Raw genomic sequence first — 243,793 nt, 5'->3', positions numbered from 1 at the left:
ATAGAAATTTTTTGATCTTTGCAACCATAATAAAACAAAGACTTATATTTTTGATATTTATTTTATATATTTAAATGCCATTTAACAAAGAAAAATCAACCAAAAAAATGAGTTCGCGTGTCACCTCTGACACACATGTCATAGGTTTGCCATCACTGACCTAGACCCAGCTTATTCTCTTTGTCTGTCATTTCTTCATCCATTCGCCGCCCTCACTCAGGCTTGTGAACCCTTGGCTGAGCTGGCTCGGCCTAGGCCCCACATTTTCATTTTGCACTGGACCCTGGCAATTATGTACCCAGCCCTAATCTGCCTATAACAGAGATTCATTTTCCATCTCTTCTTTAGCTAGGAGTCCTTTTGTGAGCAAATTCTGCTCAATGGGATGTAATGTGTATGTACTCTTAAAATACATTCCTTCTTCTTGTTGGCTGAAAGACAATCAGCAAGAAGTAATGGCTGGAACTAGTAGTCATCAGTAGTCATCTTGGACCAAGATGGAAACCATGCAAGCTAGAGCATCAAGACACACCTAGTTCGATTCCTGACCCATAGGGCATCATAACAGCCCCAAAGTATCTCAAGGCTTCTTCAATTTAAGAAAAAAGAAATACTTTATTTTGTTTAAGCCACTGGTATACTTTGCTCATGTGGACAAATGCTGTTGATTTTGAAATTGAAATTCACAATGAAAAAAAGGAAATATATTCAGACACAAAAGTGATTTTAAAAATAATAACATAAAAACTGAAAACATAAATGACATTGATATATTTCTGAAAAATATGAAGTGCCAAAATTGGCTCAAGGAAAATATGAATATAAGATAGTAACCACTGAAGAGCTTGAAATAAGAAAAAAATGTCCTCCTTAGGATTCTCTAGGCTTAGATGGCCTGTTTTATTTTCTAACACATATATGAACATTTTAAATAAAATAGCTAACTGAATTCAACAATGCATTAAGAAAGTAAACTGTGATCATAAAGTATTTATTCCAGAAATGCAAAGATGTTGTAATATAAGAAAGTCTATTCCAGTGGTCGGCAAACTCATTAGTCAACAGAGCCAAATATCAACAGTACAATGATTGAAATTTCTTGAGAGTCAAATTTTTTAAACTTAAACTATATAGGTAGGTACATTGTTATTAACTTAATTAGGGTACTCCTAAGGCTTAGGAAGAGCCACACTCAAGGGGCCAAAAAGCCGCATGTGGCTCGCAAGCTGCAGTTTGCCAACCACTGGTCTATCCATTTGTTTCACTACATTAAAGAAGAAAAAAATACGTGATTATCTTAGTAGATGCAGACAAAATTTTAATATCCATTTTTAATTGAAAAACTCCTTAAAACCTTCCTCAACTTGACCAATACTTTCCTTCAAAAGCTGTTTTTAATGGAAAAAACTTTACATGCAGTTCCTTTAATATCAGGAAAAGGCAAGAATCCCAGCGGTAAACTACTTTTTAACACAATACTAAAGGCTCTGGCTAAAGCAATAATTCAGGAAACATTAAAAGTATAGTTACCATTTTGCTGTTGATTTTTCTTATGGGTTAAAGGAAATCTGAAACAAACAAAAAAAAAACTATGTGATATAGTATGAGAGTTCAGTATATTTTACAATTATAACTTAGGAAATCAACAGCATTTGTCTATATGAGCAAAGCAAGTACAAAAATTATAGAACATAAGATACCATTCACAATACTATAAAAACTATGAAATATTTAAACAGTATTGTCAGGGAAGACCTCTCCAATAATGAAACATTTGGGATGAGACCTGAATGAAATCAGTCAGTCAGGGAGATAACTGAAGGAAGATCATTCTGGTCAGAGTGACTTTGCACCATTGATTCTCTTCTTTTCAACATGAGAATAATTCTTTTTCTATTGAGTTCAGTCATGTTTTAACATTTCAATACTTTATCCTAGTTAAGAAGAAATCTTCAGATAATTCTTTGATAGCCTTGGCATAAAGCAGGGCTTTTTTCCCCTTTTAATTTTTTAAAATATATTTTTTTATTGATTTAAGAGAGGAAGGGAGAGAGGAGAGAGAGATAGAAACATCAATGCTGAGAGAGAAGCATTGATCGACTGCCTCCTGCAAGCCCCCTACTAAGGATTGAGCTGGCAACCTGGGCATGTGCCCTTGACCTGAATCGAACCTGGGACCCTTCAGTCCAAAGGCTGATGCTCTATCCACTGAGCCAAACTAGCTAGGGCAGCCCCTTTTTATTTTATTTTTTAAAAAATATATAATTATATATATATTATTGATTTTTTACAGAGAGGAAGAGAGAGGAATAGAGAGTTAGAAACATCGACGAGAGAAACATTGATCAGCTGCTTCCTGCACACTTCCTACAGGGCATGCCTGCAACCAAGGTACATGCCCTTGACCGGAATTGAACCTGGGACCTTTCAGTCCACAGGTCAACGCTCTATCCACTGAGCCAAACCGGTTAGGGCCCCTTTTTATTTTTTAACAAAACTTATAAGCCAAATAAAAGGCTGATAACATTTCTAGAATGTCAAACCAATATCAGCACAGTAGAAACACAAATGACAAGTTGTATTAAAGAGTAAATATTTTCACCTCTCTTTTCCTCACCCTACACCTCATCTGGCTAACCATTCCCCCCTTCCCCCTTCCTCATCCTTTAATACTCAGCTCAAGGGTCAATACTCACACACAACCTTCCCTGGTGCCCATCAATGGCATCCTTCTTTGATGTACCTACACATTTCTGAGCATATCTGCATCATTGTTCTTACCATAATATTTGGGAATTAATTGTAAACCGGATTTGTATGTGTTAATCTTTTCTTTCCAATTAGTTTGTAAACAACAAAGGCATGGTTTTGATGTGAATAACATGAGATAACGTAGGTGAATTTCTTAAGCATCATTCTAGTCTTCCCTGGGTCTGCTACTTTCTGACTGAGTGACTTTCTTAAACTCATTCCAATTTCACCTTTTGTACAGGATGATAACATTAATACCAATTTTACAATGTTACTCTGAGAATTGAATGAGTTAGTACATTTAAGAAATGTGATTATAACTTGAATGCTTCTCTCATTCCATACTGCATCTAACTCAATGCATAAAAGTAACATGAAAGGTGTTACTTTAATGTTTACATAGGGAATGGTTGAATCCTACAGGGCCTATTTTGTCAGAAGGAAGGCGCCCTGGCTCTGTGGTATGTGGGTGGCTGTCTTTGGAGACACAAACCACAGGAAATCCTTGGGGAAGGCAGACCTCCCAGGGACATTCTGAATGGTAGCATGGGAAATGCAACTTTCAGGGCCTACATGGGGGCAGGCATTCCTATCCCACCTCCCATGCTGTGCTATTTCACACAACAAAAGGGAAGTCTCTGAGGACTCCTGCAGGAGTGAAGTCTACCCTCTCTCCTGCACTACTCCCTGGAGAGGAGTTGATGAAGAACTAAACCTAGTGCTGATGCAGAACTAAACCTAAATTGTCCCAGGCATTCCATTTCCGCTATCAAGGTGGCATTTATCTATAAATGTTGTACAACAGAATCTTCTGCAGAGTCCATCTCTGTATTCAGGGTGGGGCAAAAGTAAGTTTACAGTTTTGAGGATACAAACCAGAGAGTTTATTCTTGTACTATCATTTATTAATTATTGTATTAGTTTCTACTCAAACAATTGTAAGCCTGCCCTTGCCCCACCTTGTATATGTAGTCCAACACAGTAGCCACTAGCTGCATGTGGCTATTGAGTACTAGACATGTGGCTAATCTGACGTAGTAACTGATTTTTAAAATTTATTTAAGATAAATTGAACAGTGCAGTTTTATACAAACATATTTGTCAACTTTTCAAATTATCATTTGATGAGACCCTTTATGTGCTGCATACACTTGTATAGAGTATTTAATACACAGCCTCACAATTTTCCTGGCTCTAATCTACTCTCTACGTAGCAATCAGAGCAGCTGACCAGATCCTTGACCTGCTTAAACACCTGTCCATGGGTTTCTATCTCTTTCAGGACCAAGTACCCCATATATGCATCCTCCTTTTTCCCTGCACCTTTATTTTTTTTGCCCAGCTTAATCCTACTTGGCCTTGAAAATCAAATGCCCTTTCCTCCAGGAAGACTTCCTTGAACATCCCTTTACCTACCCCTCTCCACCGGACTGGTTGTGTGCTCTTCCTTTGGGCTCCCACAGCCACCCAAGCTTTTCCTCAATCAGAACAGTGATCATGTTAGGGTGTAATTACTGATTAAATCTCTTTTCCCTTTTGGACTGTGAGCTCCTAAGAACCATGGACAGTGTTATATTTCACCTCTTTATCTCCAGAATCTGCACACAGTCTGTCTCAGAAAAGAGATCAAAGAATGTTTAAGTAAATCATTCTAAAATGTGTTGGCTTCTGTATTTACTGGAATTATACTTGTCACATCCTTTTTAACCTATCACCCCATTTACGACTTAGAGCACTCTTTGTGGTAGGCAGGGCCTTTGTCTGTTTGCTGGAAAAGGAAACTGAAGCTTAATGGCTATAAGTGATTTATTTGTCCAACATTATAAAGCTATGCAGTCTGCGTTCGAATAGAAACCTGGCTCTTCAAACTCCCTTTGCCTATCTTCCTGTATTCAGTGGAGTTAATTCCTACAGCTCTCATAGTCTTTACCAGTCATTAAGATTGATTTGGGAAACTTAGGTATTTTTATCTTGATTTTTGGTATTGACGTGGCTTGTGAATTTTAAACTGCTCAAATGTGAGGGCTATTTCCAATGGCTATTTTCATGTAACTTCCTATAGAAGATTCTTGTGGTGCCCACACCTTATCCCTAACTTCAGGGCAGGTGAGTCAATAGTTCTATGCATGTTGCCAGCAGCTCACCTTCAAAGCTTTCTGGTCCCTCTGTTTTCCTGACTCAAGACTTTCTCACAAACTCTATAAGGCTCCTTAGCCCTGGGCACACATAACCAGGACATGTGAAAGCTTTCAAACTAGGGGATGGAGGTAACCCTCAGTCAATGGGGATGGAAATTAAGAGGTAAATGACCCAGTTTCCTTGTTCTTTCGTGGGACAATGCTGACACACATTCTACATGGTGCTTCAGAGCTTCTCGGGTGAGATTAAGCACAGTTACTAAAGCAATCAGTTCAATGGCACATTTTTTTCTTGGCTTTCCCCCCATCCCTCTCTCACTCTCTCCACCTCACTTCCGTTTCATGGGTTTACCTCCCAAACACATTGTCAGCAGCCAAGCCCTTTCCCAGCTGCTGCTCCTCCTCTCCTCTGCCTGGCTGACAGCTATTTATTCTTCAAGACTCAGCTAGGGTATCCACTCCTCTCGTAAGTCTTCACTGATTACTCCCACCCTCCAATTTAGTTTCATCTCTATGATCCTGCAGCACCTGGAATACTACTTAACCCCTTTCAAAGCCATTATCTCTTTTCCTTTCTCCACAGCCAGAGCCCCTTGAGGAGGGGGGGCCCAACTGGCAAGGTACTTGTTCAAAAATCAAGTGCTCAGTAAAACTGGTAGGAATGTGCAGGAGTGAACTTAGGAATCATTTTTCATTCCGCAGACATTGAGCACTCACTCTGTGACAGCACTATGCTGAATACAAAGATGAAGACATGGACCCCAGGCATCAGGGTCCCCAGGCACCATCAACTGAGGAAAAGAGAAGTGAATAATGCATAAAACACCATAAGTGTTCGGACAGTGATGCACAAGGAACACTGGACCTCTGAGTGTTTGGGTGGTGTGGGCACAGAATCACTGATTCCTAGGGCATTTCAGCGGAAGAGGTATTACCCAGCACCTCCACCAGGCCAGGCACACGGTGGGTGGGTCAGGTGGAAAAGCGCTGGGGAATCAAGAAGCCGTTCCCAAGCTCCCAAAGTGGAGTAGCACCTGGAGAAAAGCCAGCCCACCCAGCTCTGTGGTCAGCATGAGGACCCCTAGAAGGCCATCCCAGCACATCAGGTCCCCGCGCCCCAGAGGGGGCGGAGCATGCTCAGTAGCCAGGACGCGTGGCTACTGGGAAGAAGAGCCGCTGAGTCCCAGCCCCCAGGATGCCCGGGCCCCGAGGGGGCGGGGCCTTGGGGGCGGGGCCTCGGATGAGCGCCGCTTCCTCCCGCCCTGCCGTTCCCCTACCAGTGCCCCGTTCCCCCCCCCTTCGTCCCCCCTCCCGCCTCGCCACGCGCCCGTCACCCTCCAGTCGGACGCCCGTTGCCCTGGCAACCGTCGCGCCGCGTCTTCCTGGGCAAGCTCCCCTTGGCCCGCAGATCCTATCGCCCGCTCCCCGCTGCCCCGCGATTTTCGGGTGGGCTCAGAGGCGGAGGGACACCAAAAAATGGCGGAGCGGAGCCAGACGGCGCTTGAGGCAGGTCTGTGGGGGCGTTCGGCCAGGGGAAGCACCGAGGCTGCACCTCAGTCCTGGGCCTGAGGGGACAGGGGGCTTGTGTGTGGCCCTGCTGCCGAGGAGGCGCCGCCCTGTGTTTGCGCAATGGGGCTATGACCTCGGGGTCAGGGGTCAAGGGAGGTGCCTACCCCTGGAGCAGCCGGCGGGGACCTCGGGGTCCCGGTGGCGCAGGGGTGTATGGAGGAGTGTGCACACCCCTGAGTGAACATGGACCTAGAAAGGGCTGGGACCCCAGGGAGGACACGGGACTGATGGGGGCTCATCATAGGGGTAGGCTGTGTCCTGGAGAGGATATACACAATCCCGTGGGAAAATGTGGGGGCTCCCTAAAGGGCATGGTCTGGGGAGAGTGGCCCGGATTCTGAGGAAGGCAGGTGTATTTAAGAAGAGTGTTACTTAATATCCAGCAGTGCCATGGAAGGGGTTATACACCGAGTATGTGTGTTTTGAGGAAGCCTAGTGCCTTAGGGTCGCCCCTGGTCACAGAGAGAAGTATACTCACGTGGGAACATAAAAGGACAAGAGCCCCAGTCCTTCAGAACCCTGCCCAAGGAGGCTGGAGCCGGAGTCTGAGTGTGTATGGGGTCAGTGAGCTTGAAGGTCATGCAGAATCCAAGGGGAGCATATCCACAGATCTCTGGGTGGACGATAGTCTTTAAGAGGCAAGAAGACCCACAGGAGGAGAGATCCAGGATCGTGTTCCTGAGGCGACCCCCTTGTAGACATGCCTGTGCTTGGAGAGAGAGTGACCTAAGTCTTACAGGATCATAGAAGACAGTAAGGACTTTTACAGTCCTGTGTATGTGAGAAGGACTTTGTCCCTCAGATGGGCGGGGAACGGAAGAACTGGAGCCTCAATACAAGTGATACCTGGGTGTGTGTAGAAAAGCAGTGGTTTGGGCGATGTGAGTGGTGGTGGGTGATAGAAGTGGTATACAAGATCTTGTATATGTGTCCTGATTAGGTATTTTGGTTACAAGAGTGACCCACTTGAATTATCCAGTCCTTGGGGGTTGGGGAGAAAGGTGGTGGTTTTGGTAAGACCATTCAGTGATTGGAACTAGATTCTAGAAACTATGAAACTATCAAGAATGGTTCAAGTGACCATTATCGCCCAAGACCTGCATGGTTTCTCTTTCTTTTGTGCCATCTTTGTTTCTTCCAAAAAGTAGTTCCTCTACTCAATTCATGGTTTAAGTTCTCTCATAACTTGAACATGCTTATTCCTTCATTCGTTTACTCAATAAATAGTTATTGAGTGCTAACTCTGTGCCAGGAAACAAGTTAGGCACTGGAAACTCCCTGCTTGTAATTTTGTTATCTTGTTCTTCCTCTAACCCTCTCGTAGAATTACTGCCTTCAAATATATTATTTAATGTACTTATTATTTTTATTATTAATTGCCTGTCTTCTTCCACCAGAATGTAAGATCCATGAAGTCAAGGGTCTTTGTTGTTTTTATCAATCCCACATGTCCAAAACTGTACCTGGTATAGAGTAGGTTATTAATAAGTATTGTTAAATGAATAACTAAATGATCTGGTATTGTCTAGAGGTTTAAGAAGCTTTCTCTGAAGAAATGGCATTTTAGCCGAGCTATAATCATGATTGAGTAAAGAGAATGGCAAAGAGTGGGCCAGGAGAGGAAAACCATGTGCAAAGACCCTAAGGTTGGAGGAAACATGATGTGCTGTATTTAAGGAACTAAGAGGATATAGGGCAGTAGGAGGAGAAAAGAGGTAAGCTGAAGCAGATCTTGAAGGGTCTTACAAGCTATGATATAAATTTTGATAAAAAAAATCCTAGGAATAATAGGAAGCCATAGAGAGCTTTCAAGTGGGAGCATGACATGATTAGAAAAAAAAAAAAAATAAAACTCTGGCTTTAGTGTGGAGGGCACAGAAGATACAAGAGTGGACATAGGGAGAATTGTTAGAAGGTAGCAGTGGAGATGGAGAGAAGGAATTAAGAAATGTTGAAGAGATAAAATTAATAGGACTTCATGAAAAATGGAGATGATGAAGAAGGAAGTATCAGGCATACTTCTAATTTTCTAATTTGTGTCGCTGGATAGTTGGTGGTGCCATTATGGAGATAGGGAGCCCTGGAAGGAACCTGGCATAGGTTTGAGAGGGAAGATCATGAGATTGGTTCTGGACATATGGAGTATGAGTTATCTTTGAGATATCCAAATAAGTGGAGAGTTTGGCAAGGCAGTTGAATGAACACAAAAAGTCTGAGCTGGCATAGAAATAATTACTGAACTCACAGTGTGGGTGAAATTCCCATGAGGGAGAGTAAAGAGTGTGGTGAGAAGAGGCCTAGGGTGAAATGTTGGGTAGCTGCATTATTTTAGTGCCTTCCAAAGAGACTGAGAATGTACAACCAGAGAGATAGAGGGCAATCAAACAAATGTTTCAAGATAAATGGCCTACTCAACAGATTGAATGCTGCCAAGTGGTATTGAAAGGATGACTGGAACAATAGATTTAGCATTATTGGTAACCTCAATTGATCAAGGCACCAACCATTTATCTTCTGAATTACTATTAACTGGCTCAATCTTTGTGTCTTAATTCAGATTCCCAAGAGAGAGAATCTGATTGACACGCATCATCTTTTCCGATCAGGTCATGTCATAGATGATAAGCCAGTGTAGGATTGACTGATTTTGGATTAGGTGTCCAGCTATTGCTGGCTGAAGTAATCTGATACAAAATATGTCTTTCAGGTGATTTTTAAAATCTAATTAGCAATAGCTAACATTTATGGAGTGTTTATTATGTGCCAGACATTGTACTAAGTGCTTTATATGTCTTAATCTACTTCAGCATTATAACTACTTTCTAAGGTAGTATCTCTATTTAATAAATAAGTGAAGAAGTTTTGGCACAGAGAAGTTAAGCAACTTGCCTAAGATCTGCAAATAATTAGTAAGATGGTAGTTTTTTGGCTATTTTAGCATTATCTAGATTTATTATTTGGCTTTCTATTTGTATTAAAATATACAACATACTGAAGAAATAATAGCCACGATGAAAATTCCTGCTGTACAGGAAATATTCTAAGCTAAGCATACATTAGCAAAGGAGAAGTAGAAAGAAATATGGCTCAGATCCTTATTTAAATTCTGTTTCTGTGACTTACTAGATGTTGACCTTGGATTCAAATATTCTGGTCAGTTTCTTCCTCTGTAAAATGGAGATGATATTTGTAGGATAGTTGTAATAATAGAGATAATATATCTGAAGAGCCTAATAAATATTTTCCCTCATTCCACTGAAGCTTGAATATAAAATAATTCAAATGTATTATATATACTTTACATATAAAAGCAAGCTTTAAACATCAAGTAATATTAGACATACTTCTTTTTGATTTTTCTTCATTGATATAATTGATTTGCTATCAGAAGAAAGGTAGACATCAAGTTCTGGAGAATGTAGAATTGTCTGAATTGTGTTCATGGGACATGCCTTATATAAAGTGTATTTTAAAGATTTATTGAAGGAGTACACGGACACAAACTTTTTTGGTCATGCATATAGATAGCTCTTATAGAAAGGTCAGATTGAGAAAAGAAAGTTTCTTCTTTTAAATATTGTACTTTAAAACAAGGACATGAATGTCAGAATTTTTCTCCCTGTCCAACAACTTGACTCTTAAAAAAAGAAACCTTATAGTTAATGAAATAATCAGGTAATATAGTGATTTAAATTAAAGTTAGTTATTTCAGTAAGCCAATATTTTGCCATTTGTTTCTTTCAGGCTCTTTATATATATCTTGTATTATCTCACAAAATTCTTGCAAGGGGATACAATTATTGAAGCTTTACATCTGAGAAAATTAGGGTTCAGAAAGATTAAGTGGTGTAACTAAGATTTCACAACCAATAATAACCCACCTGGCTCTAACTTCCATACTGATAGGACTACTCTACTCTGCCTCCTGGCTTTATTTTCTGGGTATAAAATCTCATTAATGATAGGAGGGGATGGCACGCTGTAGAACTTAAAATAACACCAATATTCTTACGTAGAGGAAGACAAATGTATTAATATGGTAAGTGCTCATTTGTTTCTAATTACTCTAATCATGGGGTTAATGAAGTTTCTCATTTTAGACATCTCTCTATACTCATGGAGTAAATTAGTAATAGGTAGTAGAGACAAAAATAGCAGTTAACATATGCTTGCTGCGTAGTAGGCATTTGATAACTATTTGTGGCCAAATGAATGAAACATTTTTTATCTATATATTTTTATGATTTAAATATTTGAATTCAGGATATTGGAAGCTGAGGATGTTGATGCAAATGAAGGGGAATATGGAGAAAATTTTGATATTTTACAAAACAAAATTTCCTAAATTGAATACAATACAAACAGAATTGGTGAATTGGTGATGGAATAAAGCTCATTTAAAACTTCATTTGGAAGTGTCTGTCTCATTAGGAAACATGACACAGTAAATGTGACATGGGTTTTGGAATTAAACAGATAAGATTTAAAATTCCAACTTTATCACTTACTGTGCTTCTCTGAGCCTCAGTTTTATTCATCTTTAAAATGGTGATGATACTAAGTCTTTACTCAGTAGGGTTCTGAGGGTCTACATAATTTACATGATAGAGTAGAAATTCTAACTCACTGGATTAATTAATACCTTCTATTCCCTGAGACATGCAGCTTCATATATGTTTAAAGAGCCTCTCTGATCATGTAGCTAACTCAGGTACTGAGGGAAAGCAACTTTATAAATGTGCATGGGTGGGACTTGTGTCCTAATGCCATAAATACATTAAGAACTTAAAATACTTTTAATTAAAACTGGAAGTATTATCCAAAGCAATATTATTCCAACTTTCTATTTTACTAATGTCATTACCAGTGTACCACCACAAGAACAGCAATGATTATGAGAGATGCTAGTAAAATGTTTGCATCTGATAAAAATGGTTGAAAATGTTTTGAACTTTCCTATAAAAGACTGAAAGGCCTTATCTCTGTTTAGGTATATCAGTGTTGTGGGGTCTTGATATGAAGCTCAGCGTCACTCTTATTATAGAACTGGATGAAGAATCAAGTGGTTTAATAAAGGGGTTGGATAATATTTGTTCTTTTCTCTGAGGCCACTGGGTCTTTTAATTTAATGTTAAAGTAGTCTAAGATTCAACTTTGTAAAAACAGATTTCCCCTATATTTTGAAGAGGGAATTATGATCTAAGTTACTCTTTTTATTAATTTCTAGAAGCTTATTTAATAAGGTCCTAAGAAAGAGATATTTTCCTTTGTTTTACATCAACATTTTCAGAGTTAGGACTAATTTTAAATTGTGTCACACTGATTATATCTTTTCTGTCACTGGGAGATTTGTGTTTTGTGACTAGATCAGTAATTTTTTTAATTAGCTACATTTCTTCAATTAAGGATCTCAATAGAAATCGAGGTTTTTGCATATATTTTTTAAAAATCTGAAGTGTTATGTCCTCAGACAATGAGTGTTTTAATTAATTAGTGAACCAGAATATCTTCTCAAGCAAGGAGAGAATGAGTGAGAAATTTTTCTTTACTATTTGTACATCTGTACTTTCAAACAAATGGGACTACACCACATTAAAACACTTTTACACAGCAAAATAAAACAAAACAAAACAACAACAAAACACACACCCATCAACAAAATGAAAAGGCAACCCACTGCATGAGAGAACATATTTGCTAATAATACATCTGATAAGGGGTTAATTTTCAAAATATAATTTTCAAAATATATAAGGAAGAACTAATAAAACAAAACTGAGAAGCCAGCCCAATTAAAAAATTGGCAAAGGATCTAAATAGACACTTCTCCAAAGAGGACATTCTGATGGCCAATAGAAATGAAAAGATGCTCAGTGTCACTACTCATCAGAGAGATGCAGATTAAAACCAGGAGGGTATATCACCTCATGCTCACCACAAGTGCTGGAGAGGATGTGCACTGTTGGTGGGAATTCAGACTGGTGCAGCCACTGTGGAAAATAGTATAGAATTTCCTCAAATTAAAAATGGAACTGCCTTTGGCCCAGTGATCCCCCTTCTGGGTTTACATCCTAAGAATCTGGAAACAGCAATCAGAAAGAAGATATGTACCCCTATGTTCTATTTACAATAGCTAAGATCTGGAAACAGTCTAAGTGCCCATCAGTAGACGAGTGGATCAAAGAGTTGTGGTACATTTACACAATGAAATACTATGTGACTGTATAAAAGAAGGAAATCTTTTCTTTGCAACAACATGGTTGGATCAGGAGATTATTATGCTTAGCAAAATAAGCCAGGCAGAGAAAGACAAATATCACACAATCACACTTGTAAGTGTAATCTGAAGAACAAAATAAAATGAGGAACAAAATAGGACCAGAGGCATGGATCTATGGAACAGACTCAGAGATCTCAGAGGGGAGGAGGATGGGAAGGATGGGAAGAATGGGAAGAGATCAACCAATCCTATCTAATAAATAGGGAATATGCTAATTGACCCTCACACCATCGCAAAGATGGTGGCGCCCACAGCCAATAAGGAGGGAATATGATAATTGACTGCCCCACCCTCAAAGATGGTGGCGCCCACAGCCAATAAGGAGGGAATATGCTGACTGCCACGCCCTCAAAGATGGTGGTGCCCACAGCCAATAAGGAGGGAATATGCTAATTGACTGTCCCGCCCTGAAGGATGGAGGTGCCTGAGGCACAGGCAACTAGAGCCGGCCGAGGCTTGGGCTGCTGGCAGTGGCAGTAGCAGACGTGTGATGGGGGCGTTGCCTTCCCCTGATTGCTGGGTTTCCTCCCGCCCCTGAGGGCTCCTGGATTGTGAGAGGGGGCAGGCTGGGCTGAGGGACCCCCCTTCCAGTGCATGAATTTTCATGCATCGGGCCTCCAGTGAATATATATTCATATATGCATAGCCCATAGACACAGACAATAATGTGGTGAAGGCCTAGAGCATCAGGTGCAGGGTGGAGGGAGGCAGGGGTAGGGAATGTGAGACATCTGTAATACTGTCAACAATTTAAAAGGAGCAATTAAAAAAACATTGCCAACCACCCTTGAAAACACTACCCCTGCACTTAAAACTGTGAGAATGAATTTTCTTATTAGAGAAAGCATCCTTATACTGTCAGTATCTGCTTTGAACAATACAGTGGGGCCTTGACTTACGAGTGTCCCGACTAACGAGTTTTTTGAGATACCAGCTGTCTCTCGGCCGATTTTTTGCATTGAGTTGATAGAATAATTTGAGTTAATGAGCTCCTTAACGAGCTCGGTCTCGGAACGAATTAAACTTGTAAGTCAAGGCCCCACTGTACATACTTTGAGACTTTAGAAGTTTAAATAAAATTAGCTTTCAAAAAGAGGGTTAAGTATTGTCAGAATAGATAAATTCCTTTGCTTCTGCTCTAGCAAGGTAAATGTTCTTATATTGATGATTTTAATTTTTTCAAGCTCTTTATCTTTTTATGTATCCATCCATTCTCTATTTAAAAGAAACTAGAAATTAGTAAAGTCTGTAAACTTTTAATCTCTAGTTTTCTGGATTTATTTTTCTGCTCTAGACTTTGTCTATCCTTTCATTGCTTTGGTTAAGTAGAAAAGATTGGCCGACAGAATAAATCCTAGGTCTTTGGTTCCTTCTGCCTTCCATTTTTTTAAAAAAACATTTTCTCTCTTTTTATTACTTGGGTATTATCTGTTTGGTAGGCCAATAGAAATCTCTGGTTCTTAGGTATTTCAGGTCTAAAGTGGATGTGCTGCTTACTACTGCCAGCTATCTTGAGTATTATAAATATTTAATGTCAAAGAGAAGAAATAGTCTAGGAAATATAATTTAAAATATACTTATGTATATGGAATTTCCTAAAAATCAAGTTTGACTTTTAAATACCTCAGAGTTTTAAAAATGATAAATAAGGGCTTAAAATCCATTTTTATTCATATTGGTTTTCTAAATCTAAGAAAACTGCTTCTGATGAAAATAAAGCAATCATGGATGGGAATCACCAAATTTCTTAATTCTGATGCTATCTTTATAAAGCAAGTTTATAAAGTTTTAATTAGTCATAAAAATGTAAATAATTATGTGGCATTTAAATAAAGAAAACAAGTATTTCAAACTGTTTAAGCTTTATTTGAACCATACTTATCAAATTCTTACATATATTCAAATTATTTTGTGTACAGCTTTTCTAATTTTGCACATTTTCATTACAAGTTTATAAGTACAGTATATTTAGAAGTAAGAGATTTAACATGATTTCTAATTCCCCCCCACCTCCTCACTCTCTAAGTCAGCGGTTCTCAACCTGTGGGTCATGACCCCTTTGGTGGTTGAACGACCCTTTCACAGGGGTCACCTAAGACCATCCTGCATATCAGATATTTACATTACAATTCATAACAGTAGCAACATTACAGTTATGAAGTAGCAACGAAAATAACTTTATGGTTGGGTCACAACATGAGGAACTGTATTTAAAGGGCCAGAAGGTTGAGAACCACTGCTCTAAGTATATCATGCAATTACTCTTTTAGGAAAGAAAGAAATAGAAAATTATATTATTGAAGGCATAATCACCAGGAAAAAATTAAAAAGTGCCTGAGTTTTTAAGATGCTCTCTTGTATTTATATTATTCAACTACTGTAAGGTCTGTGGCTTCTGTGAGGAGATAACTGTGAAGTGATAATAGTTTGGGGCTTTCTGGAACATTTCAGAATAATAGAACTGATTAGAATAGTATTTTATATTTGAACTTCTTATTTTTTATTTTATTTTATTTTTAATCCTCACCTGAGGATATTTTTCCATTGACTTTTAGAGAGAGTGGGAGAGAGAGGGAAAGACAGAGAGAAATATCAATGTGAGAGAAACACATCAATTGATTGCCTCCTGCATGAGTCCCTACCAGGGCCCAGGCTGGGGAGGAGCCTGAAACTGAGGTACATGCCCTTGACTGGAATTGAACCCAGGATCCTTTGGTCAGCAGGCAGATGCTCTATCCACCGAACAAAACTGGCTAGGACTGAGCTTCTTTTTTTCTCTTTTTAAAAATTTTTATATTTTTTAATTTTATTTATTTATTTATTTTTAATATATTTTATTGATTTTTTACAGAGAGGAAAGGAGAGAGATAGTCAGAAACATCGATGAAAGAGAACCATCGATCAGTCGCCTCCTGCACATCCCCCACCGGGGATATGCCCGCAACCCAGGTACATGCCCTTGATCGGAATCGAACCCGGGACCTTTCCTTCCGCAGGCCGAAGCTCTATCCACTGAGCCAAACCGGCTTTGGCGAAAATTTTTATTTTTTAATTACAGTTTACATTCAATATTATTTTATATTAGTTTCAGGTATACAGCAGATTGGCTAGACAATCATTCTATATAATAAAGAGGTAATATGAAAATTGACCTTCACTCCATCACGCCATCACAAGATGGCTGCGCCCACAGCAGAGGCAGGGTTCCCGTAACGAGCTATAACAAGCAATCAGCAGAGACCTGAAGCTGCGTGGCACCGGGCCAGGGTGGGGGACCTGAGGCTGTGCCCCTGCCTAGCGGGGCTTGACCGAGGGCCTGAGGCCACATCCCCCTGCCCCGGCGCCAGGCTGGGGGACCTGAAGCCATGCTCCTGGCCCAGTGGGACTTGACGGGGGACCTGAGGGTGTATTCCCCACCCAGTGGGGCTTGATGGGGACCCTGAGGCTCCACCCCCCTCACCCAGCAGGGCTTGATGGGGTCCTGAGGCTGTGCCCCCCGCCTGGTGGGACTTGACAGGGGTGGGGCCGGCCAGGTCTGAATCTCGCCCACTGGGGGTGGGGCCGGCCAGGTCTGGGTCTTGCGCGATTTTGAGGTGCATGTGGGTAGACGGGGACTTGACTCTGGGTCCCGCAGCATGTCCCAGACTCTGATAGGAGGAAGATTTTCATATACATTTTACTAATTTTCTTTTGTCTCTGACACTTCTATTATAGAGATAGGGCAAATAGCAATATTAAAATATTTCCTCTAATTAATTCCCTTTTAATGGGCACAAATTTCGTGCACTGGGCCACTAGTATACTTTATAAAGTGTTCCCCCATTATTTCTAGTATCTACCTGGCACCATATATAATTATTACACTATTATTAACTATATTCCCTATGCTGAACTTTACTTCTCCATGACTATTTTGCAACTATAAAAAAAATCTTTATTGTTGAGATTATTGCAGATATCCCTCTTTTCTCCCCCCCATTTCCTCCTCCACACAGTTCTTGCCCGACCCCAGGCCTTTGCCACCCTATTGTCTAGGTCAGTGGTTGGCAAACTGCGGCTCGCGAGCCACATGCGGCTCTTTGGCCCCTTGAATGTGGCTCTTCCACAAAATACCACGTGTGGGCGTGCACATACAGTGCGATTGAAACTTCGTGGCCCATGCGCAGAAGTCGGTATTTTGTGGAAGAGCTGGTATTTTGTGGAAGAGCCACAGTCACGGGGCCAAAGAGCCGCATGTGGCTCACGAGCTGCGGTTTTCTGAGCCGCAGTTTGCCGACCACTGGTCTAGGTCCATAGGTAATGCATATATGCATATAAGATCTTTGTATAATCTCTTCCCGCTCTTCCACTCCCCCCTCCCTCTGATAATCATCAGTCTGTTCCATTTCCATGCCTCTAATTCTATCTTATTCACCAGTTTATTCTGTTCATTAGATTTCTTATTTGTTTATTTTGATTTTTAGACTCAGTTGTTTATAGGTATGCATTTGTTGCCATTTTGTCATTTATATTTTTGATCTTTTTTCTTCTTCCTCTTCTTAAAGAATACCCTTTAACATTTCATATAATACTGGTTTGGTGGTGATGAGCTCCTTTAGCTTTTTCTTGTCTGTGAAGCTCTTTATCTGACCTTCAATTCTAAATGATAGCTTTGCTGGATAGAGTACAATAGGTCTTCAGATTACATTGGAGATCCGTTCCTACAGTGCGACATAACGCAATTTTCACCATAAGTCAGAACCCCCCTACATAAGCACCTATGTCACTCACATGGAGCAGCAGTAATGAAATGAAACAGTAAAAAAAAATTTAAAAGAAAGATAACAATTCCTGACCTTTATTTGTGGTATATAAATAATAAAAAACATAAAGCACATATGTACATAATTTGAAATGATGAATTTTTTTTGTATAAATAAATGGGATATGGCAACGTAACCACGAAATGACATATGTCAAGTCTGATGTAACCCGAGGACTGCCTGTACTCTTGATTGTTATTCATCACTTTGAATATCTCTTGCCACTCCCTTCTGGACTGCATAGTTTCTGTTGAGATATCAACTGATAGTCGTATGGGCATTCCCTTGTAGTTAACTAACTGCTTTTCTCTTCCTGCTTTTAAGATTCTCTCTTTGTCTTTAGCCCTTGGCATTTTAATTATGATGTGTCTTGGTGTGGTCCTCTTTGGGTTCCTCTTGTTTGGGACTCTTTGTGCTTCCTGGACTTGTAAGTCTATTTCTGTCACCAGGTAGGGAAAGTTTTCTGTCATTATTTCTTCAAGTAGGTTTTCAATATCTTGCTCACTCTCTTCTTCTGGTACCCACAGAATTCAAATGTTGGTACACTTGAAGTTGTTCCAGAAGCTCCTTGCACTATCTTCATATTTTCGGATTCTTTTTTCTTTTTGCTCTTCTGGTTGGGTGTTTTTTGCTTCCTCATATTTCAAATTGTTGATTTGATTCTCAGAATTCTCTGCTGTTGAATCCCTGTATGCTATTCTTTATTTCAGTCAGTATATGCTTAATTTCTGACTGGTCCTTTTTCATTTTTTTGGAGGTTTCTAGAAGATTCTTGTGTAACCTTATAAACATGGTTTTGAACTCTATATCCAGTAGTTTGCTTTCTTCCATTTCTTTCATTTGTGACATGTTTCTTTGTCTCTGTATTTTGGCTGCTTCCCTCTGTTTGTTTCTATGTATTGGGTAGAGCTGCTATGTCTCCTTAAGTTGATAGAGTGGTCTTGTGTAGGGCCCAGTGGCTCGGCCTCCCCAGTCACCTGAGCTGGAAGCTCTAGGTGCACCCCTTTGTGGGCTGTGAGCACAGTCTTGTTGCAATTGAGACTTGATTGCTGTTGGTGACACTGAGAGGAAGTGACCTACAGGCCAATTGGGTGTGAGGACCAGTTATGATTACAGTGGGAGAGCTGCTGTGCAGAAGATACCCCTATGGAGCAGGACTTGCTTCAGTGGGGCTTTGGTGCTCACTGAGTCTGCCCCTTGAGTGTTCGCTTATGGATGTGTAGAGTTATAATTTGGTATGATCTGACAATGACAGTGACCACTGGATACACTGGCTCTTGGGTCTCCAGGGAAGTGCAGAGTCAGCTACTTCCTGGGGCCACCCAACTGGAGCTACAGAGAGATTTTCAGATTCCTTCTCTTTGTGTTGGGTTTGGGAGTGCCCAGGTGAGGCCAAGCTATGAAGCAAGGCAGGCTGGTGCTGGTGCTGGGTCTTGGGCCTTTTATTGATATGTTTGGGGCTCCCTGACCCAGCTGCAGTTAGTTTAAGAAATTTTAGCCTGAGCAAGGACAGGCCATCCATGTACACAGCTTGGGTGGGGCTGTAAATTGGATGAGCCATAGTCTTAGGGAATCACCAGGACAGAGCAAACAGAAATGGCTGACAGTCAGCCCTGTGACTAGAGAAGTCCTGGCATAGGCACAATTATCTCTGTGAGCACCTCCATCTGGGAGAAAGCTGCCCTTGAATTCCTGCTCTGATGCCTGACAATCCAGTTCCTCATCATGTGTGTCTGTGCCCCTTAAGAGCCTCGCCCTGGTGCTGGAGCTCAGAGGAAGTGGGACCTTGTAAGTTTAGTCTGTTGTGCAGGTCTTTTAAGAGGAACAGCTGGGTCTCCAGCAGCCTCTGTGTTACTGAGCCCCAATCTGCACTGGTTTTTACAGCCCGTAATACTTACTGCCCATAGGCACTTCTTTTCTCAGCTTTGGGACCCTGGGCTAGGGGGTCTGGTGTGGGGCTGGGACCCCTTTCTGGGTGGCCTCTGCAGAGAGGTTCTCCCTCCTAATTAAAAAAGCAGCACACATGGGTACTGGACCAGCCCATTCTGTGCCTCCGCACCTCCTATCGGTATCAGTGTGCTTTCTTCTTTACTTCTCTAGTTGTAGGACTTTCATTCAGCCAGCTTTCTAGCCGTTCTGGATTGTGGTTATTCTGTATCTATGCCCCCATCTTCCTTCTCCCTGAATTTCTTTCTTTAAAAAAAAATTTTTTTTATCCTCTCCTAAGGATTCCATTGATATTTAGAGAGAGTGGAAGAGAGTGGGAAAGATAGAGAGAAATACCTATGTGAGAGAGATACAGCCATTGACTGCCTCCTGTGTGAGCCCTGCTCAGGGCCCAGGCCAAGGAGAAGCCTGCAACCGAGGTACGTGCCTTTGACTGGAATTCGAACCTGGGACCCTTTGGTGCACAGCCTGAGGCTCTATCTACTGAGCCAAGCTAGCTAAGGCATCCATGAACTTATTTTTAAAGAGCAAAGTTATGGACATTCAGCTTTTTTATTTTTCTTTTTAAATCAGCAAAGCAACATCTCTTGATTTAAAACAAAGGGGAATTCTTCAGATAAATGCCCAGAAATGGAATTGCTAGGCCATAGGGTAGCTCTATTTTATTTTTTTGAGGAACCTTCATACTGTTTTCCATAGTGGCTGCACCAATTTATAATCCTATCAGTAGTGCATGAGGGTTCCCTTTTCTCCACATCTGTCCACCACTTGTTTGTTGACTTATTGACGGTATCCATTCTTATAGGTGTGAGGTGAATATCGCATTGTGATTTTAATTTACATCTCCCTGATGATTAGTGATGTTGAGCATCTTTTCATATATATGTTGGCCATCTATTTGTCTTCTTTGGAGAAATGTCTGTTCATGTCCTCTGCCCATTTTTAAAGCTGATTGTTTGAATTTTTTGGCATTAAGTTATGTGAGCTCTTTATTTATTTTGGATAATTTACCCCTTATCAGATTTATCATTGGTGAGTATTTTCTCTCAGTCAGTAAGTTGTCTTTTCATTTTGTTGATGGTTTCCTCCACTGGGAAAAAATTGTTTAGTTTCATGTAGTCCATTGTTTATTTTTTCTTTTGTTTCCCTTGCCTGAGGAGACAAAAAATATTGCTAAGGGTGATGTCAAAAAGAGTTCTGGATATTTATCCAAAGAAATCTAGAACACTAATTTGAAAACATTTATGCACCCCTATGTTCATAGCAGCCTTATTTACAATAGTCAGGATATGAAAACAACCTAAGTTGCTTTTATAAAGAAGATGTGGTGCATATGTATAATGGATATGACTCAGTCATGCAGAAGAATGAAATCTTGCCATTTGTGACATGGATGGCTGTAGAGCAGCCGTGGGCAAATTACGGCCGGCAGGCCGGATCCGGCCCATTTGAAATGAATAAAACAAAAAAAAAAAAAAGACCGTACCCTTTTATGTAATGATGTTTACTTTGAATTTATATTAGTTCACACAAACACTCCATCCATGCTTTTGTTCCGGCCCTCCGGTCCAGTTTAAGAACCCATTGTGGCCTTCGAGTCAAAAAGTTTGCCCACCCCTGCCCTAGAGAGTATTATGCTAAGTGAAATAAGGAAGCGATAAATATTATTTGATTTCACTTACATGTGGAATCTCAAAAATAAATATTAAAACAGAAACAAACTCATAGATACAGAAAACAAATTGATGGTTACCAGATGGGAGGGGTTGGGAAGTTGGGTGAAAAAGATGAAAGGGGGTAGGAAGCACAGATTTCCAGTTATAAAAATTGTCATGGGGATATAAAGTACAGCATAGGGAATATAGTCAATAATGTAATAACTATGTGTGGTGCCAGGTGGATACTAGACTTACCAGGCAATACGTTTGTAAGGTATATAAATGTCTCATTGCTATGTTGTACACCTGAAACTAATAACAATGTCAGCAGTAACTGAAAAATACATTTAAAAAGGTGATATAAAGCCCTGACCGATTTGGCTCAGTGGATGGAGTGTTGGCCTGCGGACTCAAGGGTTCTGGGTTCAATTCCGGTCAAGAGCATATGCCTCGGTTGCGGGCGCATCCCCAGTGGGGGATGTGCAGGAGGCAGCTGATCGATGTTTCTCTCTCATCGATGTTTCTAACTCTCTGTCCCTCTCCCTTCCTCTCTGTAAAAAATCAATAAAATATATTTAAAAAAAATAAACAAAAATAAAAAGGTGATATAAATACCAGTATAGGCCTAAATTAAGCTGTGCAAACTACTTATCTATGTGACATACCTGTCTGGGGCTTGTCCCCTCATTGTTCCTGACTGTCCTGATCATACTTTAATAGTGATATCCCATCAGAGCCTTTTCTTCCTGGGCAGGCCATCAAGATGCCGATCAGCCTTCTTTACATTTAAAATGAGCATATGTTGCCTCCTCTTTTTTTAAAGCTCTACCATGTGCTGCTTTTTGAGAAATTAATCCATTAGTTTATGTAGATATACAATCATCTATTATTTCTTTCAGCCTACTTGGGAACTGAGGCATTGCATTTACACTAGACTTAGTTGAGGATTTGAGTGGTAGCAGTCAGGCTGTGTGATCTTTGGTATACATAATACATGGAAAGGACTCTGAGTGTCATTTTTTTCTTACAATATATGGTACACGTACTAGTTTATTTCTATTGTCAATTGTGTAGCACTATATGTATGTAAGGTATGAAGGCATTTTTTGTGATGTTATTTGGATATTTAACAGCTTACTCTATTGTGATGCCCTGTCTTTCTGGACAAAGAAACATTTTTAAGTACATAGCACAAAATATAACCTGGTACTAATACTAATTCTCTTGCAGTTACTACTCCTACTACTTTTAAAGTACTTTTAAGAACTGAGATTGAGTTTAGAAAAAACTAGGATTGAAGTGATTCTTATAGCCGTAGAACCAAAGTTTTTTCTCAGATGTTCTTTGAGTTGTTCTGGTAATGTATGATGATCTTAGATGTATTTGATTTAGAACTACTTATGTTAGTAGTGAAACCAGTCAGAGGAAGCAAAGCCATTATGCGTGGAAATCCGATCAGACCAGGAGAGCAAAGACTTGGATCATTTTTTCTTTTGCATCAGACAGGCAAGCTTTTCTATGTAAAAAATTAACTTAAGTGATGTAATGTATAGCATATTGAGCATAGTTAAGAGTATTGTGTCATATATTTGAAAGTTACTAAGAGAATAGATCTTAAAAGTTCTCATCATAAGGAAAAACATTTTGTAACTTTGTGTGGTGATGGATGTTAACTAAACTTATGGTAGTCATTTCACAGTATGTACACATATATCAAATCATTTTGTTGTACACCTAAACTAATACAATATTAAAGGCCAGCTATATCTCAATTAAAATAAAACCCAAAACAAAATAGTAACATCAACGTATTTTCATTTTGCCAGAAAAGCTCTATATCATTGAGGGATAAAGGTTTATGCTAGTGAGGACCTGTCTCTATTGTAGCTCTGCAAAGTTCTGGGAAATAGGAAAAATGCCCAAGGAGAAAATTGACTAAATGGCCTTTCAGTTCTCTTATTTCCTCTTTCCCTTCAGAGTGATACAATGAAACTTGCCTCTTGGTACTCTCAGATAGTATGCTTAGAAAAGAGTAGATAATTGGGCAGATAAAAACTTGATTCAATTGCATTCTTAAGAGCAATTAGAGAACAAGTTCAAGCTATTTTTATTTTCTCTGGGTTTTATAGTTCTAAACTGTTTAAAATAATCTTAATATTGTTCAAAGGTAGACATATTTTTTGCATTTTCTCTAAATATATTTATAAAATTGGTGACTTACTGTTTTAAATAAGCTAAATATGCATATAGCAAAGGACTATATTTCTTTCCTGTGAGTCTTCATATATACTTTTATTACCTTAAATAAATGCCCAAAAATTACTTCCATGAAATAAAGGAGTAAAAGGCTAAATATACCTCAAATTTATTATTAAAAAGGTTAATTATTTTGATTATACTTATACATGTATTTTCAGTTATTTGTGTGGTTAGGAGCATGAACTCGAGGTAGATTGTCTGAGTTCAAATTCTGACTATTTACCTATGATTACTTAACAACTGATTGAGTTAATATTAGCAAAGTACTTATATAGTGCTAAACATATAATATAAGTATTTGTTAAAAACATTTAAAAAGTTTTATTGTGAGGAATTAGATGACTTCCAAGTTCATAGTATCTGTACAGTAGTTGAACAGGGTATGAGCTCAATGAACATTTTTGGATTTGTGGTTACCTTACACATTATATGTATATGGCATATTTTAGATGAATGATACCAAACACAAAAATGCTTACCATTATTTTATTTGTTGTTACATTGCTATTTTAGATAGCTTCTCACATTTTCTAGAAGCATTGAAAAATATATTTTATTTGTTTTCTGAATACTGATAACAGATTGCTTGAATCTCTTCTCTAAAGATATGTTAGCATGGCCACCTAATTATTAAAAACTGTTGAATTGGTTTGTCTTTAGGAAGAACTGTTTTAGATAGTTCAGCTCTTGTTATCATCATGCTAATATAAAAGTGTTAACAATACCAAAGCTCTTTGGCTTATTTCTTAGAAAATGACATAAGTAATTTCAAAACTCTTATGATTGAGACTGTTTTTCTGCCTCTTCTTGATACTTATGGATAAAATTAGTGTTACTCTAATGACTTGGCATAGAGTACTAACAAAGCACTGCAAAGTGATAAATATGGTTGACAGTCATAGTTAGTATGTGCTGATATGTTTTATAAATCTGTTTTTCCCCCTAGGTTACATAGATCATTTTCTTTAGCAGCAGGGAAGTGGTTTCCTGAAGGAATAAATGACTAACCCATCAAATCTTTTGTAGACTTTGGGGGATAGATATTAGATAGGCATTCCAGGTATCACACAAACATTTTCTTACCAAGAGATATGAGAAGAAAAAGGAAGGTTATAATTTGGAATAACAGATAACTGGCAGTATGAGATATATTAGTATTTAGAGTATATAGAAGAATATAGGTATTTTTTGTTTTGTTTACTATGGGCATTGATATCTCAGAAGTAAGTTCATTAAGTTTAGTAAAAAATTTCTGGGACTTTAGGCTTCAATAAGAAGAAAGATGAGCAAAATATTTGGTTTTAAAGGAATGTAATATATATTATAAAAATCCAGTGGCCCTAATGCTGTGGTTCTCAACTTTCTGGCCCTTTAAATACAGTTCCTCATGGTGTGACCCAACCATAAAATTATTTTCGTTGCTACTTCATACCTGTAATGTTGCTACTGTTATGAATCGTAATGTAAATATCTGATATGCAGGATGGTCTTAGGCGACCCCTGTGAAAGGGTCGTTCGACCACCAAAGGGGTCGCGACCCACAGGTTGAGAACCGCTTCCCTGATGCCATAACTACCAAAGACCTATCATCAGGAGGCTGCCTGTGTGGCGAGGCACGTGTGGGTGGGCGGGGACTTGACTCTGGGTCTCGTGGCAGGGTGGGACTAGGGGAGTCCCGCAGCTCGGTGGGGTCTGGGGTCCCGGGTCTCGCGCAATTTCCCGTGGGTCTCGGTCTCACGCGATTTCGCGTGCTGGGTCACTAGTATTAAATAAAAATGTGACAAATTACCGAAACTGGTTTGGCTCAGTGGATAGAGCGTCGGCCTGCGGACTGAAGGGTCCCAGGTTCGATTCCGGTCAAGGGCATTTACCTGGGTTGCGGGCATATCCCCAGTAGGAGATGTGCAGGAGGCAGCTGATCGATGTTTCTCTCTCATCGATGTTTCTAACTCTCTATCTCTCTCCCTTCCTCTCTGTAAAAAATCAATAAAATATATTTTAAAAAAAATGTGACAAACTGATGCAAAACATTTTCAAAATGAGCCTGCCACACAAGACCTGGACCTACCTAAACTCTCATACACTGCTGGTAGTAGTATAAACTGTACAACCACTTGGAAAAGCACTTTGGCAGCATCTATTTAAGTTGGGCATATGCAGGTACACCCTATGACACACTGTTAGGTATATGCCTTTCCCTCAAATGTTTATGTATGTGCACCAAAAGACATATTCAAGAATGTTGATAGCAATATTATTTGTAATAGCTGAAAATTATAACAAATCAAATGTCCATCAACAGTAGAATTCTTGGGTAAATTATATATTACTACAATTGAATAATCTATAGCCATGAGAATAAATGGACAACAGCAGCATGTGAAAAAAATTGATACAAAATAATATATGTCATATGATTTTATTATGTATTTAGTAAAAGTTACTTTATAGTGTTAGAAGTCAGAACAGGACTTATTTTTGGGGAGGAGTAGGAGATAGTGATTGGGAAGGAGCAGTATGATGACTTTGGGGTTCTGAAAATGTTCTGTTTTCTGATGTGGGTAGTTGTTATGCAAATGTGTTCATTGTGATAATACATTGGTCTTCATACTTATGATTTGTGTACTTTTCTGTATGTATGTTATATCTAGATAAAAAGAATTTAAAAAATTAATCTGTCCCAGGATCATACTGATCTGTAATAGTAGCTGGAATCTATATTAATAAAAGTGTAATGTGCTAATTAGACCAGACGTCCTTCCAGATGACCTTCTAGATGAAGCCGGGGCTGCGAGGGAAGCCCAAGTTCTGGCTGCCAGAGGGAATCTGGTGCCAGCAGCTGGGGGAAGGAAGGCCTACTCTTGCATGAATTTCATGTATCGGGACTCTAGTATCCTTAATAAAGGAATAGTACGATATAATTTAAAAGGCATTACAATAGGAGGAATTAGACTCCCCCCCCCCCCCCTCTTTTTTCCTAAGAACCTTGCTACTTTCTAGTTTGGGAAAAGTTTTTTCTTCTCTTTAAACCTCAGGTACTTACCTGTAAATAGAGAAATAGTATTTCTGAGGATCAACCACAGCATGGTTGATTTTAAAGTGTTATAAAATATGGTATAATTGGTACTGTTCTTATTAAATGACTCAAAGAAGTATTGAAAATCAAGGGTCATTACATTCAAAGAGCTAAACAGCTATAGGTAAGAAGAGATACTTTAAGCAAGCAAGCGTTTATGAAAAGCTGAGCAGCAAACCCATAAGTTGTTAAAGGGTATGCTGAAAGACCTCTATCTACTACTGGCTCCTTCCTCATGGTATGTAAGCATCCTTATAAGTGTCTGTCATCTGCAGAACCACAAATTCTTTCCTCAAACAAGTATCCCCTTTAGCTGTTGCTTCATAGCGAAGCCTTTTGAAACAGTTTATACAGTAGTCCCCCTTTATCCACAGGGGATATGTTCTAAAATCCCCAGTGGATGCCTGAAACTGCAGATAGTACCGAATTTTGTATATACTGTTTTTCCTAGACGTACATCCCTATGATAAAGTTTAATTTATAAATGAAGCACAGTGAGAGATTAACAACAATAATGAATAATAAAATAGAACAATTATATCAATATACTGATAAAACATATGTTAATGTGGTCTCTGTTTCTTTAAATATCTGATAACTAATCTGGTAACTGAGAGGGCTACTGAGTGACTAATGGGCGGATAGTATATACAGCATGGATAGACTGGACCAAGGGATGATTCACGTCCTGGTTGGATGGAGTGGTACCATGTGAGATTTCATCATGCTACTCAGGATAGTGCACAATTTAAAACTTACTTAGTGTTTATTTCTGGAATTTTCCATTTAGTATTTTCAGACTGCAGTTGACTGTGGGTAACTGAAACCATAGAAATCAAAACCATGTACAAGGGGGGAACTACTGTATTTGTGATTTTTTTTCATCACTTCACGCCCTTAACTCACCATCCAAGTTCCACCCCTATTGCTGTAAGGAAAATGTACTCTTTAAGGTCAGTAATTACATCCTAATTGCTAAACTCCAAGTTTCTTAGGTCCTTCCTATTACTTATTCTATCTTTTAATAATTTCCTTTTAGCTTCTATAACATGTCTTTTCTAAGCACAGAGGACTCTAGGCGGGCAAGAAATGCTGGTTGAGAGATAGAATGAGTGATTTTAGGTAACATTTATTTAGATGTGTTTTCTTAGTCTTATTGACTCCTGTTTATTTATCCTAGTGTTGCCAAGATTCTACTGCTAACTCTCTTTTCTTGATCTATGTCCTTTTCTTTCTTTTAAAAAATATATTTTTATTGATTTCAGAGAGGAGGGGAGAGGAAGAGTGAGAGGGAGAAACATCAATGATGAGAGAGAATCATTGATCGGCTGCCTCCTGTATGCCCCACACTGGGGATCAAGCTTGCAACCCCAGGCTTGTGCCCTGACCACGACCTCCTGATTCATATGTTGATACTCAACCACTGAGCAACACAGGTTGTGCTATGTTCTCTTCTTGAATAATCCCATCAAACCCATAGTTTTAATCTTATGTTTCTATCTGGGCAGTGATTATTCCATCCTCCACTTTTCTTCTGAGCCCCATACTCATATCCAAATGGACTTTGTCTTTTGACTGGTCTATTTTCATAATGTCCTTCTTTTGTTTCATTTATGAAATATCCTGTTATAGCTGTGATGGTCTCATTATACATACATGCATGAATATATGTATATACAGGGTGCCCCCAAAACATGTATACACACTTTAACAGCTGGTAACTCACTCAATTTTCACCCCTTTTTGGGTTTAACTGATTTGAAATAATGGGCGAAGCCAGACTAATCTTTGAACAAAGAAAATTTATCCTAAAGTGCCACTAGACTTTTTTATGGGGCTACATAAAAGTTTATAGTACAAAACCGGAAACAGTTGATAAATTGAGCACAAATATTAAATGAAATGATTCTTGATGTTTGTGATTCCATTGCTTTACATTATCAGCAGTGCCTGGACTGGAACGGTGATCAGTTTGAAAACAGGCATTGACAAAACAAATTATTCATTTCTGTAGATTCTTTTAAAATTTGAAAATGAACTGTGTGTTAATAAACACTGACTTTACAATCATTCAAAGTGTGTATACATTTTTTTGGGACACCTATATGTATAATGAGCATACCTTTAATTCACTGTATTGTTTTTATTTCTCTGTATTCTTCTTTCTCCCTTTTATTTATTTATTTTTTTGTGTTAGAGATTTCCCAATAATGTCTGGAGGTGATCTCTGTCTGTACTCCCATACTTAAAAGTGAGACAATGAAAAGCTGATTGGAACTTTTGTGTTTGTAAAACTTACTTGACTGAAGGGAGGATGATTAGGCTGAGCCATTCTCTGGGGACCTTATACTGTTAGTATTCATAGATTCTCTTTGATAAGTAGTTTTTCCCAGAAAAGAACACTTTAATTTTCCGCCTAATAGAGAAGAGCTGGGCTGCAAGAATTCTCGTTGGTGGGTGAGGGAAGGGGGCCAGGAAACTTACGATTTAGTGGATAGACTTTCACTTAATCTTCCCAATTTCAATAAGGTTTCCCCACTTTTAGCATCACCTGGTGTCTAATTCCAAAGTCCAATTATAGTAAACATTAATGCTTCTCACAAATATTTCTAGTTCTCCTCCTATCTTTGAAGTTAAATGTGTTCATGTGATATGCTTTGGCTAATGAAAAGCAAGTAGAGTTGATGTGAATCACTTCGGAGCAGAAGCATTTAATTGTTGGTGTGGGATTCACTCCTACCATGGCAGTTATGTGATGTGTGCCTGGTGAAATGACCAGCATGTGGAGGATAGCTTCCCTAAAGAGTTGCTCATCTGAATAAGAATAAAATATTGTACCAAACTACTGAGGTTTGGGAGTTGTGTAGTATGCCCTGGCAAATGTATTAAAGTTTTAGAAAGCTTAAATGATCGTTTGCCAAAATGGGAGAAGGGCAGTTTTCTGACTGTGTGGGGGTGAGGGCGGTGCTCTGAAGAGTAAATTTTTCTTAGTTTATGAACCAGCCCCCCTGCTTTTAGCTTCACCTGCACTTCCATTTTCACAGGGATTCTGCATTTTTATAGTGAGAATCAGCCTGTTCTGGGCTTTGCTCTACTCCCACCATAGATTTGAGCTTCCATTGTTCTTTTAAGTTCTTTGCTCTTTTTAGTTGCCATTTGTCTGTTAACTTTTCAGCTTCCAAAATTTTATTGCCATCACCTCCTCTCCCACTCCCTCCCCCGACTTTGAGTTTATCATTTTTAATTTTTTCATTCATGTCATTTTAGTGAAGTTTTCAGAAGGGAGCTGTGATAAATACCAGTGTTCAACATACCAGATTTAACAAGAGGATGGATTATGTTAACTTGGTCAGGTTATTTCATACCCGTGGTCTTTAGTTTATCTATCTATGATCTTGAGTTTGTTTATTTGTGATTAATAAATTATTTAGATGATCACCAGATTCTCTTTAGCTTTAAAAATTGCAGTGTTCTTGTTTTAATTCTTTGGTAGAGTATGGGCAATAAACAAAACAACTATTTAATATTTTGAGTACCCCCCAAATTTTATGCATTAAATATAACTTCCCTCATTAATGATAAACACATGAGTTGTTTATGATAGTTTACAAATCCACTGAAGTACAGAATGTGATATATACTTTATTCATTTATTCAGCAGTATTTGCTTCTTATATGTATCCTTTTACACTAAATAAATGCTTAGTATGGTGTGATGTTGACTGATTTAGGAATTTTCTCCCTAATCCTTTGATTGTTAGTATATGACTTTCAAGTTTCAGTAGAACATGGCATTAGAGTCTTGTTGTTGATATATTCCTAGTAATTTATTTACAATGAGATTTATGTTCTCATCAAGTTGTAAAAAAGGATTTTTTGAGAGTCATAATATTGCTCATTCAAAATTTGACATGTACTTACATTTATTTATTTATTTATTTATTTATTTATTTATTTATTTAAATATATTTTATTGATTTTTTACAGAGAGGAAGGGAGAGAGAGGTCAGAAACATTGACCATCCGCCTCCTGCACATCCCCCACTGGGGATGTGCCCGCAACCCAGGTACATGCCCTTGACCAGAATCGAACCTGGGACACTTCAGTCCACAGGCCGACGCTCCATCCACTGAGCCAAACCGGTTTCGGCTACTTACCTTTAATGTAAAAGTTTCATCAAGGACTCTATTTAGTAGTATAATTTTTATGATTTTAGAAGTATTTGAATTTCATTTACTATTCATTTGCTTTAGAATAATTCTTGTGATTCAAGGAATGGGAGTACTGGCGATATGCATACAGCAAAACCAAGTTCCATAAATGATCTGTGGTTATACTGCAACATTTAAAAGTATTTTCTTTGTCAATTTCTATAAATATCAAAATAATTGAAAAAATATTCTCAAAGTAGGTGTGTTTAAAGTATTAGTAAATTTTAATTTTACTAAGTTTTATGTAGTTTTGGGGAACTACTTAATCTTGAATATATCTTATCATTCACTATTTTTAGATTCTTTTCTCTTTAAAAATTACAATATTAAAGAACATCTAAGTAGTTTATATAACATTTAATTAAAGTAATTACAATTACAAGTACAACTGACATAAGTAGTCTTGGTAGCAGATAAAACTGAATTCTTAGAAACGTTACAACTTGATCTGATAGGAGAAACATAGGGCACACTTGAGAACAGCCTGCTAGCCTTAAGCAATTAATGTATCATGGGATCAGACAGTGTTTTACAGAGGATATGGAGGGTATCAGTATATATGGTAGGCTAGTTAAGAGAAGAACAGTTTATAAAGTTTCTATTTATACTTGCAAAATAATTGAAAGCAGGATCTTGGATATTTTCAAGTCCATCTTCACAGCAGCATTATTCAAAATAGCCAAGAAGTGAAATCAACCCAAATGTCTTTCAGTGGATGAATGGATAAACAAAATGTGGTGAATATATACAATAGGATATTATTCAGTCTTACAAAGGAAGGGAGTCATGTCACATGCTACAGCATGGATGAACCTTGAGTAATTATTTTAAGTGAAACAGGCCAGTTTTAGAAAGACTGATCATCTAGGATGCATCACATACATTATGTTAAAAATTCAGATAATATAGAAAATATGAAAGAAAACTACCTGTAAATAAATTTTCTTTAATATAACTACTATTAATATTTTGGTATATATACTTTATCCATGCATCTGATGTGTATGTATGTTTGTGTATAAACAATGTATATTTTATTTATGACTCCTAAAATGAGGTATGTATAATCTTTTATAACCAGTTTTAAGAAAACACAGCTGTTTATTATGAAAATCTTTTCATATTTTCACATTATTATGTTTTATGATTGAATACAGTATAGATACACTATAATTTAATTTTCCCCTATTGATGGACATTTAGGTTTTTAGTTTGTCCATTATAGACAACACTGATATAAAATTCTTTTTATACATCTTTGACAAGAAAATAGTGGAATAGTGCCTTTGAGGTTCTGGAAGAAAATATTTTCAACGTGCCATTCTCTTTCCAGACAAACTTTCAGTTAATGAAAGGGTAGATTAAGGTCATGTTCAGAGATATAGTAAGTCAGAATTTGTATCTCTGAGGCTTCCTATGTCAGCAAGTTACTTGGGGACAGCAAAATTAAGGACAATGTGAAGAAAGAGAAAAGTGGATCCAATCCCAGAGGATTGTGAAGGAAAATCAGAAGTTGATGACTAAGCAGCAGGCCTAGAAAATTGATGAGTTCAGGTGAGAATAGTAAGATAGAAGATTCTTGAAAAAATACCTCTGATGAAAAAAGGGGTTTTTATGTTATAGACTAGTGGCCCGGTGCATGTATTCATGCACATTGAAAGGAAATTAATTAGAAGAAATATTTTTATTTTTTTATTTTTTAGAAGAAATATTTTTATATCGATTGCTATTCGCCATTTCTCTATAATAGAAGTGTCAACCAAATTCATGATTGACAATGACAGATTGAAACACATGTGTGCGATTGGCGTCAGCAAGAGCTTTATATGTATCACGCGTGTGCGAGTCAACTTAGCCATATATATATAATACATTTGCTTAAATAGACCTGCTTTCTGATTTAGCTAAACTTTTTCCAGCCCAGTGCAGCACCCCAACTTCTCTTTCAAGTAATTGTTAGCAACATAGCAGTAAATATCAACATGAAGCAGATTATTATTGTAGATCATGCGGGGAGAACAAAGGGTAAAATATTTAACTGCAACAGTGTTTGACTATATTCTGTTCAGTGAGAAAACCTGAAGTAATTTTCAAGATCCACCATTTCTTACTTCTTTTCAGTTGGGTCAAGTTTCTGAACTTTCTAAATCTTTGTTTTCTGGCTAATGAAAAGAAAATAGGATTCTATTGAATCTCCTATCTACCTACTCTAGGACTTCTGTGAGGATCAAATGAGATGAGGCACGGGAAAATGCTTCACAGACATTTGGTTAAATTGTAAAATGTTTGTACCTGGCTATAAAGCAAGTCGTGTTCCTGTGCTGAAGAAACTCCAAGGAGGCTAGTTGCTAGGGAGAGGAAGTTGGGCATTGCTATTGATGTCATTACCCGGCGCCCACAGCCACTGTTTCCGGGTTGTGCTGGGCTGTGGGCTGCATTTTGTGCCAAGGGGCCTCAGCAGCGTTGGCTGCGATTTGGTGGGGTGTTGCTCTGGGGTGGTGGTGGGGCCTGTTTCCCACTTGGGAAATCTGAGTGTTGCTTTGTTGGTGCCAGGTCCGCGGTGCCATTTCTTTGTAAATGGTCAATGTGCGTCACAGCAGCTCCTGTGTTGATCATCTGCCCCCTGGTGGTCAATGTGCATCATAGTTACCGGTTGGACGGTCGTAGGGACACTTAGTATATTAGCTTTATGTATATACTAGAGGCCTGGTGCATGAAATTTGTGCATGTGGGGGCGTCCCCTCAGCCCAGCCTGCACCCTCTCCAATCAGGACCCCTTGGGGGAATATACGATTGCCAGTTTAGGCCCGATCCTGGGGATTGGGCCTAAACCGGCAGTCGGATATCCCTCTCACAGTCCTGCACTGCTGGCTCCTAATCACTCATCTGCCTGCCTAGTTGCCCTTAACTGCCCCCCCTGCTGGCCTGATCACCCTCACAGCCTCTGCGTGCCGGCCTGATCACTTCTAACTGCCCCCCTGCTGGCCAGGTCGCCCCCAACTCTGCCCCCCTCTGTTAGCCTGTTTGCCCCTAACTCCCCCCCCCCGCCAGCCTGGTAACCCCCAAATGCTCCCCCCGCCAGCCTAGTTGCCCCTCACTGCTCCCCTGCCAGCCTAATCGCCCCCAACTGTCCCCCCTGCCAGCCTGGTTGCTCCTAACTGCCCCCCGGCCAGCCTGGTCACCCCCATCTGCCCCCTGCCCCCCGCTGGTCTGGTCACCCCAACTACCCCTCCCCTGCCAGCCTGGTCACCTCTCACAGCCTGTTGTTCAGTCGTTTGGTCATCCCTCACTAATACCCCTGCCGGCCTGGTTGTAGGCAGCCATCTTGTGAGGTGTGAGTGTTAATTTGCATATTACCTCTTTATTATATAGGATAGATGGCCATTAATGGGGGCAATAATGCAGTCGGCATGCCACAATACAAAAGATTTTGAGAAAAGTGTTATCCATATGCATATGCTCATATAGAAAGAGTATATATGGTTATGGAAGTCCTGTCTGAGGAAACAATGAGTGAATAACAATTCTCCAATTCAAATTTAAAAAGCGAATTAAATAGAATTCTATTTAATTACTATTTAATAATTATTAAATAGTATTAGTTGGCTCTACTTTGGGGAATTCTTCCAGAATGAAGTATCTGACAAAGGAGCTGGTGAGTTAAGCAGGAGATTGAGATAAACCTAAGAAGGTCAGCTCCACAGTTAGATTACAGCCAGTTCTATTAAACAGCCACAATTGGCACCCCTTACCCTGCCTTTCAATGCACCCATCAGGAAGACTGTACAGACCTGTTAAAAAAATCCACAAAAGTCCAAAAGTTTACCATGGCTTTGCTTTGTTGTTGTTGTACTTCCAAAAGCAATAGTAGTAATATAATTGTCGTAGTGGTAATAGTAGTAATATTAGAAACTGTCAGGCAGTGAACACTAGATATGTACAGAAACCATGCTAGGCTTTGTACACAAAATATTATTAATTACTAGGGCCCCAGTGCAGAGATTCGTGCACATTGAAAGGAAATTAATTAGAAAGTGCCTGGTGGGGCAGGGTTGGGCGAGACGGGCCAGACATGCCCTGGAGCCAACCTCCCATGGTCCCTACCTGGCTGGCTGCACCTGGGGCGGCGCTGCGGCTCGAAGGGCATCTGCGGAATGAGCAGAGTCCCTCCAGCAGGTGGGGTCCCTCAACATGGCCTGCGGTGATCAGGCCGAAACTGGCTCTCCAACATCCCCCAAGGGGTCCTGGATTGCGAGTGGGTGGTTCTCGGGTGATGCACCTTGGAATCAGGCTCCCTTCTCTCTGGTTTCGGGTGTGTCATCCGAGAACCACTGCTGCCAAGTCACTGCAGTTTGGCAGCTCCTGCATTGAGCGTCTGCCTCCGGTGGTCAGTGAGTGTCATACCTAAGGGCCGGTTGGCTGGTCGGATGATCGCTTAGCCTTTTATATATATGTAGATTGCAACACTCCTGTAAGGCAAGTATTTTCTTTATTTTACAGGTTTAGAGAGGTTAAGTCTTGCTCAGCATATAGCTTATAAATGTTAGAGTTAGGATTTGAAGCTTGGTCCGTCTGATTTCAAAGCCCATGATATTCCACTATGCTTTTATATGCAAATGATAAGACAGGAGTGTCCAACCCTTGGGAGTCTTGACCTTGGCTCTGCATGCCAGGAGAAAATGCTAGGTAGGCAGAACACTTCTTCTTCATTATGTCAAGTCACCTGCAGTGGAATTTCAGTGGTTACTTGCTGGCCATTTTCTTTCTTTTTTAAAAAAATTATCTCCTGAGGATATGTTTAGAGAGGAAGAGAGAGAGGAAGGGGGGGGAGGGGGGCGGAGAGTAAGAGAGGAAGAAACATCAATATGAGAGAAACATAGATGTGAGAGAGAAACATCAATTGGTTGCCTCCTGTATGTGCCCTGATCAGGGACCAAACCTGCAAGCTAGGTATATGCCCTTACTGAGAATCAAACCTGCAATCTTTAGGTGTATGGGATGACGCTCCAACCAAGTGAACTACCTGGCCAGGGTGCTGACCATTTCCTTAATATTGATCTGATTAGAACAAACCTTTAGGGAATCTTTTATACTTGCCCTGAGTTTGCACCATTTATGCAAAATGATAAATTCACTGTATGCAAATTAGCACTCTTCCAAGTAACAGTAAAATGGTACAGAGATTGTATGAGTTTTTGTTATAAAATAGAATTTTATTATACCCAACACTATTGTATTTAGTAGTAAGGGCAGAGTTAGAATTAAATTTGTAACTGCCATGGGTTTTGCACATGTAAAAGGTATTCTTAATATTTATCTTATTTTCTGTAATCATTATAAAATCAAATATGTAAATATGCTTTAGAATAGTAATTGCATTTCAAATTTGAATTTGTTTTATGCAGTTATTTAATCTGAGTTTCATTAAAAGAGAATAGTTTCTATAGCAACTACCACATCATTTGATATCTTTGTAATCTCTGAGATATGGAACACTTTCATTAAAAAGCAGAATAACGTGGAGACTTCTGTACAGATTTAAATGTTTCAGAAAAACACTTTATGTGTATTTATTTTTCCTAGTCTTTATCAAGTTTATTTTCAACTACATCATTTTTCCCTTTAAAAGTTTCCACCATATGTATTTGGAAATAAAATGTCAAAAGAATTCAATGAGGAGGTGGATATCGGAGAGAATAGTAGGAGTTAGTGTGAACTCCTTTCTGAATGAACTCCATCAGCACACATGTTACTTCCTTTTAGCAGGAAACCTGTTGGTTTTTCTCTGTAGATATTCTATTAGGTCGGAAAAATCATTTCTAGAAAAAAAGATGATGCTATAACAGTATGAGAACAAAAATTAAAATAGAATATTAGGTCATCAGTACCAGACTCCTGTTCAAAGGTATTTTTAGTACTTTCTTTAAAAAATAAGTCAGTGCTAAGGAATGTGCACTATTTTTGCCACTTATCAACTGAAGAAAGACTATTTTCATACTTGAAAATAAATATTGGTTTCTGAAATCTATTCCTTAAAGTTCTCTCATTCATTGCAGTGTTATTTATAACTAGGGGCCCAGTGCATGAATTCATGCACCTTAAAAGGAACTGTGGGCCATGAGGCTGTGTTGGCACAGGGGCGGGTCTCGGCCCATCCTCTGTGCCCCTGCCTGGCCCCTCTCATCATAGCCCCGGGTCCCTTCTCTGCCGGCAGCCCCGCTCCCACTGCCAACGTTCCCACATGCTGATGGTGCCAGCCCCGCTCACACCTGCTGATGGCGCAGAGCGATTGTGGCCGGCGCCAGCAGCAGGTGCGAGCGAAGCCGGTACAAGCAGTAGGTGCGAGAGGCGGCTGCTGGCCCTGATTGCCCCACAGGAGCAGGGGAAGGTGGAGAAGCCCTCAGGGGTGATCGGGGCTGGCAGCCACTGCTCACACCCGTTGATGGTGCTGAGCATTCGGGGCTTGCTCTGGGTGCCGGCAGCAGGTGCGAGTGGGGCTGGCACTGGCAGCAGGTGTGAGCGCCAGGTGGGACGGCAGCGTGCAGGAGCAAAGAATTTTCAGTAACCACCAGAGGCTCGCTCCGATGACAGCGACTGGCGTCCTGCCTTGGTCTGGCATCCCCTACTCACCTGATCCACCATCCTGCCGCAGCTGATGCCCACCATGTTCCGTGCTCTGCTGCCTGGTGCCGATGCCTGCCATGTTCTGCACATGCCCCCTGGTGGTCAGCACATGTCATAGCGACTGGTTGTTCGGTTGTTTGGTTGTTCTGCCATTTGGTCTATTATCATATTAGGGTTTTATATATATAGATAGCCAAGATCTGGAAACAGCCAAAGTGCCCATCTGTAGATGGTTTGCTGGAATTAATAATTATTCAAAGTCTGTATGCATTTTTTTGGGACACCTGTATATAATCATTAGATGAGATGGAGTGGATAAAAAGGTTGTGGTACATTTACACAATGGAAATACTACTTGGCCATAAAAAAGAAGAAAATCTTACTTTTGCAACAGCAAGAATGGACCTAGAAATTAGTATGCTAAGTGAAATAAGCCTGTCAGAGAAAGAAAAATACCATATGATCTCACTTATATGTGGAATATGATCAATAAAATAATTTAACAAAATAGAAACAGAGCATAGATACATAGAACAGACTGACAGCTCTCAGAGGGAAGGTGGTTGGGGGAACTAGTGAAAAAAGATGAGAGGATTAAGCAAAAAATATGTGTGTCACATAGTCATGGACAACAGTATGGGGAAAGCTAGGGGAAAGTAGTTGTGGTGGGAGGTAGAATTGGGCAGAGGGGGGATAATTGTGTCAAGAGCCTTGACTTTGGTTGCTGAGAGCACGATGCAGTATGCAGGTGATGTTTTATTGAGTTAAATACTTGTAACCTGTATATTTTTTTAAAAAAAATGTATATTGTTGTTGATTAGAGAGGAGGGAGAGGGAGAGAGATAGAAACATCAGTGATGAGAGAGAATCATTGACTGGCTGTCTCCTGCATGATAAAGCCCGCAACCCGGGCATGTGCCCTGACTGGGAATCAAACCGTGACCCCCTGGTTAATAGGTTGGCGCTAAACCACTGAGTCACCATGGCTGGGCAACCAGTATGGTTTTATTAACTAATAACATCCCGAAAAATTCAAAAAGTAAGTAAATAATTAAAATCAAATAAAAACAAGCTTATATTCATACTCATATTAAGAGAGAAAGTGGGGATTAGGCAATAGGTCTGTTTTAAAGCCAATTCTCTTAACTACATAAAGACTCAACAAATAAGTGCTTTGTTTTTAATATATCCAGTTCTGCATTTGCACTCCATATTTTTTTAGAGCATTCTCAGTTTTTTTAGGCAAATTAATAATTTTCTCAATTGTAGTATAGTGTGTTTTCTAACTTGTTTAGAAATGGCTGAAATTATGGATGCTTCTCTTATTTGGAACAGACTTGATTTTAATTCTTTTAATCACAATAACTCGAGACAAATAAGAAGGGGTTTACATCCTTTTATTTTCAATAAAATTTGGTGCCTCCATGTATTTTGGTATTATCTGTTCTGTTCAGCTTTCTTCTGCTGCTTATTGCCCTTCATAGTCTAAGCCATCCTGCAATTAAGGCATTGTTTGGCTCGCTGCATGTTGGGTGTCAAAGCAGAAGGGTTTTGTTTGCACCTCAAGCCAGACCATGGGGATAATCATATGATTGTTTCAGGGAAAGGAATTTTCATCTTCATCTCAGGGCATAGGTTACAGTCTGGTGATGAAATCTACTTATAATCTCCTTGTGGTTTAATCCACATATCAAGGTCCCAAAGAACCTTATCCAGCTAAATTCCATTAGATATAAAACAAAAGACAAGTTTGTTCCTGAAAAGATTAGAGAAACATTTGAGAAACAGTCAGGATTCCTAAACAAAGGAACTTCAACTTGAAATGTTCCTATAGTTTTTACTTTCTTAATAAAATCATTCAGCTATTTTACTGAAGAAAAATTATAATATTAGTATACTAAGTTCCTGTGAGAAGGAAATATTGTTGGATGACCAGTACAAGGTAGGCTTTTTGGTATTCACAAAAAGATCACATTACAGGGTCTAATAAATGTTAGAGAGTAATTTAATTATTTACTTAACTAGAGGGCCAATGCACGAAATTTGTGCAAGGGGTTAGGCCCTCGCAGCCAAGGTGGCTTGCCTTGGCTCTCGCAGCCCCGGCTTCATCCAGAAGGTTGTCTGGAAGTTTGTTCAACTGTCTGCTGTAATTAGCATATTATGCTTTTATTATTATAGATTAGAGGCTCAGTGCACAAAAATTTGTGCACTCGGGGGGGGGGAGGCGGGTCCCCTGGTTAATAGGTTGGCGCTAAACCACTGAGTCACCATGGCTGGGCAACCAGTATGGTTTTATTAACTAATAACATCCCGAAAAATTCAAAAAGTAAGTAAATAATTAAAATCAAATAAAAACAAGCTTATATTCATACTCATATTAAGAGAGAAAGTGGGGATTAGGCAATACAACTCAGCTCGGCCTGTGCCCTCTCGCAGTCTGGGACCCCACAGGGGATGACCACCTGCTGGCTTAGGCCTGCTCCCCGGGGAATTGGGCGTAAGATGGCAATCAGAAATCCCTCTGGCAGTCCGGCAGCCCTTGGGGGATGCCCACTTGCCAGCGGGGAGCAGGCCTAAACTGCAGTTGGACATCCTTAGCGCTGCTGAGGAGGCAGGAGAGGCTCCCACCACCACCGCTGTACTGGCAGCCATCAGCCTGGCTTGTGGCTGAGCAGAGCTCCTCCGATGTGAGAGCGCCCTGACCACCAGAGGGCAGCTCCTGCATTGAGAGTCTGCCCCCTGGTGGTCAGTGTGTGTCATAGTGACCAGTCATTCCCAGTCCTTCTGCTGTTAGGGTCAGTTTGCATATTACCCTTTTACTGTATAGGATAGAGGCCTGGTGCACGAGTGGGGGCCGGCTGGTTTGCCCTGAAGGGTGTCCCGGATCAGGAAGGGGGTCCCGCTTGGGTGCCTGGCCAGCCTGGATGAGGGGCTGAGGGCTGTTTGCAGCTGGTCACACCCCCTTCAGGGTGGGGGGTCCCCACTGGGGTGCCTGGTCAGTCTGGGTGAGGGGCTGAGGGCCGTTTTCAGGCTGGCGGGTGACTGAAGCTCCCAACCTCTCCTTTTTTTCTTTTTTTTTTTTTATTCTGGGATTTATTTACCTTCTATGGCTGTCATTGGAGCTGAGAGCTGGCTCCAATTCTGAGGCTGTGGCTGGCTGAAAGCAGGTATCTGGGTTTGTGTAGCTTCTATAATTGAAACTCTGTTGCCATCACTGGCAGCTCTAAGCTCTGAGCCCGCTGGCAGCTGAAAGCAGGTTTCTGGGTTTGTTTAGCTTCTATAATTGCAACATTGTTGCATCTGGAGCTCAGAGCTGGGCTGCGGCAGGCAGGGAACCTTGGCTTCCTCCGTCACTGGAGCAAGCAAGCCTCATGTTCGCTTCAGCTGCCTGGCTGCCAGCCGCTATCTTGGTTGGCAGTTAATTTGCATATCCTGCTGATTAGCCAATGGGAAGGGTAGCGAAGTTACAGTTAATTACCATGTTTCTCTATTATTAGATAGGATAGGTATTGAGCACCTATTTTATATTAAGTATTGTGCTTCTCACTATAATTACAAAGTTGATGAAGGTATGTTCCCAGCTTACAGTCAGGAGAGATAGATTAATTTTCATGTGATTATAGTATTGCCTCGTACTTACAATGACAAAAGTATATATAAGATGCTATGGAAGTACAGCAAAGGGATATCTATAGAGTGTCCCAAAAGAATGTGTATAAAGTTTAACAGTGGATAACTCAATTGATGTTTCTTTCTTTTCAGATTTAACCCATTGGAATTAATAATTATTCAAAGTGTGTATACATTTTTTGGGGACACCTGTATATAATCATTAGGTGAGATAGAGAGGAGGTCAGAGAAGTTGTCTCAAATGAGTTAATCCTTAAATTCTAAAAGGTATGTTGAAGTATATTTTCAGGAAGACATTTTTAAGATTTAAGCATATGTATAAACTTTGCCTCTGTTCTGCTTAGTTATTAAAATTTGAATTATGAATATAAATCAGGTAGATATGATTAACTATATATATATTTTAAGAAATGTCATGTTATACTGTATTGTGAAGGTATGATATAATGATTCCTTGCCTGAAAATAATTTTTTGTCTAATTATTGTGACAAATTAAGTTAAACTTGGTTTGCAAAATCTATGTTTTGTTTAGCATAGAAAAATCTCTCATAAGTATTGTTATTTCTCTTTGCTGCTTTGGAAATCTAATTTTCCAAAGGCTAACCCCTCCCCCTTTCAGCTGCTAATTTAATAATTTCTTCAGTTTCTCTGTTGATGACTTGGAATAGTGTAGTCATGCTTGTCTTCTGTTTAATGTGGCATGTGCATAGATAGCCTCTGGCAGCTCACTTGATAGAAACACAAGTTTTTTTCACAGCTGGAAGTAGACTGATTGCTGACCTTCTGCATAAGAGATTAGCTTTATCTATAGAAATGCAACTTGCTTGAAAATCTTTGAAACTTCGAGAACTAGAACATATGCCTTTAGTATGTAATACATAGATATGACCATTTATTTTGATAACTGCTGTAGTTACCATTGAAGTAGCCTGGATTGGAGACAAAAGACATTAGAAGTTTCCAATTAATTCTTTTTAAAAGAACTAATTTCTTACAGAAGAGTCTCTGTAATTGTCTTTCATTTTGATGAAAAATTTAAAATGAAGGGATTTTGGGCTGAGAGCAGAGATTATTTTTCTCAGTTGATATGTTGTACTAAAGTTGAATTTCGAAGACTTGTGAAGTATTCATGACATGTATTCTATATATGACATGGCCTCAATGTTGGAAATTCAAGTTCACTGGAGAGATCTAAAGTGTATTTTTTTAAAGTTATTTTGAGTTTAGCTATGTCCTAACTTCTCTGGGGCCTCCATTTGTAAAATGGGTATAATGGAATTGTTGTGAAGATTAAATTAAATAATGTATAAAAGCTCTTATACAGTGGTTGGCATAAATTAAGCACTCAAATGATGTTGGTCTCTTCATTTCATTTTCTCTTTCAGTTTTTTTTTTTAAACTTTATTGTTGAAAGTATTACAGATGTCCCCCTCCTCCTCCCTCTATTGCCCTCTACTTGTATCCCACCCTGCCCCAGGCCTTCACCACCCTAATGTCTGTGTCCATGGGTAATGCATATATGCTTATACATTCTTTGGTTAATCTCTTCTTGTCCCCCCTCTCCCCTTTCCTTCTGAGATTCATCAGTCTGTTCTATATTTCTATGCCTCTGGTTTTATTTTATTCATCTATTTATTTTGTTCATTAGATTACTTGTTCATTTATTTTGACTTTTAGATTCAATTGTTGATAGATATGTATTTATTGCCATTTTGTTCATATTTTTTATCTTTTTTTCTTCTTCTTCTTAAAGAAGACACTTCAACATTTTATGTAATACTGGTTTGAACTTCTTTAGCTTTTTTTTATCTATGAAGAAAGAACTCCTCTAGCTTTTTCTTGTCTATGAAGTTCTTTATCTGACTTTCAATTTTAAATGACAGCTTTCTGGTTAGAGTAATCTTGGTTGTAGGTCCTTGTTCTTATCACTTTGAATATTTCTTGCCATTCCCTTCTGGCCTGCAAAGTTCCTGTTGAGAAATCAGCTGACAGTTGGATGGGTGCTCCCTTGTACATAACAAACTGTTTTTCTCTTGCTGCTTTTAAGATTCTCTCTTTTGTCTTTAACCTTTGGCATTTTAATTATGATTAGAGGCTCGGTGCATGAATTTGTGCATCAGTGGGGTCCCTTGGCTTGGCCTGTGGGATCAGCCGAAACTGGCTCTCTGACATCTACTGAGGGGTCCTGGATTGCAAGAGCACACAGCCCAGGCTGAGGGACCCCACAGGTGCACAATCGGGGCTGGGTAGGAACGCGGGAGGTTGGCCAGCCAGAGAGGAGCCATGGGAGGGCTCCAGGGTGTGTCTGGCCTGTCTCGCTCAGTCCCATTTGGCCAGACCTCAGCAGCAAGCTAACCTACCAGTTGGAGCGTCTGCCCCCTGGTGGTCAATGCACGTCATAGCGAACGGTTGAGTGGCCTTAGCATATCATTAGCATATTATACTTTGATTGGTTGAACAGACGACCGTATGACCAGACACTTAGCATATTAGGCTTTTATTATATAGTAATGTGTCTTGGTGTGGACTTCTTTGGGTTCACTTTATTTGGGATTCTCTGTGCTTCCTGGACTTGTAAGTCTATTTCTTCCACTAGGTGGGGGAAGTTTTCTGTCATTATTTCTTCAAATAGGTTTTCAATTGCTTGCTCCCTCTTTTCACCTTCTGGCACCCCCGTGATGTGAACAGAAGAAATGTCCAGAAAAAGAAGTAAATGAAATGGAAGCAAGCAAACTGCTAAATACAGAGTTCAAAACAATGGCTATAAGGATACTCGAGGAACTTAATGAGAGCTTCAAGGAACTTAGTGAGAATGTCAAGGAACTTAGTGAGAATTTCAAGGAACTTAGTGAGAAATTTTTCAGTAGAAAAATATTTCTAGTCAGAAATAAAGGATATACTAACTGAAATGAAGAATAATTTATAAGGAATCAACAGTAGAGTACAGGATACCAAGAGCCAAAGCAGTGATTTGGAATATGAGGAAGCAAAATCACCTAATCAGAGGAGCAAAAAGAAAAAAGAATTAAGAAGTATGAAGATAATATAAGGAGCTTCTGGGACAACTTTAAGCATACTAATATTCTCTTTCAGTTTCAAGTGTTTAGGAACTTGAGAAAATGAAGGGTAGTGAGCTGTCTGTGGTCTTGAGTTTTTCTATGTTCAAGCCTGGTCTGAGCTTCCCATTCCCTAATAGTGCTCCCCCCCACCCCCATTCTTTTTTTAAAAATTTTTTTATTGTTAAGACTATTAGGTCCCCAAATTCCCCCCTTTGTCCCCCTCCACCTGGCTCCCTCCCCACCCCATGCGCTCACTGCACTATTGTTTGTGTCTATGGCTCTTTTAATCTATATTTCTGCCCTTGTGTGTTACATACTAAGATTTTCTATGATTCTTGTTGCTGAAGATGTTGCTGAATCTTGCCTATAGTCTGTTAATATTACCCAGAATCTTGTTGACCTTTGCCCATTTGTGGATTATACCTATGCATAATCCTGAATAACCTTGATAGAATTTATAGAAGAGAAGAAGGATCTGAAGAACTCTAGTATTTAAGGACCAGATGGAGAAGGAGAAGGAACACAAGGAGGAGTCAATAAAGAAGTACTAAAAAGGCCAACTGAAGAGGCTGATAGAAAAACAGGGCCAAGGGAAGAGGATATTTTGAGTGAGGAAGTCAAATGAGATTAACTTTATATCTCTAACATTAAAGCTATAAAATATTTATAGATAGTGAAAATATATAATTTACCATTATATCTTTAGCATTTATCATAGAAGCTGGTAATTAGTGGATACACACACACACACACACACACACACACACACACACAAATACATATAGGAGTTGGCAAAAGTAGGTTTATAATTGTGAGTATATGAAACACAGTTTAATCTTTTTTAAACTTTTAGAATGGTTTTAGAGAGAGAGAGGGAGAGAAACATTGATGTGAGAGAGAAATATCCATCAGTTTCCTCCAGCACATGCCCCTACTGGGGACTGAACTCTCTTCCTGGGAATGTGCCCTGACCGGGAATTGAACCCATGACCTTTTGGTGCACGGGGCAAAGTTCCAAGCAATTGAACCACACTGGCCAGGGCCATAGTTTATTCTTGTATTGTTATTTATTAATTGTGGTATTATTACTTAGTATTACAACTGTAAACCTACGTTTGCCATATATATGAATGAATGTGTCCAATGTCTGCAACTTGCCACCATGTCTACCTTAGGTATGGTGGTTATTCAGTAGCTACTTATTAATGAAACTTGAATTTCTGGAACCTAAGTATGTAGATTTCTATTGCATGCATTTCTTCTCTTCTTTCCACTTTTGATCTCTAAAAAGGACCACATAACTTTTTGAAAGGCCAGTAGTGAGAATGACCATTTCTTCATATGTACTCCATGCTTGAGACTGTTAATTAGTCCCATATGGAATCTAAACTCTTTGCCTGGCATCTGATATAAAACCACCATACCTTTCTAACTTTGTTAATTATTATTGCCCCATGTGCAGCTTACATAATTTAACTGTGCTTTTCACATCTCTCTGATTTATTTAGTTCTACTTAGTACTCAAATTATATGGGGTCACAATTATAATTATTATAAAATTAAGTATTTCTTTCCAGAGTGGCTGCACTGATCTGCATTCCCACCAAAAGTGTCTGAGGGTTCCCTTTTCTCCACATCATTGCCAACATTTGTTGTTTGTTTATTTATTTATTTTAAAAATATATTTTTATTGATTTCAGAGAGGAAAGGAGAGGGAGAGATAGAAATATTAATGATGAGAGAGAATCACTGATTGGCAGCCTCCTGCATGCTCCTCACTGGGGATTGAGCCCACAACCCAAACATATGCCCTGACTGGGAATCGAACCCTGTCCTTTTGATTTATAGGTCAACGCTCAACTACTGAGCCACACCAAGCAGGCTGTTTGTTGATTTATTGATGGTAGCCATTCTGACGTGTGTGAGGTGATACCTCATTGTGGTTTTACTCTGCATTTCTCTGATGATAAGTAATTTTGATCATCTTTTCATATGTCTATTGGCCATCTACATGTCTCCTTTGCAGAGTGTTTATTCAGGACTTCTGCCAGTTTTTTAATTGGACTGTTTGTTCTTTTTGGTGTTGAGTTGTATGAGTTCTTTATCAATTTTGGATATTAACCCCTTATTGGATGTACTGTGTCATTGGAGAACATGTTCTCTCTTTTAGTAGGTTGTCTTTTCATTTTGTTGATGGTTTCCTTTGCTGTGTAGAAGCTTTTTAGTTTGAGATAGTCCCATTTGTGAATTTTTCATTTTTTGTTTCCCTTGTACAAGGAGTTATATTAGAAAAACAATTGCTAAGAGAAATGTCAGAAATTTTACTGCCTATGCTTTCTTCTGGGAGTTTTATAGTTGCAAGTCTTACATAAGTCTTTAATTCATTTTGGATTTACTTTTGTACATAGTGTAGGAAGGTACCACTATGGAAACAGTATGGAGGTTCTTAAAGAAAAATAAAAAATGGAACTGCCATATGACCCAGCAATTCCACTTCTGGGTATATATCTGAAGAAACCCAAAACATTAATTTGAAAGAATATGTGCATCTCTATGTTCATTGCAGTGTTATTTACAATAACCAAAACATGTAAGCAACCCAAGTGCCCATCAATATACAAGTGGATAAAAAAGCTGTGGTACATATACACAATGGAATACTCCTTGGTCATAAAAAAGAATGCACTCTTACCTTTTGGAGCAGTCTGGATGGACTTAGCAGGTATTATGCTAAGTCAAATAAGTCAGACAAAGACAAATACTATATGATTTCACTTATATGTGGAATCTACAGAACAAAATAAATGAACATATGAAATAGAAACAGGCTCATTGATACAGAGAACAGATTGATGGTTTCTAGAACAGAGGGTGTTTGGGGGACTGGATGAAAGAAAAGATGAAGGGATTTAGAAGTCGAAATTGGTACTCATAAAATAGTTATAACATAGTGAATATAAAGTATAACATAGTGAATATAGTCAATCCTATATAATAAAAGCCTAATATGCTGAGTGCCCAGTTGTCTGCTTGGCCATTCAACCAATCAAAGCATAATCTAATCTAATAAAAGAGAAACATGGTAATTGGCGTACGACCGCTACCCTTCCCATTGTCTAATCAGGAAGATATGCAAATTAACTGTCAGCCAAGATGGCGGCCGGCAGCCAGGCAGCTTGAAACTAACATGAGGTTTGCTTGCTTGAGTGACGGAGGAAACCAACGTTCCCTGCCTGCCTTGCAGGCCTCTGAGCCTGCAGTTTGAAACATTTTAACAAATATAGAAGATAAAAAAAAAAAAAACCCAGAAACCAGCTTTCAGCGAGCTGGGATCTCAGAGCTGGAGTCAGAGCTGGAGTTATACATTGTTTCGATTACCTACTTTCAGCAGCGGACGCCTAAGAGCTGGAGCCTCAGAGCTAAAGCTGGCCCAGAATTAAAAAAGAAAAAGAAAAAAAGGAGCGGTTGGGAGCTTCCGTCACCCGCCAGCCTGAAAACAGCCCTCAGCCCCTCACCCAGACTGGCCAGGCACCCCAGTGGGGACCCCCACCCTGAAGGGTGTGTGACCAGCTACAAACAGCCATCATCCCCTCACCCAGGCTGGCCAGGAACCCCCGTGGGGACCCCCACCTTGATCCAGGACACCCTTCAGGGCAAACCAGCCAGCCCCACCCATGCACCAGGCCTCTATCCTATATAGTAAAATGGTAATATGCCTCCCAGCACCGGGATCAGCGGAGCCGAGAGACCTCCCAGCACCGGGATCAGCGTGACAGGGGGCAGTGCCCAAACCCCCTGATCGCCCTGCGGCTCTGTGTGAGACAGAGGGTGGGGCCACAACCTCCCTATCCGCCCTGCTCTGTTCGTGACAGGGGAAGGCGCCCCAACCTCCTGATCAGCCCTGCTCTGTGCCTGATACTGGGGAGCTCCCCAACCTCTGATTGCCCTGCGGCTCTGTGTGTGACAGGGTGCAGCACCCCAACACCCCCACCCAACGGGCCCTGCTCTGTGTGTGACGGGTAGAGCCATAACCTCCCCATCGGCCCTGCCCTGAGTGTGAGAGTGCGGCGCCCCAACCCCTGATCGGCCCTGCTCTGTGGGTGATAGAGGGCAGCGCCACAAGCCCCACCCCTCCCACGGGCCCTGCTCTGTGTGTGATGGGGTAGAGCCATAACCTCCCCATCGGCCCTGCCTGAATGTGAGAGTGGTGGCGTCCCAACCCCCTGATCGGCCCTGCTCTGTGGGTGATAGAGGGCGGCGCCCCAACCCCCTGATCCGCCCTGCTCTGTGTGTGACAGGGGGCGGTGCCCCAACTCCCCTATCAGCCCTACTCTGTGAGTGACAGGGGGGAGCTCCTCAACTCCCTGATGGGCCCTGCTCTGTGCGTGACAGGGGGCAGTGCCCCAACCCCCGGATTAGCCCTGCTCTGTGCGTGACGGGGTGACGCCGCAACCTCCCCATCGACCCTGCCTTGAGTGTGACGGGGCAGTGTCCCAACCCCCCAATCGGCCCTACCATGAGCGTGACTGGGGGTGGCATCGCAACCTCCCGATCTGCCCTGCTCTGTGCATGATGGGGCGGCGCCCCAACTCCCCAATCGGCCCTGCTCTGAGCCCAACCAGGGGCTGCACCTAGGGATTGGGCCTGCCCTCTGCCACCCGGGAGCAGGCCTAAGCCAGCAGGTCGTTATCTCCCAAGGGGTCCCAGACTGCGAGAGGGCACAGGCCAGGCTGAGGGACCCCCCCTTCCCCCCGAGTGCACAAATTTTTGTGCACCGGGCCTCTAGTATGTAATGATATGCTGAGGTTGCTCAACTGCTTGCTGTGACGTGCACTGACCACCAAGGGGATAGACAGTTGGCTGGTCGGCCAATCTCAATGACATGCACTGACCACTAAGGGGCAGACGCTCCGACTGGTAGGTTAGCTGGGGTCCGGCCGATCAGGGCTGAGCAAGATGGGCCAGACACGCCCTGGAGGCCTCCCTCAATCCCTCCCTGGCTGGCCAACCTCCCGTGTCCCTCCCCAGCCCTGATTGTGCACTGGTGGGGTCCCTCAGTCTGAGCTGTGTCCTCTTGCAATCTGGGACCCCTCAGGGAGTGTTGGAGCATGGGCTTAAGCCCAATCCCGCAGGCCAGGCACTGGTGCACGAATTTGTGCACCGGGCCTCTAATATTATTATAATAACTGTGAATGGTGCCTGGTGGGTCCTGGAAATATTGGGGGGATTACTTTGTAAACCATATGAGTATGTAGCTACTTTGTTGTACACCTGAAACTAATACAAAATAATATTGAATGTAAACTGTAAATGAAAAGGAAAGTTAGAATAAAAGTATTTCTCAAACACCAGATATGATCAGTTATTTGCCAGCATCTGTTATAGGTATTTCATCTATTATTTAATTATTTTAAAAATGTATGATATAGGTAATATTAATCCCTATTTTACAGTAGGCAGAAACTGGCTAGAATCGCTTAGGGAACATTCTAAAGGTGACACAATTAGTGGTAAAAGTAGGAAGTTGAAACATAGGTTACTTTGATGCAAAGCCATTTTTATAGCTATCTCCCATAAATGCTAGCTATAAAAAAAAGCAGAAGTAACACTTGTAATAAAAGTATCTATAATCCAAGGCTTCTTCATCTTTGCACTTCAGCTGAAGACTCTGCAGAAGGTTACCTATTTGCATGTGTGTTTAAAGAGCAGCTGTCAGCTTTTAATAGTATATATGAGAGCAATGTCTCTGTGAAATAGAATGATATTCTTAGCTTGTTGAATTGGAGGAATTTCCCAGGAGACCACAAGCACATTCTGACATGAGCTTTTAGGTCCCCTGTTTCATCCTCTGGATCTGCTCTCCTCGATTCTCTGGGAATCAAAATGTGGCTTTAGGCATCAGTGTGATGTTTGCTGCATGTCAGGTATAGAAATAGTGTTGGAAATATGAAGAACTCTGCCATCTCATTCCTTGATTTTCTTTTATTAAAATTTACTATTTTAAAATCGAATTTGTTGGGGTTAAATTGGTTAATAAAATTATATAGTTTTAAGGTATACAATTCTGTAATACATCCTTGGTATATTGTATTGTGTATTCACCATTCCAAGTCATATCTCTTTCTGTCACCAATTATTCCCTCTTTACCTTCTCCTGCCTCCCATTTCTCTCTGGTAACTAAAAAGTGTTTGCACAGTGAAGGAAACCATTAGCAAAATGAGAAGACAGCCCACTGAATGGGAGAACATATTTGCTTATATATCTGATAAGGGGTTACTATCCAAAATTTATAAAGAGCTCATACAACTCAACACCAAAAAGAACAAACAATCCAATTGAAAAATGGGCAGAGGACCTGAATAGACACTTCGGCAAAGGAGTCTTACAGATGGCCAATAGACATATGAAAAGATGCTCAACGTAACTTTTCATCAGAGAAATGCAAATTAAAACCACAATGAGATATCACCTCACACCCATCAGAATAGTTACCATCAATACATCAACAAACAACAAGTGTTTGCAAGGATGTGGAGAAAAGGGACTCCTCGTGCTCTGTTGGTGGGAATGCAGATTGATGGAGCCACTGTGGAAAGTATGGGGTTACCTCAAAAAATTAAAAATGGAACTGCCGTATGACCCAGCAATTCCACTTCTGGGAATTTATCCAAAGGAGCCCAAAACACTGATTAGAAAGCACATATGTACCCCTATGTTCATTGTAGCATTATTTACAATAGCCAAGATTTGGATGCAGTCCAAATGCCCATCGGTAGATGAGTGGATAAAAAAAGCTGTGGTACATTTACACAATGGAATACTACTGAGCTGTAAAATGTAAGAAAATCTTACCTTTTGAGACAGCATGGATGAACCTGAAGAGTATTATGCTAAGTGAAATAAGCCAGTCAGAGAAAGATGAACACCGTATGATTTTTACTTATATGTGGAATGTAATGAAAAAAATAAACTAACAAACAAAATAGAAATAAACTTTAACTGTCAGAGGTGTGGGGGTAGAAAGGTTAGGTGAAAAAAGTAAAGGGATTAAGCAAAAACCCAAACCCAAAACACCTAATCTAAAACCTCTTTGTATTAGCAGATGCCGGATTTTGTAGTTAGAACAAATATGTGAACAATTCACCAAGATACTAAGACTATTTAAGATCACTCCACTACATCCAGATGCCAGATTTTGTAGTTAGGACAAATATGTGAGCAATTCACCAAGATACTAAGACTATTTAACATCACTGCTGGATCTTGGCAAAATTGTTGGTTATTTGTCTAACCCATTCCCTGTCCCCAGTTATTGAACAAACATTTATTATACATCATCTTATATACCAAACCAATTAAGTAAAATCAGGATGTATAATATCCTATGTTACTCAAATCTATTTTTTATTAGTTAATCATTATGGTTTTATAGGTGAAAGTTATTAAAAAGGTCATTTAATTACATGTCATTTACTTTATAGATAAAGAAACGTATGTCTATGTAGAGGGAATGGCTTTTTTTTTTTTTTTTAAGATCATACTATACGTAGCCCTGAAGGGACATGAACCTAAATTTTTATTTCTAGAGCATATTTCCAGTATGCTCTGTTAACTCTAAACTATATACTCAAAGACATAGCTGATCATAACAATGGAAAGAAAGACTTAATGCCATGAATTTTTGTACCTGCTTCCTTGCTTCCTCACCTTAGTAGAATTTTATCATCCCCCCCAACCCTCCCCCCCCCCTTTTTTTTTTACCTTGGTGGACCTTTTTCTTAGGGAGCTCTATATTGGAAAGCTTCTGGTATATTCCATTAAGGCTTTTCTGGATAGGTTCCTATTTATGGCATTTTAAGACTCTGAGGACTTAGACAGAATTGTGAAGTATTTGGTAAAGAGAAGGGAACAGGGACTGGAATGACTCAAAGAAGAGTTATAGAAGCAGACTAGCATGTATAATGGAGTGAACTGGGGAAATGTCTGCAACTTTATATTCAGGAAAGAGGGGAATTATTTAAGTTGAAGGTAAGAGGGAAGTTTGAAGCAGAAATTTGAGATATAGGTGATATCTAGTCTTGTCATCTATAAAATAGAAATATACTTGTTATGCCTGTGTTACAATATTTTTCTAAGGATGTCAGGGAGAAAGGATTTAGAGACCTCCAAGGTATAGTGTACTATTTAAGACGATGATGCTTGATAAAGTTGATAGTGGTTAGATATGTGGTAGAAAGGAAAGAGAAGACAAAGAGGTAGAGTAAGTATAGAAAGCATAGTGATTTGTAAAAAGCATTGAGATTGTATGATAGAGCTTAAGAGATAAAAGAGAAAATAGAATATAGATTAGATAAGAAGAGTTAAAGGAACACCTCAAAGGAATGAATAATTTGGGTATGCTAATTTAGCATAGTGGCTAATAAGTAGAATGATTGAAATTAGGAGGAACCTTATATCAACCATTTGAAAGATACCTAGTATATGTTTTTCCAGCTTTAGCAAGTCAGAGAAGGGCAGATATATTTTATAGTGGATGTGGATAGAAAAAGTGATAGTGCTTCTATAGATTTTTAATATAGTTATTAACTCAAAGCAGGTACTTAGGTTGCTCGATTGAGAGGAGACTGCTGTTTCCAGGTGAATGTCAGGAAAGGAGGTTGTTTGGCATTTTAAAAAAATGTTCTCTAAAATGTTTATTATGAAATATCTGACTTAAGAAAAGGCAAAGAATGTTACAGTGAACATCCATATATCCATTGCCCAATTTAAGAAAAAACAAAACAAAACAACAACCCCAATACATTCAAGCTCCCTCTACCCTCACTCCCTGACCGCCTCCTCCTTCCCTCCAGAGTTAATCATTATCCTAATTTTGATGGTTCTTGTATTATTCTGGAATCTTTTCTTAAAGAAAACAAAGAAGAAACAATAAAGTTAGAAGGAAACAAACTTGATTCAAATGTCATGAAGCTGGTTGCAGACCTTTCTGCTAATGCAGGACGCAGCACAGTGTGGCAGAGGTGAGGGTGTTTAAGAGTCTGGAGAAAAAGCTGAAATATAATGTAGCTTAATTAAGTGGAGGAAAAGGGAATTCAGCTGCATGATACTAAGGTTCCGGTCTTAGCAGATGCCACAAGGTCCCTTGCCTTCTTGTGATCTGTCAAGGCAAACTTAGGGGGCTTCCCTAATCCACCTGGACATGTGGACAGTGACAGCTTCAAGGAGCTGGATCCTTCTATTGAGCACATGACAATTCCCAGTGAGTCCCAGGAGGCAAGGGCAGAGAGCATGGCTGTTCTCACAGAACTACTCCACGAGTAAACTGTGGTTGACTTTTTCAGGAATCTCGTACAATACCTTATTGTAAAAGATCTGAGCAGAACGTAGGGCAAAGGGCCCTGAGCAGTGTTGTGTGGCAAATGGAATGTCCCTGTTTATGGAGTCACGGGGGAGGGGGGGTGGGGGGGAGGGGGTCAGGGTTGGGGGTGAGGTAACGGGATCTGACTAGATGTTGTATGAAGAAGATGATAGTAGTATAATCATTGCATTATACGTTTATTTTCCCATACATATATTGGAAAGTAAAAAAAAAAAAAAATGTCATCACTTAAGTGAACTGAAAAAAGGACAAAAGTATTATCTGATTAGTGAGCTGATGAAAAATTTAAAATCAGTGTTATCCATCCTTAAAGGACTAACTTAAGTCCCACCAACTACAAGAAGCTTTCCCATAAGTTCATCTTTAATCAGCCCCTACCTTTGTCTTATACAGTACACAATTTATTGCTAAATAAATAATTATTCTTTAATTATTTCACACATATTGACTCCTCTCAAGTTGAGGGTATTGAGAGCAAAAACCATATCTTACACTTTATTTATTTATTTATTTATTTATTAATTAATTATATTCTTACTGGCTGGGCATGTAATAGATGTTTAATAAGTTCTTTGAATCACGAACTTGAAAGAATGCATGGAGGCCATCTTGTACAACTTCCTGCTAACAGAAGATTTCACAGAAAACTTGAGGAATGAGCAGCTAGCCTGGGCTATAAATGTCTCTTGAAAAGGAGAGCACTTTTCTAGGGCAGCCTTTTTCACTGTCGGAAGGTAATGCTCATTAGATGTTTGTTTATTTTTTCATATTTTGGAATAAAATCTACCCATTGATGGTTCTAGTACAGTTTAACAATGCAAGTATGATAGTCCAGTCCTTTTTTTACTTGTTAACTCTTAAAATTTTCAGAAAGTTGTAAAATATCTTTTTAGGGATTTTTTGTTTGTTTTCATTTATTAAACATTAGAAATCGCACTGTTGTGTGGATGTGAGACAAATTGGTTACTGGCACTTATTTTTTTTTATCTTCTCATTGGATATGGATTTTAGATAACTCAACAAGGTCATGATTCTCTTCCTATGTAAACACTAATTTGTACCTCCCTTAAAATGCAAGCCCTAGCTGGTTTGGCTTAGTGGATAGAGCATTGGCCTGCAGACTGAAGGGTCCCAGGTTCGATTCCGGCCAAGGGCACATGCCTGGGTTGCGGGCTCAATCCCCAGTAGGGGGCATGCAGGAGGTAACTGATCAATAATTCTCTCTCATCATTGATGTTTCTACTTCTCTATCCCTCTCCCTTCCTCTCTAAAATCAATAAAAATATATTTTAAAAAAATATGATGCCCGAGATGGGCCAAAGTTCTTCAATTGTAATCTGATCAGTATAGTGCATAATTCATTAAAATGTATTATTTGATATATTCAGAATGACTTCTGTCAATGTTGTTATTAATTGTGTTGACTTTTTAAATAATATTTATTAACCAAAACTTTGAGATTTCTTTTTTTTTTTACATTTCCTTCCACTAGTCTGGGTCTACATTTGTGCAATTTATTTATTTTTCACATGTTAAGTGCAGGCCTGTTTTTTTGTTTTGTTTTGTTTTGTTGTTAATTTTGGCCTAACATCTTTACTCATGAAGATTGTTTGAATCTTGAGTCTGACATCTATACTGATAGTTAGTCCTAGTTTTGAAACATCTGAAAAATTATGTAATGATCATTTATTTTCTCTAAGTCTTGAATAAAGTTTTTGAACCTCTTTGAGTGATCACTTATTTTTGGGAAATGTGAGGATTTAATATGGCTATGTTTGAAAGTTGCTGTTTCTTGATTTTTATAATCTTCCTCTTATACTCACTTACTATCATTGATCCACTTATAAGGGAAATGTACTTCTAAAAATGGGATACAAGCATCAGGGAATAACAACATCTAATTTATCAGCAAGCCTTTTGGGTAGCTCTCATTTTCATCTAACTCTTCATCTCTATTGCTTTTACCTTAGTTCAGACCTTCATCATCTCTCATCTAAACTATTGCTTCAGCCTCCTAACTACATGTTCTGTACAATTTCATCCCTTTCCAATCCAATTCAGTGCTATTGCCAGAGGTGTCTTTCTATTGTACAAATCACATCTCATAATTTTACTACTTAAGATTCATTAATAATTTAAATACTTTGAGATAAAGTAGACATTTTAAAATAAACATGTACAGTCCTCAGTAGTCTGATTTTTATGTAATGCTCTAGTTTGCTCTCTTAAATCTCTTGGCCTTTTATTTCAGACTAATCTATTCTTTCTAGAATTGCAGCTTCTTTATATGTTAGTTGCCTGATGGGCACCTACTCAAGACTCAAAATATCACCTGCTACTTTCTCTCTAGAAAAACATTCTGGATTCTTCCTCAACTTTTCCCCAACACAGGGGATTTATTACTTCTTTAAGTCTTCTTTTGTACACTGGGCATGTCTCTTCAAGAGAATGTAAAACACTTTTTTGTTTACTTCTTCATTTCCACTGCCTATACTCCTAAGTCTAATTCTTCTCTGGATCTTCAGCACCTAGCACGGTCCCTGGCACAGAGTGGATATCCAGTGAATGCTGAGGGAGATGAATGAGAACCACCAGAAACCTCTGATAGGCCATGGTTTGGAGAACCGTGCTGGAACTCTTTGAATATTTAATCTGGCAGAAATAGATTAGGAAAACCAGCCAGATGTTGTTTTTAAGGATTCAGTTTTTAGCATGTAAATTAAAATTTCATTTAGAATTACAAGTCTAATTTGGGAACCAGAATTCAGTTGTAGATCTTGACAAGATTACATATGTAAATTCTCCAAAGGCTGATCCATCTTCATGCCTTTCCTGAAGCAGTGCAGTTTGTGTGGAAGTAGAGTGGTCTCCAAGTCTGCATCTCAGAGTCCTTGCTCCTCTGGTCTTCCCGCCTACCTCATTCAGTTACCTCCACTTGACCTATTATGCTCAAGTCATCACCACAGAAGAAGCTTTTTCCTTTTCTCTCTGTGAAAATGCTGTAGGCTCTTACCTATACCCTGTCCTTCTTCATATCTTTCAGGGGCAGGTTTTTACTGCTTTTGGGATAAAATCTAACCTTCTTAGCATGCCTTAGAGGGCCTTCCATTATCCAGTTCCTGTCTTTCTCTACATGCCACCACCTTGTTCCTTCCTGGAACTTCTTTTCATAATTCGTTGCTTGGCTAATTTTTGCACACATTTTAAAGGTGGTTCAGAAAGTCTTCTGTGGAAGCATTTAGATGTTGCTGCTCAGTGCTCTTGTAGAGTACCTTGAGCTTACCTTACATATCTAGTAATATCTAGTATTTTTCACATTATACTATAACTAGAGGCCCGGTGCACAAAAATTTGTGCACTCGGGGGGAATGGGGGGGTCCCTCAGCCCGGCCTGTGCCCTCTAGCAGTCTGGGACCCCTCGGGAGATAACGACCTGCTGGCTTAGGCCTGCTCCCGGTTGGTAGAGGGCAGGCCCAATCCCTAGGTGCAGCCCCTGGTCGGGCTCAGAGCAGGGCCGATTGGGCGGTTGGGGCACCACCCCCTGTCATGCTCAAGGCAGGGTCGATGGGGAGGTTGCGGCGCGACCCCTTGTCACTCACAGAGCAGGGCCAATCCGGGGGTTGGGGAACTGCCCCCTGTCACACACAGAGCAGGGCCCATCAGGGGGGTTGGGGCTCCGTACCCTGTCATGCACAGAGCAGGGCCCATCAGGGGGTTGGGGAGCTCCCTCCTGTCATGCACAGAGCAGGGCTGATCGGGGGTTGAGGAGCTCCCCCCGTCACTCACAGAGTAGGTCCGATAGGGGAGTTAGGGCACCGCCCCTTGTCACACACAGAGCAGGGCGGATCAGTGGGTTGGGGCACCGCCCTCTATCACCCACAGAGCAGGGCCAATCAGGGGATTGGGGCGCCGCCACTGTCACACTCAGGGCAGGGCTGATGGGGAGGTTATTGCTCTACCCCATCACACACAGAGCTGGGCCCGTAGGGGGACGGGGGGGGGGGGGTTGGGGCACCGCCCTCTATCACCCACAGAGCAGGGCCGATCAGGGGGTTGGGGTGCTGCCACTGTCACCCTCAGGGCAGGGCTGATGGGGAGGTTATGGCTCTACCCCATCACACACAGAGCAGGGCCCGTGGGGGGGCGGGGGGGTTGGGGTGCCACCCTCTATCACCCACAGAGCAGGGCCGATCAGGGGGTTGGGGTGCCGCCACTCTCATACTCAGGGCAGGGCCGATGGGGAGGTTATGGCTCTACCCCGTCACATACAGAGCAGGACCCGGGGGGGAGGGGTTGGGGTGCTGCACCCTGTCACACACAGAGCAGGGCCGATCAGGGGGTTTGGGTGCTGCCCCCTGTCATGCTGATCCCGGTGCCGGGAGGCCTCTCGGCTCCACTGATCCCGGTGCTGGGAGGCATATTACCCTTTTACTATATAGGGTAGAGGCCTGGTGCACGGGTGGGTGCCAGCTCGTTTGCCCTGAAGGGTGTCCTGGATCAGGGTGGGGGTCCCCACTGGGGTGCATGACCAGCCTGGGTGAGGGGATGATGGCTGTTTGCAGCTGGTCACACACCCTTCAGGGTGGGGGTCCCCACTGGGGTGCCTGGCCAGTCTGGGTGAGGGGCTGAGGGCTGTTTTCAGGCTGGGGGTGACTGAACTCCCAAATGCTCCTTTTTTCCTTTTTTTTTTTTTTTTTTATTCTGGGCCAGCTTTAGCTTGAGGCTTGGCTCCAGCTCTTAGGCCTCCGCTCCTGAAAGTAGGTTTCTGGCCTTTGCTTACAATGTTGCGAATCTGCTGGCTGAAGTCTGGCGGTATTTGTTACAATGTTTGAAACTGCAGGCTCAGAGGCCTGCAGCAGCAGGCGGGGAACGTTGGTTTCCTCCGTCACTGAAGCAACCAAGCCTCATGTTAGTTTCAAGCTGCCTGGCTGCCGGCCGCCATCTTGGCTGACAGTTAATTTGCATATCTCACTGATTAGCCAATGAAAAGGGTAGTGGTCGTACACCAATTACCATGTTTCTCTTTTATTAGTGTAGATGTGGTGGTTTACTGAATTGCCTCATTAATATCCTTGATGGATAGGAACATTTAAGGTGTATATATGTCTATATTACTGGGACCTATTATAGGGGGTGCATAATAGTCATAAATAAATATTTTATCAAATGAATTAATAAGTCTATACTCAGAGCTGAGGAGGCAATTTTAAAAATTGCTCCCATTTGGTATGGAATAGAAAAATATACTTTTAAGAAATTCTTTTTCAATTAAATTTTCAGTTCAACAGCTATTTATTGATACTGATGTTGCCCTGTAGCTGGCATTTTTTAGTTCTACAGTGAATGCAGGTTCCCCATACTATTACTAGCTCATAAGTGGAAAACAAGTGTTTAACTGGGAAGAGAGCATTAAAGCACATGCAGTTGACTGTAATACAAAATAGAATAGGTATAAGTAGAATCTTGGTAAGGTCAAGGGAGGGTGATCATTTATTGCAAAGTGTTGGGAATGGGATACAAAATATTCTTTCAGGAAAAAAAACGGGCCAACAATTTCTTCTGAAAGGGTGTAGGATGAAAATAAAGAAGTCCAAGACCACAGCTTGTTGAATTGGGACTCACCCATGATCATACACTTGAAAAGTAGCCAAGCAGTGATTCAGCCTTAGACCCATATTTCTCCAAACCCCATGGCATCAAACTATACTGTCTGTAGTGAGTTTTCCTTTCTTACAGAAGTATATATTTTTTTCATTATATATTTTATTTTCAGAATAGTCCTTATCTAGATGGTCAGCTTTTTGGGAGTATATTATTAGCATATCATTATTATTTTATTGGTAGATTGATTTATAGCGTATTTTTCATATATATTCTCTGGACACAAGATAGAGTGGGTGCAAAAGTAGATCTTCAATATATATTTGGTAATTGAAACACCCTGTGACTGATTGTAGCTTAACACATCTAGACATCATATTTGTATTATAGATACATATGCCAAGAGAGAAATAGCATATGTGTATTTAGGAAATTTTTTTAAAAAAAGTTTTTGTTTTTTTGAGTCCTTGTAGTATATATTGTAAATATATTTGTAATGTGAACAAACATGGTACAATTTTATAAAATGCTAGGAAAAAGCTGTGTAGTGGGTACTAGTTGATTGAGATTAAAGTCCACAAATCAATAGATTGTTTTTCCTAAAACATCTTCTGGTAGGAATTTTAGATTTACTTTTTTGGGAAAATTTGTGGGTTAATCTTCAGTGAAATTTTATGTCAAAATTATGAAGCCTTGGAAATAGGGCTTTATAATGGATCTTTTGACAGATTCATTTAACTGCGTATTAGTTATGCATAGAGGTAATTTGTTACTTCTTCCAAGATGTTTTGGTTGAAGAGGTGGAATACATGCTCCATATAAAGGTCGATTTCAGTTAATAAGCTGTTTTCCTTGTTTTTAAGGATTGCTTGTAACTTTTGTGTAAAGTAGTTTTCCATGTAAAAGTAAAACAAGTTGAGATTTTGTCACATCCATCATCAGCATAACCCACTTAAATGTCAAAAACTATTTGTAACCTTAAAGTCTATTTCTAGATGCCTCAGCAGGCCTGTTTATCAGAATAAAATAAGATATAATTATCGTATTTTTACACTAGTTACATCTATAGATATACATAATTTTTTGTTTTCTCTCCACATAATTATTGTTACATGTGTTATTAATGTAGTATTTTTAAAAGATGTAAATAATAATAACAGTCATAGGGTTATATATTTATTTCTTTAAAGATAAACCTCAATTATTTTATCTTTTGTTTCTAACTTCCTTAAATTGAAAGATTTCATTGTGTTACTCTGTCTCTATGTTTGGAGACAAATATTTTACATTCTATAGTAAGTATTTTATAGTGTGTAATTTAACTGGATTCTACAGGATTCAATGTTTACTTCAAAGAAAAGACTTTCGCTAAGACGTTTTTTTTTATGAATTTAAGTGTAAATTATTCCCTTCCTTTTTTGAATTTCTCCTATACTTTATATAATTGAATATTTTATTCCTTTTGTTAAATACTCTTCTTTCAAGGTAATAGGTGTCTTGATGATGATATTGATAATGGTGACAATAATAATAACCAACTACTTATTGAATGAATACTGTATTATAATTGATTTACATATATTTTCTGTAACCTTCAGGACAATATAAGCAAACAGACTCAAAGAGCTTTAAGTTAAATTTAACTAAATGGAGTATTTTAAAATAAGAGTAAAGAATTTGGGTTCAAAAATTTGTGTGAAACAACTATATGGTTGACATTAAAATGCACAGAAGTTGCACTGACCGGTTTGGCTCAGTGGATAGAACGTCAGCCTGCAGACTGAAGGGTTCCAGGTTCGATTCCAGTTAAGGGCATGTACCTTGGTTGTGGGCACATCCCCAGTAGGGGGCATGCAGGAGGCAACTGATTGATGTTTCTGACTCTCTATCCCTCTCCCTTCCTCTCTGTAAAAAATCAGGAAAATATATTTTAAAAAAATGCACAGAAGTCAAATTAAAAGTTATTATTCTATAACAACAATTATTCTCTTATTCCATGTCACCTTGTGTTACTTTGTACTACTGGAAATGCCACCATTTTTAATGGTTTTATATACATGTATAATGTAATTGAAATATGATTGCTCTGAGAATAATAATATCTCATTTCCTACACTATGCATTTAAATGCTCAACTATTATATGGCGTTAACATTAAAGGCTATAGTCCTCCACCCCTTTCTGTCTTTATGTCAGTATTATGTGTGTTTTGTGGTGTAATGCTTTCTTTTATTATTTGGTGTCTCATTATATCACAACTGTTTATCTTAATAAACTATAAATGTAAATGTACTATTTGTTTTTGATAAATTTAAAATATATCACATAGTCATTATGCTCTCTAAAGACAAAAAACTCAATATTGAAATGAAATTTAGCTCCTAAAAGTCCTTTTATATTTTATTAAATCACCAAATATTTACAGATTACTGTCATTGTGCCAAGCATTGTGTTATACCTGGGATTGAGAGAAATAAAATAGTGATAAAAAGATAAGATATAAGATTCTTCTGATGAGAAACCACAATCACTAGGGGTAAAAAATGACACCCATAATGAATAAATAAAAGGTAATAATGTAATAAAGTTAGAAACAAAATGCTGTGGCAGTGTAGAGGAACATGACTATCACTGCTTGTGAATAGAATTTCTTCACAAGAAAAAATGGATAAGTGAATATTTCTAGGATTTGAAAATCTAATAAATAGTTCCAATGTTTTCATTTGTCTGTAGAATCACAACTGTTAGAAATATTAATTCATATAGGAATGTTGTATTAGTAAATGGAATACAGTGATGGACATTGCTGTTGGTGATGTGATTTTCTAAAATGGTGATACTTCTGGATAAAATTGTGAACAAATCAATTATAATGTTTCCTTAATATGCATATTACTTGCATTTTTGAAAAAAACAAAAAACAGTGTTTATTAAAGTCATGCAAAATACTTTGCATGTGTTAGGCTCTAAGCTCATATAACTATAAGTAGGATTTTTACCTTCTGGAATATTTGTATAGGACATTTGAAAGTTGTATCTGACTTTTCTCTACTTTGCAGGACATCTAGTATCCCTGGTTTCAAAAACCAAATACCATCAGTGCTTTTCCATCATTATGAAAACAAAATAATACCTCAGCAAACTTGTGAAATGCCCCCTAGGGATACTGCTGATATTTATAACCACCTCAACAGAATAATTAAAATAATAAAGAGAATAATGTACAAAATCTATTTCCTTTTCTTTCCTAATAGAGTGTCAGTAGAGATCGTTTGATGTTGATAAATGAAGTTAGAGATGTATAAAGATATTGTGTAGAATAATACCTGAGAAACTAAAATCAGAAATGATTAAGAATATATTTGCATTTAGGAAATAAAAAGGGTTGGAGGGGTATGAGCCATAGGATAATTTTACTTTTAAATACACACACAGGATCAATTTTGTGACACAAAAATTATTCTTGCTTGTTTACTTTTAAACATGTACAAATAAAGTTTATTGGGTATAATTCACATATAATAAAATGTAGCAATTTTAACTGTACAATTTAATGAGTTTGGCAAATATATAACAAATACTGTCTATAATATACACCAGTGTAACCTTCACCACCATCACACACACACACACACATTCATATTTTTTGTAAAGATTTCCAGTTCTTCAAACAACATTTGTTTTATTATTTATTTAATCCTCACCTGAGAATATTTTTTCCCATTGATTTTTAGAGAGAGTGAAAGGGAGAAGGAGAGAGAGAGAGAGAGAGAGAGAGAGAGAGAGAGAGAGAGAGAAAGAGAAAGAAAGAAACATCGATGTGAGAGAGACACATTTATTGGTTGCCCCCCACATACCCCTAACCAGGGCCTAGAGCTTTCAACTAAGGTACGTGCCCTTGACCAGAATCAAACCCGGGACCCTTCAGTCTGCAGGCCGATGCTCTACCAAGTCAGATTGGCTAGGGCAGAACAGCATTTGTTTTAAAGACCATCCTTTCCATATTAAATTACCATTGTACTTTTATGGAAGCTTAATTCTCCGTATGTACGTGATGTGTGTGGATGTATTTCCACACTCCCTATTCTGATCCATTGATTTCTGTGGTTATCTGATATTCATATTACTCATGTCTTGGTTACTGTTAGTTTAAAGTAAGTTGTTATCATGCAATGTAAGTTCTCCAACTTTTTTCTTATTTTTCAAAATTATATTAGACTAGAGGCCCGGTGCACAAAAATTTGTGCACTCGGGAGGGTCCCTCAGCTCCGCCTGTGCCCTCTCGCAGTCTGGGACCCCTCGGGGAATGACCACCTGCTGGATTAGGCCCGCTCCCAGGGGGATTGGGCCTAAGCTGGCAGTCAGACATCCCTCTGGCAGTCCGGGAGCCTTCGGGGGATGTCCACTTGCCAGCGGGGAGCAGGCCTAACTGCAGTCGGACATCCTTAGCGCTGCTGAGGAGGCAGGAGAGGCTCCCACCACCACCGCTGTACTGGCAGCTATCAGCCTGGCTTGTGGCTGAGCAGAGGTCACCCTGTGGGAGCACACTGACCACCAGGGGGCAGTTCCTGCATTGAGCGTCTGCCCCCTGGTGGTCAGTGTGTGTCATAGTGACCAGTGATTCCCAGTTGCTCTGCTGTAAGGGTCAATTTTCATATTACCCTTTTATTATATAGGATAGAGGCCTGGTGCATGGGTGGGGGCCAGCTGGTTTGCCCTGAAGGGTGTCCCGGATCAGGATGGGGGTCCCTCTGGGGTGCCTGGCCAGCCTGGGTGAGGGGCTGAGGGCTGTTTTCAGACTGGCCACACCCCTTTCAGGGAGGGGGGTCCTGCTAGAGGGCCTGGACAGCCTTGGTGAGGGGCTGATGGCTGTTTGCAGGCTGGCCACAGCCCCTTCAGGGCAGGGGTCACCGCTGGGGTACCTGGACAGCCTGGGTGAGGGGCTGATGGCTGTTTGCAGGCTGGCCAAGCCCCTCAGCAGGGACCCTCACCCCATGAGGGTGTGGCCATACTGGTAAGTGGCTGATGGCTGTTTGCAGGCTGGCCACAGCTCCCAGCCACCCAAGCTCCCAGTGAAGGCTGGCTGGAAGCAGGTATCTGGGATTTATTTAGCTTCTATAATTGAAACTTTGTTGCCTTTTGCGGAGGCCACAGCTGGCCAGAGCAGGCGGGAAGCTTGGCTTCCTCCATCGCCGGGGCAACCATGCCTCCTGCTTGCTCCAGCTCCGTGGCTGCCGGCCGCCATCTTGGTTGGGTTAATTTGCATATAGTTGCTCTGATTGGCTGGTGGTCATGGCTGGCGTGTAGTGAAGTTATGGTCAATTAGCATCTTTGTCTTTTATTAGTGTAGATATTCCAGGTCTTTTGAGTTTCCATATATTCTATATGGAAATTCCATAAATTTTATGATCAACTTGTTGACTTCTACAAAAAATGCTAAGATTTGATTGGGATTGCATTTAATCTAGAGGTGAATTTTTGGAAAGTTGTCACCTTAGCAATAATGAATTTTCTAATTCATGAATATGATATACCTTGTCATTTAATTGGGTCTTCCTTAATATATATCAGCAATGTCTGTTAGTTTTCAGTATTAAGTTTTTATACATAATTGGTTACATTGAAGGCTGAATATTTCGTGTTTTGTGATGCTATTTTAATGATATTGTATTTCAAATTTCATTTATCAAGTGTTCATGGTTAGTATACTAGGCGTACCAGTTAATAATGCGGAGTTTTTCAATAGATGGAATGACACATATGTTGATATATATGTGATTTGATATGTATGCTATTTTGTTGTATTGACAGCAAGCTTCAAAACTTCATATGTCAAATTTGCTGAAGGTGTTAACATCATAGATATTTTTACGCTTAAAAATGTCGAATTTCGTGCCAAAAAAAGAGCTTTTGTGGGAAGTTTTAATTCATTACTTTATTTTGAAGAAAAAGTTATCGTATACTTCAGGAAGCTTACGGTGAACAAGCTGCATCCAAAGATACTTGTGAACACTGGTTTAAACTATTGAAGAGTAATGATTTCAATGTGAGAAGCAAAGAACTTCCAGGTCAACCAAAAAAGTTTGATGACCAACAATTACAAGCATTATTGGATGAAAATGTGTTTCAAGCTCAAAAATAACTTGCAGAAGATTAAGCGTTGCTCAGCAAACAATTTCTGAACATTTACAAGCAATGGGAAAGATTTTAAAGGAAGGACAATGGGTGCCACATCAACTGAACGAAAGACAAATGGAAAACCGAAAAGTCATCAGTAAAATGTTGCTTCAACAGCACGAAAGAAAGTCTTTTTTGCATCAAATTGTGACTGGCGATGAAAAGTGGATTTATTTTGAGAATCCCAAATGCACAAAATCATGGGTTGATCTAGGTCAACCATCAACATCAACTGCAAGTCCAGATTGCTTCGGAAAGAAGACAATGCTCTGCGTTTGGTGAGATCAGGAAGGTGTGGTATATTATGAGCTTCAAAAACCATGTGAAACCATTAATACTGATTGCTACTGACAACAAATAATCAATTTGAACCAAGGTTTGATCGTAAAACAACCACAATGGGCCAGAACACATGGCAAAGTAATTTTGCTTCATGATAACGCACCATCACACACTTCAAAACCAGTTAAAGACACGTTAAAAGATCTTGCCTGGGAAGTATTAACCCACCCGCTGTATTCACCAGACGTTCTCCTTCAGATTACCACTTGTTCCGATCGATGGCACACGCACTTTCTGAGCAGCACTTCAAAACATACAAAGAAGTGGAAAATTGGGTCTTTGAATGGTTTGCCTCAAAACAAGAAAAGTTCTATTGGGACGGTATCCACAAATTACCTGAAAGATGGGGGAAATGTGTAGCTAGCGATGGACATTACTTTAAATAAAGCGCTTTTGATATTTCTCTTGAAATTATCTTGTTTTCTTGGATTACAAAATACAACATTATTAACCAGTACACCTGGTATTTCAGGGATCTCTAGTTAATGCCCTGGGTTTCAACATGGATTCTCCACTCAGGATGGTTGCAGTTTGGAAAGAGTTGAGTCTGCAACGTCCCAGTTATTTTTTTATTTGGTCTCATGGAGTTTCACTCTACAAGACTTAGTACTCAGCCAAAGTCTTAAGCAGACCTGTGTAGATTTTTGTTGCTCTGATTCTCTATAGCTTTCTCCTCTTCAATACCCTGACTTTCAAATTTGTTTCTTCATCCTCTCAAAACTCTTCATTACAGTCTTATCAAGTCAGAAAACTACCCTATTGTGCTTTGAAACCCTCTCCCTGCACTATCTTTCGGAAACTGTCACTAATCTGAAACCTAGGACTATCATGAGGCTCCCTCATTTATTTCCCTTCTCTTAGCCATCACAGTTTGGTACTGCTTGTCATCTATGTCAGAAAATTGTTGCTTCAGATATAGTGTTGGTCCAGTTTTCTAGTTGTTTAGGGTGGGGGTTGTCATATGAGCAACTGTTTTCCTTCCATAATTCCTATGAGGACCTTCAGGAGTTTCCTGGGAGAGTTTATAAATCCTGTTGCAGACATCTACCCCTCCACTTACACATGCATGCATACCCTTCAGTGTGACAGATGAGAGAAAGGTAGGTATATCTGCTGAAATAGGGGTCAAAGCAGATTTCAAAGTTTTGATGACATTGTAGTCAATCCCTTTCCGTTCCTGCAGCCCCTGGCAACCACTGACTTTTAAAAATGCCTATAATTTTGCCTTTTAAAATGTCATATTAATAGATTATAAAGGTTGTAGCCCTTTGAGTTAGGCATTTAGTAGAATGCATGTGAAGTGCATGCATGTTTCTGTGTATCCGTTATTTGTTCCTTTTTACTGCTGATTCGTATTCCATTGTATGGATGTACCAGAGATGGTTTATATACTCACCAGTTGAAACCATTGGGATTGTTTCCAGTTTTTAGGTGATTATGGATAAAGCTGCTATAAACATTCATGTATGTGTTTTATTTTTTTGTGTGTGAACATGTTTTCATTTATCTTGGATAAATACATAAGAGTGGAATTCCTGGGTTGTATGTTGTATATATTTAATTTTATAACAAAGTGTCAAACTATTTTTTAAAGTGGTTGTGCCATTTTTCATTTCTACCTGAAATGCATGAAAGTTTTCATTGTATCATCATCCATTTTTGGTTCAGTCAGTTTCTTTGATTTTAGTCTTTTAATAGGTGTAAGGTAATATCTTATTGTGGTTTCAACTTACATTTCCCTATTGATTAATGAGGTTGAGCATCTTATCATGAACTTAATTGACACCCATATATCTGCTTTAATGAAAAGTGTCTGATAAAATCTTTTATGTATTATCAATATAATTCTTAATCACATAGGTGTTTTGCAAGTATTTTCTCTCAGTCTGTAGCTTGAATTAAAATATCTTTCTAAGAGCAGCAATTTTTATTTATGAATTCAGTTCATAACCTTTTTCTTTTATGGATTGTGATTTTTATGTCTTATCTAGGAAAACTTTGACTAACATAAGGATACACAGATATTCTCTTATATATTTTTTTATTTGCCCATTTAAAAAATCTTTACATTTATTTCATGTTGTAAGGTTTTTTAAGAGTGATTTTTTTTTGTTACATTCAACTCTACATAACATAATAGTTATAATTTTAACCATTTTTAGGTGTACAATTCACTGACATTAAGTACATCCACAATATGATGCAACCACCACCACTATCCTTTTCTGAAACTTTTCATCATTCCAAATAGAAACTCTATTCCCATTAAACAGTAAGTCCTCATTCTCTTCTTTCTCCAGCCCCTGGTAACTTCTATTTTATTTCTTGGAATAGTCCTCTGTTTTAGGTATCTGATATAAGTGGGATAATATAATATCTGTTCTTTTGTGTCTGGTTTATTTTACTTTGCATGTTTTCAAGGTTTATCCATCTTGTAGCATGTATTAGAATTTTCTTTTCTTTTATGGCTGACTAATATTCCACTGTATGTATCTACCATATTAGAAGAAATCCATTCATCTGTTGATGGAAATTTGGGTTGTTCCCACCTTTTGCTTATTGAGATTAATGCTACTCTGAACATTGATGTGGGAGAATCTGAGTTCCTAATTTGAATTCTTTTGGGTATATTTACCCAAAAGAATGGAATGGAATTAATGGATCATATGGTAATATTTATGTTTAAAATTGTTTTATGCCATGAAACTGTTTTCCACAGTGGCTACGCCATTTTATATTGTCACCAGTAATATACAAGTGTTTCAGTTTCTCTGTGTCTTTGCCAACAGTTGTTATCTTCCTTTAAAAAATATGTATAATTCTCTTAATGTTTTTCTTGATTTTTAGAGAGAGAGTAAGAGAGAGGGATATATAGAGGGAAACATTGATGAGAGAGGAACATCATTAATCGGCTGCCTCCTGTACACCCCATACTGGGGATTGAGCCAACAACCTGGGCATGTGCCTTGATCAGGAATCGAACTGGCAACCTCTTGGTCCCTGGGTCAGTGCTCAACTGCTGAACCACACAGGCCAGGCTATCTTCCATTTTTTGATAGTGGCCACCCTAATGGGTATGAAGTAGTATCTCATGGTGATTTTGATTTGAATTTCCCTAATGACAAGTGATGTTGAACATCTCTTTATGTGCTAATTGACTATATTGGGAGGAATGTTTATTCAAGTCCTTTGCCTATTTTTGCAAATTTTTGTTTGTTTTTCTTGAGTTGTAGGAATTCTTCATATATTCTGGATATTATCTCCTTATCACAAAATTGTTCTTGATTTTCCCTTTCTATCATTTTAATGCCTTTGGGATTGTAGTGTGTTCCCCTTTCCATTTCTAATGTTGCTAATTTGGCAACTAGTGCTATTGATTACAAAGATGGTAGTCTTGAAGGGGCTTCAACATAATTATTTCTATCAGTTATCCTTCATGTATTTTTAGGTTTTCTTGTTAGGTACATACATATTTACAATTGTTATGTATTCTTGGTGAGTTAACTCCATTTTCATTATATAATGTCTCTATACCTGGTTTTATGTTTTGTCCTTATGTCTGCATTGTCTGACCTTAATGTAGCCTCTCTGATTCTCTTTTGATTATTGTTTGCATGGTATGTCTTTTTACTCTTTTTACTTGTAACTTACTCATGTCCTTGTATTTAAACTTGATTTCCTATTGACAACATATCATTGAATTTTCCTATTTCATCTGGCTATATTTATCTATTAAGCATATTATTAAATTATCTTAATTAAATGTAAGATCACTCAATATATGTTTGAATTTAATTATGATATTGTGCTAGTGTTTTTCATATTTTCTCCATATGTTTTTTGTTCCCTTTTTTCTCTTTTGTTTCTGCCTTCTTTTGGATTACTGAACTGTTTCTTTTAGTTCCATTCTATCTTCATTCTTGGTGTATTTATAACTACTTTTTTAGTATTTATCATAGGATATATATATATATATAGTCTATCTGATTTCCAAAGTTAGATATGTAGTTTAAGAAAGTTCGAACAATGTACTTCAAATTGCTCCCTCCAACATTTTGTGCTATTGTTGCCATATATTTTACTATTATATATGGCATAAACATACAATGCGTTGCTACTATATTTTCTTTATATAGTCATTTATCTTTTAGAGTGATTAAAAATAAGAACATTTATAGTTACCTTCATTTATATAATTTCTGGAGTTCTTCATTTATTTGTGTAGATTTTAGTTTATGTCTGGTATCATTTTTCCCTCAGCCTGAAGAACTTTCAACATCTACACTAATAAAAGAGAAAAATGGCCAAACCGGTTTGGCTCAGTGGATAGAGCGTCTGCCTGTGGACTGAAAGGTCCCAGGTTCGATTCCGGTCAAGGGCACGTACCTCGGTTGCGGGCACATCCCCAGTAGGAGGTGTGCAGGAGGCAGCTGGCCGATGTTTCTCTCTCATCGATGTTTCTAACTCTCTATCCCTCTCCCTTCCTCTCTGTAAAAAATCAATAAAATATATTTAAAAAAAAAAAAAAAGAGAAAAATGGTAATTGGCGTACGACGCTACCCTTTTCATTGGCTAATCAGAGCTATATGCAAATTAATTGCTAACTAAGATGGCAGTTAGCTGCCAACAAAGATGGCGGTTAATTTGCATATGTAGGCACAATGCAGGGAGGCGAAAGGGAAAGCAGGAAGAAGCCCCCTGCCACTGACAGTGATCGGAAACCCAGGGGGGAGCTAAGAGCTGGGGGGGCAGGGCAAAGGAGGCCCCAGGGCCGCCTTTGCCCTGCCCCCCAGCCATGATCGGAGAATCGGGCACCTTTGCCGCCCTGGCCAGTGATAACAGGAAGTAGGGGTGTAGCCAGCGATAGGAGCTGGGCACGGTCGAAGCTGGCAGTCCTGAGAGCTAGGGGTCCCTTGCCTGGGCCTAAAGCGGAGCCCACGATCGCGGGGCTGCTGCAGCTGCGGGTCCCCGCTGCCCGGGCCGGACGCCTCGGCCAGAGGCATTAGGCCTGGGCAGGGGCAGAGCCTGCAACCGCGGGGAGCTGGGGGTCCCCTGCCCAGGCCTAATGCCTCGGCCAGAGGCGTTAGGCCTGGGCAGGGGCAGAAGCGGGAGATCGCGGGGAGCTGGGAGTCCCCTGCCCAGGCCTAATGCCTTGGCCAGAGGCGTTAGGCCTGGGCAGGGGCAGAGCCTGCAACCGCGGGGAGCTGGGGGTCCCCTGCCCAGGCCTAATGCCTCGGCCAGAGGTGTTAGGCCTGGGCAGGGGCAGAGCGGGAGATCGCGGGGAGCTGGGAGTCCCCTGCCCAGGCCTAATGCCTCGGCCAGAGGTGTTAGGCCGGGGCAGGGGCAGAGCGGGAGATCGCGGGGAGCTGGGGGTCCCCTGCCCAGGCCTGACACCTCTGCCGGAGGCCTCAGGCCTGGGCAAGGGGCCGATCCGATGATCGGCGTTTGGAGGGTGATGAGGGTCAACTCCTCTGGCCGAGGCATCAGGCCTGGGCGGGGGGGCGGAGCCAGCAATTGGAGGGGGCTTGGGGTCCCCTGCCCAGGCCTGATGCCTGGGCCAGAGGCATCAGGCCTGGGTGGGGGGCGGAGCCGGGGATTGGGGGGATATGATGGTCCCCTTGCCCAGGCCTAAAGCCTGGGTCAGAGGCGTCAGGCTTGGGCGGGGGGGTGGAGCAAGCGATCAGAGGGAGATGGGAGTCCCCTGCCCAGGCATGATTCCTGGGCCAGAGGCATCAGGCCTGGGCCAGGGGCAGAGCCAGCAATCGGAGGTGTCTGGGGGTCCCCTGCCCAGGCCTGGGGGCAGAACCAGTGATGGGGGGAAATGAGGGTCCCCTGGCAGAGGCGTCAGGCCTGGGCAAGGGGCCGATCCTGCGATTGGAGGGTGATGGGGGTCAACGCCTGAGGGCTCCCAGTATGTGAGAGGGGGCAGGCTGGGCTGAGGGACACTCCCGCCCCCCCGCCCCCCCCCCCCAGTGCACAAATTTCGTGCACCGGGCCCCTAGTTTCTTATAATAGTGACTGTTAATAATGGAGTCTCTCAATTTTTGTTTTTCTCTAAATACTTATATTGTAGCTTTAAGTTTTAAAAAATATTTTCATGGGGTCTAAACTTTTATGTTGGCAGATTTTTTTTCCAATAATTTAAAGATATCATTCCCTTGACTTATAGTTCGCATAGTTTCTTATAAGTAGTCCACTATAATTTTTTATCTTAGTTCCTATGTATAGGATTTGTATTTTAAAATATGAAAATCCATTTAAAAATATTCTGCTTGGTGCTTCTTGGGCCTGTAGCTAGATATATTTCATTATTGTTAAAAATTCTTGGGTATTATTTCTTCAGATATTTCTCCTGCCCCATTCTCTGTCATCCCCTTCTGGAATTTCAGTTATACATTTGTTAGAACATTTGATATCATTCAGAGCTCTTAGGTGCTGCGTTCTTTTTTCTTTTTGCTTTCCCCTTTTGTCTTTTTGTTCAGCTATTTCTATTGATCTGGAGTTCACTAATTACTCATCTGTGTCAAGTTTACTGGTGAGTATATTGAAGAGATTAATCTCTGTTACTGTTTTTTTTTTCTTTCAATTTTAGCATTTCCTTTAGACTCAGTGCTGTAGTTTCCGTATTTCTACGGAAATTCCTCACTGGTTCATACATTTTGTCCTTTTTTATTATAGGCTTTAACATATTAATTTTAGTTTAAGTTCATTGTCTAATAATTCCAATATCTGTTCATTTCGAATCTAGTTCTGTTTATATTTTTCTCACCTAGAGAGTAGGTTTTTCTTCCCTTGAAGTTCTTATATGTTCCACAATCTTTTATTGAATACTGTATAACTAGTGTAGAACAGTAGAGAATGATAGAAATTCTGTTTGTCACTGGAAATGGATACACTTCTTTTTCTAGGTCATTTGTATGAAGGATTATGTTCACTTATTCAGGAGTTAAGCTGGGCTGAGTCTCATTGTTGCTATGGTTACCTTCAGTTTGTCCTGGGCTTCAAATTCTCTAGTGTTACTTTATTTGTGAGGGAGAGGGCTAGGGTGATTGAGGGTATTTTCATCAATGTTATGCTCTACCCTGAACTTTTGTCTTTCCCTGGGTACTGCTACCAGAGTGGCTTCTCTCAATGCTTTTGTTCCTACTCTAGAAGTGATTGCTGTTGTTTGTAATCCAGTGCTTGGTATCTTGGTGTTGAGGGAGCAAGAATATTTTTATTGTCTTGGTCTAATCTCACTCTTAGGCAGACCCTGTATGTTCTGGTTTTGGAGTAGAGTTTTAAAAAATGATGCCATCTTTCTTTACTCTTTCATCTCTACTTTTAATTTTTTTTTATTTGAGAGAGAGAGAGAGAGAGAGAGAGAGAGAGAGAGAGAGAGAGAGAGAGAGAGATGAGAAGGAGAAACACTGATTGGTTGCCTCCCATATGTACCCCGACCTGGGGGGATCTAACCCACAACCTAGGTATGTGCCTTGACACTCCAACTAACTTAGCCACTCAGCCAGGGCTTGACTCTGTCTTGAATCATTGATATGTCTTGTATGAGACAGTTTCCTACCACTTTTGCAGGGATAGGAGCCCTCTAATACTCAGTCTTGGGCCATGACTGTTTTCTGCCCCTCACTCAGGTATAAAGGATTTTTTTTCCTGTTCCTCCTCCTGCAATGGTCTCACTGGGTTCCAATTTTTGTTATTCCTCACCCAATGGCTTAAGACCTTTATTTCTGTGGGGAAACAGTTATTGGTGGAGCTTCATATATTTTCTATGACAGAAGCTACTCTCCTTCTCCAGGTTTGCATCACAAAGAAAGGTATTTTCTAGTCTTCTGCTGTGCCGCTAATTTGGGAAAAAACAATAATCTTTCTCCAAAACACCGGACGGAGGCCTGTACAGGAGTCTGCCAGTGGGTGTGAATTCCCTTTTGTGTCTGTGACTCTCAGAGGTTCTACATGCTCATAGTTCCTCTACACTGGATCTTTAATCGTTTTTTAAAAAAATTTGTCTTAATTATTTTTAATCACTTGTGTGACACCCAGCATTTCTTCTTTTGGTGCCCTGTCATAGAGGAGTCGGAGCTTCTTTCCTTTCTTCTTTTGATGGGGCCCAACTTTCCTTGGATGTCCGATTATTGGTTGCCCTACAGTCTCAGTTTTCTGATAGATTTTGTTCTTTATTTGGATATTTCTTGTTAAGGTAGAAGCAAAGATCTTTCCAGCTTCCTGTATATTATGTGGAAATGAAACTTACACACCTTTTAAAAGTTAAAGTTCCTGGTAGGAAATATAACTTCTGTGCTAATTTAGTGGTTCTCAAGTTATTTCTAGTGGTGAAACATTAGTTATAATGATAGTTACAGAACTATTATTTTTCCCCAAATTAAAGTAATTAACTATATATTTGTGACAAGTTATATATATTATTATTATTAAATAATGTAATTTAATGAACTTTTTTGGATTTCGGTAGTTATACTAGATATTTTTCATATAATTCTCAGTAAAATGTTGGAACATAGTTTCCTCTTCCTTTTTTTTTTTTATGGACGAGAGAAACTGAGGCTAAAGGGATTAAATTGATTGCTTTGCATCACAGAGAATTAGTATGTAGTACAGATGAGATTTGAGCCCGTATCTAGTTTCAAAATGCATTCTCTTTGTACTCTACTGCAATATGTAGTTAATTTCTTGTTTCTGGTATTAACACAAAAGGACAGGGGAGGGGGCAAATTACTGATAACACAAAAGGACAGGGGAGGGGGCAAATTAATGATAAAAATCTAATTAGACTTCTATTACTAAATACATTTTTATTTCTGTTTAACATGGGCCAATTTTTTTAAAAAAATAGGCAATGATTTGGGAAAGGACGATGCCATCGGAGGGAATGTGAACAAATATATGGTGCTTCCAACTGGATACTGTGGACAGCCCAAGAAAGGACATCTTGTCTTTGATGCTTGCTTTGAGAGTGGTGAGTGTATTAAAGGCCTTTGCTTTTGATCTTGTCTGGTGAGGGTTTTTTAGAATCTATTCCCACCTAAATGTGATTCAGTCCATTTAATATTTCACCAGAATGAAACAAGCTGTCAAAAGAAAATCAATTTTGATGGGATTAACTTAGAAATACTTAAAATGAGATGCAATGTTTTTGTTGCTATAAATTATTAGAAATATACAGGTAATAATGGTGAACATTTGTATAGTATCTTATATTTTATAAAGTACTTACCTAGATCTTATTTGTCTGGGATAGAACTAATATAATTTGACTGACTATATGGTAAATCAATTATTGAATATTTATTATATCTGGTTTTGTATGACATTCTCACAGAACTTAATCATTGTGAGACAAGAGGCTTTTCTGTAAAGAAGTGATGAGAGAACAGATTCTATTGAACACAAACAAAACAGCAAAAGTAATAATGCATCATAATCAACAAATGCTTGTGGGTATCCTAAATGGGGAGATCAGGACTTGATTGTGAATTACCATCCAGTAGGTATTTGATCTTTTTAAAATTTTTATGCCTAGAACCTCAGATTCTACTATGAATAGCAAACAGTATGTATTCAGAATATGTTGAAAATATTAGTGAGAAAAGTAACATAATTTCATTTTTAAAATAATTAATTTTATTGATTTCAGAGAGGAATGGAGAGGGAGAGGGAGAAAGAGATAGAAATATCAATGATGTGAGAGAATCATTGATTGACTGCCTCCTGCATGCCCCACACTGGGAAACGAGTCTGCAGTCCAGGTATGTGCCCCGGCCAGGAATCCAACCGTGACCTCCTGGTTCTTAGGCTGACACTCAACCACTGAGCAATGCTGGCCAGGCATTTTTGTTTTTGAATAGTGTGCATGCGTGTGTGTGTGTGTGTGTGTGTGTGTGTGTGTGTGAGAGAGAGAGAGAGAGAGAGAGAGAGAGAGAGAGAGAGAGAGAGAAGGGATATGCCAGCTCTCTGAATCCTATGAACATCTGTTATTTATACCACCTATTGAAAACTTGTTTATCCAGAGTTTTGCTTAGTTTACTCCATGTTGTCTTAGTTTGCTAGGGCTACCATAACAAAGAGCAACAAACTGAGTGTCTTAAACAACAGAAATTTATTGTCTAACAGTTCTCAGATCAAGGTGTCGTCAGGCTTGGTTCATTCTAAGGGTTTTGGGGAAGAATCTGTTCTATGCCTCTTCTCTAGCTTCTGGTGGTTTGCTAGCGATTTCTGTTGTTCTTTGGTTTTTATGTCTTCATTTTCACATGCTGTTCTCTCTATGTGTATGTCTGTCTCTAAATACTCTCCCCATTTTTTTTTTTATAAGGACACCAGTCATATTGGATTAGGGCTCACACTAATGACCCCATTTTAATTTGATTACTTCTGTAGAGACCTTTTCTCATAGTAAGGTCTCATTATGAGGTTCTGGGGAGTTAGGATTGAAACATATGAAGTTTTCTGTGGACACAATTCAACTCATAACACAGAATTGTAGTATTGTCCTTCCAGTCAAATATGAGCACTGTCTACACTGTTAGGAACAATGTTTCCTACTTTTTTTGAACCTAGTATTATTATCTTGTCCAGGAATTCACTTGGTGCCTAGAAAATAGTTTTTGAATTCTTTTTACTTTAGGTTAAGGCAGTGGTTCTCAACCTTCTGGCCCTTTAAATATAGTTTCTCATGTTGTGACCCAACCATAAAATTATTTTCGTTGCTACTTTATAATTGTAATGTTGCTACTGTTATGAATCGTAATGTACATATCTGATATGCAGGATGGTCTTAGGCGACCCCTGTGAAAGGGTCTTTCGACCGTCAAAGGGGTTGCGACCCACAGGTTGAGAACTGCTGGGTTAAGGTGTAATGGGTTTTTACAATAATTCTATGAGTAGAAATTATTTTATACCTACAGTATGAAATAATCCAGATTCATTTTCTAGAACACCTTTCCCTTCACTATACTTATCTTTTTCCATCCCTTACCGAAAAGCTCAGTACAAGAAACTGCCCATCTGACCACAAAGTAACTAAGTGAATAATGCATATTTCTCCCCAAATGTATGAACAGTTGGTTATATCAACTGTATTTGTCCTAGCAGTGCATCAGTCTTGCAGTATAGTAGAGTGGCTAAGTAACACCCTCTGGAATCAGGCTGCAGTTCAAATCTTGACTTGAATCCTGGGTCACGGTTTCCTCATTTGTAATGGTGAATGATGCCTACCTTATATCTTAATTGAAGAAAAATAAATATATATTTCATTGTTAAAAAAATTAATCCCATTTTACTAAAATATATACACAATAATAAAATATTTAAAAATAGATAAATGAGGAGATCTCATAAAGGGGAAATAGCAAAAGAAAATTCAGCTGGATGAGTACGTAAAATGTATGCTATGTGACCCATAAATTTGCTATAGAGAGGTTACAAGTTTAACTGTGACTTTTCTGGTGGCCTGTTGAGAAGATAAAAATAATCAGGTACTGAAATTTGGTAGAAACCCTTCCTAATGAGCTTCCCAAAGCATATACTGAAATATGATGAATAGCATCCTCAACAGTATCCCTGTGGTCTCTACAACAGTATGTTTCATAGAGGTGTATTTTGTAACATCCTTCAATGTAGGATGAGGGCATAATGCTAAAGGGCATTTTAGTGAAAGCAATTCAGTTACCACTTGAAACAATTTGTTTGATATATGCAGCCTTCATTTTATCTATCTGTTTATTTATTTTTCTTTTTTATTGAATTTATTGGGGTGAGACTGGTTAATTCAAGGATTAATTTGAGATTATTTAAAACAGGAAAGTCAGAGGGCTTTTATATTATGTGCTAATTCTGAGCTACTGGCTGTGGTTTCCTGGTATGCTGTGTTGAAAGGATTCTGTAAGTGTATCTGGACTTATTGGAAAGGAGTTAGGTGATTAATAGATTCAATGAATGGGAGTATTGACTCATGTAGATTAAGTATATTCCTTTCAGGTAATCTTCCATAAGTTTTTTTCTCCGTTTGGAGTTGTTGGATTTGTGAAGTGCCTAGTACATTTCCTGGCCCTGAGTTAGTGGATAATTAATGTTTTTCTTATGAGAAATGAAGTCTGCAGGTCAAATATGAACTTTTCTATGAATCCCTGATCTGTTTTTTTCCATATACACCTCCCTATAAGTATATTTCCCTTGAGAAAACAGCCATACCACTCTAATTTTATTTCCCTAGAGATATTTGAGACTTTTTATGATTTTTAAAAACTTCTTTTGTTCTCTTCTATTAGTAACCAGCTTCAGGACAGAATATGAGCCTGATTAATCCCTGTTCTTCCACAGAACCAAGCAGAGTGCTTACAGAATTAAGCACTACATTAATACTGTATTTATTTATTGAATGAAGTAATTTGAGCAACAGAAAGATGGGGAAAGATTAACTTTCCAGTAGCTTTGATGAAAAAGTTATATTTAATTGCTGCTTATTTCCTAATCCACCAACTTCTCTGAAGTTTTTATACCTTTGTAGATACTGTTTTCTTTACCTGGTAAAATGTTAATTAAGACTCAGTCCAGCATTTCTTCCTTTGAGAAAGAGTACATCTCAGGCAAGTTTGGCTATCTGTATCTCTGTATTTACAACCACCTCTTAAGCTATTTTCTGATAGCCCTTATTGCATTACAGTCATTTAATTGTGTTTCTTTTTCCTTATCACTAAAAGTGCCTTGAATTCAGAGATGGTTTCTTATTATTTTTTTCTCCCAGCACCTAGTATACTATCAGTCATTTAATAAGGAAATATATGAATATATGAATAAATATATTTATTCGATAAATATATGAATAAATGAGGGATGACAGAGAATGAACAAAATAATCTTCATAAAGTGAACTTTTAAGATTGATAAAAATATTTTTCATTTATATAAAAAATTAACAGCAAAAAGAATATTCAGGTAAAAACAATAAAAATGATCACTTATTTATTGCTTGCCAGATACTATCATAAATGACATATACATAGCTTAATCTCATTTAATACTCATAAAACCTTCTGAGGTGTTAAATCTCTCTCTATAGGTTTGGAAACTGATGCTCAGAAATGTAAATCTGCTTACCTTAAAGTGCATGACTGACAAATGGTGTAGCTGAATACGAAACTGAGAATTTTCTAGCTCCAAAGGCCATACTTTTAACCATTATCTATATATATGAAAGCCTAAGCGACCAAATGATTGAACGACTGGTCAACTGGTCGCTATGATGCACACTGACCACAAGGGGGCAGATGCTCAGTGCAGAAGCTGCCCCCTGGTGGTCAGTGTGCTCTGACAGCGGAAGCACCGCTTAGCTGACTGATGGGTGCCAGATGCCAGGCTCACGGCTGGCAAGTGCAGCTGCAGTGGCCCAAGCCTCTCCTGCCTCCACGGCAGTGCTACCACATAGCAGCAGTGGCAGGTGCAGTGGGGCCAGGATGAGGGTCAGCGGCGTGGCACCCGCCTGGACTTGGACTCTTCCCCGGCCGCCTGCCACTTCGTGCACTACTACATCCCTAATGGGATGTTGGACTGCTGGTTTTGGCCCGATCCCCGCCAGCCAGATTGGGCGGAAACCAGCAGTCCAACATGCCCCGAGGGGTCCTGGATTGCAAGAGGGGGTGGGCCAGGCTGAGTGACCCTGAGATATTTAATATGTTTTTTTAAATTACTGTTGAAAGCAGAAGGGTCAGTGAAATAAAGGTATGGGTCAGTTATTTGCATACTATTTCAAAAAAATGGAAATAAAAAATTAAAACTTTTAATTCCTCCAATGGAATTTACTATTTCACTTGTGTATTCTGTAAAAATTAACATTATGTTTCCTTTTGATAGAAATTATCTTCATTCATGGCACAGTATGAAAATGTAGCAAGACTACATTAGAAATCAGGGTTTTTAGCTTAATGTCTTACCTAAACTTTTCTTTGTTTAGATGTCTAAATGGACTTTATGAGGAATAATTGGCAAATATAAATGTATATATTTAAAGTATACAATGTGATGATTTGATATACATATATACATAATAGGGCAAAAGTATGTTTACAGTTGTGAGTACATAAAACAGAGTTTATTGTATTGTTATTAATTATTGTATTTATTTTCATACTAACAACTGTAAACCTACTGTTGTCTCACATTGTATCTATATATATAAAAGCCAAGCGACCTGAACAGCGAAACAACTGGAATGACTGGAATGACAGGTTGCTATGACATGCACTACAGCGGCCAACCGCCTGGATGGGGGCTCCGATCAGCCCCCCAACTTCCCACGGTCCCTACCCCTGATTGGCCCGCCCCTGGCTGGCCCCCCCGATCCCAATCAGCAGTGGGGTCAGCCAGTCAACCTTCCGTGGCCCCTCCCCCTAGCTGGCCCGGCCCCGATTGGCCCTCATGTGGGTGGGCGGGCCAAACCCCACCTGTGCACGAATTCATGCACCGGGCCTCTAGTTATAGAATAATTACCAAGATCAAGATATTAACACATCCTTCACCTCACATAGATAATTAACATAGTTAACTTTTTCACATGTGTGGCAAGTGCTTAAGATCTACTCAGCAACTTTCAAGTATACAATACCATATTAGGAACTATAGTCACCATGCTGTTCAACAAGTCCTCACTTAACTTGTCAATAGGTCTGTGACTTGAAGCAAAAAGACATAAATGAATTTTACCATAGGTTAATTGATATAAACAGCAGCTAAATTCCTATAGCATCTCATCAGAATTATATCAAAGCTATAATACCAAAAACACAGGTTTGGATTTCAGATGGACCTGGGTTGATATACAAACTTTGGTACTTACTGGTAAGTCATGCTGATGATATCACTTAAAGTTTATTGATCTACAAAACTAGGACAATAAATTATTATTATTGAATCATTATGTAAATTAGGGATAATATATAAAATAGACATAGCACAACATCTGGCAATCAATTTTAGGTAGTAATTCTGGCACAAACCTCTCTCTGGTTCATCTTCCACAATGCCTCAAAAGCTAAAATGGAAATCATCTGATCATATTATTTTATTGCTTAAAATTTTTTCATTACTCACTGTTGTCCTCAGGACAAAATCCAAACATTTTATTTTAACAATGTCAGTAACATAAGATCTGATACAAATTTCCTTCTTACTAATACTATCACTTCATTCCAGAACATGCCATCTTACAAGGCCATTATCTCTTTTAGAGAAAAAAATTGCACATTTAGGAGCAAAAGGCATTGCTTGGAAATATAAAGGAATGTTCCATTCTGTCTTGAGCTTCTATTGGAGAAATATTGGTAGCTGGAAACTATAGGTGAATAATTTAATTCTATTTGTTTCTGATTCATAAGTGAAACAAAGCTGAACTTTTAAAGTGGTGTTTTTATTTTAAAAATTTTTTTACCTCTGCCCTGGCTGGTGTGGCTCAGTTGGTTTGGAGTCATCCAGTGCACCAAAAGGTTTCTGGTTCAATCCCCAATCAGGGCAAATGCCTGGGTTGCCAGCTCCACTCCTGGTAGAGGGCTTGCAGGAGGTATTGATGGATGTTCCACTCTCACATCGATGTTTCTCTCTTCTCCCTTCCTCTCTTTCTAAAAAATCAATAAATTATCTTTAAAATAATAAAAATTATTTCTGACCTTTTTACTGAATTATATCTAATATACATGGTATGGTTATGTATCTCCTTGGATTTTTTTCCCTTTCCTATTTCCTCCACCTCCAATTTGAGGAAGAAGTAGAATATTTCATTCCCAAATAACTTTGATGACTTTTCCCACAATAACATTTTTGAACCTAATGAAATCCTGCTCTTCAACTGCTCTTTCAAATCAACTCAGACACTGCTTTGAAGGGGACTTCGAGTACACAGGAATTATCTTATTATGCTTTAGTAGTGGCAGAACTGCAAAAAAAGGGGACACATCACTTAATTAAATGTGGTCGATTGAGTTTGGTTATAGACCTCATCTTTCCAATGAGGATTTAAGGTAGTATACTAGTTTAAAAACTGACATACCAGTAAGTATGTATTTTTTCTAATAAATCTTTATTGTTCAGGTTATTATAGTTGTTCCTCTTTTTTCCCCATAGCGCCCCTCAACCCAGTTCCCACCCCACCCTCTGCCCTTACCTCTCCCCCCTACTGTCCTCATCCATAGGTGTACAATTTTTGTCCAGTCTCTTCACACATCCCCCACACCCCTTTCCCCCCCGAGAATTGTCAGTCCATTCCCTTTCTATGCCCCTGATTCTATTATATTCACCAGTTTACTCTGTTCATCAGATTTTTTATTCACTTGATTTTTAGATTCACTTGTTGGTAGATATGTATTTGTTGTTCATAATTTTTATCTTTACCTTTTTCTTCTTCTTCCTCTTCTTAAAGAATACCTTTCAGCATTTCATATAATACTGGTTTGGTGGTGATGAAGTCCTTTAGTTTTTTCTTATCAGTGAAGCTCTTTATCTGACCTTCAATTCTGAATGATAGTTTTGCTGGATAAAGTAATCTTGGTTGTAGGTTCTTGCTATTCATCACTTTGAATATTTCTTGCCACTCCCTTCTGGCCTGCATAGTTTCTGTTGAGGAATCAGCTGACAGCCGTATGGGTACTCCTTTGTAGGTAATTGACTTTCTTTCTCTTGCTGCTTTTAAGATTCTCTCTTTGTCTTTTGCCCTTGGCATTTTAATTATGATGTGTCTTGGTGTGGTCCTCTTTGGATTCCTTTTGTTTGGGGTTCTCTGTGCTTCCTGGACTTGTAAGTCTATTTCTTTCACCAGGTAGGGGAAGTTTTCTGTCATTGTTTCTTCAAATAGGTTTTCAATATCTTGCTCTCTCTCTTCTTCTGGCACCTCTATAATTTGGATGTTGGTATGCTTGAAGTTGTCCCAGAAGCTCCTTACACTATCTTCATATTTTTGGATTCTTTTTTCTTTTTTCTTTTCCGGTTAGGTATTTTTTGCTTCTTCGTATTTCAAATCTTTGACTTGATTCTTGGGATCCTCTTTTCTGCTGTTGGATCTCTGTATATTATTCTTTATTTCAGTCAGTGTATGCTTAATTTCTAGTTGGTCCTTTTTCCTATCCTCCAGGGTCTCACTAAATTTATCGGTGGTTTCTAGAAAATTCTTGAAAAACCTTATAAGCGTGGTTTTGAACTCTATATCCAGTAGTTTGCTTTCCTCCATTTCTGTCATTTGTGATCTGTTTCTTTGTCTCCACATTTTGGCTGCTTCCTTGTGTTGATAGAGTGGTTTTGTGTGCTAGTTGTCCTATAGGGCCCAGTGGCTCAGCCTCCCCAATTACCTGAGGTGGACCCTCTTGGTGCACCCCTTTGTGGGCTGTATGCACAGTCTTGTTGTAGTTAAGCCTTGATTGTAGTTGGTATCACTGGGAGGAATTGACCTCCAGGCCAATTGTCTGTGAGAATCAGCTGTGTCTACAGTGGGAGAACTTCTGTGCTGAAGACACCCTTCTGGGGCAAGACTTGCTTCAGTGGGGCTTTGGTGCTCACTGAGTCTGCCCCCTGAGTGTGTCCCTTATGGATCTGAGGAGTTGTAATCTGGATGGTCCCAATCTGACCACTGGGTACACAGGCTCTTGGATCTCTAAGGAGGTGCTAATTTAGCCTCTGCCTGAGGCTACCCAGCAGGATCTATGGAGAGATCTGCAGTTTCCTCTTCCTTGTTTGGGGTTTCTAGGTGCCCAGATGAGGCCCAGCTGTGGAGCAATGCAAGCTGCTGTGGGGCCTTGGGCCTTCTTTTGGATGTTCTGGGTCACTCTGACCCAGCTGCAGTTTGTTAGGTAATTTTAGATCTCAAAGGGCCAGCCCATTCATATACAAAAGCCTCTGCGCACAGTTTGGGTGGGGCGGGGTCTCAGGGAATCAACAGGGCGGAGCAAGCAGCTATGGCTTCTCCTCAGTCCTACCCTGAGAGGCCCCCTGTCTCAGTGTCCCTGTAATCGCTGCAAGCACCTCTGATAGAAAGCCATCCTCGAGTACTGACCGATGCCAGACAGTCCAGTTTCTCCCCGTATGAGTCTGGGTCCCCAGAGACTCTCCCGGAACTGGAGTTCAGAGCAGTCGGGAGCTTGAGACTCCCTCCTGATTGAAAAAGACACTTCCTCCGTTGCCAGCCTTTTCTGCGTGTGCCTTGGTTTCTCTGCACTTTACTTCTGCACCTCCTCTAAGTCTCAGTGTGCTTTTCTCTTTCCTTCTAGTTGTAGAATTTCCACTCAACCAGCCTTTCTGTGGTTCTGGATGATGTCTGTTTTGTCTTTTAGTTGTAGTTTTGAAGTGGTTGTGTGAGGCAGCAATTTCAGGTGTTTACCTATGCTGCCATCTTGGTTTATCCCCAGTAAGTATGTATTTTTTAAAGTGATGACCAAATGATACATTTTCAATTAGAATTTGCTTTTAATGTTTTGCTATTACTGCTTTCCATTTGCAAATAAAAATATTTACATTATATTATTAGCAAAACTAGAATGTTGTCTGTGTTTTTAGGTTTTATTCTCCATAAGATAGTCATACTTTCATAGTGTACTCCAAGAATTGAAAAATCCTTACAAATTGTGAGTTGTCATACAGCTGTAAAATAGACTTGCCTTCTGAAGTGTGGAAATATCTTGTGCAGATAACCTGTTTGCAGTTAGCTTCATTCTTCATTATTTCCCCTTCTCTCTATTGCAGGGGACCACCCCACACCTTGAAATTGTACTTCCAAGGTCCCTTGACATCTGGATTCTGGGTAGATTCAGCTAATAGGAGGCTCTAGAACAGTGGTTCTCAACCTTCTGGCCCTTTAAATACAGTTTCTCATGTTGTGACCCAACCATAAAATTATTTTCGTTATTACTTCATAACTGTAACGTTGCTACTGTTATGAATCGCAATGGAAATATCTGATATGCAGGATGGTCTTAGTTGACCCCTGTGAAAGGGTCGTTTGACCGCCAAAGGGGTCGCTACCCACAGGTTGAGAACCCCTGCTCTAGAAGGAGATTGAAAGTCAGGAAGAAGGGAGAAGCCTGGGTATTTTTCATCCTTTCTATTTTGGGCAGCACCTTCTGCAGTAGCCTCATGTCCTTCATGGTTTTGCCAGACAGCCCCAACTTTGTTTTTTATAAACAATACTAGAGGCCCGGTGCACAAAAATTTGTGCACTTGGGGGGAAGGGGGGCGTCCCTCAGCCCGGCCTGTGCCCTCTCGCAGTCTGGGACCCCTCGGGAGATAACGACTTGCTGGCTTAGGCCTGCTCCCGGGTGGCAGAGGGCAGGCCCAATCCCTAGGTGCAGCCCCTGGTCAGGCTCAGAGCAGGGCTGATTGGGGAGTTGGGGCGCCGCCCCTGTCATGCACAGAGCAGGGCGGATCGGGAGGTTGCGATGCCACCCTCAGTTATGCTTAGGGTAGGGCTGATTGGGGGATTGGGGCACCGCCCCCTGTCACACTCAAGGCAGGGTCAATGGGTAGGTTGAGGCGCCACCCCCTATTATGCACAGAGCAGGGCCAATCGGGGTTGGGGCGCTGCCCCCTGTCACTCACAGAGCAGGGCCCATCAGGGGGGTTGGGGCTCCGTACCCTGTCATGCACAGAGCAGGGCTCATCAGGTGGTTGGGGAGCTCCCCCCGTCACTCACAGAGTAGGGCCGATAGGGGAGTTGGGGCACCGCCCCCTGTCACACACAGAGCAGGGCGGATCAGGGGGTTGGGGCACCGCACCCTGTCACACTCAGGACAGGGCCGATGGGGAGGTAATGGCTCTACCCTGTCACACACAGAGCAGGGCCCATGGCGGGTGGGGGGGTGTGGGTGCTCCACCCTGTCACACACAGAGCAGGGCCAATCAGGGGGTTGGGGCGCCGCAGCCTGTCACACAAAGAGCCGCAGGGCGATCAGGGGGTTGGGGAACTCCCCCCTATCAGGCACAGAGCAGGGCTGATCACGGGGTTGGGGCGCCTTCCCCTGTCACGAACAGAGCAGGGTGGATTGGGAGGTTGTGGCCCCGCCCCCTGTCACACACAGAGCCGCAGGGCGATCAGGGGGTTTGGGCGCTGCCCCTGTCACGCTGATCCCAGTGCTGGGAGGCATATTACCCTTTTACTATATAGAGGCCTGGTGCACGGGCGGGGGCCGGCTGATATGCCCTGAAGGGTGTCCTGAATCAGGGTGGGGGTACCCACTGGGGTGCCTGGCCAGCCTGGATGAGGGGATGATGGCTGTTTGCAGCTGGCCACACCCCCTTCAGGGCGGGGGTCCCCACTGGGGTGCCTGGCCAGTCTGGGTGAGGGGCTGAGGGCTGTTTTCAGGCTAGCGGGTGACTGAAGCTCCCAACCGCTCCTTTTTCTCTTTTTTTTATTCTGGGCCAGCTTTAGCTCTGTGGCTCCAGCTCTTAGGCCTCCGCTGCTGAGAGCAGGTTTCTGGCCTTTGTTTACCTTCTGTATTTGAAACAATGTTGCGATCCTGCTGGCTGAAGCCTGGCGACTAAAGCAGGTTTCTGGGGTTTTGTTTAGCTTCTATATTTGTAACATAGTTGCTTAGAGTTGCAGCACAGAGGTTGGCAGCGGCAGGCGGGGAACGTTGGAGTCCTCCGTCACTGAAGTGAGTAAGCCTTATGTTAGTTTCAAGCTGCCTGGTTGCTGGCCGCCATCTTGGCTGGCAGTTAATTTGCATATTGCCCTGATTAGCCAATGGGAAGGGTAGTGGTCGTACGCTAATTACCATGTTTCTCTTTTATTAGATAGGATATTTTATTGATTTTTTACAGAGAGGAAGGGAGAGGGATAGAGAGTTAGAAAAATCAATGAATGAGAAACATCAATCAGCTGCCTCCTGCACACCCCCTACTGGGGATGTGGCAGCAACCAAGGTACATGCCCTTGACCCGAATCAAACCTGGGACCCTTCAGTCCGCAGGCTGATGCTCTATCCACAGAGCCAAACCGGTTAGGGCAGACAGCCCCAACTTTGTTGGATTGCCCTGGTTCCCAGAATATTGTGGCCTGCTGCCTTTGCTTTTCTACCCATGAGTGCAGTAGAGATTTCCTGCTGTTGTTAATCTCTGTGTCACCCCACTCACACTTGTTTGACCTTTCAGCTCTCTCAACACTTTTGCAAATAGTTTCCTGTAATATGTTCCTCTTATTGAATTATCTGGCATGGACTCTTTATTGACTTATCCCTGATTGATTCACGTCTCAATGTTTATGGCAAGAATCCTTGCTCGGTGATTCCTTAAAGTTCCTGTCAATGATGAGGCTGGATCTTCAACTCACCACCTGCTGATTCTCATAGCTCAGGGTCAGAGTGGTTGGTATTTTTTGCTGAATCTTTGGGGAAGCTCTGTTTTAATGGTCAGAGTTAACACTACTGGCTTTAAGTGTTACCAATCTAATAATTTCTTGATCTGAGTCATGCTTAATTATTTGATGCCACCTTGGTAAGTGATTTGTTCTCTTGACCGGATTTTTACATTTTATAATAGAGCTTATGTGTGCAATCTGAAGGGTTGCCCAGATTTTTCTTTTTTTTCTTGGGGCGGGTGGTATCTGATTTATAATTCAAAAATAAACCATAATTATGTGGAAACTAGGAGCTCAGGGCATGAATTCGAGTGGCGCTGCCCGCCCTCGAGTTGCCTCAGGCTGGTCCCACCTTCTCCCACCTCCCTGCTTCCCCGCTCCCACCTCCCCGCTTCCGCCCCATCTCCCTGCTTCCCTGCTCCCGCCTCCCCACTTCCCCGCTTCCCTGCTCCTGCCTCTCCACTTCCCTGCTCCTGCCTCTCTGCTTCCGCCCTGTCTCCCATCTCCAGAGCAATGCCCAAGGTGCATGCAGGCAGCCTCTTGATAATAGGAATTAATAAAGAGTTAATATGCTAATGGTCCGGTCGTGACATGTTATGGTGTCCTGGCTAATTTGCATATTCCTCTTTATATGTATAGATATTATCATGTTGTGACAAAATATTTTTGGCCCTCTGCTGAGATTGTGTACTATGGCCTACACTGAAGTCATTAGACATTGTTTGGTTTTGAGAATGTGTCCATCTGATTTCACTTACTTTGTGAGCTTGCACTTTATTTTGGAAAATTGTTATTTATTTTAAAATTCTTGTTTTCTTTCAGACAGGGCTGAGCTTTTGAATAACTGAGTGAAAGTGTCCCCCTACTCTTTTTTTGTTTGCTATGGAAAGTAAGAAGCTATAAGCATTGTAATTAAAGAGGTAGTTCTACAGAGCAGAAGGAATTAAGTCTTAGCTCAATCATCATTACTGCTGTACCTTGAGCAGGTCATTTAAACATGGAGCCTCAGGACATCTTTACAATAGGTATAACAATACTCGCAATACAGGGTTGTTGTGTGGATTAGAATTACCACTTGTCTAGCAGATAGTCAGTGGTCAGTACTGAAGTGTGAAGGGATCCCAAGGAGGGAGGTGGTTCATTTTTGTGTGTATGGATGGGGTGGGGTAGGGTGAGTGTAGGAGGCCACCAAGAAAGACTTTATAGAGGAGACAATATAGGAACTGCACCTTAATTCTCTTCCTGGAATGTTTTCCAGACAACATGGTTTTCTCCCTCACTTCAGTTATTTATTAAAATGTTACCTTCTCAGTGAGGCCTGACTTAGCCTGTGTAAAATTTCAGCTCTTTTTCCCTGACATTTCCTAATTCCTTATATGCTTTATTTTTTTCTTCTTAGCACTTACCACTAACATAATATACATTTTACCTACTTATTTGTATTTTAATTTATTGTCTGTGTCCTTAACTAGAATATAAACTCTACAAAGGTGGAATGTTTTTTTATTCCCTGATGCCCAGAACAATACCTGACATAGAATAAGTGCTCAATAAATATTTATTGAGAGAATTAGTATGAGAACGAGTAGAAATGTACCAGATGAAATTAGTTATACATGCATTTATTGTATTTTTATAACTATTGACCTCAAATTCTAGGATGCAAAATTGAGAAATGTAGCATGCCTATATTAATTTATGGAAAACAAACACTTATCCAGCAGCCTTATTTTTTGAGACTATTATTGAGAACTTGGGTGAGTGAGTGTGTGTGTGGGGGGGGCGGGGGGGGACTTTTAATTAGCCAAAGTAGTTGTTACAAAATACATGCACCAACGTTCATGCACCTTATTCCTCAGAGGAGATACTTAGAATTTATTTCTTCTTATTTAGATATAGTTCTAACTATCGTGATAATATGGATTTTCAGCTTAGGGAATTTGTGGACAGGGTGGAGCCTGAGGATTTAGGAATGCTCTTTGGTGAGAAATCAAAGTTGACAAGCTGACAGAGGGGAGGAGGCAGAAAATATAAAAGTAAACAACACAATTTAAATATATAGCCTTCCAGATATCTTGTTCTTTATCAATATAAGATTATATGTTCTTCATCATCAAGATAAGATTAAATTATATACACAGTGCTTTTAGAAATACTTTCAGTAAAAATAGCAATGTCCCTATATGCCTATTACATCTTTATCCTTACAGTCTGGTTTGTATCCTCACTACTCCAGAAAGATGATTCCCTGAAAGGTTGCCAAGGACTTAGTCATATAATTCAGTGGTCTTGTCTTAGCTCTTGATTCGTCTGCAGCATATGACATTTCTAATAATCACCCTTATTTTTGAAACAGTTTTCCCCTGGCAGCATTAACTGCCATCCCCATCCTCCACCCCGCTGACTGACCTGTTTTGTTTTCATCTACACATGACCCTTAAGGCTTTCTCTAAGTTCAGCTCATCCATTGTTAATCTTTATACATCTTGAATATCACATCTAATAATTCATCCATCCATCCATCCATTGAGTTATTATTATGCTCATTAAATCTCCTGAATCCATTATTTTTTTTCCTGTCTTCCTCATTCAAATCACTATCTGTCGTTGGGAACTACTGTTTCTCTTCCTTTCACGCATGTTCCTCTTTCTTCATATCCATTCTCACCACAGCATCTAGAGCAGGGGTGGGCAACTCCTGGCATGCGTGCCAAACATGGCACGCCAGTAACTTTTGCTAGCACGCGAAACCCTCTCTTGTAATTCCACTTACAATTTCTTTCTTAATATCGACTTTTTTATTTTTCAGATAAATTCAGTGTAGGTGCATCTTAGATAAATAAATAATTTTACATAACAAGTTATCTTAAAGACCATAGACATGGATTGACGAGAGAGGGGAAGAGCAATTTCTATGCCTCTGCCTTAACTCTCCCTGCTTTCCTAGATCCAACCAGTATTTTGGTTTCATCCACATATGCTTGTGAATCTTTGTTCTCCGTGATGAATTTTGTTAAGTCTCGTAATAGGAGTAGCCTGACGGATGAAAGTAGTAGCTTGTGCATATCTCTGAAGGTCATGAAATATAAATCTGATGTAAAATCTCTGTCATCAGTGATGCAGCAGCAAAAGTCCCACTGATAATATCAAACGGAGTCATAAAGTTTTCTGTCGGACTATCAGTGTACATGCATACATTAAAAAATAAATGTATTTTTCATCATCATATACTGTGTTTTTGTCGCTTGAATGAATTTTATTATTTCTTCAAGGTTCTTTACATACGTACACCTTAAGAGATATCAAGTAGGCGTAACATGTTCTCAAAAAATTAGGGTTGGCACACAGAAGAATTTTGAGTCAGAGATTTTGCTGGTTTTGGCATGCACTCACAAAAAGGTTGCCCACCCCTGATCTAGAAAGATTCTTTTAAACTCAAATCAGATTCTATTTTATTTCTATTTAAAACAATCCATTGTCTTGCTGGGCCAGTGTGGTTCAGTGGTTGAACGTCGACCTATGAACCAGGAGGTCATGGTTCGTTTCAGGGTTGCAGCTCGATTCCCAGTCTAGAGTATGCAGGAGGTGGCCGATCAATGATTCTCTATCATCACTGATGTTTCAATTTCATCTTATTCCTTCCTTTCTGGAAAAAAAAAGTTACAGCATTCTGTTGTCTTCCTATCAGTTAGTATAAAAATCCTGATTCCTTACCCTGACTACAAAGATCTGGCCCTTGGCTACTTTTCTGACTTCATCTTACGCCATTCTCTCTCTCCCCAATAATGCTTTAGCCACACTGACTTTCTGCCTGTTCATAGCGCAGGCTAAATTTGTTTCCAGCCAGTTCTTCCTGGAATCTGATACCCCCTCCCCCACCAACCCTCCCTCCACCACCATCTTTGCATCTTGACATTCAGATCTTAGCTTACATTTTGCTTCCTCAGAGAGGCCTTCTGTGATTAGCCAGTCTAAAGTAGCCACCCAATTGTTCTATCATATTTTCCTGTTTTTATTCTCTGCCTATTCATTTACTTGTTTATTTATCTGACTCCCCTACAATAAAAAACGGCCACTTTATCTATTTACTATGTCACCAGAGCCTAACATATAGTAGGCTTTCATTAACTATTTGTCAAAAGGATGAATGAAGTCTGTGCCAGGTACTGTGGGTACAGAGATAACAGTGGTAAGTAATTTGTACTGCAGTGGTTATTAGCCTTTCCTAGGTCACAGGCATTTTTGAGAATCTAATGAAAACTATGAATTCTCTTCCAGTAAAAATGCCTTATGTGCCTATTTGTAAAGATTTGCCTAACAATTAGAATGCTTGATTTTTTGATTAGCCATCTTCTATTGTCCCTGTCTTCTTAGAAACTTTGGAATGCACTTTTATTAAGTCATAACTTTATATGATTATTAGCACATAATTAATGTACTGATACAATGCTTCTCAAGAATTACAGGTGCTTAAGAACTTTTTTTTTTTAAATTTCCTGTGTCATGGCTCTGTATATGGTCTTGCTTTGCATGACTTATATAAAGCTTATGCCACATGCAATCTACCACATGAGTTTGCCAAAATCTAAACTAGTTTGTACCTTGTTCAGCTAAATAAGTACACCAATTGTGAGTTTGGTTGCCAAATGATTATTAAAAGTATCTTACTGTACCTGTTTTATAGTAGATCTGTAATAAATAGTTTGTAAGCCAGCATCAATCTATAGACCAAGTTTTGAATAAGCACTGCCTTGAAAAGTATCATCAGTCTTAAACTCTTTTCAAGGCACCAATCCCATATCTTAATCTACCTGATTGTGCCTCTAGCTAGATGTTCTATTGGTATTTTAAGATGGACATCTCTCCAAACCAAAGTTATCATGTTCTAATTTCAAAAAAGAAATAAAGCCCCTTTTACTTTTTTGTAAATTTAAAAAATTACAGCAGTTTCTTTGTCATCCAGAGTCATCTTAAATTTTTCTTTGCCTCTCTACCCAATCACTCATTAAATCCTGTTACTCTACTCCAGTTTTTCTTAACCTCTTTTTAATTATCACTCTGATAAGGACCTTTTTTTGACACTTTATTTTTCTAATTTCCCCAACCACACAAAATTTCAATGCCACAGATATACTGCATATCTTAGTAGCCCTTCATAGGGCTACAGATCATTGTAGTAGCTAAAATTCCATTGCGTTTCCAGATACGCCTCTGTTGAGAATGCATACTGTACCTGTATGATCCTCCTCATGAATGCATTTTCATTTTCTTTCTACTACCAATATCAATCCTTATTATATTGATTTTGATAATGATATTCTCTTTGTGAGTTCTTTCCCACATTTTTATTAAAATCAGATCCATCCTCAAGGCCTACACCCAGTTACTTTACCATGAAGTTAATTTCATGATTCTCCAACTGAATATGACTTTTCACTCTTCTAATGAATGAATAAATGACAATTGCGTAACATATTAAGTTTCTACTCAATTGAAAAATCCTTATTCTCTCTTGGATGAGTGAGACATTTTTCTAAAGTCTCTGTTCTTCTATCTCTGTCATCATTGTCTATAGAGGGATCCAGCTATTATAAAAGATGAGATAATGGAAAGCTGGTATGGTTCCTTGCTTTGCCTGAAGGAGCTGAGGGTAGATGGATTAACCTGACCCAGTGCCTTCATCTTAATATTCAATTTGTCATTCCATTCATAATTTAGACATCAATCACAGAACATTTGTATTTGAATTGTCTCTTAAATATAAAACATACTTGTTTGGAAGTATGTTGGAAGAAATACCTTATAAGGCAGATTTCATTGCAACATTTAGAAGGAAATGCTCATATCCATGTGTACTGGTTAATTCCTTCCTAATATGTTTTGTGTTTTTGTTTATTTTTTTAACTTTCCTGTACAGTAAACTGAAATTACAGACAGTTTTTATCTTTTATCAATTTTTATAGTTACTCCTGAAGAGTGTGACAATATAAGAAAGAAATGGCCTTTTCACTTGTCAGTTTAAACAAAGAGATATTGAAACAGTTTTAAAATGTTATGAAAATGTAGTTTTAACCTTTAATATATTAATGCTTAAATATTTAATTATCATTATTTAAAAAAAATTAAATCCTTACACTAGGATATGTTTTTCATTGACTTTATTTTATAATATGTAGAATAACAAACTATCTTATAGAATGGTTGTGTAGATCACATAAGGTAATGTATAAAATGCCTAAGACATGGGAGAAACCCTATAAATGTCAACAACATTAATTTCCTTCTTCTCCTTTTACTCATAGTCCCCATCTTCCTCTTCCTCCTTTTTTGTTGTTATTCAATAAAAACTGTAACAATTCCTAATATTTATATATCATTTTATGTTTTACAAAGTATTTTTACATCTATTATGGCCTTATAAATTCTAGATAAAAACTAGGACAAGCACTTTATTTCTATTTTTGGAAAAGGAAATTGAATAAATTGAGGTTCAGAGAAATTATGTGACTTGCTTACTGCATATAACAAATAAGTAGCAGAATCTGGAGTTCAACCCATGCCTACCTCACCTCAAAACCTGTGCTCATATACCTGAGTTCAGTCTTAGTTATTCAGTGTTGATCCTTTTACTTGCTGGCTTACTCATGACAACCTGAGTATTGACAACCTGGAGTACAAGCAAATAACCAATCTGAAGTTTTATATTAGCTTATAGGACAGCAAGTTGAGACCCTCTGAGGTAGGTAGGTGCTAATGTAACTGTTCCCACGTTGGGAGCTTTAATTCCCTCCCCGTGAAGGGTTTGAATATCTGATCTGGGAAGGCTAATTGCATATATTCATAGCATATTTTACTCCTCATTGATGGAGGAAGATAATTGGATTTTCTAGCAGTTGATGGAGAAAGGGTGACATTTGTGAATTTAGAGAACTCAAACCTTTAGGAATAGTCAGGAAAATGTCATAGACTTAAAATTAGGACTTAAGTACATATTTTCAGAAGGATTTTTGGCCTGTTTATTGTGGGTGTGGGTCCTAGTTCATGCACTCAGCAGGAAATGTCAAATTATTTTAGTTTATTTAAATCAAACTCATGACTTTGGGTGTCCATCTCATTGGGATTTTGGAAAATTCATCTTCTCATATTCATTGAGGCTCTTTCTCTTTACCTAAAGTTAGGTAAGACTTCCAAACTTAGGCAATGAGATAAGATCTACTAATTTTGAAATACCTGGGCACCATGACACCCTCATCATCCAAGCCCATGCATCTTTGAAAGTGGAATGCCTCACTGCAAGCAGAAAATGGGGGTTCTTAGGGGACCTTTGCCTGGATCCAGAGCTCTAGTGACCATAGCTCTTTTCCCTAAGTGCCCTGAACAGCCATTCCTTGCTAGGACTGCTAGTGAACACCTCTTTCTTCTATCACTCATGGGATCCTTGCCTTCTATCACTTTCCCAGTATGTGGGGTTATTTCTTTCCTCCTGTTTCCAGTGGAAGTCTCCTCTTTCTACTAGCATAATCCTGGCTACAGTCAGGAATAGAAGTGTTGAAGGTTATCTTTGCCTTTTTATTGCCTCACAAACCTCTGAGGCAAGAGAATTGGAAGGGCCTATTGAAAGAAAAATACCGCATGATCTCACTCATTTATGGATAATATATAATATAAATTTATTAATTTCAGAGAGTAAGGGAGAGGGAGAGAGAGATAGAAACATCAATGATGAGAAAGAATCATTGACCAGCTACCTTCTGTATGCCACGCATTGGGCATATGCCCTGAGTGGGAATTGAACCTGTGACTTCCTGGCTCATAGGGTCACACTCAACCACTGAGCCATGAAGGCCGGGCTGTCATTTTTTAAATTTGACAATCTAAGGGAAAAGAAGTCAGTGCCCCTGATTAAATAGTCAGGTATTGTGCTTTTGAAAAATTCTTGTGACACACCAGCAGGCTTCTTGGGGAACACCAGTTGAAAAATCTCTGGTTAGGGTAATAATTTTCAACTGGTCAAAACCAACTACTTATTCTTCATAAGGATCTCTGAGCTTATATATCTGAGTCTTATTTTTCTCATCCTGTATCATGAAAAAATTTGGGGCTCTGTTTTTGGAGTTGGTAGATGATTTCTAAGTTACCTGAGATAATTAATTTTATGTGACAACTTAACTGGCTCATGGAGTGCCCAGACATTTGGTAAAACATTATTCTGGGTGTGCCTGTGAAGTTGTTTCTCAATGAGATTAATGTTTGAATTGGTAGACTGAGTAAAGCAGGCTGCCCTCCCTAAAGGGGATGGACCTCCTCTAGTTAGTTGAAAGCCTGAGTAGAACAAAAAGCCTGAGCCTTTTTTGAGTAAGGGGAAACATTTCCTGCCTGAGTGCTTTGATTTGGGGCATCAATTTTTTTCCTGCCTGCAACTAAACCAAAACAATGGTTCTTCCTGGATTTGGAGCCTGCTGCATTTGGACTGGAATGACACCATTGGCTCTCCTGGGTCCCTGGTTTGCCAACTGAAGGTCTTGAGACTTGTCAGCCTCCATAGTAATATGAGCCAATTGCTTATAATAAATTTCTTCCTACACACACACACACATACACACACACACACACACTATATTGGTTCTGCTTTTCTGGAGAACCCTGACTAATACAGGTACAAACAACTCTGAGATTGTGTGATTAAGAAAATCTACAGTAACAATGAAGAGCTGCTATATTCAGGAGAGGTTCAGACTCATTTCTTCTTTCAGTCAGCACTTTATTGAGGATCCTTAATGGAATATTTACATTGACATTTACATGTTGTCTTATCACATGGGTATTCAGTAGTTGTTATCACTAGGAAGATAATTGACCAAATGTTTGTTGTTTTTTCTGAAAATGCTGGCTGCCAGTATTGATTAATGCCATTGCATTTCTGGAATCATTTGGCTTACCTTACCTAAAACAAGTCACAAAAAATTAAGAACAGAGAGATTGATTCTTTTCCAAGTTTTATATTTTCTCCTGACAACTATTCTGCAACCCCAGGCATAGATTAATGAATGGAGTATGCACAAGGTGATATCAGCTCACATATATGACATTACTCAAATGTCTCAAACTCCGGAAAAAGCATGTGAATGATTTATGGAATTGATATTAATCTCTTTCCAGTAAATGCATTACTTTAGGTACATGGGAAATTGATGTTACTACTCTAATGCCAAATTAATTTCTTTCTTGCTGGATCAGCATTGTAAATGGAATTAGATGTTAACCTTTTATACATCTAAACAGAGTAAAATATGGGAAGCAATTTAATAAGTAAAATTTGGATGCCCATTGCTGAAGGGAAGGGTATGTATTTTTTTGTATGTGTGTTTCTTCTTCTTGAGATTTGTGGATCCTGGGATATTGGATGATATTTATTTATTTATTTAAATATATTTTTACTGATTTCAGAGAGAAAGGGAGAGGAAGATAGAGATAGAAACATCAGTGATGAGAGGGAATCATTGATCAGCTGCCTCCTGCATGCCCCCTACTGGGGATCGAGCCCACAACCTGAGAATGTGCCCTTTACTGGAATCAAACCCAGGACCCTCCAGTCTGCAGGCCAATGCTCTATCCACTGAGCCAAACCAGCTAGGGCTTGGGTGATATTTAAAGTATAACTTAATACCATTTAAGAATAAAATAATCACAATTGAATCTAAACATTTAATACAGGACTATAAATAATGCATAGCACATGATAATTATATGTTATTAAAGATCCCTAAAATTCTAGAGAACAAGACTATTTTTTAAGGGAAACTTTATCCAAGTAATCTTAGTCACTAATAAACAAGCATTTTTAACCCGTGTACGTAGGGCATAAAGGAAACTAGAAACTTGTCAGGCAGCCTCTTCCTCTTTCCATATATGCCTGGGCCTGCATGTTCTCCTTTGTTTTTTGTGTTTCCAGCTTGTTGTGGCTTTCAGTTGCCACAGTGTTGATTTTGGCCTGTTCAGCATAATCTAGTAAACTCAGTCTTATATATCAACTAGAGGCCCAGTGCATGAAATTTGTGCACTTGGGGGAAAGCGGGGGGGTGGTGGGGGGCGGCCCTCAGCCAGGCCTGTGCCTTCTCACAGTCCAGGAGCCCTCAAGGGATGTAGAGGCGGGAGAGGCTCCCCCCACCACTGCTGTGCCACCAGCTGTGAGCCCAGCTTCTGGCTGAGGGGGAGCACACTGACCACCAGGTGGCAGCTCCTGTGTTGAGCATCTGCCCCCTGGTGGTCAGTGTGCATCATAGTGACTGGGTGTTCTGCCATTAGGCTGAAACCGGCTCTCCAACATCCCCAAGGGGCACCGTATTGTGAGAGGGTGCAGGCCCAGCCGAGGGACCCCACCAGTGCACAGTTGGGGCTGGGTGCCGGGAGCCGGTCAATGCTTGCTGTTTCAAGGGACCTGGCATATATGGCATACTGTCCTTAATATGTTTGCTCACCTTCTTGGCACTATGTGTTTTAACCAAGGTCTCCTCTCTGAGAAAGGTTGTTTCCCCAGGTAGGGATTTTCCCCTGAAGTTAGGGAGGGAATAAAACCTCTTAACTAAGTGCCAGGTGGGTAATTAATCACTTCAACTACGAACAATCATGCTTAAGCTACATAATCTTTACTCCCTGGAATGGAGATAAGAAACGCCCTAACCTTTGTAATAGAGATTGATAGGATTGAATCAACTGGTATAAATACAGATGTACCAAGACAGCAAGAGTCAGAACTTAGAACACAGAACTTAGAATACGGAACCAAGAGAGACGGAACCTAGGCACAGAACCTACACAGAACGTTCTCTAGAGACAGAAGAACTTCGCTGGAGAGAACATGGCAAAAGTTCCTGGACAGAAACTGGCCTCAGAACCTAGAGACAGAACCTAGCGAGAGAACATGGCAAAAGATCCTGGACTGAACCTGACTACAGAAATTGGCAAGAGAACCTGACTAGAACCTGGTGACTGAACCTGGCTGGAGAACCTGGACAGAACCTGGCTGGAGAACCTAGCAAGAGAACATGGACACAGAACCTGGCTGGAGATCCTAACCAGAACTTCGCTGGAGATCCAGACCAGAACTTGGCTGGAGATCCTGGCTAGAGATCCTGGCTAGGCTGCTGATCAACTTAACGCTGTCTCCATGTCATCTCTTCTTCGCCGACTCCGTCCACACCTTTGGGGACCCCTGGACCCGCTGGGGTTGGACCCCGGCAGCTGGGGAGGGACACAGGAGGTTGGCCAGGCAGGGAGGGACTGATTGAGGGCTCTAGGGTGTGTCTGGCCCATCTCACTCAGTCCTGATTATCCGGACCCCAGCAGCAAGCTAACCTGCTGGTTGGAGCGTCTGCCCCCTGGTGGTCAGTGCACGTCATAATGAGTGCTTGAGCGGCCTTAGCATATCATTAGCATATTAGGCTTTGATTGGTTGAACGGCTGACCCGACGACTGGGCACTTAGCATATTAAGCTTTTATTGTATAGGATTATGATTATCAGAAGGAAAATATTACTGGCTCAGCTTGGGTGTGGTCAGTTGTGGCAATTGAGGGTGGTTATTGGTTATATAGAGCTGCCTTTTCAGTGCAGAAGGTATGACAGTCTCTAATAAGGGGCTGTAGGTAGTGGGGAATGATGGACATCTCTAAAACAGTTGTGCTTGCAGGTTTGCTATGGTTCGTCCAGCTTGACACATCTCTGATTTTGTGGAGCAGCTGCTACCCATACCTTTACCTTTCTTTTCCTGGCTTCCAACAGTTAGATATACTACTGATGGTCTTTGCGTTCATTCTAGTATGTCTCATCCCTGAGCCAGTCTTGAACAGAGTATTGTCAGAGTTGCTGTCAACTAGCCTTGTTATCTCATGTACAAGAGACAAACCCTGGTTGTTAGTCTACACGTTGTAGCATTTCCTGCATTGGTATCGTATGCAGAACCGGTTCGTTCTTGATACCTCCTTTTCTGTGGCATAGTCTTACTACTAACCTAGTTTTCTCTCTCTCTCTCTCTCTCTCTCTCTCTCTCTCTCTCTATCTCTCTATCTCTCTATCTCTCTCATTTTTTTATATTGGTTTTTGGTATTTATTTTATTTTAAAGGTGCTAGGTTTAATTTTGTCATTAAATTGAAATGCTTATCTCACGATCCATTCAAACACAACACTGATTTTTTTAAACTTTCTTTTAAAAAAATTATTGTTGAGAGTATTACAGATGTCCCCTTTCTCCCCCCTTTGCCATCCTCAACCCAGTTCTCACCCCACCCCAGGCCTTCACCACCCATAGGTAATGCATATATGCAAATGAGATCTTTGTAACTCTTTAAGGCTGGGGCATTGCCTTGAACCCTTACCCTCTTGATGGAAATCAGAGACTTAATTTTCACCATGTCTGTACCCAAATTTACTTTTCAGCTTTGGCTGAGATCCACATGTGAATAGACAGATTTCCCTGGAGCACTAAATGGCAAATATGCTTGGTCTGCAATATTGTCCAAAGCCTGGACCTTTTGGAACCTCTTTCAGCTGAAATTATACCTCAACATCCTATGCTTTTTGGGCACTGTTCATCAAACCTCCTGGCTGCCCTTTCTGGGATCACTCTCTTCTGACCCAGCTCTGGATCCTGAAAGCACAATCTAATTGTGACATTATGACTCTAGTTGTATCTGTAGAGTGGTACTGGTGAGGGTTAAGGATGGTAGTGATAGAGATTAGCCTTTGTTTGCCTTTCCTAATAAATAGTGACTCCCCCCCCCCCACACTCACCCTCCCCCATCTTCCCTCTGAGATTTGAAAGTCTGTTCCATGCTTATATGTCTCTGGATCTATTTTGTTTGTCAGGTTTTTTTTGTTCATTAGGTTCTACATATGAGTGAGAACATGTGATACTTACCTTTCTCTGACTGGCTTATTTCATTTAGCATAATGCTCTCCAGGTCCATCCATACTATTGCAAATAGTAATAGTTCTTTCTTTTTTTATAGCTGCATAATATTCCATTGTGTAAATATACCACAGCTTTTTAATCCACTCATTTGCTGATGGGCACTTGGGCTGTTTCCAAATCTTATTCTTGCTCTTAAGGAGATCATCGTCTGACTGGGATTCAAGTAAGTTCACTAAAAAGCTACAGGGGCTGATAGTGTTCAAGTCACCACCATCTCTCATCTGACAGTTCCTTAAATATACACTGTGCAAACTCACCCCCAGCCTTTTGCACTTCTTCTGCCTAGAATGCTCTGCCGCCAAGATACTCACATGGTACATCTCTCACTTCATTCAGATTTCCGCTAACATGTCCTAGGGAGGACTTTTCTGGATGCACAACTATTTTAGTATTCTTTTTCATCTCTCCTTTCCCTCTTACCCCAAGTTATTTTTGTTCTTAGCACTTATCACCAACCTTGGTATATATTTATGATTTTGTTTGATTATTATGTCATCCCCTCTAGTACGTAAGCTGCATGAGAACAGGATTGTTTCTGTATTGTTGAGTGCTTTATTTCCCCAGCACCAGCATCTCTTACATAATGGGTGATCAAAAAATATTTTTTGATTAAGTAATAAATTGAATAAGTTAATGAATCAAGTTCAGGTGAGTAGAGTCTGGGTAGGGTATGAGGTAGTCACCAAAGAGGGAGTAGTTATTTTTACTTGGGGGCCAAGTGTGGTGTCAGGAAGTGTCTGAGGATGGAGGGGTAGGGATGAAACTAAGAGGTTTTGTCATGTGCTGGTCACACAAACATTTGCAGAGACATAGTGATGATAGAATATTCCAGAGTTTATAGCAGGGCAAATGTGTCTTAAGCAAGAACTGTTTTTAAATTCTATCCTAGTGGTGTGGCATTCTATATTAACAAAGTTTTCAAAATGTATGATATATTCATATTCTTTTTAATGTCTTCTGTTTACTAATGAATAATCATGAATTTTTCTACTGGGTTGTGGAGTTCTTGAGGTGGGTGGGGACCAGGGTTTGTTTATATAGCCTCAGAGCCTGACATAGTGACTGTTCAGGAAATAGTGCTTTTTAAATATATATAAATGATTGTTCCTTTGGAGCTGGAACATTCTAGAAATCTGTGATTCTTCCTTAGCCTGACATTTCTACATCTATTGTTTAAGATTCTTGCAGATGGTGCACTTTTGGTCCATTAAATCTTATAGCTCTGGCTTCTTTCCCATATCTTTCATCTGGGGGATTCATATATCTTCTTCTCTCATTGCACTATAATGATTTATTTATATGTAGGTCCCTCACATTAGACTCTGAGCTTTTGGAAGGCAAGGACTTCTTTTAGACTATTTTCTATAGCATAGCTTGGTATAGTATCTGGCACATGGTAGCTCTGCAGTAAATGTGGGATGAATGAATAGAAAATTAATGAGACTAAGTGTAGAAAATGAACATTTATCAAGGAAATGCATGAGAAAGAGAAAGGATGATTTGTGTAACAGGATAAACGATACATTTAAAACACCTTAATGACCCCCATGCTCAGACATTTCAACAGTTATCCTAAAGTCAACATTCCTAAAATAACCGGCTAGCCCAGTGCCTGTCTCCCTAATGTCAGTGCTCATGGATTGTGTGGGGACACCTATGAATGAATTTGCACTTTTTATCCTAGCCTTGCACCTTCATGTCAGTGTTTCTTAGGTGGGTAAAATGTTGATGAATGCATCTATTTCAATGCATGTAGGTAGATTTGGTGAACTATTATTGAAGCATCACAGCTGTCTGTCTACAAGTGTACAAGTCAAGCCATATATCCTGTGACTCCCACTCTTAGCAGTCCCAGAGTGTAGGTGCTAGAAGGAGTCATGCTCAGAGAGACTCCTATGGATATTTCTCCTTTCCATTCTACCTTAGATAGATTACTATGCCCAAACAATCAGAGTTTAGCAAATGTATTTATGACTTATTTATGTGACTGTCTTAGGATTAAGCCAGAAGGAGAATGATTGTGTACATAAGCAGTGCAAAGAATGTACTCCTTCAATGTCTATGTCTATAGGCTCTAATTCTTTTAAGAGTTTCAGCTTCCTCATTGAGCATTCACTCAACAAATATACATCGACTATTAATTATATGCAATGATTGCTTATGTACAAGATTTAAATACTTGATAACAATCACAACAAAAAGCTAACAAATGTTTTTTGAACATGTACTTTTATGCCCAGCACTGTGGCATGTAACACTGTGAAGGCAGCATGCTATAAAGGAAAGAACAAGTATTTTGGAATCAGACAGATTTGAATTCTAGTACTAACTCTGTGTTTTGATGAAATATTTAGATTTCATACACTTCCACCCTATCCATTTTTACCATGTTTGTTTGTCTTAGTTCAGGCTGCCAGGATTATTGCAGTAATTTCAAAATTTACCTTCATTCCTCAGGTCTCTACACTTTCAATATACAGGGTATCCCCCCAAAAAAGTATACACACAACAACAGCTGGTAGCTCAATTATTCTAGTAAATACCACCTGTATAATTATTCAGAATGTGTGGGGGGTTTTTTTTGGGGGGGAGGGCACCCTATATTATATGTACTTTTTTTTTAATGTAAAATGAGTGCCTTTGTACAAGTCATTTTCCTGAAGCATAACTTGAATCACATCACTCTCTACTTAAAAGCTTTCAGCAACTGCCTTGTGCTTTATGAATGAAATAAATTTCTTCAACATGCTATTTAAGACCCTTTAGTGTGCACACAACTTATTTTTCTAGTCTTTCTTTGCTTTACTCCACTGTACTTATCTAGTCATTCTGAAAATATTCACTGTGTACTAAACATGTTTTTTGCTGTGGTTTTCTTGATTATTCTTTTAGAAAGGCCTCTGACTCTATGTGCTTCCTCAATTCCCACTCCCACCACAAAATTTTCACCTTTTGATAAAATAATTTATTGTTTAAGACCTTTTTCAAATGTCATCTCATCCATAAAACCTTTCCTGAAATTTATTATTAGATGTGTGTGTGTGTGTGTGTGTGTGTGATGTATCCTTGTACTAAACCAATTATTTGAACTTCTCTCACACCATATCATATTCTGACTTGTAGTTGAGGTACTTTTTCCTAGAATATAATAAGCTCTTTAATACCATAAGTTATTTCTTACTTCTCTTTTTAATTCTCTGATTGAATAGAAATAGTATCTGGTACCTAGTTGTGAGTGGAAGGAGCTTTGGAGTCAGGCAGACTTGAATTCAAATTCTGTCTTTGCTCCTTACTGGTTGTGTGACTTTGTGTAAGTTAATTAGCTGAGTCTCAATTTCCTTCTGTGGAAGGAAAACTTATACCTACCATACAGGGAGGAACAGGTAAAGATTAAATGATGTAAGATATGTAAAACATTTGGAACAAAATAGGTTTTATGTTGAATGATAGTTATTGGCTTAGAAATAAACTAGTATTTTTATGGAATTGAAGTAGCGAGTGGGAAACCAAATAGTTAAGATGGAATGGGAAGGTGTCATTGGAGACAGCTAATCTACTTGATAGACATGAATTTGAGAAGTCATTATATAAATATGTATATAATTTCATAATTATGTAAATATGTATATACTATTCTTACATGTTGGAGGAGGGATCCTATATAATAAAAGCCTAATATGCTAAGTGTCCAGTCATCCATTCAACCAATCAAAGAGTAATTTGCTAATGATATGCTAAGGCTGTTCAACTGCTCGCTATGATGTGCACTGACCACCAGGGGGCAGACAGTCAACCAGTCGACCAGTTGCTATGACATGCACTGACCACCAAGGAGCAGATGCTCCGACCGGTAGCTTAGTTGATACTGGGGTCTGGCCAATTGGGACTGAGTGAGATGGACAGACATGCCCTGGAGCCCTCCCTCGGTCCCTCCCCGACTGGCCAACCTCCCACATCCCTCACTGGTCCTGATCGTGCATGGGGGGTGGGGGGGTCCTTCGGTCTGGCCTGTAACCTCTCAAAATCTGGGACCCTTCAGGGGATGTCAGAGAGCCAGTTTTGGTCCGATCCCACAGGCCAGGCTGAGGGACCTCACTGGCACATGAATTCGTGCACAGGAGCCTCTAACTTCCTAGCATCAGTCTCTTGAGATGGACAAGGCTAAAGACTTGATTGTTCATTGCATTCTGTCTGGTTGTGACCATTTCTTCTCATACATTTTTCTATATCACATATGAGGAGTTCAAAGCTGGTATTCATTTTGATTTATTATGACATCATTTTGCTTGACAATAAATGATTAGTTATATGTTAGGGATAGTTGAGGAAAACAGAAATGTTCCTGTTGTACTTTGGTTTATGGACCTTTAATTCACAGTTCTGATATAATAGTTCTACCAAATCTTGATAAACTCTGCATATCCATAGCACTGGTGTTATTCAAAACACTTTTGGTTTCCTAAGAGTATCATTGGATACTGTTAGGAAAGAACTTTTAGCATCCTTCCTGTGTACAAGTATTTGAAAACCTATTGCAATAAAAATATAATGTTCAATAGCATTATTCCATTGGTAGCACGTAACTGTTTCTATTTATACTGATTGATTGTCTTCAGATGCCTAACTGCCTGCTAGGTTCAGATGTTTTTCATGTTAATTTTTATTTAGTGTTTTATATCTGAAAGCAAACAGGGAACAAACCATATATTATCACTAATTTTTTTTTAGAAGCTAGTGAGAACTTTAGCATCTATAACAATGCAATAATGTGGAGGTAAATTACAATAATATACAATGGGATTTCATATCCTAGCAATCTTCTATTGAGTGCTAACTTGAGTCATACCCATGTTCAAATTATTTGTACACTATGATGTCATAAACATAAATTAGCTTCTCCCATATTAGGAACATAACATTTTTCTGAAATAGTCAACATGCTTTTTCTTCTAATATTTATAAGTATTTAGAAATAATATTCTTTATACAAGATGAGTGACATTCTTTTGAACTTTAAAAAATTCTTTAAATTTTTTAAATTACAGTTTACATTAAACATTATATTAGCATGGAGAATATAGTCAATAATATTGTAATAACTATGTAGTAACTGTTTCTGCTCTTATTGCAATTTAATCTTTCCACTTGCACAGTAGATCTCATTTCTTCTCACACATGCAAAGATATCACTTCAGTGCCAGGTGAGTACTTAAAATATCGGGGAAGAGGAAAATCACTTTATAAAATATGTAAGTGACATTCTTAAACTAACAATTCATTGCTTGAATTCTAAGTCTCAGTGGAAAGACTATAGAAAGAATGATACACATATGTATATAATTTTAATTTTTTAAATAGTAATAGAAAAGGACGCGGGATGTTGTAACAATATTATATTTATTAACCGACTGAGATTATAACTAAATTTAGCTCTGTGCAAAGTTATGAAGGAGGCTTTCTGAGAGGCACCACAAATTCAATGTCCCCCAAACTTAATGATCTCCTCAACCCTGATCCTCCGCCTGTCTTTTCTTCTATCTGAGTCTATGGGCAAGCCTATCTATCTGTCACTCAAATAAGCAATCTCTTTAAGGCTAGGACCATGCCTTTTTTTTGTACTTTGTGTTCCTATGGCCTAGCACAGATACTGATAGGTAATATACAAACAATAAATAGAGAAATTAGGATCAATTAGAAGAACAGTTCTGCCAATTTCCAGCACTGTATCCATCACTCACTTAAATCTGTGCTCTATACTTCCTTTCCTTACTGCTCTTACCAGAGTTTAACCTTTACACTTGTACATTAGATCTCATTTCTTCTCATGCACGCAAAGATATCACTTCAGTAATTCCTCCCTCTATCTTCATTATTATTTTTTCTGTACTGTATTATTTCCATCAGCATAAAAATATGCTGTCGTTTCTCCTATCTTTAAAAAAACTGCCGAAACCGGTTTGGCTCAGTGGATAGAGCGTCAGCCTGCGGACTGAGGGGTCCCGGGTTCGATTCCAGTCAAGGGCATGTACCTGGGTTGTGGGCACTTCCCCAGTGGGGGATGTGCAGGAGGCGGCTGATTGATGTTTCTCTCTCATAGATGTTTCTAACTCTCTATCTCTCTCTCTTCCTCTCTGTAAAAAATCAATAAAATATATTTTAAAAAAAATTAAAAAAAACAAAAAACAAAACAAAACAAACCCCCTGCAGTTTGGCTCACAACCCTATCAGCTTCTACTTCCCTTTTCTGCTCCCTTTTACAGAAAAAATCATATTGAGAGAGTTGTCTGTCTTTAGTTTCTTCCTAGAGCCCATTCAATCAGGTTTTCATGAACCATACTGCTTCTTCAAAATTGCTTTTCTCATGGTCATGAATGACCCCAGCTTGTTAAATCACAATTAAAACTGTATTCTTATCATTCTATTAGCCGGGTTGACTCATTTGGGCTAGTCCCATGCCCTCCTCTTTGATATATTTCTTTTTTGGGGGCTTCAAAGATGCGTACTAACTCCCTAATTTTTTTCCCCTTCTTAGTGTCCATTACTTTTTTTTACATTTATTGGTTCCACTTCATTTCTTTACCTACTAAACACTGGAATGTTTCAGGGCTCAGTTCTTGCACCTTTTTTTCTTCTTCTCTGTTTACAGTTAAGTACTCCTTTTGGTTATTTCATCTGATCACTTGACTTTAAATATCAACTTGACTTTAAGTACACACTCATTTCTATCTCCGGTACTGACCTCTCTCCTGTACTCTAGACTCACATATTTATTAAGGGTGAGCACACATGAATCACTGGCCAACCCACAAAATTGGCAGAAATAATAAAAATGCTGTTGTTTTAAGCTACAAAGTTTTGTTGTGATTTTTATGCAGCTGTGGATACAATAATATATGGGTTGATTTCATCATCCTGAAAGCAAATGTAATGCATGATTTTCAAATTGTTTAATTTTTTTGCAGAATCTATTGATAGATTCCAATGTTACCAGCAAGTACAAGTACTAATTGAGTCATGAAAAGGAAATTTATTTATCCTTTCCCCTTAAAAGAAGTTATTACCCATAATAATAAGAAATTAAAACAATTATGTTGTCTCAATGCAGACAGACAAGAAAGTTACTCTAGTTAGTCCAATATTACAACTCATGAATAAGGTGGAATCCAGTTTTATGAATCACTCAGTAAATTCAGCCTTTGATAATTTAACAAAAGTAAGTGTTTTCTAAAACAATAAATGTAATGAATTGAAGACATGTGATTTCCCCCCCGTCATGAATCTGGGCCATTATGGTGTGAATTACTTGCATATAGTTAAAATTGTATTTCAAATAAATATTGAATATACTTAAGTAAATAATTTTAACTTATTCATTACTCTTTTTTTATTAATCTCATGCCTTGTGTACTATATTTATAGAACGGTTTATGCTAACACATTGAGAGAGCAAATAATGCTTTAAAATTATGAGAGAACAAATAATGCTTTTAAAATTAGACTTTAATATAAAAGACTATATGGTTCCATATTTGAAGGTCTGTTGTGAGAAGTTGTAAGTAAACTGCCAAATTTTAAATATTAATTTTAAAAAAATCCCAACTATGTAAAGCTTATCAACACAGTATTTTTAGAGATTAGCAGCAAATTTTAGTTGAAGAGCAGTTCAAAGGTGCAATTTTCTAGCATGAATTTAAACCACACATCTTAGAAAAGGCAGTCAGTACTTTGCTTTAACATTTTGTTGTTGCTGTTAATCCTCACCCGAGAATATTTTTTCCATTTATTTGTTATTTATTTATTTATTTTTGTAGAGAGTGGAAGGGAGGGGGAGAGACACAGAGAGAGAAACATTGATGTGAGAGTGACACTGATTGATTGCCTCCCACATAGGCCCTAGTCACAGTATGTGCCCTTGACTGGAATTGAATCCAGGACCCTTCAGTCCGCAGGCTGATGCTCTATCCACTGAGACACATTGACCAGGGCACTTTTTCTTATTTGTAATGGCAGTACGTATTGTTTCATACAAGCAATAATCAAGCAAATACAATATTGGAAATATTAATTTTCAAATCTTTTGGTTGACATGAGTTTTAAAAAATTGGGTTAATTAAGTTAGTACAATTATTGATACCTGGTTGATAATTATTATAACAACTAGTAGCCCTGCGTACGAATCTGTGTGCCAGTAGCTCGCCAGTTGCTTGCTGCTGCCCTCCAGTAGCTCTCCGCCTGCTGCCCTGCCCTCCTGTAGCTCCTTCCACTCCCCTTCCCCTAGCCCCCTTATAGCTTGCTGCCCTGCCCCCTCCTGTAGCTCCCCCCCCCCCCCCGCTTGTATCTTGCTGCCCCACCCTCCTGCTGATCCGTGATCTGGTCCTTACTTGGTCTGTCATTACCCTTCACAGTGCCACGACCATTTGCATATTACATTTTTATTATATAGGGTTGTACATATTTATAAAATACTATAGTCTCATTTTCAAAATTTTGTCAGATTCATTAACTGATTTTTTGTCAATGACACTTTGAGGAAAATGTTAGAGTATCATCATCATTTTCACCTCCATTTTAGACACGAGGATACTGTAGTTCAGAGAGGTAGAGTGAATTTTCCAAGGTCATTTGGCTGGTGAGTAGCAGATCCAGGAATAGGTTTCCAAATTCTTAGAAACCTCTGTTTAATTAATACAATAAACACTCAATGCATTTATTAAGTGTCATAGAAATTGAAATACCAAAAATATCTTTGACAAGAAATGGAGAATGTTATTTAGACTTTCTTATTTCAAGTGATGGGTTAGTAGTCCTTCCTGAAACAGTAGAGGCAAAAGTGGAGAGAGCACAGGGTTCATACTCGGATGACCTGGGTATAAGTTTCAACTCTGTTATTTAACTAGATTTGTGATCTTTACCAAGTCATTTAGGCTCTACTACTTTGTCTCCTCATTTTAAAAAAATGGGATTGGTGTTTCTGTTTTCTTGGGATATAATCATAGAAGTGGGATCACTGTGTCAAATGGCAGTTCTATTTTTAATTTTTTGAGGAAACCCCACACTGTTTTCCACAGTGGCTGCACCAGTCTGCATTCCCACCAGCAGTGCACAAGGGTTCCTTTTTCTCCACATCCTCTCCAGCACTTGTTGTTTGTTGATTTGTTGATGATAGCCATTCTGGCAGGAGTGAGATGGTACCTCATTGTTGTTTTAATTTGCATCTCTCGAATGATTAGTGACTTTGAGCATGTTTTCATATGTCTCTTGGCTTTCTGAATGTCCTCTTTTGAAAAGTGTCTACTTAAGTCCTTTGCTCATTTTTTGATTGGGTTGTTTATCTTCCCTTTGTTAAGTTGTATGAGTTCCTTATAAATTTTGGAGATTAAACCCTTATCAGAGATAACATTGGCAAATATGTTTTCCCATGCAGTGGGCTTTCTTGTTGTTTTGTTGATGGTTTCTTTTGCTGTGCAGAAGCTTTTTATTTTGATGTAGTCCCATTTGTTTATTTTCTCCTTAGTTTCCTTTGCCCTAGGAGCTGAATTGGTAAAGATATTGCTACGACAAATGTCTGCTATTTTGCTGCCTATGGCTTCTTCTAAGATTTTTATGGTTTCCCATCTTATGTTTAAGTCCTTTATCCATTTTGAGTTTACTTTTTGTGTATGGTGTAAGTTGGTGGTCTAGTTTTATTTCTCTGTAAGTATTTGTCCAATTTTCCCAACACCATTTATTGAAGAGACTGTCTTGACTCCATTGTATGCTCTTGCCTCCTTTGTCAAATACTAATTGAGCATAATGGCTTGTGTTGATTTCTGGGCTCTCTGTTCTACTTGTCTACATTTCTATTCTTGTGCCAGTACCAGGTAGATTTGAGAACAATGGCTTTGTAGTATAGCTTGATATCTGGTGTTGTGATCCCTCCAACATTGTTCTACTTTTTCAGGATTTCTACAGCTATTGCTACAGGTCTTTTTTTATTCCAGATGAATTTTTGGAGAGTTTGTTCTAGGTCTTTGAAGTATGCCATTGGTATTTTAATGGGGATTGCATTTAATCTATAGATTACTTTGGGTAGTATGGACATTTTAATGATGTTGATTCTACCAATCCGTGAACATGGTATATTCTTCCAATCAGAAAGGATATATGCACCCCTATATTCATAGCAGCACAATTTATAATAGCTAAGATTTGGAAACAGCCTAAATGCCTGTCAGCAGATGAGTGCATTAGAAAACTGTGGTACATCTACAAATGGGATACTACACTGCTATAAAAAAGAAGGAATTCTCACTATTTGCAGCAGCATGGATGGAGCTGGCTAAGTGAAATTAGCCAGTCAGTGAAAGATAAATACCACATGATCTCACTCATTTGTGGAATATACAGAAAATTATAAACTTATGAACAAACATAGATACAGAGACAAAGAAGCATTGAACAGACTGTCAAACTACAGTGGGAAGGCAGGGGAGGGATGGGGGGGGGGTAAGAGATCAACCGAAGGACTTGTATGAATGCATATAAGCATAATCAGTGGATGCAAGACACTGGTGGTGGGTGAGGGCATGTGCCAGGGGGTAGGGGAGGTCAGGGGGAGGTCAATGGGGAAAAAAGGAGACATATGTACTACTATTTGTAATACTTTAAACAGTAAAATAAAAAAAAAACTGGGAACCAAATGTTTTTTAGGATTACAAGGAAGAGGATGAATAAACATTTGTTGAGCAAAAATTATAGGTGGGGATTATGCTAGGAGATTTATATCTAATATTCCATTAAATAAGTTATCTTATGAAGGTTCTTTAGAAATTGTAAAGTACCTTAAAAATGCCATCTGTCTATGTATGTTTCTTTCTACCTACCTATCTATCTATCCATCTGTCTGTCTGTCTGTCTGTCTGTCTGCCTGCCTGTCTGTCTATCTATCTATCATCTATCTATTCATTCCTTGAGTTATGAATGAAAATTTCTTGTTCTATGAAAATTTCCTCAAGGCTTTGCTAGGGCAATGACTATATGATAAATTAAATAAGTAAAAGTATTTGTAGAGGATAATGATCTAATGAATTATTCGTCATTGGGTTTTCTTTCTCAAAGAATATCTCTAACATAGCTTTATTTTCAGAAGAATGACTCTGTAATGGAAGTTTTTCAAACACTGTGACAAGCCACATGCCTGGTGATTTTATTTCCCACTGTTTTTTATTGTGGTTTTATGATTATTTTCAGATATGACTTTCTAAAGTATGATATGTAAAAACTCATGAATCAAAAGTGGTCTCAGAACAGATTTTTGTGTGCATCTGTCCTTGGTGCTGAAATTGCTTGTCTTTCCAAACAAGACTATTTATGGAGCTTTGAACTATAGACACAAAATCAGAAGGATATTATTGATTTCAGGCACAGGATTCCATTGAGACAATTTCAACTACTGTACATCAATTCTTAGATTTATGTATTTCTGAAAGTCTCCCAAAGCTGAGTCTGGATTTTTCTATTTGATTTACAACTTTGGCTTCTAAAGCTTCTGATCACATTTTCCCATAGTAAAGAAGGGCTAATTATTAGAGTGACAGAGGAAGTCATATATTTTAAAGCAGTCTGTGTGGCCAGAGGGTGTTTTTAATGAAAATTAGAATTAGTGAGACATTTGCAATTCACATGCTGCACCACTAATACAGTAATTCATTTTACACCCTTTTTGAGACTCTAAATTCATTGTTTCATAGCACCATTATTATTATTATTATTATTATTATTCATTTACCTTAAGTTAATGGAGACTTGATGATATACTAGAGAATTCTTTAATTTCAGAACTTTTTTTGACATTTTTTTTAGCTGCCAAAGTAAAAATAAGTAGCTATGATTTTGAAGAACTAATATATATTATCACTTTATCTGCAACAAAACTTTTAAGTGGGAGATAACATTCATTTTCTGGGGGAGATTAACATTTAATTTACAAAAGTACCAGAAATCTTTGAAATAAAATAAATTGTTTCCTGAATTTTTAAAATGAAATACTTACTTAGCGCAAATATTATACTGAATATAATATTGTATTGTCATATAAAAAGTTCTTTGGTTGCATTTAAAATGCTAGTATTGCATTATCAGTCTAACCCACATTAAGAAAATAATCAAAATTTAAATAAAAAGTACTTAACCATTAAATATATCAGTGAACAGATGAATAGATGCGTCATAGAGAAGCAGTTGGCATGCAGATGAAATGATACAATGACATATTATGTTATATCTGTAAAAAGAAACTTGTAAGCCTAAAAATTTAAATTATGTTAAAGATATACAATTAGAGAAATTAAAATTTACATATTATTGGAGTAATTAATTATTTGATGGTGAATAATTTTTTATTATTGTGAAAAGTATCAAGGTAACTACTTCTATTATTACCACTGTTACTTTGTTGAGCACTTACCATGTGCCAAGCATTGTTTTCGGTGTTTTACATTGCTTAACTCAGTAGATCTTTAAAACAGCCCTTTGAGGCAGTTTTTTGTTATTTTCATTTTTAAAGATAAAGAGTAAAATAACATTTTCTCTTCATAGCATAATGTAAGTACAACCAAACATTCATTGTCCATTTCCTAATTACTTAATTTGGTCATACATCAGATTCTATTCTATTTTTTTTTTTTTTTGGCAACATGAAATTTTGCTGGTTTTTCTTATGAAAAGCACCGCTAGGAGGGAGGAGGGACAGAATTTTTTAAAAAGATAATTAAGTGCCCGGCTGGTGTTATTCAGTGGTTGAGTGTTGACCCACTAGCCAGGAGGTCACAAGCCCGGGTTGCGGGCTCGATCTCCAGTGTGCTGGAGGTGTGATTTTTCTCTCATTATTGGTATTTCTGTCTCTTTCTCCCTCTCCCTATCTGAAATCAATAAAAATATATTAGAAAAAAAGATAATTAAATGTATGCCTTCCATTTTACCTCTTGATAATGACTCATAAGATAACTAATGTAATCTTTTAATTATACCAGATACAGTTGCAATTTTGTCTTATAAAAAACATTAAACTTTTAAGGTTCAGAAAAACTTTAATATCAGGAGAAGAAAACTGAATGAATGTTAAAGGGTATCACAATTCTATTGTCATTTTGTGTAACTTTAATGGTAAGCTAGTTTAGGAACTTTCTTTTCCAAAGTTCAGTATACAATAAGGGCATTAGCACAAGAACCAACCAATTTTAAACCATTTATTTAAAATTTTAAAAGTCACCTTAAAATCTTAAAACAGTAATATATACTAACTATTGGAAATGTGTAAAATATAGTGAAACAAATGAGATCATTTATAATTTAAAAATATAATTCTACCACCTAGAAATAAATTCTATTAACCTGTGCATTTCCTTTTGATTTATAGAAAAACTCAGAAATACAATTTTTAAAAACATTGTTGAGATTATAGAGTGAAAAAAATTATTGTGCTTTTCACTTCCCTCATAGCAGGATCATTTTATTAAGTCACTAAATGTTTAAAAAGATAATTTAAATAACCCATATCACAGAATATTATGCAGTGGTTGGACTTACTTAGTGGTTTCTCTGTTGTTGAACATTTAATAGCTAATGTTGCTATTATGAATAATGTTGCACTTAACATGGTTGTACATAAATTTTTGTCTTTATTTCTCCTCATTTCCTGAGGATACTGTACTTAGAAGTAAAATTACAGTTTCAAAGGATCTGAATCTTTTTTCAGAGCCCTTGAAATCTACTGCTAATTGCTTTTCAGAACGATTATACCAATTTAAGCTTCTACACACAGTGTGGGAAAGTTAGTACATACTCACTAGTTTTGAGAATAATCACCATCGGAACTTGCCCTTATTTCACAGGCAAAAATTGGCTTTATTTGTTTTAATTTGTATTTCTTTGATCATTGGTAAGGCTGAACGTATTTCATATATTTGTTAACATTTGCTTTTCTGCTTCTGTGAATTGTCTGTTCCTGTCATTGTTCATTTGGAGTTTTACCATTTTTTTAGTGGTATATTTGAGCTCTTTATGTTTAAAGAATATGAAGCCTTAGTTAACTCTGTGGCCAGTATTTTTTTAGCTTGATATATTTTAATGTGATGATCATATTTTTGACACAAGAGAAGGTACATATTTTATGTAGTCAAATATATTAATTCTTTTAATATTTTCTTCCATTGTTTTTGTGTTCAGTCCTTCCAAATCAGAGAAGTATGTACTTAAGTTTGCTTCTAGCCTTTTTATGGTTTTGTTCTATAGGTTTAATTCTTTAATCGTTACTAATGTAAGTATATGTTGTAAACTGAGGCTTTAACTTAAAATTCTCTGAATATTTTCATCATTATTTTTTGAATAATCCATCTCTTCTACTGAGATTTTTGTAATGCTTTCTTTATTGAATAACTATATATGGTCTGTGGTTTACAAAATTTTGGCCTTAGACCTTCTAATCAGAATAATCAAGGGTTCTTGTTTTAAAATGCATATTCATGGGCCTCAAATCTGAGATACTAAATTAGAAACTCTGCAGATGTAATATGTAGGACATTACTCATTTTTACTCCCTTTTCAAACATTTTATACCCCTCTCACTTATTTGGCTTTCTAGATAAATTTTTGAGTTAATTTATGTAAAAAATATCATTGATGTTCAGATAGGAATTGCATTATTTTGTGAAATAATAGTCTTACTATCTAGGTATATAATATACCTTGGTATTTTGTTAATGTCTTCCTTTTTATCTTTTGGCAAAACTTAAAAGATTTAAATTTAAATGAAAATTTTCATATACTTTAAGATGACACATCTATCTTAAAAAATCTCAGCTTAAGCTTATGTTTGGCACAGCCTATATGAGTATACCTAATATTTACTGTTCAATTAAAGCCTCATTTCAATTTTTCTTAATCCCAGTGTCTCTTCTTCTCCTCAATGTTTTTATCATATTTTACCTATTTATATTTTCCTATTTTTATACCAAAGGCAGAAGTTTTGTTTTATTTTTCTGAATTTAGTTCCTTTACCTTTCAATATCTAGTGTAATCTCTAACACACAAGTGTCCAGCAAATATTTGGTGAATTATATTGAATTCCCAGTACCAATCTGAACCTCAAATTGAAATAGCCATGAGTGAATTAATATTTATGTTCCTGGGACAATAGAAGATATCCTCCACTGAAGTTCTCATATGTATTCTTTCAGTCACTATTTATTTCACCTAATACTTATTGAATTTCTATGTTGAATCATGTATTAGGATACAAATGTAAGTAAGGTAATTTTTATCATCAAGATTTTTGCTGGGTACTGAGAAGAGACATATCTGTAAATGAATAATTGAAATTCAAAGTGTTAAAATATAAATGATTTAAAATGCTATGAGAATATTCCTCCAACTGTGACAGTTCATTTGTAGTATTATACAGTAGAAACTTTAGCATTTTTCTTGGTAAGAATTAGAATCTGGCTCTCTTAATCCCATCTACTGTGTAACCTTGAGCAAGTTACTACCTGTATGAAAATCACATTCTCACCTAAAATAAGGAAAATCATATTTATCTCACATATATGATTACTGATATCATTAGCTATTATTGAACAACTAGAGGCCTGGTGCACGAAATTTTGTGCACTTGGGGGGGTTGTTGTCCCTCAGCCTGGCCTGCGCCCTCTTGCAGTCCGGGAGCCCTCAGGGGATGTCCAACTGACGGCTTAGGGGGAGCAGGCCTAAGCCACAGTCTGACCTCCCTCTGCAGGAGGCGGCCAGTGGGGCTATCAGGGGATAGCTGATGAGTGGCTGGCCCTGCTGCCCCCCGATCTCTGTCCCCTTCCTCTGCTCATTCGCTGGCCCCACCCCCCGCTGACTGGTCGTTCTGCTGTTTGGTCTATTTGCACATTAGGGTTTTATTATATAGGATTCCAAAATATCAATTTTCTACCTGGACCTTCTCTCTTAAGTAGCTATGTGTTCAATTTCTATGGATATCTCTACTTGGATTCTCACTAACATTTAAAAAATAATGAAATCTGAAATAGAATTCTAGATTTTCTCTGTTTGAACCCATTCCTTCTTGTATTCACAGTTTCTCAAGCCAGAAATATGGAAGTAGCTAGTCCCCCCTTTCACTCATGCATGATATTCAATCTATTTTCAGTTTCCATTTATTTTACCTTCAAAGCATTTCATTGTTCTGTATGCTTCTTATCTCCAGTTCTATTACCATATATTCCTAATTCAGGAAGTATCATCCCTCTTGGACTACTCCAGTATATTTTGTGTTTAAGGAAGCAAGTGAGTACCTTGGTGTACCTAAATACTGAGAAGCATGGAGGAGCATGGTCATTTAGTGTTAAATGATAGAGCATACCTTTTATGCCATGGTACTGTGTTTAGACTTAATCCTGTAGTTGATGAATATTATTTGAAGAAATTAAAGCCAGGAATTTTGGTTACCAGCTATATGTCAGGTAGCGTTCTAGGCTTTGTGCATATAGCTGTCAAAATGGACAAAGTTCTTGTTTTCATAGTCCTGATATTTTGTAAGGGGAGATAGTCTATAAATCTATATATATAAAAGCCTAAGCAACCATTATGACCAAACGACTGAATGACTGTTCAACCAGTCACTATGACGTGCACTGACCACCAGGGAGCAGACTCTCAATGCAGGAGCTGCCCCCTGGTGGTCAGTGTGCTCCCACAGCCAACCACCCACTGTGGGCTAAGCTCCCGTGGTCTCACCCTCCCCCCGCCCCCGCCTCCGGCTGGCCAGCCTCAGTCGGCCCTGATAGAGGCTGGTCAGCCAACTTCCCGTGGTCCCGTCCCTCCCCTGGCCGGCCAACCTCCCATGGTCCCTCCCCCTGTCCCAGCCTGCCGGCCCCAACCACCCCGATAGGGATTGGGCTAGATGGCCCTGATCGACCCCCATCACCGGCCAGGCTGAGGGACCCCACATGTGCACGAATTCATGCACTGGGCCTCTAGTATATTAATAATATAATGTATGATGTATTTTTAGATCATAAATACATGTTTAAATATGCTATACACATGTTTATATTTTATATAGTTAAATACAATTTATGTCACATATAGCTATAATCTATATTTAAGTAAATATAACAAATATTTAAATTTTAGGTAATGAGTGCTCTGGATAAAATTAAGGGGATAGAGAGTAATGGATTTCTATTATTTGGTTGGATTATGTTCATTCATGCAACAAATAATGATAGAGTGCTTTAAGGTGATTAAGGATTTTACATATGCACTAATAATTTCTTCTTAGTATAACTATATGAAATGAGTATTATTATCACCAAAAAATGAGAAATTGGAATCCAGTATATTAAATTATTTGTTCAATTTAAGGAGATGAGCAAGTACCTGATTTAGAGCTGTTTTGTGTCTATATCTATTGAATTTGTATTGTATTCCTCTTCCCTTTTTACCAGGAAAATTGCCATTGAGGCATTTGTGAGGTTTGGTGTATGTAGTTGGGTAAGGTTTGTATTTTAGAGATGAGTAATGGAACATTTTAACAGTTCAGGTGAAGCATGATAAAGACCTGGGGTAAGGAAAAAGGAATTGATATGTATACCAAACAAATACAAAAAGGTCAGATATAATGCTGGCCAGTGAGGTTTGTGAAGCATCTACCTTTCTTTTGCTTTTCAGTGGTTTTCTACTCATTTCTATGAGTGATTTATAATAATTAGGGGACCATACTATTGTGTTTCTTTTCACTCCACAAACTGCCATTTGGCTACTATTTAAAGTTTAATTTGCTTTTGTTCTTATATATAGTCATGTTTTGATCCCACTTTAAGCATGTACATTTTTATTCAGTAACCACCAATTTTGGCTTGTCGATTTTGTGTATTTCCTGGTTTTTACTTTATTTTATTCTCTATTAAGAAACTGTGTAATTGTTTTTTTCTATTATACATATAAATGGGCAGCTTTTTCCCCATTACAAATCTGTGAGAGCTATTGCTGATGCATGAACTTGGCTCCACTGAAGCTATGTCTTCTGCTGAAGGAATCTTCTCCAACTGTGCTCCTGCTGTTTTAAGATGTGATACTCGCATGTTATGAAAGGGAAGACAAATGACGAAAGTACCCATGATGCCTCTGGGCATGTACATTTTATCAGCACTGTGGTAATTTCGTAAAGAGAAAATTTACTGGGATCATTTTGTCTTGTAGGTATTTACATATGCCATTTATTTAACACATACTAATTGAGTACATTCTGGGTTTCATACATAATGTCAAGCAGGTAGTATACATGAGTGAACAAAAAAAGATATGGTTTCTACTTTTAAGTAGCTTTATCTGATGGGAGAAAATCAATCAGAAGTTAATAAACACATGTCCAATTGCATGACATGAGAAGGACTGTGAAGGGAACAGAGAATTCAGTGATAGAAATTTTATGGAAACCTTTAGGGTAGTTAGGAAAGACTTCTGTGATGAGATAACCTTTAAACTGAGATCTGGAAGATAAGGAGGCATTTGTGAGAAGGCAGGAATGGAGCCAGTGTGGAAAAAGGTCTTTTTAAAAAATTATTTTTTAATTTAAGTTTGTATTCAATATTGTTTTGTATTAATTAGCTTCAATTGTGCAGCATAGTGGTTAGACCAGCGGTGGGCAAACTTTTTGACTCGAGGGCCACAATGAGTTCTTAAACTGGACCGGAGGGCCGGAACAAAAGCATGGATGGAGTGTTTCTGTGAACTAATATAAATTCAAAGTAAACATCATTACATAAAAGGGTACGGTCTTTTTTTTTTTTTTAGTTTTATTCATTTCGATCCGGCCCGCTGGCCGTAGTTTGCCCACGGCTGGGTTAGACAAACATATTTTTTACAAAGTATTCCTCCTGACATTTTCAGTACCTAGAAGATGTTTGTTATAGTAACTGAAAAGAGGAGAATGCATTATAGCTGAAAGAGTGGCAAAAGAGGAAACCAGAAAAGTAGACAGGCACTAGGTCATGCAGTATAGAGGTTAATAAAAGCTTTGTGTTTCATTTTATGTGCATTGGGAAACTATTGAGGAGATTTAGGTAGGAGACTGACATGATTTGATTTCTGGGAAATTAATAGTATGATGGAGGTAGAGGTTTTAGCTGAATTTGTAATGGGCTTTTAAAATTGAACTAGTCCAGCCAGGTGTGGCTCAGCGGTTGAGCATCCACCCAGGAACCAAGAGGTCACTGGTTCAATTCCCGGTTAGGGCACATGCCCGAGCTCCGGGCTCGATCCCCAGTGTGGGGTGTTCAGGAGGCAGCCAATCAACGATTCCCTCTCATCATTGATGTTTCTCTCTCTCTCTCCCTCTCCCTCTCTGAAATAAATAAAAATATATTTACAAAAATAAAATTGAGCTAAACTAGGACAGAAATTTTCTTCAATTTCATAGTAGGCATTTGACATGTATACACATACATGTTAACATATACACATGTTAAGGTATGTAAATACATATTAATGTATATACACACATGTTAATGTATATATTTATCATTCTACTAGAGGCCCGGTGCACAAAAATTTGTGCACTCGGCGGGGGAGGAGAGGGGGTCCCTCAGCCCGGCCTGTGCCCTCTCGCAGTCTGGGACCCCTCTGGAGATAATGCCCTGCTGGCTTAGGCCTGCTCCCGGGTGGCAGAGGGCAGGCCTAATCCCTAGGTGCAGCCCCTGGTCGGGCTCAGAGCAGGGCCGATTGGGGAGTTGGAGCGCCTCCCCCTGTATGCACAGAGCAGGGCGGATTGGGAGGTTGCGATGCCACCCTCAGTCATGCTCAGGGTAGGGCCATTGGGGGGTTGGGGCACCGCCCCCTGTCACACTCAAGGCAGGGTCGATGGGGAGGTTGCGGCGCCACCCCCTGTCACGCACAGAGCAGGGCCAATCAGGGGGTTGGGGCGCTGCCCCTTGTCACGCACAGAGCAGGGCCGATCAAGGGGTTGGAGAGCTCCCCCCTGTCACACACAGAGCAGGGTCAATTGGGGTTGGGGAGCTCCCCTGTCACGCGCAGAGCAGGGCCAATCAGGGGGTTGGGGCGCTGCCCCTTGTCATGCACAGAGCAGGGCCGATCAGGGGGTTGGGGCGCCGGCCACTGTCACACTCAGGGCAGGGCCGATGGGGAGGTTATGGCTCTACCCCATCACACACAGAGCAGGGCCCGTTGGGGGGGGGGTTGGGGCGCCGCCCTCTATCACCCACAGAGCAGGGCCGATCAGGGGGTTGGGGAGCTCCCCCCTATCAGGCACAGAGCAGGGCCGATCAGGGGGTTGGGGTGCCTTCCCCTGTCAGGAACAGAGCAGGGACCATAGGGAGGTTGTGGCCCCGCCCCCTGTCACACACAGAGCCGCAGGGCGATCAGGGGGTTTGGGCGCTGCCCCCTGTCACGCTGATCCCGGTCCTGGGAGGCCTCACGGCTCTGCTGATCCTGGTGCTGGGAGGCATATTACCCTTTTACTATATAGGATAGAGGCCTGGTGCATGGGTGGGGCTGGCTGGTTTGCCCTGAAGGGTGTCCTGGATCAGGGTGGGGGTCCCCACTGGGGTGCCTGGCCAGCCTGGGTGAGGGGATGATGGCTGTTTGCAGCTGGTCACACACCCTTCAGGGTGGGGGTCCCCACTGGGGTGCCTGGCCAGTCTGGGTGAGGGGCTGAGGGCTGTTTTCAGGCTGGCGGGTGACTGAAGCTCCCAACTGCCCCTTTTTTTCTTTTTCTTTTTTATTCTGGGCCATCTTTAGCTCTGGCTCCAGCTCTGAGGCCTCAGCTTCTGAAAGCAGCTATCTGGTTTGTTTAGGTTCTATAATCGAAACTCTGTATCAACTCCAGCTCTGAGATCCCGGCTCGCTGAAAGCTGGTTTCTGGGGTTTTGTTTAACTTCTATATTTGTAACTCTGTTTCAAACTGCAGGCTCAGAGGCCGGCAAGGCAGGCAGGGAACGTTGCAGTCCTCCGTCACTGAAGCAAGGAAGCCTCATGTTAGTTTCAAGCTGTCTGGCTGCCGGCCGCCATCTTGGCTGGCAGTTAATTTGCATATCTCCCTGATTAGCCAATGGGAAGAGTAGCGGTTGTACACCAATTACCATGTTTCTCTTTTATTAGATAGGATTGTATTGTCTCTATTAGCTTCTTTGCTTTATTTCTTTTTTTTTAGTTTTGCTCTAAATTTGGCTCCCTTAGTGTTGTTCTCTGTTGACTGCATTTCTCTTTGTGTTTGAATAACTAGTAATGTTTTATTGTAAGCTGGACATTGTGAATGATACAGTGTAGAAACTCTTGGCTTTGATTTTGTCATCCAATGAGATGATTTTTGATCCAGTATCAGTTGAAATACTGGTTAAATATCTTGTACTTATATCAACCTAGTTACATGCCCTGTAAGGGCAGATCTCTGGAAAGCCCAAGGTGTTTACCAGGCCCCTCTAACTTGGGACTTGTCCAAGAAAGAATTAAGTCACTTTCATGAGTTTCCTAAACCTTGCATATTACCAAGGAGGGCCTGTTTTTGTGACTGACTCTTGGCCAGCTCTGAGAATACTCTTGGACTCTTCTGGTAAGAATGTTTTACATGCTTGGTACCAGCAGAGAACACAGCACTAGCTTGTCTAGATAGTTCGTGGTGAAAATCTTCTTTCCTTCTAGTGGTCTTGAGTTTCAATGACTAACCACCCCCCAAAACCCTAGGTTCCTAGGCTTAGACGAGCTTCCGTGGTAGATAAAATTTCTGTTGTTGTCATAATTCATTGGTGAAAGAATTGTTTCCTGTGTGACATCACTGTGAGACTACAGTTGGAAGCTTGTGCTTGGTTTTCTCAAGACTTCATTCCGTGTGCCATTTTTTCCTTTGCCAATTTTGCTTTGTCTCTTCTGTGCAATAAACTGTAACTGTGAGTTTAACTTTTGAGTCCCCTGCATCCTTTTAGTGAACTACCAAACCTGGGGGTGGTCTTGGGAATCCTGACAGAGGACGCACCTCCAAATGCTGTCTTTCCTCAGGTTTTTATTTGGGCTTCATTTTAGTCTTTATTAAGTGAGTCTGGGTTAGATTATATTTTATGACATGATATTTACTCCTTTCTCTTTGTTCAGCTGAATGCCTTGGGCATTAATGAAGTATTGAAAAGATTTATGTACTCATGCTGGGCTGGACCTCTTCATCCCCTCTATTCTACTATTACAGTAGTTTAGCTAGACTAGTGTCAGTGACTCTTGTATAGCACTGAAGAAATGGTAGAAACAAGTCTACCTTTTAGAGAAATTCAGTTGAAAGCATAAAGGAAAGTGAAAATAATCTTATTGGAAACTAGAGGAAAGAGGATTCTTTTCATGTAGTGATGGAACATTTAGCAAAACTGTCATTGCAGTTATGTGAAAAGTAGAAAATGCACTAAGTGAAACGGAATGATGTAGCTAAGGAGATTTCTAGGCAGAATGTTGCAGGTGCTGCCTGGTTACTTCTTGCTGCTTATAGTAAAAATGTGAGACGAGAGAGATAAACTAAAGGAAGAACTGTTAGACATGAAGGATCCAGGATCCAGTGGTTCAAAATTTCTCAGCCTTTCCAAGTGACAAATGATTCTAAAATTAATTCTTCCAGGTAAAGAGAAAAGCTAAGGTATTCTCAGAAAATCCAGGGAATCCCTGAGATGAAACTGAGGATGTCACTGTACCAGTAAAATCCTTTGTTCAGACCTAAGAAAGATTGAATATCAGAGTGCTAAATTAGACAATAGGCCCTCTGAGGATTTTAAGGGTGTGTTTCACCAATCCTCAACGAAAAAACAGTGCGTAAAAGAAGGTAAAACATATTGTCACTTAGCAGGAACCCAAGGTAGAAAGGGCTTATCTTAGAAACTCATAGAAGCTCTAAGACAATAAATATTTGTTGTTTGAAGCAGCTAAGTTTTGAGTTAATTTATTGTACAGCAACAAGTGTTTATTCTATTAACGTATTATTTTTCATACGAAAAACTGTAAACCTATTTTTACCCCACCCTGTATGAACAAAATCAGTTGTGACACTTTTTATATAGTTTGACCTCAAACTGTAAAAATATGAATATTCATAGAAAAAGATATGAAGAGGGTGCCCCAAGATATTAGCAAAGATTTTTCTCTGCATGGTTGATTTGGGGGATTTATTTTATTTATTAATGTGTTTATTTATATGTTGTTATACTTCTAATTAGAAAAACGTTTACCTATGTTTTCTGGAATATTTTGGAAAAGCAACAGCATGATAGGTAAAGGTTTATGAAATATTTTGCATTCACATTTGACAGTCTTTCCGAGATTAACTAATGAACTATAATATCGAAAGGAAGGTCCTTCTTCATTCCTGTTACCTTTTCCCAGAACTTATGTGGGTATAGCCTGAGGAAATACGTTTTTTTTTTCTGGCATTTCCCATGCACTCTGGAATTATGCTTGTTGATTTTTAGTGATTCTGAGAGGTATGGTATGGCGGTACTTTTTGTGACATTTTTTTTTTCTAGCTTGTTGTTTTGGCATTCTTCCTAATGAGAACCTACAGAGGGGGCTGAATTTGTGAGCAGGTAGTATATGGGATTAAAATAAACCACACCTTACAAATAGTTTTTAAAAGTTGTTAGCTGAAGTTCAATTTAGGTTGTATGATTTGCAGTAAGATTAGAATTCTCGTTGTACATAATCTCAGAGTATATTGGTATCATCTCCATCCTGAAATAGGATATTAATATTGTAGCTGGGTAATTAGTAGTATTCAGCAAAGTTCTGAATGTTATAACAATAATAAGTGCTTTGATTTGTTGAATTTCTCCTATGCATAAGGAACAGTGCTAGAAGCTTTACATATATTCTTTCAAAGCCTCTTACGTACTGAAAATTATGTTTGTTTTTATTTTATAGATGAATAAAATGAGGCCATAGTCTTAATGCAAGTACTTGGCAGAGTGAGGAATTAAACCTGGTTCTAACTACAGAGCCATGGTATTTCATCATTAGAGGGCTCTCCCTGCCCCCACAAAGGCCAGGCGTAGTTTAGCCCAATTCTGGACTCTAGGCCTGGATTAGAGAGGTTCCTGTCTTCCTAGCTCTAGCATATGTGTTAAACTATGGGGTATTGTTTCAGTTTTCTGTCTTAATTGTCATTTCCTTAGAAACGTTTTCTATTTTTATTTTTATTTTAACATATTTATTCAGATATAATTCACATCCCTGAAATTCATTTATATAAATAATACAGTTTAATAATTTTTAGCATTTTCATAGAGTTGTGTAACCATCACCATAATATAATTTTAAAACATTTGTGTAATCCACTCAAACAAACACTGTACTAATTATCAGTTACTTTCCATTCTTCCCCACACCTCTAAGCCTTAGGCAGTCACTAATTTATTTTCCATTTATGTGTATTTCTTTATTGTGGATATTTTATATAAATGGATTCATACAGTATGTGGTCTTTTGTGACTGATTTCTTTCACTTTGCATAATATTTCAAGCTTCATTCATTTTATAGCAGGTATCAGTACTGCATTTCTTTTTCTCTCTGGCTTTATTATAGTGGGATTGATAAATAACAATTTTATATATGTAAGGTCTACATATGCATTGTGAAATGATTACCACAATCAGGTTAGTTAACATAGCTCACATATATATGGAATCTAATGAACAAAATAAATTGATGAATAAAATGACATGGAAACATGGAATAGACTGACAAATCTCAGAGGGAAGAGGGGAGTGAAGCGGGAGGAGATTAACCAAAGAAGTTATATGCATATATGCATTGCTCAGGGACAGAGACTATAGTGTAGTGAAGGCCTGGGTTAGGGTGGGGACTGGGTGGAGGGGGGCAATGGGGTAAAGAAGGGGATACATCTGTAGTACTCTCAGCAATAAATATTAAAAAAACTTTTAAAATATGTTTTTATTGATTTTAGAGAGAGAGCAAAGGAGAAGGCTAGAGAGATAGAAACATCAATGAGAGAAACATTGATTGGCTGCCTCTTGCATGTCCCCTACTGGGGATCGAGCCTGACCTCTTGATTCATAGGTCTTCGCTCAACCATCAAGTCACACGGCTGGGCTTAAAAAAAATTAAAAATAACATTTAAAAAAGGGCCAAATTTTGGTTTAATTGACTTTATTATTATTTTTTATTTAATTTATTTTTTTTTCTATTTTTTATTATTTATTTTCTTCTATATATTTTGTTTTTTGTTTGCTCTTATTTTCTAATTTCTTTAAAGCCGACTATCACATTATTGATTTCAAAACTATTCTTGTCTGATATTAGAATTTATAAATAGACTTAATTTTTATATTTTTCTCATTTTCATTAAATTCCACATACTTTCTACTTTTCATTGTTATTTCTTTTTTGATCCTTTAGTTATATAAAAATATATTTTACTAGAGGCCCAGTGCACGAATTCCTGCACAGGTGGGTCCGCCCGGCCCCAATCAGGGCCGGGCCGGCTGGGGGAAGGGGCCGCAGGTGATTGGCCAGTGGGCCCCACCCCTGATTGGGGTTGGGAGGCCGATTAGGGTGGGGCTGGCCATGGGGAGGGGCTGTGGGCAGTGTGCCGGCCCGCCCTGCCCCTGAATGGGGTGGGGGGTACCTATTGGGGGCCAGTGGCCTGGGGAAGGGGCCATGCATGGTTGGCCGGCCGGCCCTGCCCCCTATTAATCTGGGGGTTGATCAGGGGTGGGGCTGGCCAGGGGGATGGGCTGTGGGCTGATCAGGGTGGTGGGAGCCCATCAGGGGTGTGGCCGGCTGGGGGGAGGGGCTGCAGGATGTTGGCCGGCCAACCCCACCCCCTATTGGGGTGGGAGGTGCAATCATGGGTGGTGTGGCCAGTGGGGGGGAGGGGCTGCAGGCCTATCATGGTGGGGTGGGCTGATCCGGAGCATGGCTGGCCGGGCGGAGAGGGAGGGGTTGTTTGGCCAGCTTGCCCCACTCTTGATCAGGGTGGGAGAGTCCAATTAGGGACAGGCTGGCAGGGGGGAGGGGTTGTGAGGTTGGCCAGCTGGCCCCACCCCCTGATTGGGCTGGTGCCCTGGCCACAGTGGGTATCATAGTGACTGGCCATTACAGTCACTGGCTTTTTATATATATAGATACTTGTTGAGGTATTTCTCAGATTTCATTTTGTTGATTTTAATTCTGTTATCAGAAAACTTCCTTTTTATGATTTTAGGAGTTTAGACCAGAGACTTCTGACATCTAATTCTTTTCCCTCCCTCACCATACACGCTTACATTTTTTAGAAATAGAAGAACTGAAGATTGTTTGTTTGTTTGTTTTGTTAATATCAAGTGTGAAGTTGGAAAGAAGCCTTTTCTTGATTTTCAGCTCTTGAAATTCACATGTAGATTTTTACTCCATCTTCTCATCTGGATTTTCATGTTTTAAATTTGAATACATGTCAAAAAATTTCAATGGAAATATAAAGTTCAGTTTTTTAATTATCTTGAAGTTGAGGCCCAAATGGTGCAATGATTTTGCTAGGCCAGGCTGTTCTTTGGTTGTTTTGTTGAAAGAATATGTATAGATTGAAATGCAGCTGCAAGTGTAATAGTGAATTTCTGTTGCTTACTTGTCAAGATTTTTATCGTTTGGATGAAAAATAGTATTTCAAAACCTGGCAGCATATTGACAAAAACAGAGGAGCACTTTGTGTAATTCTATTTTTGAAAAACTACTTCATTAAAAGACAAAGATTACCTCTGCTACTTCTACAGTAGGTCCTTGGGTTACATCTGAGATCCATTCCTACGACATGATGTAACGCGATTTTTCCTGTAAGTTGGAACCCATCTACATAAGCACCTACATCACTCACATGGAGCACATACAGAGCAGTAATGAAGTGAAACAGTAAAAAAAAATTAAAAGATAACAATTCCTGACCCTTACTTTTGGTAAATACATAATAAAAAACATAAAGCACATATGTACATACGTCAAAATGATGGAACTTTTTTTTTTAATAAATAAACTAGAGGCTCGGTGTATGAAATTTGTGCACTGAGGGGGGCTGTCCCTCAGCTTAGTCTGCACCCTCTCCAATCTGGGACCCCTCGGGGGATGTCCTACTGCCGGTTTAGGCCCGATCTAAACCGGTCATCGGACATCCCTCTCACAATCTGGGACTGCTGGCTCCCAATCGCTTGCCTGCCTGCCTGATTGGCTCAACTGCCTCTGCCTACCAGCCTGATTCCCCCCTAACCACTCACCTGCCAGCCTAATCGACACCTAATTGCTCCCCTGCAGGCCTGGTCACCCCCAACTGCCCTCCCCTGCCGGCCAAATCACCCCCCAACTGCCCTTCCCTGCTGCCCTATTCACCCCCAACTGCCCTCCCCTGCTGATCATCTTGTGGTGGCCAGCGTGTGATGACATGGGGGCGGCCATATTGTGACTACATGGAGTGGCCATCTTGTGACCACATGAGGGCGGCCATCTTGTGTGAGGGTGTGATGGTCAATTTGCATATTACCTCTTTTTATATAGGATTTTATATAGGATGGGAGATGGCGATGTAACCACGAAACAATATACGCCAAGTCCGATGTAACCTGAGGACTGTCTGTATTCACATATATTTCCAACAGTAGACTTACTGACGGTTCTTGGATAAAGTTTAATTCTCTACCTTCCTCATTTATTGTGGTATGCACTTTTATGCACTAAGAGGGATGGAATAGGCTCTTGTAAATGAGCACACTACATATAGGTGTCCTAGTTGTGTAGGGTAGCCCTTGACCTTTTGTTGCTAATCTGTGAGAGTACAAGTCCACCCCCTGGAAATAACATTTTATGGAGTCCCCTTAGAATAAGGCCTTTGAGCTAGGGTGGGTAATCCCTGAATCTTCCAAACTACTCTTGTAAACGTGGTAACTCAGTCCTCTGCAGGGTTTTGGCTTCTTATTAGTAGCACTAGAGGCCCGGTGTACAAAAATTTGTGCACTTGGGGGGGGGGGCGCGAGTGGAGGTTCCTCAGCCCGGCCTGTGCCCTCTCACAGTCTGGGACCCCTCGGGAAATAATGCCCTGCTGGCTTAGGCCTGCTCCTGGGTGGCAGAGGGCAGGCCCAATCGCTAGGTGCAGCCCCTGGTCGGGCTCAGAGCAGGGCCGATTGGGGAGTGGGGGCGCCGCCCCCTGTCATGCACAGAGCAGGGCAGATTGGGAGGTTGCGATGCCACCCTCAGTCACGCTCAGGGTAGGGCCGATTGGGGGGTTGGGGCACCGCCCCCTGTCACACTCAAGGCAGGGTCGATGGGGAGGTTGTGGCGCCACCCCCTGTCACGCACAGAGCAGGGCCAATCAGGAGGTTGGGGTGCTGCCCCTTGTCACACACAGAGCAGGGCCCAAAAGGGGGGTTGGGGCTCCTTACCCTGTCATGCACAGAGCAGGGTCGATCAGGGGGTTGGGGAGATCCCCTCTGTCATGCACAGAGCAGGGCCCATCAGGGGTTTGAGGAGCTCCCCCTGTCACTCACAGAGTAGGGCCGATAGGGGAGTTGGGGCACCACCCCCTGTCACACACAGAGCAGGGCCGATCAGGGGGTTGGGGAGCTCCCCCCTGTCACTCACAGAGTAGGGCCGATAGGGGAGTTGGGGCACCACCCCTTGTCACACACAGAGCAGGGCCGATCAGGGGGTTGGGGAGCTCCCCCCTGTCACGCACAGAGCAGGGCCCATCAGGGGTTTGAGGAGCTCCCCCTGTCACTCACAGAGTAGGGCCGATAGGGGAGTTGGCGCACCACCCCCTGTCACACACAGAGCAGGGCTGATCGGGGGTTGGGCGCCACCCTCTATCACCCACAGAGCAGGGCCAATCAGGCGGTTGGGGCGCCACCCTCTATCACCCACAGAGCAGGGCCAATCAGGGGGTTGGGGCGCTGCCACTGTCAAACTCAGGGCAGGGCCGATGGGGAGGTTATGGCTCTACCCCATCACACACAGAGCAGGGCCCGTGGGGGGGGGAGGGGTTGGGGCGCCGCCCTCTATCATCCACAGAGCAGGGCCGATCAGGGGGTTGGGGTGCCGCCACTCTCACACTCAGGGCAGGGCCGATGGGGAGGTTATGGCTCTACCCCGTCACACACAGAGCAGGGCCCTTTGGTGGGGGGTTTGGGGCGCGGCACCCTGTCACACACAGAGCCGCAGGGCGATCAAGGGGTTGGGGCGCCTTCCCCTGTCACGAACAGAGCAGGGACCATAGGGAGGTTGTGGCCCCACCCCCTGTCACACACAGAGCCGCAGGGCGATCAGGGGGTTTGGGCGCTGCCCCCTGTCACGCTGATCCCGGTGCCGGGAGGCATCTTGGCTCCACTGATCCCGGTGCTGGGAGGCACATGATCCTTTTACTATAAAGGATAGAGGCCTGGTGCATGGGTGGGGCTGGCTGGTCTGCCCTGAAGGGTGTCCTAGATCATGGTGGGGGTCCCCACTGGGGTGCCTGGCCAGCCTGGGTGAGGGGATGATGGCTGTTCGCAGCTGGTCACACACCCTTCAGGGTGGGGGTTCCCACTGGGGTGCCTGGCCAGCCTGGATGAGGGGATGATGGCTGTTTGCAGCTGGTCACACACCCTTCAGGGTGGGGGTCCCCACTGGGGTTCCTGGCCAGTCTGGGTGAGGGGCTGAGGGCTGTTTTCAGGCTGGCGGGTGACTGAAGCTCCCAACTGCTCCTTTTTTTCTTTTTCTTTTTTATTCTGGGCCAGCTTTAGCTCTGGCTCCAGCTCTGAGGCCTCAGCTTCTGAAAGCAGGTATCTGGTTTGTTTGGGTTCTATAATGAAAACAATGTATAACTCCAGCTCTGAGATCCCGGCTTGCTGAAAGCAGGTTTCTGGGGTTTTGTTTAGCTTCTATATTTGTTACAGTGTTCCAAACTGCAAGCTCAGAGGCTGGCAAGGCAGGCGGGAACGTTGGAGTCCTCCGTCACTGAAGCAAGCAAGCCTCATGTTTGCTTCCAGCTGCCTGGCTGCCGGCCGCCATCTTGGCTGGCAGTTCATTTGCATATCTCCCTGATTAGCCAATTGGAAGGGTAGCGGTCGTATGCTAATTACCATGTTTCTCTTTTATTATATAGGATAACTGAAGATGGCATGTGTGTGTGTGTGTGTGTGTGTGTGTGTGTGTGTGTGTGTGTGTGTTAATCCTCACCTGAGGATATTTCATCCCCATTGAGAGAGAGTGGAAGGGAGCGGGGGAGACACAGATTGGGAAATAGCGATGTGAGAGAGACACATCAATTGGTTGCTTCCCGGGATTGAAGCCTGCAATCAAGTTACGTGTCCTTGACTGAAATAGAACCCATGACCCTTCAGTCCACTGCTGGATACTCTAACGACTGAGTCAAACCGGCGAGGGCTGAAGGTGGCTTTTTATTGTTAGACCTCTTTTCTTCTCTTTGCATTTTTCCTTCCTCTCCATTGTGTCCCGTCTCCCCTTTCTTCCTTACCAGTAGAAAAAGTCTTTGCCTAGGTTTCTAAGCGGTGAATGGCACACAGTTACAAATTTGTTTTCTGTATCATTCCTGGCAAACTCATTACAAAGTAATCGAGGCCCACACTCAGGTACACTTCCTTTGGGACCAATAGCTGTAAATAAGGAGGCTCTGCAAACTGGCTGATAAGTTGTTGTTCTGAAGATAGCAGTGCCTTTTAGCAGGATGTTTGACCTTTTTTTTATTGCCTCAGGCCTATCTAAGATCTTAAGGTCTATTTCTCACCTTAAAAATCCTCTGTAGGAAAATGCAGTGTGTGGCTTAAGAAAACTTTAAATTGCTTAACCACTCTCTCTCTTTCTGTGCTTTTCTCTCCCAACCCCCAGCCCTGATAATTATAGTTATGCTGGGTAGTCTCCCTATCATTTTGCAAAATGGATTTTCCTTCTTCCAGTAAAAGATACATTTTATTGACATTGGAAGCAACATATTGAATATTTTATGAAGACTAAATGTATAGGGAAGGAGAAGTAAAACTACTTTCATATATATTGAAAGAAAGAATATTTTATGCAACTTGAAAATTACTTTGGGACTAATAAAACCCTCAAGCTTTATTATTTATTCTTGTATCAAGGTAATTGTCACCTTTGATTTGAGTGGTTATGCAAAACCCCATCTTCAATATTTTTTTCTTCCCTGTTGCTGTAAGTACCAAATTGACCCACAAAATGGAGAGTTTCAGGAAACATAATTTCACCTTAGGGAATATGATTGTAAATATTAAAAAGTCAAAATGTTTAAGTCTACCTAGTACAGTGGTTCTCAACCTGTGGGTTGCGACCCCTTTGGCGATCGAACGACCCTTTCACAGGGGTCACCTAAGACCATCCTGCATATCAGATATTTACATTACGATTCATAACAGTAGCAACATTACAGTTACGAAGTAGCAATGAAAATAATTTTATGGTTGGGTCACAACATGAGGAACTGTATTTAAAGGGCCAGAAGGTTGAGAACCACTGGATTAGTACAACCTCTGTAGTTGCAAATACTTGGAGTTTTTGTTAATTTACCTGCAAATTGTTTCAGAAGATTTGGACTATTGGTGTCCAAGATGGATTCAACCAAGTTTTGTGTTAGTGAGCAGTGCTCCTGATATTCTGAGATAGTAGGAAGGCCTCTAAATCTCTGTGACTAATTGCAATCAGGACAACAGATCTTCTTGTGTTTGTTGTATTATTTCCACTTAAGATGCAGCATTGTTTTACTCTTTTATAAAAATTGCTGACCCATATGCATTTCAAAAGAGATATTTGAAATCTCAAATTGGCTCTAATTTCTGCCAAAATATGTTTAGAGACTACTAGGACATAATTTTCAAGTAGTCTTTACTATGGAAAGAGAAATTCCATGGATTTAATGCTTTTTATTTCAGATACAGAAATGAAATTTAGACTTTTTCTAAATAATGAAATTGCAAAAGTAATTGCAATTGTCATATACACTGAGTGGCCAGATTATTATGACCGGTCAGATTATTATGACCACCCCATCAGTACTTCGTTGGGCCACCTATTGCCTTCAGTACTGTGGCGATTCTTCTTGGCATTGACTCCACGAGATGTTGAAAGGTGATGCGAGGAATCTGACACCATGCCTGATGAATAGCACTGTCCAGTTCTGTGAGATTTGATGGTTGTGGAATCAGCTGCCTGATGGCTCTTTTGACTTCGCCCCACAAATGCTCAATTGGATTGAGATCTGGTGATTGTGGGGGCCACCTAAGCAAAGTAAAGTCTCCCTCATGTTCTTGAAACCACTCCTGCACAATATGAGCACCGTGGCATGGCGCATTGTCTTGTTGGAAGAAGCCATCTCCATTGGTGTACGCCATCAACATCATAGGATGAACTTGATCAGCAATGATACTTAGGTATGTTGTGCTATTCAGACGTTTATAATGATCTGGTCCTCTAGCAACTTCAGTGTGAAATTATACCTAATTTGCCTACAAATGTCAGGTAGTCATAATAATCTGGCCACTCAGTGTACGTTCTATATAGTTCTAATCTTGTGCAAAGAAAAAAAATGAGTGGTTATTGAATATTAACTTTTGAATGATTCACAGATACCTCAAACTTAAAATTAAAACATTTTCTTCTTCATACCTTCTTCTCTTCCTGTACCACCTATTATGGCTAATTCATCACCAATCTAGTCACCAAGCTGGAACTCTCAACTAGTCACCTTCAGCTAGTCCTTTATTCCCTTCCTGGTTGATACAAATTTCCCCTACTGATAACAAATTGTATTCCTTAAAATAAAGGTGTCAGCAGTTTACTAGAGTGATTTACAGTGTCCTGTTCACTGGATTAGTTGTGGGGTAAACGTGTGATCCAAGTTGGGACCAATGAGAACCTTCCTCAAGAGCTTTTAAATTTTTAAATAATTGTAAACAGGGAGAAAGGCACTTTCTTGCCTTTAGGGTCATGTAGTTGGAAGAAAGTGATTTGGGGCTTTCTGTGACTGTGTTATTCCTTGATGTGGCATACTCTTATCTAGAGTAGAAGAGAATTAAGTGAACTAAGAAAGAAAGCGAGAGAATGCAAACAGCATTTCAATTTTGTGTGCCTAACCCTGAGGTTCTTAGAGTTGTGCTGGTTTCTTAAGTATTTTCTTTCTGAAAACCTCCAGTTTTTGATTAATTTAATTGGAATTGAGTTTCTGTCACTTGCAACTCAAACACTTGACCTTTGTGTACATTCAATAAAAAACATAAGTGAATTATATTTATAAATATGCTAAAGCCCCTTCTTTTTATTCCCACTGCTACTGCTTTGGCTTAGGCCTCTTCATCTTATACTTGGACTCTTCCTGCCACTCCCAACCCACATCCTGCCAGTTATTCCTCCAATCTGAGTATATTCTAAGGATTTTAACACATTACTTTCCTGATTAATTTTCTTTAATGTCACCTCAGTCCAAATATTTAGACCTGGCTAGCAGCACAGGGTCCTGGGATCTGGGTCAGGGGTGGGGCACAGGGTTCCCCCTGGCTTGCACTCACTGAGGGCTCTTGGATGCTGGTTCCCAGCGAGCTGGTGAGGAGGCCTGGTATGAGAGCTCACTCTGGCAGTGCGCACACCCTGCAGATATCTGGGAGCCTGCTGGGAGGTACTGCGCTACTCACTGCAGGGGCATGGTGGTGGTTCCATGTGGGTTATGGCTGTCAAGTGCCATTCTCTAGGTGTCCTCTGCCCTTTCTTATTGATAACTAGAGGCCCAGTGCACGAATTCATGCATGGGTGGAGTCCGGCCGGCCCGGCCCCCATTGGGCTGGATTGGGGCTGGGCCTGTCAGGAGGAGGAGACAGTGGGAGGTTGTTTTGATTATGGTGGCTTTGTAGTTTAACTTGAAATGTGGTATTGTGATTCCTCCAACTTTGTTGTTCTTTCTCAAGATTGCTGTGGCTATCAGGCAAAGATTCAAAGCCTACAGAGACCACCTCTGTCTACAGACTAATAGGATTTTTGTCTTGAATCATCCACAAATGTGGCAAGAGTTGTTTTCAAAAGGGTGGGGAAATTGCTTGTGCCTGGAGCTAATTGTAGTCTTTTAATGGGCCAGAGCAGCTCCACCCACACTGTGGGGCAAGGTATTTTCAAAAGGGTGGATCAACTGTCTTCCCCCTCCAGGAAAAGGTTGCCTTATAGCAAATGTCTGTGTGAGAAAGATGACCTCTGCAATATGAGGGAATGACTCAGCACAGGAAACCGGGTGTCTGCCTTCTGAGCTCTAATCCCAGAGCCCCCAATCCTGGCTTCTGCTCACACAGCTCAAGTCCATGCTGCTGTTCCTCTGCCGGAGCACAAGGTGGGGGGCTCCATAGGGAATTTTTTGCATTGACCCTTTAAGAAGGGTGCCTACATTCAGCAATCTTTCCCTATTAGCCAGCTTGCTGCTTTTCATAGCCATGTTATGTGGGTACCCTTCTCAGTTCTGGTGCTCTCTGCTGGGGTGCCCAGCATGGGGAGTAGACCCCAGAGTTCTCAATGGCAACCCCCCACAGCTGAGATATCTTTCTGGGACTTTAGTTGCTATCTGTGGGAGCCCAGCCAGCCTTTTGCACCTCCTCCTCTCCTACCATTCTCTATGCGGTCTTCACTTTCAGTCCTCGGTTATTAGGGTTCTCTCCAGTGAGTCTTCTGTTGATTATTCAAGGAGTTTTTCTGTATTCTAGTTGTGATTCTAGTTTGGTCCTGGGAGCATGTCCATGCAGCATCCACTTACTCTGCCTCCGTTTTTGCATAATCTCCTATCTTTCATGATCTTTATCAGCTTCCACACTATGACCTATGGCCATGAAACTCTGTCTTATTCACCATCATATTCCAAGCACATAATAGGATACTTAGTTTCCTTCCCACTTAGAGACCATCTGTCTAGAATGTGTAGATATTATTCAGCAAATATTTATTTTTTTCACCCTCTGACTGTAGGTGATGTATACTCCCTGCTTTTTTATTCTGGCTTTGTAACTTGATTTTATTTTGGTCAGTGGAATGTTAATGGATATGATTTCAACAGTGTCTTTCAATGTGCTTTGTCTAATTTGGCTTGGCTTTTGCATGCTGGTGATTTGCCATGAGAACAGGTAGATGAGAGATAGATGAACATACCTTGATGTAACCTCAGACCCAATCTACCTGCAGCCTAAAGCAGAGCTGCTCAGCCCACAACCTGCAAACTTTTGAGTTTAAAAATATATGCTTATTGTTGTAAGCCAATGGAGATTTGGGGTAATTTATTTTGCTATTGCCTTAATGATACCTTTTTATTTTATAGATTTGAAAAGATCTGTAGCCAAAATAGTCGCAACATGAGCTCAGCAAGCATGTATCACTTGCTAAGCTTAAAATGATCTACCAAATGTTATGGGAGTGGCAAAGATTACTTCAGAGAAGCACATTCTATATAACAAAAGGCTAATATGCAAGTTGTCCCTCGAGTGTTCCACCCGACCGGGAGTTCGACTACTCGCTGTGACATGCTCTGACCACCAGTGCGCAGAGTGGAATGAAGGAAGGCCCCCACTGGCATTTAGAAGGCCCTGATCAGCCCTGATCACCAGCCAGGCCTAGGTTACCCTACCCATGCAGGTAGCCTAAGCATTAGTCTAATGCCTCACATATATAGGACTTTAACAGATGAAGTCCATTATATTTTGAAAGGAGAAGAAAATGTTACTTCCCCCTTCTTCTTCTTCCTCTTCCTCTTCCTCCTCCTCCTCCTCCTCCTCCTCCTCTTCTTCTTCTTCTTCTTCTCCTCCTCCTCCTCCCTCCCCCTCCTCCCTCTTCCTCCCTCCTTCTCCCTCCTCCTCCTTCCTCCTCCTCCCTCCTCCTCCTTCCTCCTCCTCCTTTTTTTTTTTTTTTTTCTGCTCAGGCTACCATAATAAAATACTCATAGGCTGCATGGCTTAAACAACAGAAATTTATTTTCTCACAGTTTTGGAGGCTGTAAAGTCCAGAGAAAAGTTCCAACAGGATTTAGTCTCTGGTGATAGCCCTCTTCCTGGCTTGCAGATGCCCCCCTTCTCACTATGCCTCACATGGTTTTTCCTTGGTGCATGTGCACGAAGAGAGAGAGGAAGAGGAAGAGGGAGGGATGGAGAAGGAATGCTTCTGTGGTGTTTTCTTATAAGGACACTAATCCTATCATATCAGGGCCCCACTCTTTTAACCTTAATTACCTCCTTATAGGCACCATCTCCAAGTAAAGACACATTTGGAGATTGATTTTCAACATATGAAATTGGTGGAGTGGGGACACAAACATTCAATTCATAACACTGAGTACAAGAATAGCTTAGCCCTGACTCAGTGGCTCAGTTGGTTGGAGTGTGGTCCTGTACACCAAAAGGTTGCTGGTTTGCCGGCCAGTGTTGCTTAATGGTTGAGTGTTGACCTATCAACCAGAAAATCACAGTTTGATCAGGGCATATGCCAGGGTTGCAGGCTCAATCCCCAGTAGGAGGTCCACAGGAGGTAGCAGGTCAGTGATTCTCTCTTATCATTGATGTTTCTGTCTCTCTTCCCTCTCTCTTCCTTTCTGAAATATATATATATATATATATATATATATATATATATATATACACGTATATATATATATATATATATATATATATATATATATATATATATATATATCCCATTGCATGAAGAGATTCGTGCAATAGGCCTTCCCTTCCCCTGGTTGCCGGCATCGGTTTTCCTCCGGCACCTGGGACCCAGGCCTTTGCTCCGGCCAGAGCGTTCAGTCTTCGCGGCTTCGGAGGGAGCCTTCAGTTGTCGCTCCGCCACTTTGCCCCTACGTATGCAAATTAACCGCCATCTTTGTTGGGTTAATTTGCATACTCTCCTGATTGGCTGGTGAGCGTAGTGGAGGGATGGTTAATTTACATGTTTGTGTATTATTAGGTAAGATATATCTATCTATCTATCTATCTATCTATATATCTATATCTATATCTATCTATCTATATCTATCTATCTATCTATCTATCTATCTATCTATCTATATGTTTTTAGAAAAAGGTTGCAGGTTCGATCCCCAGTCATGGAGCATTTTGGAGGCAGCCAATCAATGTTTCTCTCACATCAATGTTTTTCGTTCTCTCTAAAAGTCAATAAAAAAAAACCCATATCCCCTTGTGTGAGGATTAAAAAATAAAAAGGATAGCCTACTTTCATCCTATAAACTAGATTACTTTATCCTATTGTATGCTATTATGATACCAGGAATATATCTCTTCTTCATAACCCTTATCATACTTCAAGTTATTAGATTGATGTTTATATTCTCAATGAGTGCATACGAACCCAAGGATAGAGACTGTGTGCTGTTCACTGTCATAACCATAATAATAATTTTATGTTAACCTATAATTTATACTCAATAAATAAATAAATATTTAAGTGAATATTTCATTAAAGATAGAAATTGGTTAGTTTACTTTCCAAATAAGAGAATTAAGATGTTTCATATATCAATTTGACTAACTTTCAGAAAGTACTTCTTGAACATTTCCAATAGAAACAAAGGAGAGTAACTCACCCTGTTTGGGTCTAGAGTGGAATTTCTTTCATGAATCATACCATCCAATACTCTTCCTTTTTGGGTCTACTTGCTGAGAATACTAAAGTTCCAAATGGGGGGAAAAAGCCAAATGGGAAGCTAAATATTGCCTTATTACTAACTGGGAAAGCCGATCAGAAATATCTTACCCGTCATTTCTATTCTACCCTCATTCCACTGACAATGAACTTCATTGGTAAGCCCAGTTCACGTAGACATGGAAGCCTGATGGATTATACTGCTTCCTCTTCACTGAATTTATGCTGATTTCCATGCATGTAGAAGATACCTTATACACATGGTCCACTTAGTAAATGAAAGCTGAATTTCAAGGAGGTTAAATAACTTTCCCAGAGTTACACAACTTAGTGAGTGGTAGAGCAAAGACTTGAGACCAGGACTGTCTGATTCACTGCCAAAGTCCTCAACCACTTTAGCATCTGATGGACATTATAAATGAGTAATAAAGAAAGTGATGGGGAAAGATATGAGAAGATGATGGGGAAAGATTAATTTTTGAAAATAACTTGGAAGATACCTTCAATGAAAAGTCATAGATGATGAGAGGGCACCAAACTATGAGAATAGCTTAAGTAAATGTGCCAAGGCAGAATGGTTGTGTAACAGTGATTAATCTGTGTATTAACTCCCACTTCCCCCAGGAACTCAGATGATAGCTGAATTTGCACAGGTATGTAAGGGCCTAGTTATAGAGACTTTTTGTGATAGGCTGATTTCGGATTTCATTCTTTAAATGGTAGAAATCCATTAAAGGCAGCTCCGTGGAAATCATATGATATGAGAGTGGAGGTCTTGCTGTGGGCATGAAGAACAGTTTGGAATTTGTTTCTACAGACTGAGTAAGAGAAGATTAATTGAGAAATTGATGTGAGAATCAGAGTTACAGTACAGGTAATTCTGTCATAAGCCCAAGGTCACAAAGGTAAGCAATGATAGATCCAGAGCTATAACCAGGTCTTCTGACTGCCATTCTAATCAATAGTCCATCCACTTAAAAATATGTACCCAGAAAGCATTTTTAACTTTTAAAGAAGAATGACTTTGAAAATGTCACTCAACCTTCAAATCTCTATTTTTATTCATCATTGGATGGCGAGATATAAAGCATTAATTATTCATCATGTACTGGTATTCAGTGTTTAATTGCTAGTTAATAGCTCCTAATATATTTTAAGGAAATCATCTTGTTTGTTTACTAGGAAAATCAATTTCTGTAGATGAAGATGAAAATATGCCCTCAACTCTATGAGTCATACTACAACTCTATTTTTTAATGCCACAGAAGCCCAGAGCTGGAAGCAAGGGCCATTCTAAGTTTTGTATAGCTTGAAGCTTATATAATTTCAGAGGGTTGTCTTTAAGAAAAATTCACAAAATTATTAATATAAAATTATATCTTCAGAATAAATATCACAATAAATTATTGGATCTTTAGGGATTTGGGTCTTTTTCTGCTGAAATCTCTGGCTATTTACAGGATATGCTTCAAAGAAGTGCAGCCTTGCTTTTCCTTTATATTATACTGTCTGCAACTCTTAGCCTTCATAAGGGCTCTTGTACGTGAAGAACCTTAAAGCTTAAGCTTCATTTGCTTCACAGTAAACCCACCTCTGGTTGGAAGGAACCTTTGATTATCTAATCCAAACCTGCCAAATCATAATCCAACCCTTCAAGAATTCATATCTAAGATGACCTCACTGTTGTTGTATTTTTGCTGAAAGGAAATCTCAGTATTACTTTTTTCCATAATTGTGACTGTTTTGCCCCTTCTTTCCCATGAAAGTTAAACATTTAAATAAAAGTATCAAGTGGGGAAGTAACATTTATGCTTTAATATATACCAGTGGATTCCTTCTTCTCACTGCTTCCCGTGATCCCTCATCAATTCTTGCTTGACCCATTGCAATGTATTTATTTGTATCAATACTGCTTCTATCTCAAGCTTTATACAAAGTATGTCATTGTTTAAACAGTCAATTGACTTTTTAAAAATTATGAGACAAAGTCTTTTACATTTAAATACTATTTAATATTTTATGGTGTTCATTTATTCTTATAGACATGCATTCTATCTAATATATTTTGGCTTTTCTTGTAATGCAGGTCTGGTAGAAATGAATTATCTTAGCTTTTGTTTATCTGAAAATGATTTAGTTCACCCTCATTTTTAAGGATATTTTCATTGGATATTGAATATTGAGAGTTTTGTTCTTTCATCACTTTAAAGATTTCATTACTATCCCCATGATTTCTGAGAAAAAGTCAATGATCATTCTTATTGTTGTTCTTTTGTATGTGTCATAGCTACTTTTCCCTGTTTGCTTTAAAGATTTTCTGTTTATGTTTGGTTAAAGTTCAATTCTGAGTTGTTTTGGTATTTTTACTTTTGACCAAAGACACTAGAGCTCATTTTAAAGCAACAAATTGCTTTGCTCTTCAAATGCAATACAATACTAACTTCTCATTCAATTGCTTTGTTGATGTCTGTAGTTATCTTTACTCTTCCTTAGCTATTGATGATCTGGTTTGGGAATTCATCAAACTCTTTTTTATTTTATTTTATATTACTATTAACATTTTGGGCAATTCACTACTCATTTGAATATCTGAGAGAGGAGATACAAAGAATGAAACTCAAACTTAACACATTGCGCACCAGTAGTTTTATTGCTAGCTTTACCCAATGGCCAGATAAGTTTCTATTGAATGAGTACAGAAAACGTTTTACAAAGTATCATACTTTAAAAAGATATTAGCCTGTAAGAACATATAATAAATAACTTCAAAATGCAATGGGTATTTAATTTTAAGGTGTGCCTTTAGCATTTATGTAAAACACTGTGTAATATGAAAACACGAGAATGCTCGTGATCTGCCCCAATGTGTTAAGTTTGTACATTTTTAATATAACTGTTAGTTCTGTTGTTGGAGAAAATGAAAAATAATTTCAATGTCGTTTGTAAATTTATCATTGTTATTCTTACAGAGTAACTACTTCTAATTTTTTTGTTTAAAACCTTTAACATATTCTGATAAAAGTTGAGAGATAGACCAAACACAGTACAAATGCATAGCCCTATTGCATTTGAGAGTTAAATAAGATCAAATATATTAGAAGTAGCTTGTATACCACATAGGTTAATTCAAATGTTAAGGTGTTATCATCCTTATTTTTCGAACTAGGAAACTGAAGTTTGGTTATAATTCTTAATTGCTTTATTGGTCCTTGATACATGCTCTATACAGTATCCCAATCTAAGACAAAAAGATCTGCTAGGTGATAAGGATTGAAAAAGCTGCTTGCATCACAGCCTGGCTTAGCTCAAAGCCTCTGCTCTGCATTTGGAGTCAGCAGCCTTAGAGATTGTGAATACTGTTCCTATAAGTACTGAATGATGACAAATGTCACTGTCAGAACTCCTAATATTTTAAATGTATGTACCCTTGAACTGCATGATCTTCTATTAAAACCCAGTTCTCTTAATTTTTATTACCAGGTAACCTTGGACGGGTGGACCAGGTCTCTGAGTTTGAGTATGATTTGTTCATTAGGCCGGATACCTGTAATCCACGCTTCCGAGTCTGGTTCAACTTTACTGTTGAAAATGTGAAAGAATCACAGGTGAGGGAAATAGTGGATACCTTCAGTTTGGTTTTGGTAAGAAGATTGTGCTTTTGTTTTAGGTTAGGAATATTTAAAAAGTCATGAACATATTTGGACGGTTTTGTGTATTTAACAGTGACACAGTTTTGTTTCTAGAGACATAGATAAATAGGTATAATATGTTGTTTTTTGTTATCTAAAGATTATTAAATAATACAAATAGGTAATTGAGAACAAAATGTATGCTTTAGAAACTGAAGCATTAGCTTGATATGGTAGGCTTCCTTGAGGAATACAGTAAGAACCTATAGGAGGTGACTTGTATTATGTTTATTATGGTATGTTCTCTATCTCATTTCTTCTATAAAAACCTGTAAATCATTATACAATTCTCACAGGGCCTCAGTTTCAGGAAAAAGCTTTTCTTCTCCTATACAATTAGATGTTTATATCATAAAAACAATATGATTCTTGTAACTCATTCTATTTTCCCTTTGCTTAGGCTGTTGGAAAACTCAGAGTCAATTTTATAGCCTTCTCTAATGATTTTGCTTGTGTTTCTGTGTACTGACTTTTCAAAAAATTCAGATCATAATAATCTGTCTTTAATCATGATTTCATCATTTACATTTTCTAACAGTGTATGATTTCATAATCCTGTTCAAATCTGCTTTGAATGGGAGAGAGTATTGATGAAAAGAGAACTAAATACATATGCTTTGAACAAACATTAAAATATAATCTTAACAAATCAGTTATCATTCTGTTATACTGAGACAGCTAATCATGAAAGACTTTGCACAGACTTTGTACACATAGTGATATGATTTTTTTTAAGCAGATGAAAGCATAGCCCTATAACCTAACCTCTGCCTTCTTCATTCAGGGTCATCTATTTTTTAGTATATTTAGGAGAATGTGAGGAGGTTGCTTAATTTCCTCTTTCAAGTCAATCTCTCCTGTTTGCTCTTTCACCTTCTTGCTTGCTTCTCTCTTTTTCTCTCAACTGCAACTTGCATTGTGTGTCAGACAATGGTCAGCATCTGGAGTTTAGGGAACTCGGATTCTTCCTTGGCTCAGGGCGGTTCCTGGCCCACCGGCTCCAGTAGAAGAGGGCTCAGGAACAGCCACGTAGCTTTACTGTTGATTCTCCCAACTCCCTACAACATCACTGACACAGGACTCTGTGTGTGTAATGTTTACTGAAGTTTGGGGTTTAACTGGAAGGAATTAAATTTATGGGAGAGCTCTGAACATTGTTAGCTAAATATGATTTATCTCAGCATTTTAGGAGAACTGGGAGAAAGGTTTCACCCTACACAGAGAGCTGCTCAAGGATAAACTTTAGTTCCTAGGTTTGCTTCTGGGTTGTACTTCTCTTTCATGGGAAAAGTCCTGTTTTGGTGGTGGTGTTTTTTTTTCTTTCATAGTAAGAGGAACAATATTTCTCTCTCCACCCACCTTAGGAAAACCTATACGTTACCTACAGGAGCTCATCTGACCCTAGGATTGTCCAGCTTGTTCCATCAAGACAATCGATAATTCCAAAGTGCATTCACCAAAGTCTATGTCACTGAGTCTTGAGAATATAACTTACAGCAGAGGCTTTAGCCAGATGCACTAGACTGAGTCTTGGCACTCTCAGTTTGGGTTCCCTATGAAGATCTCTACTATCATGAGATAAACACACAACCTCTTACTCTTCTGTGGGTGTTCCTGTGCCATGTCAGTCAGTAACTTACAGTTGGCACATACACACACTACTGAGATAATGTAGTCAATTTATATGAAGGAGGGGGGAGGACATTTTATTAAAAGTGTTATAAGCCAGGATTTCTAAATTCATAAAGGCGATTAGTCTTTTCTTCTTTATGCACAGCATATGTGCATCCTTCAGCTTGCCTACCACACACAAGAATCCACGAGCTCCTCCAAAATGAGACCTATTACTTTTCAAAAAAACAGCATTGTCTATCCTCATTATATCCTTTGCTAAATAGAGACTTAGTGGAAACCCTGAAATTATAGTGTTTTTTAATTTTGGGCCATATTAAATTCCAACCCTAATTTTATAGTTATGTTTTTGTTGTTATTGTTTAAAATATCTCTTCCAGAGTTATAAAATATTCATATTACATGTTGAAGTCATGCAGCCTATTTTCATAGCCTTGTTTACCAGTTCAATAAGCAAGTAACATGAATGTGTCCTGAGGGATTACTGAAATAAGACAGTTGGCGCTTATTTTTAAAGTTGGAGGAACCAATATTTTCCCAGTCTTTTGGATTCTATCTTCATACCCAGTACTATTCTACCTTTGTTACACTTAGAAATCATGAACATGTTTATCTGGTTTCCTGGAGCCTGATGCTTTATCAGCCTTTCTGTGGGCCATTGCTTCATCAACTATAATCACATTATATAGTTATGGAAATCTGCCTCAAGAAAGCATAAAGATCTGCTGGAAAGATACAGTATATATCTCCAGTTCACAGGATATTTGTTTTCATGGTTGTCTACATGAAAGAGAATGATTTTACTATTAAGTTTGACTTGTGAGGTCTGTTTTCATAATGTCTCTTCTTGTAATCTTTTTCCATCTCTCCAATTTCCGTTAAAATGAGACCTGCATGAATGTAATCTAGTCAGGAACCTTATTTCGGTTTGGTACTAGCAGGCAAAGAAATATTAGTCATCAAAGACTGACTTCATTAAATGAATGTTAAAAATCACAGCATCAAATATACTTTATAAACAGGTCTAGCTTTTGGGTTACTTTTCTTGGTGTTTTTAGGAAGTGATAAAAACTTGGAGCATGCAGTGCTATATTTCAAGGGCTGATATATAAACCTCCAAAAATAGTGTTTAACTAGTGCATTTGCAAGAGACTATGAAAACTGAATATCCTTGTACCATTTTCTCTCTGAAAAACCTGTATTAAATGTTCTTATGTGGAAATTTACTACTGATACAGCAGAATACTCATTTGATGTTAAAGTAAATCATCCTGTTTAAATATAGATGCCCAGTGCATGAACTTCATGCACTTGCGGGGGGTGGGGGTGGGGATTCCCTCAGCCCGGCCTGTACCCTCTTGCAGTCTGGGAGCCCTTGGGGATGTCTGACTGATAGCTTAGGGAGGAGCGGGCCTAAATTGTCAGTCAGATGTCCTTAGCACTGCTGCAGAGGCAGGAGAGGCTCCTGCCACCACCGCTGTGCTCACCAGCTGTGAGCTCTGCATTGAGCGTCTGCTCCCTGGTGGTCAGTGCACATCATACCGACTGGTTATTCTGCCTTTTGGTCACTTTGCATATTAGCCTTTTATTATATAGGATTCACAATAAAACTTCAGTAAGAGGAAAAAAAATGATCTGTCTTGACTATTTAAACTGTTTTATTTCCTTTATATTTTTTACATTTCTTTTCCCCTTGCTGATTATTAAAGTAGTCAATGTTCAATGTAGTAAATTTGGAAAGTATAGATAATTATTAGAAGCAGAGGAAAACACATTCACCCACCCACCCATAATCTTACTACTAAAAGTGCAAATACTATTAATCTTTTGTCATATTTACTTCTAGGTTTATTTATTTTCTATTTTTGAAGCATAATTTAAGTTAGTACCATATATACTTTTCATGTCTTGCTTTTAAAGAAGCAGAACAGCAGTACAAAGCAATTTATATAATTAAAATGTCATAAACATGGCTATCCAATAGCTATTTACTATTGGACCATTTTCTTACTCTTGGGCATTAATTGTTGTTATAAATAACACTGTAGTGAACATCTTTATGCATGGAATGTTACCCACATTTTATTTTGCTTCTTCAGGATAAGTTCCTATGAGAGGAATTGACGGCCAAAGGAAATTAATATTTTAAAAACTCTTGATACATATTTCTAAATAACCACCAGAAAATTTATACTGTTTCAGCAGTGAATAAGATGCTTTTCTTTGAATTTCTTGCTTTGTTTTATGAACTCAGATGGTCATACATTTAGAACAAATTGATTCTTTTTTCTCATTTACTTTGAAACTTCACACAAATAAATGGAATATGAAGCAATGTTTCAGGTCTTCAGTAATAAAGGAATTAATTGTATTCAAGCATAACATGAGACAACAAAGCAGACCTATTTATTATTTTCACCTTTTTCTTCATCAAATCGTTTATATGGGTATGCCAACAGTTTGTTCTCAGAGGTATGTATTGGGAAATTAAAATTCCAAGAGAATAGATGAATAAGATAAATAAAATAAAATAGAAGGGATTGCAGTCATTGCAATTATTGGTAATACTAGTAGCCCGGTGCACGAAATTCATGCACATTAAAAGGGAATTAATTGTCCTAACTGATTTGGCTGAGTGGATAGAGCAACGGCCTGCGGACTCAAGGGTCCCAGGTTCGATTCTGGTCAAGGGCATGTACCTTGGTTGCGGGCACATCCCCAGTGGGGAGTGTGCAGGAGGCAGCTGATCGATGTTTCTTTCTCACCGATGTTTCTAACTCTCTATCCTTCTCCCTTCCTCTCTGTAAAAAATCAATAAAATAATATTTTTTTAAAAAGGGAATTAATTAGCACAGATATTTTAATATTGCTATTTGCCCTTTTTCTATAATAGAAGTGTGAGAGATGAAAGGAAATTAGTAAAATGTATATGAAAATAATATATAAATTTATTAATAAATAAACAGTAACAAAAGGAGCTGATTCCGTGAGGAAAGGGGCTCCCTCCTCCCTCCTGTCAAGGTCCGGGTTCCAGGAGAATGGGGTTCATGGCTGGCAGGCCACTGACAGCAAACTATCCAACAGCAGATTCTGTGAGGAATGGGGCTCCCTCCTTTCTACTGTCAGGGTCTGGTTTGAAGGTCAGCCCTGCCCCGTGTTGGGCCAGACCCAGAGTTTTACCACGCCGTGGCCTCCACTTCAGCAACCCAGGACTGACTGCTGCTGGGAGTTCCTGGTGCTCTGAGGGTGGGTTCTTCCCCCAGGCCACACAGGAAACAGCTGGGGAGCTTGCAGCCCTTGGCAAAATGACCCAGGATTCAGTGGGTCCATGCTCCGAGGTCGGGTACATGCCTCAAACCCCACCCTTGCCGGAAACAGCTCCAGGAAACAGCTCAGGGGAGGGCGCAGCCGTTGCCAAGACAACCCCTGCAGGACTGACTTCCTTCAGCTTGGTCCAGGCGGTTCAGGTCATGATGAACACCACCCATGGTTTTTACATAAGTAGATAAAGGGGTAGAATTGACTATGGGAATAGGTAGATGAAGTATAATGGAAGATAAGATATTGGAGAAGAGGAGCTCCAAGTAGTCTGAAAGTTTTTGAAAAATTGTCTATGTAGATCTTGGAAAAAAATATCAGTGAGGCCTGAACAAGAGTCATTGAGAAATGAAGAGGAAAGAGGGAGTAGCGAGATGACACCAATAGTGAGAGCTAGTGGAGGGATAATATGATGAAAGGAGATTTCAAAGCTATGTGCATGGAAGTGAAGGATCAATATTATAAAGACATGGTTATCCCCAAATCAACCTAATTTTAATACAATTCTAATAAAAATCCCCCTAAATTCATTTCATAAAACTTGACAAGCTAATTTTAATATTCATGTAGGAAAACAAAGGTCCAAAAATAGCCAGGCCCACATTGAAGAAGATTAATGAATTGGTATACATTTATTTTATGGAAACTTGTATTTCAGCTAACAATTTTTATTTATAGCAATAGTGATTAAAATAGTTTGGCATTGGCAAAGGAATGGGCAAATAATCTAAATGAACAGACTGGAACTCAGAAACAAAGTTATTTATAAAAGGGAACTTGATATCTGACAGAGGGTACATTGTAAAATAATAGCAATAGTAGGGTCTATTCAGTCAACAGAATTATGTGGCAAACAATACCCCAATCTCATACTATTTCAGAACAGACCACAGTGAAGGGGCAAATGCAGGGAAACCAATAGGTCTGGGATAAGCTCAGTTCTATCAGAAACTAATTGTTCATTGCTAGTATATAGTAATGTGACATTAACAACATAGAAAGTCCTCCAAATGTTATTTTTCTTATCATTAATATCCAATAAATATTTATTGTTTACCTGTGATATGCCAGTCACTGTTCTGGGTACTCAGGATTCAGCATAGAATAAGACAGACAAGGACCTGCTGTTCTGGGGAAGCTAATGCTCTATTATGAGAAGAAAGACTATAATTGGAGCAAATAAAAAATAAGATGTTTCTAGAAAATGGAAAATGCTACCATAGTTGGTTTATTCAGTTAAGGGGTTTTAACGATATTTTCAAATTTTGCAATTATCAATTAGGCAGCATATTCTTTTATATATGTAAAGGTGTTCTGGTTAATAATGCAGATTTTGTGATCAAAGAAAACATGATAATTTCAAGAGAAACATTAAAAGTGTATGTTAATTGCTAGCTACACATTTCCCCCATCTTTCAGGTAATTTGTGGATACCGTCTCAATAGAACTTTTCTTGTTTTGAGTCAAACCATTCAGAGACCCGATTTTCCACTTCTTTGTATGTTTTGAAGTGCTGCTCAGAAAGTGCGTGTGCCATCTATCAAAACAAGTGGTAATCTGAAGGAGCAAGGTCTGGTGAATACAGTAAGGGGGTTAATACTTCCCAGGCAAGACCTTTTAACATGTCTTTAACTGGTTTTGAAGTGTGTGATGGTGCGTTATCATGAAGCAAAATTACTTTGCTGTGTCTTCTGGCCCATTCTGGTCGTTTTACGATCAAAGTGTGGTTCAAATTGACCTGGATGTTCTTTGTCTTTCACGTTGAAATCATCACTTTTAAAGCATTTAAATCAGCGTTCACAAGTATCTTGAGATGGAGCATGTTCACCATAAGCTTCCCGAAGTATACGATAACTTTCAGCAGCACTTTTCTTCAAAATAAAGTAATGAATTAAAATTTAGCGCAAATGCTCTTTTTTTGGCATGAAATTCGACATTTTTAAGCGTAAAAATATATATGATGTTAACACCTTTAGAAAATTTGACATATGAAGTTTTGAAGCTTGCTGTCAATACAACAAAAAAGTATATATATCAAATCGCATATATATCAAATATGTGTAACTCCATCTATTGAAAAAAATATACGTTAGTAACCGGTACACCTATACCCCAATCTCATACTATTTCAGAGCAGAAGTGAGAGGGAGAGAGAGAGATAGAAACCTCAATGATGAGAGAGAATCATTGATCAGCTGCCTCCTGCACACCACCCCACACTGGGGATCTAGCCTGCTACATAGGCATGTGCCCTGACCAGAAATCGAACTGTGACCTCCTGGTTCATATGTCGATGCTCAACCACTGAGCCATGCTGGCCAGGCTAAACAGCATATTCTTGTACTTATTTTGTTTTTGTGAAGATAAGTTATCACTTCATTTGAGCAAATACTGGGAGCAGGATTGCTTGGTCTTATGCTCTAAGTGTATGTTTAACTTTATAATTAACTGCCAAACTGTTTTCCAAAGTGGCTGTATTCATTTCATTTCCATCAGCAATGTATGAGAGAGCCCTAGTTACTGCATATCCTTGTCAGAACTTGGTATTGGTAGTATTTTTTAATCTTAGCCATTCTAATAGATGTGCAATTGTATCTCATTGTGATTTTAATTTGCATTTCCCTAATGACTAATGGCTTTGAAAATCTCTTCATGTGCTTATTTACCATCTGTACATATTCTTTGATGAAGTATTTGTTCACAGTTTTTGTTTGTGTTTTAAATAGGATTGTTTTATTGTTACTAAGTTTTAAGAGTTTTGTATATATTCGGGATATAAGTCATTTATGATATCTTTTGCAAATATTTTTTTTCTAGACTTCGATTGATCTCCTTATTCCTTTAACAGTATCTTTCACAGAACAAGTTTATAATTTTTGTGAACTCCATTGTATCAATTTTTTTTTCTGTTATGGATCATGCTTTTGATGTTAATTTTAAGAAATCTTTGTCTAATTCAAAGTTACAAAATTTTATATGTTTTTTTCTAAAAGTTTTATATTTTGGGGTTTACATTTAGGTCTATGGTTTATTTTAAATTAATATTTATTTGGTGTGAACTATGAATTGAGTCTTTTTTGGGGGTTGTTTTTCTTTTTTTTTCCTTTTTTGCCTATGGATGTCTCATCTGTTGAAATGACTACCCTTTTTCTGTTGAGTTGTTTTTGCATTTTTGTTTAAAATCAATTGATCATATATGTGTGGATCTGTTTCTAGAATCTATTCTGTTCCACTGAACTATATGGCCATTCCTTCTCCAATTCCACACCACGGTGATCTCTATCACTTTATAGTAAGTCTTGAAATCAGATGGTATAATTTCTTTCAACTTGTTACAGTTTTAAGAAATTCTTTTGGTTATTCTAGCTCCTTTGTCTATCCATGGAAATTTTAAATAAGTTTATTGAGTTCTACACAAATATCCTGCTATCCTGCTGGGATTGTGATTGGAATTGTTTTAAATCTTTAGATGTTTAGGAGAATTTGACATATTGATATATTAAAGGTATTGTTTTTTCCAATTCATGAACATTATATGTCTATTTGCCTTGTTTGATTACTTTCATCACTTTCTATGTGTGTTTTTTTAAGGGTTTTTTTTTTTTTTAAACATATAGATCTCACATATACTTTATTAGATTTTTGCCTAAGTCTTTTTTTGGGGGTGCTATTATAAAAATGAAATTATTTAAGCATTTTTAATTACTAATTGTTTGTTGCAATTATATAGTAATATCACGCTGACAATATATAGTAACATGACACTGACAATATATTCTGTATCCTCGCTAAACTGACTTATTACTCCTAGTTGCTTATTTGTCAGTTTGGGATTTTCTAAATATGAAATTTTGTTATCTAGGGATAGCAGTCATTTATATCTGTATGCTTTTGTGTTGTTGTTTTTTTGTCTTATTCCATCAGCTATAACCTCTAGTACAGTGTTGAATAGTAGTAGGGAGAGTAGACACTCTAGCCTTATTCCCAATCTTAAGAGAATGCATCTAGTTTTTCAATATGAAGTTGATACCTTATTATGTCTCAATAGAAAGAGATGATTAAAATAAAATTCTAAAAATTTCTAATTTGTAATATCTAAAATGATATGATTTTGATATAATTTAGGAATATTCTCTTCAACATTTGGAAATATATCATTAAATTTGTGTTATGAAGCGAAAATACTGGTATATAAATGCACTGGATAAATGGAAACCAAATATGAAGCATTTTCTTTCCCATTTTATTCTCTTTCCCCTTTTCTCTCAAAAGTTAAAAGTTTATCTATAAAACATAGTGTTTGATGACCCAATAATATTTCCTGTGGCCTGTTTACAAAACATGTCTGAATAACTAGCTATGTTTTATTCAGGTTATTTAACTTACTCCTGCATGTATTAACTGATTCATTAAAAACAACTTTTTTTTGGTCAATTGATTGAATGTTCCTAAGTATCCAATTCCATTACAAAAGAATAGTAGAAAGTGGGAGCAAAGAAGTTGAGCTACTTTCTCTTACTGAGTATATTATGAGTACTTAGATTGGGAGGTTGAAACATGTAAGGGAGAGTGGTACCCAACACTCTGCAGTTTAAATAGAAGCTTTATAAGTGCTTACTAGTTATTGGCTGTCAGCTAGTTACTTAACTTCTCTGAGTCTCATTTTGAATCTATCTATATCCTATCTAATAAAAGAGAAACATGGTAATTAGCCGTACCTCTGTTACCCTTCCCATTGGCTAATCAGGGCGATATGCAAATTAACCACCAGCCAAGATGGCAGCTGGCAGCCAGGCAGCTTGAAGCGAACATGAGGTTTGCTTTCTTCAGTGACGGAGGACTCCAGCGTTCCCCGCCTGCCGCTGCCGGCCTCTGAGCTTGCAGTTTGAAACATTGTTACAAATATAGAAGCTAAACAAAACCCCAGAAACCTGCTTTCAGCTAGCTGGGATCTCAGAGCTGGAGTTGAAACAGTGTTTCGATTATAGAACCCAAACAAACCAGATACCTGCTTTCAGCAACCGAGGCCTAAGAGCTGGAGCCAAGCCTCAGAGCTAAAGCTGGCCCAGAATAAAAAAAAAAAGAAAAAAAGAAGCGGTTGGGAGCTTCAGTCACCCACCAGCCTGAAAACAGCCCTCAGCCCCTCATCCAGACTGGCCAGGCACCCCAGTGGTGACCCCCACCCTGATCCAGGACACCCTTCAGGGCAAACCAGCCGGCCCCCACCTGTGCACCAGGCCTCTATCCTATATAGTAAAGGGGTAATATGCCTCCCAACACTGGGATCAGCGGAGCCGCGAGGCCTCCTGGCACCGGGATCAGCGTGACAGGGGGCAGTGCCCAAACCCCCTGATTGCCCTGTGGCTCTGTGTGTGACAGGGGGCGGGGCTACAACCTCCCTATCCGCCCTGCTCTGTTCATGACAGGGGAAGGCACCCCAACCCCCTGATCGGTCCTGCTCTGTGTGTGACGGTGCGGCGCCCCAACCCCCCCCCCCCCCACGGGTCCTGCTCTGTGTGTGACGGGGTAGAGCCATAACCTCCCCATCGGCCCTGCCCTGACAGTGGCGGCGCCCCAACCCCCTGATCGCCCTACTCTGTGGGTGATAGAGCGTGGCGCCCCAACACCCCCCACCCCCCATGGGCCCTGCTCTGCATGATGGGGTAGAGCCATAACCTCCCCATTGGCCCTGCCCTGAGTGTGACAGTGGCGGCGCCCCAACCCCCTAATCGACCCTGCTCTGTGCGTGACAGTACGGAGGCCCAACTCCCCAATCATCCCTGCTCTGAGCCCAACCAGGGGCTGTACCTAGGGATTGGTCCTGCCCTCTGCCACCCAGGAGCAGGCCTAATCCAGCAGGCCGTTATCTCCCAAGGGGTCCCAGACTGCGAGAGGGCACAGGCCGGGCTGAGGGGCCCCTCTACCCCCCGAGTGCACAAATTTTTGTGCACCAGGCCTCTAGTATATATATAAAAGCCTAAGTGACTGTTACGACTGGTATATAAGCTGTCATGATCTCAATTTATATATAGTTGTGACAATGAACCATTGACTGGTCGCTATGATCGCACTGACCACCAGGGGGAAGACGCTCAATGAAGGAGCTGCCCCCTGGTGGTCAGTGCGCTCTCACAGAAGGAGCGCTGCTCAGTAGGTGCAGCGGGTCTAGGATAAGCGATAGCAGCAAGGCGCCTGGCCCAGGCTCTGGGCGCTTCCCTGGCTGCCTGTCGCTTTATGTTTAACTACATCCCTGAGGGGTCCCGAATTGCGAGAGGGCGCATGCCAGGCTGAGGGACCCCACCAGTGCACAAATTGGTGCATCAGACCTCTAGAATTAAATAATACTACTTCAAAGCGTTGTTTAAATCATGAAATATTTACATTTTATTTGAAATTAAATAATGAGCATGTAGTAAAGACCCTGGCATATGGTTTACTTTTAGAAAAATATTTATTAAGTCTAATCAAGATGTATTTTATTAAGAACCTGTTATATTCCTGACACTGTGCTAAGCATTGAAGATATACAATAGCAAAAAAAAAAATCCCACACCAATCAATGTGTCTCTCACGTGTTGTTTCCCTCTCTCTCTCTCCCTCTCTCTCTCTTCCTCTTCCCCCCCCTTTTCATACTCTACAATGGCAAAAAAAATTCCCTATATTTCCTAGAGCTAACATTTTAGTGAATTCAGTATAAATTAATAAGGAAATAATCATGCAAAATGTTAATTTATTTTATTGATAAATTTTATAAGGAGGGAAATCATCACTGAACTAAATTATCACTTTGGATTCTAAGGTAGTAACATTCACCATCTAAATCTTACTTGTATAGTAAAGCTCAAATGATTATTTAGCCGCCATAGAACATTGTTGCAATGTTATCTATTGGATAAATAAGTAACTGAATGGTTAACTTAAAAATGGGAGTATGACTAGGGAGAGTAGTTTCATTGATTCAACAAACATTTTGGTGATTCACTGTGAACCCAAGCATTTATATAAGGCAGTCCCTGAATCAAGTACACACAAAACTAAAAACCAATCTATAATAATAAAAAGGTAATATGCTAATTAGACCAGATGTCTTAAGGACTTCATTCCGGACATCCTTCCTGATAAAGCCAGATCTGGAGGGAAGCCAGCTGGGGTCCCAGGTGCCTGTGGGCAGCCAGAGGAGGGAAGCCTGGGTCCTAGATGCCAGAGGGAAGCCAGTGCCAGCAGCTGGGGGAAGGAAGGCCTACTCTTGCATGAATTTTCATGCATCGGGCCTCTAGTATATAAAATAATAAGTTTAGTACTAGAGATACATGTAAGTTATGGTGAAAATTTATCACTTTAGTTGGGCTAGAGGGTCAAAGAATAGATAAAAGAAGACAACAAAGAGAAAATATATGATCTGGTCCTTAAAGCCAGTCTTAAATAGAAAAAACTCATCTTACTTAAATAAGTATTATAAACCTGATATGATAGCCAAAAGCTTCAATTTAATAGTGAAATAAATGGTAAAAAAAACAAAACAATCAAATCATGTCATGATCTCAATTTATATAAAGCAAAACATATCCTAGTATTTTTATTAAGATCATAAAGTTGATTGTAGAGTAGGGTAGTCATATTTCACCATTCATTGTGTTTGCAGTATCAACATTATATGATGTGCTATAACATAGTTACTTGTTTATGTGGAAAGTTCTCATATGAGGAATTTCATGCAGGATTTTTTTTCTTATTCTTTGTGTATGGTTTTTAACTGGTGAACAATTAAGAAAGACCCAAATTTAGACTAGAAACTTATTGTGACATAAACTTATAAATATTGCTGTTGCAATATAAATAAAACACAGATGTAGAAAGTGAAAAAGATCTTTATGCAAATAAAACTCTTGGTACTAGAAACAGAACATCTTAGACTGTTGAGTCTTAAAGCTATGGGTTGTTTGGCTGATCTACTGCCAAAGAAATGAGAGATTGATATTTAAATTTTATGCAAAGTTTCATGGATAGTCTAAGCCTTGCTTTGGCAGAACAAAAGGAATAAAATCTGAGGAAAAGGCATTGAAACTTTTATAGGCTTTGATTTGCTAAATGTATGGGAAAAACTTTGGAGTCTAACCAGATGAGCTCTCAGAATAACTTACTATTCTTCCTTGTGAATCTGGAATGGCCCTCACTGACTTACTTTTTAATTTTAATTTTAATTTTAATTTTAATTTTAATTTTAATTTTGTGGTCATCTTTGGATTTCAGCTAGCTTGCTTATAGCATTCTGTGGAGTGACTAACAAAATGCTAATGACTCTTTGATCTTGAACTCGTTTTATTCTGATCTCTCCTTCCAGCTGCCTGCCCAAAAGCTTCCACATCAATACTGAACAGAAGTCTGTACTTTCCCAAAGTCTGTGTCCTTTTTTAGTGTTTTCTTAGTTTTACCTTAGTTTTACTGTACCACTGTCTACTTGATTAACCAAACTAGAAACTTGAAGTTTGTTCCTGATGATTCATTTATTATTTATGCTGTCCTCTCTATCTGAAAGACTTTTCTCTAATTCTCAATCTGCCTGGCTATCAAATCCTTTGAGATATAGATAAAATCTCCTCTCTTCTAAGAAGCTTCCTCTCACTTCCAAACTGTGTTCCTGATAGCTTTTGTTGCTGATGCTAACAAAGCATGGTTACCACATGATGTAATTGATAGTTTGTATGCCACTTTCCATCCTGGATTTTTAGCTATTTTATTATTACTATTATTTTTATTACTATTTTATCTTGGTTTCTTCAATACTTGGTATGATGTCTGCCTTTAAAAAATAGATCTTACCTAATAATAGACAAACATGGTAATTGACCATACCTTTGCTACGCCTCCCATCGGCTAATCAGTGTGATATGCAAATTAACCACCAACAAAAATGGCAGTTAATTTGCATACTAGGTTCCAAACAGTGGAGCGAAGTCTGACGGCCCCAGGGTCGGCGGAGCAGTGAGGCCTCATGACCCCAGAGCTGGCGGAGCAGCGAGGCCTCACGGCCCCGGGATCGGTGGAGCAGCGAGGCCTCATGGCCCCGGGGTGGCTTTGGCCGGAGCCCAGCCAGAGCGAAGGCCTGGGTCCCCGGTGCAGGAGGAAAACTGGTGCCAGCAGCCAAGGGAAGGGAAGGCCTATTGCACTAATCTCTTCATGCAACAGGCCTCTAGTATATTGATAAAATGAATGTGTTTACCTATTGCTATAGTGACACCCTCATACTGACTTTTTTGCATTAAGACTTGAGTCTTTTGGGGTAACCGTACTTCTTTCCCAAGCTGAAAAATCCCTAATGTGGAAAAGAATAAACCTATAGATTGATTGAGCCTCAAACAGGATAAATAAATCCAAGTAAAACTGTGTCAAATCACATAATATTCAAACTCTAAAAACTAAAGAAAAAGAAAAACATCTTCAAAGGAACCAGAAAAAAAAGCATTATTTAACTAGTATAGGGAAAAAATTTTGTATGATACAAGATTTATCATCAGAAGTCATGGAAAACAGAAGGAATTGCTTCAGCATTCAAGTGCTGGTAGAAAAGAACTGTCAACCCAGAATTCTATATTCAATGAAAATGTCCTTTAGGAATGAAGTGAAAAATCAAGGCATTGCTTTTGGTGTCAGATTTTAAAAATCATCACCAAGACCAATGTCAGGGAATTTACTGCCCATGTTTTATTCTAGGAGTGTTATAGTTTCATATGTTTTTAATCCATTTTGAGTTAATTTCCACTTTGAGTAATTTTTGTTTATGGTATAAGATAGTGGTCCAGATTCATTCTTTTGCACATGACAGTCCTTTCCACATTGTATACTCTTGGCCCCTTCATAATAAATTGATTGCTTATATATGAGTGGGCTTATTTCTGGGCTTTCTGTTCTGCTCCATGACCCATTTGTCTGTTTTTATACTAATACCACACTGTTTCGATTACTGTAGCTTTGTATTATAGTTTAAAATCAGTGCATGTGATGCCTCCAGTTTTGTTCTTCTTCCTCAAGGTTGTTTTGGCTATTCGGGGTCTTATTTATTTATTATTTATTACACCTTTATTGATCTCAGAGAGGAAGGGAGAGGGAGACAGAAATAGAAACATTATTGACGAGAGAGAATCATTGATTGGCTACTTTCTGCATGTCCTCTACCGAGCCTGCAACCCGGGCATGTGACCTTGACTGAAGTTGAACCCGGGATTCTTCAGTCCACAGGCTGACACTCTATCTACTGAGCCAAACCAGCTGGCACAGGTCTTTTTTAGTTCTATACAAATTTTAGGACTATATATTCTTTCTGTAAAAAATGCTATTCGAATTTTGATAGAAATTGCAGTGAACCTGTATAATGTTTTGAATAGTATAGACATATTAACAATATTAATTTTTCTAATCTATGAGCATGGAATATATTTCCATTTAGTTATGTCTTCAATTTCTTTTACTAATGTCAGGTAGTTTTCAATATATAGGTCTTTTGTTTGAGCTAAATGTGGACTCATGGCGTGAACATACCAATATTTTCTGAAATAATTAAAATTTAAGTTAAATTTTTTTTTAATGATTATGTCAAATGGCGCATGGAAGATGTCAACAATGTGGTCCCTTTTCCAGTGCAGTTAATTCAGTGGAGTCCCAGCTCCATACTCTTCTAGGTAGGAATGGTCTACATGAGCATGTCCTGTCCCTTTGGTGAAAACAGAGTGAAAAATCATTAGATTATGGACTTCCTAGTTCATAGGAACTTCCATCCTCTACACCTCAGGCCTGAAACTGAAAATCTCTGAGACATTTAAAAGAATTTTAGTTGTCAATAATTTTTAATTCTAGTTTCAGTAGTGTCTGTTGCTTAAGAAAAACTAAGACCCAGGTGTTCTAATTTCTTACCTTGGTGTAGCTGTCACTCAAATGTCAAAAGCTCATTATCAATGTCATAAACAAAATCAGTATTGAATAAAGAAGATCATGATATTAACTACATGTGTTGCATTTTTTGTGTGTGTGACTTGACATTGTGTTTGGTTACTGCTTAATATATTTTATTATAAAATTGTGATTAATCAGATCTTACATTGATACCTCACTATATCTCAAAGAGTATAATTGTGCCATTTAATTGTGATTTAGTTCTTTTTTTTTGAAAATAGTAGTCTGCAGATGTAGGTAGATAGTTAGGCTATTATGAAGTATTGAGGTTTCTCCTTCTGCCTCATCAGCCTGAAGATAATATTTTTTAAATTTATTTACTTGTTTTTCTGTACTCTTTCCTTCCCTGTCTATCATTGTGATTTCTGAAGCTCATAGATTCACCAAGATGCCATAGCTCAGAGAACACTGTTATTAAGAACATTCAAATAAAAAAAAAGCTGATTTCTTTCCAATGAATGTTAATATAGAAACACAATATTATACTTTACATCTTTGGGTTGTGAAACAATGGTCATGTGGATTAGCCAAAACAATGGCATTTGAACTTCTTTTCATCATATGAGGTGAAAACTTTTTTGATCACACCACTTACCAGCTTCTAACCAGCCCTCACGATAAAGCCCAAGTCCCTCCAGATAACATGCCAGGTCCTTTATGAGCTGGCTTCTCTGTACCTTTCTATCTTCAGTTGTCCTTACTCCACGAGGTGTTAGTCATACTGTAGCAGCTTTATTGTTTTGGCTATGCCAGGCTTTCAGTTCTGCCATTGCCTTTGCTCATCTAGTTCCTTCTGTATTGAAGGTTCCATCCTTATTTACCTGATCATTTTCTATTGACTTTCAGCTATGTGTCTATCTGCTCAGCACACTATGTCGTAAAGATCATTGGATATCTGTCCCATTAGAATGAAAGCTACTTGAGAGCAAAAGCAATATCTTATTTAATATTTGTATCTCCATTGCTTTGATCACAGTGTTCCAATGCAAATGAGGGAACTTAGCCCAGCATTACTTGATTAAAAAAAAAAAAAAAGGATGGATGATATAACAGCACTAAGCATCTCAATATAGCCATGAATTTTGACACAATTATAATTTCCTAAAGTCCTAACTTTCCATACCTGAAAAACACCCACCTCAGCTCTGTTTAACAAATTAAACTTTACCTTCCTCCTCCCCTTCTAAGGGAGTTAGGGAAATAATATCTTGGTTGTTATTGTGGCAGGATTGAGGTTCAGATATGGGGGTTCCTATAATATGAGGACTAATAATTGTGCTTTTTTCTAATCAGCACAGGAGTGGAATTTTAGTTAAGAACATCCCGTTTTCATAGCAGAGCCATTTCAGTGCTATGTCCCTCATTTCATTAAACTGTTGACAATTGCTGATGGGATTACAGACAATAGCTTTCTTTAAGGGAAATATTAGGCAGTTACTGGTAGATTTCTGACACACCATTACAAAATGCTTCCTGTTAGCAGGTAGTGGGAAGAGAAATGGATGTAAATCTATTAGTATCAGAATTACATGTCAAAAAGCTAGAGCAGAGTTCAATTTATTTCTGCAATAATAAGTCAGAGATTGACTTGACAATTATTTCTACGTCAACTACTTGTTTTTTTCTGAGATGAACATTCCAATATAAAATCAACTTGTGTGGATACCTTTCAGTAAATAACAGCCTATGTGAATTAAGATTATCCCATAGGAGCTAAAATTAAACCATTTCTTCGGTGGGAATGAATATTTTATAGTTCTCTCTGATAAAGAATGTAAAGTTACATACTTTTTGATGAAATAACAAAATGTTGGATGAAGATTTAGAGGGTATAAATTCTACTCCTATTTTTCCTATATACTAATTATGTGACTTTGAACAAGTTATAACTACTTAGGTTTTCAATTTACTCAGTTGTATAAACTAATGATGATAACCACTATAATTTATTGAATTCCTAAAATGGGCTTTATCTACAATGTGTTCATCATAAATATGTCATTGCATCTTCACAATACACTAATTACTAAGTTAATTCCCATTTAACAGATAAGGAAAATGATGTTCAGAAAGCTTAATTAACTTGCTCAAGGCCATGTAGAATATAAAAGGCAGAGCAGAACAAAATCCCACATCTTTTGGTCTTCCATGTCTTTATTCTTTTTTTCTTCTTTTTCACTCCTCTCCTTTTATTTAATCTCATTGCTATCTTGCACAGTTACAGAAATGAACTGATGAATTTAAAAGAGCTTTTGTGGCATACACATTTTAGGCATTGTTATTTTTGCTTATGCACCTTGGTATCACCAAGTTGGAATGGAGTTGTTTTCTGTTAATGTTGAGTGGAGAAACACTACAAAACTCTTTGAAGGCTTACACAGATTTAAAAGTTAATTTTTAATTTTTCCTGGATGGTAATTTTTTTCCTACTAAGGCTACAAAATTATATTCGATGCTGTTATTTATTTATAATATTTGTACTTCTTTCCCTACATCTATTTTCAGGACAAACCTGCATATGTTAAGGGGAATAGAAAGCTTCCTTAGTAATATCTGAATATATAGTTTGTAAAGTGCTTTTGCATACATTATATTATTTGTTTTTCAGATATAGTTTCTTGTTTTGATAGTTGTGAAATAAGTATCTTTACTTCTATATACAATTAATGGAACTGAAGTGTAGAGAGGCTTGCCTAAGTTCACAAAGAATGTTTATGGTAGGGTCAAGAACTCAGGGCATATTATTCCAAGTATGGGATGCTTCCTGCTGTATAAAAAATGAGTTTTCAAGGCAGCTATAATATTGTGGTTACTCCTACATGCTTTTGAGTTAAGCATCCTGATTTCAAATTTTGACTCATTTGTATATCCTTGGGCAAATTAAAGAATTGACCCAATAATTGGGACAATTAAATACCAAACCTGGTAACTGCATTTTCACATCTATAAAATGAAGATAATAATATTTATTTTGTAAGGTTGTTGTGAGTTTTGAATGAGTGAAACATTAGCATAGTGACTAATACATAACAAGCACTCAATAAATTTTAGCTGTTTTTTGCTCACTGGTTTTGTATTATAAGTTGTGGTCACATGATTAATTATACAGACCATTTTTGTAAGTCATTTAAAGTTTCAATTTATTAATTCAATGAACATCCCTGAAATGCTTCTGATGTGCTGTATATTTTCTAGGCATGAAAGGGTATATATAATAGAGTTCCTACTCTCAAAGAGCTCATTTTTTTTTTCCAAGAAGAAAATTAAGACACAAATGAATGAAAAGGCAAATATTATTGACTTCTATAGACATCTGACTTTAGAAAAGTATGTGTTAACTTGCTTCTAAACTTTGGGTTTTTATTATCATTGTTAAATTTATTTTACTTAAAGAATTATACATTTGTGGGAGAGTATCATTTTAGAAATCCTATAACAAAAGTGAAAGATGCAAATGAAATTCATTGTTTAGTAGATTGAGATCTATTTAACATGAAATAGATTTCCTTGGTCGGTTTTTAAAAAAATTCAGAATAGAGAATCTTTTCAGTTGCAATACATGCATTATTGATTATAATGATATCTGGAAATTTATTAAGTGTTTACCATGTGCCAAGCATTATACTAGGTGCTTTATAGATACTATAAATTCTCACAAACACTATAAGTACTACTATTCCTCTTTAAGAGATGTAGCAACTGAGGCTCAAAGAAGTGACATAACTTTATGGAATTGGGCTTCACGCCCAGTGCTGTTTGTCTCCAAACTCTGTTAGACTTGGAAAAAGTTTGAACAATTGAATCTCACTTTTAAGCTTGAGTTTTGCTTTATTTTATTCAATTCTATTATCTTCCCCCCCCCCCCATTAAATACTATGTGGTTACCTGTGTGGTAACCATAATGCTTACATATAACAACCTTTATTTATATTAGTCTCTTGATAACATCTTAAATTTGAACACATTCTAAAGCTCTACATTTTTACTCTTCCTACACGTTTTGTTTTTGATGACACATTTTACATATTTTTATGTTGTGTATTTCTTAACTAATTGTTATAGTTATTGTTCTTTTTACTAATTTTGTCTTTTAACCTTTATATCCTATATAATAAAAGGCTAATATGCAAATAGAGCCAACAGCGAAATGACCGGTCACTATGATACACACTGACCACCAGGGGGCAGATGCTCAATACAGGAGCTGCCCCTTGGTGGTCATTGTTCTCCCACAGGGGGAGTGCTGCTCAGTCAGAAGCCAGGCTCATAGCTGGTGAGCCCAGTAGTGGTGGCGGGAGGCTCTTCCGCCTCTGCAGCACCTCTAAGGATTTCCTACTACTGGTTTAGACCCGCTCCCTGCGGGAAGTAGGCCTAAGCCATCTGTTGGACATCCCTCGAGGGCTCCTGGACTGCGAGAGGGCACAAGCTGGGCTGAGGGAACCCCAAAGAGTGCACAGATTTTGTGCACCGGGCCTCTAGTTAACTTTATATATTATTAGTCCACTATCTTTACTATGTATTTACTTAGTGAGATTTATACTTTGATATGTTTTCTTGTTACTAATTAGCACCCTTTCTTTTTAGCTTAAAGAAGTCCCTTTAATGTTTCTTGTGAGGCTACTTTAGTGGTAATGAACTCCTTTAGCTTCTGCTTGTCTGGAGGAGTCTTTATCTCTCCTTCAGTTCTGAATAATTTTGCCTGATACAGTATTTGTGTTTAGAACTTTTTATTTTATTTTAGCATGTTGAATATATGATGCTACTCCCTTCTGGCCTGCAAAATTTTTGCTTAAACATAATATGATAGTCATATGAGGGTTCCCTTGTACCCAACAAATTGTTTTTCTCTTGATGCTTTTAAGATTCTCACTTTGTCTTTAAATTTTGACATTTAAATAAATGTGTCTTGGTATGGGTCTCCTTGGTTCATCTTATTTGTAATTCTCTAGGGTTCCTTGTCTGTTTCCTTCCCTAGTGTTGACATAAGAATGTACAAAATGTAGATAATTTTTACAAAATTTTATTGAGACAAACAAAGAATATACCTGGAAGCAGTATCTTAACAGAAAGAGAAAAATGCTTTTCAGAATGGCAGTTTTCAGCTTCTTTTATGCATTTGGAATTAGAGAAGAAGGATAAGGAAGATTATATGAGAGAGCAAAGCAGGGATTGGATTTCAGGATAGTTAACAGGATTATGTATCTCTTAAGGGTGATTTTGTTTCTGAAAAGAGACATTTTAGAGGTGTGTTAATGTAGATTCACAGAAAAACTGGGCAGGGCTTGTGTAAGGTAAAGGTAAAACTTTTACTAAAGAGTATATTCCTGGGGCATGACTGCCTATCATAATCTGTCCAGTTAGGAATTTATGGTAAGATCACCTTGTATCAAGACTATATTAAGAATTTTTCTCAGCATTACTAATCATCAGGGAAATGCAAATCAAAACCACAATGAGATATCACCTCACACTTTTTAGAATGGCTATTATCAAAAAGGCAAGTAGTAAGAATTATTGGTGAGAATGTACAGAAAAGGGATTCTGGTGGGCAGAATCTTGTTTTTTTTAATTTAATTTAATGATATTTGAATTTAATATTGATGTACTTGGGTTAAAATTTACTCTTTTGTTATTTGATTTTTAATTATGCTTACTGGGTTTAATCTGTCCTCAGTATTGCCTCTTTTTATGCTTCCTTTTGATAAACTGAGTAATTTCATGATTTCATTTTTTTTTAAAGAAGTGTTTATTTAGGCCATCCACTAGGATCATAATAAATAATGCAATATACTAATAATAGATGTTTTCATGCATTTATCATATTTATAAATTTACAAAAAACCTGGCTTACAGGGCTGTTGGGACAAGTTTAGAAGAGTGTATTTGGCAATACAGTAAGAGTTAACAGTGTTAAGACTATTAAACAGATTCTCTTTACTATCTTTTTAAAAAATACATTATATATCTGTGAATAAATGGTAATGTTCCTTTATAGTTTCTACTTTTTATAAACATGCCAGAGCTAAGCCAATTGTCAAAAGATCCAAGTTGATAATTTGTTATTTATTAGTATTTCTAATGGGAAACAGATTTTTAGAAAGAAATAAAAATTAACTCTGCATATAAATATGGAGGCTGATATATTGCAAGCCAGAATCATTTAAACAATATAATATACCTGAATGAAATAAAACCCCACAATAGAAGTTTATAAATAGTAACTTTGATACTCAATATACAAATGCTATAGTATTAAATATTTGTAATTTGATAAATGACCAATTATCCAACTGCAAAAGTGGTGAACTTTGATTAAAGCTTAATTTTGCTATTAAACTTCACACACAGAGTTAAGATAGGGTAAATTTTAACATAAATAATTTAAACATATCTTAAACACTGAAAATGTGTTCTTATGTTATTTACAATTAGTCAGTGATACCAGTGTATAGCCAATTGCCAGTCTTACAACCCTCTTTCAACATCTGCTATTACAATCTTCCTTTTAAATGCTTATGCAAATCAGTTTAGTGAAGGAGAGGATCTGTGGTCCAGAGTAATTCAGTGTATGGCCATTTGGTTTGAAGACAGCGTTTAAATAGGAGTGTCATCTGTTTGTAGCATGGGATCTTCAAAACCCATAATAACTGCGGTCCCTTCCACATACATGACCTTTTCATTATAATTTTACTGCTTTAGTCCATTGTAGTGGTAGATAGTAAAAGACTCTGGACCACTGGAGCCCTGATCAGGAAAAAAAATTCTTGAAGAAATGGACCCAATAGTATGATTCCTAATCCTTCTGGATCTAATTTATTCTTCATGAGATTTATATATTCAGGATCTGAAACAAGGTCCAACGTTTTCATCACATCTTCTAGAAGTGAATCAGGTATGAATCCATTATCTTCTGGGTCATAGGTTTGAAAAACTCGCCTGGCTTGTTCTGAAGGAGTCTCGGGGCAACCAAAGCCATATCCTTGGCAAAAAATATGGTGAGGTGAGTTTCACTGCCAACAATCCAAATAGGGAATTTTGGAGATTTCAAGTAAGAACCAACCTTACAGTATCTTAAAGCTTCCATTAAGGTTAAGAACCCTACAGCTGCTTGTTCATGTATACCAAGAAGTTTCATTCCTGAGCATTCTCTATCACCATCCCATACATTAGAAACAGCATGTCCCGTCAATAAGAGGTTAATTAAGCTTTGACTGCCATGTCCATACACAGGATCTATCAAAGGTTCAGTTGAATCTTCAATTTCATTTTTTTATGTTTTCAATGCCCTTTGTCAGTAACACAGAATACAGAAAAAGCGATACTCCAAATTTGCTTCTCCACATTGAATACTGGTCCAAGACAGCATCTTTTAATTTGGATAAACTTCCGAATGATCTTTTCTGAATTAATGAATGAAATCGCTCAAAGCCAAGCTCTTTGACAGCTAAGGCAGAAGAAGAATGTTCCACTTGGCAACTAGACTCTGCAGGACTCCCAGAAATACTAGCGTTTTCCTCGGCTGTCTTTCCTCTTAACCATGAAATGAAGCAGTATGATCCAGAGTTGTCACAACAAGCACTTTCTAAAATATCACATAAGGTGTGACAAAGGAGTTCCTTCGGCTCTTCCTCTGGGCAATCCGTCCAAGAATACTTCTCAGATTTGGAAACAACCTAAGTACCCATCAACGGATGAATGGATTAGAAAACTGTGGTACATATACATAACGGAATACTATGCTGCTGTAAAAAAGAAGGAATTCTTACCATTTGCAACAGCATGGATGGAACTAGAGAGCATTATGCTAAGTGAAATATGCCAGTCAGTGAAATAAAAATACCACATGATCTCACTCATTTATAGATAATAAAGACCATTATAAACTGATGAACAAAAATAGATACAGAGGCAGAGCAGCATTAAACAGACTGTCAAACTGCAGTGGGAAGGCTGGGGAGGGTTGGCGGGGGGAGGAAGAGATCAACCAAACGACTTGTATGCATGCATATAAGCATAACCAATGGACACAAGACACTGGGGGGTAGGGGAGGCTGGGGGAAGGTCAAGTGAGGGTGGGGGGGGGGAAAGGAGACAAATGTACTACTTGTAATATTTTAAGCAATAAAAAAAAATCAGACAAAAAAAAAGAAGAAAAGTGACGTTGTCTTCAACAAATAGTAAAGGAAGAGAGAAAGATTGAAAAACATATAAAACTTTGGACATACAACCAATTTTAAACTGCTAAAAAGTGAAATTATGAGTCACTTGGGAAAATGTGAGCTACTGGATATTCAATAATTTTGAGAATGTATTGTTCATTTTGGGAGCATAATAATGGTATGGTTGCAAATTTTAGAAAAGCCATTATATTTTAGAGTTAAAATGTTAATGAATTAAATTATATGATGACTGAGATATGATTTAAGAGGATTCAAGGAGTGTGGAGAGGAAGATGTGCAGGTTTGTACAGGAAACAAGATTGGCCACTGAATGGTCATTGCTGAAACTGGGTGACAGGCACAGGCTGTTCATTAATGTAGTCTCTATGTTTTGTCTATGTTTGATATTTTCCATTATAAAAATGTTACTTAAAGTTTAAAGCTTCTTTTTCCTCTACGACATATTCATATATTACTTGCTAATATGGTTAATATCATCGTGGGAGACCACATTATAAGGCAAATCATACTCCAATTGCTCCTTTCTATTTTTCTTTCTTGAAAAATTCTAGTAATTTATATGATAAAGTAAACAAGGAAAGATAATTTGTGTTGATCTTGTTTATCATTTAAATTGCATCTATGGCAGAAATGTACTAACACATCCTAAAAGCATCTAAGTAGAAAGAATAAGTACAGTGATGGACATTTAGGTTCCATTACAGTTGGAAACATTATGAGAAAGAAGTGCTTTGGGCTCATGTGATAAGTTTTCATTTTTAAATTTTGACTTCCTCACATTTATTTATTTATTTATTTTTTTTATTGCTTAAAGTATTACAAAGGGTATTACATATGTGTCCATTTTATCCCCCCGCCCTAGACAGTCCCCTAGCCTCCCCTATCCCCCAATGTCTTATGTCCACTGGTTATGCTTATATGCATGCATACAAGTCCTTTAGTTGATCTCTTCCTCACATTTATTGATAGCTTATTTCATTTTGTGGTGATAAAGTTTGAGAATGCCCATATAGACCCCCAAATTATTTAGCAATATGGATTCATGCTAATCCAAGGCTATTATAATTGTCTGCACAAAATAACATTCTAAAAGTGAAAAATAAAGTGTGAAGACATTAACTTGATTCACAATTGTTTTCACTCAAATATCTCTCCCCCCCCCCTTTTTTTGCCCTAGTCTGATTAAACTTTACTATCTGGTAATCTATACTAATAGAAGGGTAATATGCTCATTAGACCAGACGTCTTCCAGAAATCCATCTGGACATCCTTCCAGACAAAGTCATGGTGGCGGGGGCTGAGGCAGAGATGGTTAGGGGCAACCAGGCCAGCAGGGGAGGGCAGTTAGGGGCGACCAGGCTGGCAGGGGAGAGCAGTTGGAGGTGATCAGGCTAGCAGGCAGAGGTGGTTAGGGGCGATCAGGCAGGCAGGCAGAGAGGTTAGGGTTGATCAGGTAGGCAGGGGAGCAGTTAAGGGCATCAGGCAGGCAGGAAGAGGGGTTAGGGGTGATCAGGCAGGCAGGGGAGCAGTTAGGGGCATCAGGCAGGCAGGCAGAGTGATTAGGGGTGATCAGGTAGGCAGGCATGTGGGCAGTTAGGAGCCAGTGGTCCCGGTTTGTGAGAGGGTGCAGGCCGGGTTAAGGACCCCCCTTCTGTGCATGAATTTCATGCACCGGGTCTCTAGTCTCTATGTAATAACAATAGCAATACCAACAACCACCAAAATAAAGCAAAATTAGTGTAATTTATTGAGTCGCACCTCAAGGATTCTCCTAAGGACACTTTATAACATGCTATATAATTTAATTCTTGCACAAAGTCCTAAAATACATCTTTTATTTGTTATATAAGGGAACAAGTTCAGAGGCTTGCCACTTGTCCTAGGTTACCCGATTAGAGTTAGAATCAGACCTGAAAAAGGGGCTAGAGTATATGATTACAAAGCACTTATTTTTTTATGATGTTATACTAGATTTTAATATTAACCATAGTTACAGATAATTTTTTAAATGTATATGACATTGAAGCAATCATTTAATGTTATCTGAAGCCAAATAGTAGTTTTTAGATCATCTGCATTTGTGCTCCATGACTCTTATTTTATCATTCATAAAATGGTGGTTGTAATAAAATAATATCTACATCACAGGTTGATATAAAGATTGCATAAGGCAGTGTATGCAAAAGAACTTGACAAACTCTAAATCAATGTAGAAAATGCAAAGCAGTGCTGCTGTTACTATGTCCCGCAATATGCACTGGATTATACACAAAGATTATTACATCTTCCCCTCAGAAAAAAGGGAGTGTGAAAAATTCTCTACAAAAACGAAGTTATATGCAAGAGGTGAATGTAAAGGTTTTAATCTTCTCTCTCATTATGAAACACATCCATCCTAAGCCTTCTTTGGAGATCTCCTTTGGGCAATAGGCAAATCCTAGGAGTAAATTCATGGAAGGAGACCATGTAGTAGAATGTGATACTGTATGATCCTTTGCCGAAGCAGACTGCTTTTCCATCTTTACAATGTCAGCTGTTTTAAGCTTCTGCTACATAAAAAAGGACATTTTCGTAAGCAGGATAGGAGGTACAGTAGCAAGAACTGCATGCAAAACTGCCAAGAAGCACTAAGTAAATCGACTTGCTGAGGTAGAAAGATCTGAAGATCATACACCCTCTCAGCTGTGGTGAGATAGCTCCTGCTTACCTTAAAGAGACTGTTCAGCTGTCTCAACTGCCCTGAGTTTCTTCTGCAGAGGGAACTTGCAGTTGGTGCTGTCTTCTCAGAATGTGTTTATTGCAGTTATATTTATTTCATTGTTTAAGTTTCTATCACCTTGGCAACAGTGTTCTATTATAAGAATAACACCTGAATCTTAACAAAAGCTACATTGAAGTGAGTTATCTAAGGAGTAAAGCTTCATTCTGTTGTTTTGCTAAAAGTATAGTGTGTTGGGGGTTTAAATAAATGACTATATCTTTATGTGTGCTTTTCTGAGACTTTGGGAAGATTAGGCTCAACAGGGTGTTTATTTGAATGGCAATAGCCCTACTGATGTTGCTGGAGAGATAGTGGCTGGCCTTTCTTATGCTACTTTTCCTCATCGTCTCAGTTCTGCAATTATGCTAAACGGAAATGTTTTCATGGTGTATTTCATGCATATATGTACTTCCATATCTTTGTTCATATTGAACCTGCTGCCTGAAATGCCTTTACATCTTTTTCAAGTTGCCTTTATTCTGTTTCAAAGCTCAATTCAAATGCTATTGATGAAAACTTTTTTCTTTCTTTTTAAAATAATTTTTGTTTTTATTTATTTTAAAAGAGAGGAGTAGAGAGATAGAAACATCAATGAGGCCACCTCCTGCATGCTTCCTACTGGGGATTGAGCCTGCAACCTAGGCATATGCCCTGGCAGGGAATTGAACCAGTGACCTCTTGGTTCGTGGGTTGATGCTCAACCACTGAGCAACACCAGCCAGACTGGTGAAAACTTCCTTGATTTCCTCAAATTTCAGGAACCTCTAAACCAATTCCTCTGTTTTAGCATTTACCATGTTGTTTTATTCATCTGCCCTTCTATTCTGCTACTGTGAAGGCAGAGGCTCCCTTATTCATCTTTGTATCTACAGTATCTACCCTAGTGTCTGGCATTTAGGAAGTCCGGAGTAATGTCTGTTTTATAAATGAGTAAATAGAACTTCCTGGAGCAAGAATCAGGCTTCTTGGATTTGGATCCAAGCTCTACCACTTGCTAGCTCTATGGCCTTTGGCAATCCATAAATTCTCTGTGTTTCTCATTTCTAAAATAAAATAATACGATAACTCCCTTATTAGATTGTTGTGAGGATTTAATATATGTCAAGTATATAGAATAGGGCCACTCATAGAATTAATGTTTGCTATCACTTTTCTATTGAATTTATTTGGGTGACATTGTTTAAAAAAATTATATAGGTTTCAGGTATACAGTTCTACAATACATCATCTGTATATTATATTGATGGTTTATCACCCCAAGTCAAGGCTCCTTCCATCACCACTTATCCCCCTTTTACCTTCTTCTACTTTCCCTCCCTACCCTCTGGCAATCACCATACTGTTTTCTGTGTCCGTGAGTCTTTTCTTTTTTTACTTTGCTTAATCCCTTAACCCTTCTCACTCAGTCCCTAACACCATCCCCTCTGACAGCTGTTAGTCTGTTCTCTGTATCCATTAGTCTGTCTCCACTTTATAACTTTATTTTGTTCATTAGATTCCACTTGTCTTTCTCTGATTGGTTTATTTCACTTACCACAATACTTTCCAGATCCATCCATGCTGTCAGGAAAAGTAAGATTTCCTTCTTTTTTTATGGCTGAGTAGTAGTCCATTGTGTAAAGGTACCATGCCTTTTTGTCCACTCGTCTACATATGGACACTTGAGCTGCATCCAAATCTTGCTATTGTAAATAATGCTGCAGTGAACACAGGGGTGCATATATTCTTTCAAATTAGTGTTTTTTTTTGTTTTTTTTTTGATGTATTCCTAGAAGTGGAATTGCTGGGTTATAAGACAGTTCCATTTTTAATTTTTTGTGGTAACTCCATATTGTTTTCTACTGTGGGTGTACCAGTCTGCATTCCTACTAACAGTACGCAAGGGTTCCTTTTTCTCCACATCCTTACCAGCACTTGTTGTTTGTTGACTTATTGTTGATAGCCATTTGGACAGGTTTGAGGTGATATCTCATTATGGTTTTAATTTGCATTTCTCTGATGATTAGTGAAGTTCAGCATTATTTTATACTAGAGGCCCAGTGCATGAAATTTGTGCACTTAGGGAGGGTCCCTCAGCCTAGCCTGCATCCTCTTGCAGTCTGGGAGTCCTCAGGGGATGTCCAACTGATGGCTCCCCTGTCACGGGTAGCAGGCCTAAATCATCAGTCAGACATCTTTAGCGCTGCAGCTCCTGCCACCACCGCTGTGCTCGCCAGCTGTGAGCCTGGCTTCTGGCTGAGCAGCGTTCCCCCTGTGGGAGTGCACTGACCACCAGAGGGCAGCTCCTGCATTGAGCGTCTGCCCCCTGGTGGTCATTACACATCATAGTGAGCACATGAGCAGCCTTAGCATTTCATTAGCATATTAAGCTTTGATTGGTTGAATGGACAACTGGATGACTAGACACTTAACAAATTAGGCTTTTATTATATAGGACTAGAGGCTCGGTACACAAAAATTTGAGCACTGGCAGGGGGGTGGTGTCCCGCAGGGCCGATCAGGGGGTTGGGGAGCACCCCCCTGTCACGAACAAAGCAGGGCAGATAGGGAGGTTGTTGCCCCACCCCCTGTCACACACAGAGTTGCAGGGCGATCAGGGGGTTTGGGCACTGCCCCCTGTCATGCTGCTCTACGGGCCAGGAGGCCTTGCGGCTCCGCTGATCCCAGTGCTGGAAGGCCTCATGGCTCCGCTTGACACCAGGCAGTGAGGCCTCGCTGCTCAGCTGATCCCGGTGCTAGGAGGCCTTGCTGCTCCGCTTGACACAGGGGCAGTGAGGCCTCGCTGCTCTGCTGATCCTGGTGCTGGGAGGCCTCGCTGCTCCGCTGATCCCGGTGCTGGGAGGCTCCGCTGACCCGGGTGCCAGGAGGCCTCTCGGCTCCGGTGATCCCAGTGCCGGGAGGCCTCGCGGCTCCACTGATCCCGGTGCTGGGAGGAATATTACCCTTTTACTATATAGGATAGAGGCCTGGTGCACTGGTGGGGGCCGGCTGGTTTAACCTGAAGGGTGTCCCAGATCAGGGTAGGGGTCCCGCTTGGGTGCCTGGCCAGCCTGGATGAGGGGATGATGGCTGTTTGCAGCTGGTCACACCCCCTTCAGGGTGGGGGTCACCACTGGGGTGCCTGGCCAATCTGGGTAAGGGGCTGAGGGCCGTTTTCAGGCTGGCGGGTGACTGAAGCTCCCAACCTCTCCTTTTTTTCTATTTTTTTATTCTGGGATTTATTTACCTTCTATGGCTGTCACTGGAACTGAGAGCCGGCTTTAGCTCTGAGGCTCGGCTCCAGCTCTGAGACCTCGGCTGCTGAAAGCAGGGATCTGGGATTGTTTGGATTCTATAATTGAAACACTGTTGCAACTCCAGCTCAGCTGTGTGGCTGAAAGCATGTGGTTTGTTTAGATTCTATAATTGCAACATAGCTGCTTAGAGTGCAGCTCAGAGGCCGGCAGTGGCAGGCAGGGAACCTTGGCTTCCTCCTTCACTGGAGCAAGCAAGCCTCCTGTTCGCTTCAGCTGCCTGGCTGCTGGCCGCCATCTTGGCTGGCAGTTAATTTGCATATTGCCCTGATTAGCCAATGGGAAGCGTGTCAGAGGTACAGTTAATTACCATGTTTGTCTATTATTAGATAGGACTAGAGGCCCGGTGCTCAAAAATTTGTGCACTGGCCGGGGGGTATCCCTCAGCCCCACTTGTGCCCTCTCACAGTCTGGGACCCCTCAGGAGATAACAACCTGCTGGCTTAGGCCCGCTCCCTGGTGGCAGAGGGCAGGCCCAATCCCTAGGTGCCTGCCCCGCAGCCCCTGGTCCGGCTCAGAGCAGGGCCGATTGGGGAGTTGGGGCGCCGCCCCAGTCATGCACAGAGCAGGGCAGATCAGGAGGTTGCGATGCCACCCCCAGTCACGCTCAGAGTAGGGCCAGTTGGGGGGTTGGGGCGCCGCCCCCTGTCACACTCAAGGCAGGCTCGATGGGGAGGTTGCGGCGCCACCCCTGTCACATACAGAGCCGGCTGATCAAGGGTTTGGGGCACTGCCCCCTGTCACGCACAGAGTAGGGCCGATAGGGGAATTGGGGCACGGCCCCTTGTCACACACAGAGCAGGGCGGATAAGGGGGTTGGGGCGCCACCCCCTGTCACCCACAGAGTAGGGCCGATCAGGGGGTTGGGGCACTCCCCTCTGTCACATTCAGGGCAGGGAGGATGGGGAGGTTGCGGCTCCACCCCGTCACACACAGAGCAGGGCCCATGGGGAGGTTGGGGTGCCACACCCTGTCACACACAGAGCAGGGCCGATCAGGGGTTTGGGGAGCTCCCACCTATCAGGCACAGAGCAGGGCCGATCAGGGTGTTAGGGTGCCTTCCCCTGTCACGAACAGAGCAGGGCAGACAGGGAGTTTGTGGCCCTGCCCCCGTCACACACAGAGCTGCAGGGTGTTCAGGGGGTTTGGGTGCTGCCCCCTGTCACGCTGCTCCAGAGGCCTCGCTGCTCCACTGATCCCAGTGCTGGGAGGCTCCGCTGATCCCAGGCCAGGAGGTCTCGTGGCTCCGCTGATCCCGGTGCCGGGAGGCCTCGCAGCTCTGCTGATCCCAGTGGCGGGAGGTCTCGGGGCTCCACTGATCCCGGTGCCAGGAGGCCTCGCTGCTCTGCTGATCCTGGTGCTATGAGGCATATTACCCTTTTACTATATAGGATAGAGGCCTGGTGCATGGGTTGGGGCCGGCTGGTTTGCCCTGAAGGGTGTCCCAGATCAGGGTGGGGGTCCTGCTTTGGTGCCTGGCCAGCCTGGGTGAGGGGGTGATGGCTGTTTGCAGCTGGTTATACCCCCTTCAGGGTGGGGGTCCCCACTGGGGCGCCTGGCCAATCTGGTTGAGGGGCTGAGGGCCGTTTTCAGGCTGGCGGGTGACTGAAGCTCCCAACCTCTCCTTTTTTTCTTTTCTTTTTTTATTCTGGGATTTATTTACCTTCTATAGCTGTCACTGGATCTGAGAGCCCGCTCCAGCATGAGACCTCGGCTGCTGAAAGCAGGGATCTGGATTTGTTTGGCTTCTGTAATTGAAACACTGTTACAGCTCCAGTTCTCAGGCTTGGCTGGATGAAAGCAGGTTTCTGGGGTTTGTTTAGCTTCTATAATTGCAACATTGTTTCTTAGAATGCAGCTCAGAGGGCAGCAGCGGCAGGCAGAGAACCTTGGCTTCCTCCTTCACTGGAGCAAGCAAGCCTCCTGTTCGCTTCAGCTGCCTGGCTGCTGGCCGCCATCTTGGTTGGCAGTCATTTTGCATATCTTGCTGATTAGCCAGTGGGAAGGGTAGCGAAGTTATGGTTAATTACCATGTTCGTTTATTATTAGATAGGACTAGAGGCCCAGTGCACAAAATTTTATGTACTCAGGGGGTAGGGGGGAGTCCCTCAGCCAGGCCTGTGCCCTCTCGCAGTCTGGGACCCCTCAGGGGATGACCACCTGCTGGCTTAGGCCTGCTCCCCAGGGGATTGGGCCTAAGCTGGCAATCAGACATCCCTCTGGCAGTCCGGCAGTCCTCGGGGGATGTCCACTTGCTAGTGGAGAGCAGGCCTAAACTGCAGTCAGACATCCTTAGCGCTGCTGAGGAGGCAGTAGAGGCACCCACCACCACCGCTGTACTGACAGCCATCAGCCTGGCTTGTGGCTGAGCAGAGCTCCTCCCATTTGAGAGCGCCCTTACCACCAGAGGGCAGCTCCTGCATTGAGCGTCTGCCCCCGGTGGTCAGTGTGTGTCATAGTGACCAGTCATTCCCAGTCCTTCTGCTGTTAGGGTCAGTTTGCATATTACCCTTTTACTATATAAGATAGAGGCCTGGTGCATGGGTGGGGGCCGGCTGGTTTGCCCTGAAGGGTGATCCGGATCAGGGTGGGGGTCCCGCTTGGGTGCCTGGCCAGCCTGGATGAGGGGATGATGGCTGTTTGCAGCTGGTCACACCCCCTTCAGGGTGGGGGTCCCCACTGGGGTGCCTGGCCAATCTGGGTGAGGGGCTGAGGGCCGTTTTCAGGCTGGCGGGTGACTGAAGCTCCAGCCTCTCCTTTTTTTTTGTTTTTTTTTTTGTGTTTTTTTTTTTTTTTAATTTAGATTTTTCATTCTGGGATTTATTTACCTTCTATATCTATCACTGGAGCTGAGAGCCGGCTCCAGCTCTGAGGCCCTGCTCCAGCTCTGAGGCTGCGGCTGGCTGAAAGCAGGTTTCTGGAGCTTGTTTAGCTTCTATAATTGCAACATTGTTTCTTAGACTGCAGCTCAGAGGCCAGCAGCGGCAGGCGGGGAACGTTGGGTTCCTCTATTCCTGGAGCAAGCAAGCCTCCTATTCACTTCAGCTGCCTGGCTGCCAGCCGCCATCTTGGTTGGCTGTTAATTTTCATATTGCCCTGATTAGCCAGTGGGAAGGGTAGCGAAGTTACAGTTAATTACTATGTTTGTCTATTATTAGATAGGATGTCTATTGGCCATTTGTATGTCCTCTTTTGGAGAAGTGTCTATTCAGGTCCTTTGTCCATTTCTTAATTGTTTATTTTTTTTAAAATATATTTTATTGATTTTTTACAGAGAGGAAGGGAGAGGGATAAAGAGTTAGAAACATCAATGAGAGAGAAACATTGATCAGCCTCCTCCTGCGCACCCCCCACTGGGGATGTGCCCGCAACCAAGGTACATGCCCTTGACTGGAATCGAACCCGGGACCCTTCAGTCCGCAGGCTGACGCTCTGTCCACTGAGCCAAACCGGTTACGGCGATTGTTTATTTTTTAAATTTATTTTATTTATTTATTTTTTATTTTTTTTGGTGTTAAGTTTTATAAATTCCGTATACATTTTGGATATTAAGCCTATCAGATGTATCATCGGTGAAAATGTTCTCCTATTTAATGGGTTGTCTTTTTATTTTGTTGATGGTTTCCCTTGCTTTGCAAAACTTTTTAGTTTTATGTGTAGTTTTGTTTTTTTCCCCTTGCTCGAGGCATTAGATCAGAAAAAAACATTGCTGTGAGAAATGTCCGAGATTTTACTGCTTGTGTTTCCTTTTAGCTTTTTTATGGTTTTGAGTGTAACATTTAAATATTTGATGTGTTTTGAGTTTATTCTTGTAATAAATTTACTCTTGGAATAAGAAGGGGGTCTAGTTTCATTTTTTTGCCCATATCTGTCCAAGTTTCTCAACACCTTTTATTAAAAAGACTATCCTTAGTTTATTGTATGTTTTTGTCTCTTTTGTTAAATATTGACTATAGAGTCATAGGTTTATTTGGGCTCTCTATTCCGTTCCATTGATCTATATGTCTTTTTATGATAGTACCATACTATTTTGATTACTGTGGACTTATAGTATAGTTTGATACCAGATAGCATGATTCCTCCCACTTTATTCTTCTTTCTCAAAATTTCTGGGGCTACTTGGGGTCTTCTGTGGTTCCATATAAATTTTTGAAATCTAGTCTGTGAAATATGTCATTGGTATCTTGATAGGAGTTGTGTTGAATTTATAGATTGCTTGGGGGTAGTATGGACATTTTAATAATGTAAATTTTTCCTGTCCATAAACATGGTATGTGTTGACACTTATTTGTATCTTCTTCAATTTCTTACTTCATTTCCTTATAATTTTCTGAGTACATTCTTGGTTAAATGTATTTCTAGGTTTTTTATTTTTTTAAGCAGCTGTAAATGGGATTGTTTTCTTAGTTTCACTTCCTGATAGTTCATTATCTATCTATCTATCTATCTATCTATCTATCTATCTATCTATCTATCTAAAAGCCAAGCGACCTGAATGACCAGAATGACCAGTTGCTATGACGTGCACTGCAGCCAGCCAACCAGCCCAATGGGGGCGGGGCCGGCCAGCCAACCTCCCGCAGTCCCTCCCCCCTCCGGCCTAGCTCTGATTGGGCCCTAATGGGGGGAGGGCTGGAGGCCAACCTTCCGTGGCCCCTCCCCCTGGACGGCTGGACGCCACCCATGCATGCCTTCATGCACTGGGCCTCTAATTGGTATATAAATGCAACTGATTTCTACATATTTATTTTGTATCTTGCTACTTTACTGAATTTGTTTTCCAAACTACTACTCTTCTCCTTTTCCAAATGTATGTATTTTTCCCATTCTGATAATAGGGTGTCAGTAGGAAGGCAGTAGCATGACTGCCTGTCCACAACTCAATTTATGCTACCGGCTTTATGTCTGGTATTTTTTTTGTTTCTAGTTTTTATTCTGGTGGCTTGCCAGTTGGTCAAGCTATATTACTAAGCCACTGTTCGCAAAACTGCCTGGTACTGGCACAAGAACAGACATATAGACCAATGGAACAGAACAAAGAACCCAGAAATTGACCCAAGCTATTATGCTCAATTCATGTTTGATAAAGGAGGCAAGAGCTTACAATGGAGTCAAAACAGTCTCTTCAATAACTGGTGTTGGGAAAATTGGACAGAAACATGCAAAAAAAAAGAAACTAGACCACCAACTCACACCATACAAAAAAAAAACTCAAAATGGATAAAGAACTTAAACATAAGATAAGCAATCATAAAAATATTAGAAGAATCCATAGGTAGCAAAATATCAGACACATGTCATAGCAATATCTTTACAAGTACAACTCCTAAGGCAATGGAAACTAAGTAGAAAATAAACAATTTGGATTATATCAAAATAAAAAGCTTCTGCACAGCAAAAGAAACCATCAACAAAACAACAAGAAAGTCCACTGCATGAGAGAACATATTTGCCAATGTTATCTCTGATAAGGGTTTAATCTCCAACATTTATAGGGAACTCATACAACTTAACAAAGGGAAGATAAACAACCCAATCAAAAAATGGGCAAAGGAACTAAATAGATACTTTTCGAAAGAGGACATAAGGAAGGCTAAGTGACATATGAAAACATGCTCAAAGTCACTAATCATCCGAGAGATGCAAATCAAAATGACAATGCGGTACCATCTCACACCTGTCAGAATGGCTGTCATCAACAAATCAACAAGTGACAAGTGCTGGAGAGGATGTGGAGAAAAAGGAACCCTCGTGCACTGCTGTTGGGAATGCACACTGGTGCAGTCACTGTGGAGAACAGTATGGACTTTCCTCAAAAACTAAAAATGGAACTCCCATTTGACCAAGTGATCCCACTTCTAGGAATATATCCCAAGAAACCAGAAACACCAATCAGAAAGGATATATGCACCCCGATGTTCATAGCAGCACAATTTGGAAACAGCCTAAGTGTCCATCAGCAGCTGAATGGATTAAAAAGCTGTGGTACATCTACACAATGGAATACTACGCTTTATTAAAAAAAAAAAAAAAAGGAATTCTTACCATTTGCAACAGCATGGCTGGAACTAGAGAGCATTATGCTAAGTGAAATAAGCCAGTCAGAGAAAGATAAATATGACATGATCTCACTCATTTGTGGAATATAATGAACAATGTAAACCGATGAACAAAAACAGATCCAGAGACAGAGAAGCATTGATCAGACTGTGAATCCTCAGAGGGAAGTTAGGGGAGGTTGGGGGTAAGTGGGGGAGATCAACCAAAGGACTTGTATGCATACATATAAGTCCAACCAATGGACACAGACAATAGGGGGGTGAGGGCATGAGTTGGTGGGTCGGGGGGGGGGGCATGAGGGGATAAGGACACATATGTAATATATTAATTCTATATAATAAAGAAGTGATGTGCAAATCGACCATCACACCCTTGCACAAGATGGCTGCCCCATGTGGTTACAAGATGGCCGCCACAATATGGCTGGCAGGGGAGGGCAGTTAGGGGCGACCAGGCCAGCAGGGGAAGACAGTTGGGGGCGACCAGGCCTGCAGGGGATGGAGGGAAGTTGGGGGGACCAGGCCTGCAGGGGACAGCAGTTAGGGGCGACCAGGATGGCAGGGGAGGGCAGTTGGGGGCCACCAGACTGGCAGGGGAGGGCAGTTGGGAGGGAACAGGCTTACAGGGGAGGACAGTTAGGGGCAACCAGGCCTGCAGCGGAGGGCAATTTGGGGCGATCGGAAATGAGTTAACAGTGGTAATGGGATCAAGATCACATTAGGTCTCCTGGGCCAATATAAGGACTTATAATGGGTGAAATGGGAAAAATATTAGAAGTTCATGATCACTGGATTGGTACAATTTAAAGTGTACCAATTGGCCTCTATGTAGAGAACAGACTTTATGGGAGGAAATACAGAAGCAGAGAAAACAGTTAAGAGGTCATCGAAATAATCCTGATGAGATTATGGTCATTTTAACCAAGGTACTCCCAATAGAGGTAATGAGCACAAATATATTCTAGGAATATTTAGAACCATAACTAATAGATTTGCTGATAGATTGGATTTGGGATGTGAAATAATGAGGCGTTGAGGATGTCTTCAAACTTTTTGATTTGAACATCTGATAGCATGAAATTGATATTAATAAGATGGAAAAGATTATGGAAAGAACACGTTGAAGAGGAAAGAACCTGAGCCTGGTTTTGGACATGTTTAGTTTGAGATACTTATTCAATATCAAAGTAGAGATAGAGATGTTGACTATTCAGCTGGATAAATGAGTCCAGTTTGAGGAAAGGTCTGAGCTCTGTTATAAATTTGGGAGCCATCAATGTACACAAATGGTATTTAAAGCCATATGACTGAGGATATTACCACAGGAATGAGTGTGATTTGAAAAGGGAAAAGGTTCAAGGACTTAACCTGGGGAAGAAGATATTTAGAAATCCATGAGATGAAGAGAATCCTACAAAAGATTCTTGAGAAGGAACAGCCAGCCAGTGAAGCTAGAGGAAAACCAAATCAATATGCTATGATCAAACTAAATAAAGACAAAGGTTTGAAGGTGAACAGAGTGATCTACTGTTCCAAATGCTACTATTAAGGCATGTAAATTTAGGAGCGAGAATTGATTATAAGATTTAGCAATGTGGAAGATATCAAGGATCTTGAGAAAAGTAGTTTCAGTGAAATGATGGGGTCAATACCTGACAAGTGTAAGAGACTTGGTGTGAAGAAAGAGCAGGACCAAAGGTAGTGAAATAGGATGTCAAGGAGTATGTAAACCAGTATTAAGGTTTTACTTTTGGAGAGATAATAGGGTATTTAAATGATTGGGAATCTGCTGAAGTCAATACCTTGTGTGTCCAATTGAACAGTGGGAGCTTTTCTGTTCATGCTAATGAAGATCCATTGAAGATTTGAGATCAGGAAAATGTTGTGATAAAAACTGCTGTATTTCTTCATATCCACCTAAGTCTGCACATAGGCAGCACTGAAAAGGATTTGTTGATTAAAATTGTTTTGGTCTAAAGTATTTATTTATTTTTGGTCTAAATAATTTAAATAATTTACAAAAGGAACTTAGATTATCCCAAAAGAGAAGCCAGATGATATAAGTACCCTTTCCTTTCAAATTGTGCTTATCCTCTGTGTTCATTCTGCTATGTATGGCTTTATTGTTTCCCTTTCTCAGTGTATATGCTTTGATGCTTTATGAAATTTCAACATAAATCTCAATACTAGGATATTATTGGGCAGATTTCTCTATCAGGTCATAACTACAAACTGTCAGGGTATATCTGGCAGTTGTCTCATCTCTTCCTGTCTCTATATAATCCTTTAAAATCAGATACTGCACCATCCAATAATTCAGAGCATTTTATGGGTTTATAAATTCAGACCATTGCCAACATTTTGGAATATATGGATCTATGGATTTAAGAGATTTTTTTTCCAGATGTCACAGCATATAGACAAGTTCCATAACCTTATCATCAGTTGTCAGGAGATTTTTACTGCCTCTTTTGCCTTCTCCTTTGAGAGAGAGAAGTGTAGCCAAACTTTGTTATAAGCTTATTGTGAGAATAAAATTTTTAGGGAAGCAGGATAATGTAGTGGAAAGAGCAGTGGATTAGGAGACATGAGACCCAGACTCTACCTCCAGCTAAGCCACTGTGCTACTGATGTATTGGGTGACCTATCCTAGGGCACTTAACTTTCCTAGGTTTTAATTTTCTTATATAAAAAACAAGTAAGATTAAATAATGTATTACATTCATTTATTTAGCAGATATTCTCTGAGAGCTCATTCTGTGTGAGGCCCTATTAGGAGAGCTAATGTAAATAAGATATACTTTCTGCCTTTAAGGAACTTGTATAATAGAGGTGAAGACAGAAAAACAAACACAAATCCTATCTAATAAAGAGGGAATATGCTAATTGACCCTAACACCATTGCAAAGATGGCGGCGCCCATAGCCAATAAGGGGGGATATGCTAATTGACTGCCCCACCCTCAAAGATGGTGGTGCCCATAGCTAATAAAGAGGGAATATGCTAATTGATTGCCTCACCCTCAAAGATGGCAGCGCCCACAGCCACAAGATGGTGGCGCCCAGTCCCCTCAGACCCCCAGCTGTCCAGGGCCAGCCTGAGGCACAGTTAACCAGGGCTGGCCAGAGGCTCAGGTAGCCAGGTCTGGCCGAGGCTTGTGCTGCCAGCAGTGGCAGCAGCAGAGGTGTGATGGGGTGTAGCCTTCCCCTGATTGCCAGGTCACCTCCCGCCCCTGAGAACTCCCGGACTGTGAGAGGGGGCAGGTCAGGCTGAGGGACTTTCCCTCCAGTGCATGAATTTTCATGCACTGGGCCTCAAGTCAGTTATATAAAGAGGTATGCAAAAATGGGAGTGTAATTTAGCAGCACAGGTGAAGGGAAACTAAAGGATTGGTGTGATCAGGAGATAATTCCAAAAGGAATAACTAAGCTTAACCTGAATCATTAAAAACAATTTGGACTAGTCTGGCTGGCGTGGCTCAGTGGTTGAGCATCGACCTATGAACCACAGTTTGATTCCTGGTCAGGGCTCAGTGTGGGGCCTGTATCAGAAAGCCCATCAGTGATTCTCTCTCATCACTAATGTTCCTCTCTCTCCCGCTCCCTTCCTCTCTGAAATCAATCAATCAATATATATATATTAAAAAAAACAACACCCCCACCCCCAAACAAAGCAAAACAAAACAAAACAACCAATTTGGACTAGAAATCTATATACTGTTGATGGGAGTGTAAATTGGTCAAACACTTGTGGAAAAATACTGTAAAAGTACTATCAGAGCTAACATACTTATACCTTTTGCTCTAACAGATAATGTCAGTTTTTTTGTACCAGAAATGTATACATTTTCCAAAAAGGCATATAAAATATCCCATGTGGTACAATTTGTAGTAATCAAGCTTTGCAGATTATTCAAATGATTATAAATAGTAGAATTGATAAATTATGTTATAGTAATACCTATATTTTGGAATACCATATAGCATTGAGAACAAGTGAACTATAACTACATGCAACAACATAGAAGAATCTCACAAAAATAATGTCAAGAAAAAGGATATAGACAAAAAGAGTACCACTGTATGATCCCATTCATGTAAACTTAAAAGCAAATAAAACTAACCTATAGTATAAAAGTCAGAATGCTCATTGCCATTGGAATGTGGGTAGTGCTTGGAAAGGGGCTTTTTGTGGTTTGGTTTTTTGTTTCTTGTTCAGAGGGCTAAATATATATATATGTGCTGGTTTCTAAAAAAATTATCGAGATATGCATTTGTAATTTGTAACTTCTCTATATGTAATATTTGCGAAGGTTATTTAACTAAATGAGTGAGAGTTAGTCAAGATCATAGCAAAGAAAGGTGATTTAAATAGAAAAAAAGGAGCACAAATGAAGGGAAGCAACCTTAAAGAACATGACAATATTTTCCATTTATCACCTACCAGGTATTGTGATTCTACCATTCATTTTTCACTTATTCAATAAAAATGTTCAATGCCTACCTACTATGTGATATGAATTTCTTCAACTCATAAACATCATGAAAATAACAATAGAAATGAACTTTAGTTCTCTTCCTAAACAATTAAGTATTTTACTAATGGGGACAAGACAAAAAACAACTTTTGCTTGGCTATGACATTCTTGCAGAGACTATATTTTTAATTTCTTTATCTCACCATTACCATGGACAGAGCTCTTCTAACAGGTGTACATTAAATGTTGAATTAATGGATGGATTTGACAGCATACACAGAGATACCATAGATTTACATGATTTCCAAAGGTGTTTAGAAAATTGAAGTGAGTTTGCCTAATGATAAAATATTATTTTGCACAGCATTTTAACTTTGTAAGGTCCTTTACTTTCTAAGAAATAATGCTTCTGACATCTTTCTCCATGCGGTAGTAATGAAAAATCATTTATAAAATATTGGAAAGTAACTGGTAAAATGACCATTACATTGAACAATTTAGATTGTCCAATATATTGTATTTTAAAAAGTATTTTCTGGGAAATTAGGTAAAAAAGCAAGATTAAGTTCCAGTCTTTGGAGGTGAAGCATACTTTCTCTTTCTGCTTGAAGTCCCACATCTCCTTATTCAGATTTATTGATCTCTGTATAAAGTATTCTGTTCTGTAGTCATAGTCTTTAGTAATAACAAGAGTCTACCTCTAATATGGCTGATACCTAAAAGCTAGAATCCTAAGATGCTGACCTTTATGGACTTAATCAACATCCTTCCTTATTCTCTGGCTGGCAATTGAGTGCCAATGAGAGACACTGGCAGAAATCACAGAGTGGGAGAAGAGTAAGCTTGGAATATTAAATTCTTCTTCTCTTAAAGCTACCTTTACATTTTCCATGTTTTGGTAACTGCTCTCTCCCCATGATCCTTCATGCCTAGAGAGGCTCAAGTAATCCTCAACCTCCATGAGAGAAAGGTAACAGGTTTCTGCTATTGTTAGCGCTGGGGGTTTTCCTTATCCCTGGTTCTGTTCACACCTTTGTAAATGGTTTCTTTGTTAAACTCTCTTTGTTTATCTTGTTTGGGTTTACATCTTTTTCCAGCCAGACCTTGAACGATGTTCCAGACTAGGTTTTGGTGCGGATTTAGTTTATTTTCCATGCAGTGTTGTACCACTCCTTCTCTTTCCTCAGAACCCAACTCAAGTGTTGATGCCTCTTAAATATGGATTTTGGAGTCTGAGAAATCTGGGCCTGAATTAAAACCAACACTATACAGCTGGGTGACTTTGGGTAAATTATTACTTTTGAACTTTTATTTCCTTCTTTGTAGAATAAGGGGAAATAATACCCATTAGATTCAGTGGTGTTGGCTGTTAAATAAGATTGTTTTTGAAAGTTGCTGGCACTAAATGAGGTCTCATTAAATGTTTTTTTTTTTTTACTTTTTCCTCATTTCCTAACCAAATTTATCCTATTTTACTTTTTATTTTTTAATACCAAGCATTTATTTGCATGTTGCTTTGAATCTGTTTTCTAGCTGTTTCACTCTAAATGCCTTGACTTTCTGAATCTATGCTGAATTTCTCAGGTCAAGGGATCGTAGAGAAATGCTAAAAATAACTGAAAATTGTGTATTCTTAGAATTTATAAAAATTTATTTTGCTATTATATTTAATCCTCATAACTATTTAAAGTAAGAATATGTTATTTATCTCATAGATAAGGGAACTGAAGCATAAATTAATTACCTATATTATAGAGTTAAATAGTGGTGAAATATGACTCAAATTCAGGTTCTCAGATTTCAATTCCTTTCATTTATGTTATACTATTATGGACTTTTTTTTTTTTAATCTTGATTGTTGAGATTATTACAGATGTCCCTGTTCTTTCCCCTCATAGCTCCCCTCCATCTTGTTCCCACCCCACCCCAGGCCTTCACCACCCTATTGTCTGTGTCCATAGTTAATGCATACATGCATATTTGATCTTTGTCTAATCTCTTCCTGCACCCCCTCCACACCCTCTTCCCCCTGAGAATAACCAGTCTGCCCCATTTCCATGCCCCTGATTCTATTCCGTTCATCAGTTTATTCTGTTCATCAGATTTTTTATTCATTTGATTTTTAGATTCAATTGTTGATAGATATATATTTGTTGTCACTTTGTTGTTCTTATTTTTTTATCTTTATCTTTTTCTCCTCCTCCTCCTCCTCCTCCTTTCATCACTTCATATAATACTGGTTTGGTGGTGATGAAGTCCTTTAGTTTTTTCTTGTCTGTGAAGGTCTTTATCTGACCTTCAATTCTAAATGATAGCTTTGCTGGGTAGAGTAATCTTGGTTGTAGGTTTTTACTATCCATCACTTTGAGTATTTCTTGCCACTCTCTTCTGGCCTGCATAGTTTCTGTTGAGAAATCAGTTGACAGTTGTATGGGTACTCCCTTGTAGGTAACTAACTGTTTTTCTCTTGCTGCTTTTAAGATTCTTTCTTTGTCTTTTGCCCTTGGCATTTTAATTATGATGTGTCTTGGTGTGGTCCTCTTTGGATTCCTCTTGTTTAAGGTTCTCTGTGCTTCCTGGACCTGTAAGTCTATTTCTGTCACCAGGTAGGGGAAGTTTTCTGTCATTATTTCTTCAAATAGGTTTTCAATATCTTGCTCTCTTCCTTTGGCACCCCCATAATTTGGATTGAAGTTGTCCCAGAGACTCCTTACACTATCTTCATATTTTTGGATTCTTTTTTCTTTTTAGTCTCCTGGTTGGGTGGTTTTTGCTTCCTTATATTTCAAATCATTGATTTGATTTTCGGGATCCTGTAGTCTACTGTTGAATCCCTGTATATTATTTTTTTATTTCAGTCACTGTATGCTTAATTTCTGAGTGGTCCTTTTCTTTTTTCTTTTTCTTTTTTTTTTTTTTTTTTTTTTTTGCATTTTCACTAAGCTCCTTAAAGGTCTCACTAAGTTCCTCGGAGGTTTCTAAAAGATTTTTGAGTAACCTTATAACTGTGGTTTTGAACTCTATATCCAACAGTTTGCTTTCTTCCATTTCTTTCATTTGTGACATGTTTCTTTGTCTCTGCATTTTGGCTGCTTCCCTGTGTTTTTTTCTATGTATTGGGTAGCTGCTAAGTCTCCTTGTGTTGATAGAGTGGCCTTGTGTACTAGGTGTCCTATAGGGCCCAGTGACTCAACCTCCCCAGTCACCTGAGGTGGACACTCTTGATGCACCTCTTATGGGCTGTGTGCACAGTTTTGTTGTAGTTGAGCCTTGATTGCTATTGGTGTCACTGGGAGGAATTGATCTCCAGGCCAATTGGCTGTGGAAACCAGCTGTGACTACAGTGGAAGAGCTGCTGTGCAAGAGATACCCTTATGGAGCTGGACTTGCTTCAGTGGGGCTTTGGCACTCACTGAGTCTGCCACTTCAGTGTGTCACTTATGGATGTGAAGAGTTGTAATCTGGTATGGTCTGACACTGACCACTGGGTATACTGGTTCTTGGGTCTCCAGGGAGGTGCCAAGTCAGCCACTGCCTGGGGACATCCAGCAAGAGTGACAGAGAGATCTTCAGATTCCTCTTCTTTGTATAGGGTTTGGAAGTGCACAGACAAGGCCCAGCTGTCAAGCAAGGCAGGCTGGTGCTAGTGCCAGGTCTTGAGCCTTTTATTGATAGGTTTGGGGCTCCCTGACCCAGCTACAGCTTGCTTCACAGATTTTTAGCCTGAGAAAGGATAGTCCATTCATATGCAAAAGCCCCTGAACCCAGCTTGGGTGGGGTTATAAATTGGGTAGGGTGGGGTCTCAGGGAATCACTAGGGCATAGCAAACAGAAATGGCTGCCAGTCAGCCCTGCATCCGGGAGGTCCCAGCATGGGAACAATTGAGCACTGCAAGCACCTTAGTCTTGAAGAGAGCTGGCCCCGAGTTCCTGCGCTGATGCCAAACATTCCAGTTTCTCCCTGTACGTGTCTGGGTCCCCCAGAGCCTCACCCAGCCCTGGATCTCAGAGGAAGTGGGAGCTTGTAAATTAAGTTTATAGTGCTGGCCTTTTAAGACGAACAGCTGGGTCTCCAGCAGCCTGTGTGTCACTCAGCTCCAATCCACACTGGTTTTTATAGTTTGTAGTTCTTACCACCCATAAAGGACTTCTTTCCCCAGCTCTGGAACCCTGGGCTGGGGGTCTGGTGTGGGGCTGGAATCCTTCGCTCCTCCAGATGGCCTCCGCAGAGGTGATCTCCCTCTTGATTAAAAAAGCGGTATACCCGGGTGCCAGACCAGCCTGTTCCATGCCTCTGCACCTCCTACCAATCTTAGTGTGCTTTCTTCTTTATTTCTCTAGTTGTAGTACTTCCATTCATCCAGCTTTCCGATGGTTCTGGATGATAGTTACTCTGTGTTTTAGTTGGAATTTTGATGTGGTTGTGGGAGGTAGCAAGTACACGCATTTACCCTGTGCTGCCATCTTGGTTCTCTGTTTTGATTCTTAAATACATTATCCTTTGTTTTATATCTACTGAGTTAATATAATTTTAAGTTATTGATAAGCCTTATCTCTACTCTTTTTTCTTCTCCAACTTCCTTTTTTGTTGAGTTGGTGATTATTTTTATTTTTATCTAATCTCTCTTCATTGTTTTTATAGTTTTTATTCCTTCTCATTGACTACTACTTTTCTCCAGAAAACATAATGATAAAAATTTAAAAGGATCATAACAAATAAATACAGAATGGAAACCAACACATTTATGTTTAGTTTCTTTCAGAATTGCTCTCTGGACCTGATACAGACTTTTGGTGTAGGAAATAATATTTGTTTCTCCTTGAGTCTTGTGCATGGCTCCTATCCTTGAATGTGGAGCTCTGGTTACATATTGACCTATTCCAGATTAAGAATGTAGGAACACGTCATGAGAAGCAAAGCTGTATAGTAGATACAACAATAGCATCAGTACTACCTAGGCCTGGGCTCAGATCCTGGGTCTGCCACTTATTAGCTGTGTGGCCTTGGGCAAGTTGCAGTTGAACTTGCCTTTAAAATTCAGATTCCTTATTTGTAAAATGGTGAGGATTATAGAGGTGTGTGAGTGCTAAGAGTTACCTACTTTTCAGAGTTCTTGTGATAATTAAATGTGAGAGTTTATGTAAATAACATATTACATTATAGATTTTCAATAAATAGTAGTTTTGATTATCATTATTACCATTATTTTTATTAGAACACACACACACACAAAAATCCTATTTTTTGAATTTTTGTTCAGGCCACTAGCTGATATTTAGTGATGAATAGGATAATCACTAGATTTTGAGTTCGGCCAGGCCATTGACAAACAGACGTCAAAAGGCACAGCATCTTAGAGGTGCCCAGGGTGAAAAATCTGCCTTGTTTTTTGTTGGGCTCCCTTTATGATCCATAATGCCTTTTGCTTTGGTGGTGCCATTGACTGGGTATTTTAAGGCAATTTGTAGGATTAAGCCCGTCAGTGTACCACAGCAGGTTGAGGTCTAGATGTGTCTGGTAACAATGCAACCTTTTTCTCATGGAGTTTGAGACTTAACCTAACAACCTCTCCAGACCTTCCTTTCCCCTCCATTACAAAGAATACTAAATGCTTATAAAAAGGCTTGTTTTGGATGAAGAATTTCTGGTGCCAGTGACTTTCTAATTAATTTATTTCATGTAATTAAAACAAAAAATTCAGAATAGGGTCAGAAAATATGTAGTGAGACGAATTTTTTTTTTTTAAATATTCTGTACTTAAGAATATGAGCAGAATATTTGAATGGATAATGCTCTCCCAAACTCCATATATACATGTTGATTCCTCCCATTTTCCTTCACTAACTAGTGAACTCGAACTCCTACTCCTCTTTTAAGAACTAGCCCCTGTATACCTTTGAAGCTTTCTCATTAGACTGTAATCCCCTTGAGAGGTGGGGATACTTTTCTCATCTTTGTATCTGCTTCACTGCCTAACACTGAAGCTGGCATATAAAAGGCATTTGACAAATGAATAAGTCTAACCTAGATATTTTCAAAATATTTTTGAGGGCAGGTAGTCTCTTTCCTTTCATGTAATTCAACCACAGTGACTACTGGTTCCCATAGGACTATCCTAGAGATTGCTGGTTAAATTGGTCTTTTGTTCAAGCTGCTAGTACAGCAATAAAAGATCATGCTAAATTTTCAAAGTGCCAAGGAGTTTAGAAAAGAGAAATGTCAGCTGGTCTGAAAAAGTCAAATTAAGCGATATCTTAATGTAAAAAGACTTGACACAGTTTCTGGCACTTTTATAACCTTAGAGACGAGTGAGACCCAGCTAATCTTAGCTTTAAGGGGATCATAGTTTTGCTGTAGACCATTGATTTTCAACCTTTTTTTTTTTTATCTCATGGCACATATAAACTAATTACTAAAATTCTGTGGCACTGCCACAAATATATTTTTTTCCAGTCTGACAAAGAAAAGGTATAATTTTTATACATTCACACCGGATGGGTATTGTATTGGTTGTTGTCATTTTTTAAATTTGACAATCTAAGGGAAAAGAGGTCAGTCAGTTCCTCTCACTAAATAGTCAGGTATTGCAAGTTTTATAAATTCTTGCGGCATAATTCTTGAAAATTCCTCCTATAGACTAATGACACACTGAAAGGTAGAGTGTGTTTAACTCAGAGTATAATTAAGGGCTGAAGGTAATATAGCAGACTTATAGAAGGGAAAGTGATTATCAAAGCCAGAAAAGACTAGAAAATGCCTTGCAGAAATGTAAATCCCCAACAAAGTTTTAAATCAAGACTCATAGACACAGACAACATCATGGTGATTGCCAGAGGGAAGGGGTGGGGGTGGGGAAAGGTAGAAGAGAGTATGGGAAAATAAATGGTGATGGGAGGATACTTGACTTGGGATAATAAGCAAACAAAACAATGTACAGGTGATGTATTATATAATTATAGACCCAAAACCTGTATAATTTTATTAACCAATTTTACCCCACTATATTAAATAAAAAATAAAATTATAAAAATAAAGGATATTCAGATGGTGCTTGTAAAGGAATGTTCATGAATGTACAGGGCTCAGTTTGGGGACTATGTGACCTAACTAGCTGGAACAAATAAAGATTTTTTTTTATTATCTTAAGTTTTACATATGTCTCCTTTCCCCCCAATTACGCCCCCTCCCCCACAAACCCTTCCCATGCCGGACAAGCCCCCACTGCCTCAGTGTCTGTGTCCATTGGTTATGCTAATATGCATGCATACAAGTCCTTTGGTTGCTCTCTAACCCCCTCACCTCCTCTGCCATTTGTCTCTGGATCTATTTTTGGTCATCAAATTATGTTGATCATTATATCCCACATATGAGTGAGATATATGATATTTATCTTTCTCTGACTGGCTTATTTCACTTAGCATAATGCTCTCCAGTTCCATCCATGCTGTTGCAAATGGTAAAAGTTTCCTTCTTGCCCTACCTGGTTTGGTTCAGTGGATAGAGCATCAGCCTGTGGACTGAAGAGTCCCAGGTTCAGTTTGGTCAAGGGCACATGCCTGAGTTGCAGGCTCAATCCCCAGTGGGGGGTGTTCAGGAGGCAGCCAATCAATGATTCTCTCATCATTGATGTTTCATTCTCTCTCTCCCTCTTCCTTCCTTTCTGAAATCAATAAAAATATATTTTAAAAAAAGTTTCCTTTTTTATAGCAGCATAGTATTGCATGGTGTAGATGTACTATGGTTTTTTAATCCACTCATCTGCTGATGGGCACTTAAGTTGTTTCCAAATCTTAGCTATTGTAAATTGTGCTGCTATGAACATAGGGGTGCATATATGCTTTCTGATTGGTGTTTCTGGTTCCTTAGGATATATTCCTAGAAGTGGGATTACTGGATCAAATGGGAGTTCCATTTTTAACTTTTTTAGAAAACTCCATACTGTCTTCCACAATGGCTGCACCAGTCTGCATTCCCACCAGAAGTGTAGTAGGGCTCCTTTTTCTCCACATCCTTGGCAGCACTTGTCTTTTGTTTATTTTTTCATGATAGCCTTTCTGACAGTTGTGAGATGGTACCTCATTGTTTGATTTGCATCTCTCGGATGATTAGTGACTTTGAGCATGTTTTCATATGTTTCTTGGCATTCTTTATGCCCTCTTCGAAAAGTGTCTATTTAGGTCCTTTGCCCATTTTTTTATTGGATTGTTTATCTTTCTTTTGTTAAGTTGTATGAGTTCCCTGTTACTTTTGGATATTAAACCCTTATCTGAAATAGCACTGGAAAATATGTTCTCTCATGCAATGGGCTTTCTTGTTGTTTTGTTGATGGTTTCTTTTGCTGTGCAAAAGCTTTTTATTTTAATGTAGCCCCATTTGTTTATTTTCTCCTTAGTTTCCATTGGCCTAGGAGCTGTACTTGCCAAGATATTGCTAGGACATATGTCTGCTATTTTGCTGTCTATGGAGTCTTGTAGGATTTTTATGGTTTCCCATCTTACATTTAAGTCCGTTAGCCATTTTGAGTTTATTTTTGTGTATGGTGTAAATTGGTGATCTAGTTTCATTTTTTGCATGTATCTGACCAAACTTCCCAGCACCATTCATTGAAGAGACTGTCCTGACTCCGTTGTATGCTCTTGCCTCCTTTGTCAAATTTTAATTGAGCATAATTGCTTGGATTGATGTCTGGGTTCTCTGTTCTTTTCTATTGGTCTATATGTCTGTTCTTGTGCCCATTACCAGGCAGTTTTGAGAACAGTGGCTTGGAAATATAGCTTGCTATCTGGTATTGTTATCCCTCCAACTTTGTTCTTCTTTCTCAGGATTGCTGTGGTCATTTGGGGTACTTTTTTATTTTTTTATTCCAGATGAATTTTTGGAGAGTTTGTTCTAGATCTTTGAAATATGCCTTTGGTATTTTAATGGGGATTGCATTGAATCTATAGATTGTTTTGGGTAGTATGGACATTTTAATGATGTTGATTTTACAAATCCATGAACATGCTATGTTCTTGCATATTTTATGTCTTCCTCTATCTCTTTTTTCAATTTCCTGTAGTTTTCTGAGTACAGGTCTTTTACCTCCTTAGTTAAGTTTATTCCTAGGAATCTTAATTTTTTTGTGAGATGGTAAATGGGATTGTTTTTTTAGTTTCTCTTTCTGTGAGTTCATTATTGGTGTATAAAAAGCCATATATTTCTTGGTGTTAATTTTGTATCCTGCTACATTGCAGAATTCATTCATTAAGTGTAATAATTTTTTGATGGAGTCCTTAGAGTTTTCTAAGTATAGTATCATGTCATCTGCTAATAAGGATAGTTTTATGTCTTCTTTTCCAATTTGGATGCCTTTTATTTCTTCTTATCTGACCACTATGGCTAGCACTTCCAGTACTATATTGAACAGGAGTGGTGAAAGTGGACATACCTATCTTGTTCCTGTTCTTAGGTGAAATGGTTTTAGTTTTTGCCCATTGAGTATGATGTTGGTTGTAGGTTTGCCATATAAGGCTTTTATTATGTTGAGGCATAATCCCTCTATTCCCACTTTGCTGAGAGTCTTTATCAAGAAAGGGTGTTGGATTTTGTCAAATGCTTTTTCTACATCGATTGGTATGATTATGTGATTTCTGTTTCTCAATTTGTTTATGTGATATATCACGTTTATTGATTTGCGAATATTGTATCATCCTTGCATCACTGGAATAAATCCTACTTGGTCATTGTATATGCTCTTTCTAATGTAATGCTGGATCCGATTTGCTAGAATTTTGTTGAGAATTTTAGCATCTATGTTCATTAGGGATATTGGCCTGTAATTCTCTTTCTTTTTAATGTCTTTTTCTGGTTTTGGAATTAGGGTAATGCTGGCTTTATAGAAAGAGCTTGGAAGTGTACCTTCCACTTGAATTTTTTGGAATAGTTTGAGGAGGATAGGTTTTAGTGCTTCTTTGAATGCTTGATAGAATTTCCCTGTAAAGCAATTCAGACCAGGGCTTTTGTTTGCTATAAGATTTTTGATCACTGCTTCGATTTTTTCAGTGGTAATTGGTCTATTCAGGTTTTTTGATGCTTCCTGATTGAGTTTTGGGAGCTTGTATTTTTCTAAAAATATGTCCATTTCATCGTTTGTCCATTTTGTTGGAATAGAGTTGTTCAAAGTATTTTTTCATGATCCTTTATATTTCTGTGGGATCGGTTGTTACTTCCCCTCTTTCATTTCTGGTTTTGTTTGTTTCATTGTCATTTGTTGCCATGATGCTTTTTATGTCTTCTTTGATCTCTTTGGTAACCCAATCATTGTTTAATAGCATGCTATTTAGCCTCCAGGTGTTTTATATTTTTTCATTGTTTTATTGATTTCTAATTTTATGCCATTGTGATCTGAGAAGATGATTGATATGATTTCAATCTTCTTGAATTGGAAGAGACTTTGCCTGTGCCCCAATATGTGTTCTATCTGGAAAATGTCCCATGTGCACTTGAGAAGAACATATATTTCATGGCTTTGGGGTGAAATGTTCTGAAGATGTCAATTAATTCCATCTGATCTAGTGGGTCACTTAGGATTGATGTTTCTTTGCTGATTTTTTGTTCAGAGGATTTCTCAAGTAGTGTTATTGGGGTATTAAAGCCCTCTACTATGACTGTATTTCTGTCAATCTCTCCCTTGATATCTTCCAGAATTTTTTTTATGTATTTGGGTGCTCCTGTATTGGGTGCATATATGTTTACGAGAGTTATATCATCTTGTTGAATTGCTCCTTTAGTATTATGTGGTGGCTTTCCTTATCTCTTGTTATGGCCTTCACTTTGAGCTCTAATTTGTCAGATACAAGTATTGCTACCACAGCTTTTTTTTTCATTTCCATTCACATGAAAAACCTTTCCCATCCCTTCACCATCAGTCTGTGTGAGTCCTTTGTTCTGAGGTGGGTCTCCTGTGGACAGCAGATATATGGGTCATGTTGTCTTATCCACTCACCTACCCGATGTCTTTTGACTAGGGCATTTAATCCATTTACATTTAAAGCTATTATTGATAGGTATTTGTTTGTCACCATTTATATTCTTTATGCCTGTGTTCATTCTTCCCTTCTTATTTCTTCTTTTTACAGCAGACCCTTTAGCATTTCTTACATTGCTGGTTTGGTGGTAACAAACTCCCTTAGTCCTTTTTTGTCTGTGAAGCTCCTGATTTCACCCTCAACTTTGATTGATAGCCTGGCTGGGTACAGTGTTTTTGGATTCAGACTCTTTTTTGGGTGACTTTGTATATTTCATTCCATTCCTTTCTGGCTTGATGTGTTTCTGTTGAGAAATCAGTTGATAGTCTTATGGGAGATCCCTTGTAGGTAACTTTCTGCCTCTCTCTGGCACCCTTTAAGATTCTTACTTTGTTGTTGGTGTTTGACAATTTCATATTCTGTGTCTTGGTGTCGGTCTTTTTGGGGTTCATCTTGTTTGGGTCTCTGTGAGTTTCTTGGATTTGTGTGAGTTTTTTCTTCCCATTATCAGGGAAGCTTTCTGTCATTATTTCTTCAAACAGGTTTTCTATTCTTTGCTTGGATTCCTCTCCTTCTGGGACCCCTATTATGTGGATGTTATTTCATTTCGTGTTGTCCCAAAGTTCTTTTAGGCTGCTTTTAAGATTTTTTTTCAAGTTGCTGTTCTGTTTGTGTATTTTTTCTTACCTTGTGTTTTAGATCACTGATGCAGTCCTCTGCTTCTTCTAGTCTACTGTTTCTTTGTTTCCCCATGTTCACTCCTCTCAGGGTGTCTGGTTATGCAGCTCTCTCTCTCGTGTTGCCTCTCTCCACATGATCTTTGACCTTTTCATCCATGGATTTTCTCTCCATCTGTGTTTAATTCACCAATTCTGGGTAGGTGTTATTTGATTCAGCTGTTCCTTCTATCTGCTCTATGAGAAGGTGCTTGACCCAACCGTATATTCCGCCACCACCTTGTCTCCCCTGGACAAAGTTTTTAGACACCTGTGGCCAGGGATGCTGGCGTCTCAGTGTTTGTGGATTCGCAGCCGAGGCAGCTGATCCCTGGGCATTGTGGTTTTAGTGTCCCGGGAGGTATCCTTGGTCTACCCGGCTGAAGGTAAGGCTGGGCTTCCTATCACAGCTGCTCTCCCCTTCAAGATGGTGCAGTCTCTGTGCCAGAGCCAACCACTCCAGGAGAGATTTCAGCAGTAGTAGATACTGCCCAGCCAGGAGAGCCTGGTCTGCCAGTCCCCAACAGGTCTGTGGAATATAGCTGACCCTCACTCACAAATACAGACACTCCCCACACGTCCATGTGCTCTCCTTTTGCTCTCTCACTCACACACACTGTCTTGCAGCCTGCCATCCTGTCAGCTGCCATCTTGGATCCTCTCAAGATTTTTTTTTTACTGTTTTAAGAACACAGTAGAAAAAAGGAAATAAAAATATAAAGAACCTCAGTAATTAAAAAGTGGAATTTGAAATAAAACCAATGCTATTCATATTATTTACTTAACACCCTAAAAAATTAAATACTTAAATGTTAATCTAATAAAATATGTGTAAGACTTATATGAAGAAAACTATAAAACTTTGAATAAACAAACTTAATAATGAAGTCATGGTTAAGAAGACTCAATATTGTCAAGATGTCAGTTATTCCCAACTTGGTCTTTAGATTCTGTGCAATCACAATCAAAATCCTAGCAAGTTATTTTCTGGTTATCAACAAACTGATTTCAAAATTTAGTGAAGCAAAAGACAAAATAGCCAACACAATATCAAAGGAGAAGAACAAAATTTGGGGACTGATACTACATAACATCCAGATTTACCATACAGCTGCAATAATTAAGATAGTATGGTATTGGTAAAAGAATAAACAAATAAGACACGTGAAACAGGGTAGATCCTAGAAATCAACTCACAAATATAGTCAAAATGCAGAAAAGATAGTCTCTTCAACAAATGCTGCTGGAATAACTGCACATCTGTGTCCAAAAATGAATCTAGACATAGAACTTCCACCTTTCACAAAAATTAAATGGATCACAGGCCTAAGTATAAAACACAAAATTATAAAACTTTTAGAAGATAACATCGGAGAAAGTTTAGATGACCTTGGGTTTGGAGATGACTTTTTAGATATAATACCAAAGGCCCAACCCATGAAGGAGAAGAAAGAATTAATGAGCTGTATGGACTTCACTAACATTAACTGTTTCTGCTTTGTGAAAGACACTGTCAGGAGAATCAAAAGACAGCCACAGTTAGGGAGAAAATATTTGCAAATGGCATATCTAATAAAAGAATGTTATCCAAAATATACAAAGAACTCTTAAAACCCAACAATAAGAAACCAAACAACCCAATTAAAAAAATGGATGAAGGACCTGAACTGATATCACCAAAGAAGATATGCAGATGGCAAATAAGCATATGAAAAGATGTTCTACGTTATATGTCAAAAGAAGAATATAAATTAACACAAACATTCAATGCCACTATACACCTATTAAAATGGCTAAATTCTAGAACACTAACAACACCAAATTCTGGTGAGGATCTGCCACAATAGGGACTCTCTTTTGTTGCTGGAGGGAACACAAAGTGGTATAGCCACTTTGGACGACAGTTCAGTAATTTTCCAGAAAACTAAATGTGCTTTTTACCATAGAATACTGCAATCACACTCCTTTATATAGTGTATACCTAAATAAGTGGAAAATTTTTGTCCAAATGAAAACCTTACACAGATATTTATAGGATTTTTATTTATAACTAGAGGCCTGGTGCACGAAATTTGTGCATTGGGCGGGGGGGGGGGGGGTCGTCCCCTCAGTCCGGCCTGCACCCTCTAGCAGTCTGTGACCCCTCAGGGGATGTCCGACTGGTTGCTCTCTGCTCCTTACTGCTTAGCTCGCTGCATCTGCCCCCTGGTGTCTGGCCCGTCTCGCTCAGTCTCGATTGGCCAGACCCCAGCAGCAAGCTAATGTACCGGTCAGAGTGTCTGCCCCCTGGTGGTCACTGCACATCATAGCAAGCGGTTGAGTGGCCTTAGCATATCATTAGCGTATTATGCTTTGATTGGTTGAATGGCCAACCGGCTGACCGTACACTTTTATTATATAGGATGACCCAAACTTGGAAGCAACCAAGATGCCCTTCAGTAGGTGAATGAATAAAGTGTGATACATCTAGACAATGGAATATATGATTCAGTGCTAAATAGAAATGGGCTGTTAATTAATTACAAAACATGGAGGAAACTTAAATACATACTAGAGCCCCGGCTCATGAAATTCATGCATGGGCATGGTCCCTAGGCCTTCCCTGCCATCAGGGCCATCTTCTCCAGCTGCTTGCAACTGGCCCCTCCCCCAGCTGTCACCCACCCCTGGTTCCCTGTTTGCCATCGGGTGATAGGTGCCTGACGGCCGGGGGAAGGGACTAAGAGGTTGGCTGTTCCCACCTGCTCACTGGCCCTGCCCCTGCCACTGGTGGCCATCAGGTGATAGGAGCCTGCTGGCCAGGGAAAGGGACCAAGAGGTGGTCAGTGCACCTCATAGTGACTGGTCCAGCGGTCATTCTGATTATTCTGCCGTTAGGGTCAATTTGCATATTACCTTTTATTATATAGGATAGAGGCCTGGTGCATAGGTGGGGGCTGGCTGGCCTGGCCTGAAGGGGGCCCTGTATCTGGGGAGGGGGTCCCTACTGGGGAGGGGGGCTGGCCTGGAAGAGGGGCCAGGGGTGGTTTTCAGGCCGGCCACATCCCAGATTGGGGTGGGGGTCCCACTGGGGGCCGGGGCCAGCCTGAGTGAGGGGCTGCGGGTGGTTTGCAGGCTGGCTATGCCCTCAGCTTTGTCAGGAAGGTCATCTAGAATGACATCCAATCTATCCAGTCTAATTAGGTTATTACCCTTTTATTAGTATAGATTACTATGTGAAAGAAGCCTATCTGAAAAGGCTGCTTTTGATTTCAACTATATGACCTTCTAGAAAAGGTAAAACTATGGAGACAATAAAAAGGTCAGTGGTCACCAGCTGTTGAGTGAGGTAAGTAGAGGGATGAATAGGGAGAGCATAGAGGATTTTTAGGGCAGTGAAAATAGTCTGTATGATACTATAATGATGGATATATGTCATTATACATTTGTCCAGAGCCATAGCATGTTCAGCACTGGTGAGGGATGTTGAGAAGTGGGGAGGCGATGTGTTTGTGAGCGCTGGGTTTATATGGGAAATCTCTGTTTCTCTCAAATTTTCTATGAACCTAAACTGCTTCAAAAATGTCTATTAACACAATAATAAAATGCTTTGAAATAGAAAAAATGTAAAGGAAAACTGAGGCTTGAATTCTGGCTGAGGAGCTTGGGCTTTATCCTAAACTAGAGGCCTGGTGCATGAAAATTCATGCACTGGAGGGGGGTCTCTCAGCCCAGACTGCCCCCTCTCACAGTCCAGGAGCCCTCAGGGGCGGGAGGCGACCCGGCAATCAGGGGAAGGTGATGCCCCATCACACCTCTGCTGCTGCCACTGCTGGTAGCGCAAGCCTTGGCCGCCCTGGTAACCTGTGCCTCGGGCTGGCCCTGGGCGGCTGGGCAGCTGCCATCTGAGGCTTGCCTGCACCTTGGGCCGGCCCTGTGCGGCTAGGGGGCTGAGGGGACTGAGAGACTCCAGAGGCAGGCACACGGAGCGGCTGGGCCCTCCTGGGGGCAGGTCCAGCCTTGCCGCAAGACTGCCACCCTGGAGGGGCTGAGAGGACTGGGCACCGCCATCTTGTGGCTATGGGTGTGGCAGTCCATTAGCATATTCCCTCCTTATTGGCTGTGGGTGCCACCATCTTTGAGACTGGGGCAGTCAATTTGCATATCCCCTCCTTATTGGCTGTGGGCTCCGCCATATTTGTGATGGCATGAGAGTCAATTAGCATATTCCCTCTTTATTAGATAGGATAGCAGTCATTGAGAAACAAATCAATAAGTTGGCAAAATAAAGCTGGTTTTTGGGTTTCAGATTGGGAGAAGTTGGGGCAGCCAGACAGCAAGAATGCTGCAATTCTTCAGCCTCTCTCAAGGGCATGGTGGCTGTCAAGGATATGGAGTGTTGCCATATTAGGGAAAGTTAATAATCTTAATGACCTATTTATATGAATATCATAGAATATAATTGAAACTGTAGTTTGAAATATGGATAGGATATCAGGCTAAGGAATTTTGCATTTAACATACAGGCAGCTTTTGGGAAACAGATGAGAAGAAGAGAGTGTAAAATGGATCGGAAGGGCCAGCGACAAGAGCCCTAGCCTGGGCCTGCACAGAGCCTTCCTTGCCTGCTGTGATGCCATGAACGTGGTGGATTTACTAAGTGCAGTTAAATCTCTTTAAATGAAGGCATATAGAAAGTATATTAGGGCCCTATAGGGTAAGGAAACTTGCTTTCTGAATTTGGGAGGTGGGGCTTTTGTCTGATAAATACCTAGGCTAGAATCCTGATTCATGTTCTTATTTTTTTGTTTATATTGAATATCTCACTTTACTTCTTTGAATTTTATTTCCTGAATAATAATGGTAGTAGTAATAATAATAATAATAATACTTAATATACAGGGCTGTTATGAGAATTACATACCTTTGTAAGGAGTCTAACATTCAAATGTTTGTTCCCTTGAGAAGTGTGGGGAGCAAAGATGGAACCAGGACAGGTCTTGTCAAGGGAATATTCAAGACTGAGGCAGCTTCAGGCATATCCCTGTGACTACTACCATCCAAGCACTATTAAGAGGATAAGAGCGATCATAAATAGGACCCTGTAAATATAGATCAAAACATCCTCATTCACTGTCAAAAATAAGATCGCAGCAGCATTAAGGCATCCAGATGAAACTCACTAGCACTTATCCACAGCGAAATCTATAAAGTGCTTTCGATTGCTCGGGGGATCTTTAGATATAGCATCATTTTCTCTATCTTATGGATGACTTGGCCACTACCACTATGAATTTTTCATGATTCCCTTGACCCAGCAGCTCTTGCCTATGGAGACGGTAACACAGTATTGATTTCAGAGTTAGGCTTCTGCCTTTTTCGCGAGGACAAGATTTTTGTAGCCTAGAAACCTTGATCCACTATTACTCATTAGAGACTAGGGCAACTTTTCTTAGATCGGGAATTCAGAAGGCAAACCATTTAGCTGCTGGTGTCAAAGATAGCCCTTCTAGTGGAATTTTAACTGATCTCAGTAATGAGAGCAGCTATTATTAAAAACTTCCTAATTGAACCAGCAGAGGCAGGATTACAGAGAATGCCATGAAAACAGTAGTCTCCTTTGTTTCTCTCACAGTTAGAATGTTTTCCTTGGCATTGCTTTCTGAAAGAACCCATTAAAAATATATCAGAGGCTAAAAATAAAAGAAATGTAACAGGGAAATCCAGTTCATCTTTTAGTATTTTTTTTCTGTATAATTTTTGGGATAGTTGTCCAGGTGCTTCTTATTTTCAGTGGCCCTTGGTCATATAAGAGAAATGAAAAGACACCATGCTGTTGGTAGTTTTTATTTAAACTGCTTTTAAAAAATCAAAAAATCCATATCTCACATCCTGTGAAACGCATTCTTGGCATTGCCATGGTAACAAGACTTTTAAAAGGGAGTTAACTGAAATTTAGCTGCATATATTATTTCTTTGTGATTCATACTTCATAAAAATGCAAATGTCACACTAATACATGTTTTACCTTAATGTTTTATACCACCATTTAGTCTTAATTGATCTAATGTTTTCCTTAATTAAATTTTGTGCTTCTGTGAATGGTTTTTCTTCTCCCCTCCCCCACAATCACCATTTCTGTGGACCCATCAAACTATACATTTCAACTGGGTGACATGCAATTTAGGAAACTGTCACACAGGAGATCAATCATCCCAACCTAAGACCTCAACAAAAGATTTTTGGAAAACTAGTTGTCCTGCCTAGAAATTTAGCTTATTCTCCTACTTTGGTAGAATTTTAGTATCTCCTTTTCTGCCCTTCCCCATCCTCTCATCATTTGAGCCTGTCTCTAAGATTAAGAAACAGAATATGCTGGTGGAGAAAAAAGGCTTCACTATTCCCTAGCTTTGTGACCTGGTGTAGGTTATTTAACTAACATTTTTAACCCACAAATTTCTAATAGGTAGGCCAGAGATAAAAATAATAGTTTTATCATAGTACTTTCGTGAGGATTAAATGCAATAATGCTTTTAAAGTATTTGTCACAGTGTTTGGCACAAAATCTGTACTCAATAAACAATAGAGCTATAATTTAGATTGTAGTAATAGTAATTTTGAGGATATGGAGAAAATCTTATTTACCTTAATTATTTCACTGAAGCTTTGTATTTGTTTGGAAGATATTATTTTGTAAGCTTATTGGGATGAACAGTGAAACTCCAAGGGTGATGTATTATTATACCTGAGCAGAGATGACAAATTTGCTCTTTTTTTCTAAGGGTAAAGGGGAATAAAAGTAAACAGTGAGGGGAATGGAGGAAGGATAGCAGATTGAGCCAGTGCGATGGAAGAAGATTGTTCACCACTTGCCATGACCCATTCCAGCAACTCCCAGGTATTTTGTGTTGTTGGAAAAATCCATGAAATGGTTTGTGTAAGGAAGTATGTGTTTGTGTGTAAGAGAGAAAAGTGGTAAATGAGATGAATTTCACACTCTGATAGACAGGGACACAGTCCTTAAACTATGAAGGCACCTTGAAAATTCAAGTCTCTGAGAACTCAGAGGAGAGGCATATGGACTTAGATAGTCTGAACCTGGGAGTAGGGTGTAGGGGGAAATTTTTCCATTTTGCCTAGAACTCTAAGATATAGGCATGACTCAGCCTGCTGGAGCATCTGGATTACATAATGGTAAAGTCAGCCATTTCTTTCCCCAGCTTTATTGGGGTATAATTGAGTAGTAAAATAATATATATTTAAAGAGTACAACATGATGATTTGATATATGTATACACTGTGAAAAGATTAAAGTTCAGTTATCTTGTTTTGTGACAACATTTAAGATCTACTTTCTTAGCAGATTTCAAGTATACAATATGTATTATTAACCCTAGTTACACTGCTGTACATAACATCTCAGATCTTATTCATCCTAAAGGTTTGTACCTTTGACTAACATCTCCCTATTTCCAACACCCCTGGCCCCTAGAAACCACCATTCTACTCTCTTTTTATTTGAATTCCCACATGCCTTAAGGGACTTTGCAGTGAAGCAACTCCTTGCTAGAAAGTATTTTCCTTTTTCAGAGTCAAGTGTTTTTTTCTTCCCGAACATCTTAGTCCACAGCGGTCAGAACAGACTGTCCTTTTACTGCAGATGGACCATCTGCAGTGTCTCTTACCCTGCCGCTCCTCTCATTTCTCACTGCTTCCCACCTAGGTTCCTGTTCTCTTTACCTTTAGCTCATTCAGCAAGTAGCTGCTATGAGTAGGGGTTTGGAAATCAAATATTGGCTCTGCCACTGACTAGCTAATCTTGGAAAAATCATTTTCCTGATCTTTCTGATCCTCTGTTTCCTCATTTATAAAACGGGCAATGATTATAGCAGAAAGGGTCATTGTAAGAATTAGCTGAGTAAATGTATTTGAAACTCATGGCACAAGACCCTTATTATGCACTCAATAAAAGTTCCCTCCTTTCTCCTTAATTTGGACTTTTACAATTGCCTCCAAGCTTCTTGAGGACCTATGGTGCCACCTTTTGTTTTTGCCTTCCTTTTAGCACCTGGCACCATAGCTATCCTAAAGAGAGTGGGCTGGGTTCACAGGGCATGTGACCTCATTTGTCTTTTCCTCTGTGTACTCCAGTCACACTAGACTTATTCCAGTTGAATGTGCCATGTTCCTTCCTTTCACTGGGTCCCCCCAAATGTAATTTCTTCTGCTGAAGATCTTTTTTCTCTTCTTTTCCTGGCAAAATTCAACTAATTTATCAAGTGTCAGCATGAGGTGACTTTTTCAGAGAAGAGTTTCTTGATCCTCCAAACTAAGTAAGGACCTTTTCATTGCATCCTGTACTTTTCCTTTGCAGCATTTTTCACCCTTGTGATTACACGACTAATTGAAATTATTCATTTAATATCTATATTTATTTGCAAGGTTGTAGACTATTTGAGGCAGAGATAATATCATTTTTTTTTTTAGTGTATCTTTAATGCCTAGCATAGTTCCTGGGAGCTCTATAAAAAAAATTCTTAGTTGATTGACTAAATATTATTCAGGCAGATATTGGTGCCACCTGAATAGGGTGGTATGCATGCCATGGCTCTAGTGGCATTAGGTGTCCAGAATATAAATTTGTACTAAGTCTATGTTACTAGAAAAAGCAGGGATTTGTGTACTTTAATATACACACTTGTTTTCCATTTTTAAAAGCTGTCATTGTTTCGTGAGGGAATTATTTCCCAAATTGCTTGCTATAGAACACTAGTCTGAATACTTGTAATGATTATGAGAAGCACTTTATACTTCCCCTTTGGGAGAGTCACAATGAATATGAGCAGTTATTTAGAGTTTGAGAAGTATGGTGGTAATGAAAATGGGCTAACATTGCTTAATCCAATATTTCCAACATGTGTTCTATCACTGATGCCCTGTTTGCCTGAACATCTGTTAACATTGGTTGTGATATAAGCTGTGTAGAAACAGTGACTTAAGGACTAGCACAATTCCCCCTTCCCCACTTTCATCAATACTAATAAAAGGGTAATATGCTAATTAGACTGGGAGACCTTCTGGACAAAGCCATGTGGCGGGGTTGAGGCAGAGGCGGTTAGGGGCGATCAGGCTGGGAGGGGAGGGCAGTTGGGGGTGATCAGGCTGGCAGAGGAGGCAGTTAGAGGTGAGCAGGCTGGCACTGGGGAGCAGTTGGGGGCGATCAGACTGGTGGAAGGGGCAGTTGGCGGCTATGAGGCCCGGTGCACAAAATCCATGCACAGTAGAATCCCTAGGCCTGGCCAGCAATCAGGGCCAATCTGTGGGATAACCAGCGGGGCAATCAGGGGGGCCCCTGCTCACACCCGCCTTGGCTGGCCTGATGCCGCACACTTGCCCGCCCTGCCCCTCGCCACCGCCACCAGTTGCCTCCCTCTGTGGGGTGACCAGCAGTTTGATTGGTGGGGGCCCCCCCTGGGGCCTGTGGGCTGGGGGCAGCTCCTGCATTGAACATCTGCCCCCTGATTGTCAGTATGCATCATAGCAACTGGTCTTTCTGCCGGTCTGTAAATTTGCATATTAGGGTTTTATATAGATAGATAGGTTGAGAAAATATATCTTTAAACAAAGTTTAAAACTATTCTTCTGTAGATAATTTTAAAATCTATACTAATAAAAGGGTAATATGCTAATTAGACTGGGTTGACTGGACATCTTCTGGATGTCTGATTTCCTTCTGGACAGAGCCACGGTGGCGGGGGGCGAGGCAGAGACAGTTAAGGGCAATCAGGCTGGCAGCTGAGCAGTTAGGGGGTGACCAGGCCAGCAGGTGAGCAGTTACGGGGCAGCCAGGCCAGCAGGGGGAAGTTAGGAGGTAGCTAGGCTGGGAGGGGGCAGTTAGGGGGCAATCAGGCTGGCAAGCAGAGGCAGTTGGGGTGATCAGGCCGGCCGGCAGGGGAGCAGTTAGGGGGTGACCAGGCAGGCAGATAGAGTGGTTAGGGGTGATCAGGCAGGCAGGCAGGTGAGTGGTTAGGAGCCAGTGGTCCTGGATTTCGAGAGGGATGTCTGACTGTGGGTTGGGGCCTAAACCAGCAGTTGGACATCCCCTGAGGGGTTCTGGATTGGAGAGGGTGCAGGCCAGGCTGAGGGACACCCCACTTTGCCTATGTACAAATTTCGTGCACTGAGCCTCTAGTAAAAATATAATTTAATATTCTAATGAAAACATAATTGAACAATATTCAGAAGGTATGAAATGATATATGTCATCTCCTCTGACTAGTCAGTCTCCTTGCCCCCTCCCTGGAGACAACTACTGTTACTAGTTTCTTATATAGCCTTTCAGATGTATTGATACACAAGTATGCACATAAATATATTCCTTTTTTTTGGAGCATTTAATATTTACTGTAATACTGTACATCCCCTTTTTCATCCTTACTCTTTTTTCACCTAACAAGTTATTTTGTAAAGAATAAGAATAATATTTATTTATAGAATATTTAGAATTACTAGATTAAAGGATAGTTAGATTATTAATTATGATGTGTTGTCAATTTTTCTTCCATAAAGATTATATTAGATTGATCCTGGTGAAATTGCTGTTTTTGTAAGTCAAAATGATAGAATATCAGTAGTTTCTCATAAGTATTTATTTATACCTCAAGCAAGTATCATATCAAGAATTGGGGCTATAGAGAAGTCTGCCTTGGTTCAGGCAATAAGGGGGTGCATTTTCTAAAGAAAATTGACAAAATATCTTTAAACCATCACCTGTAATTATTTTAATTTATATGTTTGCTATGAATGTCCCTCTTTTTAGCCCTCATTTGAATAATTTGTGTTTTCTTGTTTTTCACCTTGGTTAGTCTTATTAAATGTTTGTCAACTTTGTTGATCTCTTCAAAGAACCTTTTTTTAAAAATTTCATTGATTTTTTTCTATTGTTTCTTTCATTTACTTTGTGTTCTACTTGATTCCACCCCCATTCTGATTTTTAAAAAATTTTAAATTGATTTTTAAAGATATAGGAAGCAGGGGGAGAGAAGTACATTGATGTCAGAGTGAAACATCCATTGGCTGCCTCTTGTACATCCCCTGCCAAAAATTGAACCCACAACCTGGGCACGTGCACTGACCAGGAATCAAACCAGCAATCTTTTGGTGTACTGGATGATGCCCAACCAACTAAGCCACACCAGCCAGGGCCTTTTCTGATTTTTTTTTTTTAACTCAGAAGTTTTGGTTATTGCTTTGAGACCATTCTTATTTTCTTATATAGTCATTAAAACAATAAATTTCTCTTGAAATAAATTTTTCTATAAATAGGCAGCATTTAAGTTGCATTCCATACATTTTTGTATGTTTTGTTTTGTTATTCAGTTAAAATATTTGTTAATATCCCTTGTGATTTATACTTTGATCCATGTGTTATTTAGAACCTTATTGTATTATTTTCTGGGGATTTCCAGAGTTGTTTCTGTTCATTTCTAATTTAATTCTCAGCTGATGATCTTTTATGAATGTTCTTTATTCTAAGAGTTAAATTTTATTCATTAATTATTTAACATTTATCCTTTTAATGGAAATACTAATTCATAGAGAGATAATTATAGTGGTGGGAAGATATTGAAATGGACTGAGGATATTAGAATGATAGGTTTGTCTTTATTACATTAATATTTTATTGTATATTAATTTTTCTGTTTGCTGGTTTTGATTATATGTTCTTAATGTAAAAAAATATGAATTATAAAGAAATAGAAACAGAAACAACCTCCCTTAATTTCTCCACCAAGAGACAATTCCTATGGACTTTTTAGTGTCTTTCTTTTTTTTCTGTTCCCTCTGCCTTTCTATTTAATGAGCAATTGATTGAACAAGTAGTTCCCTTGTGCTGGGAACTGGGCTCCTATACATGTAATTTTGCATATAATTTTGTGTTCTTCTTTCTTTAAGTATTAGATTCTGAAGTTTCCTATGTTTTAAAATATTCTTTGTGACATTATTTTAGTAATTTTATTTTATGAATGTCATTATTTATTTATTTATTTATTTATTTTTATTGTTTAAAGTATTATAAAGCATGTCCCAAAATGCATGCAAGAAGTAATTTTGATAGAAAACACAGGTTTATAATTAAAAATTGTAAATTTTTTATTGATTCATAAAGTATACAGAATAGGGTTATGTATGGAATAGGATATCGGGTAAATGGCTTCCACGGCTTTGCTGGCACATATGCACTCTTTTGTTATTGCCTGAGCAGCCGCATTTTCGAAGAAGAATGGTCCAATGATGCCTCCAGCCCAAAATCTGCACCAAACCGTGACACGTTGTGGATGCATTTGTTTCTCAACAATCACTCGTGGATTTTCTGAACCCCAAATGTAACAATTTTGTCGATTAACAAAACCCATCAAGATGAAAATGAGCCTCATCGAAATTCAGCCATAGTTATGCAAAACGGTCATGGAAAATTTCAACTAAAGAGTGCATATGTGCCAGCAAAGCCGTGGAAGCCATTTACCCGATATGCTATTCCATACATAACCCTATACTGTATACTTTATGAATCAATAAAAAATTTACAATTTTTAATTATAAACCTGTATTTTCTATCAAAATTACTTCTTGCGTGAATTTTGGGACACCCTTTATATGTCTCCTTTTCGCCCCATTGACCCCTCCCCAGCCACTCTCACAGGACAAGACCCCACCGCCCAATGCCCATGTCCATTGGTTATGCTAATATGCATGTATACAAGGATCTCTTAGCCCCGCCCCCCTCCAACACCCTCGGCTGCCTTCCCTCTGAGGTTTGACAGTCTGTATGCTCTTTCCCTGACCTTGGATCTATTTTTGTTCTTCAGTTTATGTTGTACATTATATTCCACAAATGATTGAAATCATGTGATATTTATATTTCTCCGACTGGCTTATTTTGCTTAGCATAATGCTCTTCAGGTCTGTCCATGCTGTTGCAAATGGTAAGAGTTTCTTCTTTTTTACAGCAGTGTAGTATTCCATGGTGTAGATGTACCATGTACTGGTTTTTAATCCATTCATCTGCTGATGGGCACTTAGGCTGTTTCCAAATCTTAGCTATTGAAAAGTGTGTTGCTATGGACATAGGAGTGCATATGTCCTTTGTGATTAGGGTTTCTGATTTGTTGGGTTATATTCCTAGAAGTGGGATTACTGGATCAAATAGGATTTCCATTTTTAATTTTTTGAGGAAACTCTATACTGTTTTCCACAGTGGCTGCACCAGTCTGCATTCCCACCAGCAATGCACGGGGGTTCCTTTTCCTCCAGATCCTTGACAGCACTTGTTATTTGTTGATTTGTTGAAGATAGCCATTCTGAAAGGTGTGAAATGCTACCACATTGTCGTTTTGATTTGCATATCTCAGATGATTAGTGACTTTGAGCATGTTTCTTGTCTCTTGGCCTTCTATATGCCCCTTTTCAAGAAATGTCTATTTAGGTCCTTTGCCCATTTTTGATTGGATTCTTTTTTTTTTTTTAATATATTTTATTGATTTTTTACAGAGAGAAAGGGAGAGAGATAGAGAGTTAGAAACATCGATGAGAGAGAAACATCGATCAGCTGCCTCCTGCACATCTCCCACTGGGGATATGCCCGCAACCCAGGTACATGCCCTTGACCGGAATCGAACCTGGGACCCTTCAGTCCGCAGGCCGACGCTCTATCCACTGAGCCAAACCGGTTTCGGCTTGGATTGGATTCTTTACCTTTCTTTTGTTAAGTTGTATGAGTTTCCTGTAACTTTTGGAAATTAAACCCTTATCTGAAATAGCACTGGAAAATATGTTCTCTTATGCAATGGACTTTCTTGTTGTTTTGTTGATGGTTTCTTTTGCTGTGCAGAAGCTTTTATGTTGATATAATCCCATTTGTTTATTTTCCCCTTAGTTTCCATTGCCCTAGGACCGGTATTTGTAAAGATATTGCTACAACATGTGTCTGATATTTTGCTGCCTATGGCTTCTTCTAAGATTTTTATGGTTTCCCATCTTACCTTTAAGTCCTTTACCTATTTTGAGTTTATTTTTGTGTATGGTGTAAGTTGGTGGTCTAGTTTCATTTTTTTGCATGTTTCTGTCCACTTTTCCCAACACTATTTATTAAAGAGACTGTCTTGACTCCATTGTATGCTCTTGCCTCCTTTGTCAGTATTAATTGAGCATAATGGCTTGGGTTGATTTCTGAGTTCTCTGTTCTGTTTCATTGGTCTATATGTCTGTGCTTGTGCTAGTACCAGGCCATTTTGAGAACAGTGGCTTTTTATATCGCCTGATATCTGGTACTGTGATCCTTACAACTTTGTTCTTCTTTCTTAGGATTGCTGCAGCCTATTTGGGGTCTTTTCTTTATTCCATGTGAATTTTTGGAGCATGTGAAATATGCTGTTGGTATTTTAATGGGGATTGCATTAAATCTATACATTGCTTTGCGTAGTATGGATATTTTAATGATGTTGATACTACCAATCCATGATCATGGTATATTCTTCCATTTTTTTGTCTTCCTCTATCTCTTTTTTCAATTTCCTATAGTTTTCTGAGTACAGGTCTTTTACCTCCTTAGTTAAGTTTATTTCTAGGTATCTTAATTTTTTGGTTATAATGGTAAATGGGATTGTTTCTTTAGTTTCTCTATATGTCAGTTCATTATTGTTATATAAAAAAGCCATAGATTTCTGGGTGTTTATTTTGTATCCTGTCAAATTGCCAAATTCATTTATTAATTCTAGTAGGGTTTTTTTTGAAATATAGCCATTTCATTATTTTATTTATTCTTTTTCTTTTTTTTGAAATACAACCATTTTATTATTTATTCTTTTTTAATATATATGGAGTATATATTTACAATATACAAAATAAATCTATTACCAGATTATAGATACAAAATAATTAGCCATTTACATGAAATAAACATTAATATTTCAAGAAAAATGATTTTAAATATATTACATGCAATAAACATTAATATTTCAAGAAATAAAGATTTTAAATATAATTATATTACCAAAACTGTACTAAAATAGTATAATATCACAAAAGTTGTAGGAAATATTAAAAAATTGGAAATAACAGGATTACTTCTATTATATTCTAAAATATTTTTTTCCTCTGGCTCTATTTTTGTTTGTTTATGGTTCATTATATTCCACAGATGAGTGAGATCATGTGATATTTATCTTTCTCTGACTGACTTATTTCGCTTAGCATAATTCTCTCCAGGTTCATCCCATGCTGTTGCAAATGGTAAGAGTTCCTCCTTTTTATTAGCAGCATAGTATTCCATTGTGTAGATGTACCACAGTTTTTTTTATCTACTCATCTGCTGTTGGGCACTTAGGCTGTTTCCAAATATTAGCTAGTGTAAATTGTGCTGCTATGAACATAGGGGTGCATATACCCTTTCTGACTGGTGTTTCTGAATTCTTTTTTTTAATATTACATATATATATATATTTTATTGCTTAAAGTATTACAAAGAGTATTACATATGTCTCCTTTTTTTTTTCACCTTGATATTCCCCCAGCCTCCCTTACCCCCCAGTGTCTTGTGTCCATTGGTTATGCTTATATGCATGCATACAAGTCCTTCGGTTGATCTCTTACCCCTCTCCCGCCCCCCCAACCCTCCCTGGCCTTCCCGCTGTAATTTGACAGTCTGTTCGATGCTGCTCTGCCTCTGTATCTATTTTTGTTCATCAGTTTATAATGGTCTTTATTATCCATAAATGAGTGAGATCATGTAGTATTTTTCTTTCATTTTCTTACTTCTTATTTTTCAATTTGGAAGCCTTTTATTTCTTCTTCTTGTCTGATTGCTATGGCTAGCATTTCCAGTATTATGTTGAGTAGGAGTGGTGAAAGTCTGCATCCCTGTCTTGTGTCTGTTCTTAGGGAAATGGTTTTAGTTTTTGCCCATTGAGTATGATGTTGGCTGTAGGCTTGTGATATAAGGCTTTTATTATGTTGAGGTATGATCCCTGTATTCCAGGGGTCCTCAAACTTTTTAAACAGGGGCCAGTTCACTGTCCCTCAGACCGTTGGAGGGCCGGACTATAGTTTAAAAAAAAACTATGAACAAATTCCCATGCACACTGCACAGATCTTATTTTGAAGTAAAAAAACAAAACGGGAACAAATACAATATTTGTATTTGCATGTGTACTGCAGGCTGTAGTTTGAGGACCCCTGCTCTATTCCCACTTTGCTGAGAGTTTTTATCAAGAAACGGTGTTGGATTTTGTCAAAAGCTTTTTCTGCATCAATTGATATGATTGTTTTTTGTCTCTCAGTTTGTTTATGTGATGTATCACGTTTATTGATTTGCAGATATTGTACCAGCCTTGCATCCCAGAATAAATCCCACTTGGTCATGGTGTATGATCTTTCTAAAATAATGCTGGATCCAATTTGCTAGATTTTTTTAGAATTTTAGCATCATTAGGGATATTGGCCTGTAATTCTCCTTCTTTGTAGAGTCTTTATCTGGTTTTGGAATTAGGGTAATGCTGGCTTTATAGAAAGAGCTTGGAAGTGTGCCTTCCTCTTGAAGTTTTTGGAATAGTCTGAGGAGGATAGGTTTTAGTTTTTCTTTGAATACGTGATAGAACTCCCCTGTAAACCTGTCCAGACTAGGGCTTTTGTTTGCTGGAATATTATTTTAGTACTGCTTCAGTTTCATTGGTAGTTATAGGCCTATTCAGTTTTTTTTTTCTGATTGAATTTTGGAAGAATATGTCCATTTCATCTAGGTTGTCCAGTTTGTTGGAGTAGAGTTTTTTGTAGTATTTTTTAGAGTCCTTTATATTTCTGTGGGGTCTGTTGTTACTTCACCTCTTTCATTTCTATTTCATTTTGTTTATTTGGGTCCTCTATCTTTGTTTTTTGGTGAGCCTGGCTAGAGGTTCATTAGTCTTGTTTATCCTTTTGAAGAGCCAGCTCTTGATTTTACTGACCTTTTGTATTGTTTGTTGTTGTTTTTTTTGGCCTCTATGTTGTTTATTTCAAGTCTGATCTTTATTATTTCCTTCCTTCTGCATACTCTGGGCTTTTCTTGTTGCTCTGTTTTGAATTCTTTAAGTTGTTGGGTTAGTTAATTTATTACAATTTTTTCATGTTTTTGAGGTAGGCCTGTAGAGCTATGAACTTTCCTTTCAGGACTGCTTTCACTGTGTCCCATAGATTTTGAATTGTGTTTTCATTGTCACTTGTTACCAGGATTTTTTTTATGTCTTCTTTGATCTCTTTGGTAACCCAGTCATTGTTTAATAGCATACTATTGAGTCTCCAAATATTTGATTTTTTTCATTGTTTTTATTGTTGATTTCTAATTTTATGCCATTGTGATCTGAGAAGATGCTTGATATGATTTCAGTCTTCTTGAATTGGAAGAGACTTTGCGTGTGTCCCAATATGTTGCCTATCTTTGAAAATGTGCAGTTTAGATTAAGGTATATTCTGTAGATTTGGGGTGAAATGTTCTGAAGATGTCAATTGAGTCCATCTGATCTAGTGAGTTATTTTGGATCAATGTTTCTGTGTTGATTTTTTTTGTTTAGAGGATTTATCCAGTGGTGTCAATGGGGCATTTAAGTCCCCTCCTAAAATTATATTGCTGTCAATCTCACTTTGATATTCTCCAGAAGTTTTTTTATGTATTTGTGTGCTCCTGTATTGGGTATATATAGTATGTTTACCAGAGTTACATTCTCTTGTTTAAGTGCTCCCTTTAGCATTATGAAGTGACCTTCCTTTTCTCTTGTTATGGCCTTCACTTTGAGGTCTATTTTGTTTGATATAAGTATTGCTACTCAAGCTTTTTTTTTCATTTCCATTTGCCTGAAAAACCTTTTTCCATCCCTTTACTATCATTCTGTGTGAGTCCTTTGTTCTGAATTTGGTTTCCTGTAGACAGCAGATATATGGGTCATATTTTCTTATCCATTCACCTACCCTGTCTTTTAATTGGAGTATTTAACCCATTTACATTTAAGGTTATTATTGACAGGTACTTGTTTGTTGCCATTTTTATTCTTTATGCCTGTGTTCCTTCTTCCCTTTCTATTTCTTCTTTTTACAGTAGTTCCTTTAGCACTTCTTGCATTGCTGGCTTGTTGGTAATAAACTCCCTTAGCCCATTTTTGTCTGTGAAGCTCCTGATTTCACCTTCAATTTGGAATGATAGCTTTGTTGGGTATATTATTCATGGATTCAGTTCCTTGCTTTGCATCACTTTGTATTTTTCATTCCATTTCCTTCTGTTCTGATGTGCTTCTGTTTAGAAATCAGTAGACAGTCTAATGGGAGATCCCTTATACACAGTGGTTCTCAACCTTCCTAATGCCAAGACCCTTTAATACAGTTCCTCATGTTGTGGTGACCCCCAATTTCATTGTTACAAATTGAACATAATTAAAGCATAGTGATTAATCACAAAAACAATATGTAAGTATATATGTGTTTTCCGATAGTCTTAGGCAACCCCTGTGAAAGGGTTGCGACTCATGGGTTGAGAACCACGGCCTAGGAACTTGCTGTCTCTCTCTGGCAGCCTTTAATATTCTTTTTATGTCATTGGTGTTTGCCAGTTTAACTATGCTGTGTTCTCTGTCAGCCTTTAAGATTCTTTCTTTGTTGTTAGTGTTTGCCAGTTTAATTTTGCTGTGTGTTGGTATTGGTCTTATTGGGTTCATCTTGTTTGGGAATCTGTGTCCTTCTTGGACTTGTGTGAGTTTTTTCATCCCAATATCATTGAAGTTTTCTGTCATTATTTCTTCAAACAGGTTTTCTGTTCCTTGCTCTGTTTCCTCTCCTTCTGGCACCTCGGATGTTGTTTTGTTTCGTAGTGTCTCTAAGTTCCCTTAGGCTCTCCTCCTGCTTTTGAAGTTTTTTTTCCAGTTGCTGCTCTACTTGGGTGTTTTTCTTCTACCTTGTCTTCTAGCTTGCTGATGCGGTCCTCAGCTTCTTCTAGTCTACTGTTGATACCTTCCATTGTGTTCTTTATTGCTGCTATGTTATTCTTCATTTCCTTTTGGTTCTTTTTCATTTGATGCAAGAGCACATGTTCTTGAATTTGTCTTCCATCCTTTTCAACATCCTTATAACCATTGCTCTGAATTTTTTCTCTGAAAAATTGCTTGCCTCCATTTCATTTACTTCCTTTCCTGGTGATTCCTCCTTTCTTTCATTTGGGCATTTTTTTTGTCTCCCATTTTTTGTTGTTCCTTTGTGGTTATTTCCATGTATTAGATCCAACTTCTATGTCACACAGATTTTTTTTTCAGTTGTCTTATATAGTGATGTTTTGTGGGACCCAGTGGTGCAATCTCTCAGGTCGTCAGGGCTGGGTATTCTAGGGATACCTTCTACTTTGGATATTTGGGTTTTCTCGGTGACTTGGGCTTGAGTGTTATTGTTCCATTTGTGGATGGAGTATCCTCTCAGGGTGTCTTGTTATGTGGCTTATTCTCTACCACATTGACTGAACAGCAAAAATGCAACACGACAAAATACAACATAAAGGAAACAAAACACAAATGTACTCACAACACCAACAACTCCAATTAAAGTGCCCACCAGAGAAAAGAGAATTTGTAGAGAGAAAAGAGAGCTAAAAATGATATCAAGGAAAGGAAAAATAGGTAGAGAAAATAAAAAGAAGAAAAAAGAAGTGGAAAAATATGCATATATTGAGAGAAAACTCCAGAAAACAAACAAATAAATCAAAAATACCAACAGCAAACACCCAGAAAAAAGGTGGGAATGTAATCTGTAGAGGCAGCATTTATATCCTGAAAGTAATGTAAAGAAAGTGACTGAATAGGGGAATGTCTTTGGTTCATTATAGAGGTGGTAGAAAGAGAATGAGTGGATAAGAAGAAAAGTAAAAACAAAATAATAAATAAATTTTAAAAATCTGTAATAATAAAAGCAAAATATGCTAGTTAGGCCTGACATCCATCCGGACGACCTTCCAGATGAAGACAGGGCTGCAAAGGAAGCCTGAGTGCCTGCAAATGGCCAGATGAAAGCCCGGGTCCCAGGTGCCAGAGGGAAGCAAGGCCTGCTCTTGCACGAATTTCTTGCATCAGGCCTCTAGTAAAATGATACAAACAAACAAAAACAATTTTTAAAATATATTTTATTGATTTTTTACGGAGAGGAAGGGAGAGGGATAGAGAGTTAGAAACATCAATGAGAGAGAAACATCGACCAGCTGCCTCCTGCACACTTCCCACCGGGGATGTGCCTGCAACCAAGGTCCATGCCCTTGACTGGAATCGAACCTGGGACCCTTCAGTCCGCAGGCCGATGCTCTATCCACTGAGCCAAACCAGTTTGGCCAATTTTTTAAATATTTATCTATATATTCATCTATTTCTGGAAAAGGAGGATAGAGGTGAGAGCATATAGGCTTGAGTTTAGTGAGTGAAATTAATGAAGTAATTAGGAGAAGAAGAGAGCAAGAGAGGAGAGGAAAAACAAAAGCATTAAAAAATTGACTAGTGAGGAAAGAGAAAAGAGAAGGGTGCATGGACTTGGAGCAGAGGAGAGGAAATGAGAGATATGAGTAAGTGAACAGAAACTACAATAATAATAATGCATCAATAAAGCAGACTAAGAAGATTAACTTTTAACACGGGATAAAAATAAAGGGAAGAGAAAAACTGAAGTAGGGACAGGATAAGAGAAACAGGATGAGAGGATGGACAACCAAGATGGCAGCATAGGTAAGCACCTGTACTTGCTGCCTCTCACAACCACATTAAAACTCCAACTAAAAAACAAAACAAATATCATCCAGAACTACAGGAAAGCTGGTTGGGTGGAAGTTATACTACTAGAAAAAAATAAAAAAGCACATTGAGACGGGTAGGATGTGCAGAGATGCGGAAGTGTGGAGGTATGTTGCACACACACACGAAATGGCTGGCAACTGGGTGCGCTGTGGAGGGAGATACAAGCCCCCGATTGCTCCGAACTCCAGTTTTGACTGAGACTCTGGGGACCCAGACTCATATGGGGAGAAACTGGACTGTCTGGCATCTGGCCGGAACGCGAGGGAGGCTTTCTCTCAGAGGTGTTCACAGTGATCATTGTTCCTGCACGAGGCTGTGGGACACAGAGACCCGGGGAACTCACCGGGGAAGGGCTGATTGGCAGCCATTGCTGCTTGCTCTTCCCTGGTGATTCCCTGAGACCCCTCCCCACCTAATTTACAGCCCTATCCAAGCTGTGCAAAGCAACTTCTGCATATGAATGGCCTGTCATTTTGCAATCTAAAACTTAACGAACTGCAGCTAGGTCAGAGAACTCCAAAGCTTCCCAAAGGCCTAACCCAGAAATTGCTGTCTACATTGCTTCACAGCTGGGCATCATCAGGGCACTTCCAAACCCCAAACAAAGAGAAGGAATCTGCAGATCTCTCTGTAGCTCCTGCTGGATGGCCTCAGACAGTGGCTGACTTTGGACCTCCTTGGACGTCCAAGAGCCAGTGTACCCAGTGGTCAGTGTGAGAACGTATCAGATTACAATTCTTCACATTTATGAGAGACACACTCAAGGGGCAGACTCAGTGAGCAAAAAAGCCCCACTGAAGCAAGTCCTGCCCCATAAGAGTGTTTCCAGCACAGCAGATCTCCCATTATAGACACAGCTGGTCCTCACAGCCAATTAGCCTGAGGTCAATTCCTCCCAGTAATACCAACAGCAGTCAAGGCTTAACTACAACAAGACTGTGCCCACGGCACACAAAGGGGTGCACCAAGAGTGTCCACCTCAGGTATTTGGGGAGGCTGAGCCAGTGGGCCCTCTAGGACACCTAGCACACAAAGCCACTCTATCAACACAGGGAAGCAGCCAAAATGCGGAGACAAAGAAACATGTCACAAATGAAAGAAATGGAGGAAAGCAAACTACTGGATATAGAGTTCAAAACCACAGTTATAAGGTTACTCAAGGATCTTCTAGAAACCTCCGAGAAATATAGTGAGACCCTCAAGGATATGAAAAAGGACCAATTAGAAATTAAGCATACACTGACTAAAATAAAGAGTAATATACAGAGATCCAACAGCAGACTAGAGGATCCCAAGAATCAAGTCAAAGATTTGAAATACGAAGAAGCAAAAAACACCCAACTGGAAAAACAAAAAGAAAAAAGAATCCAAAAATATGAAGATAGTGTAAGGAGCCTCTGGGACAACTTCAAGGGTACCAACATCTGAATTATAGGGGTGCCAGAAGAAGAGAGAAAGCAAGATATTGGAAACCTATTTGAAGAAATAATGACAGAAAACTTCCCCCACCTGGTGAAAGAAATGGACTTACAAGTCCAGGAAACACAGAGAACCCCAAACAAGAGGAATCGAAAGAGGTCAACACCAAGACACATCATAATTAAAATGCCAAGGGCAAAAGACAAAGAGAAAATCTTAAAAGCAGCAAGAGAAAGAAAGTCAGTTACCTACAAGGGAGTACCCATATGACTACTAGCTGATTTCTCAACAGAAACTATGCAGGCCAGAAGAGAGTGGCAAGAAATATTCAAAGTGATGAATAGTAAGAACCTACAACCAAGATTACTCTACCCAGCAAAGCTCATTTAGAATTGAAGGTCAGATAAAGAGCTTCACAGATAAGAAAAAGCTAAAGGAATTCATCACCACCAAACCAATATTATATGAAATGCTGAAGGGTATTCTTTAAGAAGAGGAAGACGAAAAAGGTAAAGATAAAAATTATGAACAACGAATTGACAACAAATACCTATCTATCAACAAGTGAATCTAAAAATCAAGTCAATAAAAAATCTGATGAACAGAATAAACTGGTGAATATAATAGAATCAGGGGCATAGAAAGGGAGTGGACTCACAATTCTCGGGGGGAAGGGAATGTGGGGGGTGCGGGAAGAGATTGCACGAAAATCTTACACCTATGGACGAGGACAGTGGGGTTGGGTAAGGGCATAGGGTGAGGTAGAAACTGGGTAGAGGGGAGCTATGGGGGGGGGGAGAAAGACAAGCATCTGTAATAATCTGAGCAATAAAGACTTACTTGGAAAAAAAAAAGGCTATCAGTACTAATAACAAAATATATCATGACACCCCAGCCATAGCAAAAAAAATAAAAAAAAGGAAACAGGATGAAAAGGGGAGAAGTGAGGAAGAAAAGGGTGGAAAAAAGAAAAAAAAAGATAAAATAAAATAATGATAAAAAAGTAAAAATACAATAAAGGAAAATAATACAAAAAATTGAAGGTTAAAAGAAAAAAATTAAGTTTTACAAAAATAAAATGTCGTTCATGTCATCATTTATTTTTCCCAATGTTGCATTCTTAGCTGCTTTCCAATTTTGTGCTCCTATAAATATCATTGTAGTGAACATGTTTATGAATAAAGCTTGTTAATTTTGTCAAATCTCCATAACAGTAGCATCTCAGAATTGGAATTACTGGGTCTAAGGATATATAGTTCTTAATATCTTTATATATCCATTTAAAAATAATTTGGCATGTGAGGCAGTCATATGGACTGCTTTAGAATATTGTAAAGGGAATGCATTTTAAAAAATATGTTTTTATTGCTTTTTTAGAGAGAAAGGAACGGAGAGGGAGGGAGGGAAACATCCACGATAGAGAAACATCGATCTGTTGCCTCCTGCACACTCCCTACTGGGGATAGAATCTGCAACTCAGGCATGTTTCATGACCTGGTGACCTTTTGGTGCATGGAACGATGCCCAACAAACTGAGCCACACTGGCCAGGGTGGGGAAATACTTTTGTATCTCAGTCAGGGTCATGTAGATATGCATGGGAACATCCCATCACTCCCTTATTTCAGGAGTGAGTCTGCAAAGGACCCCCACAATGATTACATGAAATATTACATCATTGCCATTTTAATGGATGCCTTATTCTACCCATTGACATATTTTTGGCAATTTTCTTACAACTTTTAAAAAATATATTGTTACTGATTTCAGAGAGGAAGAGAGGGAAAGAGAGATAGAAACATCAGTGATGAGAGAGAATCATTGATCAGCTGCCTCCTGCACGTCCTCTACTGGATAATGAGCCTGCAACCTGGGCATGTGCCCTTGACCGGAATAGAACCTGGGATCCTTCAGTCCGCAGGCTGATGCTCTATCCAGTGAGTCAAAGTAACTATGGCTTGCATACAACTTTTGATCTTTCCCTAGAAATGCCAGTTTGAAGTCCTAAGATACTGCTGAAGTGAATACTCTGCTATTTGGTTCTCTATAAACTTACGGTTTTATCAGTTATGCAGTTTTCATGCATACACCATTCTGTTGAGGCAGCTATGGTATGGTGAAAAGGGGAATAACGTTTCTTGAAGAACCTAGTGGTCTGAATGCAAGCTTCATTTTGAGTTCAGGGTGCAGTGATACTTCCTGATTATAGTTTGAGTTTTTCTTTAGTCATGTAATTAAGATTGGAAATGGTTAGGGGTTGGGATTAGTGAAATGAGTAGGCCTCATATCATTCTTTGATTTGAATCTTGTTGAACAATATTTTAAAAAATATGTTTATTGACTTTAGAGAGAGAGGAAGGGAGAGGTATAGAGTGATAGAAACATCAATAGTCTGCCTTCTGCACATCCTCTGCTGTGGGTTGAGCCCCCAGCCAAGGCATATACCCTGACCAAACATTGAACTGTGACCTTTTGGTTCATGGGACATTCAACCACTGACCACCCCAGATGGACTCAATAAAACTTTTTAAAAAAAAACAGAATGCTTCTAGTTCAACTCAGCTTATTGGACTTCACTATTTTGGGGTTCAGGATATAAACCACAGCGAACAGTAAACTATCATCCCCACCTTTTCTAGTAAGTATCTCTTCTATGCATACATCTTTTGCCAGGATCTTTTGGAAAGGAGTGATTTATTGAGAGCAGAACTGACATGTACTTTTTACTCCTGGACAAATAACATCTTAAAGACATTCTAATTTCACCCATATTTCTAACATAGTTGAACCATATTTTTTTTTATACCACAACCTCACCTCTTAGTTAAGTTGATAAATTACCATGTGTCTCAGTGTCCTGGGATTATAACATCAGTTTGTTTCAGTGATGATTTAATGATATCACCCATCTAGGAGCTCCTGAAAGAGACATTATATTTTGTTCATTGCTAAATCACCAGTGTACTTAGTAGAGTGTGTAGCATAGGGAGGTGGTCAATGCATGCTTGCTGAATTTTGAACTCGGGAAAGGTATATAGGCACATGTAGAGGGATGTCTCAAAATGTCTGAGTTGGGGGTATGAGTGAGCAGGTTTGATTATGGATTCAAGTCTTTAGTTTAGGCAGTAACGTGGAATGTGGGTGATAGATTAGATTCTGACTGGATCTTGGGCAGAAAATATCATCTCCAATTTCTCCTAGACCTTGAACAGTGTCTTCATAGTCATTAATCTGTTGATTCACTGATTCACAAATATTCTCTGAGTGTCTGCTCTATACTAGGACCTGGATTGGGTACTGAGAATACAACAGTGAATGAGACAGACCTAGTCCCTGCCTTTTAGGAGTTGTGTGGAGATCGCAACATCCACAACTAGCTTGTACTGCAGAAACTATAAACAGGTATAACAGAATACAGTGGAAAATGGTTGAACTGGTACATCATTCTCCAGGGGAAGCATTGCTTTGAGAAAAGAAGATTGTGTTGGGCTCAGGTAAGGAGTGCAAGAGTATTTTGTGCTGAAAATGGTTATAAGGAAAGATACAGTGATCTGAAACAGCTTAGTTCGCTTCAGACCCAAATATATTAGTTCAGCTTGACTGGAATATATGGTATAAAAGAGGGGTGTGGAGCTTTGTGAAAAATGAGTCAGGATATATAGAACAGAGTCAAGTATTTATTATTTGCTGGGGTGAGAGGAGGAGCATTGAAAGGTTTTTCAAAAGGGAAACAATATGGCCAAGATCAAATATTTAGCAGTATTCTTATTTATTTATTTAATGTTATGAGAAATTTTAGAGACTCGGAGTTTGATTCCTTTACATTTCATTATTATTATTATTATTATTATTATTATTTTTTTAAAAGACTACTGCTTTGCTGGATCATGAGGCTGTGGGCCAGAAGCAGAAGGAAATTTTGATAGAGCTGAGATTTGCAAACAACCAATTTCTGTTGTGGGGACTAATATTTTAAAATCTGGTGTTTGTGCTATTTTTCTCATTATATGTACCTGTTGTGTTGCCAAGAAACTGTTTAGCAACATGCTGCAGACTTTCAATTCATATATTTGCTCTTCACTCCCCTTGTAATTAGTGGCAAAGAACAGAGCTGTTTTTATATAGAGTTCTAGTCAGGAGAAATCTAGTTTACTTCAAGGAAACATTTATGGATGGATAGATTGATTATATATGTAAAGACACTGCTAGGTATAAGTGAATAAAACATGAATCCTGCCCTGAAAGAGCCAGTAGTGTTCAGTGGGAATTAGACAAATAAATGGTCAGTTACTCTATGGTGAGATGAGGGCAACAAAAGAGAGAAGCAGCAGGGGTTGTGGGGGCACAGAAAAGGGGACCCTGACACAGACTAGGAAGGGAAGGGAGGAACTCAGAGCAGGTGATCTCTGAACTAAGGCTTTAAAGATGAGTAGGAATGAAATGAGCCAGTGAAGAAAGGGTGAAGGAGAAGAAAAGGTGGAGAATGGATGAGAAAAAACAACAACAACATGGAGGTGAGGGAAACGCTGGTATGTTTGTAGATGCACATGTAATTTAATGTAACTCAATTGTGTTTTTTTTAGTGTGTATATATAGAGAGAGAGCTCTTATTTTTGTGATACTGGTTACTAGGGGACCAGGTAGTCAGAATTGAATTCTGATTTGTTTCAGGGAGGTGCTGCTATAATTAGAATAAGGCATTCATTAATTCATTTTCTAAACAATTATTGATGATTCCTGTATGCTAATCCCTGTGTTCATGCTGATAATATCCTCTTTTATCTAATTTATGGGCCAGGCTCCTAATTTTTCTGAGCCTTAATTCCACATCTGGAAAATGGGACATTAATATCAGGTTCACAAGATTGCTTTGAGGATTAAATTAGATTACATATATTTTTGAATATTTTTGCAAACTATCCTATTCTAACATTTTTCATATTAATGTTACATTGGAGAAGATTATCTTGAACTGAAATAAAATTTGTTATTGAGTAAAGAACCTCACAGAGTCCAAAGAGGAATGAATCGTTGAGTGGTCATTCTCTAGGCATACCCTAATACTTTGAACCTAACAAATTAAAACAAAAAATTTTCCCAACTGTTATTTTCAGTTCTTAACAACCCTATCTCTTGGACTTTTTTTCTGCTATAAAATGAGGATAAGAATACCTGGCTCATAGGATTTTATGGGGAAAATGAGATAATGTGTTTGAAATAAATAATTTATCTAAGTGTTTGGCACTCAGTATGTTTTAAATAAATATTTGTGTCTTCTGAAGCTGAGCAAAAATAAGAGATTTGTGAATAAGCAAATGTATCATTTTAGAGTTTGTGATTGATTACCAGATTGCAAAGGAAGAGAATTGTCAAATATGGTCCCAAGACTTCAAGTATATGCACATAAGTGTTCAGGAAAAAACAGATGGGGTTATTGTGGTATCTGATTCTGAGAGATAAGATTTACGTTTCTCTATTGTGATTGTCAAAATTCTTCCAGCCTTGATCCACTGTCTAGTTCCAAAGCCACTCCCACAGGTTTGGTTATTTGTTACAGCAGCACCCCACTATCATTACCAAAGTCTGTATTAGTTATCTGTTGCCTTGTAAAAATTACCGTAAATTAGTGACTTAAATTACGCATATCATCTCACAGTTTTTATGGGTTAGGAGTTCAGGCTTAACTGTGTCTTCTGCTTGAGATTTCACAGGCTGTAATTTAGGTGTTGCCTAGGTTGTATTTTTATCTGGAGGCTTGACTGGGGAAGAATACTCTTCTAAGCTCATCCAGATTATTGGCAGAATTCAGCAACCTATTTATTAAGGGATTTAAGGCTCTAGGCAGCTGTTCTCAACCTGTAGGTCCCGACCCCTTTGGCGGTCGAAGGGCCCTTTCACAGGGGTCGCCTAAGACCATCCTGCATATCAGATATTTACATTACGATTCATAACAGTAGCAACATTACAGTTATGAAGTAGCAACGAAAATAATTTTATGGTTGGGTCACAACATGAGGAACTGTATTTAAAGGGCCAGAGGTTGAGAACCACTGCCTAGCTTCTTGTTGGCTGTTGGCTGGCTGCAGGCTGCCCCAGGCTATTGGAGGCCACCGCATTTCCTTACCACATGATTTTTTCACGATGGCTGCTTTATCAAACCAGCAAGCTCGCAGTGGTTCTCAACCTTCTGGCCCTTTAAATACAATTCCTCATGTTGTGACCCAACCATAAAATTATTTTCGTTGCTACTTCATAACTGTAATGTTGCTACTGTTATGAATCGTAATGTAAATATCTGATATGCAGGATGGTCTTAGGCGACCCCTGTGAAAGGGTCATTCAACCGCCAAAGGGGTCACGACCCACAGGTTGAGAACCGCTGCCTAGAGAGAGCAAGCATGTCAAACTTAAGGCCCACAGTGAATATTTTTGTGGTCCAGCCAATATAACGGTATGTAAGAAATGTTTTAATAAAAATTTCATAACTTAATTTTTACAATATCCTGTTATGCATAATTATTAATAATGAACTACTAAGTTTGCTAATGACTGATTACTATAATCGTGTTGCATTCACTTCTCTTACACACCTTATGCGCAGGAGCACCATTTCTCTCCACTAATACTAGCAGCGAATATTTTAGCAGCCGATTGCCACATCATTAGTCATGCACTGACTTGTTTGGTGTGCACAACAGGAAATATTTCGCTTTCGGAGAACAAGAAAAATAGGTTTATTTGCGTTACGCTTATTAATTTGTGCAGTTATTCAGTATCTGGTAAGTTAATGTTCAAGTAAAAGTATTAATTTTTATTAAAATGTTCTATTATTTTATGTTAACGATTACTCATTTATAAATTTCAGCCCTTTGTATTCAGCATGTCTCTATCAAAATAAACCTACGTTTCTATGCAATTGAAGCTTTTGTTTTTTTTTGTAGCCCACATAAACTTAAACCTTGTTTATTTGGCCAGTGTTAGCCTTTGAGTGTGACATGCTTGCTAGAGTAAGTTTCCTAGCATAATATGTAACCCATTATGTAACATAATCACATGCTTGACACCTACTATTCTTGTTATATCGTTTATTGAGAAATAATAGACAAAATTGTGATATATTTAAAGTGTGTAATGTCATGACTTGATATATGTATACGTTGTGAAAGGATTCCCCACATTGAGTTAATTAACACATGCATCGCCTCAAATACTTACCTTTCTTTTTTTGTTAGAACAGTTTTTTACTCTCAGCGAATTTCAATTAAATAATACAGTGTTACCAATTATAGTCACCATGTTTTGCAATAAATCCTCAGATCTTATTCATCATATAACTGAAAGTTTGTAGTTTGTACCCTTTTAGCAATTTTCCCCTATTTTCCCTCTCCCAGTCCCTGGCAACCACTTTTCTATTCTCTCGTTCTTTATTTCTATGAGTTTGACTTTAAAAAATGATTTACATATAAGTGAGATCATACAGTATTTGTCTTTCTCTGCCTGCCTTATTTCATTTAGTATAGTGCCTTCTAGGTTCGTTTCTCCATTTTGTCACAAATGATAGGAATTTATCATTTTTTATGCTAAATAATATTCCTCTATTGTGTCACATTTTCATTTTCTTGCCAAATTTATCCATTGATAGACATGTAGGTTGTTTCCATTACTTTGGCTATTGTGAATAATGCTGCAGTAAACATGTGGTAAACAAGGTTCTCTCTTTGAGATAATGATTTTATTTCCTTTGGATATATACCCAAAACTGGGATTGCTGGATCATCTGATAATTCTATTTTTAATTTTTTCAGAAACCTCCATACTATGTTCCATAGTTTAAATTATCAACAACAATATACAAAAATTCATTTTCCTCCACATTGTTGCTAGCCTTTAAAAAAAAATGTATATTTTTATTGATTTCAGAGGGGAAGGGAAGAGAGAGAGATAAAAACATCAATTATGAGAGGAAATCATTGATCATTTGCCTCCTGCTCTCCCCACACTGGGGTTCGAGCCTGCAACCCGGGCATGTGCCCTCACTGGGAATCAAACCGTGACCTTCTGGTTGATAGGTTGATGCTCAACAACTGAGTCATGCTGGCTGGGCAGTTGCCAGCATTTGTTATCTTTTTTTGTTTTTCTTCTTCTCTTTAAATAACCATCCTGACAGGTGTGAGCTGGTATCTCATTGTGGTTTTGATTTTAATATCATTGATGATTAGTGATGTTGAGTACCTTTTAATGTACTAATTGGCCATTTGTATGCCTTCTTTAGAAAAATGTCTATTTAGTTATTTTGCCATTTTTTTAATTGAGTTCACGCCCCAGTCATGCCCCAGCGATCCATGGTATGTTTTTTGCTATTGAGTTGTATGAGTTGCCAGTATATTTAGGATTTTAACTCCTTATCAGATATATGGTTTGGAAATATCTTTTCTTATTCCATAGGTTGCTTTTTCATCACTCTAGCCCTAAGGTAGGCACAGGACATGGGAAAATACTGGTTTGAACTGTTGCAAGTGACTACAGTTAGGGACAGATTCATGATTGAGCAAATTTCATTCTGAATACAATTATAATTAAGTCTGCACACTGGGATTTCAAAGAGCACAATCAACATAATGAAAATTGAAAAAATTTACAGATTCCAAATGTTAACAAGTTTGAATCAAAAACGGTAAGCTAGTTATCAATTTTATTTTGTATTTTTTGTAGGATTTTTTTCTGTATACACCCAACATTTATCTTTTCATTTAAACTGTGTGGGTATAAAATTAAAATTTTAATTATCAGCATCATGGGAAGGTGGTTATAAACAAGCAACTCTCATCTAAAAAATAATTATGCACACAATCAAAATTTTTTTTCAAATTAAATTAAAAATGTTGGTATAGAGTATTTTACTTTTTCTGAGATAGATAGGGATATGTTCAGGGTATTTTTGCTGAAATAAATTAGCTGGTTATGTGCATTTACTCCCACTTCCAGTGAGGTGCTGGAGAGTGAGGAGAGCCCACCCTGGATGTCTGGAGAAGTGTTGGTAGAGAGTGTGGGACTGAGAAAAAAATCAACCAAAAACATTATAGACCACTCTGGAGACTTGAGCTATCATTATTAATTAGCCACTTGCTTTTATGGAGTTTTTTTTTTCTATATGTATGAAATTTGTTGTGAGAAATGCAGGGGAGCATTCTCCTCACCCACAATATGGGGAGTTCTAGTTTACGGTGACCTAAGGATACTTCAGCATGACATAGGGTATCATCATGGAACTCACATTATAGGAGATAATAATAATACTAAGGAATAGAAATGCTTATACTTTGACCAAAGTTATACAACTGGTAAGTGGTTGAACCAGGCTTTGAACCTTACAAGTTTGATTCATGATATAATAATCTATATTGCTATTAAATTCAATGAAACTTTATTTGGGCTCATGACTGCCTGAATGAATGGCCTGATTAAAATAGGAAGTACAGGCGATCAATTCATTCATTCTGTAAATAAATATTTATTGAACACCCATTGGGTATTCTATGAGTATCTACTAAATGTTTTTCCTTTCCTCTGTGTTTTCATAACCCTTCATATGTTGACACACATTGTTTTATATTGAGAACAAAAAAAAATTAATAGTAGGAAGACTGAAGTAATATTAACTTTTTTATTAATGGTTCAGTAAGTGTCTAATTAATAAGCAAACAATAAGAGGACTTGGTTATATGACCCTAAGAGTAGCCATATTAGACTAAGATTATAAATAGGGAGTCTGTAGTCTAATCTGTCTTTGATTTGTATTAAAGTTTATTTGCTATAAGCTCTTTTTTTCTTTCTGATGTTTCAGGTATTGTTTGATTTGTTTGACAATAAACATAGCTGTAATACTTTAAAACAATAATAAAATCATTTTATGAATGCTTATTATGTGCCAAGAATTGTGCTAATATTTTACATGTCTTATTTAATTCTTTTAACAATCTTTCATGGAAGGTATTCATCCTATATAATAAAAGGCTAATATGCAAATTGTCCCTACGGGTAGGAGTTAAACATGCGCTGACCACCAGGGAGCGTCCCGGAACATGGCGGGCGTAAGTGATGCTGAGCTGGCAGTGGGCAGCAGTGGAGGTGCTGCCAGCCCCGGATAGGCCCTGACGAGAGTGGGACCTAGGCAGGATGGTAGAGCAGGTGGGCGGGCAGTGCCAGGCCAAGGCTGGTGCCAAGGAAGGTCCCGGCCTGCAGCCTCTAGGGACCCTACCCATGCACGAATTTTGAGCACTATGCCTCTAGTATAACATAAATGGTTTTGGAGTCACAGAAATCAGAGTTCAAATTCCAGCTTAATCACTCACTAATATGTGACATTGGATTAATTTAACATCTTTCTAGCTCTACTATGGTGATGTTAAGATTCTCCTTTTACTCTCTTCTTTTTCTAAAAATTCATCTTTATTGTTGAAAGTATTACAGGTGTCCCCCTTCTTCCCCAGTGACCCCCCTCTACCTTGCTCCCTCCCCCTCCTCAGGCCTTCACTGCCCTATTGTTTGTGTCCATGGCTTCTGCATATATGCATATAAATTCTTTAGTTAATTTCTTCCTACCCCCCACCCTTCAGCCCCTTCCCTCTGAAATACGTCAGTCTGTTGCATGCTTCAGTGTCTCTGGTTCTATTTTGTTAGTCAGTTAATTTTGTTCATTAGATTCCACATACATATGAGATCATATGTTATTTGTCTTTCTCTGACTGGCTTATTTCATATGGCATAATCATCTCCAGGTCCCTCCATGCTGTCTCAAAGGGTAAGAGATCCATCTTTTAGTACAGCTGCGTAGTATTCCATTGTGTAAATGTTCTGCAACTTTTTATCCATTCATCTACAAATGGCATTTGGGCTGTTTCCAGATCTTAGCTACTATAAATAATGCTACTGTGAACATATTCTTTCTGATTGGTGTTCTGGGGTTCTTAGGATATATTCTGAGAAGTGGTATCACTGGGTCAAATGGCAGTTCCAGTCTTCATTTTTTGAGGAGTCTTCATTCTGTTTTCCATAGTGGCTACACCAGTCTGCATTCCCACCAGCAGTGTACTAAGGTTCCCTTTTCTCCACATCCTTGATAGCACTTTTTTTGTTGATTTATTGTTGGGAGCCATTCTGGCAGGTGTAAGGTAGGTACCTGATTGTTGTTTTGATTTGCATCTCTCTGATATTAGTGACACTGAGCATTTTTTCATATGTCTCTTGCCCATTTGCATGTCCTCTTTGGAGAAGTGTCTATTCTGGTCCTCTGCCAATTTTTTAAATTGGATTGTTTGTCTTCTTTTTTGTTGAGTTGCGTGAGTACTTTATATATTTTGGAATGCATTACTTTAATTACTGGTGAGTTTGAATATTTTTGTATCTAAGTTTACATTCTCCTGGTCAGTTGTCCCTGCATGATTTTCACTCATTTTGATGTTGATGGCAATGATCAGTTTTACTCCATTTTTTCTCAGGAAGACAAAATGTTTCCAATCATTGTTTGTAGCTCTTGCTCATTTTTATTCAGAGTACAAAATATAACAAGTGAAAACATTTAGACTATTTTTGACCCTCAAAACAAAATAGAACACATGCACGTAGAACTTTCAACTCTCTGCTATCTCAAACACAGAATTCCTGGTAGCATGCAATATAGGCACCCAGGGGGCTTGAAGAATTTATTGAGGTATGACCACAACCACTCCTCCCATTTTGTTTAAGTACTCATTGTTCTTTTGTTGTTGATATTATTTTTGATAACATCATTTACAAATTGTTTTGTAGCTTAAAGAACTCAAACATTATAAACATTTTTAAAAGTGGAATGATGACATAATGAAAGCTAAATAAATATTTCACATGTTGTAATTAATGGAAAATTAATTACAGCCTCCAAAAGGAATTTAAAAATTGTTCACTAAACTGTATTCTTCTGAAACATTATTACATTGAAATGGATGAATAGCTGGTAGAAGAATCAATAAAAGAAATTAGTATCAAAAGTTCAATGGCAGGGAAAAGGTAGTATGTAAATGTCATATAACCCCTTGCTATATAGTATTTTGAAAATGTTTTTCTTTTTTGTTAAATGTATCTTTATTGTTGAAAATATTACAGATGTACACTTTTTTCCCCATTGATCACCTCCATCATGCCCCCACCCCTCCCAGACCCTCACCCACTATTGTCTGTGTCCATGGGCTATGCATATATGTGTATAAATTCCCTGGTTAATCTCTCCCCTTCCATCCCAGGCTTCTACATCTTTGGATCTGTTTTGTTCATCAGTTTATTTTGTTCATTAGATTTCACATCCTATATAATAAAAGCCTAATATGCTAAGTGTCCGGTAGTCCAGTCGGCTGTTCAACCAATCAAAGTGTAATATGCTAATGATATGCTAAGGCTGCTCAACTGCTCACGATGATGTGCACTGACCATCAGGGGCCAGAAGTTGACCAGCTGACCAGTCGCTGTGATGTGCACTGACCACCAGGGGGAAGATCTCTGACCAGTAGGTTAGCTTGCTGCTGGGGTCCAGCCGATCAGAACTGAGCTAGAGGGGCAGGACACACCCTGAAACCCTCCCGCAGTCTCTCCCTGGCTGGCCAACCTCCTGTGTCCCTCCCCGGCCCTGATCCTGCGTCCTCCTGCGTCCCTCCCCGGTGAGGTCCTTTGGCCTGGCCTGTGCCCTCTTGCAATCTGGGCCCCCTTGGGGGATGTCGGAGAGCCAGTTTCAGCCCAATCCCACAAGCCAGGCTGAGGGACTCCACTGGTGCATGAATTTGTGCACTGGGCCTCTAGTAGTACATATTTTTCTTAGTCTTCTTGCTTTTTCACTGTTAAATTTCTTCTGCTGATGTTTAAAATATTTTTTAGTTAGAGTAATCAATAGTAACCATTTTCTTCTAGGACTTTTGTGTTATTTTAATTTAATTCTTTAATATATCTGTAATTTATATTAATGCACACAGAATGAAGTAGAGTTCTAACATTTTTTTCCCAAATGGTTAGCCAAATGTTCTTAGCCATTATTAACTAATCTAATTTTTTCCCAACTGGTTTCAAATGCTATAATTTTAATGTATCAATTTCTTTTATGCACTTGCATTAAAGTTTATGGATTTTCTACTCTATTTCACTGAACTGTTTGTTTGATACATGTAATGTACTATTTTGTGTGCTGTCATTTTATAAAAAGTGTCAATATCCAGAAAGGCAAGATATCAAATGCTCTCTTCTTAAAGTGTCTGAATTATTCCAAATTGCTTTAATTTTTATGTTGCTAGTCACTCTAAATCAGTACCAGAGAATAAAAACAATAGCAATTTAGTCAAGATATGGCGTTGGATGACTTATACCTGGGATCCTAGGCAAGGGATTTTGCAGGTAAAGAGGTATAACTTTTTTCACTATCATGCTCGAGCTATTGATTTATAATCCAAGCTCTGACAATTAAGAATTATACCTGTATTATAATTCTTGTTGTGTCTAGTAAGAAGAACTTGGCCTATTCAAATTGTAGTAATATTTTAAACACATAGTCTTACCATTGTCTAAATGTGTAAATATTTTTTTGATTCTCTATTTAAATAACCTTTTTTTCCATCAACAGTACTGTCAGCTTCACGGTGTGATCTGCTGGTTCTGGTTCCTGGAAGACTGAAATATGGCATTTGCATAAAGTAGGTTAGATCTTGCCAGATTAGGTGGAGATTCTTGCAGGGGGAGTTCAGCTTCACAAACCCTTGCAAGATACTCCTCTGTCTGGAAAGGTCTTCCTCTGCAAACAGGGGCTCTCATACCTGCTTGACCCAAGAGTAGTTCTCCTTTGTCTGGGAAGGTCATTCTTTGTGATCAAGTGCTACCATGCATACCCTTGACCAAAGAATAGACCTCCTCTGTCTAGGAATGTCATCCTTTTGGGTCATGTGCTTCTTGCAAACACTTGACTGAAGACTTATTCTTCCTCAGGAAAGTTTTCTTCCTTAGTAAAGTACTTGGTTTTGGGGAGGGGTATGTGTGGGGCAGGCAGCAACAAAGGCTACTGGCTCAATTGGTCATATCAGCTGAATTGATGTCAGTATAGCCTGAGGGAGAGATGCATTGTGGGGTTACAGATATCACACCTTTCTAAGTCTGGATGTAAATGTTTTATTTTTGTTTTATTGTTTTGTAAGTTACTTTTCAGACTGTTCCATTTAGGGGAATATAATGAATTCTATGTTAAGTTCATTATTATCTTAGCCATGCTGTGGCATTCTGATTTCTGTGCCTATAAATGGTTTCTGTGCCCTGGGTTCTTTTTCTTTTTATTTTATTTTTTATTTTTTGTAAAATAGTGATGATGCCTACCTCACAGGGATGTTGTGAGGATTTAATGAATTAACAAATATAAAGCAATAGAAAAAACGCATTTTAGTTAATGCTCAAGAAATGATTATTACAGCTGTGGTTAAGCTTAAGGAGAGCATTATAGAAATATGACCCTTCTTTAAAGACCCTGGACCCATGTCCTTTGGTGAAATCCCAATATCTGCATATTCTGTGCTTCAACTCATTCCCAACTCTGTGCCTAGCACATAGTGTGATTCCATGCTGTGCAGGGCTGGGGTTGAGGCTAGGCAGTTGTTAACAGCCATGCTAATGGTCAGGAGTTTAGGAGTATGTTCACATTTCAAAGGTAAAGGTAAAACAGAGTCAGAAACTCAGTAAGCACCCGAGGGAAAGCATGAATGCTGAAACTGACAAACATGGTCTCAAGAATCAGATAAGATCCCAGAGAAATCTAGATGATATGCCAGACAGATTCATAGAAATCTAATGAGATATTTATGATAGTGATAATCCTCAGGAGTTGACGGGATTAGAGAGAAGCTGGCAAGAGAATAAATTGAAGACTATACCACTAAGAAAATCTTGGCTTTATAATCCAAAATCTTAAAATCTCTATGTAGGAAGGCATCTTAGTAGTCACCTAATCCAGCCCTTAAGGTAGTGTTGAAAGTTTTATAGCTGGAGTGCTGAAAAAGGAACGTGGAAGCAAGATCAGGATAAGTACAAAGAGATTGGGGACTAACTGGGAAAAGGGCCATTTTGTGAGTGGGGATAAAAAGTTTAGATAATCACCAAGATTAAGCATTCATGTTTATGGCTTTCTTTTAAAACTGGCTAGGGCATGGAGCAGGACTAGTTTAAAGGTGCATGCTGAGTTCAAGGGCTCCAGAGCCAGACAGGACAGTGGGAGCCCAGGACCCAGATTGAAGAATAGTAGGAGCATGCATTACCAGGCTAAAGTGTATGTGTGAAGGAGGAAGGAGAAGCACTGAATAGAACGGGAAGGCTCAGAAGCCACTGATTTTGGAAAAAGCCATCTCATGGGTTCCTAATAATTTCTAGGACCTATACACAGATTAGGTTTGGAGGTAGGAGTTAGAGCACTAGCAGCACGTTGTGGTTATGCTTATATGCATGCATACAAGTCCTTCAGTTGATCTCTCACCCCCCACCCCCAACACTCTCCAGCCTTCCTGCTGTAATTTGAGTCTGTTTGATGCTTCTCTGCCTCTGTATTGTTACCATTTGCAGCAGCATGGATGGAACTGGAGAGCAGCACTGAGCTCAGGACTATGAGCCTAATTCCATATCCCACTTTCTGGCAGGAACAGGGCTCTTTGTGTACATGCTTTGTGCTCATGCGCTTGATGACTAGGTGAGACGAAGTTACAGGGTGCAGGTCTCTAGTACCAGCCACTTGGTAGGGCCAAGGCCCTTGAGAAATCACCATGGAGAAAAAGAACAGTGTTCTCCCTTAACACTGGGATTCTTTTTCTTTTTGAGGACTGAAAAGACTGAGTTATAGTTACATAGACTATGCCTACCCTGCAAGCTTCTGGTAGTGAGGGACAGGTTTTATTTGTGTATTTTTTTATTTTTAGCTCAGGGTCTGACACATAGTTATTGTTCAACCAATGTTATTTAAATGAAAGAAAGGATAAATAATATCTAAGTATAATATCATTAATCTAATATTTGCTTTCTTCTCAAATCATGACAAATTAAAGTAGATCTGTTTTCTCAATATATCTGGCTGCTGCCTGACTTGGTTTTAGAAAATGTACTTCCACTATTGCTTTAACCTTTAAGAAGTCACTCCAGGATTACACAGTAAATGCTATTTCTGGATAGTTCGATATCATGTACAGTGTCAGAGACTGAGAATAAATATTTCTCTTCTGGATGAAGTAACTGCTGCCCTATTATAATTGATGTTCGTGGACAACCCGAACTTTTTGTCATCCTCTGCTGAACAATTCTAGACATTGATTTGTGACTAGGGATGAGGCATTTTTTAATGATGCATTTATTTATTTTTATTTTAAAAAAATCTTTATTGTTGAGATTATTACAGATGCCCTTCCCCCCATACCCCATGGCCACCTCCACCCAGTCCTGCCCCTCCCTAAACCTTCACCACCCTATTGTCTGCATTGATAGGTAATGCATATATGCATATATAAGACCTTTGTTTAATCTCTTCCTGCCCCCACATCCCCCCTTCCCTCTGAGAATTGTCAGTCTGTTCCATTTCCATGCCTCTGATTCTATTTTATTCACCAGTTTGTTCTGTTCATTAGATTTCTTGTTAATTTTGATTTTTAGATTCAATTGTTGATAAGTATGTATTTGTTGCCATTTTGCTGTTCATATTTTTGATCTTTTTATTTTTCTTTTTTCTCCTGTTAAAAGAATACCTTTCAAGATTTCATATAATACTGGTTTTGTGGTGATGAAGTCCTTTAGCTTTTTCTTGTCTGTGAAGCTCTTTATCTGACATTCAGTTCTAAATGGTAGCTTTGCTGGGTAGAGTAATCTTGGTTGTAGGACCTTGCTATTCATCACTTTGAATATTTCTTTTTTTAAAATTTCTTTATTGATTAAGGTATTACATATGTGTCCTTATCCCTCCATTGCCCCCCCTCCCAATCCCCAACTCATGCCCTCACCCCCCTGTTGTCTGTGTCCATTGGTTAGGCTCATACACATGCATACAATTCTTTTGGTTGATCTCTTCCCTTACCCCCACCTTCCCTCTGAGGTTTGACGGTCTGATTGATGCTTCTCTGTCTCTGGATCTGTTTTTGTTCATCAGTTTATGTTGTTCATTATATTCCATAAATGAGTGAGATCATGTGATATTTATCTTTCTCTGACTGGCTTATTTCACTTAGCATAATGCTCTCCAGTTCCATCCATGCTGTTGCAAATGATAAGAATTCCTTCTTTTTTTACCAAAGTGTAGTATTCCATTGTGTAGATGTACCACCGTTTTTCAATTCACCACAGCTAAGATTTGAATATTTCTTACCACTCCCTTCTGGCCTGCATAGTTTCAGCTGACAGTCATATGGGCATTCCCTTGTAGGTAACTAACTGCTTTTCTCTTGCTGCTTTTAAGATTCTCTCTTTGTCTTTAGCCCTTGGCATTTTAACTATGATGTGTCTTGGTGTGTTCCTCTTTGGATTCCTCTTGTTTGGGACTTGAAAGTCTATTTCTGTCACCAGGTAGGGGACGTTTTCTGTCATCATTTCTTCAAGTAGGTTTTCAATATCTTGCTGTCTCTCTTCTTCTGGCACCCCCATAACGCAAATGTTGGTATGCTTGAAGTTGTTCCAGAGGCTCCTTACACTAGCTTCATATTTTTGGATTCTTTTTGCTCTTCTGGTGGGTGTTTTTGCTTCCTCATATTTCAAATCATTGATTTAATTCTTGGAATTCTCTACTCTACTGTTGAATCCCCATATGCTATTCATTATTTCAGTCAGTGTATGCTTAATTTCTGACTACTCCTTTTCTATTATTTTTTGGCATTCTCACTAAGATCCTTGAAATCTCACTAAGTCCCTTGGAGGTTTCTAGAAGATGCTTGAGTAACCTTATAACTGTGATTTTGAACTCTATATCCAGAAATTTGCTTTCTTCCATTTCTTTCATTTGTGACATGTTTCTCCATATTTTGGCTGCTTTCTTGTGTTTGTTTCTACGTATTGGGTAGATGCCGGGGTGTCTCCCGGCATCTAGAAGGGTTCAGGAATCTGCAGAAGGGGCTGCATGTAAATTAATAAAGAGACTAGAAATATAAATTTGGAATACAAGGGGAGCCAGAGGAGACTTAGCTATAGTAACCAAGTTCTCTCTAAATCTCCAGACCCAGAACTCTTTATTCATACATTTTGCCTTATAGCAAAGCAGATATACATATCAAAGGTAAGTTTGGTAAATGGTAGGCATTGTCAGGTAGGGGGAACTGCCCTCAGCTGTCTGGCAGCAAGCAATAATATGTACCTTCAGGTTTGGGGAAATGCCTACAGCTGTTCAGCTATTTGGCCAGCAGCAGGTAATAACATGTAGATTTTCAGGTTTGGGGAAATGCTTTCAGCTATTTCAGCAGGCAACAATATGTATCTTTACCCCTGCTGACGCCTCAAGGTTCCAACAAACTTTTGATGAAACTTATTGCATTTGTGACCTGCTGGAATTAGCCTCCAGTAGGTAGAGCTGCTATCTCTCCTTGAGTTGGTAGAAAGGCCTTGTGTAGAGCCCAATAGCTCAGCATCCCGAGTAACCAGAGCTGGTAATTCTAGGTGTACCCATTTGTGGGCTGTGAGCACAGTCTCACAGTAGTTGAGACTTGATTGCTGTTGGTGTCACTGGGAGGAATTGACCTCCAAGCCAATTGGCTATGAGGACCAGTTGCATCTAAAGTGGGAGAGCTGCTATGCAGGAAATATCCCTATGGAGCAGGACTTGCTTCAGTGGGGCTTTGGTGCTCACTGAGTCTTCCCCTTGAGTGTGTTGCTCATGAGTGTGTAGAGTTGTAATCTGTTCTGTTCTGACACTGACCACTGGGTACACTGTTTCTTGGTTCTCCAGGGATGTGCAAAGTCAGCTACTGCCTGGGGCCACCCAGCAGGAGCTACAGAGAGATCTGTAGATTCCTCCTATTTGTATAGGGTTTGGAAGTGCCCAGATGAGGCCCAACTATGAAGCAAGGCAGGCTGGTGCTGGTGCCAAGTCTTGGGCCTTTTATTGATAGGTTTGGGGCTCCCTAACCCAGCTGCAGCTTATTTTGGGAGAATTTAGCCTAAGCAAGGACAGGCCATTCATATGCACAAGCTGTTGCACACAGCTTGGGTGGGGTTGTAAATTGGATGTGGCCAGGTCTGAGGGAATCACCAGGGTGGAGCAAACAGAAATGGATGCCAGTCAGACCTGCCACTGGGGAGGTCCTGACACAGGAACAGTGATCCCTGAGAGCACCTCAGTCTGGGAGAAAGCCACTGCTGAGTTCCTGTTCCGATGCCAGACAATCCAGTTCTTCCTTGTACATGTACGTGTCCCTTTAGGCCTCGCCCTGGTGCTGGAGCTCAGAGGACCTTGTAACTTCAGTTCATGGTGCCAGCCTTTTAAGAGGAACGGCTGAGTCTCCAGCAGCCTCTGTTTTACTGAACCCCAATCCACACTGGTTTTTATAGCCTGTAATTATGGGGACTTCTCTTCCCAGCTCTGGGACCCTGGGCTGGGCTTCTGGTGTGAGGCTGGGACCCCTTGCTTCTCACCTGGGGTGGGGATAGGGGAATTCTGTAGAGAGGATCTCCCTCCTGATTAAAAAAGTGGCACACATGGGTGCCAGACCAGCCCGTTCGGTGCCTCTGCACCTCCTACCAGTCTCAGTGTGCTTTCTTCTTTACTTCTCTAGTTTAGCACTAACATTCAGCTAGCTTTCTAGCAGGTCTGGATTATGGTTGTTCTGTATTTTAGTTGTAATTTTGATGTGGTTGTGGGAGACTGCGATTACAGGCATTTACTTATGCTGCCATCTTGGTCCCTCTAATGATGCATTTAAATTTGATGCTTCACAGTGGAAAAAAGCCTCTGGAAACTGGCATCTTTGGCATCCACATGTCTCTTTTTGTGTTTGACTGCCCTAAAAGAGGAGATTCCCAAAGGCCAGTAAACATAAATGACTACATGCTCCTTTTCTGCTGTCTCCTCTTAAGCAAAGGCAATTTATATTATACAACTTTTTTAAAGTTTATTTTTAATTGTTGACATTATTCCAGATATCCCCTATTTGCCCCCATTTTCCCCCTCCACCCAGCTCCTACCACATCCTAGGCCTTCACCATACTCTTGTCTGTGTCTATGGGCTATGTATATATGCATATAAATTCTTTGGTAAGTCTCTTTTCTCTCCCTCTCCACTCTGCCCTGAGATCTGTCAGTCTGTTCCATGCATCCATGCTTCTACATCTATTTTGTTTGTCAGTTTATTTTGTTCACTTGATTCCTCATATAAGTGAGATCATATGATGTTTGTCTTTCTCTGACTGGCTTATTTCATTTAGCATAATAATCTCCAGGTCCATCCATGCTGTCTCAAAGGGTAGGAGATCATTCTGTTTTATGGCTGAATAGTATTCCATTGTGTAAATGTACCATAGCTTTTTTATCCACTCATCTACTGATGGACAGTTGGGCTGTTTCCAGATCTTAGCTATTGTAAATAACACTGCCATGAACATAGGGGTTCATATATTCTTTATGATTAGTGTTTTGGGATTCTTAGGATATATTCCCAGAAGTAGGGTCATTGGGTAAAGTGGTAGTTCCATTTTTAATTTTTTGAGCAGACTCCATACTGTTTTCCATAGTGGCTGCACCAGTTTGCTTTCCCACCAGCAGTGTACTATGTATATTATACAACTTTTAATGCATTTTTCTGGTCACAGTTTTAAATTTTTTGTTTTCATGTGAAATATCTCTGAAATTAGCATCCCAAAATACACAAAGTGCAAATGTATGATTAAGGACAACAGCAGTAAAATAGACCAGACAAGCTGCCTTTTTATCAGTTCCTCAAACTTACCAAGTTCATCACTGCCTTAAGGTTTTGGCACTAGCCAGTTCCTTTGACAGGAAAGGTGCTTTACTCTCATCACTCCTTCTTGTCACTATATCAGTAAATGTCATGTTTTCTGAAAGCCTTTACTGACCACTCAACTCTAAAGCAGTTATGTAAATTACCTGTTTATACCATTCTATTTTAATCCTTTGTATAACATCTATCTTTATCAGATTATTCTTGTTTATTATGTTTATTTTCTAACTAGAAGCCCGATGCACAAAATTTGTGCAAAGTTAGGCCTTTGCAGCCCTGGCTGCCTCACGGACCATGACCCCATCCCCTGCTCACTGGTCATTCTGGAAGGTCATTCCACCGTCTGGTCTAATTAGCATGTTAGCTCTTTATTATATAAGATTATTATTACTATTACTAATGGTGGGGAACTGAGTGTGTATGCTTAGACTACCAAAACTTGAGTATGGAGCATGGTAGAGATGTATAATATAATCAGTCCACTTGTACCTGCGGCATTGTTGTGAGGGTTAAATGACATAAAATACACCAAGTGCCTGCTACATAGTGAGCCCTGAGGAAGCGGTTAGTGTTATCCTCATGACAGTGGCAATGATAATGTTTATCATTATCCCATGCCTCCCAGCTTGACTGAGCCTCTTGTTATTTGGCGTTTGGCTAGCTATGGGGGTGCATATCCATGAGAAAGAGAGACATGAACCCATTTAGAACATACATGTGAGTTCAGGCTGATGCAGGGAACATTCTTTATTCATGTTGTGTTCAGTGCCTAAGTGTGAGAATGCTTGATAACTATGTTGAATTGATTCATTCATTATGAGATGAAGTTATCTGATTTTACGTTATATTAATTTGACTTGACATCAGTCAAATGGAAGGATTGAAATTAGCTGTATCTGACAAGTCAAGAGCCTTCTCTGAAAAAGGCCTTTTGCTTCTCTTCACTGTTCAGTTATATTCTTAAGTTTAGAGAAATTAGGTTAGGGCTAAAGGAAACCAAGCAAATACCAGTTTTTTAAATTAAGTGAAAGAATAATTGAACCAATATTTTTAAGGTCCAGTGCTATATCAAGCACTGTGGTGAATACTTTCTGTATTTCAGCTCATTTAATTCTCACAACTCTGAGCTGTGTGATGGGAAAATTGAGCTAAGGCACAAAGAACTCCAGGGACTTGTCCAGGCCACACATGTAGTAAATAATGGACATGTGACTAGTTCCAGAATCTTCTGCTGATCAGTCCTATGCTTGTTCCATGGTGTCATGCTGCCTCACTAAGATCTTTTGATAACCTGAATGTCTCCCTGGTAGGCTTACCCCTTTTATCACACTATCCAGTGTATGGGTGATATTCATCACTGATCATTGTGAAAATGTAGATGAATTCAGCATCTAAAAGGTTAAAGGGACATTCTTAATGATGAGGAAACACCTAACTACTCCAAAAATTAAGTTTAAAGGAGGGATTTCAAATAACCAGAATTGATTTTTGCAGTTAGATTCATGCCATAACCCCTCATACATCAATGTGCTTTTGTGCATGCCCATAATGACTCTGAGGTTAACCTATTTCTCTATGTGAAACATTTTCAAGGGGTAGGGGCTCCTTTGCTGGGAACATGACAAAACACTGGCAATTTGGTAGAGTTGAAAGAGAGAACTTACAAAGAGGCTGAGGAGGCATACTGTACCCTTGTATTATAGTGTGAATTAAACCAAGTCCTTTTTCTCTTTGGATCTTGGTATCCTCATCTATAAAATGGGGAAGATTAGAATGAGTGATTTCTGGTTTCTTTTCCAGTCTACGTAATGTCTAACCTGTAGTACATCTAATTTGAGGATGTGTCCTTTGTGTAAAGTGTCTTAGTGCCAGTGTGAACAATTCTTGCTGACTTACTGGGCTTGCTCTGACACCAGTTGATTGGCCTGTGATGGGCAAGTGTGCTGCACCAGCACAGCCAGGTTCAGTGAGCCTGAGGAAGGGAGGTGAAGGATTAAAGAAGACATACAAGAAAATACAGCTGGGGCTAGGTGGATCTCTGGACCCAGAGACCCAGCCTGCAAGGCAAAGCTTTATTTTATAGTCAGAGCACACAAAGCAAAACAAGGGAAGTGGTTGACATGTTTACAACGTTCTTGTGAGTTTCACATTGTTTTGGTAGCACCTCCCACAGCCCATTAGCTACCTAAGAAGGAACTAGGGTGGACTATAAGGTCAAGCTTAATTATGCTAGGAGGGCTCTGCCCTCCAAGCTGGGACTTGTTTGTGGCCCTGCCACAGGTCAGTCAGGGGCTTGAACCTATAGTCACTCCCTAAAAGCAAGGAAGGAGAAGGAAGCTATGTCAGGATTTATTGCCACTCATGGTGAGCAGGTGTATTGATGTGAACCCACAGTATTATTTCTTTGCACTCTGTCAAACTGCTTGTTTTAGTCATCTGTCCAGCAAAGGAGCACCTGCTCCTTGGCCATACAGGTTAGGCAAAGGAGAGGGTCACTTGCGCGCACTGCTAATTGCTGTAGTATGATGAAGGAGAGGGAGAGAGTGAAGAGAGTCAAGAATCTGGCAGGAGAGAGCACCTGGATCTGTCCTCATAACTGGGAAATGGCCATTAAACTAGATTTCCTGGTAATTTCCAGAGCGTCATCTCATGGCTTTAAGTTTACCCGCTGAATGCCAATCAGTTATATTACTTTCTTTATTGCCACCCCCCCAAAAAAAAAATCATAGAAAATAATTTGCCACCCCTAAGCCTTTGTTTATGTCATTTCCCCTGTCTAAATAATCCTCTATTTTTCCAAGTCCCATTTTCCTACTATGTCCTGCTGATACATCCAATAACATTTTCTTTCTTTTTTTGAATTATTTTTTTTTTATTTTTCAATTATAGTTGACATACAATATTAAATTACTTTCAGGTATATACCCCAGTGATTAGACATTATATAACTTACTAAATTATTGCCCCATAATCTCGTGCCCATCTGACACCATACATAGTTATTACAGCATTGACTATATTCCCTGTGCTGTACTTTTACATCCTCATGATTATTCTGTAACTACCAATTTGTACTTCTTTATTCCTTCACCTTTTTCACTCATCCCCCCTAACCTCCTTCCCATCTTAAAGAAGATCCTTTAACATTTCTTATAATACTGGTTTGGTGATGATGAATTCATTTAGCTTTTTCTTCTCTGGGAAACTGCTTATTTGTCCTTCAATTCTAAATGATAGCTTTGCTGGGTAGAGTAATCTAGGTCTTTGTTTCCATTAGTTTGAATATTTCTTGCCATTCCTTTCTGGCCTGCAAAGTTTCTATTGAGAAATCAGTTGACAGTCTTGTAAAGCTCTCTTGTAGGTAGCTAACTGCTCTCCCCACTTTTACGATTCTTTGTCTTTAATCCTTAGCATTTTAATTAAGATGTATCTTGGTGTGGGCCTCTGGGTTCATCTTGTTTGGGACTCTCTGTTCTTCCTGGACTTGTATGTCTATTTTTTTCACCAGGTCAGGGAAGTTTTCACATAGGTTTTTAATTCCTTGCTCTCTCTCTTTTCCTCCAGCACCCCCATGATGTGAATGTAGGTACATTTGAAGTTATCCCAGAGGCTCCTTATACCATTCAAATTTTGGGGATTTTTTTTTCTTTTTGCTGTTCTGATTGGGTCTTTTCTGCTCTCATATCTTCCAGATCTCTAACTTATTTGATCCTCTGTTTTGTTTTTTAAATTTATTTTCTTTATTGATTAAGGTATTTACATATGGGTCTTTATCCCCCTATTGTTCCTCCACCTCCTGCTCATGCCCTCACCCCCCTAGTGTCTGTGTCCATTGGTTATGCTTATATGCATGCATACAAGTCCTTTGGTTGATCTCTCCCCCTTCCCCCTTTTCTTTTCTTTTCTTTTCTTTTCTTTTCTTTTCTTTTCTTTTCTTTTCTTTTCTTTCTTTCTTTTCTTTTCTCTTTCTCTTCTCTTCTCTTCTCTTCTCTCTTCTCTTCTCTTCTCTTCCCTCCCCTCCCCTCCCCCCCTCCCCTCCCCTCCCCTCCCCTCCCCTCCCCTCCCCTCCCTCCCCTCCCTCCCCTCCCCTCCCCTCCCCTCCCCTCCCCTCCCCTCCCCTCTTCTTTTCTTTTATTTTCCTTCTCCTCTTCTCTTCTCTTTTTCTTTTCTTTTCTTTTCTCTTTTGCCTTGACCTCCAACGAGTTTTAAAATTCATATCCTTTCCTCTCTTTGGGTATATTTTTGATACTGGGATTTGGACCTTGGCAATAGATATGTTAGTTCAATACACTCATTGTCCTCAATTTAGTTTCTTCACAGTCCAAATTGTCCTTCATGCGAACCTGAGCTTATAATGTGCACTTGAGGTGATGTGTAAATGCTTTCACGGGCTCAGCTCCCATCCCCACCTAGCTTGCTTAGGTCACCTTCACAACATCAAGATTAGGTGTACATGTACCATCATAAATAATGCCTTGTGCGAGTTTGATATAAATGGAATCTGTTGAAATATGGCCGATTGTATTAAAATTTATGTTTCGATTATCATTTTTATTATAGGAAACAAGCTTGAGCTTTATAAAGTCATTCAGAAAAGAAATCTATATCAATGATAGGAATGTCTGTCTATTTGGCATCTACATCAGGAAAGGGAGAAACCTTTGCACATTTCTAAGGCTATTAGTTTTTCCCCTCTCTGCTTTGAAAATCCAACTTGGATTACTTAACAAATGTTTCTTTGAAATACCTCTAATGGTGTTGTATGAAAGTCTTAGAAAGAGCATTTTTACACACCCTTGTCAGAATTATTTTTATAATATGCAAATCTAGTCACATATCTCTTCCTGCTTTATCTTTTTCAATGGCTCCCTGTTTCCTACCTTCTGTAATAAAACAAGCTCCTCAGTTTGACAGTCTTTAATATTAGTTCTTGATATTTCCTTTCTTTTCTCACATTATCTTCTAGGTCCTAACCTCAAAGTTTTTCCAACAGCAATGTTTGTAGTTTCATATGCAATGATATTTCCTCTATTCTTTTTCCAAAATTGTTGCTTTGTCTGGGAGACATCACACCCTATCTTTACCTGACAGTATTCCTTTAACACTGATTCATTGTAGGGCTCAGTTTAGTTATTATTTTCTTTGGAGAACTTCCCTTGATCTTCCAGACTGGGTTTGAAGCTCCTCTTCTGTGTTTCTCATATAACTTATGACCCAGTAGTATAATTCCATATTTATTTGTATGGAATTACAAATTGTTGTGAGATCCTTAGAGATAAGGACACACTTATATCCATTTCAGTATCTCAGCATCAAGGCTGTAGCTAGTTCCTAATGAAACTCTGTGTGAATTAAAAAATATACCCCTTCCATTGGACCTCTTTTAACCCATATCAGGAAGTCCTTGTATAAGGCACACCCTGTATGTAGGAAACCTGCTTAGGCCTACCACAGTGTATAGCCAATAAGTGCTCAGGTTCAGTGATAATGTATAAGTAAAGTGATAATATATCAATAAAGTAGTAAATTGACACAGGATGGCAAGGAAAGTTATAAAGCAATTGAAACAGGCTTTTATAAGGACACGTATAAATTAAAAAGAAAATGCAAATCACTCATCACTAACAAGACTGTTGAAATATTTTTAACAAAGGGAATATTTCTGAGACAAATCATTCTGTGAACAGGAAAAGTTGTTAAAGTGGAAGATATTCACAATTAATTAGTAGATTTGCAGGCTCTGAATTTCCCTTAATTTCTGCTAGCTTATTTTACTGAAGGGGTACCATACTCTGTATTAGCTGCCTCTTTTATCAAAGCTATAACTAGTGTATTTCAGTAGCAGTGTTAGCCTTGCAGTATGGAGAGGTGTAGAATAAACCACACAACTTCGAGAGATTCTTTTTTTTTTTTTTTCATTTCTTTCTTTTTTTTTTAATTAAATCTTTATTGTTCAGATTATTACATTTGTTCCTCTTTTTTCCCCCCATAACTCCCCTCCTCCCAGTTCCCGCCCCACCCTACGCCCTCACTCCCCACCCACTGTCCTCTTCCATAGGTGCACGATTTTTGTCCAGTCTCTTTCCGCATCTCCCACACCCCTTTCCCCCCCAAGAATAGTCAGTCCATTCCCTTTCTATGTCCCTGATTCTATTATGATCACCAGATTATTTATTCACTTGATTCTTAGATTCACTTGTTGATAGATGCATATTTGTTGTTCATAATTTGTATCTTTACCTTTTTCTTCTTCTTCCTTTTCTTAAAGGATACCTTTCAGCATTTCATATAATACTGGTTTGGTGGTGATGAACTCCTTTAGCTTTTCCTTATTTGTGAAGCTCTTTATCTGACCTTCCGTTCTGAATGATAGCTTTGCTGGATAAAGTAATCTTGGTTGTAGGTTCTTGGTATTCATCACTTTGAATATTTCTTGCCACTCCCTTCTGGCCTGCAAAGTTTCTGTTGAGAAATCAGCTGACAGTCGTATGGGTATTCCCTTGTAGGTAACTCGGTTTCTTTCTCTTGCTGCTTTTAAGATTCTCTCGTTGTCTTTTGCTCTTGGCATTTTAATTATGATGTGTCTTGGTGTGGTCCTCTTTGGAGTCCTTTTGTTTGGGGTTCTCTGCGCTTCCTGGACCTGTAAGTCTATTTCTTTCACCAGGTAGGGGAAGTTTTCTGTCATTATTTCTTCAAATAGGTTTTCAATATCTTGGTCTCTCTCATCTTCTGGCACCCCTATAATTCTGATGTTGGTACGCTTGAAGCTGTCCCAGAGGCTCCTTACACTATCTTCATATTTTCGGATTCTTTTTTCATTTTGCTTTTCCAGTTGGGTGTTTTTTGCTTCTTTGCATTTTGAATCTTTGACTTGATTCTTGCGCTCCTCTGGTCTGCTGTTGGGTGTCTGTATAATAGTCTTTATTTCATTCAGTGTATGCTTAATTTCTAGTTGGTTCTTTATTACAACATCGAGGGTCTCATTAGATTTCTTGAGGATCTCACTACATTTATCAGTGGTCTCACCAGTCTTTT

The 243,793-nt window shown here is 39.3% G+C and overlaps 1 protein-coding gene and 1 pseudogene across 1 annotated transcript; one reads left to right on the top strand and one right to left on the bottom strand.

Annotated features, from left to right (window-relative positions):
• The first annotated feature begins 6,310 nt into the window (after positions 1-6,310).
• Positions 6,311-141,165, top strand: LOC118675147 (cytosolic carboxypeptidase 6-like). Its single transcript, XM_036347358.1, has 3 exons — positions 6,311-6,399; positions 74,358-74,480; positions 140,954-141,165. Exons 1-3 carry the CDS (start codon positions 6,366-6,368, stop codon positions 141,163-141,165), a joined length of 369 nt encoding a protein of 122 aa, XP_036203251.1. The 5' UTR covers positions 6,311-6,365.
• Positions 141,166-163,432: 22,267 nt separating this feature from the next.
• LOC118675146 lies at positions 163,433-193,288 on the bottom strand (annotated as a pseudogene).
• Between the last annotated feature and the right edge of the window lie 50,505 nt (positions 193,289-243,793).

This window comes from Myotis myotis, unplaced genomic scaffold (assembly GCF_014108235.1).
Source record: "Myotis myotis isolate mMyoMyo1 unplaced genomic scaffold, mMyoMyo1.p scaffold_m19_p_2, whole genome shotgun sequence".
NCBI classification, from domain to species: domain Eukaryota; kingdom Metazoa; phylum Chordata; class Mammalia; order Chiroptera; family Vespertilionidae; genus Myotis; species Myotis myotis.
This window is presented reverse-complemented; position numbering and strand designations above follow the sequence as displayed.

Coding starts and splice junctions, on each gene's coding strand:
- LOC118675147 (XM_036347358.1), top strand. CDS start 6,366: ATGGCGGAGCGGAGCCAGACGGCGCTTGAGGCAG. Junction 6,400..74,357: donor CCAGACGGCGCTTGAGGCAG/GTCTGTGGGGGC, acceptor TTAAAAAAATAG/GCAATGATTTGGGAAAGGAC. Junction 74,481..140,953: donor TGATGCTTGCTTTGAGAGTG/GTGAGTGTATTA, acceptor TTTTATTACCAG/GTAACCTTGGACGGGTGGAC.